The sequence below is a fragment of the Hoplias malabaricus genome, chromosome 8 (genome assembly GCF_029633855.1).
Source record: "Hoplias malabaricus isolate fHopMal1 chromosome 8, fHopMal1.hap1, whole genome shotgun sequence".
In the NCBI taxonomy this organism is placed as follows: Eukaryota; Metazoa; Chordata; class Actinopteri; order Characiformes; family Erythrinidae; genus Hoplias; species Hoplias malabaricus.
The window spans coordinates 12,216,443-12,457,488 of record NC_089807.1 but is presented as its reverse complement, the minus strand read 5'-3'; the positions used below and the strand labels follow the sequence as shown (position 1 = coordinate 12,457,488).

Genomic DNA, 241,046 nt, shown 5'->3' with positions numbered 1-241,046 from the left:
AGCAGAAATCTGGCCGGAGGAACCTGGGCACAAACGCTGGCTGAAAAAGTGCTGTTTTGGGTCACTTTCTGTGCTGCGGGGACGGCTTTTCCGCTGTCATTTCTGGACTGAAGCGTGAAACGCGGGGACAAATGAGCGCGAGGCCTCCTACGCGAGCTCCATTGGGCCTCAGCGCGCCTCCCGCGGCTCTCAATACGGAGAACCGCGCGCTCAAAGGACACAAGCCGTCCGCGGCCATATGTTTTCTGAGTTTTCCTCCCGATCTCCGACAATTTGATGGATTGACTTAGGCCTCTCTTCGCAGTGTTTCGCCCAATTTCCACAAAAGCCACTAATGCATACATAGCCCCTCTCCTCGTGCGAGGGCATCTGGAGCCTTCAGTGTCCCTCTTTTCTTCCCTTTCTCACTCGGCTGTTTTAAACAAGTCTATGAATTACAATGAACCTGACAGGGTTTGTTAAGGGCCAGCCTGCTGCCTTTAGGGCTTTGTGTGAAGGGCCTTTTGGCAGCGTTTTGAACCCTTTAAAGCGGTTGATGTTGTGGCTGAAGTGTTCTGTTTTGGTCCTGAACAGCAGAGGCACTGGTCTGAGCTCTTCAGCAAAGTCTTCCCCCTCCATCCACTCCCGCTTCATTTCTCAAACTCTCATCTTAACTCTCATGCTTTTAATGTTTGAATTTACCCCAGACTTTTATTTTCTGACGACATTATTATTATTATTATTATTATTATTATTATTATTATTATTATTATTATTAATGACAATAATGTGATGGTGATTACAATTATTATTATACATGTTAATATCAATAATAAAAATTATATTCAGTTATTTAGTACTTAATATATACTGTAATAGGACGTGTAGCAACAGTTTAAATATATACAATTTTTACTGACTACAAAATAATTATAATATTAATTTTTATATAAAATAATTTTCATGGTTATGATGCAGACGGATATAATGGTTATAATTATAATAATAATAGTAGTGTTATTATTAATTCATTATAATGGTAGAATGGTGTTTGAGACATTCCTTTACACGGTTGTTTCCTGTCGGTTTTATATTGAGAGATCAGTGAACTCCTGTTATTTCAAAAAGTGTTTGTGAGTGAACTGCTACGATGAGAGGATCATGAGACCATCCTGATGATTTCTGCATACCGTCGATTATTTTTCATAATGGTTTTTCGTCAGAATAAGCGTTTACAGGTTTTCTTAAGAATAACCACCGATCCTGACCTGTGTTTACACGGTGTGGGGTTTGGTTTAATAGACGGGTCAGGACAACGTGAACACAACGTAATATCTGTAAACGTTCCACTCTCCATAAAGACACCAACGTCACTTCCTCTTTACACTCCACTGGAATAAGTGTCATTAGAGTCTCACGGGGCGGTCTATTATACTTTCTACATACAGTTACTGACCGGCGTTTTCAGATGCTTTTGATTTTTTGCCACTTTCAGCTAGTGGTTATGTTAATGCGTGAAGCTTGGTCACAGGCCTAAGATGACCATCTCCCTACTGCTGGACTCTCTCTTGTCCTGTGCTGTGGTTATAGTCAAAGCTAAAGAGTTGTAGTGGAGAATACAGTGTGCTGATACGTCAGGAGCAGTTCTTTATTTTATGAGGTGTTGTCAAACGTGGCAAAGATAAGTAATACTACAATCCGAAAGAGCAGAACGTGGTAATTAATCCCCAAGTCTTAAGTGTATTTCAGCTCAAGAGAGTGAGAAAAAAAATCACTAATTCAATCGTCCGGAAAATTGAAGTTTGATGCATGAGTCCCTGCTGAAACAATGGGGTTTGTACACCCTCCCTCTTCTCTCTTCTCTTCTCTTCTCTTCTCTCTTCTCTTCTCTTCTCTTCTCCTCTTCTCTTCTGAGAAATATCTCTGCGCCTTTCATCTTATATAAAAATGAAGGGGTGAAGTGTGCACATTTTCAGTGATAGATAGATAGATAGATGGAAATATAGACTTCACACGTCCTCGTCTTTTGATAGTTTAATTAGGCGGTCTGTACAGGGCCCTAGCCTCCGGTTAAAACTCCTAACATTAGCAAAAGGCCATTGAAAATATCCAAGTCGTTAACGTTTTAAAAAACTTTTCATCGACTCCTGCACGCGAGCCTCCATGTCACAGGAGTGTATGATTTGAGGTGAAATATTAACTAGATGAACCTAAGGGGAAAGCTTGATTGATCACTAAATAGGTCTGATTTGAAAGTTTTAGTTATAACGCTCCTGTGGAGCCCCTTAATACTTCAAACTTCAATTTTACGGACGATTGAGCTAAGCGTGTCCCTGACAAAATTGATATATGTATTAATTTCCTTTAACTGTTGATTAATTACCACTCTCCACTGAAAGAATTAGACGAGAGTTTTCTAGCCCCAAATTTGCATATTAATCAAATTCTAGTTGATAATTCAAACGGAAAAATGGATTGAGGGGAATTCAGAGGCAGAACTCGAAAAATATACCTAAGCCAGATATTTTTCCCTCCCTTGCTGCTAAGCTGCTTGTCTAGTGTATTAAAATCAAAGATGCAGAACGAGTTAGCCTGGCTATTTGGTGAAAACAGAAATTGCCTGTCCAGTTTTATGATGTGTTCATGCTGAGCAGGCAGATCTTAATGTGACCTGTCAAAATGTCCAAGATTTAAAGGAGAAAGAGGCTTATTCAACACACAAACACCGTGTGTGTGTATATGTGTGTGTGTACGTGTGTGTGTGTGTGAGAGAGAGAGAGCGAGAGGTGGGGGTTACACAGTGTTGTGGGCTAGATTTGTTTTACACTCAAAACCCAGTATTGTTTGAACTTGATACTCATTTAATCAAAAAAAAAAAAAAAAAAAAAAGATTTCATTTAAGATAAACATGCAATAATGTAGGGTTCTTTATAAAGAAACACATACAGAAAGATTACATTTGTCTTGCCTTGGTCAAAGGACATGTTAAACAAGCTGCATGTTGACACACAATGACTGATTATTTGCTAAATAATAATAATAATAATAATAATAACAAAATATTTTTACGTTTTTCCTATAGGTTAACTAATAATTGAACCATCCTTTGTTTATCAAATGTATGTTGTTCCAGGTGATTTTAATGTTTGCGTGTCACGTTTGTCACACAGAAGGATTACGCTATTTTTTTTTTTAAAGTGTTTCTTGTAGAAGGAATGTTCACTTATTTGTCAGTTACAGTTTAGCATTTAATATTTAGAATGAGTGTCCAAACATCTGCTTTTTTCATTACAGTGTTTACGTTGTACACGTCATAGCAGCCCAAAAATGTTGAAACGTATATTTTTTTCCGCAGATACTTAGATGTTCCCCGGAAACCGCCATATCATTAAAATAACTCCAAATAATAGTAAACACAGGAGATAAAAAGTCATTTAATTGTTACGGCGAGCTGTTAGAAAAACAGAGGTTTGGTTTGTGACGTGCACAGCAGTCAAGACTTGTTAAATTCCATCTGCAGCACAGTTTTAATTTAATAAAGCGCGGATTATCTACGTCCTCTGACATAACAGACTGTAACTGTAAATACTGGGGTTCTCTTTAAATGAGGAAATATGTTAATCAACACAAACACATACCTCGTTACCTCTTGTCAAATTTAGCTGAAGTTATTGCTTGTTATTTTGTGTTTAATCGTTTATTTAATTTTTTATTCATTCATTCATTCATTCATGTATTTATTTATTTAAAAAAATCCACGTTTCCTGTCCGCCTGACATATTACAGGTTTTACATGTTAGACTTAGGTGTTCACACAGTAGCCTATTTCAAAGTAACAAAATTATTTCAAATTTTCCCTCATTTGATATTAGTGATTACATTATATATGTTTAGTTTATGACTCGTGATTAGCATAGCACTGCATTGTTTATATATGTGCTCAATATGTACATCTTAAAACTCATAACGTTTCCTGAGAAGCGTTTTTATATTTTATATTAAATTGCGTTCTTATATTTTAATGTCAAGTTTTATTCCAAGTTGTTTTGGAGCAGTTGGATTGGTCCATTTATCATGAATTTCTCACGCCATTTAAATAACTGCTTATATAATAACTGTGAAATGATGTAGAAAATATATGAGTTTATATGAGAGTAAAACACCAAAGTGTCTGTATGAACATAAACACGGAATTATATAATATGTGTTCCGTGTTGAAGCACAGTGAAATGAAACCCTGGTCTTGTGCCCAATGCTCAGATCTCTGGGTTCATATTCACCACGGGGGGCGCTGTAATTCCACCATGTTCCCCCTCCTCACATCGCGGATTGACTCTCAGTCACGAAGTTAAATGTTGTCAATATGGCAAGCACGCCACTGTCCCGCATTAGTGTCACCCAGCCCCTTTATCTTGGCCAGTGTCTCATATCTACCCTTAAGACAAGCGACACTGTCCATTAAGCTTGCACTGTTCAATTCCAACCGCACACAACAAACACGAACAAGTCATTATTATTAGTTCTGGCATAAAGACACTCTGCCGTAATTATAATCCACGGTCACTACGCACTCTGAGCCACGAAGCCCGCTCTTAGTTCACTTCCGCTCGGTTTAATCCATCTGTCAGAAAGGTTTTTTACATCACTTTATCGAATTAACGCTTCATTAAGGCATTACATACCTTTGATTTTACAATTAAGATACCGAGTTTTATGTTAGAAATATCAAGTTTAATTATCATTAAATGTAGGTATTTTCTTATACTTTCTTTTTTATTATGTTTCATTTTATTCACATAAAAAACAGTAACAGCTACAGGTCACGGTACAAAATAACTTGTCCATTATATTTAAAGAAAAGTGAAAGTAAGTTTTTCGTAGCTGATTAACTATCAAAAACATCCAGAAATATATTTTATTTTATTTTATTTTGTGTGTGTGTTTGTTTGTTTAATTAAGGAGGGGACCATTTCCACGGGGCAAGGAAAGGGAAAGTAAATGGGTTACTTTAGTATTTGTAATACCCCCCACCACCACCACCACTTCTCTCCAGTTTTGTTCCCGCCTTGCGCCCAGTGATTCCGGTAGATTCCGGACGTTCCGCGGCCCTGGACTCGATAAGCGGTTGCGGAAGACGACCATATTTTAACATGTTTGTAGAGAGTCTGTGATTTGTTTCTGTCCTCAGGCGGACGAACATTTGTATCTGAAGCTACTATTCGGTCAGAGTAGAGACTGGGCTAAAAAGTAAATAAAAACTTTATTCTAAATATCTCGGTAAACATAAAACGTCGTTAATAATTCGCCCCGTTACCGGGGTGATGTAATGTAGTTTTTTTGCGCTGTGTAGTAGCAGCTGTGGTAGTGATTACACTGATAGCTGTTGGTGTACATAGATAATCTGTAAGATTTAGCATAAGTATTAGTATCAGCCACGAGAAATGTTGACCGTAATGTCGAGAGGAAGCAATGTTTCTGGCGGTAACTGAGGAAAACAACACTAACAATGAAGAAAAAGCCTGATTCTTCAATTTTAAACAAAATTATATTTAGCAGGACATTATTTAGGCGTCCTGTTTCAGGATTATGATTTATGTAATATTAATTAATTAATTACCACAAAATAAACAAACACAAACACACACACACACATATATCAAGTATATATACATATATCAAGTCAGCCATTTTGCGTTACTAACAAACTTTGTTTCTCATTGTTATGAATTTATAAGTTATGGCTGAAAGCAGACTTCATGTGTATCTGTCTTCTGATTGTATTATATCAGATTTAAATATATAGCCACGGCAGATCGATATTAAAACTTAAGCTTCTATTTTACACCCACAAATTATTATTACATTTATTATTTGATTAATAATAGCTCAATCTTAATTTCACAGACGTTTGTTCCAGAATGACTGCCTTTCACTGATTTGTGGAGGGCTCCATCATGTGGTTAGTGTTTATAACCCGGTTACTTCACTCTGAACCCGGCTATGACAGTCACCTACTGCCATCTTGTGGTGGTCACATTCAGACGCATTTTATGCATCCCACGCCCACCATGTTTACTTCTTTATTTAAATATTATAAATTAATTAAAATATTATAATATCATTTTATTTCAGTATTAACTTGGAAAAAAACCCTCAAACATCTTCTTCAAATTTAAGAAAGCAATGTTAAAAACAAAACGTATTCCTAGTGCCGTTTTTTACAGTGTATCCTATGAATGTTTCAATGTTTTTTGACAACTCAACAGTATGTGACTTCATTTCTATTTTTAGCCCTAGTGCAAGTAATGCTTTATAATACGCTATATGTCCAAAAGTGTTCAGACACCCTGTACAGTGAATCCAGCTCCTTTAAAGCAATACTACATGATATTTCACCTTAAAATTACAACTTCAAAATTGTTGTGATGCTTCACTGACTAGTGAATAATGTGAATACTAAGGTGGTGCAGCAGGTAGTGTCGCAGTCACACAGGAGGTTGTGGGTTTGATTCCCACTCCGGGTGACTGTCTGTGAGGAGTTGGTGTGTTCTCCCTGTGTCCGCGTGGGTTTCCTCCGGGTGCTCCGGTTTCGTCCCACAGTCCAAAAACACACGTTGGTGGATTGGCGACTCAAAAGTGTCCATAGGTGTGAATGTGTGAGTGAATGTGTGTGTGTGTGTGTGTTGCCTTGTGAAGGACTGGCGCCCCCTCCAGGGTGTATTCCCGCCTTGCACCCAATGATTCTGGGTAGGCTCTAGACCCACCGCGACCCTGAACTGGATAAGGGTTACAGATAATGAATGAGTGAAAACAAAATTTTTTGTTTTTTTGTTTTTTTTTAATAAATACATTCCATGTTGAACACATTTTAAAACAAGTTGGACAGGGTAAAACATTGTTAGCATCTGAAAAAGGCTGAGTCAGAAGTGAAGTGAAGAAGGTTTACAATTCTGTGAACATTTTGTGGGCAAATGTTTCAATAATTCTAAAATATTTCATCATAGATGTGATCTTAAGGTCCTCTAATGGCACTGAATAAAAACAGACACAATCCTTTAGTGTAAATCACTGAATGCACTCACCTTTTACAGCACTACTGTCTATGAACACAGTTTGTTGATGCATCCACAGTTTGTTAAATCTCCATCAAAGAAGAAACCATTTATAACAGAGGGCCCAAGCTCATTTAAGATGGGTGAAGTGGAAAAGTCTCTTTTGCAAATAATGGATGCCACATCCTCTGGGCTAAAGAGGAGATGAGCCATCTGGCTTGTTATAAGCACACCATTCAAAAGCGATCAAAAGTGATTGTATTCGGGGTGGTGTACACTGATCAACCATAACATTATGACCACCTCCTTGTTTCTACACTCTCTGTCCACTGTACAACATCCATCTGTTACTTTGTATACATTGCTTGCCCCCTTGTATCCTGTTCTTCATTGGTCCCCACAGCACCACCACAGAGTAGGTATGATTTGAGTGGTGCATCATTCTCAGCACTGAAGTGACACAGATGTGGTAGTTTTAGTGTGTTTTATGCTGATATGAGTGGATCAGACACAGCAGTGCTGAGAGTTTTTAAAGCCCTCAATATCACTGCTGGACTGAGAATAGTCCACTAACCAAAATATATCCAGCCAATAGCATCCTGTGGGCGGAGTCCTGTGTCCAATGATGATGGAATAGAGGATGACCAACACAAACTGTGCAGCAACAGATGAGCCACTCTCACTGCCTTTACCTCTACAAGGTGGACCAACAACATAGGAGTTTCTAACCGAGTGGAAAGTGAGTGGACACAGTGTTTAAAAACTCCAGCAGCATCTGTGGTGGTCCTCTGGGTGCCCTGACCATTGAAGAACAACAAACAGACTATAGTCTGTAATTATAAAACTACAAAGTGCTCCTGTGTGGTCAGTGGAACTCAGAGAATGTACTGTGAGTGTGGAAACAAGGAGGTGGTCATAATATTATGGTTGATCTGTGTATTTGTGCACCGGTAATGCTGAATGATACAGCAACATGCGGCCACTTAGACATGTTTATTTTTCTGGGAAGACTTGCTTATATAATTAAGACAAATCCAGTTCACGGGGTGGCACGGTGGGGCAGCATGTAGTGTCGTTGTCACACAGCTACAGGGTCCTGGGGTTGTGTGTTCACTTCCTGCTTTGGGTGACTGTCTGTGAGGAATTTGGTGTGCTCACCTCGTGTCCACATGGACTTCCTCCCACAGTCCAAACACACACGTAGGTAGGTGGATTGACTACTCAAAAGTGTACATAGGTGTGAGTGCAAATATGCGTGTGTGTTGTCCTGCGAATGAATAATAAAAATAATAAAATCCAATCCACACTCTGCATTACAACATACAACAGCATGACAGCTTACTAAAAGTGTCCAGGTGCTAAACTTGTCCTGACTTATCACCTGTTGATAACAATTGGTGCATTATTAAATGAAAATCACAGAGACCCTGAGCTGCTGAGCAGCCAAAATCCTACAACAAGCATAATGTTGCTAAAAGAAAATTAATGTAACCCAATGCTAAACATGCCTTTGTCACAACATTTTTCCAGATATGTTGCTGACATAAAGGTCAAAATGGGAAAAAGTGTTTAAATTTTGACATAATAAATGTCTTTGTATTATTAATTAAATGTAATTAATTAAATACACATTTGAAATTATTTTCACATAATTGTTTATTCATTCATTCATTCATTATCTGTAACTGCTTATCCAGTTCAGGGTCGCGGTGGATCCAGAGCCTACCCGGGATCACTGGGAGCAAGGCAGGGACACAACCTGGAGGGGGCGCCAATCCTTCACAGGGTGACACACAATCACACATTCACTCACACTTTGAGTCGCCAATCCACCTACCAATGTGTGTTTTTGGACTGTGGGAGGAAACCGGAGCACCCAGAGGAAACCCACGCAGACACAGGGAGAACACATTGAACTGCTCACAGACAGTCACCCAGCCAAAAGAATAAAATTTTTCCAAATTGCAACTGTCAACAGCTTATACTTCAAAAATTTAATTCAAGATGTAGCCCAGTAAGGTCAATACACCCAACGCCAACCTTTGGCTAGAGATAAAGCACTGGGCTGAGGAGCAGTGAAACTGTAAATGGAGCTCCATCCTATACCTAGAACTAATCACCCAACATCAGGGCTTGACTTCTTCTCATGGCTGAATGTTATCATAACCTCAAAACAATGTCCCAGTATCTGGTCTTGAAGCGTGAATAATTAAAAAGGCTGTGGTTGTTATGACTGGAAAAAGCCAAAAATTTTAACTTGTACCACAATTTTGAGATATCCATAGCACTTTTATATGCTCTTTGAAATTCTGTTGAAAATCTGTTCTCTGTGTAAAAATGAGTTTGTGAAATGTATGTTTGTGTGAAGACTCCTCGTTTATTTGTATTCTCTGCTTCTGAGATCATGTCTAGAGGAATATATTTGGACTATTAGATTACAGTTGGAATTGAACTCTGTAGCTCTTTGTAACCATAACCTCAGTGTGTTAGTAAATACCCCGACTGAGTTTTGACGAGGGAGTATAAATGTAGTGAGAGTGGAGACCACTGAGCTGCTCCCCAGCAGCTGTCTGCGAGTAAAGAGATCCACTGTGGGGCCTGACCTCTGACCCTCTGTTATCACTAGTAACTGACCTCGGGCTGTGGAGAAGTGCTGCTCAGCACCCACAGGGACAGGCCTGCACACTGTCTCAACCTGCGGAGAACTACACACCCAGACACAAGTTAGTCTGTGCTGCTTTGCACACATATATACAAAGAAGTATGAAAAACAAATACGAAAAACCCCCAGTCTCCATATATTTAGCTTGCTACACACATAATTATTACAAGTCACCCTGCAGATCCTGCTCCAATGGAAAAAAACAGGCTAATGGGTCCGCAACAGTGAGGAATGTTAATGAACCGCCTTAAGGACCATTTTACCCTGCAGTGGAAAAGAGGCCAGAGGTTCTCTGTCTCCTTTTCCTGGTACATCATACGTGTTTTCTACTCACAGACACATGACCACCTTTAATAACTGGATTGTCAAGTCCTTTATATCCTGAGGTAGTAGGATGTAAAAAATAGGCTATTTTCCAGTGTGTAGAACTAAGAGAATAAATAGAAACTGTTTACTAATATTTCCAGAAAGAATTAAGGTTGTCCCTTTGCTAGATGAATTAGTAAATCAACAAAATGTGTAATCGGTCCTGAGCAGTCCAAACTTCTGCATGCGGCTGTATCTTTAAATTAATCTTAACTTTCCTGACTCTGGCTCTAACCTTAAATTTGGGCTTAGCCTTAAATGCAATTCCAACACTAACACTCTTCATAAACCTAATGGCACCATCTGCAATCAACACCCTGGTTCTACGCTTAACCCTGATATTTATTGTAAATTTATACGTGGAGTATAAACCACTCCACTAAAACACAAACATGCTCATGGCTTGATAAGTCACACAGAGAGAAGCACAATGATTCACATTCAAACACCATCCAACTACCTCATGTCTCCTTCACATGTAAGAAAACACCCAGCCCATGCAAGCAGCGCACGTGATGCAGTAAGGAGGCGAGTAAGTCATCCAGTTATTTAGTTCGGTCTGAGTGATGTTGTTGGAAGTGGGTTTTTGAGAGTCCTGTGGCTTGTATATATTGCATTATCATTTCAGATTGTACCAGACTGTGTCGTTGTTTATAATGTAAAATAAAACCAGGGAGGAAATGACTGCTATGAAATATTAGCAAAAAATAATCCTGAACCTCTCCTATTTACAAGATAAATGAGCAATTACTGTTCCGATTGTTTTTATGGTAGTTTTTAAATATTGATGTTTTGTGAAAATTGTAAGGTTTTAAGCCTGGGGGCATGAGAAAAGTGGATTAGAAAAGTGCAGTGTATGTTTTGAAGGAAATACAAGTGGGAAGCAGAGAGTCAACAAGAGAAGCAGGGGCCAAGAGTCACACAGGCACTGCACTTAAGTTGTCAGCATTGGGGATAACTGGCACTGCTGCACTAACTGTGTGAGTTTATGCTCACAGACACACACACACACAAACACACTGGGAGTGTTTCTCTAAGGCCTGGTGGGTTGGTGTCATCAGCAGCTCTTATCGGGTGAGTTATGGGTCTGTCTGCAGTAATGCTCTGTCACACACTCTGCCTGCCAGCTGTCTGATTCACTCTTCTCCCACTCGCTCAGACCCCAGCAGTGCTGCTGTCACTGACCACTCACCAACACACACACACACACAGAAAATAGAGAAAACACAGTTTGAGTGACCATGTGTGTTTATGACACATATTAATAACACATTAATGACAAGTTGTTAATTAACAGCACACTTTTATACAATATATTTTTTGAGGTTGAAATACATTTTAATATGAAGTAACACACAATCTGTTTAGAGAAGTCAAATATATGGGACATATTTAATTGCAATTTACATGTTCTATAAAATTGGGCGGCACGGTGGCGCAGCAGGTAGCATCACACAGCTCCAAGGACCTGGAGGTTGTGGGTTCAATTCCCACTCCGGTGACTGTCTATGAGGAGTTGGTGTGTTCTCCCTGTGTCTGTGTGGGTTTCCTCCGGGTGCTCCAGTTTCCTCCCACAGTCCAAAAACACACGTGGTAGGTGGATTGGCGACTCAAAAGTGTCCGTAGGTGTGAGTGTGTGAGTCAATGTGTGTGTGTCTGTGTTGCCCTATGAAGGACTGGCGCCCCCTCCAGGGTGTATTCCTGCCTTGTGCCCAATGATTCCAGGTAGGCTCTGGACCCACCGCGACCCTGAATTGGGTAAGTGCTTACAGATAATGAATGAATGTTGTATAAAATTGTTATTATTTTTAATAAACCCAGACCCAAAAAGCAAAAACAGGCAGAACCTAATATATATAGCTTCCGGCACTTCCACAGTCTCAATGCATGTGAATTTACAAAGAAGCTGAATTTGCAAACTGCCTCTAAATCTTTTATTTGAAGTAACGTGCTGCGGTCGTTCCTAACATTACCCCATAAGTAAATAAGTAGAAGAAATGTATATTTGTTCTACATTTTATTATTTATTTTATTGCTTTATAGTTATCACTGTTATTTCTAAATGTTTTAAAATAGCAACAATTACTGGAACCCTCCTAGGAGTTGATGCACTTCATGTTTGACCAGTGGTAATTTGGAATGATCATCATCGTTGGGTTAAGAGAAGCTACAGTCTGTCGGGGCTGATTGAGCGACTGATGATGTTGTAAGTTTTATATTATTGTGTGTTTCCTTTTAACGGGTTTTGCCCGGACACAGAGCAGCACGAGAGCGTGTTTTACCTCCTCAGCCACTAGAGGGCGTGTCTACATTTGTGGAGGTTTGGGTTAGAGAACTGATTTGCATTCAGCAATAGCTCATACTCAAGAACAGAACAGAGCCATGTATCATAAAATCTAATAGAAATGAATAAGACTATTGATTCATATCCCAATTTATATGCAAATGTTTTTTGTAATGCTATAAATTTCATTTGGTGGTGACTTCATTAGTCTCTATACATTTTGTTATGCATCTTATCAATTATTTACACGTACAATTCTATCTACTTACCATTATATTAGGCAGGCAAATATGGGTCTGCAACACAGTGCTTCTTTTACATTAATATTGGATCCTGGAGATTAATTTAAAGGCCCGTACTTTTCAGTGGTGTTGGGAAATGACGTCTAAAGGAAGCTGCGATTATGACATTCACACTGACATAGAATGAACAGAGATGCTGAGTTCTGGGTTCTGTCATGAAAGACTGAATTCAAAATGAATCCAAGGGAAACATCATCTGTTATTAAACCCTTTTCTCATATTACACACCAGTCGGCATCATATGGATCTCTCCAGAAGCAGCACTGTGTGTTAAATTCAGATTCTTGCATTTATTGGAACAGTCTGGCATCAATCCTAAAAGCAGGTTTTAATGAATAAATAAACGTGAAACAAATTTCCATGTCTCGTTTTAATGGTGAGCTATTTAATCTCCAAAATGAAAGTAAAGTGAATGTTAAAAACACATATTTAACAGAAAATTATACTGAAGCCTCAGTAACTAAACATAATATCAGATTATTTCATTTTTAATTTGTCCACTCTCTGCTCTTACCACAAATCCCATTGTGTTCAGGAGACTTGTTGGACTTTTGCAGCTTCAAGAAATTTGCTGGATCACGTTACACCTCCAAGGTTCAGTCTTTAAAGTTGGTTGCGCTGACTTTGAAAATTCAATGCTCTGTATAACAGCTCCTTGACAGCTGCACTTCCTTTCAGACCATAAGAGATTTTCACAGTAGAAAATGACTAAAAAACTGGTATTTTTTTCCAGAGCTGAATGGGCTTAATTTTCTACTGTCTCTCAAACATAAGCCCAGCAAAGAGTACACCAGTTATCTGGTGGAATCATCAGCCACATGTCTATATAGTGTAGAGCATAGTAATTTGTAAAACACAGACAAATGTAATTGGAGTAGTTTCTGTAGTGTTGTTCCATCGCCTAGTCCTCTAAAAGCAACCTAATAAATGAACTTGACAGGGATTATACACCAAAGCATAATTTCATTGGCCTTAATCACACAAGTGTATTTGTATTTTAAAAGCATGCATTCAGGTAAACACACACACACACACACACACTGTATAATTATGACCACCTCCTTGTTCCAACACTCACTGTGCTTTTGTTATCAATAATAATAATACATTATATTTATATAGCGCTGTTCAAGAACTCAAAGACGCTTACAATAGTTAATACATAGGACACATTCGAAGACATACAAAACAGAGCAAATACAGAATACAAAACCTTAACAAACACAACAAGCATGAACAGATTAAGTTTGAGGAGTATTATAAGGGAGAAAAGATATTTTTTGTTGCTCGGCATACTTGGTTTAGCCCCTTTCTTCCTGTTCTTCAGTGGTAGCACCACCACAGAGCAGGTTTGATAGTGACGTGGTGGTGATGTGTTAGTTTGTGTCGTGCTGATGTGATAATCACTTCAGTGTCGCTGCTGAACTGAAAACTTTCCACCACCCAAATGATACCTGCTCTGTGGTGGTCTGGTCTGGGTCCTGACCATTGAAGAACAGGGTGAATCTGCCAAACAATGTGTGTAGAGCAACTAGCGGAATACAGTCTGTAGTTATAGAACTACAAAGTGCTCCTGTATGGTCAGTGAAGCTGACAGAATGGACAGTGAGTGTAGAATATATACACTTTTTTTTAAAACGACACACTGCAAAACCCATAGTATTTCTTATATATATATAATTATATAGTGTGTGTCATAGAGAATGTGGTGTTTATGGGGCCAGTAGATGTACTCTATCTCCATTTGTCAGGCCTTGACAATGAGATCTATCTTTCCATCTTAGAGTGGGCAGGGCAACAACAGACAATAATTAAACCTTCTTGTGAAGAGAGTCTGGCACATGTTTCTCTCTCTCCCATTCTCTTACACACACACACACACATACACACGCACACAGAGAGAGAGAGAGCGGCAGAGATAGAGGGACAGATGCAGAGAGAGAGTGAATGTGTGGGTCTGACACTTTCATTGTTATAAGAGATGTAATATCCTGTCTGAGCCACTTGTTTTTACACCTTTTTCATTTTCAGGCAAGAGACATCTGCATCAGTGTATATAATATTAACAGAGAAGTTTCAATGGAAGTCAATGTAAAAAGATTTTATACAGTTTGAAGCACATCTATTGGTCCATTCATCCTTAAATTTTCACACAATGTGAAGGGCAAATAATAGATGTGTCCAAATAATAGAGATAGAACTGTAGACAAAAATAGAGAACTTTCTTTGGACATTAACCATATATACTCTTTTTGGGTGTCAGGAAAAATATATCAACCTGAGTATATTTCATAGGAGCTTCTGGAATTTAACTGCAATACTTTTCAATATGTAGTGTGTGAAACCTCTGCTTTTATCACAGTACTATAGTACTCCAATGTTACAACAACCCATACAAATCCCATTCCCAAAAAAGTTGGGACGCTGGGAAAAATGAAAAAAAAAAAATGCAATAATGTGCAAATAATTTAAACCCTAATTTAACTTGATCATCCAAGTACATTTATTCTGAAGAAACTGAGAATGTTTGTTTTTGAAAAACAGGTGCCTATTTTGAATTTGATGCCAACAACACATTCAAAAAATGTTGAAACAGGGGCAATTTTTACCACTGTGATGCATCACCTCTTCACCTAACACCAATCCAAATGTTTGTTGACTGAGGAAACCAGTCACTGTAGTTTAGAAAGTGAAATGGTTTCACAATCTTGCTTTTTATAGAATATAGGATTTCAATAAATTGTTGTTGTTTGTTTGTTTAATAATGCAGTGGATGACAGCTCTGGACTAGTTTAGCACATAGACAATTTAAATAAGCGTTTTGCTTTTGTAATCCATGCAGCAGAAAAACATTTGCGTTTCTGCATCCTGTTGATATATGGTTTATTCTTTGCATTTGTAAGTTTTAACCTGCATTTGTGGATTCAGTGGCAAACTGTTCACACATAATGATTTTGGGAAGTGTTTCTGAGTCCAGGCAGTGATTTCCACAAGAGAAACCTGTCTATATTCCATTCAGGGCGACCTGAGGGCGCAAAGTCATGGTCAGTCAGTATTGGTTTTGAGCCTTGTCCCTTGCATATGGAGATTCCCTGGAATCTTTAAATGATATTATGTACTGTGTACAAAGAACTCCCCATTCTAGAACTGTTGTACTATTTGCCCGTGCAGCCTTTCACACAACGGTGAAACCCTTGCCATCTTCAGTTCTGCAACATTCTGCTTCTCTGAGGCACTCTTTTTAAACCCAATCATATCATTGACCTTTTGCCCGTTAACCTCATTTCAGCAGTTTTTTTATGCCACGTCCAACTTTTTTAGAATGTGTTGCTAGCGTGAAATTCAAACAACATTAAAAAATACATAACATTTCTAGGTTTCAATGTTTAAAATGTTGTCTTTGTACAATTTTCATATAAATATAAGGTTAAAATGATTTGCACCACATTGTGTTTTTATTTACATTTTGAACAACATCCCAATATTTGTACTTGGAGAAGGATTTCCATTACAGTTGGAACATTGCTGTTAGGATTTGATTGCATTCACCCCAATAAACTTTAGTGAGGTCACATACTGTCTGAATGTCTTGGTTTTAGAACACAAATGCACAAAGATGGGTGTTTAAACCCTTGTAGCCTGTTTGACATAAAGAACAAGGTTGACTTGGCTCATGTGCAACTACTCCAGAGCATCATATTTAATTTTTTAATAGTTAAAAAAATTGGTTTGTATCTGTAGTGGCTGGACTCACAATAAGGAGTGTCTATAAATTTTGGACATACTGTAAATAAAAAATGGCTTTTATATTTATATTTTTTCTTTTTCCTTGGGATTAATATTAGATTAATTCAGAAGTTCTTTCTTTCTTTATATATTTATAATCCTCTGATATACGTCTTATGTCAATACTCAGCTAATTTTGTTTTTTTTTTGTGATATTCGTGAGGCAGAGTCCATTTCTTTTATGAACAACTTTTCCTCATTGCAGTCTTTGCTGGGAGCTGGACCCCTCACTCTGTCTGTCATAGCTGTGGAGTGTGGCTGAGAGATCCTGAGCCAAAGAGCAGCTTGGAGAGGGTAATCCATCTCCATCACTTAAATGATTATCCCCATTAATCTGGGGTAAACTAATAAAGTCAACAGTGCCAGTGCTTGCCTGAACTTCATTAAGTCTTTAGTACATTTAATATGGCTTAATGTCCTCGGCTCCGAGGCTGCTGCTGCCTCACCTGGGCCGCTGCTCCCCCGGGAGCTGCTGGAGGGATTGAGGCCATTTCTGTCGTGTTTTGTTTGCCTTTTTTCCCTCCACAGATTGTTTTCCCGAGTAAGGCATTGCGTGTTGGTATGACGTGCATGGATAGATGGAAGCGAGGAGGGTGGGAGAGAGGGAAATCATAGAGAATGAGCGGAAAAGAGAGGCAGCAGTACTGGGGATTTAATTTGCTCAGCCAGACCTCAGATGGGCCCCCGCAGTCAAGGGTTTAATTTGGCTTATCGCGTTATAAAGACAACCCGGGCCGGGTAATCAATCATCGGCCTGTCAGAGGGACGGGCAGTTGTCGTAAGCAAGCGCGACTTCCCAACGTGAGGCCATTTTAATTGCCAGCAAATTGACTGCTTTATTGTTTTTCCGAATGTCTTACTAAAAGTTTGCTCAATTAAGGCCAATAAAAGAAGCAGGCCGTCAGCCCAGGCTCCTCACCCCTCCCTCTGCTTTCAGCCTCAGCGGGGAAAAGGCCACTATTGCTGGCTGTTACGCTGCCACTGAGGGTCTTGTTGACACTTGACGGCAGAGTGTGTTTCCCCTGTAAGCAAGTGGTGGAGCATCTGTGCAGTGTTAGGAAGTGACACTGTTTACTGAGCTGAGTGATGCCGTGCTGCCTCCGAGCACTATCCTCCTAAACACATCATAACTCTCCCTCTCGCCCACTGTAGAGTCCTCCACTGACATAACAAGTGCTCCAATAAACAAAAAAGAACAAGATAAATGTATATGCTTCCCAGCCGGACAGACACCTATGACCCTCGGTGGATCATGTCCATATATAATTTCTGTCAAAAGGTGAAGTATTCTCCAAAAAAAACAGAATTTCCTTTTTATTCTTTATTTTTGAAAACAGAGACCCACCTCCGCGCATGCCCTGTCTCTTCTGATCTAATATCTAAGGCCAGAATCTCAGACAGCTTCTCAGATTCTCTCTGGGATGGGAAAGGAAGGATTTTCCACAATCCCCCAAGACCCATGGCAGTGCATGACTCTGGCTTCCTGCCCTGACTGGGGTTAGTTGCTGCTGTCAATAAGACTCTGACTGGCTGCCACAACTTTTATTTATGGCACTGGTGCAGTGAGGTTAAGCTGCTTCTGTTTGGCCATATTCTGAGTGGTGGCTGTCTCCGCACTCACTAATTGTTTTGTCCGTAGAAGAATGTTCTGCAGTTCTCAGCAGAAAATGAATGAACCACTTAATGTCACTTAAAGCCAAAAAAAGAGAAACTGCTATAGTTCACCATTCCAGAACAAATCTGGCCAAAATCTAAAGACTTGTTTATGTAACTTTAGGTCTGTCTAATTCCTTAATAAAAATCATAAAATAATCCACACCTCTTATATTAATATCAGTGTATGGGGTGGGGACAGTGTCATTATGGTGTTATTTGCATAATTTTGGAAATTGCAGTTACGTTTGCATTATGTTAAGGAACAAACCAGTAGAAATGGGCCAAATTACTATTATTAGTTAATTAATTATTAATTATTATTAATATTTGTTACACTAACTTCCATTACAAGTCAAGGATATTTTTGACTTTTCCTGTAAAGATACAATTATCAGGAAAGAAAGTTCTGTCGCAACAGCACTGAAAAACCTTATATATTTATTTTTCTTGTATCACTTCAAAATACCCTTAGATGATTTAAAATATTTCAAAGTTTATAAATGGGTATTAGTTCAGTGGTAAACACCTTAAAATGATTAATAATCATTTGTAATACATAGATAGAAAAGTGAATGTCAGATAACTTACTGAAAAGTAAAGAATATGCTCAGAACCTCAGAAAATGAATAAAGTCATTTCATGTGTTTTAGTATGCTACATTATAATTAATGTCTAAAATACATTTTGTTGGTGGTTGACTGATTAAACTTGGTGTCTAAATGGTATTAAGAAATATGTATTGAAGCTGACAGGCTTAATGTAGACTGATGGAGAAATCAAAATAAGGCAAGAATCCGACAAGATCTGAGGTTTAAATTATAGAAGGATATGGGTTCACTAATGAGCAAAAACTGGTTGTTTGTTTTCTCTGTTATAAATGATTAGTAATCTTTTAAAAGTCTGTAACCTAATTAATAACCATTAATAAACAGATTTCAGACCATTAATAAATCCATGTTTTTGGACCTAATTAAATAATAAGTAACAGCTGCTGTATTGTTGTGTTAAATTGTCATTGATCAACAGACCAATAGAAATGTCAATATTTTTATCCCATTAACACTCACTGAAAGTTAAGTATTGCTTTCCTTCTGTAAAGTCACCATGTTGAAGATATGAGCTTTTGTCCTGACAGTGATGACATACTGAGTTGAACTGACTCACTCTCTCCTTTCTGCAGTCAATGGCAGTAACACAAGTCCAGTACAGACTGGGCTCTGGAGGACTAACCTGTAATGTTTCAAGCGTGTAGCATAGGTTAGAGTCTGCGAGTCTAAGGTCTAATCCTCTGCTGATTCCCCTCTTTAGCTATCAGATCTACCACCCCCAAAAATGGGTGTGTTTTCTTTTCCTTGTACCATTAACTCAATCAGAGATAGCCTTTGACCTCGCCGAGTGCTGAGGCCTATAATGCTAAAAAGCACTCTGGGTTTGTCATACATTCAGGCAGCTTTGACTTTATTCCCATTAATCATGCAAAATCACATAAGGATTATGTGAATCATTTTAAGGATTACACACATGAACCAGCGGGAGTTGATAACAAGTTACATTTCTTTAAGTACGTGTAGCCTTACTTTTTGACTATTCCACCCACTGAAGAGTACTATGCACCAGAGCTTGTGCGATAATACACTGAATACACAGACTGCTTTAAAGAGGAGTGTGTCCACGCCGGTCAGTAATAAAGTTCAAAGATGTGTGAGCTGAAGCTGGACGTTGCTGTTGTTATGGTGCTGAATGTTCAGAGGAGACACTAAGCCCTTGCCCACAGCCTCTGTCCATCAGAGCGGATCATTAAGAGCGAGGTGAGGCCCCTGAGGCCATTGCAGGCACCAGCCAGTCTGTGCCTATGTTTCTGTGTTGTACGTTTGGGCTGGAGGATCTGTTTGTTATGGTGTAGTAGACTGCATAATTGGGATGAGGGCAAGAGGCACAAGGCCAAACGGGTAAACACAAAAACAGTCTACCTGTTGAAGGCACCGTGTGATGACAGATTGTAGTGTCTCCTGTTGCTCGGCACAGAGTAGGGCCCTAGCAAATGGAACTAATGATCTGCTTCGGCTGCACCGTTTGTAGATATTGGTTTGTAGTCAGAGCTATAATGAGAAATAATTGCCTCCTTTTGCAGCAATGCAATTATAAACATAGAGTTTGTGTAACATTGCTTATGCATTCAGAGAGAATGAATATAATAAGAATATAAGACTGCAATAAAACCAGCAAAAAGAAAAATTAGGCTGCATGATACATAGTTTAGATTAATATCAGCCTAATGGTTCCATTAAAAGTGCACTGGATGCTCCTTGTTCTCTGTTAGCTCCTTTTCTCCGACTCTTTTCTTTTCTGTCTCAGTTTTCAGGTTCTTACAGCATTATCTTAGTCACTTTTATTGGAGCTTTCCATGGCTTTATGTACATTTTAGCCAGCAGTATACATTTTTTATTAAGATCAATTTGCAGTGTCAGGAAGACTACCTATTCAAAAATGTTAGTCAGCATAAGCCTGGGGTTTCCACTGGGGATGCTATGTTTTGAAATGCAGTGTCAAAGTTAACTAGCTGCTGTGGTGGAAATCACTAAATAGGTCTACTTTTACTTTCTAGCTGTCATTAAACAGATGACAGAATTGGAATTAAAAAATGGTTTAATCAAAAAAAGTCCATGTGAAGAAGATTACATCAATAACAGTGGGCTGTATTCTTAATGTGTCAGTTGTCTAGCAATAAACATGAGCACCAGATAAATCAGAAACCGCTGCTGTTGTCACAAATAGTAAGCTAAGGTTAACTAATAAACATTCATGGCTAGAACTATTGCTATTTTATGTGCATTTATGTGTCATAAATGACATCAGACAGAAAACAGGCCAGTTCTGAATATTAAAATCTAACATGTGTTCTTCATTCCTGATAACAAAAATCAGGCTGGTGAGCATTGAACTAAGATCCTACATCTTAATGGCACTGATATCCCTCACTCCATTTTAAAATAAAAGTATGCTTCCTTAGATGCTGTGCATTTTCAGCCGTCAAGAAGAGCACCAAGGAGAAGTTTACATGGATTATACTGTGACACAATTTCATAATTCAGAAAGAATCGACAGGAGTGGATAGTGTACATATTTACTGCCCTTCTGAGTGTGTGTAATACTGGTAAATTTAAAAGTCCCTAAATATGTATTAGGGCATATGTATGGTTCTAGGAAAAACTGTTCACCTGTTTAGAACCATTACATTATGTGTGTGTTCTTTAATTTTTTTATATATTTAAGAGTTTACAAGCATTAAGAAAAATGATCATTTAAAGAATCCACTGAAACATTCACTGAGAGTTTCTTTTAGGTAACCAGACGTGGTGCTTCTGAAGAGAAACTATTCTGGCACACTTGCTTTAAAGGCGACGTTATGATTGTCATCAAAAACACTTTTTTAAAAATCCAGAAGATATTTCCTTACCATTTGCTGCTTTCCAGCCTGTTTGCGTGTTCAAAACCGGTCTGATGTGTTTACGAAGCTCCAGTGTCTGTGAATAAGTAAAAAAATAAAACATGCTAGGCTCTTTCTCTCTCTCACTCGAGAGGCTGCTAACCTCATTACCGAAACTGCTACAAAACTAACGAAACAATTCAAGTTACAAATGACATCCTGTGGTAATTCAAACAGTGAATAAAAACTTACAGATAAGTTAAACTTCAGCCATGTACAAACGTTTTTTTCATGTACAAAAAGTTTTTTTCCCATGAATGCTGAATGCTATGCCAGTCCATCACAGGGCATCTCACATTCACCCAGTCATTCAAACGTGTGGGCAATTTCACGCAAGCAATCCACCTACCAACATGTACTTTTGCCAGACCGCCTACCAGGCTTTCCTAGAAGAGGCATTGTCACTTAATGAGTGAGTGACTGACTGAGTGAGTGCGTGAGTGACTGACAGAATCCTAATGTTGAAATGCGCATGCGCAAGTAGGAAATGTTAGTTCATCCATATTTCAAAGAGAAAACTTAAGTGCTACATCGTCTGTTGTTAGTTCCACCAAAATATACTGGTTCATGAACCAGACATATTAGTTCCCAGCTGGAAACAAAGAACAGTAGGGTCTTCAGCATGAACCGTGGCTGAATAATAGGAAATAAAACGCTCCATTTCTGTGTGTTTCTGGGGCTGTGTTTGGCGCGGCACCATGTGTGTTAGCCAGTGCCTCGGCTCGGCATTGGTTAGTTCAAAAGCTACGCAGGACAGCTCAGAACTCTGCAACATTTACACACATATTATACCTCACAGAGAGAGGAGGACTGCTGAATTTGTCTTATTTCACGTGAGTGTGTGTCTTTGCCTGAAATATTGCTGTGGGGAGACATTTTGTAGCGTTAGTGTGTTTATAAAACTCCATATAGCTGCACACAGCCACATTAAACTTCACCTGTTTTACTCAAACCAGTTACACTGAATAAATAAGTAAATGTAATAATTAAAATCAACAAAATGTTCTTGTTTTTTTTTTGTTCTTTAGTGGTATGTCATCTAGTATTTATTTTAACAAGGAAATCACTGATGCTGGTGTTAAATATTATGAACTAAACTTTTTTTAATTTCTGCATTTATTAGTCCTGCCCTCCATATTTCCTGTACAACACACTAACATAATAAAAACCACATGTAAACAAAGACATTGAAAGGAACCACCAAAGCTTTCCCAGACCTTCCAATGACAAGGGTATTTATTTTGGGCTTTCCTATTTTTGAAATTCCAGAAAAACCTCTGTGACAATGGCTATATGGCTAATGGTCCAGCAAAACTAGGCTTGCCTAGTTTCTCTTTGCTCTTGTTGGACTGTTGGAGGAAACCAGAGCACCCAGAGGAAACCCATGCAAACATGGGGAGAACACACCCCAATCAAATTCCTGGCTTCTGTAGCTGTATGGCAGTGACACTCCCTGCAGCACCACCATGACACGGTCAGGTAAATTAAATTTAAATTGTTTAATGGGTGATGCTGCTGGTAATGTCACTGTCACACAGCTTCAGGGACTCCTCTGGGTTCTCCCTGTGTTTGAGTGGGTTTACTTCGGTTGTTCCGGATTCCTCCCGCGGTCCAAAAACACACGACTGTAGGTTGATTGTGCCCATGGGTGTGAATGTGTGAGTGTGTGTCGCCCTGTGATGGATTAGCGCCCCCTCCAGGGGGTGTTCCCGTCTTGCGCCCAGTGATTGTGGGTAGGCTCCGGACCCACCGTGACCCTGAACTGGATAAATGGTTACAGGCAAAGAATGAATGAATAAATGAATATTGTTTAATACTAATTACTCATGTTGTGACAATGTGGTAGTTTTCATTACTATTATTTTCACCAGAAAAATCTGTGTATTTTATATGAGTTTGAATGGTTGATTAATTTAGCAGCTAAGACAACTCTCCCTGGTCTCATCTGCATATGACTGCAGCTACTTACACTTGCCTCGTTATGACTGAGTCTTGGTGATTTCAACATAACGGCAGTGAAGAATGCATGGGTCCACAGTGACAGCGAAGCAGAGATAAAGTCCTGAGTCAGTGACACTGGGGGGGATGGGGATGGGGAGGTTGCATGTAATGACCAGTAGCTGGTGGGATGAGTCCATCCATCTCTGTGAAGTAAACAGGTCCCAGCTGGGGTGCAGTGCTCTGGATGGGAAAGGGAAGTGAGGCGGCCTACCAGCCTCCCCCAAATAAAGCAGGCGACAGGATGCGGCTGCACTCGAGAGCACGGACGCACCATCCGCAGCGGGGAGGAGCAGCTTCCGCTGTCATGGTGTCAAGTCCCCCGATCAGACTCAGAGTAAGTCCACATGGCGCAGGAGAGCTGTGTGAGACTTCCCATGTGTTAGCAGCAGAGGGGAGGCAGACGTCAGGCCATAAATCCAAGCTTTAATTCAACCTCTGAGTCATCTGTCTCTCAGAGGCACCACGGGCGTGACACAGGAACCTCAGCCAAACGAACATCCTCCAGAGAGGCACAGCTAAGGGTGTTAAAAAAGTGTTAAACAAAAAACAAATGTCTTTATTTTCTTTGCCATAAAAGACACCTCTTGCACATACTCTGTCAAAAACTGTTTTTAATAGATTTTAGCAAAACAGGAGTTGAGCTTCACGCAACACTAGGGTCAAACCAGGCCATGATGACTTCTCAGCTCGTAGTCCAGTGCCCATCTGCATGGAGGTCTACTCCTCACTACACACTGCTGCTGTTCAGTAGCACTTTCAGTCTATTATTGACCAGATCTGCCACCTACATAATGTGCAATACAGATAAACATACTTTCCATACTACTTTAGTTTGTTATTGTGGAGCTGACCTGTTTTTTTTTTTATATATATATATTTTACATTTCATTGTATATTTGATGAGGTTAACCTACATGTGACAACTACATTAGCAAACTAAAAATCTAAACTAAGCTAACTAGACCGTAATATGTTGGTATTCAGTATATATAATAAATTAAAAATGCTCCTAGTGGAGATTCAGTTATGTTATAACATGTGAATTGCTCTAATTTGGTGACAGAGTAAATAAAATAAAATGCTGAGCATAAATCCTGCAAAAGGCTTTACAATGAAAAGTGAGTCCACATGTGTTTTTTATTATATCAGTTTGATACTGATATTGTCTTACAAACCAGACTATATTTACATTACATTTCACCCTAGATGTGTGGGTCTGCGTCTACATTTACCTAAACTTATATCTATAACTGTTTCTTTTACTTGCTTCAATTACTGTCAGGTAAAACAAGTCATTAGAAAGAAAGACACAACAAGTTAATGTAAGCCGTGTCTTTCGGCAGCTCAGCTACTCTCAGCAGGCTTTAATTTGTGCGCATGAGTGTCCTGGGTCAGTTCTAAAAATTCTTCTTTTTCAGTCTTTTTTTTCCATAGAATTTCAAGAAAAATCACTTTCAACAAATTTCCATTAATATTTAAGAAAATGTCTGCATTCTTCTGTTACCATTTTGAAGATATGTGTTATTTATTGGCCAGTGACAATATGTCATCTAATAAACAGGTTTATGATTATGAAAAATGCAGGGCACAGTTTATACAAATTGATCAACAGTTAAAACCAGTGCTGACTACCTGTCTGTCTGCTGACTAATCCTCTTTCTTTCTCTTGTAGTTGATCATCACACTAAACTATAGATTATTATATTACATTGCTAAATAATTGTTCCTTAGTAAATTATATTTTAAATATGTTCTTTCAGGTCCAGAATGCCAGGGGTTCAGCCAAAAATTCCTGGTACTTTCCCCTTTGGCTTGTTGTTTAATACACTGTACTCACCCTCTTCATCAATCTACTAAATAGGTTAACTGCAATGAACTTGAGACTCTCTCCTCCTTTTAAGGCAAATCCAAAGAGTTTGTTTATCCTGCACTAAACCTACATTTCAAACACTGGTGTGTAAATCTAGTGCATGATCATTGACTTATCCTATATAGATTATCTTTGGCTGCTTTTCAGCTGCAAACCTAGTGAGCACACACATTACATTAGTTTTGTGCCAGTTTTCACTGTAAATAAAATAATATAGGACATTAAAACTCAATCTTTCAGTTAAGGAAGTGATGTAAATGTGCCCTCTTCAAACTTTACATTGGAATCAAAATCACAGGTGCTTGTCTCCACTGAAACCTTAGATAAATTGACATCTACAGACATCTAAAGAGTAAACATATGACTGCAGTATGCTTCAGCCCCACGTTTTCTGCATTTCATGTAAAAATGCCTTTATTTATTTTTTAATTCCTTGAATATAATTTTCTCAAACTTGGCAACAGTGAGATATGCATTATTACGTTTTAGCTGTTTGGAACAGAATCAATAACCTTTAGTAAAAAAAAATCACAACAGAGATTAACCCATTAGTTAATCTGAATATGTTCTTTGAGCCTACACAAGCACTCTGAATACTGCGTTTTAAAATGTGTACTTTTCCACATTTTGTCACTTGATATACTATATCAGATGTAGCCATTTTATCACGGGGCTACGTCTCCCCAACCTTTGAATAATAATAATATAGAAATGAAATGGCTTACAAAATAGACGGTTTAAATTTGTCATTATATGGGTTTAAATATACTTTTGTTAATTGTATGTAGAAAGTAAATATATAAAATGTGTAAACGTTCCTCTGGTCGCGTTGTGGCATCTTGAATAGTAATGTTGGTCATGAGAGGGTTAACTGTAGAAGGGCTGCCGGTGCTGTGTGAAGTTCTCTCAGGGAGTGGGGTGAAGAAGGGTGGGCTTCCCCTGAGTTCAGCTCAGCTCGATTGCTTTGTGACTGTCATTCAGAGCTCGCGCTGTGTTTGTGTGCGTCGGGTGTTTTTACCGCGCTCCGTCTTCGCTTTAGCTCTAAAACCCACCTCTTTCCCCGGCGTTTTCCTCAGGACCAGTGTTCGGTCGCGGGAGTGAATCCACAGAAGAGACGACGACATTCAACTTTAAAACCGTATAGAACCCAAACACTTAAAGGGGTTAGAGCCACTCCTTGATTCTCCGTGAACCGCAGAACCCCTTTGTATCAAAGGTTCCACGGTTCTGAAGCGGCACGTAAATGTTAAAAATAAAAAACATTTAGGCCACAATTCAGGTTCAGGACTCAGTCATAGAGCCCCGCTGAACAAACAAATCTCGTACGAACGAATGTATAAATCGTGAGGTTAATTTAATTAAGGGTGGGAACGACTTAATAACGCATGGGAACATCATTTTTGTTCCCTTGTATTAAGTCGTCCGCATCCTTTATTAAGAAAGTCGCCAGGGCTGCGTAATTTCCGCAATGTGAAAAGTGCCGTTTTAAACCCGTCACCTGGATGTAATACGTAAAACAGATTGTGTGAAGACTGCAGTTTAAGTTGATAATAAGAATTTGTGTTTAATCAGAATAACGTTTATATCAAATGCCTCTTGAAGTCAATATTTTTTAAAGTCAGTAAGCGTCATTACCCGAGTGTAATCCATTTTTAAATAACAGTTTAACATTTTAATCAGTTTAATATTCGACTGTGTATTGAGCACGTTAAGCACAGGATGATTAAATATTGTGAATTAAAGCGTTTTTTATTTGCGTTACTGTACCACACTCGCTTTTATGACGCTCCTGTCGCTTTCCCAGAGTAGAAGAGTAGAACAAGTCGAAGCCTATTCATTAAAGTTTCAAGTTGGAGAGTCTGAACCTAAAGACTATATTAATAGTGCACCGCGTCTGAACACAAACCTCAGTACTGTTTTATGTAAATTCGCCATTCTCAAACCAAATGTTTATACTTTGAGATGTGATTTCGTTGAGCTGATCTGTAAATATTAGTGCAAATATGTTGTAGTTAGTTAATTTATTGACCTATATTTTTTCAGAGAATATGAACAACCGAAGGTCAGGAACAACCTAACACTAAACAGCGCGTGACTGGTCAAAACAGATAAACACCAGCTCTCTGTTTCAAGTCTGGACACGTTTAAAAAATGTGGCGCTATTGAATGAAGAGTAGAATTTAGTGTAAATTTCCCCGAAGTGTGGAGTTCAGCTTGAATCAGACAGAGCTCAGAGCAGAGCCAGTTGGCACAGAGGCCTACAACGCCTTGTTACAAAATCAATAGCTTCCTGAAAATGGTCAGTGAGAATTATGATAAGCACGTTATTCATTTCTGTGTATATTTCATTATATATTTCATTACTCGGAGGCACGGGGGACATGGCCTTTCACTATCGACCTCCTGCTCTCAGTATGAGCTTTATCCGTTTATCAGACTCTCTCCTGTGCTACAGCTGTAACTTTGTAATGCAGTGGGCAAAGTTTGGGCGAATATTCCACGTGAAATTAAATTGCATTCTCTGGGAAGAAAATGTTTCTGCACATTGTTATACAAGATGACTGTGTGTTTGCTGAATTTACAGTGCCATTAGATGTTTAACTCAGCAGCACATGTCTACAATAACGCACCCCAAAAATACACACATAAATAAATAAATAAAAGTAAACAAATATAGGCGATGCAGACATGTGCTAATAATCGTTTCACTCAGACTTTAACAACAACAACACATTTGATATTTTAATGCATATATTTCCAGAATTTTAAACAGCAAATCTTCAGAAACTGCTCTCAAATCTGCAGAAATATGCCATTTGTCGCGTGTTCTTCTTAAATTATACAAAACTGTGAGCAGAGCTGTACACATTTTAATGGAAGGATACTCAGAAATTTATCCTGCAGGACAAAACGTCTTGTATAGTTTTCCGAAAAGTAATAAACTATGTTTGAATTGTAAGTAAATTTGTGATTTTTTCAGAGCATTGTAAAAAAATGGATGTAAGACTTGGATTTAAAATGTTTTTGAGTTAAAATGTTGCCTTCCCAGTAAACAATTAGCCGTTGATTCAACGTTGAAATAACGTAATGACTGCCGTCTAATCAACGTTCTCTTAAGGTTGAAAATGAAAGTTGAAAAGACGTCCAAACACAGACATTGAAAAGACGACTATTAGACGTATTTTGGACGTCCATTGACGTTATTAATTGGTCCCGAAATAAATTACTTGTATAAAACGAGTTTTGGACGTCCACTGACGTTATCAACTGGTCACCATTTAACTAACTTATTAAGATGGATTTTTGACGTCCATTGACGTTTAAAATATGTCCTTGACGGACAGACTACTTTTAGACCTATCCTGAACGTCCAGGGACGTTCCTTGTTTACTAGGTTGGTTCATGCCAGAGCTTAATAGTTTTATTGAAAATATTGGAGTTAACGGGAATGCGAGTAATTGTTTTAAATCTGATAACGGACAAGGCTTTTTAGACGAGGGTCGTTGATATTAAAATCATTTCTGCTGTGATTTTATCAAGTCACTGGGTTATCAGCGGCTTGTTTCGTTTGATAAATATTCTCCGAGTCCCGGAATGATCTTTTCTCGTTCGTCTGTGTTTGATGAAAGGCGCAGTGCAGTGATCTCTGTAAGTAAGGGGCTTTTGCAGGGGGTTTGTCCCGGATTACAGGGAATAAACCCGTCGTTATTTCTTCATCCAATTGGCTCTGGAAGTTTGGAAGTGGAGCTTAATTTGTTCTTTGTTTGGCGTTTTGATTGATGCCCCAGTGGCTCCATCCGCCGCTGAACCAAACAGAGGCAGAGAAAAGAGAAACCACTTAAGTTCTCTCTCTCTCTCTCTCTCTCTCTCTCTCTCTCTCTCTCTCTCTCTCTCTCTCTCTCACTCACGCACACACACACTGGTTTCACTGGTTACAGACTCAGTTGGAGACTGTCCCGCGCTCCGGTGTCTGGCTGACTTCGCGTGCGGTGGCGGCGGCTCTCCGGGAGCGCGCGCCTCTCCGGACCGATGGATGCTATGGGAGCTCATCTGCAGCAACACGCACACGTGGACGCCATTAGCTTCGGGATCGAGCACATTCTGAGCGGCGCGGACGCGGGCAGCTGCATGATCTCGAGCGCGCGCATGCAGGAGCTGGACTGTGGGCTCGGGGGCATCGTCAGCAGCGCGTACAACACGGTGACCGGACACTACAGCGCACACAACGGCGTCGGCGGCGGCGGCGGAGGAGGAGGAGGAGGCGGCGGAGGCGCGTACGGCGGGAGCGAGTGCGGTGGATCGTACGCCATGAACGCGTGCATGAACGTTAACGGGGGCTTTAACGGCCTGAACCCGTCCGGGGTGATCCGCGTGCCCGCGCACCGGCCTCTGAACGGCGTGCACGCGAACATCCCCAACAGCGGAGCTCCAGGACCCGGCGGTGTGAGCTCAGTCAACAACCTCACCGCGCTGACCTTCCCCTGGATGGAGAGCAATAGAAGATACACCAAAGACCGCTTCACAGGTAGCACACCGAAAATAAACAAACAGAGAAAATAAGAAACCAAACATTCTCCACTCACCACGGACTAACATCACACACCTTTAACCCTCTAACCCACAGACTAACACAAATCTTACATTTAATAAAGCACCAGATTATATAACCAGTTACATATGATATTAGCAGGAATAAATAGACACAAATAAATAAATAAACAAGCTCCTCCACTCCGACAGACTAACACTGAACCAATATTAATAATAGTTATGGCGACAGTCTAGTGTTTCCTTGTGTGTATCTTGATTTTAGTTTTATAAAATGTCCCTCTGTCTGCGTTGATGCTGTGGATCTTCACCTTCTGTGTTTACTATATTCCCAGTAAACAAGGAACGTCCCTGGACGTTCAAAACAGGTCTAAAAGTAGTCTGTCCGTCAAGGACATATTTTAAACGTCAATGGACGTCCAAAATCCATCTTAATAAGTTAGTTAAGTGGTGACCAATCGATAACGTCAGTGGACGTCCAAAACGCGTTTTATACAAGTAATTTATTTCGGGACCAATTAATAACGTCAATGGACGTCCAAAATACGTCTAATAGTCGTCTTTTCAATGTCTGTGTTTGGACGTCTTTTCAACTTTCATTTTCAACCTTAAGAGAACGTTGATTAGACGGCAGTCATTACGTTATTTCAACGTTGAATCAACGGCTAATTGTTTACTGGGTAAATATCTCAGTTGCATTTTTGCATGGCCTCTAAATATCAGATCTTAGCCTCAGCAACCGTGTTAATACAGATATATAAAATTGAGGAAAGCATGTGCCAAGCCGTTTATAGCTTAATTTTAGCGCGAAATGATGCATAAATAATTTTCAGCTTCAATATTTTTCCAAATTGTTTTGTTTTTAATGAGTAGCTCTTGTGCGCAATGTATTTTAGACCAATTCCATTTGTTTTCCAACATGAAGGGTTCCAAAATGCTGTAAATCGGTGAATAACAACTGTGGAAGAATGAATAAATATATTTGAAATACACAAATATACATTTGTAATGGAAAAATAAATAAATAATAAAGCTCAGAGTAGTCAGTGTTATTAATCACACTATTGTAATATTTATAAAGTGTATAAAGCTCAAGTCAACGACTATAAACAACATAAATCATACACGTGATTTTAATGGGCACAGACCTTATACTGATCACTCGTAGATAAAATGAATCCTTTTGTGGAATGAATATGACACAGGACTGTTATTATTATTATTATTATTATTATTATTATTATTATTATCAGTAATCACTGTGATGCTGGTACTGTTGTTATTGTTAATTCTACTGTGATCTGAGACACGTCTAGTCTTTTCAGAGTAATTCACCTTACACATTTATTTAGCTAAAAAAGGCCTACCCTAAATATCAGCCGAAAACAGATGTAAACAAAACATCTTCTTTAAAAATAGAGAACATTTTTGGTGCTTTAAATTTTCTTCTGTTGAACCCTGGTAATTCACAATGAGTGTTTACAGTTAATATTTAATATTATAAAATCATTGCTATTTTAAAGACACTGACGGCATTTTGATGAGATTGAACTGCTCTATTCACCCTTTTTACACGTTCTGTTCTTTCCTGCTCCTCATATGAATTCTTGCTCTATGCTCTGTTTTAAATTTTTGCTGATCTTTTTAAAATACACACGTTAATATGATCTTTGCTTAAAAAAAAGTTAAAAACAAAAATCAAGTATCTCCACACTGGAAAGTTTGCTTTATAAAGCAGAGATATTGTTTACTTCATGCAGGCTAATGAAAATGTGTTTTTATGCCAAATAATTTTGAAGCCTTTCTATTGGTCCAGACATCTTGAAATTTGCATATATTGTAAGGAACAGCTGGTGTTTTTTAAATAATTTGGAATATTTAAATTAAAAAACCTGAGATACGTGCTTTTTGTTGGTATGTTTTATTTTTACACGGTACTGAACGCCTGACTAATTTCTGAGCACTGTATATTACTGTTTCTCTTCACCGCTGGGCTGTGCTGCTGACTGTTCTTCGCTGGGCTGTTCTCCCTTGACTCTCCCCCTCTGGACTGTTCTTCTCTGGACTGTTCTCGGCTCCAGTGGCCCTCTCACCGTTCACTGTTCCGCGGCGCGTAGGTCACCCGTACCAGAACCGTACTCCGCCCAAGAAAAAGAAGCCCCGCACCTCCTTCACACGCCTACAGATCTGCGAGCTGGAGAAGCGCTTCCATCGCCAAAAGTACCTGGCCTCGGCAGAAAGAGCGGCTCTGGCCAAGGCTCTTAAAATGACTGACGCTCAAGTCAAAACATGGTTCCAGAACAGAAGAACAAAATGGAGGTGAGTCTCCGTGCTCGAATATGAGCCTCTACAAAATTTAACTTGACGAAAGCGCTGCTAAGAGCCATTCCACAGAACATCAGACGTTGTTTTTTGGGCAAAACCCGGTCAGTTTGTCATTCCCTGTAGTTGGCCCCAGACGACCATTTTAGAAATATCTCACCTTTACACTTGGCATTTTCGACCTTGTTTAAACGTCAAATTTAAACAGAAGCTCAGGGTTAAAGTTCACCGGTTTAAAAAATCTCATAGCACTGTATTAACATTTAATCGGAAAAAACAGTAGGAGTAAACATTTCAAACGTTTTTTAGGTCAATCGCTTGGGGGAGAGTTTTATTCAGACTAAAAGAGCTGTTGTTTTCAGCTGAATGTGGTAAATGTCATTGTCTTTTATATAAAGCTGTGGCCACTGTCCTCATCTGACATTCTTCAATCACAGCACGGGACTTTTATGGACGTTTATGAGAGCAACAGAGCAGAGCAAAACATACATAACAAACACAGAGAATTAAATATCAAAGGAAACAGAGACTCATTCTCAACAGGAGTGATATTTTTTTCTGAACAGGGCTTTTTTGTTTAATCTTTCTGGTGTTTTGAGTAAATCATGTCACAGGCATGACATGACCCCAGCAAACTGAGTTAACCTGTGGAAAGAGGATTTTATATATATATATCACATTTAAGATTTTAGTTGGAAATATAAAAAGGTTTGAGGATACATGTTAGATGTAGAGGGTGTGAACCGAATGACACAGGCAACTGTTTCTTTTCTGTGCATGTGTTCAGAAGACAGACCGCTGAGGAGAGAGAGGCAGAGAGACAGCAGGCAAACCGCCTCTTGATGCAGCTCCAGCAGGAAGCTTTTCAAAAGACTCTTAACCAGCCAGTCAGCCCTGATCCAATCTGCCTTCACAACAGCTCCCTGTTTGCCCTCCACAACCTGCAGCCATGGACAGAGAATACCAGCAAAATCAGCAGCGTTTCCACCTGCGACTAAAACCCCTTTCCTTACACAACTGCAGCAAAAGCAGCAGCAGACACCTGAGACTACACCCTCTTTAAAAAATTAAATCAAACGCCTTGCAACAAACACAGCGTTCTTTTAGGACTACACGACAGAGATGACTATAAAACTCACAGATTTACTGGGTCTGCAGTCTATAATGCACTTTGCCTCATGTTTTCATAACACTTGTCTGTTATGTGGGGAAAATGAACTCTCTCTCCATCATTTTTCCATGGCCTTGTTCTGTTAAGTGCTCTAGAATTGAACGTTCGAAGAAATATGAAAACTAAAGTCCTCAAAAAAGAGCTCCACCATTTCCCCAAATTTGTGTATCATTCAGTGGTTGAGATGTAAACATCGCTCTGATTACTCTGATGTAAAATGGTGCTCGGTAGAGAAATGGTGGTGTTAATAATACAAGAGCTGAGAGGTTTCAAATGTAGCGTTTTTATCTACTCTCCAAAATCAAGTGAGGAAATAATGAATGATGTAAATGTTTGTATATTGGGTTATTTAGTTTTGCAGGTATATTACAAATCTGAGCTTCTCTTTGGCCTAACATATGAGTGAATTTGGAGGAACATGCCCACCAACAGTTCTAGTCTAATGATAGTACAATTAGTGTATACACAGGTGACCTGAACTATGTTTTATACAGAACTAGTTTGCACTGCGCAGTTGCCAGTCATGCAAAAAAAAATCCTCACACTGCTGGAGTTCAAGTTGAGCATGGTTTACCTATGTATTTGTAGATTAGCATGAGGTTAAGCAGAAAGTAGGCCCACTTAGCCTTTTGTAAGCACTTGTTATGGATGTAGGTTAACTCTTCATCAAATGAATCCTATTATTCTATATATTTTTCATATTAAAATACAAATGTAAACATAATTGTAAGCTACAGTACACAGTAGACCGAAGCAAACAAGCTCCAGGAATAGTCTGTTAAAAACTATTTACAGTCTAATAAAGCCTACAAGGGCCATGACTCAAAACTGAAACTTGAGGTCTATATTTTCATGAACCTTCTCACTACGCTGAAAGATACTGCTTTGGGTTTGAGTCATGATTGCACATAGGTCAACATAAACATAACTGGTTTCTACTGATGCAGTATGTGCTACCAAGTAACACAGCTGCAACATCTTAATACATAGCACTTTTTCAGTGTATTCCCATTTTCAGACATTTAAGAACTGAAAATAGCATCGTCGTCCATTGGTAATGACTTGGCCTTTATAACTGCCCAGTCTTCCACTTTCTCCAGTTCTCTTATCACAGAAAAGGCTGATGGTTTATGTTGCAGAGAAGCCATGGCAACACCCTGTAGTCAGAAGAGATGGATAGCAGGCAGATGTGATGGATTTCCTCTCAGAGTGAATGACTGCTCCAGTTGCATGATAAATGTATGTCCTCCTCATTGTATGGGAAGTGCTACAGCATGGTTGTGATATTAACTATGTGCAGATGTGAGAGTGTGTCTGAAACAAACCAGGAGCTTTTTCCATCACTGCACTGGAGGAAAAGAAGGTTACGTTTCATCAGCACTTTCCAAATATGATATTGCATTACACAAGTGTCCGTTTAACATTTCCAAGATCTGAAGGGATGGGGAGCATTCTGGTATTTACACAAGCCTTTCTAGCACAGGGGAATGTTAGATAAAATGATATTTCCATAAAACAGTAAAGACTGCATTGAAACTTTGTTCTTTTTTTGTTTCTTTCATGAACTACAGAAAATGTGAAAAAATATATATGCAAATGTCTTCTAACAAATGTATAATTTCTACAAATGTACATTATTTTTTACAGGAACACAATTCAAATATGCAGCACAAGCAAAATACACTACTTTCACCATGTTTATATTTGTAACTTTGTAATATAACTGTTATGATTATTCTAGAGAGATTGGCTAGACATATTCCACATGTGCAAAACTGCATATATTTTGGTGTTTGAGAACAGTGTTTAGTGTCTCCTTTATTTAGTGTTGTTTTTTTTCACAACTGATGTAAAGATTTAATTGACTGTTGTTCAAAGAAATATGGCTAATCTTTTAATACCAACATTGGGCAAATTAAATTAAATAAAAGGATAAGAGCAAACTGGACACAGAATTTCTGTGTGAAATGATTTCATATAGGCATGTGACCATAGTTTTGCATTTATACAGTTTGATACAACATGCAGCCTGTGGTAGCTTTAAGGTTTTTATTTAGTTACGCATAGTAATTATTCCATCATTTTTTAACCATGTTATATCTGCAGATATTTACTTCTTAAATTTAGACACTGAATATGTGTTTATTTTTAATCAATACTTATTGATTTAAATACAAAACTTATGACATCATTATTGCATTATTGTACTCCAGACATGCTGAATGCTTCGGCATGAGTTATGTTAAAATATACACATTTTGTTGATTTTACAGCATCCTGACCTTTTAAAAATGATTAAAACATTTCTTTCTTTCTTTAATTATTTAGCCGTTAAATTGGTACATGAAAAACGTGGAAAATATCACATCTCATTACCATTATAAGAGTTGTAAACAGGAGTTGCATCAAGAGCCATCAAATTGTCAACAAATCCCAGATGCCATAGATGCCACCCCATGGCAACAGAATGTTTGGAAGTCTTGCCAGAAGAAATTCTCTGCTGTCATCAGATCACAAGCCACCACAGGAACTTATATGCTGCAGTCAGAGGAGGCTCAACAGTGCTATTTGGCAACAAGCACCAGTGAAATGTAAGATAAATTGGGTTCAACCACACAACTGGATCAATTCCACCGTTTGTGAGAGAAGGAACAGCAAGTTGCATAACCCCCAACCATTCCCAGGGTGTGAGTGTGTGTGTGTGTGTGTGTGTTTGTGTGTTCACTGCCAGAAATGGGCTAAATGCAGAGGCACAACTTTGTTGTATGCTCTACAATGACAATAAAAGACATTGTTAACACAAGCTTTATCTACAGAATGACTATTACTAAATGACAATAATGCTGTGTTAACAAGTAGAATTGTTTGGTTCAGATCACTCTGATTCACCTATCTAGAAAGGTTATCCTCAGGTCAGTGATTAAACCCTAAAGAACTGATGTCTGTTCATTAAAATTACATATTTAGGTTTAAATCTGGGTCCATGCCTCCTATGAGCAAGCCAAGGGTGACAGCTGCTCACATGCAACTTGAAAACACCTCCCCACAAGTTGATAGGATTGGTTTCCTCAGGTATATGACATAAGAAATATTGGTATCGGAACATTCATTCATACAGTTTCATATTAGAAATTCTCCGTCTGCTTGTAAGATTGTTTTGCTCATGATACGGCTTCCAACACCCTCCACTGCATGGACAGGTTAATATAGAAAATTCTTTATTCTGTGGAGCTTTATCTTGCCAAGTGAATTCCTCAGTGGCCTACTGCTAAAGATTATTTAAGGCGTCCATGCTAAAGCAAGTACCAGACAGTCTTTTTATTACATTTGTTTATTTTTGTAGTTTAAGTGATTTAGAAATTACTATTCCTACAAACACAGGCCTTAAAATCCTGCTAGTGCTCTAATAAAGAGCAGATTGGGATAGCCGCGTGTACACAATTACATACTAGAGAAAAAAAGGGCACTAAAATACTACCACAGAGCACTACACAGGGAGCAAGGAGACATTTGGGACTAGGCCCTAAAATCACTTCCTTCCGATGATGACGCGTCGTTTACGTCATTTTAAGTTGTCCTTAAGGCGGGTGCTGGTGTAAGCTGCAGCAGGGATAATGTCTTTCTTACGCCTCTGCTCGTTTAACTGCAAATGTTTAATAAAGAATGGAACATTATTAGAGACTTTAACAGGTAAATGTCTAAAACCTGTTTTATCTTGTCTGTGTTAAGTGGAAAGTGTTATGAAGCTTTTACCACACAGATAAGTGAGATTTGAAGTTACCTGTCAAGATGTTTAGCGCTGTAATGTATCACTAGCTAGCTACCGCAGCTTTGTTTTCAGGAGAATAATTTTGAGTTAAATATTAGTGGCAAACTCCTGCTATTCGTGGTTAAATATACATGGTTTCTGCTTGCCATATAATACCGAAAAATGGTGTTGAAAACGTTATTTCATGACATAACCTTTGCACTTCATAGGAAACGTAGAACGATTTGAGAGCCAGCTTTATATTATCTAAATCTGAACACGAGCTGATTTAATGTAAATGTTGTGGAAAATTATAAGGGGATTTATCAGAAGTTGGTCTAGACTATTAATTGTTCTCTGCGTTGTTGTTGTTGTTGTTGTTGTTGTGGTTGGTGAATTACAGCTCGCTCCAGTTCTGCGGGATATTCAGCCGGAGGAGCATCGAAGGATAAAGAGCCGCTGAGAAAAGCGAAAACTCCTCAGGGAAGGTTCGACACCGACGAAAAGGACACACAAACTAAAGACGTGCTTGAAAGTACATAATTATAATACTCATCTTATTGAGTTATTCTTTTTCCCTTAACAGTGAAATAAATATTATATCTATTTATTTTTATCGTCATCTTGTTATTAGTACATCAGAACCATCATCATACTCTTACACTCACACAGTACACTCAAGAACTTGTGCTTAAAGCACTTACAATAAATTGTGATAATAACCAACATCCATTCAGTCCAACACTGGAGGTGGATGACAACAGGGAACATAAAACAACATGATGGTGATTAATTATAATCATACACAAGATATGATGTAAAATATCCTATGCCAATCCATTAGAGCTTCACATAGGGCCCAGTCCATTCTCTTCCTACTGTCAGCCACACAATTTCTATTGTTCCAATACTACAGATACACCCTTAGGTTGCTGTGGCTGTTTATGATCCAATCAGCAACCACCTACCCTTAACATCTACGGTTACTCATTGAGCCCATCACATGAGTACCCAAACCGCCCACTGCATCACTAGCTCTTCACAGTGGTCATCAGGTAGGCACCTCCCCTCATCAGTGTTTCACTGAATTAAGCCCACGACAGTGGAGTCTGGCGTCCCAAACCCACCCCCCTCCAAGCTAGCTTTACAGTCCTACCTTACCCTTAACCATCAACAACCGTAAATCCACACTGGCCTCCGTGGTGACTAAAACAAGAGAGGGAAAACAGGCACAATCTTAGTCAACAGAACACAATACAATGCATTGTATCCATCAGCCTTCAGCAACAACTATAAACACATGGAACTTTAGTAAACCACAAAGAAGAGGGCCCTGATACATCATGGAAGCCATGTTGTCAATTTTTGCAATCTCACTGCAAACACACACACACACCTCAGTGTCTACTGCACATATGTGGCAAGGGATGCCAAGAAGTGCTTTGCCATCCTGACACAAAATTGGGTTCTGGGATTGTTTTGGTTATACTACATAGAGCATAATAAGGTGTTAATCACTCAGTTGGTAACATGCATTAAACTTTTCTATAAGTGTTTGAACGCTTATGTTAAATGTCAAAAACTGGCCCTCTGTTATGTTAAATGTCAAAAACTACATTTTTCTATTCTGTTCAATGAAGCAGGGCAAATTAATATATTTTTGTAATTTGATATGGTGATGGAGCTTGTAGATTTAATACTGATTATATCTATGATATGCTCAAAGGATATTGTGACAATGTGATGTAATATATCATGTCTGAAGTACTGGCAAATGTGATTTCTTTAGAGTTTATGTAATTTCTTTGTTTTCCTTTGTTGCCTTCACCAGAGTTTCCCGATGATGTGAATCCACACACAAAAGAGAAAGGAGGACCTAGAGGCCCCGAGCCAACCCGCTATGGAGACTGGGAGAGAAAGGGACGCTGTATTGACTTTTAGGGTGTCTTCACAATAATGTTAAGAGATATTTATTAATGTTAGGAACTATTTGAAGTATGTCCCAAACATTTTAACTGATTATGCACATTTAAAAGAAAGAGATGGTTTTGTGGAGATGCCTTAAATTTGTAATTATTGTACATTGATCCTTCATTAATTGTGTAATTGTGTGATAAATATGTGTTGAAATATAATTATTTTGGCTAAAATTAATGTGTAAAATTCTATTATTAAAATACATTTCTGCATTAAAATGTTAGGTACTTTTAATTATTTTTTTTTTTAAGATTTTGCACAATCGTTATACATGTACAAACATTTCTATCATATTACAAACCTCATCTATCTTCCCAGATAGGGAATAAGCCTTGATATGGTCTATATTTCTGCCAATATTAGACTTAATCTCTGTCTAGGAATCTTGAAATGAATGACCAGAAGAATCAGACACAACGTTTTTAGACATATTAGCTTATTTGTTAATATGGGTGTTCATTTGTAAACACAGCTTATATAATATCCATAGAGATAACTATCAATAGATGGAAATGCTGTGGTCACTCCTGAAACAGTTGCATGAGTTTAGTCTATGCTCACTGACAAGGGGACTACACTGTCACATGTGTGTGTATATATATATATATATATATATATATATTAAATGTAAGTGGTTATGCTGATTTGTAGGTCAGTGTGGCCTCCACACATGTTCATGATTATATACTTGGATGTTTACATTTTTTTTAAGCTCCAGATGAAAGCTAGCTGATTTTGCTCGTAGAAACTAGTTGCTCTTAAATGTGATGATGGACTGTACCCAGTAGCAAATAACCTACAATACTTCTATAATTTTATATGAGCATTTTTGCAACTTAAATTTAGTATAATCTTATTTTCTGATTTTTTTCCTTTTTCACTTTCCACAAACATTTGCTCAGAATTTACTCATCTCACTTAAGATATAAGGGTTAAATTAAGAACAAAAATTCACTAAGGATATTTTGTGTTCATGCACTTCTGAAGTGTATGAATATCACTGACAATATCACTATTTAAAACCGATACATGTGAAGTGAATAACCGATTATCTCATTACAGTTACACCTGTCAATAAGGCAGGAAGAGAACAGTCATCAAGTTGATGTGCTGGAAGATCTGAGCAACTTTCACAAGGCCCAGCAACTGGGCCACAGCCTCTCCAGGAAGGACAGGTTTTGCATGTGTGGTTCCCAGTTTGGAGTGGTTAGTACCTATCAAAAGCGTCTAAGGAACGACAATAGTTGAACTGAAAATAAGGTCATGGATACCCAAGACTCTATGATGTGCATTTTGGTATGAAGGCTCGTCTGGTCTGACCACACAGATAAACGCAACAAACGGCCCATAGGACACTGTTGGCAGGACATTTTTAGTTGGTGGACTATTCTCAGCCCAGACGTGACACTGAGGGGTTTAAAACTAGAAGCATTGCTGTGTCTGATCCACTTGTAACTGATCCACAATAACACCACTACCGATACCATGTCAATGTTTCTGCAGCGCTGAGAATGATCTACCACCCAAATAGTACCTGCTCTGTGATGACCTTTTTGGGGTCCAGACTACTGAAGAACAGGGTGGAATGGAATTAACAAATGTTATGTAGCAGCAGATGGACAACAAGATGCACTAAATGTAACTGACAATACGAAGAGTAAGCGTAAAAACAATGAGGTGGTTTTAATGTTTTGGCTGATCTGTGCGTATGGTGAGCACGAAGGCATCATTATCATTCCGAGTGTGTTTTATTTTCTGTTTTACGTCAGAGCAGCGGGCCAATCACCGAGCAGCACGGATGACGCAGGTGTGACGATGACGTAGAAGGACTGTCACATTACTGTACTCTGTTTAACTGAAAAGCGTCCTGTGTTTGAAGCCTGTTTTAACATTCATGTTTTTAATAAATCTATAAATCAGAAGGTAATAAACATATGACTTTGTGAGTGTGTCGTGCTCTGGAATGCAGTGTTTCATTGATTAGTATATGAGCTCTTCCGTTTCCGGGAGTAGTGTTGACTCTGCCCTGTTTCTCTGGTGTGTGTGTGTCTCTCTGTCTCTGGAGCTCCAGCGCCGCGGCTCAATCACCGACACCTCAACGCCGACGACTGCGCTTATACCGGGGGATGGTCTTCCTCTTACCGCGGACACAGTAGACCGAGAGGTTCAAGAAGGGCCGGGGTACGTGTGAGGAAAAGCGAGAGAAAGAGAGCCGAGATGACGACGCGCTCGGAGCGAGAGAAAGCTCAGAAACTCAATGAGCAGCACCAGGCCATTCTCTCTAAAATGCTCCGGGAGGAGGACAACAAGTACTGCGCCGACTGCGAGGCCAAAGGTAAGCCCCGAAAGAGCCAGGCCAGCAGCACTGTGAACATTAATATCGTTTTAGTGTCAGCTGTTTTTTTTCACTCTGCCGCATTAACAGAGCCAATGATTCCTGTCGGTGTAGCTCCAGTCGGCTAGTTTATCATGCTAACATTCTCCGGTAGCTAACACCGCAGGGCTAACGGCTCGTGTGTGTTAGTGATAGTCAGAACCAGTATGTACCACTGCTCAAGTCTTACCATATAATAAGTTGTTTCGGTTCGGTTACACATTCATTAACAACAGAAGCTTCACACTTACTGTATAACGTTAACAGAAATCCATACAACACACACCCACTGTTATAGTGTCACACAGACTAACCCCCATAGTAATCTCTTCACATAAATTAACATCTAAAAAGTAGAGAAGGGGATGCTGAATAAAACAGTGCTTAAGTACAAAAACAGTGTTTCAGTACAGAAGGAGAGGGTATGTAGGTGTGTTTGGGGATGGTAGTACAGGCTCTGTATCATTCTGTGCAGTGCCCTTGAACGATGAGTTATAATTTATGCATGAATGGAAAACGTATCTGCAAGTGATTAATAGACAGTTCCTTTGCAAATTGGTTGAGCATTCATTCAAACTGAGACCCTTCTTGTTGCCAACGAGTGATATATTTATATATATATATAACATACTTAATCCAGTCAGAAACAACCCAACCCTGTGGCAGGAACCACAATTAATGATTGTTTACATTCAGCATTCAAAATTAGAGACAGTTTTTTTTTTTCTTGGATTTAAAAACTGTCTTGGAACATAATGTATGTAAATGTATAGCAATTAAACTTTAAACCTTAACGATAAACAGGTTATTCCTTTGAAAGTCACATACAACTGATTGACAGTCTGTTACTGTGGTGTCTTTGCTGGAACAAGAAACCCCCACAAGCTGAACAGGCAGAAGTGAAATTGTGTTGGTTTTAGTGACAAATAAAAACTGGCTAATATTTGCAGCTTACTTCCTGCATATGAACACTGTACTGGGGAGTGTGTGGTGTTATTTTTTATGTACTTTGTAAAAATATAACATAATTAACTTGCTTTCTAACAGTTATGCAAAATGTGGTCTACTACTTTGTTGGAGCTTCTAATTCCAGGAGATATAGAGGTCCGTGGTGCTGCTCTCAGCTTTAGGGATCTGAAGAGTTCTAGTTTATTTAAAGGGAGAGTAAGATGACTCAACTCGGATCCACCTAACTTCTCGGGTGCGTACAGGCACAGAGTTGTCACTACTTTAGGTATCTTGGGTAACATGAGTTCATTAATCTTTAATTATGGAACTTCAGTCCTGAAAGAGCAGGTTAGTTGAGTTTTCCTGTGGTGTGAGTGTTGCGGACAGAAGAGATAGAAAATGTATGCACTACATCAGTGTATTTAATTCCAGTGTTGTATGAATTTTGCTCTTGTTTTTGGGTTGACAAGAAACACTGTACGTCACACATCGTACTATGAATCTTCCTATAAATGACAATATGCAAAAAATGAAAAGATGTTTAGGTGCATAGTGTGTAATGAAATGAATACCACTTTTAGGGCTTCAGATGTTTTGTTGCATAATTTGGCGAATATTCGGGTTGTGGGTTGTGGGGGTGTTTGTCGTTCAGATAATCTGCGTTCGACGCCTGCTTTAAAATTCAGAGTCCTGTTAACTCGCTTCCTAACTCGCACATACACTGTGTGGCTAAGGGTATAGAGAATACAACTTAACCAGAGCTTCTTGGAGGTGGTCTAATTCGAGGTATAAAGCTGACAAAATGAACCGTAGATTTGCCACGCTTTGCTGTAAGTAGAATTGTTGTAAATATAATTGTTGTGGGGCGGCATGGTGGCGCAGCAGGTAGTGTCGTAGTCACACAGCTCCAGGGACCTGGAGGTTGTGGGTTCGATTCCCGCTCCGGGTGACTGTCTGTGAGGAGTTTGGTGTGTTCTCCCCGTGTCCGCGTGGGTTTCCTCCAGGTTCCTCCCACGGTCCAAAAAAACACGATGTAGGTGGATTGGCGACTCAAGTGTCCGTAGGTGTGAGTGAATGTGTGTGTGTCTGTGTTGCCCTGTGAAGGACTGGCCCCCCCTCCAGGGTGTATTCCCGCCTTGTGCCCAATGATTCCAGGTAGACTCTGAACTGGATAAGCGGTTACAGATAATGAATGAATGAATAATTGTTGTAAATAAGTATATATATTTTAACCGCTGTGGAGCCTGAATACAGACGGAATGAATCGTTGCCTTTATGGATAAGTACCCAAATCTCAAAATTAAAAACCGAATATGTACCAAATGAACGAATATCCGAACAGCCGAATATTCGGGGCTGTCCCTACTGGGAACATTGTGCTGTGTTGCTGCTCCATAGCCATTGTCATTTGAGATGTTGTAATGTAAATATTTTGACTCACTCATTCTGTAACTGTGAGATGTTAACTGTCACTGAACAAAAGGTTGCATTCTCATTTCCTCGCTTGATTATGTGCAAGTGCTTCTAGCTCAGTTATTTCTCCCATTTTTGAATAGTACCATCTGGTGGAAAGCAGAGAGCTGTAGAACTGCTAAAGTTTTGCGTTTAAACAGATTTCTGTATGCAGGCATGCAGTTTCTTGATGGAAATGAAACGCTGTCCCTCCCTCCCTCCCTCCTTCCCTCCTTCCTTCCTTCCAGTGGCACAGGCCACTAAACTCACGTGTTGGCCCTCTGTTAATCTCTTAAAGAATGAAAAGAAAATTATTGGCTGTAAAGTTAGTTTTGTTTGTCTGTTTTATTAATGGCAGGTGTTTATAATTGTAACAATGTCTCAGAGAGAGAGAGAGGGGGGGCGGTAATTGTTGTATCTATTTTATTGACTAACATTCAAATTATTGTAAAACTGGGAGGTTTGTGGGGTTTGACATGAATTGTCTAGAGAATGTTGCTGGATTGGTGTTTATAATAGTTTCCATTAGATGGCATGATTAATGCAATGTCCATTCTTCAAATTGTGCTATTGTCTCCATGTTACACAGTGTCATAATTTTGGATTGCATTATTACACCTGTATTGAGTCACTCTGAGTAGGACCCAAAGGTTTTTTCAGTTCACCTGCAATGCCAGATACAGAGATGTATTTTCCCTGTGCTTCTGAGTTTGCCAAGTATCTACAGAAAAAGAAAAAACAAAGCTGTTACAGTGTGGACTGTCAAGTGCAGTCAAGCCTCTGCTTGTCCTGTCTTACACCCCCACATGAGCTTTATATGTGAAAATCAGAATTGCCATGTGGACAGTGTCTGGGAAGAGAAATTGTCTTATGCCCCTTGTAGATGTGGCCACTATCCTCAGGTGTAAAAGCTGTGGCCAGGTAGGCGGTATTGTCTCTGGTCTGACCGGTCAGCATATCATGTGTAAACAGCGGCAGATGCTGCCTGTTTGTTGAGATTGGAATGTGTCTGTTGTGGACTGATTACTGTCGTATAGTAGGAAAGAGAGGCTGACATTCACTGCTGACTGCCAGATAAACAGAGAGGGGTATGTGGCATTAGGAGATTTGGGTGGGTTGTGTTTTATAGTTGAGATGAGATCTGACAGACCTTGACAAATGTGACAGTGTACAGGGAATCCAGAGGGGTTTACTCTAGGCAAGATTGCTCACTCATTTGTCTATGGTCTAGCAGCCATTTATTATTATAATATATTATATTATGTGTTCTCCCCGTGTTCACTTGGGTTTCCTCCGGGTTTTCTGGTTTCCTCCCACGGTCCAAAAACACACGTTGGACGGTGGATTGGCGACGCAAATATGTCCTTGGGTGTCAGTGATTGATACCATGGAATTAGTGTGGTATAACTATCTTATGATAAGAATATTTTTGCAGATTTTTGTTTTTAGGAAATTGGAGAACATGTGGCTTGAAAAGTGTGCCTCTGCATGTACTGGACCATGCATAACTTAATGAAAATTCCATGAAGAGTGGTCTCTGACATTTGCACAGTACTGTATTAATTTGTGGCGTGCTGATTGAATGACATGAATGCCATAGTTTGGTATGGCTGGAATGCTACTCACACCTGTTTTCTTTGGTCTTCTTTTTTGTTCCTTATTCTCTATTTCGTCTGTATATTCAACCATACTTTTTTCAACAAATGTTCCTTGTGCCTTGTGTTCTAATAAATTTCCCAGTATGTGACTCACAGGTTACATCACAGGTTACCCCTGCCTTTGGGCTCTCTCTGCTCCTGTCACATGTGTGTTGCCTAGCAATTAACATACGTCCCATACACTGCAGGGCAGTTGGGTTAACGCTGAGGGATACTGAACGAGTTTAGGAAGGTTGTGTATTCAGGTGAAACAGGCTTTCCTAACATAACCAGTCTGAGTGTGCTACTTCATTTTGCTAGTGGTTTGAGCTTCTCTTTTATGCCTAAATGAAAGTGATATTAGTAAAGTACTTCACATACTGTATGTAAGCTGCATGTACTATAAATAAATACTGTATTTGCAGCTGATCAGGTTAAAAAAACTGAGAGTTTCCACCAGTTCTCTATGGTTTGAATGTAGTTTCGTCCAGTATTTTTAGGTCCTATCACACTATATTGATCTAAGAATCAAATTTGTAGTGTTTAGGAATGTACATTTATATTTAAGACATTTTTATGTAGGCATATAATGTTTTAAAAAGCCCTTAATGGACTTTAACCTACTGATATCTGATGATGTATTTATTCAGTTCAATAAGAGATATATTTGCAAGTTCCTATTGATATTTATTTCTACATTTTATATAAACAATGGGTCAATTTGCCTTCTTCTGGATACAGGATAGATAGTGAATAAGGAAACTAACCACTCATGATTCCTTTCATTTTAAAAGTAGGACGTAGTTATGTTATCTCAAGATATCCTGTATTTTCAGTATCACACCAGTTCCAGGAATTTGGCTTATCTCTTAAAGTGCTTTCACACCTACCTTGTTTGGTCCAGGCCTTTGGACTTTTCAGTTTTGTCTGAATCAATATAGCTAGTGTGAAAGATGCCTCAGACCCTGGTCCAGACCAAAGAACCAATATTTAGTCCAACCAAAAGAGGCAGTCTCGGTCCGAATCAGACAGAACCATGGCTCAGTTAATTCATGGTGTGAGAAGACCTTTTTTGGATGGTTCAGACTTTCAGACCAATGCAGTGAAGTTGAGGCAGGCTGTTTTCACCCAGTAAACATTATTATCATGTTGTTTTATTAAAAACCTTGTTTTTTTACAGTATGCATGTAAAATCTTATGCCCTGATCGGACAGGATTAGGTTGACCTTGGTGAATGGGGTAATGCTGTTTTACTACAGGACATCGTCACTCCACAAAAGAGTACTCCCACCACCCCCAATTATCCTGTCAATTGTGGGAATCAAACCAATGTCTTTCAGTCCTAAGCCCTCTTACCATTAGTTCATTTAACTATGAATTCTGTTTTATGAAACATACCACACATCATTAGATGTAAAATGTGTAATCTGAAAAGATTGGAATACACTACAGAAAACATTACAATTAGTTTTTTAATCCACTCTTTCATCCACTTGCCATTAGGAACAACATTAATAACTCAGTGCACATTTTATATGGAACCAAAAATGCAAAAAAGAAGCTGGTAAATAAGTTAGCATTTCTTTTTTTAAGCAATGTATTAGTTACTTGAAGATGGTGCTGCCTGTAGTAGTGCCATAATATTTGGATTACAGTAGCAGTGAAATGAATCTGTTCGTTAATTATTTCCGATACCACAGGCAGGTGTCAGATACATGTCCTTCTACAAACCCATCAGTGTCAAGTATGGGGGAAGACGTGGGTGGTGATGACAGGACGAGTGCTTGCTGTAATGCAGCGTGAAACCAAAACTCACCAGAACAAATGTATACAATGTAACAAACACAAAACTTAGTTTGGATCTTGGTCCAAACTTTTTATTGTGTGAAAATGTCTTTAGAATCTCCCTGCGTTGTTGTCGTATTGTGTGTGTTTGAGGAACATTTTCATTTTGAAGAGAGGCCTGTTGATCTGAATAAGTTTTACTCTAGATAAAAACAAACCATGTAAGTTTCGTGTGGAATTCTCACATAAGACTAATCTCACTAATACTGTGTGTTGTCTGTTGTTGAAATCAGTTGTCTGCTGATATGTGAAATCACTAAGTTTTCTGTCCCGTTTAAAGTCTTCTTGGAAAGAATTCATTGAATTTGCCTAGATTTAGCTCCTGATACTTCTTTTAAAGCCTTGTTTTCTATAATATTGCCCTCAGAGTATTATCTCGTGACCTTAGCCAGTCTGAGAATTTTGATCCCTCTAAGCTTATTCCTAATGTACTCTACAGAAAGATCTGTTGTATTTTTTAAGTCTTTTAAGAAAATGTTTTTCTGGCTGTTTCAAAAGAAGAAAGCTCATACACTCCCATGTGTGTTTTTTCCTTTTTTATGTCTCGTAAAGAGCACAGCGGCCTGCTTTTTTGTCATTAAAACCACATTTCCCCTCCAATTTTCTTTTATCCCATCCTAGCTAAGCTGTTTTGACACAAAGGCAACATATAATACACTTACCCACTTTTTCAGCTACAAAAAGTGACAGAGCTATTATTTTGCCAAGAAAGTAACATGCTATGTTGGCACCTCCCTTGGTATTGTTTGAAACTAGCTCAACCTGGATCATTAGAGATTAGTCACCATTCACATAGCAAACGACAGATTGTGTGTGTGTGTGTGTGTGTGTGTGTGTGTGTGTGTGTGTGTGTGTGTGTGTGTGTGTGTGTGTGTGTGTGTGTGTGTGTGTGTGTGTGTGTGTGTGTGTGTGTGTGTGTGTGTGTGTGTATTTTGTTAATCTTCATATTTGCTGACTGCACTTAATTGTGCCTGTTTTGCAGTGTCATACCAGAGAGTATGAATGGATTTATAATTAAAGAATGTTTTCCTTATTTCTTTTTTGTTGTTCTATGCACAGACCATGAGGTATTGTGTTTAGTCTGTGTCTAAACATAATAACAGCTGTGCACATGTCTTGTGAAAGAGGTGACCTCATATAGTTTATAGGGTGTGCGTAGTGAGAGCTGTGATACGACATGTTTGCTAGGGAGTAAATGTATATACTTATGGTTAAATTAAGATCAAATTTAATGTGATGCCAGTGATCATGCACACTATGGTTAAATTACTTATGTATGACATCACTATCACAGCACTTTATTAGCTTTATAAAAATTACTCATAATTTAACTTAATGTAAACATTTTTTCCATTTAATATCGGATGATTAGAGTTAGTCACATGTTCCAGTGTACAAATAATTAGATTAATATTAAGCAGGGTTCTCTAAACATGTTGCATGGCAAATTTATCAATACTGCACTGTTAAACAGTCATAATGCTCAATATTATAACTCGTATTTAGTGTTGCACTGATACTGGTACTTAAACACAGTATCGCTATCGGCTACAGAGAGCACGGATACTATAGGTGTGTTGGAAATGGCCCACTACTCACTATTCCCTACATGTAGTACACAGGGCACTTTTCGGGACACACCCAATGCATGCACACTAGATGTGGCTCGAATTTAAATTTGGGGGAGATTATAAACTGACTGGGTATTTCACACTACATGACTGTTTTGTCAATTTTTACGGAGACTGGAAATATGTCACACACACTACACGACTTGGGATAACACTCTACATGACCCCAAACTCCCCAACCAAACATGCAACTCACGTTTCCTTAGAAACACACATAAATACGGACATACAACTTGCTGCGGTTATTGTTTGTGCTGCTGTTTGTGTACATCCACAAAGAAAAAGACATGTACAAATGTCTTTGGGTCATGGATGAGAAATCATAGTGAGCGTGGTCTCCACACACTGCAGAGGATGCTGGAGATTAGTAGAACAGCCGTAGTGCGGCAACGTTCCACCTTAAATGGTTCAGAAACAGCAGTAGCGGTATTTAAAATCGGGCTAAAAGTCATGTAGTGTAACCCCAGCATGCCAAAGAACACTGACTTCATTCAAGCAACCACAAAGAAGCATGCTAACACAGGTCAGCAGCAGTCCTTAGAAAGTGCAATATCCAAATATCCTCAGTGTAGTATCGGTGCGTCCCTACTTGTATTGTATCATATCATTCAGCTTCAATATAGATGCAGACACAAACTTTTGTCCACATTAATATTAGTCTTAACACATTCCCATAAATGCTGACAACAGTGAAGAATATTGGCATTGTCAGAAGTTGTAGGCCTTTCCTTCTATTCCTTTAATCACCAGTCTGCTGTTGAAGAGCCTGCCAACTCCTTTGTTTGAGCTGTGAAGCTTCCGACCACCCAATAAGGTGGACTCTGGCCATAGGATGGGTGCCATGGTGTCATGCTGCTGGCACCTTTGTGTTTGGCAGTGCTGTGTGGAGAGAACTGGCAGCTGAAAGGTGCTGTGCCCTCTCTTCAATCCTCTAGCTGGCAGGTGGACACAGAAGCCCCCTGCTGATAGGTGGAGTTTCAGTAGACAGACTTCAGGTAGTTGCTGGTTTATTTCTGTGCAGTTCTGTTAGTTGACTCTTTCTGCTGTGGCCAACTATAGCAGTAACCTCATTACTAGTAGTTTTCAGTACTAGTGCATCTAAAGAGAACAATACAATCTCCCTGCATGATTTATTGTTTACTTGTTCAGTGGTACTTTTATGTCACATTCATGGTGATGTGAAGGGGAGTAAGAAGTAGGGCCATTGAGACTGTTCAAAACTGCCTACATCCCTCATGTTTGCAACTCCACAGAAACTTTCACTCCAACACCACAGACAGGTTTCCCATGGAGGGGGGTACAGTTTGGGAAAGCCTAACCTGTCCTACCGTCCCTGACACAGCTGCTCTTCAGAAGATTGTGGCACTGGGAGAGAGGATTATAGGATATGACCTACCTTCAGTCTGTGACATTCACACAATATGCTGTCATAAGAATGCCCAGTCCATTATATAAGATCCCCAGCATCTCTGCCACATTCTGTTCTCAGTTTGGAAAGCCAGATCACAATACATAGAGTGGCACATTGCATAGTGCTTTTATTTTGTAAATCAGTCATTGCTATATTGTTCTATAGAATTCTTCTTCTTCTTCTTCTTTCGGCTGCTCCCTCCCATCATGGCTCGCCACAGTGGATCAACCACGATCTGCACTGCCAATCTGGCACAGTTTTTATACCGGATGCCCTTCCTGATGCAACCCTCCCTGTTTATCCCTGATTGGGACTGGCACTGCATTGTTCCATAGAATACAAATAATGATAATGTGTATCTGCAGTATTTTTTAGTGGGTGCATCTTGACGCTGAGTGCTATAAGAATAGAGACATTCACGTAGAGTGTGAATCACCATTTTGTGTGATTCACCAGTAGCTAATGTATTGTAAATCAGTCATATGTAATATCGTAATTCATACTGTATAACAGTCTTTAGTATGTTGTCCATATAGTTCAGTTTTATTATGGTTTGGTCTGCAAGAATCTTATAATCCATAGTCCTATGCTTCACTAACATAACCCTTTATCTGTTCCCTAGGCAATCACAATACAAACTGGATGGTTATTGTTTGCTGTGGGCTTAGTGTATGTACTAATTTTGTCCGTTGTGCTGTCATAGCCTGTATGTGTAAATATGAATTCTATACGGCAGTTAATTACTCTGGCTCAGTTCTGCAGCTTTATCTGGAGCCTGGAAGATGGCAGGCATTCTGCTAACTCTGTGAAATGCCCTACATTTCCCCTGGGGAGAACAGAAAATGGATGTGAGAATGGCCTCTGCCCAGCTTTCCAGATCAGAGTGCTGAACACAGGTTATTTCTCGTGGAGCACATTGTTAAATAGAATGAAAGGCTTTTCTAATGTCGTCTTCTTGCCTCAGCAGGTTTGCGGGGCCTGCTAGGCAGCTGTCAGTTTCTCTTCCTTCTCTGCAGAATAGATTGTGACTTGAAGCGATTTTGCTCTCCAGTGGCATGTGTCTTTTCTGGATACTTATGACTTGGACATTGGAATGATTTTAAAGTATGCTGTGTTCAATATAGAGACTTCAGAGTATACAAGAGGAGCACATCATTTAATTCAGAATATCTGGCTGAAGGTATTAATCTTGACTTTTGTTTCAGAATGGATCTTCAAAATGAGATTTGTGATTTTTAAATTGTGAGTCTTGTGAGCAACAATCCCCCAAAACTTTAGCCACTAGGAGGCAGTAGAGTACTACTACAGTTGCTGTGGAAGGTTTCAGTTCCCCCCTTATTCAGTCAGTCCTGCTCTGTTCGTTCCTCTTCTGAGTGTAGAGAGGGTGCTGAAGGTTGTTTTCTGTCTGTGGGTCAAAAGCACACAATAGCGTTCTGCCCTTCTCCAGACTTTGACTTTCTTTGGCCTCTGTATTTCCATTAAATTGAGCTGCTCCTGTGCTGAGACCTTTACCACCTCATCATATCTATGTCCCTGCCCTCTCCCCAGTCACAGGTTGTAGATGCTTTGGGAAAGCAAGGCCTCTCTCTGGTTAATTTGAATGAAAAATGTATACATTACACAACCTGTTAATACATGTTTTGTTTTTCACTGGTCTTTATGCCTTCTCAAGGTAAAAAGGATTTTGGCCAAAGATTCGTTTTATACCTTTACACCTGCTTATGTTGGCCAAGGCCAGAACTGCATAATGTCTGACTATAATTATAATAGATGATCAGATTAAATTCTAAGAGTCCTATCTGTTGTTTTACATGACCTCTATGTCTGTTTACTAATAAGACAAATTTCATTTCCCTCTTTTCTGACAGACTGTCCTGTGTTATGGTTCATTAAAAAAAGAATCAAGGCAGAAAAACACTACTTATGGTTTTAATGGGAAAAAAAGATTGAAAAACTACTATTTGATTAAAAAATGAGCAGCTTTTAATAGCGTAGATATTTGTTTGTGTGTGTGTGTATATATATATATATATATATAAAAGCTTTTATTTAGACATCAACATTCACTTTTGTACTTTCATCTAATTTTGTGTAAATATTTCATCAGAACACAAGCTCCGGCATTCTCCAGTGAGATACAAAATATCCACTAGGTGGTAGCACTTACAGTGAAATTATAAGGCATGTCCAAACGGAGGGAGGACAGTCCAGTAAGTCTCTGTGCCTCTGTCTTTGCATCTCTCTCTCTCTCTCTCTCTCTCTCTCTCTCTCTCTCTCTCTCTCTCTCTCTCTCTCTCTCTCTCTCTCTCTCTCTGTCAGTCTGTCTCTCTCGTTGGAATAGCAGGCTGTAATTTCATGCTCTGGTAGTTGTCTCTCTGTGAGACTGAACACTGCTGTCACTCACTTGGACTCCACTGCCATCTTCTTGACTCTTTGACTCTCTGTGTGTGTGTGTGTGTGTGTGTGTGTGTGTGTGTGTGTGTGTGTGTGTGTGTGTGTGTGTGTGTGTGTGTGTGTGTGTGTGTGTGTGTGTGTGTGTGTGTGTGTGTGTGTGTGTGTGTGTGTGTGCGTGCTAGGGTGCCTCAGGAGAGGAGAGAAGCTCTATCAACAGTGCCTTTTTTTCTTTTCTTTTTTCATTTTTTAATTGAGGTCTTAATTTTGGTGGTTTTATGGTATGTGTTGTTTGCCTTGAGCTGGATTATGAGCTTTAGAGATTTTATGAATTTTTTTCCCCTAACTGTTTTTATTGTATGTTAGGAACACAGCGGTAATCCTGGTTTTGAAAATGAAAAATTATGGAATCCTCAACAAAATTCCTCTAAATGAATGCTTGTTGCTTTGAAGGATGGAGCCCCCCCCCCCCCCCCCCCATAAATGTTCAACTGAGATGTTTGCAGGTCATATCAGTTATTTAATATGACTTTCCTTAAGACAAGCTTTAACATTGTTTGCTTTGTGGCTTTCATAATCGCCATCAGCAAACCAATTTTCTATTAATGGTATGAAAAAATTGTTCAAAATTACAGGGTAATTCTGTGTATTGACTTCTGAGATAATGATTGGCATCTATCCTGGTACCCGAAGTCTATCATAAATGTGCAGGAACGTTTTTCTTCAGTCAGTCATTCTGAAACATATAAACTACCAGAGAAAACATCATCCTCATTTCTATTTAGTCCGGTATAACCTTGTTTAGGTGATATTGCTAGTTTTTGTTTGGCTTTTCTTTATGTAATTCGCATAAGCCCGTTTGTTACAGTCCTGTCACAGATACTGGTGCCTGTTTGAGTCTTTGTTCATTGGTTGATGTTTGCTATTTCTATTTTCAAGACAAATTTACTTTGAGTATCTGCACTGATGCTTTGTCGTCTTTATGTATATACAACCTGTGTATATACAAGCTCCAAATTTTAGACAAGACTCTATGGGAGCAACTTTAAAAACACTCCATGTTGGAATACCTTCCTGAAAGAGTTTTGAAATACTTTCCAATTTTTTTGTTTACAACCCTTATTACAGCCATGTTTTCTTTCAATCAGGCAAATGTAACAGCTCATTAAGGTATAAATAACTCATTTTTAACTGCTTACTAATTTGAATATTTAGGTGTTTGCTGAAATGTTGTCTAGTTATGCAAATTACAAGGTGATTTTTTTTTTATTTCTTTTTTAAATCTGGAAATAAATGTCTTTAATGCCTTGATGTCGGTTTAATAAACCCAGAATTTACAGCTATTACACATTTTTGTGTCATATCTGTGATTTGTTTATTTGCTACCAAGTTTAAAAAAAAGGAAAGGAAATTACACTCTTAACATCTGTGTAAGACTTGATTAAACCACCAAAGTTCTCAGCTTCAAATAAACAGCACTAACAGCTTTCTTCTTCTTTTGGAGAATATCAAGCTCCTCACTCTTCATCTAAAAAAAGGAGCATCCTCGAGTGTTTCTGTCCATCTTTCGTCCTGTGGATGTGTAAGGACTGGTAGCTGGCAAAAGGCTGCCGCTGACAGTTGCTGTGGGTTTTCTCAGAATACAGAATAAAATACCTTATGATGTGTTCAGGATTACTCAGGATTGTGGAGAAGAGGGTGTGCAATCATCTAATATTGAATTGGCAAAAAATGGATTTTATTTTTATCCTGAGAACAAACTTTCACCTTTTATTTATAATCATACAAAAGGTAAGAGGTAAAATATCCGATGCCAATCCATTAGAGCTTCACATAGGGCCCAGCACATTCTCTTCCTACCGGCAGCCAAATATTGTTCCAATGCTACAGCTACACCCTAAATTTGCTGTGGCTGTTAATGATCCAATCAGCAACCACCTACCCTTAACATCTACGGTTACTCATTGAGCCCATCACATGAGTACCCAAACCACCCATTGCATCACTAGCTCTTCACAGGGGTCATCAGGTAGACACCTCCCCTCATCAGTGTATCACTGAATTAAGCCCACAGTACCCCCAGAAGGTTCAAAAGTGAACCACACCCATCCAAGCTAGCTTTACAGTCCTACCTTACCCTTAACCATCAACAACTGTAAATCCACAGTGGCCTCTGTGGTAACTAAGGCTGTACCTAGCCCCACTGGCACCGTTAATGCATGCTCAGTGCCACCAGTTCCATGTGATATTTACGTGCTACATCCCCAACCACCACAACAGCACCTCTGCAGTGCATTTCCCAAGCGAATCTGTGTTCTCCTTATCCACAACCTCTGACTAGACCTTTCAGCTGTTTCTGATAACTCCTTTACAGCTGCCCTTAGTTTTCGACCCCTGATGCTGAACTGCGCAAGCAGAGACGTGGAAGACTTGGCTACAAATCCCCTAACACCTACCTCCCTCACCTCTGATGCCAAATCCGCATACTTCTTCCTTCTACTGCATCCTCAAATTGAACTGTTAACTCATAGAACTAGTTAATAAAGTGTACTCTGGGACCTGGTGTTCTTTACCTACGTCCACCAGCCATTTCCAGTCTCGTGCTTCACCCCATCTACTAGTATTTATAGCATGTACACACTCTCAAATATGTTCACCCTCACACACAAACCTAATCACTTTATTACTACAACCACTCGCCAGTGCATTAACTTCTAGCCGTTTCCTGCCACTTGTGGGTTCCACTTTGTTCCTGCTTTTGTGACTGGCGCTGCTGCTTTAATCACTGCATTCTTCAATTCTGACCAAATCATCTCGCAACTCACCTTTGCACATTTAAATTCCTCAAGTAAACTTGAGAGTGGTAGCTCCAGTACCCCTCTCCCATACCATGCCACACTACTTAAACACTGTGGCACCCCTAACCACTTCCTTATTACCTTGTTCATAACCCTTTCCATCCTCTCTACTTTTGTGATCGAAACGTCCTAAACTGTCAACAGCCATCTAATATGAGGTAGTAAGCCAAATTGCAGACACCACAATATTTAATACAGAACAATTTAATATGCTGTTTTGTTAATGCATCTAATTTTCTGTTAAAATATTTTCAGCATCTTTTTCTCTGTTATACTATCAATAAATTCATTTATGGGTTGTTTTATGCACAGAACAGTAGTTATTTAAGATGGTTTAATTTTCCAACTGCTGTCTCAAAGTATACATTAGGAATAAACATATTTGTGTGCTGTAACATGCTGATTCAAAAATCCAGTAGTACTGGTTGTAACCAGTCCAGTTTGACACAGGATTATTTAGCATACCTTATAATTGAAGAAGAGGGACACGTTCTTTCATGTGTATGAACCAAATGTCAGTGATAGCACTTTTCCACCAAAGAGGAACCGGAACGGTTACAGTTCACCAAATAATTTTGGAATCGTTCGGCGCGTTTCCACTGACACAAACTGGTTCTCGTGAACCAGAAAAGTTCTTTCCCAACTGGAACCAAAGAAGAGTAGGTTTTTCATTGCGAACTGTGATGTCGTCCGTGGGCGTGTCGAGGCTCAGTAACTCAAGAAAGAGCTCAGAGGCTCAAATAGAGCATAAATAAATAATATAAAATAATACGGGAACACGCTCCGTTTTTTGTGTTTCTGGTGCCGTTAGGCGTGATACTATTTTGTGTTGGTCAGAGCCACAGCTCTTGATTACTGCTCACAAGCTCAGCAGAACAGCTCTGAACTCTGCAACATTTCACAGTATTATGTCTCACTCTGGTCTGACTTCACAGTAAACAGAGAATAAACAATGACACTGTCATGTCTCTAACAGTTTATATTTGGCTCTGGCACTGTATTCAGACACTGCGTCACCCCTAGCCAATGACGTATTCCTGGTTCCCCTCTTCACGTGTAAAAACGCGGGCCGGTTCACTGCAAAGAACCAAGGTTCCAAGAATCAGGAACGGAACCAGTTCAACAACCAGAGTTCTTTTACTGGAAAAGCAATATGAGTGACAGTATGTTGTACATGCATTATGGTATATCTGTTTCCATTATCTGTAACTGAATATACAGGAGAAAAAAAATAGCTTAACATATAGGTGATCAAACTATGCAGAATGCATCATTTTGCACTGATATATCTTTATTAAACTAATGCTTTTTATCAAGGCCATTGATGCAGGCTGAAGTATAAGAATATCTGGGGTAACTGCAGCTTGTATAGAGGGTAATTGGAGTTGGATTCTGATCAGTTCAGGTGTGAATTTGACCTGCATCAGAATTATGATCACTTGCTGTACAGCCTAAAAAACTGAGAAGAGCTCATTGAAACCCTGAACCCAAAAGTAAATACAGAATATTTCTTAAGACATATCAGTCCGCAGTCAAGCAGACTGAAGTATTCAAGGACTGCTGCTTCTAGCACTGCCACTGAGCCGGGCAGCCCACAAAGATCTCTGGGATGTTCTTCCCCCTTGGGCAGTGCTTGTCCAAAATAGTACTTGAAAATCTAACACTAAGTCAATGTGTTGCTTTTATGGGTTAGTTTTGCAGCTACCCTAGTCTGGATACATGCATGCCTCATTGCAGAGATACTCCAAGGTCCTTGCCATTGTCTGCTTAACTCTGACTCATATCTCCCAGCATGCTGTGTGGTGCTTGGACTGTGGAGCTGCTTTTATTGGCTCTGTGCTGTGGTCTCTCATGAGCACAGCCAATCAATAAGCACTGACAGTGTCTACTTTCAAAGCAAGTCCTCTGAGTGGACAGCAGCAGAAGGAGACAGATGGGTGCCCCAGGGAGCATGATTCATGACTGTACTCTCAGAGAACATGAAGGCTTCCCTCCATTTTTCACATCTATAAGACATAAGGACACTTAAGAGGGTGGATTTGATATTGGAGGATGTGAGTCTACGTAAAATTCTTTGTGTGGTGTTTTAACCTGGGCGTGCACTACATGATTTTTAGCCACATTTCCCACTGATTTCCCACATGCGACCTGTTCTCACAATTGAAAATGATTGTCCAGCTTGGAAGCTTGATTGGACGTGTTAGAGGGGAAACAATTTGGTCTTTAGCTCTCTGATTAAAATTATAGTTCAAGCTTTTGCGTTTTTTTTTTTTAAATAAACTTGTGATTAGGGCTGTGCTAGAAAATGTGTGTTTAATTATATGAAGATGAACATTTCTGCATTACTCTTTCTTGACTGATCTCAAACAAGTCATGGCAGATCTCTACATTCCACCAGAAGGCACTGTAAAACTTAGATCTTGTCAGAGGTTCTAGTCTGTTAGTGTAGAACAACAGGAACTAATCTTAGCAGTCTCTAGTCACATCTCAACCTGGAGCAGAGTGTGTTACGTGGTGCAGTGTTTTTTCTCATTTGGCTTGTTGACTAATTGACCTGGAAAACATTGGCAGTATTTATTAAAGTAAATCACAGAGCTGTATTTTGAATTTATGAATGATGGTGTGAAAAATGTAAGAAATTTGGCTGAAATGCTTTTCCCTTGAAGATGTAACTGCATGAGAGTCCAATGAGAGAGTAGGGGGAGTGGGGAATGTGTATGCAATGATGCCAGAGCTCCTTCGGTAGTGGCAAATTTGAGTAACTTAATTGCGTATGTGCCTACATTTCAAGGCCCTCACTTTACAGTTTGGTATCAGCCTGCCAGTTTCTAGTAAAATGCTTATAGATAAGTAGATAAGGTGGTTGGCTTTAGCTGAAAATTTTTTTAAGCTCTATCTCAGCTTAACTGAAATGTTACAAGATATAGACCAAATGTCACCGATGAAGTATTTGACTTTTTAGCAATTTGCACCAAAGTTGAATCCTGAAAACGATAAACAGTGAAATGATTGTGTGTTATTCAAATGGATTTTAAAAAAAAAATAATTATGCAAAGTATATAATGTCTAATATCTGGTTATTTGTCTTAATACAATGCTCTAATTGATTCAGATTTGTTCAATACAGCCGAAGCAAGGAATGTATAAAATGTCCCTCGTGTTGATGTGAATGTTTCCGTCTTATTTTCTAGAACCTTTTAAATACTCATACTGATAAAAAATAGACCTGTTTATTATTTTAGGTCATCCTGTTCTTACCTGAGCAGTTCTTGGAGACATTTGAATGTCTGTTGGGCATACAGTGCTCTTTGTCTGCCCCCGAGAATCATTCTGATAGTGGTTGGGTCAGTAATAGCATCTTATTACTCCTCACTTGCAAACCTCACACACTCCCTCTGGTTGCATTAGCTGCTACTTCTTGTAGCTCCTTGATTCATTCATTGTTCCCTGTATTGAAGAAGTACCATGAAAACAAGATATGACTGCACCATAAATCTTGATACCCTGAACACTTTTTCAGAAAAGCTGCACAATTGTAAATTCATTTTCTTAGCAAAGAATAATTTAAATTTGTTTTGTGATATGTCAATCAATTTGAAGTCTTTTCAGTCATGCTGTATTAGTTTAGTCTGGCATTCTTGTTTAGTTTGTCACATTGCGATGGCTGATACAATAATTCTCTCTCAAACACCCTCTCGCTGCTCTCTCATTCTCAGTTAGCAGGGACAATATGTATTCAGTGTTGGTTTCTCTCCTCGCACAGTTATTTTTCAGATAAATCCACTGTACTTCACATCTCTCAGTCTCTGTCACGCTTAGTAACAAGCAATACTGATATGTGTTTGTAGCTCTCTCCTTCTCATGCTTCGTTTGCAGGTGTGTGTGTGTGGACAGAATGCTGGTGAGAATCTGAAATACGGTTGACAGGCACAGCAGTGCCGAATCATAGCGTTCCAGTACATTAGACCCTTACCAGCAGCAATTAGCTGCATTAATGTGCTGGGTGCTCTCACACTTTCTGCACATTAAGCTCTGGCTGAAGGACAGCCTATTAAGCTTCAAAATAATGCACGTCTAGTGCATGCGTAGTTTAGTTTTGTACTCAAGGGTCCAGGGAGTGTGAGGAGTGTAGCATATGCTGGCATTGACACAAATGATGAGATTGGGATTATATTATATATTATATATTATTTTCTTAGAGGATGTGTATTTATGTATTTTCATCAAGTATGTCTGATCTAATCAAATCTGTGTAGTATTTAATAGAACATATAGCATTGGGTGGTGGTACCGTGACACTACATTCTTTGTAGTGATAGCACTCCACCTGATTCATCAAACATAAATCCCTGTCTTTACTAGTGTCCTTAATTATTCATTGCAAACAAATCCTCACAGCAGTGTTTCAATATTTTGTGTAAAACCTTTCTAGAAGAATAAAGGCTGTAAAATGAGTTAAATGTTGGCTCACTCTTTATTGATACCACTGATTTCAGTAGAAATGCTGGGCAGGCAGGTGCTCATAAACTTGGTTTTAGTATATTTGATAAAAATAAAATACAAACAGTTTGGCATTGGACAGAATATATAAGAAACATATTTGGAGATGTACTACTGAATTATATTTTATTATATCTTTGACCCCACAGACATAAACTATATTTTGTTGTTATGTTATAAATTGGCACTGGCTGATATGTACATGCAATTTTTGTCCACAGTTCCCATACAAGGGCATTTTTAATCTTCCTTTAACTTAAATTTAATTAGCTCTGTATAATCTGTCATCTGAAAATGTATTCAGGCGCTGATCTCCTAATTGTAAATAATATCAAATGTAAAAGTATGTGTTGTAAATGTTATAAGACATGAGTAGGTAGACTGGTCAGTCAGATTTTACTGTGCAATATAAACCCAGTGTGTCACAATAGAAATCCTGCAAAAGCAGAAAATATGAATTTTGCTGCTGAGGTGATCTACCGAATGAGACTAGGCCAAGGGAGCAGAAGTGAAAGTTACACATGTCACTGACTTTATGGTCAGTAAGTAATGGTAAGTAATGTCTGAGTTTTGAGCCGATTGAGAAGAAATTCTTGTTTTCCCCAGTTATGTGTTTCTATTTCCATTTCCTTTACCACTTTAATCAAAGGAAAATTGGGGCTTAAAAAATGCTATAGCTAATAAAGGTCAGAACTCATTTGTTGACCTGTTGACCTAGAGAGGGAGGTTTTGTTTTATTCTATTAATTATTGGCAATATTTCTTCTAACGCAGGGGTGTCAAACCAAATCCACGGAGGGCCGTGTGGGTGCAGGTTTTCTTTCCAACCACGCAGAAGCCACACCTCATTCCACCTGTTTTTAATCATTGGATATAATCAATAGATCTTGACTTTCAGTAGTGTGGGGCTTTTGCGTGGTTGGAAAACACCCGCACCCACACGGCCCTCCATGGATTTGGTTTGACACCCCTGTTTTAACATATAATATTGCAGTGTTGTTTTTGTCTTCTGCCAGTCTGTAGCTTTGTTGTCCAATGTATTTGCTGCTGGACCTTTTTTTTTTTTTTTTTATGAAAGGCACTTTTTGAAATTTTCAAGATGGACACAACCTGACCCTCACTGTATCCCTCTGCCAGTAAAGCTACAATTGAACCCTTCTTTTCCTCATTAAGAACCTTTCTTTTCAACCATTTTGGCAGTGTCTGTAGTTGTATTTTCACTACATTTAATTTTTGGGAATTCCAAGCACTGCTTTTCCCATCCAGCTGGTTCTATGAGAAGTGAATAGTGATGATAGTAGCAGTGATTTTATACTATTGTTTGTTAGAATAGGATTTTGTTCAGGTGATCACCTAATCAGCATCTCATAAAGTAGAACGAGGTGTGTCTGTAAAGGCATTTAACAAACACTTGAATGGAATGGCTGATGTACACGTGGAGATGCAATATATAGTTTATGTTGGCTTTTCAGCTGTGGGGGGTTGCTTCTACAGGAGGAACTGCCTACTGCCTCATTTCCTGTTTAATTTCCACATTGCTATTCCAAGTTGAGTATGCTTTGCCCAGTGACCTGTACTCGAGAGCACTCAAATGCCCTGTAAATCCAAGCATGGCTTAGATTCACTGAGGCGTGATATACTCACTAACACACACAAACACACATTTGCCTGTCTTCTGTCACCCTTTTCAACAGGCGTATCATTTTTGGCCTTTTTCGTGTATATAATTTGAATATTTATTTTATTAAACATTGACCTTAGTTGCTTTACAGAGACTTATCACATTATTCTTATTAGGTTTACAAATGCACTTCAATGAATTGACCTTTTTAACATTGCAGCCCAGTGTCACCAAAACATGCATGAAAGGATAGTTTTGAATATTGGTTATATCAGATTTTTTGCTCTGTGCCAATATACCAATATTGATAGCATTTTCAAGTAACCATACGTCCGTGTGAGAAATTTCTTTATCATTATCGATTTGCTACGTCTGACATGACTGATATTCAGTGCTTATATCCTGTACTGGATACTGGAAATGCTTATGATTGCAGAATGGAAAGAGCAGTGTAGTGCATTATGTTGCATTTAAATCACAATATTACTAAAAGCTGCAGTGATTGCATTTTATGTAGTACATTAAGCTCAGGTCTTGTTTGCGTTACTTGGTGAATGAATATAAACTATACATATTTCCAGGCTGCTTTGACTGGGCTTGTTCTGATGTGCTGACATATTGGAGATTAAGACCTCACCAATCTGTAATTGTATTTGTCCAGTTCATGCCATTTCTAACATGTCAAGTGAATATACAGAGTGATAAATTGCTACCAACTCTCAATGCAAGTAGAAGATATTGTTTGTAGGTATTGTGCTGGTTCTAGATGAAGGTTATAGACCTAAATATACAGCTCAGATTCAGAATATTTATGTCATTGTTCTCTGTGCAATCTACAAGCCGCACCTAGACAAGATTCTACTAACACTGACTGCAGTACAGTGCAGTATTCACCTCTGCTTCTGTGTACCGTCATGTAATGTTTAGACCTTACAGTGCCCCCTGCATCTGTTTTAATGCTCATATACACTCCATCTCCTAAGACCTCCTCTGCTTTTATCTACTATCTATGGATACAAATAGTGTCTTTAGTGACCTCTTATTGCACCCCCATTGTTGTTAGTGGTTTTCTTCTTTACGCCAGCCCCCACCTACTCAGTTTCATTGTGTGTATGATTATGCTAAGTGTAATCAGCTTAAACACCAGACCTCCATGAATTATTAATGAACTGGGCTTGTTTGTGTTACCTGTGCTGATAGAGGGACCAGGCAGAGGAAAGTGGAGAGGTGTTGACTGTGGGTGTCCAGTGTCAATTCCATCAGACCTGTGCTGCTTTGATATATTGGTGTTTAGATGCTGTGGAGTTTAGGTTATAATCATTTTTAAATATGTCTGTGCAGACAGAGTCCTGGCAGCTGTCCAGTTTGCTCTCGAACATTCAATCATCACCAACACTAGGGGTGGGCGATATGGCCTTCAAATAATATCATGATATACTGTGATATTTTTGTGATAACATATATATATATATATATTCTATATTGATTCTATATATATATATATATATTTGATTCTATTAATATTGAGTATCTGCCGATCTGAATCCTGATCTGATACTTTTTCCTAGACAGTACTGTTACACAGTGCACACTTCAAGTAAACTCAGCCCAGTGTATCTGCTTGACACTGAATACCTTGCATTAAGAAACAAACTGCCTGCATCCAAGCAGCTGCTTATTTTTAAAAAAATAAAGTTACAAATGGTGTTTCACAAACTGTTCATATAAATACTTTAATATTATTTTTTACTCTTTATATTAAATTATCTAATGTTATTTTTATGTATAAAGAATTATTTTGATTCTAAAAGTTAGTCAGATTTATTGCCAACAGAGATCACTATTGCGATATGGCAAAAGCCTTATCGAATTAAAAAAACATACCGCTATTATCGGGAATAATATTACATCACCCACCCCTAACCAACACACTGGCATTATTTTTGGCATTTTTATAGGGTTGGGTGATATAACGATATTACTATATACCACGATTTTTAAAAATGTGGATGGTATCTCAACATGAGAGCGGTATTTATGGCGTGTCTGTGGTGTGTCAAATTTCTGTTCTGTGTCTTTTAAGAATGCGGCTAAAATGTTCATGTGCATTTTGGAGAGCCACAGGGAGGGGGCGCTGTGGAAACTCAATTACTGCTGATATCACGGTCTGAAAATGGGTGGAGACATACAGTAGTAATACAATAAAGCCCAGTAGTCCACCGCAGTTGCAGGTTTAGCTCTGTGTTGGGTGAAAAGAGAAAAAGCTGTAAACAGACAAAATACTCAGAGAATCCTTCACTCGACTTTGTACTCACCGGTATATGGCTTAATCCTCTAAATGTGTTTTGAAAATACTGCTGTGGTGTGCTAAACCACAAGGACCTGTTAATTGGCCAGCTCTGCTTCTAAACAGTGTAGAACCATCTTCTTTTGCTTGTTTTCAAACTTTTCTGTTTCTCCAATCCAGTCGCTGAGGTTTTCTCTCTCAGAAATGGGTTTTTATCATCAACACGTGTCTGTGTGCACTGTCCAACTGTGTTTAGCTAAATTCACTCAACTTTGTGTTCACAGATGTAAGGCTCAGCGCAGCCTGACAGAGTACTCCCTTCACACAGTAATAACGTATACCACAATAATATATTGAGACAGTATGATGGTATGAAAGATGTGGATACTGCCAATCCCTAAATGTTAGTTTTAGATAAGTTGGCTTTTCTGCATCTATTGGCATTGTCATTCTCATGTCTGGGCCAGTTTTACTTTTTATTACTTCTGTCTGTCTGATTTCTCTGTGTATATATACACTACAGGGTGTATATCTTACGCTACAGGGTGTATGGTGATGAGAAGTGAAGAATGGAGTAGAGAGGGCAACTATTGTTTATTTTGACAAATGCATCCATGTAGCCTTGGGGTGACAGTGACAAAATGGTGCAGGCGTTTCATTTTGTGCAGAACAGGTGCTAAACAAATCACAGTAGCACTGTTTTTGAGGGGATGGTGAAAAATTGTAAAAGGTGTTTTAAAATATAAAGAGGTAATTACATTAATTTTAGAAGAAACATAAAAGAAATTAAAACAACTATTGGGCTGTGTCTGAAATGTTTCACCTTTTTTGCTCATTCACTGGTCTCGCAGTTCCAGACTCTCTAAGGAGAGCCTGGTAAATTTCCCTACTTAATGTGGCCAACAACCACCTACTGCTGCAGGGAAAGAAATCTGACATGAAAAAGGACCAATCACAAGTCTGCTATTCTTGCATAATGAGTAGGAGGTAGCCTTTGATTGACCAGTAAAAAATATGTAAGTGCGTATACGCGGATGTACAGTGAGTCTATCAAAATACAACTGGCAGAATCACGACCTTGAGTCCTGATTAAAGCACTGGAGGTATCTGACTCTCCTTTTACACGTGGGTGGAAACTAGTGTTGTCACAATACCAAAATGATGACTTTTGATACGATACATGCCTAAATAACTAATACAATATAATGTTAAGTGTGACGCCATACATGAGGTTTTGCATTTCTGGGACCAATTGCGCCTTCGGTTTCGTGTCACACATTCATAAGACTTGTTTACTGTTTGAATAAAACGGAATACCTCAATCAATTATGTGATCTCAGTTCAGGACTTCAGAAAAAGGAGTAAATTCAACATAAAAGGAACACTTTTTGCTCATTCACAGTTTATTCGGATCTGTGTGAGCTGCCGTGCGGACCGACTGTGTTGCTCTGTCTCTGGAGCAGACAGGCTGTAAGAAGCTGTGGAGAGAGCTGTCTCCCACTCACGGTCAGTCCCGGTGTTCTAACAAGTTGTGCTACCGGCGACTCTCTTCTATAAAAAGTAGCTAAGGTTTGTACAGAAAGCCGCTGGTGCCAGTTGGGTGTTTTGTTTTTGAAATAACTCGCTAGAATGTCTGAAAAGTTGCTTAAACTAGCAGTAAAATCATTGAGAGAGCGCTGCGGGCGCACAATGCCCCCAGTGGCACACCTTGGAAATACCGCTCTTATTTTAAAACACACCTCCTTAAAGTATCGATACTCACTGTATGGATTATTGTACCGTTTTTAACGACAAAGTATTGAGATAATTTTCTAGTATCTGTATAACGTACAACACATACTGGAAAGTACTCATTCACTAACCACAATATAGACTATTATATAGAAATCTAAATACGGTACGTTTCTCTGCACTGGAAGTAAGTTTAGTGATGTAGCCATTACAAACTTTACTATAGAGTATAACATTGTGAGTGAGAGTGCAAGTTTCTTTCAGATAAAAACAAAACTTTGCCCTAAATCCAGCTTAAAACCTGAGATATTGACTTCAGAATAAAAACCCTGCTGATCATGCGTTTGATGGTGCTTTACTGTGTTAATACTTTGGCTATTGTTTATTGTAGTTGTATTCGTAGACTAGACCATACAGTATGAATCAAGTGTGCAAGGAATTCGGGTTGCTATAGAACATCTGTAAATATCCCCCTGCCCTATTCTCTCTCACACAAATTCACATAGCCTCAGGTCCAGGCTAGCCTTGTCAGGCTAAATTTAAAGACACTGAATAATTTATTTAGGCTGCCTTTTAATTGACTTTTTTAAGGTAGTGCCACCCAGTTCCCAGACAGCCTGAATATTCCAGGTATTATACATTGTCCCAGATGTCATAATGTTATCTCGCTCTCCAGCTACTGACTACACCTTTGTGTGTTTTCTTAAGGCTTGAAGATATCAAGCTTTAGCTATTCAGAATAGGTTTCACACAGCTCCCTGCCTCCTTTTCTTTTTTTCTTTCGTTCTTGCTCTCTCTTGTGCTCTCAATCTTGCTATCACTCTCTCTTTCTCTCACTCTCTGAAAGGGTGTTGTTTTGTCCTAGCCCATGCTTCAGAGAATATAGTGCCAGTATTCAGAGTCCTCATGTGTAATTTGTTGCTGGGTAGTTAACCAGTTCTTGCTAGTGCGGTGCGACTTCAGCATTGACCCACGTCTCTGCATCTGCTGCAGCCAGCTGTGCAGAGGGAGTGAAAAAGAACAAAGGAGACAGAGACAGAGAGCGCACTCGTCTTGTCTGCGAGCGCCAGTCTCCTTGCCAGACACCAGAGGCTGTCTTTCGTCCATGCAGCCGTGCGGAGAGGCAAGCAGAAATAGGACAGGCTTGGTTAGGCTTGTCTTGGCTTTGAGCTCCCGTTCTCTTTCACTTCGCTACTCACAGCCCACCCAGCACAGCTTGTCAGAAGAGAAAGAGCAGAGAGAGAGAGACAGACAGGCAGACAGACAAAGAGAGAGACACATACAGACAGAGGCAGAAAGTGGGTTTGTTGGGATCCAAGCTGCCATGGTTTACAGATGGTACCATGGGATGTGCCTTCATATGGATTCAGTTCCCAAATATACTACCTACACACAGCATCTAATGGTGACTGTGCTAATCATTTAACTTTTAGACTACTGTTTAATTAAAACCTTAATCTTTGCAACATTTAGTTCTTCTTTTGCCCCTTTTCACCCCAATCTGTGCAACTTGCATGTTTCAAAAATATATAAAAAATGCATTGTAAAATATTGGGCCATATTATATCCCATGTTTGATAAGTAGGAAAAGACGCACATGAAACCAGCAAGAAGTCAGCTGTTAAGTTATCATCGCATCTCTAATACATAGTCGTGATGGCTATGGTCCTAGCAGTTCCTGAGGGGTTGTGCATTCTCCCTGCACCAGACTCCTCTGTGACTAATGAAACCCCTTTAATGGTGTGTGAGTTGCGCAGTTCCTTCTGAGCTGGGATGAGACACAATCTCCCAGTTCTTTATTGGACTAATAAATGTGGGTGGGTGGCGAAGAGAACGCGTGCAGCCGACTGGATAATAGTTAGGGTGGGGTAGAGATAAGAGACTCACAGGGCCGCTCTCTCATTACTGCATCTCTGCTGGAGTTTGCGTGGCATTGGGAGCCTTATCGGCCTGTTCACTCCGTGTCCTCCTCTTTTGTTCGTTGGGTGGAGAACAGCGCAGAGATAGCCATTAATAACCTGAGTAATCGTGCAGCTCTGTGCATGAGTTATGAGTACGCTTTAAAAATGAAGAACCCTCACTGCACTGTTTGTTATGCTAATAGCTCTTCCTCTGTGTGTGTGTTTGTGTGAAGAAGCAGAGTGGGAGGCAGTGCAAGAGTCATGGCTAGCTTTCTTTCTACTCTTTTACTTGGTGGGCATGAAAGTCGGTTCTAAACATGCTAAAGGAAGAATAGACACCCTGCAATCTTTCTCTCACACACACAGAGACACATACACACACACAAATGCCAGCACAAATGCAATGGAGGCAGCCTTTGTGTGTAAGAGAGTGGGAGCTTTCTGAATTGAATGTGTCCTAAAATGGCTGACGGGTGTAGATAAAGGCAGAGAGGGCGGGCGAGTCGCAGAAATCCATTTCCCAGCAAGCCCTGTGATTTATAGCCCGTCAGCCTTAGCGTTCTTGCCAACGTCAAACGAGCAGCTGAGAGCTGTCAGAACCGCTTCCCTGTCCTGCAACCTGGCCTCCCCTCACATTCTCAGCCCACTGCTAGTATCGACCTCTCTCTGCTCTCAGCCAGTTTCTCTGTAGTCTTTAAACCCAATCGAAAGTTACACAAGCTTAGTTCGTCCGAGAGTGAGTAGTGACTATCTAGTCACACACACAAGGTCATACACAGCATTACTGAAGAAGACGTTGCACTTGTATAGGTTTTAATAATGAAAATGTTTGGTATGGCCTTAACTCCACTCTACACAAATAGATCAAGCGCTACATATGAATATTTCAAAACTATATTTTGTCTTATTTTTTAACTGTATTATTAACTATGTTTTCCTGACATTGGATCTGACACTACAGATATGTCAGTGGAAATAAACTTCATACATGGGATTTAAAAGTGAAAGGAAAATGTAAATTTTTTATATATCTTTTTTTTTAATGTTTTGTAGACTTTTGGTGTTAAGGTTTAAATTTCTTTCTGTAGGACCTCGATGGGCCTCCTGGAACCTGGGTGTGTTCATCTGTATCCGGTGTGCTGGAATTCACCGGAACCTAGGTGTGCATATATCTCGCGTTAAATCAGTCAACCTGGACCAGTGGACCCCTGAGCAAATTCAGGTACTATCCCTTTTAATGAAAAACAAATAAGCTGAGTTGTATCAATATGAACCTGATCTTGACCCATTGATGCATGTTACAGTTATGAACACTTGTCCTTCTCCTAAAATTCAGTGACAAAACAAGAATGTACAACTTGTGTGTAAAATGTAATTGAATTTTGGTTAGTCAGTTTATATATGCGTCTATACATTAACATTTAATGAACGCTAAAATACTTATCTCACCTACATCTTGTGCTAATTTTAAAAATCTTGGACATGTCTGTTGCCATGTCATATCTATCACCATAACTGCTGATGAAATACTGTTGTCACCGAGAGTGATTCCAATTAAAATTGCTGTAGCATTTTAGGATTTGAATGCTAGCATACAATTCAGAATTTACAAGAGAAAATGATCTCATTCATAATGCATTTTGATGACAGCTCTTTATGATGCTGGTTTTAGGCTTTGTTTTAAATGAATAATTAAACTTTCCAAGATTTGAAAAGCAACAGCAGCAGACTGCTGTTTTAAACCAATCACAAACTCGACTCTATACACAAGCTATTCACCACTAACTAGGGCATGTTTTTTCAGTGCGTTCCATGCTACAGGAAACAGACAAAAACAGCAAAGGTTTTCTTGGACACAATGAGACATTATTTTTATTTTGATCAGATCCAGAAGCTTGCGTTGGCCGCTCTAGACACAGCAGTCATTGTAACTGAAATGTAGCATTTGTTCACTAATAGGTTTTATAGTTACACTATGCAATGCAAATAATCTGGCAAGTGAAAATACTCTGAGTACATCTGATGTTTCTTTTTAAGATTTTTGTAGGAATATATGTTATGCCACTCATTCATTCGTTATCTGTAAGCGCTTATCCAGTTCCGGGTCATGGTGGGTCCAGAGCCTACCTGGAATCACTGGGTGCAAAGAAGGAATACACCCTGGAGGGAGCGCCAGTCCTTCACAGGGCAACACTCACACACTCACACCTACGGACACTTTTGAGTCACCAGCCCACCTACCAACGTGTATTTTTGGACTGTGGGAGGAAACCCACACGGACACAGGGAGAACACACCAAACTCCTCACAGACAGTCACCCGGAGCGGGACTCAAACCCACAACCTCCAGGTCCCTGGAGTTGTGTGACTGCGACACTACCTGCTGCACCACCGTGCCACCTATGTCATGTTACTTATATACATATATATAATATAAAATATACTTATATATTCTTATGGAATTTTGAAATTTTCTTCTAGTTATAGATGCTTTGCATCCTTTTACCTTTTCTTCTGAAATCAAGTGAAATCTTATGCTAGTATAGATGAATGAATGAATGAATGAATGAATGAATGAATGAGCACAGCAAAGCCCCTGATGCACTGGGACATTAATCAGGGTGAAGCAGTTACAGACAATGAATGCATAATCATACAATATTCTTACCCCAAGCTCAAAATGAGAAATTTAAAATGTAGTCTAATAAATACTGACAGGATTGAAAATGTTTACATATAACAAGATATCGCATTTGTTTGCCATTTTAATCTATGTATATAATCAAAATAAAGCTGTAGATTTTTGCTTACCTCCTTAACGGTCATGACTCACAGTCTGAAAATCCAAGTCTTGAAGAGCTTTACCCATAAGTGAATAATGATTTTCTTTTCAGAGGCTGTTGCAGTGGCTGTTCTAATGGTAGTGCTAAAAGCAGTACATGGATAGATTTGTTCTCCTTTTGCAGAACTGAGCAGCATAAAAGAGCATCTTTTCACTGAATGCTAACCGACATTTTAATGGGTGATTAATTCTTGATGGGTAATTACTTGACAGGCCCCCCCTCCCTCCTTCCATCCACCTCACTTTGATCAACTCCATCAAACTGATGGTAAATTTGACAAAAGACTGTCTGAGTGCGTGTGTTTGTGTGTTATAGCACAGGCAGCTGTTTAGCTTTGTTTGTTTTCATCTCACCTCTTAACCCTTTACTGTCTTTGTGCAGAGTATGCAGAGCATGGGAAATACCAAGGCCCGACAGCTATACGAAGCCCATCTCCCAGAAAACTTCAGACGGCCACAGACTGACCAGTATCCTTTATACTCTGTGCAAGTGTGCCCAGGTTTGTGCCTGTGTATACTGGGTTAATACATTCCTTTGTATCCTGGTATGTTTCCTAATGCCTGGTTGAGATTCACAGTAAGATTTAATGCTTGACTTTGCCTGAATAAGCCCACTGCCCACACATAGGCTGTGGAGATGGAATTGGCTGAATAGACCATCCTTTAGCCAGAAATGGCCCTGCTGATTTCTTACTCTTTCAGAACTCAGTGGCTGGGGCTATTTCTGAGAAGAAAGGAAAGATTAGATTTTTATAATCTTACCAACGATGACTAACAGCTTCTACCAGCCTGCATTTCTCATAGGTTTATTACTACTTTATAAGTTGTTGCTGATTGCTTTGGGGTAAAGGTGTGTGCCTTTTCTAATACATTCTTAATCATTATATGAACCTCAGTTTTAGATTGAAGCTTCAAGTCTTTCTTGTGCATACATTTTTTTCTCCATTAATTGGCATGAACAAATATTCTCCATTTCAGGATTGAGAGCAGAAAGGTTTCTGTTTGAAATATACATGTAAAGGGTTTAATCGATTAAAATAAGCCTGCAAAAATAAACAGAGATTTTTAGAGAGATTGTTTTGAGAGAACCATTGCTCTAACAACAAAATACAACAATTTTTTCCCCCGTGTTCTTCATGATGTACAGCGATTTGTGGAAAATATCTTGAAAGTCGTGCTGTACATTAATGGATTTCGAGATCTACTATGGTATCAGTCCAGAAAGCACCAGTCATGGCATTGAAGTTTAAGTTTGAGCTAAAAGTGAATGATAAATTTATCAGTAGCCCATAATTATATGTTCCAGTCATTTATCAACTGAAGTTTTAGTTTTTAATCGACTTTTACGATTTTGTGTTTATGGACGTATGTCGTTTAATACATATGTGCTTTTGCCCAGCCGTGCCTATTAGAAGTATGTTCCTTGGACTGAAATGAACACTCATTATGTCTTGCATAATACAGAGTTTAGCTGCTGTGCTCTTGTTAGGAGTACATATATCAAATTTATCACAATGATGTTATGACTGAGCCAGTCAGAGTGTAGGACTGGAACTATTTGTTTTATAACTGACATTTTGAGCCATCTCATTTTTTAAAATTTAATCTTGACTATTTGCATTTAATTGCCTGCTACCTAGTGATTTGCAGTCCTTACTTTAAGGTGTAGTACAAGCATCTGCCAGACATTTGAGAAGAGAATTAACGTTCACAAGGAACTAAGTTTGACAGTGTTCTTTTGTATTAACACTAATAAAGAGGGATGCATTTTGAACCTGACTGCTACAGAGATTTGAGCTAAATTGCTTCAGTCGTGATTTCCTACCACCAATTACATACTATTTGAATCTGTGTAGCTATTTAGTAAACATTTTGTACTGTGCAGTGGTTAAAATCAGTCGATTCACTCATGCCTAATTTGCCTTACTTACTCTTTTGAGATTCCTTGCAGATGTCTTTTTTCTTTACTCTGTAAAGGAGGGTGCTTTTTTGCCCTTAGGCAAGCTGGAGCCTGTAGACCCTCTAGTGACTTCATACCCCTTCACTTGGATGCAGTGCTTAGATACGTGTGCTTTACTCAAGATTTTACATGCAATTCAGTGTAACACACAGATGTCCAATCTGACCTTTTCACCTTGGACAGTGCTTGACCAGAATTCACCTGGCTGCTGTTAGCAGAGGCTGACAGACACAAGCTAGAGCAGCAAACCTCTTTCTGCATTTTTTTTTTTGTCTCTTCTCAGTCCATACATCTCCTCCCACATCTTGTCACACACTACAGGTCTAGACGGGTGTGTGTGGTACCCTAGCTAATTCTATATCCTTCTCTTTGGGGCCTTTGCACACTCTAATTGAATTTCCTTGGCAAAAGCTCTCCTTATCTGCACTCTTGTGTTTGGTGTAGGTGTGGAAATGGCTTCATTTGTATGCTGACCACTGCGGTACAATATTCTTAACTGTCAAAATGGATTAATCTGGATAGCGAAGGTGAGCTTCCTTCAGAAACGGCCTTTGATGGAATTTGCTTTATCAGAGGTATAGTTTTTTCTGGATGGAAATGCACATCGTGTGTGTGTGTGTGTGTGTAATATAATATAAAACTACCTCTCTCTACCTCTTGCTGTGTCTGTCACGCTCTGCGCCTCTGCTCCTCATCTCACGCTTTTAATGATCCCACTAATGGAAGAATTGGCCATGTTAATGGGAACGTTGCAAAGAAGAGCAAAGAGAAGAAATTTGAGGAAAAGCAATCTTTCTGCAGCTAGAAATGAGTTTGCTCACGGTGCATGTCAGTGTCACTCTAATTTGGTGCACTCTCCAGCTTTTTCTATTTTTCTCCTTTCTTCTAACTCTGCTTTTCTCACATTCGTATCTAAACATCCCTCCTTGGCTTTGTTTGTGGTTTTGACCTCATTGTATTAGTGTTTTGTAAAATTGTTCCTTACTAGTTGTCATCTTACTTGTTTTCATGCAGTGGTTTTCCTGGCATTTCACTCCGCATTAAAGAATATAATACAAACATGCCTTCCTGTTTGACTGTCTGCCTACATTCCATTTTGAGTGGATAACTGGCCTGCCAATTATTTAATTTTATAACACAATACATAATATAAAGCTTACAGTGGTGTTAATTAAATATAGTTAATTCAATAATTGTTGTCCATGTATAAAATATTAGGTTTACAGTTATTCATTGTGATTCTGCCGGAGCTTCTAAAACAGTGATATACTCTACTTTGATTTATTCTGATTAAGGGTGAAGTAAATTTTTTAACCTGAGACTTGGAGAAATTAATGTGTGTGTCTGTGTTGTTGATTTGTGTTCATTGTTAGGTTTGTCCTGATTTGAACGTTGAACCTAACCCTAGCTTTGGTTATAAGGATCTTTTAAGATGATTTCAGTTTCAGCTGCCTGTCTCTTTCTGTGAACATGGCACTTAACCATCATAGAGGAATTTTTGTTCAAGAGTTGAATATGTTCGGCCATTTTAATTATACAGGAAAATGTAATGATACAGAAGACCCTGAAAAGTTTTCCATTTTGTTCATTCACTATTCTCCAAATTCCCTGGAGAACCAATTTTTAATAAGTGTACTTGCAGTGATGGGTTTGATACTATTTTGATGACTTTGTGTTCTCTATCTCCTCCTTCCTCTCTCCCTCTTTCTCATTTGCTCCCTTTCTCTCTCATGCACTCTCGCTATCTCTCTCTGCCTCTCCCTATATCTCCCTGTAGCACAAGTTTAATAATTTCCTGCCAGTCTTTATTTATTTATTTATTTTTTAGAGATATGCAGTGTTATATTTCCCCATTGTACACCTGTATTTTCTACCTTTTCTTTTCACCTTCACCTGTTCACCCATGTGCTCACTCACCTCTTTTCACTCTTTTCTGTTTCTCCAATTCGTTATGTGTTTTGCTTCTCCTCAGCTGCTATTTGCCTACATATTTCATGATTTTATGTTGATAAAATTAAATAAAGGTAAACACATTTTTGAAGCAACTAGTGTTATTTTTAATAGAGACAAACCACTATAAATGATTGCCTCCCACTGATTGATCCATTTCTGCACTAGGGTATTTCTATTTTCATTCTTTAGAATACATGAAACGCAGCAGTTTGCAGAAAACAAGTGGAGGTTTGTGTTAAACAATATTACCAAAACAGAAATTGTAGTAGGTGTTGTTTACGCATTTCTATATAAAATATTTTCTCATTGTCATATGGCAAAACTGCAAAGTGTTAAAATGCCTTTTCTTAGTTGATTAGATTTAATCTTAATAATTTATTCTTTGCCACCTCACTGCTTTTGCTCTAAGTTTAAATAATTATTTAAGTTATGGTTGTTTTTTTTTCCACATAAAAGAGGCCAATCAGCCCTTTTCTTAACCTTAAAATGGTGGGACCCACTAAAATCAGTAACGTTTTTAATCACCATCGACAGCCTATTTAAAAAATCAATACTAATTAACTTCTCTTTTCATCAATGCAAAGCGATGACTATGAGGCCCTACCTCTGAGAAGATCCTTTAGTTACTGGTTCTGGCCCTGGCTCTGTCCAGACTTTCTTTTTTTATGAAAAGCCATTTTTCAGACATGATCCTGAAAAACTTGCGTGCTCAGGACACAAGACTATATAATAATAATATACAAGACGTTACAGCAATTCAGAAAAGCCTTTAAAATGAATGTATGATAGAAGTGTTTAACACTGGCTAGAGGAGAGTGTGTTATACATTCGTTTGTTTTATCTATCTGTGTGTGAGCTAACATTATGGCTCGTGAGTTTGAGTAACGGATCAGAGAGTGGGAGACATCTTTGTCCACACACACACCAAAACCCCCTTTTTCTTCTCCTTTCTTCAGGACCAGAAGCAGGTATATAGTGCAAGGCTGAAATTCTGGGCTTTGGTGCAACTAATGATGAGAATAAAGCCTCACAGGGAGGACAGGCTAGACCTGCAGGGGTTTACACACTAACAAGTGCAAGGTGCCAATTAAAGCTTGCTAGCCACAGCAAGAATACCATCCGAAAACCAAAGTGAGCTTCAAACTGAGTTTTTGATCAGCTTTGAAACATGGGGGGCTTTGAACTGGGTGCTAACTTTTTTGCTATTGTTTAGAGAGAGAGAAAGAGAGAGAGAGGCTGGGGGATCGAGGGAAGGAGAGTGTGAGTAAGCGAGCTGTGGTTCTAGATCATGGTGTGAAAACTGACACTCTCAGCAGGCTGGCCATGTCTCAGAAAATATGCTAGAGCTGTGTGGCTCTCTGTCATGGTCTTCAAATCAAAATAATGATAAAACTAGGTGTGTGTGTGTGTGTCTGTGTATGCACTCTGAATGCATTGTAGACTTTTTTTTATTATTATTTTTTCCTTTCCCGTCCCCCCCAGTCCTCTTCCTTAACAGCTTCTCAGAGCCGTGGAGTTCTTCATTAGGGACAAATATGAGAAGAAGAAGTACTATGACAAAAATGCCATCAATGACTCCATTGTAAGTACTAATTTTCAGTTATGAATCCTGTATTCTAAAAGGTGCATTTTCAAATATCTCTTTGTAAAACACACCCCTATATTATCCAAACATTTGACAGTGATAGTTACAAGTTGTTTCTTATGCATTTGTAAATGCTACCATTGGAATAGGTTAATATTTACTTGGTGGAAAAATGAATGAAGATGTGTTGGTTTTTCAAAAATGTGTGATTGATTATAATTATTAAATCTTTATTAATATGCTAAATAATGTCACAAATTTAGAGTCCAGTTGATGTCTGTTTAAGTATATATTTATAGAAAACTTCATAATTATTATCGAAGCATTACAAAACGGTAAAAGTGTAATTAATATTGTGATTTGTAATTATTTTGGGTCTGAGTTGTGTGTTTATCAATAGAGATATACATACAATTTATATTTATATGTGTATAAGGTAAAGGTTTATTTATTGACAGGTTAATCATCTCATTCATGTAGCCAGCTACTTTTGACAGATAATGAACAACAGTTAACTTCTTTTTATTAGTGCCTGATATCTAGTCCCTTGACTGTTAAATTGACAACACATGTAGTTACTTTCAGAGACGTGTGTGTGTGTTTGTGTGTGTGCATGCATGTGCTTCTGCTTGTTTTGTGGTTTGTATTGTTAGTGATAAATTATGTTCTTGTCTGTTCTGTCTTGTTGATTGAAGCCTTTGTGAAGTGCATTGTAGGAGCTGATTATGTAGAGCTTATTCTTTGCCTTTGCTTAATTTTGCTGCTTTGTTGCAGTGTCTCAGATATGGGCTTTACTGGGGCATTAGGTAAAGAAACAAAAACAAATGTAGCTAATGTGTGTGCCCAGTCTGCATTTAGGTGAACCCTCAACCACACATGGCACATCTGGAATGCTTCAGAGGTTGCTGTGGTTCAGCTGCATGGAAGGTCACTGAGATGACTGCAACAGAGTTTAATAGAAAGGGGCTAAAAATAGCTATATTAGTTTTTGTCAATTTTCTAAAATGGCCCTTTGTTGGGCCGGCTTTTAGGATCCAGCGTCCTGGAGTTGTGGGTTCAAGCCAAGACTGCAAGATTGGTGTCTGTATAATTTACTCCTGATGAATCTACAAGCCATGACCTGTTACTACACTTGGTTTGCAGCACAAAATGGCTGGAAAAACATCAGCTGTGCTTGTGTGAAAGTGTTATGGAGTTAAACAGAGAGTGGAAATAATTGTGCTTGTTTCTGTGTGTATTCTTCAATGGCATTGATATGTTGCCTACAGTCAGACTGAGATTCCAGGTCTGCCTTGTCCTCTTATGCTGCTAGAGTCTTTATTAGGTAAATCAATTATTTATAACAACTCATTATCAGTTTAAGGCATTTTACACTGTTGGAGAGAGGGGGAGAGCGAGAGAACAGATGGAGAACAGACAGATAGAGAGTAAGAAAACTAGATGTGGAAAGAACTGAATCTGTCAGAGGCAGATGAGTTCATGCTAAACATCTGTGTGTTCTCATTTGAAACATCTTTCAAATGTTTGACAAGCAAGTAATGTTTAAAATATTTATCAAATATTATCCTTCGAAAGGATATTCATTACTTGTCATTAATCTATTATTTATTAACTTGACATTTTGCCAGTTAGTAATGGCGGCGTTCACGACTGTAATCAAACACTTATTTTTATAGAATTTCAGATGTTTCCTCACCATTTCCTAGTTCTACAATCTGATTGTCTGCTGGAAACCAGTCTAAAGTGCTTACTAAGCCCTGGCGTGATACTTATTTGTCTGGGGAGTCTATAGGCTCATAAAACAAAAACATACACAAGACATCATCAGTGTACTGGCAGTCATGAATAAAAATCAGTAAGTGTGCTATGACTGTTTGGAATAGATTTTGAAGTATTTCGAGGTCACTGACGGAGAGCCCTATAGAGCAGCCAAAACAAAATAATAAACGTGTCCTTTGACAGTTACTTGTTTGCAATAGAAATCTTCCAGTTCTGATGTTGGCCAATTCTGCTTGTGCACTCCTGCCCAAAGGCCCTCCACAGGCTCTACCCATCATGTCACAGTGCTGATGTGATTAGGGCATGAACACCAAGCATGAAATGGAGCCTCGTGAGAGGAAGCCTCTGTCCTTTGGACTGGAATAACAAAAGCAAGTCCTGGTGTGGTGCACCCCTGCCTCTGCACAACGTAGAGAGCAATCATGCAGTGCTGCCAGGTGCTACTGCATTACTTTACCAGTCTCTCTCTCTCTCTCTTGTACCATCTTCCCCTCTCTCTCTCTCTCTCTGTCTCTCTCTCTTTCTCACTCTGTACCTCTCGCCCTCTCTTCCCCCTTTGCCCCCCCCCCCCTCTGTGTATTTCTCGCCCTCTGTATCTCTCACCCTCTCTCCCCCATTGTTCTCTCTCTCTGTCTCTCTCTCTTGCTCATTCCATCTTCCTCCCACTTTCTATCTCTCCCTCTCCCTCCACTTTTTCTTTTTCTCCCCATCTCTCGCTCTCTTACTCACTCTGCATCTCTCTCACTTTCCCACCTTGATCTCTGTCTCTCTCGTTCCATCTTACTTTCTCTCTCTCTCTCTCTCTCTCTCATTCCATCTTCCTTTCTCTCTCTCTTACTCTGCATCTCCCACTTTCCCAACTTGTTCGTTCTCTCTCTCTTACTCACTCTGCATCTCTCCCACTTTCCCACCTTGATATCTCTCTCTCTCTCGTTCATCTTCCTTTCTCTCTCTCTTACTCTGCATCTCCCACTTTCCCAACTTGTTCGTTCTCTCTCTCTTACTCACTCTGCATCTCTCCCACTTTCCCACCTTGATATCTCTCTCTCTCTCGTTCCATCTTCCTTTCTCTCTCTCTTACTCTGCATATCTCCCACTCTCCCTCCTTGTTCTCATTCTCTCTCTCAATCCATCTTTCTTGCTCTATCTCTCTCCCTCTCTCTCCATTTGTTCTTTTTCTCCTGCCTCTCTCTCATGCCATCTTCCTATCTCTCTCTCACTCTGCATCTCTCTCCTTCTCTCCCCCTGCCCCCACTTGTTCTCACCCCCCCCCCTCGCTCTCTCTCTCTCTCTCTCTCTCTCTCTCTCTCCTTCACCTTCATTCAACCTCTCCCCAGCCTCCACTACATCAGCATGTATAGAGTTGTCTGTGCTGTACAGTGGGGAATAAATGTTGTCTTATTTTGTCGGGGAATAAATGGTGTCTTATATTAAAAGCCTTATCATAAGTCACAGCAGTGATGTCATGTTCTCCCCCTGCTGGTCTGCTGCCATTTCACTGATTGTGTGTGAAGCATGCAGCAAAGCGCTGCTTCAGAAATAAATGTCCCAGGATATTAACCATCAGCCCCAACCTCCCTGTTTTGTTTTGATGTTTTCAAATGATCTACTTTCTGTCACTTTTTACTATGTTAGTTGTTTTATTAAAATGATTTTAAATGATTCTGATAACCAGTGTAAAGTTTGTGGGGAGAGAATTTTCTTTGCTGTGAGAAGTTGATTGTGGGAATTGAACCTTTTACAAAAAAAGTGGCATAGATGTAGAACCCCCAGCTCAATTACCTTCTGCCTTTTGTTGCTTTGTGTATTGCATTAAGATGAAGACAGCGATATGTTTCCCACTCCATGTTCTCTCTGATGTTAGCTGTCTCTGCGTGTTGACTGGCAACCTCCATCTTTAATTTTTGCAGTTGTCTACTTATTTCCCTGGACACGGGGCTTGTTAAAGGTGTAGAGAGGATAAAAGGGAGGAGTTTTACAGAATATTGGTTATTGGATCTTTAATGAATCCGTGCCTTTGTGGGAGCGTAGTGTAGCACTGATGCTAACCCAATAAAGAGGATTATGAAGGAGATCCATCAGCAAGTAATGGCTCGGTCTGGACAGCTCCACACTAACCTGGGCCATAATGGACCTGCTTGTTTTACGCCGTCTCTGCGGACCCTTGCTGCTGACAGTGGTACTTTGCTTTTGAGACAAAGAAGAAAGGGTCATCTTTCTTTCTGTCCCTCCCTTACACCACATAGCCCTTTCTTTTCGTCTTTCTCCTCCCCTTTCTCAGCTAACTCCCTGTGTCTTGGATTTCTTTCCCTCTACCGTCTTCTCTGTGTCTTTCACTGTATCCGTTTTACTCTGACTGACTGACTGTCCTTTCTCTTCTGATTTGTCTCCTTTCCCTGACTCCCCCTGCTTTTTCCTCTCTGCTCCTTTCAAATCCCCTAGCAGTGAGACGGCTCTGTCACCTGGGTGACCGTGTGGAGGTGTAGGGAGATGCTTGGCTCTCTTCCAGTTTTGTCCCAGTCTTTTCCCTTCTCTTCTGTTTGCCAGCGCCCTGGAGAAAGGGCCTTTGTGTGGGTCTGTGAAAAGCGCAAGCCTTCTATCTGGCCTCAGAACACTGCAGGAAGACACCCTAAACAAACAGCCACCCGAGAATGAAAGAAGCACAGTCGCTCTCTCCAGTGCGACAGAAAGAATGAGGGAGAGAGATACAAGCTGATTTGTATCCACACCATTTCCTGAATTATATCTGGGGGCAGGGGTTCTCCAATGTGGTTCTCCAAAGATGTCAGAAAGGGTTTGGTGTATATCATGGTCCCTGTCAGTTGAGGATAAAATAAACAAGCATTTTTACAATACAATTAAGAGACTTAGAATGACAATGATGTGTCTGTTGCGGTTTTTAGAATGAGCGTGTTAAGAGTTGGCGGAGGGCATGTAAGTGTTAAAGCTCTTTTTAGCTTCCACTGAGTGTTTTTGCTCATATTTTCACTTTCTTGTCTATTATTGTATTTTACCAAATCAGATCGGAACATCCCTAATTTAAACCAATTGTACCATGTAGAGTTATCAGATCAAAGCTCTATTGGCAGATATTCATTATTAAACGACTCATATCTGGATTGGGGCCAAAAAAAAACTACAACCTTGATTGGGACATCCTTATTATAAGTGCAGCCACATCTGTGTGCTCGTGAAACAGGGTAGTATTGTACATGTCAGCCAATAGATTAAAATAATTAAACACTTCATAGTTGGATAAAATTACCAAAAAGACAAGCTGCCTCTGTTGTTATGGTGGGACCAGCTGTAGCAGTCATGTGGCATGTGAAATGGAGCGAAATGTGTACACATTTTTGGTTCCTCTTTGAGTCAGATGAGGTGTTTGAGGATGTAATAGGAAATTGATCTAAATACCACTGGTATATTCTGTACTGGTGAAAGGTTTTTCATAGAACCATGCATCTAAGCCCCTGATAATTTAGGAATCTTTATTTTTTTTTAGATTGTGTCTATGCCGAACTGCATTTGTCTAAGGTATGCTGCAGCGAGCAATTTTCCCACCCTCTGTTGGATGTGGCAGGGCTGGAAAATACTGTAAAGAGCAAATGGCTTTCTTTATCAGCCAGATGTGTTTATTTCAAATGCAATCAGTTTCCTAAGATGGTAATAGTTGTGCGTGTGTGTGTGCTCGCTCTCTATTTCTTGCTTGCTCACTCACTACTAGAGGCTGAGTAATTAAATGTGGTGTGCTGAAGTTTGTCCCAACTGCAAATTAATTCTAATTCCTCTAATTCTGCTTGTGCTTCTTTCTTTTTCATCACTTTTCTATTTTTTCTTCTCTCTTTCTCTCTATTGCATTTCCTTCTCCACTTTTCTCCCACTCATTTTCTTTGCCCCCTACGCCCCTGCCACCTCCTCTCTCTTTGTCTCTCTCTTATTCTTTTTTGGCTCTCTGCAGAAGTCTTCTGATGCTGCTTTGCCCTTGGCATCCTCTCCCTCTTCACAAGCAGCTGAGAAAAACAAACTGGAGGTACTGTGCAGTGTGCTGTGCTTGTGTCGGTGATGTCATGTTGTATCCGTTTTTCTAATATAGCATGTTAAATTAATATTCCTGTGGTCCTGTGACATCTTAAAACCTACTTTTCTGATATTGTATTGACATTTTCTGATATGTATTTATTCAGCATCAGAAGTGGCATCAAGAGTCAATATTCTGCAATTTATCAAATTGTAGACTAATGACTAAATATTTACCAAATTAATGTAAGACCTGTGCTGGTATTAATGTGGATGTTACCCCCTACATAAACGTTGTTAAAGACCAAGTACAGCCCCTTTTTATCGCAACACTATTCCCTAATGGTGGTGACTTCTTTAAACAAGATACAGGTGCATCTCAGTAAATTAGAATATCATCAAAAAGTTAATTTATTTCAGTAATTCAACTCAAAATGTGAAACTCATATTATATAGAATAATTGCAAACCGTGTTCTAGTTCAAGCATTTCTTTTAGTGTTGATGATTATGGTTTACAGCCAGTGAAAACCTAAAAGTAATTAACTCAGGAAATCAGAATATTATAGAAGGCCAATGTAAAAAATGATTTTTAATACCCAAATGTTGAACTACTGAAAAGTTTGTACAGTATATGCAGTCAATACGTGGTCTGGGCTCCTTTTGCATTAATTACTGCATTAATGCTGTGTGGCATGGAGGTGATCAGCCTGTGGCACTGCTGAGGTGTTATGGAAGCCCAAGTTGTTTTGATAGTGGCCTTCAGCTCTGTATTGTTGGGTCTGGTGTCTCTCATCTTCCTCTTGAGATTCTGTTTGGGGTTTAGATCGGGCGAGTTTGCTGGCCAATCAAGCACAGTGATATAGTGGTAATTACACCAGTTATTGGTACTTTTGGCAGTGTGGACAGATGCTAAGTCCTGCTGGAAAATGACATCCGCATCTCCATAAAGCTTGTCAGCAGAGGGAAGCATGAAGTGCTCTAAAAATGTCCTGATAGACAGCTGTGCTGACCTTGGACTTGATATAACACAGTGGACCAACACCAGCAGATGACATGGTTCCCCAAACCATCATTGATTGTGGAAACCTCACACTAGACTCAAGCAGCTTGTATTATGTGCGTCTCCACTCTTCCTCCAAACTCTGGGACCTTGGTTTCCAAATTAAATGCAAAATTTACTCTCATTGGGGGAAAAAAAGGCTTTGGGCCACTGAGTAACAGTCCAGCCCTTTTTCTCCTCGACCCAGGTGAGACGCTTCTGGTGTTGTCTCTGGGTCATGAGTAGCTTTACACAAGGAATGCGACAGTTGTGGCCCTTGTCCTGGATATGTCTGTGTGTGGTGGCTCTTGAAGCACTGACTCCAGCAGCAGTCCACTCCTTGTGAATCTCCCCCGATATTTTTAATGGCCTTATCTTGACAATCCTTTCAAGGCTGTGGTTTTCCCTGTTGTTTGTGAACCTTTTTTCTACCACGCTTTCCATTAATACGCTTGGATACAGCAGGATGGTGTCAATGACTGCATTCTGGACATCTGTCAAGTCAGCAGTCTTCCCCATGATTGTGTAGCCTACTGAACCAATCTAAGGCACCATATTAAAGGATTAGGAAACCTTTGCAGGTATTTTGTGTTGATTATTCTAATCCTCTGAGATAAAGACTTTTAGGTTTTTATTGGCTGTAAGCCATAATCATCAACATTAAAAGAAAGAAACCACTCTGTTTGTAATGAATCTATATATGTTTTACATCTTAAATTGAATTACTGAAATAAATTAACTTTTTGATGATATTCTAATTTATTGAGATGCACCTGTAGTTCAAGGTGTTGTATTGGCCTCCAGATCCCACAGATCTCAATCAGGCATCTGTGAGATGTGCTCTAGAGATGAGCCTGATCCATGGAGGTCTTGAAGGATCTGCTGCTAGCATCTTGGTGCTAGATACTACAAGACATGTCTCAGTGGCTCAGAACAGTTTATAATAATATTGAGCCTTATGCTTTTAATGTTATGGCTGATTAATATGTAATATTTTTGGATCTATATCTAACCCTGTTTTTGTGCGTTCCGAATAACCAGAAGAGATAGTGTAAAAAAAGCACAGTGTTTATTTCTTGTCCATCTTTGCACTTGAGAGATACTAACAGACTCATGCAGAGATTTGTGACAGTCAGGAATACAAATTCTCTGCTTATGTGGAAGGTGACCTCCAGGAATCCAGAATATTGTCATAGATTCTGTTTGATTGACAGCCCTGACAGTCATACAGCATTAATAACTACTGTCACCGGAATAACCAGAGTTCTGTTTTCTCCTACTGACTGCCAGAGTTGATGAATTCCTACAAAATCATGAAGAAAGGTACACCCCTACAGTGAAGCCGAGGCAGCCCCAGGTAGCCCCACATGAGCTGCATGAATAAGAAAAAGACTCCTGCACCATTGAGTTGCTTCACATAGTCTTTGCAGGCTGGCAACTCAGGGGTCACTGGAACCTGCTGGAAAAAGAAACACTAGTCACAGTGGTTAGAGAAAGGATGTGGAGCCCAGTTAAATAATGCACTAGGCAGTCACTTCACCAGGAAGGGCAGGCCTAATGAACAACATGGCATTCTTTGATGGAAGGATCCAAGGAGTAATGGAGGTTTCATTTGTATGGAAAACCTCATTTCATTTTTCATTTTTGTACTATTCAAAGAGCGCTGGCTGACTGTGCAGTTGTGTTTACTGTTGTCTTACTTTTGGCACTCATTCGTTCATTCTTTCACTCATCTTTTTTAATCTTTAGTGAAATTAGTTGCAAACGAAGGAACTGAAAAGCTAAAGTAACCAAACAGGAGCTCTTTTTGGCAGTCATATTGCAGAGCGTATGGACAGTAAGACGGTATATATCTGACTGACATTTTGAAACACAATTGCTTCATATTCAACCACACCCTTTCCTTCAGGCACGCCTGCACCCAGCAGCTGCTAAACAAAAGAGCACAATGGAGCAGTTTTAATTCTTTGTCAGAGGTGTTTTGAGCTGAACTAAGTTCAGCTGAGGACGAGTGGCCAGAGTGCAGGTCCAAGAGCACTCTGTCTCTGCGCTGGATGGGAACAACCTAAGCTGTCAATCTTTCAGGAGGATGTTTGCAGTGTCAGCAGAGTATTTGGTGCATGACTTTGTTGGTATTAGGGCTTGACCTGTAGATGTGTGAAAATATCCTCTGTGCTTCACACTGCCTCCGCCGGTCAGTAGAAAAAAGAAAAATACCAAACCCACTTTGACAAGTCTGATTTTATTATTGATTAAACAACTAGCACCCCATATTTTCACAGAGGTGCCAATGCAATACTTATTTTCAGGAAAGGAGGCCCAGATCCTGTGTGAAAGTTTAGCTTCATGGGCTGGCGTGCAAGTCCAATCCATTACAATCTCAGACTGAAATATTGTGTTATAGGAAGTTTCTGCCACAGTCACTCACTGCCTCTGACCGAAAAGCAACACTGCTGCAGCTGCAGGGAAACTGAGAGGTAGAGAGAGACCAAAAGAAAGGTAGAGGATGAATAAAAGGATGTGTATAAAAGGTAGGTCAATGGGAAGTAAGAAGCAGCCAGACACAGACGTGAGGAGATTTACAGACCAACAGCAATAGGGTCATTACCCAACATTGTCTGTGTGTTTGAGAAAAGAAAGGTGCGTTGCGTGAAATGTGTTCCCTTCTTTGACTGCGGTTGGGGTTTGATTGAGGTTGAGGTTGGGTGGTGTGTGCTCGTCTGGGAGGAAATCAATAGTGCAGCTCTGTCAGCATGCAGAGGGGAAATGGAGTAATCGATGTGCTGGTAAAAAGCTCCAAGCAGCCGATACACACCTCTCCTGCCGTGCCTGATTCTGCTCTGTTCCCTCACTTTCACGTAATCACGCATCCCCTTGCTTTTCAGAAAAACAACCTGCCAGTGCTCGCTTTCACACCTGGTCACTTACTTTGCTTTTGGGTGTTTGGCTTTTTGCGCAAGGCCTCACTTGATTCAGAGGGAAGGAAGGTGGGAGGCAGTGGGGAGGTCTGTAGCTCAATAGCTATATGGGCCTGTTATAAGCTTTCTGTTAGTCATAATTGCTCTGCTTCTGCTGGATGACCCTACTTATACGGCTGTTCAAGTCCCATTAGAGAACCAGCGTTTAATGACCATCTCAAGAAACTTTGAGTCACTTTAGAGTGTGGGAAACTCTTCCACTGGCAGAGCTTAGGCAAGTTTAATTTAGTCTGAGATTAGCTTGGATTTTATCGGAGTCGGTCTTTTATCCTCTACAGACACCTGTGAAAACTACAACATTTTAAAACTTGTGCCTTCTTTAAATCTGTGTGTAGGTGTCTAAGGGTGAGTGAGTGTGATTATGATGAAGGTCTTGCTGCAGCCAAATGACATGCTCTATTTTCTCTTTTTCTATTTTCTGACAGAAGGAGAGAGAGAAGAAGAAGGAAGAGAAGAAAAGAGAAAAGGAACCCGATAAAGGGAACAAACCAACAGTTTTTGACAAGGTAATCCAGCATGCGTTGTTCGCAATGAAGTTTCTGACACATGCTTTTGTTGTTTTAATGAGATCAAAAGTGCAAAGCTAATATGATAATGGAGGATGATTCAAGAGTATTATTCTTTTAACTGTTGCACATTGTAAGAGACTTGCCAGTTACTGGGAACACAGTGCCTTATTGGAGCAGTTCTGTTTATGGCAAGAAATCGGGCATGTTTTGTTTTTGTGGGTTACCATTGTCGTGCTTTTGCACTGATTTTCTCATTGTTAGTCTCACTTTGTATGATGATTCCATAATCTTGTATGTGCTAAACATATAAAATATTACAAGCTTGACACAGTTTATAGAGTATATTTTAGTTTGCTGTTTTACCGTAGTTGTGGTGAAATAATGGGCCACCTTCATGTATAAGTACTGCTATCTGTCCGCTGAAACCACTCCAACAGCACACATTTGTGATATAGGAGTGTGAAGAAATAAAAAAAAACAAAAAACAAAACAACAACAACTTGGATTCGTCCCTCCAGGCTCCCCTTCACCACTCTTTATCACACAACCACAAGAAGTCATCCAGCAGGTATGCATTTGCTTTGGCTGTCAGTGCAGTAACGTGAAAGCTGACTGACAAGTTCTCTCGAGTCCAATGCCCAAAGTACAGAGGGTTTGCAACACAAGTTATACATTTTCTTAAATATTGATTGCAAAAGTGGTCATTTCTTCCTTTTAATATTCTATCACTGTTTCTGTATTCATTTCCATTCCTTTCTGTCTTTAATTGTTCTCTTTCTTCATACATGTTTTGGTAATTAGTAACTGAATGCTGTTTTTCCCCCAGAAGCTTTATCCATTATTACACTATTTATTGTTAGGGCACATTGCTATTATGTTGCCATCTGAGATGTTGTTAGATATGATTGGTAATTAGTACTGTGTACCACCAGCTACCAACAGATACAATGTAAAATACCTAGCAGTTAATAGGGTCCCAAGCCTAATTGTAGTGTGATACCTAGTAGGGAAGTGAGGGTGTTTGAGACTAAACTATAGGTGTGAAATTCTTCTTTCTTAAAAATCTGTTGTTGGACATCCCATATATTAAGACAATGTTTAAAACAAAAACTAAATTAATGTATTTTAAAAAGTATGCTGTAACAAACTTGTATGTCCAATACAGTGCCTTGCGAAAGTATTCGGCCCCCTTGAACTTTTCAAACTTTTGCCACATTTCAGGCTTCAAACATAAAGATATAAAAACACAATCATGAAGTGGAATGAAATTTATTGGATGTGTCAAACTTTTTTAACAAATAAAAAACTGAAAAGTGGGGCATGCAGTATTATTCACCCCCCTTGCGTTAATACTTTGTAGCGCCACCTTTTGCTGCAATTACAGCTGCAAGTCGTTTGGGGTATGTCTCTATCAGTTTTGCACATCGAGAGACTGAAATTCTTGCCCATTCTTCCTTGCAAAACAGCTCGAGCTCAGTGAGGTTGGATGGAGAGCGTTTGTGAACAGCAGTCTTCAGCTCTTTCCACAGATTCTTGATTGGATTTAGGTCTGGACTTTGACTTGGCCATTCCAACACCAGGATACGTTTATTTGTGAACCATTCCACTGTAGATTTGGCTTTATGTTTTGGATCATTGTCTTGTTGGAAGATAAATCTCTGTCCCAGTCTCAGGTCTCTTGCAGAGTCCAACAGGTTTTCTTCCAGAATGGTCCTGTATTTAGCCCCATCCATCTTTCCTGTCCCTGCTGACCAAAAGCAGGCCCAAACCATGATGCTGCCACCACCATGTTTGGCAGTGGGGATGGTGTGTTCGAGGGTGATGAGCTGTGTTGCTTTTACGCCAAACATATTGTTTTGCATTGTGGCCAAACAGTTCGATTTTGGTTTCATCTGACCATAGCACCTTCTTCAACATGTTTGGTGTGTCTCCCAGGTGGCTTTGGAAAACTTTAAACGAGACTTTTTATGGATATCTTTGAGAAATGGCTTTCTTCTTGCCACTCTTTCATAAAGGCCAGATTTGTGCAGTGCACGACTGATTGTTGTCCTATGGACAGACTCTCCCACCTCAGCTGTAGATCTCTGCAGTTCGTCGAGAGTGATCATGGGCCTCTTGGCTGCATCTCTGATCAGTCTTCTCCTTGTTCGAGATGAAAGTTTAGAGGGACGGCCAGGTCTTGGTAGATTTGCAGTGGTCTGATGCTCCTTCCTTTTCAACATGATTGCTTGCACAGTGTTCCTTGGGATGTTTAAAGCTTGGGAAATATTTTTGTATCCAAATCCGGCTTTAAACTTCTCCACAACAGTATCTCGGACCTGCCTGGTGTGTTCCTTGGTCTTCATGATGCTCTCTGCGCTTTGAACAGAACCCTGAGACTATCACAGGGCAGGTGCATTTATACGGAGACTTGATTACACACAGGTGGATTCTATTTATCATCATCAGTCATTTGGGACAACATTGGATCATTCAGAGATCCTCACTTAACTTCTGGAGTGAGTTTGCTGCACTGAAAGTAAAGGGGCCGAATAATATTGCACGCCCCACTTTATTTGTTAAAAATGTTTGACACATCCAGTAAATTTCATTCCACTTCCTGATTGTGTCCCACTTGTTGTTGATTCTTCACAAAAAAAATTCAATTTTTATAACTTATAACTTCTGTGTTATGTTTTAAGTGGTATTTATCGTCAGTAAGATACTCGTATCCTAAAGGAGCTTCCAGCACTCGTTGATTTCATGGAGCAAAGAAGAAAAAGGGTAATGCTTGAAAAGACAATTTGAGAAAATGTGAATGCACGAAATCTATTACTTTAAAAATGATCATTAATTCAAGCTTGATGTTGCATATGAAAAATTGTCCCAATACCCAATAGTTCAGGCTTCATTTGGGTAATGGGTTTTAATCAGGATAATATCCTTATCCGTAAGGATCTTCTGTGTATAATGCACCAGTAAATGCATCTTAGAACAATTTAAAACAGATAAATAGTCTCTCAAATCACCTCAGGATGTAGTCTAAGGCGCATTTCAGTCTAATACATCTCTAATCTATCTCTTTAACTAGGGCTGGCGACATTGGACCAAAAATCATATCTCTGTACTTCTAGTTTTAAAAGTCGATATACACGATATACAGATCAGCCATAATTTTAAAATGGCCTCCATTTTTCTACCTTAATTGTCCAGCTCCAATGACCATATAGGTGTACAGTGTAGTTCTATAATTACAAAATGTGGTCCCTCTATTGCTCTGCATATGTTATTAGCCTCTTTTCACCCTGTTCTCCAGTGGTCAGGGCCACCGTGGAGGCATTGTATTAGACACCCACCTTGTTGGTCCACCTATTTGATGTAATGTCAGAAACAGTAGCACAGTTTCATAGTCATTCTCTTGTCCTTCATCAGTGGTTAGAGGATGTTTTTGGCTGAATATAATAAATTTGGATAGTGGAATTTTAAGTCCAGCAATGACACTGATGTGCTTAAAAACTTCAGCAGCATTGCTGTGTCTGATTTCCACACAGGTCCCAATCGCATGTGAGGTATCACAAGCATATTAACAAAAACAAAATAATAATAATAATAAGATTTGGTCTGTGTACATTTGGCAGTTCTTTTTCTCCATTTTTAAAATGAAAGTAAAACATTAAAAAGGATTATTATTAAATTTTAGAGTCAATTAAAATTTCGATGTGGGAGACAGATGAATACATCTATTTTTCTTCAAAAATTACACCATTTTATTTTGTTATTTAATACAATTGCAAGACACTTTTGCAAGGAATTTTAGAGAAGCCCTAAATGGCGATTGTTATGTGAGAAAAGGTGTCCCGTGTTGCGCCGTTCCATCAGGGTCTTTACATCTAAATAGAGAAAATGGTGCCTTTTCTAATTTCCCTGGGAAGAAAAATCATTTTTGAGCTCTAAGGTAGTTGTCAAGGAAACTCAAAGCACATAAAAGCGATATGCTGAGAATTTTTCTTTAAAACGTTTGCTCTTAAGGTAACAGGGGTGCTGCTTAGCAGGATTAATTTAGAACCATAATCTGAAACAATTTTACCCATGATGAGAAGACACATCCATGTCTGTCACTCAAATATATGGAAGAGCAGTATTTCCTAAGGATTGTTAGGAGGGTTTGCATTAAATTGGCAGATTTTCTTCCTCTTTGTGTGTGGAGGGAGGGCTGAGGCTGTGTTGTAACAGTGTGTGTGTGAGAGAAAGGAGAGATGCAAATACAGGTGCAGATTTATGGAAGAAACAGATTATGTATTTTAAAGAAACATCAAACTATATTATTATAAACAGTATGATTTCATTATATATTCTTCATCCTCAAAAGTCAGTATACCACCCAGCTCACAACCCATAATACCCAACAGTACATTGCATTATAACACGTTGGCAATGACATTATTTCCCAAGCAGCCTTATTCTTATCACAGATTTATTAATATGCACCTTCTTCTGATTTAAAGAACGTAAATAATAACTGTAAATAATTTTCAGATAGAATGGGGGAAAAACAGAAACAGAAGCTCCTGTGTGTTGTGAAATGATTTGCATATGCCATATAAACAATAGAATTTCAGTTTGATAATTGGAGACACGATGGCTACCATGTGTAAATGCGTTTTGCTTGCAGCCTTATTAGGATGCACTCCAGATACAAGCAAGTGTAAACAGCATCTAATTATTGGGACACCTTGTTTTTCTGCCTCCTTCATTGTTCCCATGCTGTGTGTAGGTGCATGCATAGATCAATACACAGAGCAAACATTTCTTGCATTTCCATAGGAATGTTACATACACAATCGCTTGTGTGTGATTTTCTGGTCACTTATGTTAATGCTCTATTAATCATAACTAAGACTAGTATAGTCATGCAACTGCTGTATTACTATTGAGTAATGAATTCCAGGAAAGAACATGTCTAGAGCAAAGTGCCCCTTCAGTACTTGTTTTTGGTGCAGGGTCCATTTGACCATTTGCTCTATTTTCCAGTCAGAGAGATTAAATTCCATATATATTTTAATGCTGTGCAGTCTAGTGTTAGAAGCAGCTGAGTGCTGACCCTCAAAATGATATTCATAGCCTCTACAGTCACCCCTTAACTGTGTGGTCTGTTTGTGTTCATGCCTGCCCTCGATTGTGTGTTGGTGGGTCTAGGAATACATTCTCTCTGTGTGGTTCTGGCCTGGGTCAGTGTGTAAACTGACTATAATGAAGCTTTGACTTTGTGTGGTGAGAGAGCTACACTGGTCAAGCTTTAGAAATAAATGGAACTATAGCAGAAATTGAGTGATAGAGTGGTTAGGGGTTGTTGTTTTTTTGTGACTACAATCCAGAAAGTGAAATTTCACAAAACACTTTGCTTTATAGAGTGCTGGAGAACCCAGCATGTCTCTCTACTTCGATCATATTGAGTTGGACAGAGTCCGTTACTTCATTATTATTAATATTCATTTAGTGTATTGATCAACGTTTTAAAAAAATTATAGAATGAAAATTTGATTTAAAAATAAGTAAAACATTAAAAATAATGCTTCTTTTGGAGCATTTCCTAAATGTGTTAGAATATGTCTCAGTTTATTACAAACCAGAAACCTGAGGTGTTATACATCTAAAGCATTACACTTACTTCCCACTTTCTACAGTCCATATATAGGAACTTGGGCCCTGTCCAAAAAACAGCTTTTAGGAAAATGTGACAATGTGAAGATGTGACTTTTACTTTATTGTCACAACCCTCTACACATTTCCGTTTATCCTGTTTACACTGAAGTCATATTCAGTGCTAGTCTCAGTCCCTGTGTGGAGGATTGTGAATTGTGTTATTCCTTATAGGATGAAGCAGTTTCAGAAGAATGAATTAATTAATGAATGAACCACATAAACCAGAAATGGTTTTTATAAAGTTCAATATGGTTAACAGCACCAAATGAAGCATAATATTTCATGTCAGATAGTCTGTGTGTTTGTGTGTTTGTGTCTGTTGTCGCTTGTCTCTCTCAGCCATTAAGAACATCAGTGCAAAGGTTTTTCTGTGCATAATTTGACTTCAGTTTACTGTAATCACCAAGTTGCCTCCTTGAATCAGACAGTAATGGGTAAAGAAATGAGCAAATGCTTGAGGTTAGTGAGGAAAAAAAATGTAAATGTCAAGAAAATTTAACACCCAAAAACAGGATTCTGTGTCCAATGACAGGATTTAAAGCTGAACAATAGCTAACCTGCATGTGTTATTAGTGTTATTAGCATGGAAATTAAACACTACCTGCTCATTCTGTCATTTATGACATCCACGCTAAAATGTTTGAGTAATTCATGACCAGGAAAGCCCAGACTACAAAAAATATTAATGCCAAAATCCCTTTCAATGCCACAAGATAATTAATTTTCCATTTATTCAACATTATTTTATTGTAGGAGTGCAGCCATAGAAATTAATGACCTTTCTTTTTTCCTTATAATTATCACATTTATTGTTGCTGAGGCATTTTTCACCTGCGTTGCAATGCTAAACATTGCAAACAGTATCGATAAATAACTTATGAACATTAAATAAAAATGTATTTGATTTTCTCTTTAATTTTAAGGATTGTCTGTGGGATTATGGGTAATGTCAGGTTTTGAAATTATTCACAGTTAAACAATTACTGCATCTGCTTTCCTTTGTGTCTCAATATATCTAAAATTATATGCATATTTGTTATATGTGCATCCTTTTTTGAAAAAGAAAGAAAAGTAGACACATCTGCTGCAAATCATAAATATGTAAATGAGTTCAAAGAAGGGCAGGGTTAAAAAGCTCCTATGTGTGCCTGTATTCCAGTATGCACTCATTTAAATCCTCCTTATGCAAACACTGAAAGCATTACTTAAGAAAATACAAAGTTTTGAAACTCCAGTTAATATAATAAATGAGACCTTTGATCTACCTGTGTGGAAGTCCTCTGGAATGTAACACCCTTTTCCACAATGAAGCAGTGTGTTAGTTGCTATTCAACTTGCAGAAGCAAGACTCGCACAGACTTCTGGGTAATGGTGTGGTGATTGGATCGGTGTGTGCCGGGTAATCTCATGTACTTCGCCGGCCGCGATGCTTGTGGATGGTTTGCTCTCAGCTGCTGGTGGATGAGCTCATGGAGGAGTTGGAGATGTGCTGACTGCAGACTTACAGCTGTGCAGTCATGGCAACATGTTTATCATCTGCCTCCTTCACTTTCTCTTATTAGTTCCCCACTGCTGCTGCTACTGCCTGAATACCAGAGGAGAAGTGATCACACGTGTGTGAGACAGTGAGAGAGGGGGGTCGTATCAGTGTGTTTTTAGGGAGAGGGGGTTGTATATTTGTGAGAGTGAGAAACAAATGAGTTGTTTATAACCCAAACCTTTGTCAAAAATTATTATTATTTTTTATAATTAGTCATTTTTATGTCACTGTTTCCATCCTCAGTCTTTATAATAATAGTATACAAACAAACTATTTTATCAGTTACCACTGTTACTACAGTTACTAGAGACATGGTTCAGGTTTTTGTTGTTGTTTTTTAGTACAATCAACACAGATTTGTTTGTGTACCTCATGTACACTTGACTAGTCGCTCAAGCTTACATTAGCACGGCTGTGCACCATCTCACTGGACTCTGAAAAGCTGGCAAATGTGCAGGGAATTGTGCTGACAGTGTTCTAATGCAGCAAAGGTGCGGGTGTTTGTGCACATGTGTGCATTCTGGGGGGCAGGAATAACAATGGCTTTGCCTATTTCTCTCCCCATTCACACTCATCTGCAGTGTCCTCCAATCGTGTTGGACAGCAGCTGACTGGCCTGGCTTTTACTGAAATTACTCTATGAATGGCGGACGGTAGCAGGACACCTGCGCCTAAAGACCCACCCTTTCTCATCTCTTCCGCTCTTCTCCTCCTCCTACACTCTCCATGGCTTAATTGGTGTCGTAAGCCGTTAACAGATTAGTGGAAACCCGAAGGATGTTTTCCTCTTGTTGCTTTTTGAATTAACCAAAATGTAAAGCCACGGGAAACTGATCCAATATTATAATGATGTCTTTGAAATGTTTAGAAAAAGAGACTCATTTTTAATCTCTGTGTGTTAATCTAGAACATTGTACACGGAGGAAGAATTCTAGAACAGCGTGAATGAGGACACGTCCTGGAAATGGGGCGTTCTAGAAGTGTGTACTTAAACATTTCCTGTGTGAATAGAGAAGAACGTTCTAGAGAAACTGAGAGCTACAACTTGGTGATACTAATGGAGCGGCAGAAAAAGCATATAATTACAGACGGAGAAAAAACAATTGACTGTAAAATGAATGTGTGCCAACCATTTGTTATCAACAGCCACACCACCTCCACATAAAATATTATCTGTAACCTCGTAGAACAGTAACACACCAGCAATAGCTTCAGAGAAAGTCAGCAAACTAAGCAAGATTATGATGAAACTAATCACAAAGGGGGGTAAAATTGGGAGAACCGCTGATTTTTTCCATCATTCTCGCACACCATCAGCAGTCTTTGGTGTGCTAGGGTTTGCTGAGGGGGAATGCGGTGGTCCTCTGAGCAGAAGATTGTGTTAATGCCTCTATTGGGAGCAGCAGTGCTTCATTTGCTTATCAAATAAGGCAGTGACCACAAATAAGAGTCTGCTTTAATTAAACCCTTTTTAGACTTGCTGTTTCTTCAAAAGTCAAGGTTACAAAGTTTCTGGTAGAAATTTGTTTAACTCATTAGTATTGTTTCCGGATTTACTGGAGGCCATCTCCTCCTCATTTCTCTCTATCTCTCTCCCTCTCCCTCCCTCTCTCATCATGTTACCCCCACCCCATGTACAAAGTACTCCCCTTGTAGCATCCAGCCATGGCCTCTGTCGCTCATTATCACACCACGAGGTGCTTATTAGGCGTTAAGTGGACTTAGCGACTTAGCATTAAAAACCCCCTCATTAAGGATGGCCGCTGCAGTGCAATTGTTTTCTTTTTGCTGTGACTCTCCCTGAATGCAATCAGTAATTCAGACACACCTCTGCCATCCTCTCTCTCTCTCTCTCTCTCTCTCTCTCTCTCTCCCTGTCCCTCTCTCCCACACACACACCTTGATTCTTTCCATTTCTCCCCCTCTTCCCTGGGCATTCTGAAGGCCAGTGGCAGGCAGGTGATATTGCATGTTTGTTGGTATCACTAACTGTCCAGGACTGGTTTAGAGCAGTTTTTCAACAACATCTAATAAGCAGAATCAACAACATAAGTTTAAATTGTATACAAAATTATATTTTTGAAGAAATGTACTATGTAAAAGCCCTCAGCCACCACATGCATTGCAATGGTAGCAATGCAGTGTGTGCGTGTGTGCTCACTTTTTATCTGGCTCTTGCACAGTGGTTTTCTGTTAAAGTGATGTTTTGTTTCTTTGAATACATATAGGAGTCTCTCTCTCTCTCTCTCATATGCACACATATTATTTAATTATTTGTTTGTCATCTAGTGTTTTTCCTTTTGGAAAAGAAGCTTACATTTCTGTTTCCTTACCCCCTAAGGCCATGAATAAATTATCAAAAGAGATTAAGTGACATCCTCCACATAGAAAATAGTGCTTGTTTGTTTGTTTGTTTGTTTGTTTTGCATTTGTTGTATGTGTGTGTGCGTGTGTTTCAAATATTACTTTAATAGAGTGAGTGTATGTGTATGTTTATGTACTGCCCTTGCTCAGATCTGTCTGTCAAGCTGCTGTGCTTGTGACAGCACAACGTCTAGGGACTTTGTTGAGAGGACAGTTGGAGTTTCTGGAGAAGCGCACACACACAAACACACACCATTATATGATGCTCTGGGTTGATGGTGTCAGAGTCCAGATGGTTTGTGTTCAGCTGGCTGTGGGAGTAAGTCTCTGTGGAGGCGCAGTCTGCTGGGAGAGCGCACAAAAATCATCCGTTCATATGCCTCCGTACCAGCCTAATGCTCAGGTTAGCCAGGTGCATTTAATGAAGTCCGATAACATGTGGTTTTCCTATACATCCATCCATCCATCCATTATCTGTAACCGCTTATCCAATTTAGGGTCGCGGGGGGTCCAGAGCCTACCTGGAATCATCGGGCGCAAGGCAGGAATACACCCTGGAGGGGACGCCAGTCCTTCACAGGGCAACACAGACACACACACATTCACTCACACACTCACACCTACGGACACTTTCGAGTCGCCAATCCACCTGCAACGTGTGTTTTTGGACTGTGGGAGGAAACCGGAGCACCCGGAGGAAACCCACGCGGACACGGGGAGAACACACCAACTCCTCACAGACAGTCACCCGGAGCGGGAATCGAACCCACAACCTCCAGGCCCCTGGAGCTGTGTGACTGCGACACTACCTGCTGCGCCACCGTGCCGCCCGGTTTTCCTATACAATAAAAATAATATATATAAAACAAAAATCTCATCTATTTTGAGAGCTGATATTTAGAGAGTAATAAATTGCTCAACATGTGAATGGATTTTCCTCTGGCTATGCTCTAATATTTAAAAAAATATTTATTTTCTTATGTTTTTTTTAAACAGCTCGTTTTACTTGAGGCAAATTGCTGAAAGTGTGTGTTGTTAATTTTTACAGCATAGTTGCAGGGGACTGTTTCATCACATCTGATCCATATTTGTGCTTGCCTTTCGGAGGAAGTGTGGAAATTATAGATAACATTGATATTTACTGACCTAAAGGTAAAATAACAATTGTTGACAGAACCGTTGGCATGAGTGGCAAGAAGAACTGTGCTTGGAAATAACATTCACAGTGTGGAAAACCCCAACAGTTCAATAAACTCATATGGATGTTGTGCTGTGATCAAATTCTCAGATACACACTCTATACTGCACAGCCTTCTGAGGAGCCACTGTCAGAGTACTGTCCTAAATTATATTTCAATCAAATGTCAGCTCAGAGATTTTTCTGTAGAAAGTAGGCTTTTCAAAGACTGTAGCACACTAGCACATAAGTGGTGGCATTCAAATGCTAATGTCCTCCAGCCTGGTGATCACATTGTGTATGTCATGTGCGTGTTTTTTTTTTTTTGGGGGTAATCTAATGAATAAATGCAGTGGAGACATTGTTAGAAATGTGCTACAGTGCCCACAGCTGTGGTTTTTTGAGGACACACTCTAACTGTACTCTCACAGCCTTGTGGATGTTTGTATAAATGTGAGCGGGAGCGTGTTCTGTCTGGTTTGGGGTAAAGTGTGTAATGCTGCCAGGTGATATTTCCCCTTTGAAGTCTCAAGGAGGTGAAATGCATAATTAATACTGATGAGATATTCCAGACTCAAGCCCTGGCAATAATCTGTGTGGCACACAGAGACACAGACACTCTGATTCACTCACTCTGTACTTATTTTAACCTCAACTGGACTCTACAGCACATGATTTTGACAACTTTTTACCTTATATTGGTTTGATTTAAATCATTTGGTAAGTGATATGTACTCGTATGTATTTGTTGCTACTGTACAATGAAAGTTGATTATTGTTTATTTGTTTTAGGTCATATATTGAAATTTAAGTGAATGGAGAGCATGGAAGACCAAGTAAATTTACTGACCTACTGAAAAACAATAAGTGGGTTTTTTGGGTTATGTTCCCCCCCTTTGTTTGTTGGTAGAGCTCATTTTTAAGGCAGTATGACAGTAGGTGAAATGAAGATAGTGCCATATGTTGGTGTTGGAAATTTAAAGGAAATTGAGTTAATATTTGAAAATGCTTGCAGTGTTACAGTAGAATATAAATGGGTATTGTGGCACATCCAGTCAAATTTTCAAACACTTTCTTCAAACTAAAGAAAATGTAAATCCCAATACAAGAACTGCCAGTGTCTGTTAGGGTTCAGGTGTATTAGCGCCTGCGTATTCGCAGTTTGTTTTGGGGCGCTGATGCATGGCCCTGTTATAGAACTTGAAATGACAAGCAGATCTAAGTCTAGTTAGTAGTCATAGGTGTTATAACTAATTGTAATAAGTATTAAGACCTAATTACAGTGCTTCACACAATACCAGTTTCCTTCAGTGTCAGTTTAGTATAAATTTAGCTCATTAGACTAAGCATATCGATTGAATTTAAAACAATCTCTCTCTCTCTCTCTCTCTCTCTCTCTCTGCGATTCAGTCTCCTGCCTCAGGTCATTCATTAATAAGAAATTCAGTCACATGATAATGATCATTCTTCCTTTTACTCTTTGCTTAATATAGGCTAACGGTGACCTTGGGGCACAATCTATACCACACATGCACACACAGGAGGAAGGAGATCAGCTAGGGAGGGAGTTGGATTTAGGAAGAGGCTTGCAGAGATGATTCTTAAGGGAAAAGGTGATGAGGCAGATGGAGAAAATGGGGGAGGTGAGGAGACTGGAATGGAAGGAGACAGATAAGAGGGCTGGGAGATGGGGACAGGGAAGCAAGCAAATGAGAGGGAAATGACTGGTGAGAAAAAGTGATGGGACGAAGCGGGCTTATAGGAGAAAGGGATGGTGAGGAGGAATAAGCACGGAGGAGGGAGTGATGAGGTACAGAAATGGGTGCACTGAGGGATGGAATGTAGTAAAACTGAAGAAGAGAAAAACAATCCTGCGGAGCAGAGACGGAGGTTGCTGCGTGTGTGTGAGGTGATGTTACAGGGTGATGGGGAAGCTTTCACTGGCCCGCTCATGCAGGGAATGGGATTTCAAGGTTCAGTGTCTTCTCATCCTCAAGGCCTCAAAGCTGTGTGTGTGTGAGAGAGATTTTATGATGAAAGGATTTTATCATGTGACATTACATTATAATAAATGTATTTATTTTTGATTTTGTTTGGTCCTGGTATCTAGTTTTTATTGTCGAAATAGTGTTTACTACCCAAATATCGAGTTATTCTCAAGCTTTTTAGTCACCCTTTACTATCCCATTTTTAACTCACATTCTTTTATATGGAAAAGGGGAAATTAGATTATGAAGTAGGACTTCATGCACTGGTATGAGTGGATCAGACACAGCAGCGCTGCTGGAGTTTTTAAAGAATCTGCCCACTAACTCTCCACTCTATACACACCTACCTTTTTGATCAACCTTGTAGATATAAAGATAAAGAGAGTAGATATTCTCTTGCTGCTCGGTTTCTGCTAGTCATCCTCTCATCCCACTTCAGTGGTTGCTAGGTGCTGCCCACAGGACGCTGTTGGCCGGATGTTTTTATTTAATGGAAACTTCTCAATCCAGCAGGACTGCTGTGTCTCATCCACTCGTACCAGCACAGGATACACTACTCATTTGATGACACACTGTATCAAGACTGGTCATGATAACATTAGATATTTTCATGTTGACCAGTTATAATGTTTATTAATTCATACTGGACTATTCACAGTTGATAACTGACCGTTTTGTCTGTGAGTAAATTACTCTTAAAATATAACTGTTTTATTAATGACATTAAGCAAAGAGAATGTCTTTAATGGGTATTTATATTGGTCAGAACCGTCCTCAGGTTCTGCTGGAGCTCACGCCTACAGATGCCTGTGGAGAGATGCTGACTTGATGAAACTGCAGTGACTGAATGCATCTGCTTCCACAGTGACATTTGGCTTGAACTGAGATTTGTATGTACAGCACATAGTGTTCTAGGCTCACTCAGAGCCAGTGTGTCTTCTGCTCTACCCCTCAGCTGGGAGCAAGTCTGTGTGCTTCTCAACTCTTTTGTGTTTAGATATTTATAGGCCTGGCCTGGTCTCAGATCCTCCTTTAGAGCTTTATTCTCCCTTGCTGAGCCCCAGAACATCTCACCTGTTCACTATCAGCTGCTCATGGGGTATAAAAGTTGCTTCTGTGGAGATATTAGTACTTCTGTGGGCTTGGTATATTTCGCGTAAAAGGCGTGTTGTTTAAGGACATGATGAGTATGTGCACGTCATCACCAGATCTCTTAAGTTAATCACAGGAGTGTGTAGAGAGCCAGACGCACCTTCCCTCTGTGTCTCGACAGTGATAACTGTGTGTGTGTTTTATTGAAGCCCTGGATTCCCAGCAGGCATCTAATGGAGAGAAGTGAAATAACTGACAGGGCTTGAAATAATGCGTAAGATTTGGACTCTGAATAGAAAGAGGAGAGCAGCTTAGATGAAGAGTCTTAGCCCTGAGGGATGAGCTAGACCAAGGGGACTGACGGAGTTAGTGTATTGCTCAGAAAACTAAAGAAAAAACTGGTTAAGAGAAATGCAAAGACGAAAAAAAAATTTGCAAGGGAGTTCCTTCCGGCTCTCTGCAGTATGGGTCTTTTCTGCAGCACGGCGGTGGGTTTGTCAGCACATACTCTGCTTTCGAATGGACAGAGACAACTTCTATGCATTATGCATCTTTGATTGTCTACTTTTGTGTGTCATGGACCTCACTTCATATGTATGTGTTTGTGCATGTGTGTTGAAGGGGTTGTTTCCCTGAGGCTGAATCATCAGTGTAAAATCAAGAGGAGAGTAAAATATCAGCATGAAGTTCTTGCTAGGCAACAGCTAGCCAGTAAATATGTGGATCAATGCCTGCATGCAGCCTGCTTACTGCTGTAGCATAAATCAAAGTGGCAGGATCACAGAGCCTGGGACACATACACAAATGCTCACATAATGAGCAAACACAGAACAAATGCATATATTTGTAAGTAAATGAAAGCTATTATTGCTTTTGTTCTGAATGTAATTGTTCTGTTTACATTTTTTTTTCTTGAAATGGTAAAGCCTGTCCAGACCACTGTGAGATCCTTTTCCTTTAGCCAAGAATTCTACACTGAATGATCACTGGATTAGGAACATCTACCATGTGTCTCTAGTCGTTGTCCATTTTACAGTAGTTCCACAATTACAGACTGTAATCCATCTTTTTCTCTGCATAGTTTCTTATCCTAATTTCACCGTGTTCTTCATTGATCAAGACCCCCCCCCCCCTCCGACCACCAGTGTGGTGTGCTAGTGTGTTTTGTGCTGGTACGAGTGGATCAGACACTGCAGGGCTACTTGAGTTTTTAATCACTGTGTCCACTCCCTCTCCAATCTGTTAGACACACCTACCTCATTGGTCCACCTTGTAGATGTAAAATTAGAGACAGTATATCATTTGTTGCTGCACAAATTGTGTTGGTCACAGGATGCTAATGGCTGTTGGACTATGCCCAGCAGTGACACTCGGGCTTTAAGAACTCTAGCAGCACTTCTGTGTCTGATTCACACTAACACATCACCAGTGTCAGCATCACTGCAGCGCTGAGAATGATCCACCGCCCAAATCAAGCCTGCTGTGGACGTGAGGTGGGTCCTGACCATTTGAGGAACAGGGTGAAATGGGGATAAGGAAATATGCAGAGAAACTGCTAAACTACAGTGCTCCTGTATGGTCAGTGGAGCTGATTAAAAAAAAATATTGAGTGCAGATATAAGGTAGGTGTTCCTAATCCAGTGACCATTCAGTGTAGAAACTCTGAAAGAGCTGCAGAGCTCTGGCTGCTTTCTTCATATCCTGTGCTGTGACAGACTGGTGCCTTATACAGTGTATGGGTTGTTCTGTTTTGGCTTTGCGTCCAGTAATTCTAGGTATGTTCTGGACCCACTGTGACATTTGCTGCAGAATGAAGCAGTGTATAATGTTCTTACAGAGTTAACTTATATAATTAACTCTGTTGTTTATTATTGTGCACCCACATGAAGATAACTGCACACAGGACTGATCCATCCCTGTTGACTTTTATAGACTGCTAAACATAACCTTTTTTTTTTTTTTAATCTTCTAGACCTCCCACCACCCACTCCATCACTGAACAAACATACTTGTCTTCATCCTCTCCCTGATGCCTGCCGTGTCAGTCAGTGTTTGGGTGTGTGTGTGTGTGCGTGAAAGAGTGTGTTTGTAACCTTATCCAAATTAACACTGTCCTCTGACAAGCACTCTTTAGACGCTCTGTTGACCACCTCCTGTGCCCCAGCCTCTGCACCGCACAGTGGGAGCTTAGCTTAGCTTACTATCACACGCATGCCACACACACACCTGCAAACAGTCAATCAATAATGCAGCCTGATCAATACTGGCTGGATTTAGAGCAGCAGGGGAGCAGAGATTTAGTTGCACCTATTTCCCAGTCGTTCTCAGGAGAGTGCACGGCCTTCTGTGTGTGTGCAGTCTCAAAACAGCTTTTTATGGAATTTTCTTTGTGTGAACCATCCTTGCACTTATTAGTGGTGCATTTGCCCTTTTTAGCTTTAAAGTCAACCCTCAAGTGTCCTCATACATATTGAATATTCTCTTATGTCGTATGATGCAAGCCTAAAGTAGACCTTTTGCAAAGAACATTTTGTCCCGTCTGAAGCCTCAGACTCAATTCCAGCGGTCGGCTCATGTCCATCATTATGTGCAGCAGGGAGTGATGGCTGTGCATTTTGATTGCGACGACTCTGCTTAAGAATCATAATGAGATCAACATTGGTTCTTAGCCTTCAGATAAATAAGTGAGAGCTGAAATTCTTCTGCTTTAGTCAGGTCCTTTAAGATGAAGATAAGGGTGTATGAAACGTCTTAATTAAAAGTTTATCGGCAGCTGGCAGGCGGGAACTGAGCGGTCATGGTGTTAGCCTTTATACCGTGATGGGCACACACCAGAAAGACGAGCAGTGGCTGGATAACATCAACGGCCGGCCTGCGAGGGTGCACAATCCTGCGTCTATTATTAAAAACCGCACACGCACCAAAGTGGCTTTGATTCGCGGTGATGTGGCGATGTCTGAAGAGGCCCTTCTTCTAGGCTGGATATGTTCATTAAAAAAGCATAGTGTTTGCAGCAATAAATCTAATTACTTTATGCAAAGTGGCTACTGTTGTGCTTTTATTAAGAACAAAACAAGACTTACTTTTGCTGCTATTAACAGCACATTGTGAACAAATGGTAGATTGCTTTGATGTGGGAAAGCGAAATGAGCTGATGCAGCTCTGACAGTGGCGACCTGCTGGGGAGGCGAAAGGAGCGCATGGAGTAAAGAGGCGAGGAGACATAGCGCTTCCCACAAAAACCAACAAGCCACTTCAAAGAGTGGTAGCAGCCACCCACCCCACCGTCCCTCTGCAATTTCTCTCTCTCTTCCTCCCTCTCCTGCCCTTTTTCTATCCACCAATTTTCCCGTTCTTCAAAGAAGGCAATCTTTTTAAACACAGTCACAGTTTTCAAATTTGTTTTGCATTGATCTTTGCCATGTGCATGCATTGATTTAGCTCATCAGTTAGTTTCGTTGGATGGCTGCTTTGGAGGACTCTGTCTTGATGATGAAATCTTTTCTCTGCCCTATGCCCTGATGAGAGAATGACTTCTGAGACTTTTCAGCACCTTGTAAGTATTGTAGACTATTGAACTTGCACAAGGCCTCGGTGTACTGTGATAACATCTTGAACTGTAATGTCTTTTCTATTTCAGTCTGCATGAAAGGACTAGAGATTAATTTTGTGATGAAAATTATTGCAGAGGCTATTTTTCGTTGTTAATAGACTTGCTGAAGGTAATAGATGGCATGTTACTTTATGGCATTTATCCAGAGCAGAAATATATGTATTTTTCCCCCGAATGCTTGACACTCTGCGCTCTATCCCTGTCTGCAGAAAGGTTTTTGTTTGTCTAGCTTCAGTCATGTTCTCCCCACTCATTCACAGTGGCAGGCCATCGGTAGCTGAACATTGCGTTTGACCTTTAGCAAAAACAATTTACAGAGGAGCTGGGGGAAGCATGAAAATCACTGCGTGGTTAGAGCTCTGGCATGGAGAAGGCACGCCTCCCACCTGCATGATGGCATCTTTGTGCATGTGTGTCTAAGAGAGACAGATGGACAGAGAGAATATGCGTGTCTTTTGGAGATTGAATAATGGCTGTGATTTCACCATGAAACTTCAAAGAAGTTTAAATAAGTTTTTCTTGATCTTGTTCTGAGCTTCTGGACTTTGCTGCACACAGAGCACCATCATTAGTCTTGTCTTTTCTCCTGCACCATGTACCCTATTTATATCAGTTTCGCATAGAGAGAGAATAATGTACAAACATTACCAAATGGATGTGGCAGGAGACACAAGTAATAAAATAAATTTAGTTGAGACAATTGTGAGTAATTTGGAGAGATGTGAAATGAGTTTGAAAGCAAGTAGGTGAGATATTAGGGAAGAGATATCTATAAAATAGCCCCAATTTCCAGGCCATTATATCACCTGCAGTTGGCAGCAGAGCTGTGGAAGGGGGGATATTTCAAATACAAGTCCTTTTATAGCAAATCACATAACTGCACAGGCGTGACCCAAAATCAATGAACAGACATTACAGGATGGTGCTAGACAAGAGATGGGAGTTAAAGCTGTCTAGGTTTGATTAGTTCCATGCAGACATGCTGAATCTATTTAGATTCCACTTGGTTGTAATCGGATTGTGCATCTCAGGATGTCTGCAAATGACACCGGCGACGAAGCGTAATGCAAGAGAAAGACTGCGAGGGAGATGGACTGATAGAGCTTAGCTAATGACAACGGTCTTGAAATGGGTAAAGAAGGCAAACCGGGTACGGCTTATAGAGAAGTTTTTGTAGCTTTCATGTGTAATGAAAATCTTATCAAAGCATTTCATTTTAATGAACAACACCAAATGGTGAAGGAAAGATCTTTAAAGTACTTTTCATTTTACAGGTGAAATAAACTAATAATGCATGTTCTGATTGTGGTCTGTGTAGATGCGTCCCAAAGCAAGGAAACAGCAATGAAGACACATTAATTGATTCATTCATCCATTCGTTCACCAATCCCTTCATTCATCTTCTGTCACCACTTAATTCCGGGTAGGCTCCAGACCCACCGCAACCCTGACCAGGATAAAGACACAAAGAATCTAAAGGAGTTTTACCAGCTATTTAATAATCCACATATTATAATTACATATTTTATAAGAATGTTTTAATTTGACTTAAAAATGTTCAGTACAGACCTACGACACATGGTAAGACTTGGACTAAAGTGTGGTCAGTAACAATGCTCAGTGTTGCCAAGAAAGACCTACTTTAAAAGAAATGGCTCTTTTTATAATAAGTAGATGATTGTTTAAACAAAAGCAACAGCACAAACATAGCCATGGAAAGCAAAGTGGTAAACACTGGCTTGATTTTATTTTTTTGTTGTTGTTGTTGGTGTTGTTTGTTTATTTGTATTTGCTGTATATAAAACCCCTAGTTATAGAACTGAGCAGAACAACTGTGTTATGTACCACAGCATTAAAGGCATGAAGGACTTTGTTGGATTTTCTTCCAGAAAATTTTTCCCTTCACTCTTCTATGCTTTTCTGTGTCTGTCAAAAGAATTAAGTACTGCCGTTATGAAAAACACTGGAGTCAGGCAGCTGAGGATTTTGACTCTTCAAAGTTTGTTCTCTGGCGCTGGATGAAAAGTGTGTGTGCTTGTCTCAGAGAGAGAGAGAGAGTGTGTGAGGTGAGTGAGACTGGGAGGTCTGTGTGTGTGTCACAATGGACTTGTCCACGGTGTCCTGATGTGCTTTGTTACATTTGTGACAGTTTTGCCCTAGAATCTTCTTCATACTATTGCCCAAGCTGAAAACATGCACTGCTTGAAATAATAACCATCCTAGTACCAGCAAAAAGGCCGTAGTTGATAATTTTTTATGTTATTGAACTAGTTCTTTTATATGAAAGACAGTAGTGTATCAGAGAAACCTGCTGTGTATTGTTTGATCCTGAACTGATCAATACCTGTTCTATTTAGTGTGAAAATATTTAGACTGCTGTAGCTCTCGAGCATTGAAAGAGCACAAAGAAGGTTGTAAGAAGGTACTTTGTTAGGATTTTGTTAGATTTTGCAATTCTTGGTTCACAAACTTTGGCTCTTTGTCTTCCTTTCAGTCTACCTGCCAAAGTGTGATGATGGAGCTAACTCTGGTAGTGCACTTAGCTTTGCGTTGGCAGTCTAAAGGTATGCTAAAGCCTGGCTTTGTGAATGCTAATCAGCTGCTATCAAGGTCTCATTAATGTAGCACAAGCTAAAGAAAACTGTGATGGAGGCCATTCATTCTTCAGGATAGCCCTGGTTTAAAACACTAATAAGTTGCATTTGAAGTGTAAATTATATATGTATTTCATGATACATATTGTTATTACGTGTATAATAGCTGTTCTGTGAGGACCTCCAACATGGCTTCATTTCATACCAGAAGCAAAGAGGTCTTTCTTTACTTGTAATAGTGCATACTTCTTAGTATTTGATATGGTTTCATTACTGCAGGCACCATCTGACATTAAGGACTTGATTCTAGGTTCCGTCCTGGCTGATAGTGATAAGGTATGGTCTCAGAATGGCACTGAGCTGAAAGCACCTCCTGATGTATGATGAATTTGCTTTTTTTGTTTTTTTGACAAAACCCCTATTTTCTCAGTGTTGTGGTAACATTGCTAACCATAACTCTATGAGCACTTAACGCTGGAATGAGCTGTTCTTTATGGATATGTATTATACATGTTTACATTTAGTCTGTATTTTTCAACCCAGCCTTTTCTTTTTAAACCTGGTGCTTAATATTCTTTTAATATTTTAATACTTGATTGTCACAAGTTTTTAGCCATCTTTAGAATGCTTATTTTTCTTCCATTGATGGAAAGGCGCCATATAGGCATTTTTGTATGTTGATGGTGTTTTGACTTTGGCTTGTGCATTACAGAGGCCTTTAATATTAATGGCTTTCAGTTTTTGTTTGGCATTCAGCAGTGTGTGCCTGCATACACACATATATTTTTTGTTTGTTTGTTTTCCTGTCTTGTACTGCCAATTCCATGCTTGGTTAACACTTGTTCTGTTAGGATAGATAAATAATAATAAAAAAAAAAAGTGACACAGCCTGGCCTACCACAGGATCAGTTACAGATGAGACTACTAGCATATCAGCTCTGTCACACACAAATTGAGCTGACCGAGGTGGCTTTGTTATCCGGAGAATAGGAAACGAAATATGTGTTGAGTGCCCCAGCAAGTGTTTAGAGGTTGGCCTCATTCTGGTGTGATGTGATACAAGTGGCCCTCAGTATGGTGTCTGAGCGAAAGTGAGCATCACTCGCTCTGATCCTGTTTGCATAGTGAGGCCAAGACGGGTCTGAGTGAATGTGCCCCAAATGGAATTACTCTTCCATCAAAGGGAAGTATTCATGAATTAGGGATGACCTTGATATGAAAGGCCCATGAGACACAGCACAGAGTTCAAGCAATTTCACACCCATTCACTCAACAGCCTTGGAAAGTGATGCAGAGAGAGTTGGAGAGGGGGAATAAGAGAGACAGAGTGGCGTAGAGGAATTTAAGTATGGTAGATTGATACATTTGATGAACAGAGATGAAAGTGTAGTGGTGGAAAAACTAGAAACTTATGTTTTATTTGTGTTTTCTAGATGTATTTTTATTTCTTCAGACCCCGCATCTTTTCCCTTATCTGAACCACACCATTAGGTTCCACATGAATGCTCCATCTAAGGGTATTGGTGTGTTTTAACTGTGTGTCGCCACAAAGTCGAAGAGAGCCAGAGCTCCTAAGCTCATGCATAATTCAAGCAAAGCTAACTATATTCATATTACAGATTTCAATCATAGCAGAGGAAGAGGGTATTCCCCTGCTTATGAAGGGCACTTGAACCTCACAGTCCACTTTTTAGTGTACTCTGACCCTACATATGAGTCAAAGGTTCCATTTGCACAAAAGCTCACACAGAGTGCTGCAGGAGCTCTGTTTGTGACACAGTTTAAAATTTTGGGGGTTAATATTTTATTTTCTGCTTATCCAGAGTTGGACGAATTCTGCCTGTGTGCAATTTGAAGTTGCTTCAGAATTGATTAGCATAATTAATGAATGTCTACAGGTACAGCTGGCTTTATCCAGGGAAATGTAACCCCAACCAGTGTTTTTATTTTCTTAATAAAATGGCATAGATGGGATAGTACTGCAAAGCTTTTAAGTTTTAGATTTTTGTATTCTGTTAATTCAAATGCAAGCCTGTGGAATCATAGATAGTAGGCCTTTGTTTAATCTGTTTTAATATGATAAACTAATTTTATTAAGTGTTTTTCTGAATTCTGAAATTGAATTTAGTCTCCAAGTCTGTTTGATACAGTACCTTTAGGGGCCAACCTTTACCCATAATGCACTTGGTTAAAAGCTTTGCCACATGCCAGTACCACAAGCTACTCATTAGGGAAGTCTTTCCATTTGTCCTGTCTTTCCATCACTCTGCCTCTCCCTTAAGAGCAGTGGGTGGATGATGAAGTTGACTGACACAGCCATGCAAAATCATATTTATTATTCTCTTTTATTGTGCTAATAAGGCATATGCCAAGTACTGGCGCTTTGATTCAGATGTGTCTGCACAGGCTGGTGGAAACACATTTATTCTCTGTTGTTTTCTTTCTCTTTTGTCTTCCACAAAACAGAAAAAAAAATGCAACTGGAAACTGCCCTCTCTCTCTCTCTCGCGTTCTCTCGCGCTCTCTTTCTCTCTCTGTCTCTGTGTATAGCTTTTAAAGGCCTTTCTCAGGCTTTGATCCATCCTCTGCCACAGCACATATTGATCAGCGGTTCAGCCTGGATTACAGTTTGGCTTTTTTAGCCAGAAACAGCTCTCACAGCCAATCACAAATCACTATTGGCCTCGATGACCAGTCACAAATCGGAGAGGTGTAAAAAGTGCCTTTGAGCAGTAAAGTGTCTTGGCCGTAAGTATTTATGAGGCCAGACAGAGGACAGTCACTAAGCAAGGTTGTGCACTGGTGCAGTATCTCTCTTGCTAAGACTTTCTTGAAATACTGCTCTATTAAGTCAGAGACATAATACATTAACTTCAGTTGTGTAATTTGCTTCATGGTTGTACCCAGCTATAACTAAAGGTCTCTAAAATAGCCTTAGTGGATTAAATGTCTGTTATCTGACTCTGAAAAGAGATGGTTAAATTTAGGGATGCTAGACCCCATGGATTGATGAGTCTCTTAATGCTAATTCCTTTCTCTCTCTCTCTCTGTCTCTCTCTCTCTCTCTTCATTGCAGAAGAGGGAGGACATTCAAATAGAGTCAAGAGCCAGTCCTAAGAAGAGTACAGAGCCTGCCATCGACCTGCTGGGTCTGGGTAAGATATGAGATACCTCCTCCATCTATCACTCTAAGTGAGTTAAATGTGCCGAAGGAGCTTTAAGTGATGTTACTGCTCATGCTGGTTAGGATACAGCTCCAGGAATTAGCTTCATTATGTTATTCATATTGATTTTTATAGAGCAAAACATTTCACAGAGTGAAATTTCAACCAGCCTCAACTATAATGTGGTATAAGGATATATATATATACATAATTGAATATTAGCATTACAGTTTTCTGATTGAAATTATGAAAACGGAGATATAAGGTTTAGTCAAAACCAGGCAAATGTGTGAAAAAACACAATTTTTAGAAGCTAATGAATTTAATGAAATGACATAAGTTTATTATACAGCAGATGACTCATGATACTTCTTCGGTGGTTTTGATGGTACCAATGCATTTGTGAGATAACAGTCTATGTCTGTGTTCTTCACAACCAGTCACGCCATAGTAGCAGTGCAGTCAGAATGCAGTGCTGAGGGTGAAAGCAATTTAGGGTCTTCAGCTCTGGGCTTTAGTTGAGCTTTGTTTTGCTGGGCACAGTCGCTGCTCCTGCTGCTGTTTCTGTCTGCTTAGATTACATAGAGAGCTCAGCTGATCGAATCATCCCAGCATTGATCGGAGTGGCTGTATAGACCTTTTGAGATGACCAAACCCAACAGACTCTCTATTATTTTCCTGAAAATGAAAACCGTTTAGAGCCCTAAAGCGATATGGGACTAGAGTGTCTTTTTTCTTTTGTTACCACCCCACTCTCATGCTCTCTTGTGCACTCTGACTGTGTGCCTGTTTCTTATGATAGTTGATAGATGGGTAGGAGGCAGAGGTAAGGGGAATGGGGAAAGAAAAGATGGATTGTTTAGAGTGTGTGCCCATGGCACAGGGGGCACAGTGTGTTTGAGTGCCTGAGAATTTATGGTGTGCTGTGGGGGATGAGGGAGCAAATGATGGGAGGTATGTGATGATGGTGTTCAAATGGAATCATGTATCTTGCTTTGGCGTTTTTCCCCACTTATGCTCAACTCTGTCTCTTAGCAGCGTGAAGCAGTGTGTCACGTTCTAACACAGAGAAAACCTTTACATCGCCCACCACCTCCACGCCCTTTTGCTCTCTCCTTTATTGCAGTACGTGCTTAATCCCACACCTCCCAAAGTCTATTTGAGGGTTCACTTAGGAAAGAAATCTCATTTTCATGAATTGTATCAGTAAAAATTGGTGGGTGGTTTTAAAGCAGAAGGGAGATGTCCCTCTAGCAGCTGTTGTGTAAGAACCCAAGCAGTTCAGGTGGTGCTTCAGAGCTTAATGGAAAGAGAAAGTGTGCTCCAGCATCCCACTAACATCCACAGCTAGCAGGCATATTTCTCTCCCCCTGCTACAGGCTTTGGTTGAGGGTGATTAGATTCCCTGCTCTTTTAGATGTAGGCAGTAGGACAGTCGCACACAAAGAGCACTGTGAGCTTTTGCCAGAGGATTGGTCCTTTCTTTATCAGCAAAGAGAAAGCCCAAGGCGCAGGTTTAGTCACCTCTCACTATTAGCATATGTTACCTTTCAATAATGTAACTACTTGGCATAAGCCTGTAATACTATTAAAGAACCTTTTCAACCTCCCTATTCCACACTCAGTGGAATACACTCCAGTGATTTATGCTTGGAGAAAAGTGTGTGTGTGTGTGTGTGTGTATGTGTGTATATACAGACACTTAAGGTAAAATATTACTTCAGTTAAAAAAAAAAAAAACAGAAGTCCTCGTTTTAGATCTCCACTTGAGTAAAAGTACAAAAGTATTTACCTTTAAATGTACTTAAGTATAAAAATCCCAAAATACAAAATACCAAAATACCAATAATACAAAGTAGCATGACATTATGGTCTAATGTCCTATTATAATTTTTGTAACAAAACGTAACACATTGTAGGTCTAAATAATCTAGTGTCGAGTCTTTTAACAGAATGTCATGAATTATCCTGACACTGAACACAGCAGAAATGGCCAAAGATTTAATAAAGTGAATGATGTTATATCAATTATTACATACACCCAAGGTGCTGCCCCTCCGAACCAACACTCTCTGGAGTATTAAGCCCAATTTATACTGTGTTGAACCTATGCCCGGCCTGATGCGCACCTCTCCAGAAATGTCACTTGTGTCTATGTAGACCACTGCGGCTGTGATTGGTCTGCAGTCGGACGAACATGGTTCAAGTTGTTCAAGTCAAGAAGTCCAGAAATATTAACTCCTCTACAGTACACTCCTTAAATAGTGCACCTTATAGATTCGTAAAACTGATACCACTACATGGGGTTGAAGATGATGTTTGAAATTCAGCCCTAGTGGTTTGGTGCCAACGCACAAGTATAACCTTTCACAGTGGCATAGGACACTTGTGCATTACATTATGCTGTAGATGTGCAGTTTTTTTTTTACTGCTCCTGAGTTTCCCCCTAGTGCAATTAACTTTAACAGCACTGTACTGTAATTGCTAGGGAGGGGAAGGGTAGGGGTGGTTTCCTACACTCCTCCAAAAGATACACAGTGCAGATTCTCCAGTGCTGAGCCGAGTGTAGCAAAAACAGAGGCTCTATTCTCCCTATTACAGGTCAGTGAAACATCACAATGATTTGGAAGCTGTAATTTTAAGCTAAAAATATTACATAGTATTCCTTTAAGCTTTCTGTTTTGTCTACATTACTGCAGAGTATAGTACAGTCAGAGTGATTTCTGAAATTCTGTCAGGCTACGGTTTTGGTTTTCTGACTTTTTGCCTGACACTTGTTTTTGTCTTTTGGACATGTACTGTACGGTTTATTGGGTTTTGGAATATTTCTTCTGGAATATTGCTTCATGTATTGTGTTTGATAAATCTCCAATGGACTCTCACCCTCTGTGAGTGATTGGTGGTATCTACAGATCCATAAACTGTGTATATGAATGAGCAGTAATTACTGATGGCTCAAATACAGTCAAATTATAAACGGTACAAATTGTTTTGTTAATTCATAACGGTTCTAAGCACTGAAAGTGATTATTTACAGTTTCAAATACATACAACAGTTGAGAATAACAAAGATTCTTTTCAGACACATTACAGTTTTATTTTCACACACAAACCGACAGGAACGGCAGATTTGTATAATGTAGTGGAGTTAAAGTAAAAGGTAGCCTAAAATTTAAGTACGTCAGTAAAGTACAGATACATAAAAATATTACTTAAATATAGTAACTAATTACATTTACTTTATTATTGTCCACCACTGTATATATGCAATAGATTGTAACTTCAGAACTATGAGAATTAAACCTTTCTGGTATTGCATTCATAAATATGATAAAATGTCTTTTTACATTCCATTATATCTGCCTTTAATTGTGGGTTTGGCTTTCGTAGTAAATTAATTTTCAGTTAGATGCACCTCTCTGTGGTTTTCAGCATTTCCTACTTTTAAATATGCAGCTTCCCTCTTATGACTGTTTCTGGTTTTTTTTTTTTTTGGTTTTTTTTTCTTTCCCCTTCTTTAAGTTCAGGGAAGTGAGTTGAAATTATTCATGGTGGAAGTCGAGTGAACACTCCAAAGGCAGTGTATAGAGATTAGGTTAAAAATGCTGGAGTAAGCCTATCACCAAACCATTTTCCATTGCTTTGAAATGTGTAGTGGAAAAATGTCTCGCTCTGTGTGCGGGGATTGAAGTGGACCACACTTGTGCTTGTGTGCATGTGGCCCTTGAGGCAGGAATGTGAAGCTGTGTCTCTGTGACATTCACAGTGATTGTATGAGTCAGTATAGGGGCGTATGAGGGAGCCATGGGCCAGGCAGCCTGAGACCACTAACCTTTAAATCCGTCAACCTGGACCTGTCACTGTGCCCTCTCTGAAACCCCCTTGTGTCCCAATTCAGCAGAATACTCATTCCCTTCCTTGCTCATGGCCTCGATGTCTAGAGAGAACAATAGGGAAAAATCTGGGCTTCTTGACTGAAAGTTAATTATTTTTTATACTTCCTATCTCTTTCAGATGCTCCTGCAGTCAGCACAACCAGCAGTGGGGCAGCATCTGGAGGTGCAGCTCCTATAAGTGATGACTTGGATATTTTTGGCCCAATGGTATCAAATCCTCTACCTTCGAACACCAACACAAATCAGGTACACTTTTCACACAAGCTTTCTTACAGTATTACCCATCCAGACTTTCTTGTTAAGGTCTTTTTTGCATTTTACATTTGTATAAAACTTGAAGCATGTTTGAATTGTGAATTACAATTCTACTTTTTGTTGAACATGGCTAAACAACCCAAAGTAAAAGTGTGCTGGTGTAAATAGTCTTCCTTTGACACACGTTGGACTGACTTTAGTGCTGTAAATGACTCCCTGGTTTCTATAGATCTCTTTACCTCTTGCCAGTTGCTTACTTCAGCAGCGAATGTGCTGAATACTGTGGCTCATTGTTGATACTTCTGCAGCTCCCCTCCCTTATCCCCCTGTCCTAAAGCTACTGTCTAAGAGGGACGAGGAAAAGGTCAAACGTGCTTGTTTTAATTTCCTCCACAAACAAAATGATTATATTTACCTTTTCTGCTTACAGCTGACATGATGGATTTGTATCTGCTAGACCAAAAGATGTGCTATGAATAATCTGAAAGTATTAGCATTTAGCCTGCTCCTTTCAGTGAGGAGTGGGAGGCGTGGGAGATGTAGGAGTATAGAATGAGGAGTGTGATGCTGGACTAAGACTATTCACTGCTTAAACAAGGAAACTCACCCACTACATGCAGTAAACTTAGCTGCACTGTAGTGGGTCCAGAATCCTTAGGCCCTGCGGAGAGTTCTGTTACTCCATACGTCCTTGGTTGACCAGAGTGCATCTCCCACACTGTAGACCTGTAAAAGAATAAAGGATGTTTTCCCTTTACACACTTGCACCTAGCCAGGGCACAGCAGGATCCTAGCACGAAGAGCAATTTTTTTTATCTGGGAGCACTGCTGTGCCACTGGGAACCCCTCCTTCCTTTCATTTTGCCCCATCCCCCATGCTCATGCCCCCACCTGAGGGAGAAAGAGAGAGCAGCCCTGTGGTCTCTCAGCTCTTCAGCACTGAAGCTGTGACGGAGGCAGTGGAAAGCTGGCCAACAGCTCCAACAAAAGCCTCTCCTACCTAAATCAATGTTTTATTGAGAGGTGTGAAAAGCTGGCCAGGCTTGTTCAAAAACTGGAACACCGGCCTCCTCCACTGCAATAATTCACTACTGTAATTGAATCTAGGTATGTGTAATGTGGCAGGAATAAATTGTCACATTGGTTAAAGAGCTTCATGATCAGACAGGGGTAGTGACTAGTAAACTTTATGTAAATAAAATGTTAATCCTTTTAAACCATTGCAAGTTTTTTTGATGACCTCATCTGTATTGTGTGGTACTTGATCACACCACAGATGGGAGGATTCGTGCTTAGACCATATGAAATAGATTTAATAGTTGGATATATTCAAAGAAACCACTGTGTTTTAGCTGCTACTTTTGTATGTCTGTTCAAGTTGTTTTCTGAAGAGTTGATGGTTTTTCACTTGAGTATTGAATAATGCTTCTCTGTTGATAGTATGTCTAATGTATTTTGATTGAAAGACACAATGCTCTAATAGCCTCACAGATTAAAAACTGCTATCCAAAATGTGGATATTTATATTCAGCATATGTCATAGCATTCCCAACTAAATCCACTTTAAAAGTGACTTTATAATTATGCTCTTTGGTATTTACCATGTTGAGTTGGTGTTCCGTAAGTACACACAAAAGATTAATGTTTATTACAATAATAGTCCATCACATTAAATATCCCATATTGTCATATTGTCCCCCATTATTCTGTAGCATCCCTTGCTCTGGGACAGCTGGAAATGTGATGGGAGTGTAGAAAGTTTACATAACTTAGCCTACTGTCTTTGAATACTCATGAGAAGGACTAGAGGATGAAGCAGAAACCGCGACGTGTGACTGGAGAGCTAAAGATAGAACGCTCGTCAATATCTGTTTAAAGCTTTGTAGTATGCTAATGCTCTGCATATAGAGTATGTGCCGAGCTTGGAGTTGAAACAGTGTGCTGTCATTGCACACTCCTCCCTGGGTTATTATTTTGCAGCAGTGGGCGCCTGCTCTCAGAAGGAGGAGTGTTTGTTCTTTCTCACCTTGTTTGCCGTTTTATTTTTATTTTTTCGAAGGCTCGTGTGAAGGACACATCAGCGGCAAAGCCTTCACATAAGCCATTATAACAGATTTGGTGGCATTTTACATATCTTTAGATATGTCAGTTGTAAAGGTACTATTGCAGCTGTGTTATCCGCAGCTTGAGTGAATGTGTAAAGAGCCTAAGAAAGACAAATAGAAAAAGAGTGAAAGAACAAGCTCAGAAACCCCCCACCTCCATTGCATAGAACTGCACTTGTTCCAAGGGATCAGCCAGTTGCATGGAGAAATTGAAGAACATGCTGGATAACTGCAGTTGCCTGCTTGGAGGTTTAATTCACAGCTCTCCTGTGCAACCTAAAAACACAGAGAGGAGATGGGAGAGGTGCTTTCTTTCTCAGTCCTGATGAGAGACCACCAGGGTGTCTGTTCCGCGTTCCCTCAGTTTGGCTATAGCTTCTGCATGTTAATCCAGTGTCTCTCACTTGCCTCCTTTCACATCTCATTTGCCTCCAGCTCGTATTTCTTGCAGCTTTCCCAGGAGATAAATACACACGCACACACACCATGCATCCTGCATTTTCCTACCCAGAACACTCTGCAGTCTTGCTGCCTGATTACATGATTTTTTTCCCGTGTTATATTGGTGTTAATTTCATTAAGAAAATTAAAAATATGATGCAAAATATTTGTTGAAGGCCTATTTTTCACAAAGAAAACAAGGTGCGATCCAAATAAATATAAGTATTTGAAAATGACAACTATGATAGAAATGTATTACATTTGTTGTTATTGACAAAACTCCAAACAATTATGTGAATGCTAAATTTTAAAAATGACAAGGAAAATAAACAGTAAAATACTTTTGTCTCTTTGTTATGTTTTCAAAGTGATGAGGCACATTCACTTTTCCCTTTCCTGCTGCTTTCTGTTCACTAAGCTGCTGCTCAGACGACTATGGAACCACATTCTGAAATTTTACAAATGGCAAAAAGAAGTCACAGGTGCTATGTCACATGAATATAGGGAACAAAGAAAGTATTGAGTGTGAGGAGATTTACACAAGTATGTATGTAATGTGCCTTTTTGAATACAGCCTCTGTTATTTATCTTAAAAACAAAAACCCGTTCTTCCTCTGACATGGTGCAGATATTGCTGAGAAATGTCCAAAGTTATTTTCAGAATCCGGTTCCACATCCTTCCCACTGAGCAGCATCTCTGTTCACAGTGAGAGCAGGCAGAATAAAGTCAAAGTAAACAAGTTTAGAGAAGAGGAGTCAACTCCCAAAGAGTCGATTCTTCAAGCATGTGGTTGTCACTCGTATCAACTGTTGACCAAAGATTCAGTCGCAGTTTAATAGGTTTATAAATGTAAAGCTATGGTTTGTGGAAGTTATTAGAAAGTAATATGTGGAAAATAGAAATACATGTCTGACTGAATGTTTTTGAAATTAAATTGACTAAAAATAAACCAAAACTAACAATACAAAAATGACTGAAATGTGACTAAAACTAATGCACATTTTGGTCAAAAGACTAAGACTAAAACTAGACCAAAATCAGGTGAAAAAATGAATACTGCGTGGATCTTCATCACGATTCTAGAGCTGCCTTACACAAAATAAAAGATGCACAGACTTTTTCTTTGGATGCCACGTCAGTGACCTTTTCTTGATTTAATTATCTTATTACAGTAATGCCTGTCACTAATATAACGTAATGTAATGTGACAAAACTGTTGGTGAAGTATTTGGATTTTCTGCACTGAAAGCCACTAAATATGATACTCTCTTCATAGTTGAATAAATTCAAACCGTGGTATTTTACAACCAATTAATTCAACAATTTTAGTGCTTGTTGTCTTGCTTTAAACCAGGAAACTTAAGTGATATTCACAAAGAGCCTGTGTGTTGCTACCAGATTTCCTTCCATTCAAGCAGAGATGCAACTTGTTTTATGTAGTTACACGTGTGTATGTGCATTAGTCTTGCCAAAATAGCAAATAATTGTTCCTAAAGAGCAGTATATTTTCATACGGCCATATGAGTGAATTTTATTCGTTCATTCATTCATTGGCTGTAAACACTTATCCAATTTAGGCTCATGATGGGTCTGAAGCCTATCCAGAATCACTGAGCATAATGCAGGAACTCACCATGTATTGTATGGGTGAACCTGCCATTTAAAAGGTGTATTTTAACAAGAGAACCACAGAAGCGTCAGTGCATTTGCAGCCAGGCTTCAGGCTGGTTCTGTGGATCATTTGAAAGTTCAAAGTTGAACAAAAATATTTGATGTATAGGTAATGTTTGAGCCGGTTTAATTTGATATTCTGTAAAGTGTTAGTGGTCCTCCGCCCTGATTCTAGAACGCCAATGTTTTATAAAGTTTAATATTTCTTTTCAGAAAGTCTCCTTAACTACATGAAGGGTTTAGTGAAGTGGGCCAGGAGCACTAAAATGTCCAAGAGTGAGAATCACTGTTGTAGATCATCCTCTAAGAATGTAGCTTTCTGCTTATCTTCCAGTGGTAATTAAGACCTATTACAGAGTTTTAGATTCATCTCTTCCATGCACTGTGGTTGTGTTGTGGTAAAGAAGGTCTAGTACTAACAGTGAAATCCCACTTCAGTAATCTAGGCTTAGCATCCTCACCCCTCTGTTCCTCCTCATTAGTTACAGTTGGAAGCTTAGGCCAGCAGACAGGATATACGAGGTGCTGACTCTGTAATGCTGCGTTTCAGCTCCCTGCTGCTGGGCTTGCGTACACTGTGTTCCACACTCATCAGTAAAGCCGTGCTTCTTTAAGAGCACTGTTATTGATTGACTCATCAGTGTCCCACCTTAGACTGCACCCTTTATGCACCACACACGTCTCCATATTCACTCAGAGCTGTGGGCGCCTAAATTAGGCAATGAAACAACATACAACACAGCTGGAGATGATGTGAAGCATATTGGATGTGTATATGCAGATACACACAGCATATGGTCTTGCTGTTCCTGTAAGCAGTACATTTCCCGTTACAGATAACTTTCAAGATTGCCTCTAAACCATATGTGACCAGGTGGAGGTAAAGACCTATGCAGAGTTAGAAATAGCTCTTAATTTATTTCATTTCTAGACAAAACAGCCAGAGTACAAGTTTGTTTGTTTGTTTGTTTTTTTCCAATGTCTTGAAAGTACCACGTCCTTTCACACCCATGTTGTTATTTCTTCTCACTGTAGAACAGACACACAGATGGACAGAAAAAAATATGTTTTTTTTTATGACCAAAGACTACAGTAAACTACAGCTTTTATGTCCTGTGTATTGTTTGTGATGGTGACAGTTTAGTGGCCTACAAGGTCTTGCACAGTGCTTAGGAATTATTTTACCATTCTATATGCTTTAATAATTTTTTTTAAACAATTTATTTCATCTTCATGTTCTATGTTCAAGTGACGGGTGGTGTCTAATAATTCTCACTATGCTTGATCTGTATTGTCCATTATTGCCTAAATGGGATCTATATAGTGTGGATAAGAGCTCTTTGTAGCAATGCTAGAACCCTTCTTGAAGTTATGTAGAACCATGTACAAGAGGGCTCTACTGTACTATAGAGGCAAACCGTTTAACATCGGCGGTGGTCCAGTTATCCATTGCCTTTACTAAAGAACATTTAAACATCAGCACACACAAGTAAATCAACTACAAGTGTTCAACTCCCTTGAGACTTATAAAAATAGCCATAAATATAAATGCATGATATATACATGTACAGTCGCACACAGAGAACAGTGGGTTCTGAACAAGCTTCCTTTTTTTTTTATTTATTTTTTTTTCTCCTCCTCTTTCTTTCCTCCCTCTTTCAGCACAGATGGTCTCTCAGTAGGACTAATACCTAATGAAAGCTGAGCTGTTTTGCTGTCTTTACACTACAGTGCAGCTCATATGGAAGCTGGCATTGTGGAGAGAGCCTGTCAGCATTGCTTGTTGTTGTGTTGCATCCTGGGCTTAGTCACATCAGTGTGTTATGCACTTAAACGTACTTCTGCGTTGGAATACTCTTTTATTTATCAACTAATTTAGCATATCCCTGATTTATTGTTGTTATAGCTGTGGTTTTTATTGCTGCTGTTTTATTCTCCCCTTTCCATAGTCTGGTTTTATTTTAGTGTTTATATTATGTTTCTCTTTGGCAGAGCTGTTTTAGCACCTCTTCTATAATTTCTGTTGTCTGCAATGTGACTCACAAACAGACACATCATCTGGGCTCAGGGCCACTACTGCTGCTGAATGGTGTGTGTGTGTTTTTTTTTTTTTTTTTTTTTTTTTTTTTTTTTTGTGCGTGTTCGTGTGCATGAGTGTGTCTTAATTTGTGTATGCTAGTCCATATGCTTCATCTGGATAAGAGAACAGGTCTTGCGCAGGCTGTTCTTCACCGTTTCCATCAACAGTCCTCCCAAACATACACACCCCATGCAGGCAAGCCATTGACAAACCTACAGATGGACAAAAATGCAATCATGTCAACTGTCACAGGATATGCACTCAGTTGTCCGAGTTGGTGCAGTGTCGTGCCCTGTGAGAAGTGGTTCTCAGCTAGGCTTCCTCTGGGAAAATGCTATGAAGGCTTAATTTATTTCATCCTTCAGCCCTCTACCCTGCAGAGCTTCACTTTCTCACTCTGCAGTGGGCCCTACAGAGTTTTAGAATAGATGACCAATGAACTAATGAAACTCCACACACATCTCCGAGGTGACGTCGACGTTTTGACCACATGCAAATTGCCAAGATATTTAAAGCAGATTTATCCATATTTTAAGACTTGGGGACAGTAGCTCAAAAAGCCTCTTAATTCGTCTCCTCCCTAGTCTGGGTGAGCTGGCCTTAATTGCTCCTGCCGTTTTTCACTCTCTGAGAAGTGCATGTGTGTGTTTCAGGTCAGCTCATTTTCACAGGAGGACGCTGCTTTAGGTAGAGTGTCCTTGACTTTGTGAGCAACATGTAGTTGTTTAAATTGAGCTTAGGAGAATAGTGCCGTGGGTTTGTTTTAGAGAAGATCAGGCTGCTGCAGAGATAAGGAGGTGTTGTAGTGTGCTTTAAGTGTATTATGCTGATGGATTTTATGCATAGAATACTGATACATGTCATATTATGGTGAAATAGCCTCAACTAACAGTCAAATAAAAAATAAACAGTGAATTGCTTATGAGCATATCAACCAAATTTAAGTGTACAAATTTACATCACAACAGTTAATGTTTTTTCTTATACTCCATGCTTACACACTTGTGGTAGGAACATTGTTGGGAATTGTCAATCTCTGTGCTTTAGAAGCACTGCATTAGCAGCTAGACTGGGGGCAATTTTGAGAAAAGTGGGCTATATATCCTTCAAAAGAGAAATAGACTCAGAACTGTTGAGGCTTTTTACCTTCATCTTAGAACATTTGACGTAGGTATATGTGGAAAAAAGCTGGCAACATCCACTGAAGTCCCATTCCAGCTAAGAGTTATGTTAGTGTTTTATTCAATTTTCTATTAGCTTTGCTATCAGTGTTGAACTTCTTTAAGAAGGTATGTGTCTGATCTTTTAAAACTAGGAATTTCTTCTTGAGGGCATTTTATAGACAGCTACTGAGTGGACATTTTACCCAAAAGGACTTTGGCATAGTCAGCTTTTTCTTAGTCACATCAAAAAACTTAAATTCCCTAAGTTTGTTGCTGGAACATTCACTTTTTTACCCTTTTTTTTTGTAATTCTTTGCATATCCTTTTTGTGCTGGCAGCATTGCTGACTCTTCTCCTCAGTCTCTGAGCAGCAGTGGGCTCCGGTGGGCTAGTGTTGGCAACCACAGTGCCAGCTTCCTTGTTGGCACAGGGTCTGCTTGCCCGCTGGTGCGAACTGCCATCTTCACCAACTCCAAACAAACACATTTGTCATCTGAGAACACTTGTTCTCCATTTTCTTTGACTCTCTCTCCTCATTCTCCGTGTGTCTTTCTGTGGTTTCCCAGGCAGAATGAGGCTGCAGAGTGGAACTGGATTAGCACCACCCAGCCCCCTGCACCACCAGAGTGCTAATTATCTGTGTGGGGCTGCTAATCACACAAAGCCTGCTCTGTTTCACAGGAAGCCGCTCTGTGTGAGTGAGTGAGGGAGTGGGATTTAATTTGGTTGTATGGTTGGGGGTGGTTAGAGCCAGAATATTTATGGCCTCCTCTAAATTTCATGGAAATAGTATGCTCCACGTTGTTGTGTCATTATGTATGTATATGTATGTGTGTGTCGCACTGTTCATGTGGGAGTAGGAGCTCTAGAATATTCATTGGTGTGTGTTATTTAGTTGCACAGTTGTATGATCACTGGAATATTTATAACCTTTTGAGATACACCATCTGTAATCAAGCATCTTTAGAGAATCTTCAGTAATAACTCTATGCATAGGAAATAACAACCCATGCACATATACACACAGTAAAACACAAGGCAGAGACATGGTCCTTTCTCTGAATTATATAGCAGTGAGTATCTTAGGCTTCCATCCCCATTCATTATTAATTCTAATAGCTTTTGTTCCATCCCGGTGTGGTCCCATTTGATTGATTTCTTGAAATGTCACATGATATGTGGGGGGAAGGGATTGTACAACGGTAGGCGCATGTCAAAAATGCACTTGGGCCACTAAGACAATGAACGCTCCTGACAAAATGAAGAATTTTTATATAAATCAACCTTGTCTTATGTACATTGTATTTATCCTGAGTATACATACTTCAGTACCAAAAACAAGTTATGTGATTCTCACGTCTGTACAGGGAATGCAAGATATCCATGTTCTTTCCAATGTACAAAGTTAACTACGGTTTAGTTTAATCCCACAGGCCCACCTCTATCTTCATATCCATCTCAAAATCCTACATGAATACAGCCACTTGAATTAATTTTTTCACTTGAGTTTGAGCTTCTAATTAGTTTTAAATGTATTCATTGTTATTGTTCTCTAATGTCAGTGCTGCCACTGTCACTGAAGCCATTTGTTCCTAGTCTGTGCATCATGACGGGCTACAGAACATGCTCAAAGATCTTGTTGCCTTCATTTTTTATATTACATTAATGTTGAGGTTATAGTTGAGGTGAATTCTGCCAAGATCTGGTGTCATGTAGTTAGTTCTGTGTCTGATTGGACAAGGCTTGTATTTGCATGGGAGTTTGTGTATAATTATTGAATGCTCGATATTTGTGAAGATGTGAAAATTCATTCATCCAGGTCTGGTTGTGTGTTAAAAAGGGAAAAAAAAATCTTTATGGCAAGCGGTCACTTGGGCAACAAGCGCTGCATTATTTGTTGCCAAAGTGTGAGATGATGTGGCCAGAGGCACAAGGCCATAGGCATTGTTGAGCGCTGGGCATGTGTAGTATCTTTATTCTTTTTTTCTAACAATCTACACTCTGGAAACAGTGTTGAACATGTTGGAGTCTTGTGTGTCACAATGACGTGGATACTAACAAAAAAGAAGTGTGTATGTGTGTAAGCCTTTGTTTCTTAATCATCCGCATTATTTTCCACTGGCTTGTCAAAGCCTCACTCATGATGCATTTTCTCAAAGCAGCCGTCATTTTGTGTGAGTGTGTGTGTGCATATGCTGTCAGCAGAGGCTGCTTTTACTTGGCATTGTAAAGCAGTATTGGGTTTGTTACATGCTTTTCTTCAGAATGGTCCTGTGCTCATCAGAATCATCAGAGGCGGCTACTGTAGCAGCTAGAGGCAAGCCTTCACATGTCTAAATGCAATTCTGCAAATTTCATCCCATCTCAATGAGTCAAGCAACCAGATCTCCCTCTAAATCCCTTAATACCCCTACCCCACATATTTCAGTTTACAGTAATACAGTTAATTAATTAATTAGTTCATTAATTCATTCCTTGTCTGTAACCGCTTATCCAGTTCAGGGACGCGGTGAGTCTGGAGCCTACCCGGAATCAATGGCCGCAATGTGTGAACACACCCCGGAGGGGGTGTCTGTCTTTCGCAGGGTGACACAGGCACACACACACACGCACACTCATTCACTCACACCTAGGGACACTTTTTGAGTCTCCAGTCCAGCTATCAACGTATGTTTTTGGACTGTGTGCGGAAACCCGTGCACCCGGAGGAAGCTCACACGGACACGGGGAGAACACACCAAACTCCTCACAGACAGTCACCCGGAGCACGGCTCAAACCCACAACCCCAGCCCCAGGACCCTTATCTTACCATTACCTGTTACACCGCAGTGCCACCCATAAAGTGAAACTTGAAATAATTCCTGGATATGAAAGGCAGAACACATGTTAAAGGTTTTTTGCTTTTTTTTAATTCACTCCAAGCATTGTAAATGGTGGGTTAATTGGCCTGGGTGAGACTTTACAAAAGTGTGAGCGACTGGATGACTATGAGATGCCCAGGCTGCGATGGACTGCCACTACAGGTGTGTTTCTGCTTTGTTTCCTGGCAGGATTATGACCCACTACAACTCTAATCAGGATGTGAAGTGGTAACAAACTGATTAAACAAAGCAGTAAATAAATAAATTTAGTGAATCTTCAAAACAGTACTTTTTTAAATAATACATTGCAGTTCCCTGGGTCTGTGTCAGTGTCAGTGTTATGCTGCAGCAGTATATTGGCAGTAACCCAAAACTTGGCACCATCTGCCTGGGGAAAGAGCAGCTCCACCAGCCTCCTGAACGCCACACTGCTCATCCAGCCCTGCAGAGCACAGCACACTGACAGATAGACAGCAGGGAGCTGAGGTGTGACAGAGCGCTGTGAGCTGTTTGTCCCGGTGTATGTCTCTACCCTTTTGCTCCTTTCGTTTTTGTCCACCTCAAGCAGACTTCTGTTCATCTCCTCTGTCTCATCATGGGCCTCTAGCAGTGGAATGGAGTAGAGCAGAGAAGAGTAGTGTTGCACTTTGTTTTTGCTCTGTTCATTTGCATCCAAATGATGTTATGTACCTTCCCCCTTTCCTCTCCTCCACCTCCCCATCGCATTCTCTCCCTCATCACTCTCTTTGCTTCATGCCTTTGAATGATGATCTTGTGCAGAAACTGGTAGAGGGTGAAAGGTGTAATAATTAGCTGCCTAGCATAGCCTCCAAGCTACAGCACTGCTATTGTGTAAGATTCTGGCATGCTTTTACATCTCGTCTTTTGGAAAAGAATGTTCATTCAGCCTATGTAACTGAAAAGAAATGAAGATGAAATGAAAGCATATGCTGCAGTCGCATGAACAAAGAGCTTGGTATAGTTGTGCTTAGATTCTTGCTTTGGAGGCTCCTGGGTTGTGCTGCAGTCTAAACATTGGCCCTATTAGGAAATTGCAGGTTTAATTCCCAGGGAGTCCATTGCCATCCAAGGCCTGGAATTCAAGAGAGCACATATTGTCACATGTCATATTAGACAATAACAAATTTAGACACTGCGATATCCAGTGTGTTGTGTTAACTGTAGTTTGAAAAGAAATGGTGGCTGGTATCACCTTTTCGCGTATTTCGCATGGGACTGGGGGAGCCTTAGCTTACTAACCAGGGAACTGGTGAATAATAAACTGGGTAAAGAAATTGAGTAAAAATAAAATAAATAAGGTCCATGCTGTGCTTATTAGATTCTAGCACTCTCCTGAAAGGTGCCAAAAATCTAAGCAGCGATTGGAAGAGTTGTGTAGATGTATGTGCTTAGACAGTCTCTCGCCTAATACTTGCAAACTTATCTCTTTTGCCAGAACATCACTCTTGCACCCCCTTCATTAGGATTTTGGCTAGAGCTTAAGCTTCACCTTCTTGCCAAAAGCTCATGCCTTATATTTTTTTGGAGTTATATTCTTTCATTTAAAAAATAATAAATAAAAAACCTGAAACCTGCCCAGTATTAATGGATCTCAGTGGGATCTTTAAAATAATGTTGTTAATTAGTTACATTATGCAGCCTTGGACTAAAGTTTTGTTAGCTGGAGATTGGTGAGTGCAGGCCTGAAGTCATATCTTTGCAACAGAGTTAATGATTTCATGTGGTTTGACTGCACACACACTCTGGATCTTGTTGAGCGCTTGTTTCATTCTTAGACATTGTGTTTTTATGGATGTGCACAAATTGTGCAGTGAACTAGTACATCCTGTTCAGCCGTCACAGCTGCATTCCAATTAATGCCCTTTTCCCATTTCAAGATTGCTTTTTTTATTATTATTTTTATGTGGGTGGTGATTCTTTTTAAACAGTTAATTTACTGTCTGTACCTTAGTCCATGCTTTGGCCCTTATATGACTCTGCACATAAGGACTTCTCCCTCATTAAATTTCCTTATGTACTGAACACAGTTAACAATCTATGAGTGAATTCTTTTGTGTCTATGTCGCTAGTGTGTGTGTGTGTATGCGCATGTATTTGTGCGGGTGTGTGTATGTTCATGCATCAGTGAAATCAGATTCCTTCTCTTTTAGGAACCTGGTCCAGTGAGACTGACAGGTGTGCTTTATGGCTGATGGCCCAGTTCTTTAAGCCTCACAGATGGAATCCATGTGCTTGTTTGTGCGTGCTGATGAGTGCTGTAATGTGCATAGGGCTGCTTTTGTACCATGTGTACTCGCAGATGCTAAGAGTAACGCTAACACTGAGCTCATCATGTCTATTGCTCTATACAGGCCAGTTCCAGTAAGCCTGCTGGGAGCACAGCAACAGGCTCCAGCGTAGGAGCAGCCACTGGGGCCCAGGGGACAGCAGGAGCCACTCCCGCACAGCCCGATCTGGACCTGTTCAGTGAGAATAACAGCAACAGCAGCAACAAAGCAGAAGAATGCATCAAGAAACCCCTCTCCAAGGACTCTATTCTCTCTCTCTATGGGTCCAGCAATGTCCCACAACAACCTGCACAAGGTGTGTGCTACACTTTTCACTTTTATAGTGTGTGCATGAAAAAATAAAATGAGCCTATCACTAATGGGCCTGTTAAGCCTATGCGCACATGTGTATATGGACATGCCTGTGTGTGTGCACGTTTGAGAGAGAGAGAGAGAGAGAGAGAAATTCCTGAGGTAAGGCCTTGCTTTAATGGGGGTATCAATAATTTAGACAGTGCATGGTTCAGCACTCTGATACTGCTGAACAGAGTTTAAAGCCCCTGCCTCTCAGAAACATTCTTCAAAGAGGACATTTCCTCCAAAGGTTCAGCCTCCAAATGAACGCTCTGCCATTTCTCCACCGTCAAGTTGTCTCCTAATAAGCCCTTTTATACAGAGCACCTCCTCTTCCTCCTTCAGCTCAAAGATCACTTGCCTGGGAATCAGCCTGGGACTGCACATTAGTGCTGAAATTGACTGTACTTATTTTTGGGCCTGCTGTGTTTTTCATTCGAGTTTGTGTGTTGCCGTCCTGGCCATCTTGCTGCCAGCATAGGCACAAGTGAGCCTCCTGTTTGTTTGTACTTTTTCCTTCTCCTTAACATGCACCTTTCTGTCTGTCTCCAGCTGCTATGTTCATTGGTGCACCTCAGATGCAGTTTCCTGCACAGCCTCAAGCTAACTTCCAGGCGTTCCCGGGCATGGGCGGAGCCTTGCCTCCCACCACCATGATGGGTGCTGTCATGGGCCAGGGTGGAGCTATGATGGGCCAGAACACTGGGATGATGGTTGGCATGACGATGCCCAATGGCTTTATGGGAAACGCCCAGGCAGGAGTGATGGGTCTGGCACCTGGCATGATGGGAGGGCAAGCTGGAGCCATGCCAGCAGGTGTTGTTCCCCCACAGAACATGTACGCAATGCAGCCGGGCCAGCAGACCCAGTGGAACATGGGACAGGTAAAAGTCTTAACTTTACAGATGATGTTTTGGTTCATTCTCATTCAGTGTGTAGTACAGAGGGTTCAGAACTATTAAGCTTTAAAATGAGTTGTTGATAATGTTATATGAACCCCAACGTGGCTTCATATCCTGTGGCTTGTGACGATCGTTCAGTCAGATGATTGGTGCAGGAAAACAGAATGTGGTGTTTTTTGTTATTGTGTTAATTGGAGTAAATGTGCCATTGTTTCGACTGTGTTTTTTAAGTCTGTTTGGTGGTACCACAAGTTTACAATTAAAAACTGCGGTTTATTCCAAGATACGTCCGTTTGTGGGTTCAAATGTGAAAGAATTTACACTGCACCAACATTAGAAGCTGTTTGGTTATCAGTATTATAGTTAACGTCTAAAACCGTATTTCCTAAAAGACTAAGAAATCATTGCTTTGTTACCTCTGTGAATAGAGCAACATCTGCTGGAATGTTGCTGTTTGCAGATTAGATGTTTCACAGTACCTCAAACGTTTGTTTCTTTGTTGGGTGCATATTGCGATCAATGCCATTCAGCTGATTAGCGTTGAATAAATAGTGCTACATAATAATTCTTCATTAAAAAAAAAACGTATTTCTTCTAAATAAGAGTAAGATATGTGAAGTGTGATTATAGCAGCAGTGAAGTGGCTGTATTGTCACTGCAGCACTGAGCTTCAGAATATAATTGTTGGTAGATGATGGAAATGTTGAAGGGCTGTTTATTTTACTATTGATCAGGTAGATTGTAGGATGTGCACAATTGATTCAGAAATCATGGAAAATTATATGCATTAGACTATAAATAAAGTGTCATCTTAGACAGTTGGTCAGTTCAGTAATACAGTACAAGCAGTGATAATTTACTGATAGTGATTTACATGTAACAGTATACTGGGAATAAATCTCTCTCTCTCTCTCTCTCTCTCTGCCTCTGTTCTCACACACACCCACACCCATTCTCTCTGTTCCCTCCTCTAAATGTGGCTCATTAAAAATAAGGGTCATATAATATGAACCTCTCGGCTCTTATCATCTTGTGGCCTTAACCCCATGCAGCCCCCTGCCCACCTCTCCCTCCCTTTGAGCCCCTGCCTACCTCTCCCTCCCTTTGAGCCCCTGCCTCTGAGACTGAGAGCTGAGAGTTGGAGGGCCCAGCCTCTAGGAGGTTAATTACGTATCATAAATCAATCCAGCAGCCTGCTCACACACACTCCCTTAATTAAAGCTCCTCACTCCTGTGACTCCTTTGTGTCTGTGTGTGTACAAGACATACAGAGACAGCTGAAAGACAAAGCATGGTATAATTACAGCTGTAGAACGCTGTTTTATATCTAACAAAGACCTTTAGTCTTGGGGCTAGTCCGAATAACATTAAAATTGCACCTAAATACCATTTCTAAAACAACTTTCATATGTCTCTATAATATTGTCTTATTCTGACTTCTCACTTCCGTCGATCCTCTGGGGCTAACAAATTAGGACAAACTCATAGTGGGTTTGAGTGTTTAGATATTAGCAGCGTAACCTGGGTATGACTTCATTACTTATTACCCAGTGTCATGTCCATCATGAAGATGGTTTCTCTTGGATTCTGAAGGGTTAATTAAACATGAATTTTCTAAATGCTAAACAAGGAAAGAAATGTCAGTCCAATGGGAGAAAAGTTTGAATATTTGGATTATTCAGGCCAGCCTTAGTCCACACACAAGCATCTCTTATGATAAGCATTACATTTCATGTATACGAATGTGTCTAACTCATCCGTATCTCTGCCTGTTTTCCTTTGAACACATAACCCAGTCAGAACTGCCTCGCAGCCAGTGGGCCTCTCACACTCACTAGTGAGAGGAAAGTGGGCTATGGTTGCTCTGAAGAGCACAACTGTAGGAAGGGATTGAGGACAGAGGGAAGAGATGATAAGAGGCGAGCTGGGAGTTAAGCATTGAAAGACTGAAGATAAAATCATGTGAGAGCAGAGAGTGTCTGGAAGGAAGGGATGTGATGATGCAGACTGAATGGACATTCATGTGTTTTCCTGTCTCAGTATTAAAGCATGCCTTGAATCCTTGGCTTTCTGCTGTCTGTCTGTTAATGTTTTATAACGCACTATATGTCATACATTTCATGTCTATTTTCTCCATCAGATGAACCAGCAGATGTCTGGAATGAACCTGAACGGTGCTGGAGCTCCAATGGCCTTCGGGCAGCCAGGGGCCACTATGGGAGGCTGGGTGGGACCCCCTTCTGGTCAAACCCTCAGTACCCAGCTCTGGAAGTGAGTGAACGAGGGAGGGTGGAGGACAGCAACGGGTGCAGCATCCCTCCATCCTTCCCACCCTTGACAGGCCGCCAGAGCACAACTAAGAGTTTTATCCATGTACTGATCTTTTTTTTTCTCCTCTACTTTCCAATATTACTACTCTGTTACTGGAGAGTGTCAGCTCAACCTGCCCCTCGTGTATCAACTGAGAGATCAAGAATATGGAGTTGAAGAGACTGGCAGCTTTGTCCGTCTGATTTGCAGGTTTTTTCTCCTTCCTTTTCTTTTATATATATATATATATAGTGCGTTATATATAGTGCGTTATATATATATATAATTTTTTTATTTTTTATTTTTTTTGAGTTCGAAAAGAAAAAAATACCATATCAGCAAAGAAGCTGCTGGACCAATTATACAAGCGTCTAATATATCATTTACCAAATCAATAGTGAGTAATAGTATTTAAATGGCAGAGATATGGCTATCATGTTTGTGACCCCTGCCCCCTCCTTTTTTCCTTGACCACTGTATATGCCCCTGTTTCCCAGAGCCCTGTAGCAGCTATCGTATGAACCGATGTACTGTATGTAAGCATAAGATAGAGAAGCCGTCAATCCTCCCCTACTCACCTCTCGCCCATGATTCCGTCTGCTCCATCCCCCTCACCCTTCCATCTTTTACTGTGATGTTTTAATGTGTGCATTACAGAGAAGCACAGTTAGCAGCAGGCAAATAAACCTGGACGACTCAACAGCAGCGTGTTGGCCGGTGGGGGTGGGGTGGGGGTGGGGGTGGGGGGGGGTTGATGGTGGAGGATGGGATTTGGAGTTTGGGAGGTAAAGGGATGGGTTCAAGAACCTGAATTTGTTGGACAGAAAGAGGAGGCATTGGCAGATAAGTTGAGGGAAAGCAGGATCGAACAAAAGTGCACAGATGAACATGCTAGTCCCATGACTGTGGCAGAGCTTCAATCCACTCAGACAGGGTCCCTCTGCTGTGCAATAATGTGAGCATCCACACCTCGTCATCCAGGTTTATTTCTATAATGTGTTTACATTTATCTGGTGCCTAGTACAGAGGAAAAAAAAATGTTATCTCCGTGCATTAAACAGTGAATAGCCATGAACTATTGTGTGATCGTTTTTGTCTAATGCCTCATTTATTGTAAAGTTTTATAGTTTTTTTTCCCCTCTCTTTTTATTTTTTAAATTTTTTAATTTTTTATTTTAATTTTATTTTTTGTTTGCTTTTAAAAGAGGGTCATTTGGAATAAAGACAGTTGTAATCCAAAGGTTTGCTGTTGTAATGCTGGCTCCTGTGTGTCCTAGACACAGGCTAGTACTGTAACTGTCATTGTCTTTTCTTTGTTCACTAATACACACAAAGCAACAACATTCTGAGCAAGAAAGTCCTCTCAGTCTGTCAGATGACAGCTCGATGTCCCCAAACAACCCTGACAACTGCTTCATTTTTCAGACTGTTCCTGCTCCGTGGACAAGCTGCTCCTCTGCACATTTCATTGAATTCTGTTAGACAAATCTTTTTATTTTAATTGAATCATCACGCTCCCCTTGATAACTGTCCAAATATCCCAGATAGCCCAGATTGTCAGTCTGGAGAGCACTACCACCCAAGTGTCCTGGTTGCTGCTGAAGAAAGCCATCCCCATTGATGTGGATTTTGGAGCTGGAGCACTGATTCCTTTATCCGGAACCCAGCGTGTTGCCTCGGTGAGATGAGATATTTGTATCAATGAAGTGATGCACAATCCAGAGATGGACACTAATAAGTGCCAAAGATGATGAGTGCTCAGTCCAAGCCACTGACGATGGTCCCTGCAGCGGTCCTGCCGTCTAAACCTCAATCAATATGGAGTCCTGATGCCGCTTGGGTTCATTGCCTAGGTTGACCTTCTCTGTGCGGGTGTGCCACACCAGGACCTGAAAAAGAAAAACATAGGTTCAACATGACAAAGCCTCTCTCTCTCTCTCTGAAGTGCAGTACCTTTAGTCAAAATGGTGGGTCTCAGAAAGCATTGCTAGAGACAGGAAGAAAGAGATGAGAGGAAAGTCAGGTCAGAGTCAGAGGTTCTGACAGCGCTCCAGCACCCCAGCGGCGCGCTCCATGCCGTCTTTGCTCAAGGTTGAACCTGTCAAGCATGTAGCCTCCCCGGCCTATTGCAACATCTTCTTTTAATTATTTGAGAGTTGAGAGGGAGCGGGCACGTACGTTGTTAAGCTGGCGTTACCCAGGTGTGACGCGTCTCCTCCGAACACATGGTATGGCTAATTGGCTTGTTTTGCATATCTAACAACACTAATTCAGCAGCCACTGAAGCGACACCTTGAGAGGTTGATGAGGAGCTTGTAATAATGGGAGATGATGCAGATCTAGGCAAAGCATGTCATAGTTGGCCCACACCTCTCATCACTTTGGCTGTGTTCAGAACATCACCTCCAAACAGAACACGACAGTTCACTGTCCTGCATTTCCCCTGGTTTCCCCTCTGGAAGTAAGCCAGGTCAGTGAGGTGAGAGGAATGTGCTGACACATTGTAAGAATTACATCATCTACAGGCTATGACAGGCTGAAACTGACTAGCGTTCAGTGATCTGTCCATGCTCCTTCTGTGAATGTGTCTGTTCTTGGCAGCTCATGAAACGTTGGAGACATTTTACAGAATGTTGTCAAACGTTTAATTATAATTAACATTATTTGTTGTACAACTAAATATATCGTCCGCTTTGAACACATCTGTGGCAGTGAAGTAGCAAACACACAGTGTGCTGTGTGACAGTGAACACACACCCAGAGCAGCAGGCAGCTATCCCCAGCACCAGGGGAGCAGTCGGGGTTGGGTACCTTGCTCAAGTCATGGGAAACAAACCAGTGACCTTCCAGTCGGCCACAGCTGCCTCACAATCACTAACTGAGAGAAGAATTCATCTATAAGACCAGAGTCCACCGAGAAACAGCAATAAGAACCCCGTTCTGAAGTTCCCAGCTGTTACACAAATGTCCAGATAAGAATCACACAGGATAATGGCTTTAAGTGGCCACTTGGTGGAAACCACAGACTTCCATATTTACAGTTTATAGTTCCTTATGCGGGGGGAGGGGGGGTGGTGAGTGCTGCATTCATCTTGATAAGAGGCATAAAAAAATGTTTATACAGTAGTTGAGAACCCCCTACCTACTCATTCCTGTGGTAGTACACCAGCCTTAAAAACCCACTAACACTTAAATACAAGAAATGGCCTCCTGACCCTGAATGAATGGAGGAAATACATGATAGATTTTTCTCACAGACACTTACAGGTACAGCACACTAACCAGTTATTTCTGTTTGTTTGCTGTGCTCCAGCCCAAAGAGCACACAGCTCAGTTTTTGTCAGAACTCGTAAATTATTCACAGTGGATGCTACAGTGTTCAGAATTGCCACATAATAGTGAATTTCCAACTGAAAGTGTGTTTCCAAACTGCACAATAGTGGTGCTGTTAATAATTGTAGCTGGACAGATTGGTTTTGAAGCCACTCTAATGTTACACAACAAAACAAAGCTGTACCTGATCCATTGTCTAACGGTGTGATCTGCTACGTTCGTAAAAGTCATTGTATACAATCAATCAATCACAATTTATTTATATAGCGCTTTTTACAACTAAAATGAACAGCACACTGAAACATTTCTGTTTTGATGCAGTGTAGAAGAGTGAATATTTTTGGCAACATTCTGTAAAGCTGTTAAACACATAGCAACAAAAGCAGAATGTGAGAAGGTCCATTTGAACTTGAAAGTCTGAGACATGAGAGTTTAATACAAGGAGGTTCTGTGTGGTTTAATGGTTAACTTGTGCTTAAATTTGTTGTTCCTAGCCTTGGTAATTTGGCATTGATCATCTCATTTTCTACTTTAAGGTCCAGCTATTTATCACCGGAGCACATGAAAGCCCACAGGAAATCCAGCCTCCACTAATAAGTAAATAAATAAATAAATACGACTTATTTGTGCACTGTTGTTGTCTGCCTTAAATTAGTATTGTTAACACTATAATGAGTCACCTATTTTTCATTTAGCGTTTATGAACACGTGCCATTGAGAGTCCACTGTGCACCACAAGCTCCCCCTCAGTATAAGCCCAAGGACCACCGAAGAGTGTTTAGATTGTGGTACGAAGAGGTAGATGATTGTTCTTGATAAAGAGTGTGAAAAGGTGTGAAGGATTTTAATGCCTCATGGTTCTGAGAGTATAAGCGCACATTTAATACCAAATTCAATTTATTCTAGTTAGGCTGAAGTCAACAAGAGGTCATATGTGAGTAAACTAAGCTGATTAGTTTGTGGTGTATTTTGTTATGGATGGAGCAAAGGGTCCGCTACCTTCAAAGCTTCTGGCTGAGTGGGCTGCAGAGTCATTTGAGGGATTGTGTTATGGGCTGAGCTCTCAGGCACTGAGAGGCACACACTTTGGCACACTTTGCCAGACACGAGTCTGGCAGGCTCTGGGCTGCGAGAGCGAGACGCAGATTGACGTTAATAAGCAGGAGAAGCCTCTTCTCTGGGATTCTAAATAAGCCTGTGAATGGCTTCTCTCTCTCTCTCCCTCTCTCCACAAGCTTAGTGCCCTCCCTCGACCTCCATCTTTCCACATCTGTCACCATGTCCTTCACTGGCTCGTTCAATTTCACTCACTCCCAGTGCCTCTTCCTTTTCATCTGTTTCATCTCTCTTTTTCCTCCTCATCCTATCGACCCACCCACTCTCAGCATCTGCTGGTTGTTCAGCAGCGTTGCCCCTGAAGCAGGCGATGGAGGCCACCGTGCTCGGGAACACGCTGGGAGCTGCTCGTGTTTTCTGTCCATGGTACGACATGTTCACTGTCGTCCCCCAGGGGAGTCTTTATAACACTTTTAGATCTTTGACACGTTCCGGCGAAGCTCAGTCTGAATGCACCGCTCTCATATTGTCACTGAGGTGTTAAAAAGAACTCCAAGGTCTCTGCCTTCATTATGCTCTCCTCAACGAATTCGTCACTGAACTTCTGAGCATTCAAATCAGTCTGTTCTATTTCCTCCATCCTTATTCAATGCAACATCCATTTCCATAAACTGTCGCTTGCTGTCTTTTGAGTCGCTCCACCGAATCTCATCGTCCCGCATTAGAAGAGTCCAGCTGTATAATGTACACTTTTGCTTTTAAGTGTGTGCTTGTAGCGTTGGCTATGGGAGCTTTGTTCTGCAGCCGATAATGATGGCAGTGGAAGACGTTGCTGTAAAGGCCTGCTGTAAAAAACGTGTGTCCTATGGCTACAGTTGGTGATTAGTTGTAATGTCAGCCCTGCTAATAGTCACTATTAATAACCCCAGTGCTGCTGCCATTAGGATAATTGGGTGATAATGATGATGGCACTAGCTGTGACATGCAGGGCCACGTAAGAGAAACATATTCTGACACAAGGTAAAGAGAGCCAGGGGTAACGTGACCTGTGCCTGAGCTGCAGATAAAACTAGCTTCAGATGTGACAGCTCTGGGTGAAATATGAAGATTTTAGCGTCTGTGTCCTGTTCTAACCCTGCTTTTATTGTTTCTCAGCAGTGACACCAGATATGAGAAGGCATTTCTGTAATTACACCAGCCACCGGTCCCTGTCAACAAAATCCAAAAGGAATCACTGCACTTAGGCTTGTTTTACTGATGCAAGAATGGGCTGTTGGCTGAAAAATGCTGTTCAAGATAAAATGAAAAATACGCTCTACCAGACAGCTCCTGAATTCGGCCGTCAGGTTATGAACACCTGTAAAAGTAAAGGTTCCTTAATGGTTCTTGTTTTGAATGTTGGAGGGAAAACGAATTTAAAACTTTCAGAACATGCAGAGGTTGTTTGAAACGTAGGTCTTCACTCTTCATTGAAAAGATCATTCATTCATTCATTATCTGTAACCCTTATCCAGTTCAGGGTCGCGGTGGGACCAGAGCCTACCTGGAATTATTGGGCGCAAGGAGGGAATACACCCTGGAGTCCTGCCAGTCCTTCACAGGGCAACACACACTCACTCACACCTATGGACACTTTTGAGTCGCCAATCCACCTACCAACGTGTGTTTTTTGGACTGTGGGAGGAAACCGGAGCACCCGGAGGATACCCACGCGGACACAGGGAGAACACACCAACTCCTCACAGACAGTCACCCGGAGCAGGACTCAAACCCACAACCTTCAGGTCCGTGGAGCTGTGTGACTGTGACACGACCTGCTTCACCACCGTGCCGCCCGAAAAGATCATTAGTGAACCACAAAAACATTAGTCAATTTTCAGTATAAAACATTTTTACAAACTACACCAGAGGACCAGTCAGAACCATCGCAGTCTGTCAGCACTATGTGCAATTACATTTATGGGGAGGTGTGCATCAGGCTACGTAGTGTCTACACCCTGGACCCACATGCCGCTCACGGCAGAGGTTCGATGCAGAAACTTAAACTGGCCTGTTGTAGTGTCACACATGGCCTATTTAATATCGAAGCTCCAGATTGCTAGACCTCTGTCCCATGGTGTTATTCTCCTTAAGAAGAACCACTTGTGTCCACAGGACATATCTTGTATGATATTTGTTGGTTGTGATACTGACCTGGGTGCAGTTTCTAGCTTTTGGCTCCAGGTCCTCCAGCTTGGTGATCTGTTTGAGGAAGTCGGACTCCTGCATGCCTGGCTTGGCTCCTCTCCTCTTGAACAGTGCTCGGGGGTTGTCCAGAATCACCTTGAGGTTCACGGCAAAACCTAGCCATAGGGAAGAGGAAGAAAAGCTCATCACCAACAGCTATGGCCCTGTTAGTATCTCCACTCCCATCTGACAGAGCGAGGTTCTGTGAACAACTGATTGTGCCCCATCCCGGTCATACATACACTCTCTGGGTTAAATACGCCCACATGTCAGCCAACCTCTTGACCGTTCAACCGATGAACAGATTGGGGCTATTTCTGCCAAAACGAGAGGCTTTTTTTTTTCTCCCAGGCACATTTCCATGCTTCATGTGACAGTCGCAGCGTCTAAAAAGAAGCTACAGAGATTGAATGTGGCCCTCGGTTGTGTGCTTTTTATCCTGGGTACAGACTGTTTTCTAGGACGCTCGCTCTCTCGCTAAAGCCACCTGGGTTTCCATCAACCCCACAGAGACGAGGAGAATCACCGCACTGCTGCAGCGAGGCAGAGATTCATCCCGGCCAACTGTGTCCCTCCTCTGTAAGCTGAGCGCAGAGGACTCCTCTGTCCCTCTGGTGCTTGTGCGCCCTGCTATGGTTTATTAATAGATGAGGGCCAGCCAATTTCCCTCTTTTGATCTTTACTGGGGGTTTTGTTTTCTTTTAATTGCACTTCTTTCTGACAGTGGGTCGAGCGCTTGGTGACGGGTGACTAGGATGTCGCTTTGATGAAGCCCAAGGGAGAAGATTTGGTACTGTTTTCTTTGGGCTATTGGCTTGCCTTGTGCATCAGCTGTGCTCAAGGGCCATCCAGATGTGATGGTTGGATAAGGATTGGGCACAAGCGATGTTGTATTTGTGTGTGTGAGTGTGTGTGTGTGTGTATACCCTTTTCTTGGCTACAGCCATGAGCACTCAAAGTCACAGTTCTGCCTCCAAAGACCGCTCTACGCTGGCCACCCTACTGCCTGAGACGGAGATGGGTCAGTGTGAGTCACACAAGCAAAAACGGTGTGTAGCTGCACTGCAGAGTTTCCTCTGCTTTCGATGCTTGGCCTTTTTAATCCTCTTTTGTGGCCTGTGCATAGAGCGGAGCTGCCGTGTATTAGGGAGAGGCTTCACTGTTAAGACAAACACTTGAGCCCCTCTTCAGGTGAGTGCTGCAATTGAAAACAGTGAGAGCTTGGGCCAGGGCCTTTTTTTGTTTTTTTTTCTTCTGGCTGCTATTGTGTTTGCTCCAGGCAGCAGCTGTATAGCAGGAATACTAAATAATCTCATTGTTCTCCGCTTTTGTTCCAAGGAGATCTGTGCTCATGAAGCTTAAATGGTTCCTAAAGCTTTCTTCCTCTTTGTAATTTTTTTTTTGGTTAGCATTGTGGACTGTGATTTAGCAGTGGGACATTGGTATGCTTCGGTAATGGCTGTGCGATCCCTGACACTGATGCCATAGCTGGGTGAGCCAGAGATAAGAACAGGAGCCAGGCGGTGGAGAGGTGGGGAGGGTGAAGAGCAGCAGCAGTGATGGAGTGAGGAAGGGGAGGGCAGGGAGAGAAAGGGAATGAAGGATAGGATGATGCAGTCTCCTGTTATCAGGCCTTAATTAACAGCACAACATCCAGAGGCAGCAAAGGAGCCTGGAGAGTTTGCCGTGCTGTTTTTTTATTATTATTATTTTTTCATTACTCTGCACGGGCTCTAAAGCTCTACTGTACGGCTAGAGGCCTGCCATTCTCGGGTCATTCCTTAATTCTGCAGTGTGTGAGCTCTACTGCTGTCTATTAGGACGTTTCAGACCTGTCAGCACCTTCCCCCTCACACTTCCTTTAATGCACTGCCTTAGTGCTCACTGCTCAGACGAGCCGAGAGTAAAATAAGCAATTGGCTGGAGTTTTAACTAAGTGCATTGACCCGTAGATGGGTGGTCCACACATTAGAGCCACAACTGAGCACATGACATCATCTAATCACTTCTATACCTTGATTTTGGTTTTACTGGGGAAAGTCATTGCCTGATTAAGGAGAACCCTGCTTCTCCCAGAGTCAGCAACCTGTCAGCGATGATTGATCTATACTCCAGAGCCATTCATTACCACAAAACTGCATTAGGAGCATAATCTGGTCAATAATCACATGGAGGTTTCCACACCGCTGACACTGTGGGAGCAAAGAACCATAACTGACATCCTGCACTCAGAGAAATGAGCTCTGTCAGAGTGTTGGAGTTTACACTAAACAACGGGCCTGGGTAAAGTTGGTGCCTCAAAAAAAAAACATGCAAAACTACAAAAACCGCACTTGCTTCGTAAACATCTCGACCTACTTGGATTTTTAACATATTTATCCGAACAGTGCTTGTGCAACATAAAAACCCCCTTAAAAATGAAGTGCTCCAAAGCTCCAGACACCTGCAGCGCACCCTCTAACTGACATCTTTAAGAACTTTAAGAAGATCCTGTTTCCTTTTTCCCTGTTCTGAGAGTGTTTTCCTCCTTGTGCTGTCAGTAGTGTCGGGTTGGCCAGTTTTAACTGCCTCGTGTTGTTTGAAAGGACTTCAGTAAACTTTTCTTAGAGGAACCACTGCAAGGGGACTCTGTAAAGAAAGCCCATCTGGATCTCAGCATGCACACTGCTGCAGAACGCTGTCACCAGCCGGACTGTTATTGGCCAAAGCACAGCACCTTTGTAGCACACACCCAGGAGAGAGTGGATGGGCCTTGCATAGCTGAGGTGTTAAATGCTTCCATAACACCTCAGGAAAGTGAGAGATATATTTATTTATTTATTTTCAGGATGTGTTTGAGGGAGTCGAACTTGCACTTAATGCGCTTAACTGTGCAATACAAATGCTTCAAAATATCTTTGATCCAAACCTGTATCGATTTTTAAGGAGGGTGAAATGGTGGTGCTACTGTCGTGTTACTGCCACACAACTCCATGGTCCATTGGGGGGTTCATGGTTAAGTGTGTGGCCCCCTGCGATGTACAGACACCCCACCCATAGTGTGTCCCTGCCTTGTGCCCAGTAATTCGGGCGAACAGGATGAAGTGGTTGCAGAAAGTGTATGAATGAAAGTTAAATGGAGTGGCTACAATTGCAACCAAAAACATTCATTCATTCATTATCTGTAACCCTTATCCAATTCAGGGTCACGGTGGGTCCAGAGCCTACCTGGAATCATTGGGCGCAAGGCGGGATTACACCCTGGAGGGGCGCCAGTCCTTCACAGGGCAACATAGACACACGCACACATTCACTCACACACTCACAGACACTTTTGAGTTGCCAATCCACCTACTAATGTGTGTTTTTGGATTGTGGGAGGAAACCGGAGCACCCGGCGGAAACCCACGTGGACACAGGGAGAACACACCAACTCCTCACAGACAGTCACCCGGAGCGGGAATCGAACCCACAACCTCCAGGCCTCTGGAGCTGTGTGACTGCGACACTACCTGCTGCACCACTGTGCCGCAACCAAAAACACTTATTATAAAATTCAGAAGATGCTCCTCACCACTACAATGTTATTGTTTGCTAGAAACCAGTTTAAAGTGTTTACGAAGCCACTCTAAATTCCGGGGACAGCCAACTACATGAAAGCAAACACAGCGAAAGTGCTGCAAAACTAAACAACTCAAAGTATAAATAAGTTGTTTCTGTGTTAATTGAAAATTTGAATAAAAATGTAAAGACCAGTTAAACTACAGCCACATACAAACAACAGTAGCTTTTCTCCTCAGACACACTATTCTACTTTTAAAAACAATGCTGAGCTTCTGAATGTAAACATCACCAACATGTGATTCACTTTAAGGGCAGGGGCTGTCATGGGGTGCCATCAACACCACCTGGAATATGACTGGCCCCTCTGATGCCCCCCAAAACACTATTGGGCTTGAATATTTTCCATGTTTAAGCATTATTCCTTCAGCTAGAAAGATCTCATTTTGACAAATGGCGATTTGTTTTGACAGCAGTGATGTGCATGTATTCCTTCACCTATCTAACCTTATATCAACATTCAGCCTGAACATTCATCAATAACTAGAAGCTTGTGCTAAAAATAGAGGTGTCGCAGCTCCCACAGAGTGAAAAGGTGAAAAGTTACTCACCTGCCATGTCAATGGCGAAAGGTCTGTCAGCCCTCCATCCTGTGTACCAGCCCACCACTTTGCCATTTTCTACAATAGGCCTCTCGTACCTGCGGCCCCCCACCAGTCCCACTGGCCAAACAGAGACCCCTTTGGTGGACCGCATCTGAAAATGGGGGGAGAATCAATTTATTTAGAATGTATGCAATCTTATATAGCATATGCATAAATATATCATTTACATTTACATTACATTGACATTTTGTTTTGGAAATACCTGCAATTCACCCTGACATCCCCGCCCTCCCCCAAACACACATTTTTATTTTGGCCTTATCCTTCCACACACACGGAACATTCCCTGAATAGGAAAAACGTGGTTTTGGCTGAAAATTAAAATAAATAAATGTGTGGTGTGTGACTGACAGCATCATATGTTTAATGAAAAGCTGCAGCACTCATACACTTCAGTGTTTTTCCTCTAGGGAATGTCAAATCTGTTTTAGATAGGAACGAAAATGGCAGGATACTGTTTGCGTTGATCGACCGGTGCTTTGTTATGAGACCATCTATTTTTATTGAGTTCTGTGGATGAGAGCGAGGATTTCTCCAAGATCGTATTACAAGGCATTGGCTCATTCTCAGACTGAATAAAAAACCAATCCACCTGCAGCCAATCTGAGGCAGAGAAAAGCACAGGCATCACTCTCACCTGATGCAGCAGACTGTTAAATTATAGCGCCTCTTTTGGCTTTAAGAATGATGGCTTTCTGCTTTGTGCAAATTAAAAGAGCTTAAAGCTATGTGACAGTTTTTTTTTTCCTTTTTCTTTTCACTGGTGGAAGAGGAGAGGAAAGAAAATAAAACCCTGAAGTATGGGGTGAAGGAGCGTGTGAATATCCCAGTATGATTTTTTATTTCACTCAGTCAGTGTAGCCTCTGAATATTTAATGGAAGTGCTATTCATGTGAGTGCGGTACATGGCAGAGTGTAGAGTCAGGGGCTGGTGCCTATGGCCTCTGCCTGAGGCTTTTGAAGTGCTGGATTGGAGAGATGCTGCATCTCGGTACCCCCCACCCACCGCTCTAATGCCCTTCCCCCACTCTCCCACCCCTGCTATTTGTGCTCCGAGGGACTTTTCAAAAGCTTCTCCTTCATAATGGGCCAGCTCTAAAAATGGTGCCTGAATCAAAGCCAGAGTGCTGGAGAACTCTCCAGTGTGGCAGAAAATATGTGTGCGTCTGCAGGTGCACAATCATCCCTCAGAGCCTTCAACCACGGCGACAAGTGCAGGCATCGGCTACGTTCATATTCAGAGCTCTGTGTGTGCTCACAAGAGCAGGGCCATTCTTCCTATGAAAGCAACGGAAGAGTGACATCTCCATTCAGCGCTTTTGACCCCAGCCATCTTTACAGGAGGCTGGAGCTTAAGAAAACATAACCCTGCCCCAGGAACATGAAAATACATCATGGAAGGAACACCAGAACCTGAAAGAGCAGAGTGCCTAGCATGCCTCGAGGGAGAAAATGCTTTTAAACAACCAAACACACCCTCTTTAGGAGTTAAGGAAACCTGACAGAGTGTACAGTGCATTTATGAAGGAAGGCCTCTCACCAAGGCCAAACTGACGACTTCCCTTTTAGTACTGTATGGTGAAATATAACCTCTAAAGGCATTTTTACCTTCCTGCAGTTGGCAGAAGCTCTCATCTAAAGCAATGTATGGAATACTGAATGTCAGGGTTTGAAAGGCTGCCGGACACCGTCTCAATACTGTCACAACTGACATAAACCCATCAGAATTTAGAGGTTGATTATAAAAGCAACAATTGTCAAAAAGTGTAATCTGACTGGTGTACGGGAACAAGTCTTAGCAAATGTTTATAGTTATATGCCATGTACTGTATGTGGTTGGTGTAGTATAGTGGCTGACATGATTTCTACGCAGTAGATGAGGGTTCAGTTCCCCATCTGGGTACTACACCCATAAGAGGCCTGGAGCAAGACTCCTAACGCTACAGTAGCCAACGTCTATCATTTTTCTGTCATTTTTCAATGATTTCAGTGATTTCTCTAGGTGGGTAATGCCTGACCCAATCCACTCGTCGACAGGGACCTGGTTTCTACTAAATGCTGCACATGAGATGAAAGATTTGTATTTGTGTGGTGTGTATGTTGCTTTGAGGAATGTGTCCTTGAGTAAAATGTTGCTCTATTTAATGGATCTTACAGGGGCAGGTTAGTGTAGAATTTGGCGTCTTGTCCAAGGATTCTTATTGGTGTGCTGTTATTACCCTCTCCCTGTACCAAATGCTGTTTTAATATCTTTTATCTCTTACACCCTCTCGTCCAATGCCCAGTAACAGCCAGAAAAATGCACATTGGTTCTAAGAATTTGATAGCATACAGCCAAAGAAAACATCTGTAAGTACAGGTACAGAGAGAAAGACATCTTTCTTTCTCTCTCTCGCTCTCTCTCCCTTGAATGCAGTTCCTCTGCTCCACATCTCAAAGCTGGGGGGCTTTATTCTCCTCTAACTGCCACTTGGCATTGGGCAGGCTGATGTTAATCTAATCTATGGCTGTTCTGCAGCATCCAGTTCTATTGCCAGTGCTTTTTATGGGTGTTTTACAAACTGTGCACCTGTGTTGGCAAGGGAAGCAACTTTAGACTAACGGGTGTGAGTGCACCACATGTCAGAGTTTTCCGTTTGTATTCCACACACACACACACAAACACACACAAAAAAAAATCTAGTAAAGTTATTGTCTGTGGTAATTGATGGCTGCAGTGCAGAGGCCTCTGATATAAAGGAAGCTGCACAAATTGCTGGAGCCTTCATTTTAATGGAACTGACCCAAGCAGTGGTGAATAAGGCAGAGGAGGCATGAAAATGAAGGCAGAACGTGAGATGTGTTTGTGCTGAGGGGAGCGGGATTCAGCAGCGCTCTACCCTTCGGGCCCTTCTCCATGTGCTCAGCTCCGTGTCCAGCTGTGTTCTGGGAGAATGGAGAGAAAGAAAGAGGGAGGGAGAAGGAGGACAAAGCCAGCATTGAAGGAGCAGGGAGACTGTCTCGCTCTCACAAGGCTTGGTGGCGTGAAGACGGTTGATAGAGGAGAGAGAGAGAGAGGGGAGGGGAGGGGATGGCTCTTTGCTGGGTGGAGGTGGGTGGGCAAAGAGAATGAAGATGTGCAAATAATGGAGAGGTATGACACCAAAAACATGGGCAATAGATAGTGAGATATGGGCTGAGAACTGTACATCCTTCAAAATAATAGCAGCAGTAATAACAGTGCTCTTTAGAGCGATGGCAATGAACCAAATGCCCCAAATAGTCTTTCATTATGTGGTTTATATTGATTTTTTTTTTTTTAAGAATCTGCCGTTGAAAGGTGCTTGAGGGATCCAAAATTGGTCCTTCGATCACCGCTCCAAAGGCCAGAGCACGCAGACAGGATAGACACTGACAAACATCAACACTCTGAAGTCTGCAGCTGTCTTAGAGCTGATCAATATAATGAAGCAGCGTAAACATGAAGAGAACATACTAGAGCTTTTCAAATATCCAACCTAGGCGTAACACACCGACCAAACGTTTGTAGCGGTAGACGTACAGATGAAAGGCCATTGTAATGAACTACACTGAGTGAGAGAGGGGCCAAATGTACACAGCAAATGATGCAGAAAGTAGGAATAAGGGGAAAGCAGGAGGAAGGATTCAAGCGAGAGATGCATGTTGAAAGGATGAGGCACTATGAGAGGTTCCCTCACAGCCCCGCACTCCTTCACCCCACACAATCGTCTGACACTCCATTTCCATTAGCTGTTTAGCAATTTACTCCCTCAGCAAAAACCCTCTCCTTTCAGCCTCTGCATACTCCGCAGCTCCGGCACTCAGCCCGGTGGGATATATGTGCTCATATAGATGATAGAGATCACAGACACCTACCGATGTTGCTCGTGTTATTATTTATATGTTTTAGTGTATAGAAATATAACGCCTGTCCTTGTGCGTTATGTACGCCACTCTGACGCTGCAGTTTCCTTCTAGATCAATAACATTTTACTTCAATCTTATCTTATTTAATCTTATATTATAAAGTCCTCCTCGGTCAGAGTACGTCAAGCTGACTCAGCATCTTCAACAACACTAACCACTTCACCTCTCTGCCCTTCATTAATGGTAGAGGTGAATGAACTCATAAATGAATAAATAAAAACGTTATAATCTTTTAATTTTAATCTTTTAACGTTATAATCTATATAATTATAGTCTCCTCTGGTTTGGAGACAGGTCAAACATAGGGTTAGGAGGCTGTAGGATGTTGCCGTCCATTGACAACCAGGTATCTTCATTTTCTCTGTTATTTGAACACATCGGCTGCACTTGGACCAATAGAATTATTCCAGAAATGAAGCCTTCTCCTGTCACCCTACAGTTTTGGAGAAGTGCTTGTTTGTTGTTGTTTGGACACAAATGTCCTGTTCTAATTTTCCATCTAGGATGAAAGTGAGATAAATATAGGTCCCTGGCTGTCAGGCCATTGTGTCTGTTCAACATGACTGAGTGAATGTGACCTGAAATGGGGCAGTTAATTCTGCCTGGGCTGCGGTGGGAGATGGTCAGCTCTGTAGAGGGACCACAGGGACTGCACTTAGACCGATTTACTTTCCGTGACATATTCATGCATTTTCATATACATACATGTGTTATACACACACACACACACTCACTCACTCAAAAACAATGCATGCGAATGTGTTGCTGTAGACAATAGCACAGCAGTGATGTTCTGATCTGAACCCTTGTGCAGGAAAACAAGCACTGAGCTCACAGGCTGTGGCACTGTATTAAAGGCTCAGCTGTGTGTTTGGTTTTTCCGGAGCAGGAGTGTGTGAGGTTTGGCTCAGTTTCTGCAGGTTTTTGGTCGCTCCTCTGAATGATCAGCCTCTGTGGTATAGTGATGCTTTTCAGACCCTAAATGGCATGTAAACACATTGATTATTTGGCTGTTGTCTGGTCTGAGGCTGACCACTGTTGAAGCCTGATGCTCAGCTGACCAGCTCCCCTGAGATATCAGATACGCATCAAGCAGTGATACATAGTACCTCCGAAACCTCACAGCACTCTTTTATTTTAAGGTCAGTCAGCTGATCACGTTTGCTGAAACCCGGTGATGTGTGTGTATCAGTGTGGGTTTTATTTATTTATTTATTTTTAAATAATAAGAAAAAGGAAATGACTGAAACTAATTCCGTCCCAAAGTTTTAAATGATTTTTGATTCTCTTAAATTAAGTTTAATGTAGTACTCTACCATTTACTACATATTCCAAACATAGCCCTTCCCCCTCAGCACAGTCCATTAACCTCAAAACAGCACATTTTACACTCAGTGTTTCACCGAAAGCACACAAAAGACATTTGCATACATCTACATGCAAGGAAATGTCTTCTGCTTAAGGCACAGTGTACGGCAGGCTCTCAGAACACAGCTAACGGACTTAAAGCCACAACAATAAAACCAGCCTGTTTACTACAGAGGGCTAAAAAGTGTGTGTAATGATGGGGAAATTAGAGAATATGGACCATTTAAGATGAGCTTAATTCAGAGCTTAAGGCACATTTATCCCTCGATACCTCACTCGTCCTATACTTAAAATACTGACCCAGAATACCTGCCCAATGTCATACAACATCCCTTAATATCAAGCCCTAATTACAGACCCCTAGGACTTAAAACACTTTCCAGTTTGACCTGAACCACTGTCCTAACATGCCACAATCACCTCAGACAGTCTCTCACGTGCCCTGCGCTCTCAGAACAGGGAGTAGGCTTCTATATTGTAACTTTTCTTAAGGGGGAAATGGCTTTTAATTTGTGTTTTACAAAACAATGACATGAACCTATTGCACCTTTAAAGCACATCAGAGGAAGACTTCAAGGGCAGGATCTTTAAGGGTGCATGGTGTTTGGGTGGTAGGGTAGATCTCTGCACCCCTTTTTATCACACACTGCCGTCAACCACATTCACTGTCTGTACGACCTTAAACACTATCCACACTGTGCGAACAGCCCAGGGTCCTGAACCTCTTCCACAGCGTCCAGAAACCCCTTAAACCCCCGCTCCTGCCCACGGCTTGCTGCCTCTCTGACCATCTCTGAACTTTCTCAGACCGGAGCCCGCGTTACCTCTTCAAAGAGCTCGAGACTGTACGTGTTGTCGTCGTCGGCGAAGAACACGACCGCGGGTTCGCGTGTGTCCCTGTGCGTGCGCAGCCAGCCCAGCGCCGCGTTCCTCTGCTCGGTGGCGCGCGGCATCCCGGTCCGCTTGAAGCGGCGCGGCGTCAGCGCGTTCAGATGCGTGTAGGGCACGCCGCAGCGCGCGAGGAAGCGCGCCACCAACTCGGTACGCGTGTTCGCGTCCTCCACCACGATCCAGTGGAAGCGGGGCACCTGGCGGAAGGTGTTGGCGAGGCGCGTGAGCTCCGCTTTCTGCACCGGCCTGCTGTAGGTGGGGGTGACGGCGTACACCAGCGGTGGCGGCGGCGGCGGCGGCGGAGGCGCCGTGCGGTTCCCGCCGTGGGACGGAGCCGGGTGCGCCGCGCGCTCGCGCCGCTGCGCCGGGGATGAGCCTGCCGTGCCGCGCACAGACGCGCGCTTCGTGTCGATGTCCATCATGATGATGACGATGAGGACCCACGGCAGCAGGATGAAGAAGCGGCTGTAAAAGATGGACTTCATGGTGTCCGCGCGCGCTCGTCCACTCTTACCAATCCATCCCCGAGCTCGAGCGCTCCTGGGGGAAAGTGAGAACTGGAAAGCGACCCCTCCTTTGTCCGCGCTTAAGACAGCACGGAACGGAAGACACGCACGCGATGAACCAGGCTCCACGCGCACATCTTTCAATCCGAAAACACAGCGTCTCGCTGTTTGGGGGTCTTCTCTGTTTCCTCGTAGTCCATGACCGCTCTTAACTTGTCCCTAGTGCTGCCCCGTCCGTCCTGGTCTGTCCCGTCCCCTCGAGACTCGCGCTCTGCTTCTCTTCACTTCTTTCTTCTGTGCTCCTCTTCCTCGCGAGCAGACAGAGAGGGGTCCTCCCTCGGCTGAATAAACAGCAGCGGTGACAACAGGTGCATTCACTGCATCCCTCTGTCGCGCTGGAGGGACTGACTGAGCCCCGGGATCAGAGAGAGAGAGCGTGTGCGTGTGTGTGTGTTTGCGCGCGCGCTCAGCAGAACTGTAGTGCTGCTGCCTCACTGATACGTCGCTGTCCACTGGAGCTCGAGCTCGAGAGAGCAGCAGTGAGCTCCCACTGAGCTCTAGGACTTCTGGGTAAATGTAAGCATCACGGTGTAATGCCTGCCGTTGTCCCTGTATTGCTCAGAGACTTAATTATCTGCAATCTGAGAGTGTCTGTCAACACTAATGCCGTCTTAAACATGTCAACTCTCAGACCACTGATATAACCCTCTGAATACATTAGAAACCTCAGCTCAAACAGCTGGAACGGCCTCTGCACTGAAGGACTCAACCTCTCCGAGCTCCGGCTCCTCTGTGATGGACCGAAGCACAGTGGAAACGACTTATGAGGACGCCTTACAGTTCAACTTCTGTGCACGGAAGTGATGGATGTTATGTTCTCTGGGTCGAGAAGAAAAGGATCATCTAAATTGTTACCAGCGTAAAGATCGGAAGCCAGGGTCTGTGGGTTTGAGGATGTACTGGTAGCTTTATAACAGCAGCAGTATAATAACCTCACCATTCATGACTGCTCTGGGTTGTCCTTTGCTCTTATAACCCGAAATAACAAAGGCAGTGTTCAAAAGTCACCTCTGCCACACACAATCCCCCTGATCTCACACCTTCAGCTCTGGGTGGGTTTGTTACCAAGCTGATTAGTTGAATCAAATGTGTATTAGAGCTGGGAAAACAATGAAATATCCAGGCCCTGAGTTATTCCAGGAACAGTGTGGGGAGGCAATGAACCAAATAATGCATCTAATTCAATTGGTCTTATCTTGTTATGGAGTATTGAGGTTCTCAGTGGCAAAATCAATGGCAGTGCATTATTCATGCCATCACTGTAGCCTGGCTCCTATAAGAAGATGCTCTTAAGGCCCAGCCCTGCGATTGACTGACTCTGCTGACTGCATCTTGGCCAGAAAGCCCTGTCCATTGAGCTTCATTAGGTAAAAGCATAGCCCACTGTGTGTACTATAAACCCGAGCACAGAGACTCCGGACCACTGGACATATGACTGATGTCAAGGGAGAAGAAACACAGTAACCGGGTTCTCTGTAATATTTTACACAGCCGACAAAATGGCTGACACATTCACCCCAGGGCGAGATGTTGTTCGTGTCAGCTCTGCTCTGTCTCTCCGGCTCGGTCTTGCCTTTGCTTTTTGAGCAGCGTGACAGCCACCTATTGTGACATCTAGTCTTGTCCTCCTCTCCCGTGGTGGTACGTCAGGTCCTGACAGCTCCGAAAATGTCAGTCACGGGGAGTGGAGGGGGCTGTGGTTCCAGACCACTCTCTCATTCTGTGGATTCTTCTGTCTGAGGCCATGACAATGTGACAGCTGCGCTTTTCACCCGGAAAGAAATGAAAGCAAGAAACAAAGGAGTGGTACGGAAGAACACAAGAGGATGAATGAGGCGTATTTATTCCGGGAAGCTTTAGGAAGCGAGATGGCATTCCTTCAGGGAACGAAACGTCCAATGCCATGAAATGAGCGCCGCACTGATTGACTGGTGTGAAGTGGGATGGAAGCTGCTGAGGGAATAAACAGGACGTGTGTCTCACTGCCTTATCGGAATGACAATTCATCAGCCGCAGAAAAGAGCAAACAGTGTTTTCTGCAAGCCCCCACTCCACCCCCCACGCTTTCTCCTGTGTTGACAATGCCACACAGCAGAGCAGGGCCTGGAGTGTGTGATGTTTCTGAAAGATGGAGGACGGAGGGAGGGAAGCATGTAGGGAAGAGGAGAGGGAGAGGGAGGGGACTGGAGAAAGCTGTTTATTGATGGGGAATATATCCGTCCGATACCCACGCCTGCAAGAAAAGCTTCCAATGTGCAATAACAACAAATTAAAGCACTGCCCCATGAAAATAGATCACAGCTCAAGTAGATTAAGCGATAATTTAGATCTCAATTCAATAAGTGCGAGGCAAAGCAATTTAGATCCTCATAATGAATGGGAAATATAGACTGTGCATGTCAACACCATTTGCATAGAAATGGCTTTTCATCTCTTCCCCTTATTGTGTGAACTTCAGTTGAGCTAATACGTTTTCACACCGTAACTCAATTGAATCAATTGGGTTGCGGTTTACAAGATTGGGTTTCTGTCTCGCAGTCCATGGAACGGTAGTGCCACTGAAGTTACTCCCAACCAAAAATCGAAGCTTGCAATTTGTTTCCACCCTTGTTCTGAATCTAATTTAATTTCAGGAGAAAATGCACGTCGAGGTCCAGCCTGATTGCCATTTGTGTCATAGCAAGCCCCCCGTCCCCACGCTATAACAAACACACGAATACGGGTTTAAGCCAAAAAACAAATATGCATAACAGACTTGGCCCTCGTTGTTGATTTTACCACTTTCTAAATTGAACATCAGAGCAGTTTCAGCACTCTTCTCATTTCAGGATCAGAGAATATTCTAACTGAAGTCAATTACATGCCAACAACAAGATAGAACTTCTTTTAATTACTGAAGTAGCTTTGTAAACTCATTTAGTCCAAAGGCATCACTCTGCACACAGAGTAATCAAAACCCACCCGTCCACAGACCCTGCCGTAATAATGAGCATGTTCTCTGCTGCAGAGATTACACGTCTTATGCGATGGTGTAATGGCTTCAAACGCAGAGGAAGCAGTGGATGGAATGACATGGATTTCCAGCCCAGCCAAGTTCAATCTATGTTGAAATAACCTTGAATCACAGGCAAGGCGTCCGCTATGAGCATCGATTTGCGTAACAAAAGGAAGCGTCTCACACAGCGCTAGCTCCGGTAAACACTGGAGGAGAGCTGAGGCATGAAAACTGATTCAAATTAAGAATGCACTGAGTCTGTATAATGAAGTATCAGAAATCCTTGACTACACTTGAGATATGGGGTCCAGATAAACATGTATTAGCACCTGTGATGCCCGTTTACACTCTCACTCTGAGCTCCATTTGACCAATTACCTGCTGGATCCTCAGAGGCAGAAGCAGAATAGTAATTTTCTGTTAGGTGCCAGTGAAGCAGCGCTCGTGATGCAATGATGCATGTGTTGAGAGACATTGGGCTGGGATGTGTGTGGCTGTAGACATTTGCTATAAAACACGGCACTTTATCACACCTTTGGCAGAGGGCCACGTTTGCTGTAGAAGACCAGCTCCATTCTTAATTAATTTGTAGGGAGATTATATTAGTCTGCCACAGGGACGCGAGAGAGAAGGCAGAGACTGAGAGCGAGGCTGAATGTGCATTGTTAATGAGGTCTGCCTTTAGAAATGCAATGCGATATCTTTGTCCTTGGAGTGTTGGGCTAAGTTTGACTAATTCTGGGGCTCTCGTTCCTACTGCAGAAATAGCTTTGGTGGGTTGGTTTGCATTCATGGTGCTGCTGTTGCTATAGTTGTATGTAGCTTAACAGAAGTCAGTGTGACTATGGGGATCTCACTCTCATTTCTATGCAGTTTCACTTTGGCACTATGGTAGTTACTGAATTATTTATAATAGATAATGAATAATAAATCATATTATTAATAGCTGAATAATAAGTGGGCATATATATATATATATATATATATATATATATATATATATATATATATATATATATATATATATATATATATATATATATATATATATATATATATATATATATATATATATATATATATATATATATATATATATATATATATATATATATATATATATATAAAATGGAGGCACGGTGGTGCAGCAGGTAGTGTCGAAGTCACACAGCTCCAGGGACCTGGAGGTTGTGGGTTCGATTCCCGCTCTTGGTGACTGTCTGTGAGGAGTTGGTGTGTTCTCCCTGTGTCCGCATGGGTTTCCTCCCACAGTCCAAAAACACACATTGGTGGGTGGATTGGCGACTCAATGTGTTCGTAGGTGCGAGTGTGTGAGTGAATGTGTGTGTGCCTCCCTGTGAAGGACTGGCGCCCCCTCCAGGGTGTATTCCCGCCTTGCACCCAATGATTCCAGGTAGGCTCTGGACCCACCGCGACCCTGAACTGGATAAGGGTTACAGATAATGAATGAATGAATGAATGAATATATATAAAATAGGCAACTAGACTCACCCTGAGTCAACGCCATCATTCACAATCAAATATGGAGAGCTTTAGATGTATGAAATTTGGAGCAAACACTCATAGCTCTTAGAAAACATAGTTGTTAAGACAGAGTAACATAAATATATGCTGCTTAATTAAGTAAGAAAGTAATTTTATTTATAAAGCACTCTTTAAAAACTTTTGTTGAAATAAAAATTTGATTTACATTAAATAATAAAACAAGCAAAACAAGCAAAAATAAATAAATAAATAAATGAATAAAAAAGATATAAAACCCAAACATAAACGAGTGTGATTTCCACAGGTCCTCACTATTCAAATCTGCGCTTGAATAAGTATGTTTTCAGACTAGATTTAAAAACAGCAATTGAAGGTGCCTGACGAATAGAGGGAGGTAGCGTGCTCTATATTTTCAGAGCATAAAATCACATCTAAGCTTTAAACAAGCCCTAGGAACAGCCAACAAATTCTGTGGAGGATCTCAAAGTATTCTGTGTGGTAGCAGTATTCAGCATACTATAATATATGACAGTGCTTGACCATTAAGTGCTTTAAAAACAAATAAAATCACCTGTGCCCTGTATCATAAAAGGATGAATTTTAAAACGTACACACAGTAATTATAGCAGTCTTTAAGAGGGAATATGAAAGTACAGGAGAAGTGCATTAGACGTTTAAGAGGTGAAAGGTTGAAATAAAATGTGTAATAATGCAATACTATTTTTAGTGTTTGTTAAAGTGCTAGATTTAACTTTTGACCCCATTCTCTGAGTCATGAGGGTTAATAAATTGGAACTGGCATTTCAATGCACTGCCCCAACAAATCCACACAACCTGTTCCCAATTGCGTCTGGCACAGGCAGCTCGGCGTGCCACTTGGCCGTCACCATTAATTGGACTCATCTTGGAACAATGTAATTTGTTTTCATGACACACAGCGGTTAACAATAAAGAACAGTGACAGGGCCATCAATTAGGCTCATCTTCGTGGCCCGTTCCCCGTGCTCCAGGGACAGTGTTTGTGTATCCAATGCAGCTCAGAGGAAGCTGAGGACAGTGTGGGTTCAGAGGGACCCAGGGACCAATGTGCTCTTGAGCTTTGATGCTGCAGGCTCCACAATGTGTTTCCAGTTGAGGTCCGCTGTCCGTCTGCTCTCTCGGCCTCATGACTCCGCTCCCTGTATTCTGTGCTGATGAATGACTGTGCCCTTGGCTCGGCTGCTCGCCTTGGGAAAAGGACACTCATTAGGCTCTTGCTCTCATCAGTGCAAGGTGGGACGTGACTTCAAACCTATCCTCTTTTTTAATCTCTCCCTCTCTCTCTCACTCATTCATTTTGCTTCATGGTAAAAATGCATGAAATGTAACTCAAAATATCGGGCATTTAACAGGACACACACGACTCTGCATGAGACCATGCTGCTGTTATGTACAAATGATTTTTCACAACATCAAACATTAAGTGTGTCATAGAAATATGAGGAGTTTCCAACCCTCAAATTCAAAGATGGCTGATGGACCCCAAAAATGGTCATCATTATGCTCTAGTAGATCTGACAAAGTCCACAGTGTCTAACTGTCCTCTGTGAGAAGAATTTTCCACAGTATGGGGTCCACAGTTAACCCTTACTGAGAAGACAGAATACAGTAGTCAATACAGAATAAAAATGTACAAATCAAAGAAGCTACTTGTTTTCAAAGAGCAATGGAGTGTTCACTCCAGAGCCTTGACCTCATCCTCACTAAATATGTTCCATAGTATTTGCATCACTCTTTTGTTCAGCTTCTGTAACGAGGTTTGCAGTAGGTTTGGAAGCTCACGTTGGACGGGGTGCCGATCCATTACAGGGCAATCACACATTCGTATCTGTGGACAATATCTCACCATTATTCTACCTACAAATGGGTTTTTGGACCGTGGGAGGACGCACCAGAGGAAACCCACACAGACAAAGGGAAAACACACCAAACTCCTCACAGACAGACCTGAGGAGAGGATCAAAATCAGTACCTCAAGGACTCTTTTCGGATCATAAAGAAGAGAAAACAGCAACTAGCTCCTAGAACTGAGGTGAGGTGTGGAAACCTATCCCCTCAGATTTCTTTATTCATCTGAAGGGCATGTTTTCGGAAGAGAACGGAGGGTTTAAAAATGTGTATGAGAGGCTTTACTTTTCTAGTATATTTTGTGTGTGTGTGTGTGTGTGTGTGTTTGTGTGTGGGTGTTTTCCTGACTGATACCTCGTGATTAAGGCCTGTTAAATTGTGCTGTATGGATGTGTTAAAAATACAGTATGTTGTTTTTAACACACCAGCCTCGAGAGTGTAAAGATGAGAGGTTCCACGCTAAAGGATTTTCTTCTTCAGTCTGCTCTAAAAAGACTCTCCAGTGGTGTGTGATTGGTCTCTGAAGATTATGAAGAGTATGTTCTGGTTCCACAAATAGCTTCCTCCTCATGGTGCTCAAAAATTGCTTGTGTTTAATGACTAAAGAGCCTTTTAACAGACACCAGAAATACACAGGCACTAGACTGCGGCATCATTATCCATTTCAGTTTCAGCTGTTGCTCATGTTATTCTTCAGCATGGCGTCTCCATGTGTTCTCTGTGGGAGGAGAATATTTGCTGGCGGAGATGTTAGATATTGCTTAGTGCTGGTAATTAGGGTGAAGCTAATGCAAGTGTCCAGAGCGGAATGTCCTGCACTGCCCAGCAGCCCGCATTCATTTATAACTGCAATAACCTGGTGCAGACACGCACACAAACATCGCCGTAGCCTAGCCCAAATCAGTCCGCCCTCATAGGCACTGCATAATTGGCCCATTCCCCCTAGAGTGGAGCTGTTAAGTAAGCTCCTTGCTGAATTATGGATGGCCAGCAAAATGGGCAATAAAATATGAATGGTCGGTTTTTGTAGCCTTTGCTGCTCCTATGTGCACAGATGTTGCTTGCACCGTCTGTGTGCTTATGATAAAACATTGCTGTCATTGTTGTGGGGGGGAAATGGCACCCCACTGTTATGGGACACACTATAATGGCATAAGGCTACAGAGGGAAACTCTTCATCTACGATAGTGCCTCACTCCATCTCTTAAATGTTTTTCAGGCAGCTGTCTGTGACATGTTTTGTGTGTGTGTGTGTGTGTGTAAAAGCATCAGCACATTCAAAGTGTTTTCCACAGTGTGCATGTGTGTGTGTGTGTGTGTGTGTGTTGGGTTGGGGTGGTGGGGGTAGTATAGACCAGTGGTTGATGGCTTGTCTTGAGATTTTGTTTGTTTTTGGGTCATTATAGTGAACATCCCATTCCCAGTCCCTGTGCGTGAGGACCATGCTGACCAGAGTGAAAAGGACAGACGCAGATGACCGAGTGGCAGAGGGACAGTGGATGGACTGTGCTGGTGTCTGGTGGGAGCACAGCCCTCGGGGTACCTAGGGTCTGGTGGGCACACACACTTACAGAACTCAGAAAAGTACATAATTATACAGCCATAGCAAAACAGCGGCTACTGTGTTACACAGCTCAGCAGTCTGGCACATACTGGAGAGGGATGTCAGAGTGCAGAAGTGTGTGTGTGTGTGTGTGTGTGTGTGTGTGGATATACTTATCTTTTAATACCTGTGAGGACTAATGGATAATGATGCTCCATTTCAGCACCTGTGTTTTAGCGTTTATTAAAAGGCTTTCTTGTAATAGGGTAAAATAAGATTTGTACAGGGAGTAGTTGTTTTTCAACTATTTTGAAGCCAAATCACAGCCTATAGTTTACTTTAGGATTATGTTTATGTTTATTTGTTTAATTTGGCCTGCTGTAATATGGGAATCCACAGAAGCCCTCGTAGACATAGTGAGACCAGTGTGGGTGTTTATGCATGTTAACGCACACACAGTGGCAGGTTAAAGTGATAGCTGGAAGCAGAGGTGCATATGGGTAGAATAACAAAGATTCAGTTTGATAGTGACAGAATTCATATTCCAGCAGGATAATAATGTTGTCCCGTTGCCATGTAACTCTTATCAGTAGCTGGCTCAGTACCATCTCATTGCACTAAAGAACTATTTTCAGGACACATATTAATTTATTCTATGTGTAATTATTTTTCTCTGTAGATTCACACAGGGCATGAGATTAGATTGTGTCCTCGAGCTCATATTGTACAGACATGCTTGACTGGAAGGTTCGACTCAGTGTAATAGACGAATATGAATTATAAAACAGATCGATTGTATGGACAAATCTACTCCATCTTATTCAACACATGCAGAATGGGGCCAGCTTATTGGCCTGGCTGCATGACCTTAATTATCATGTTCATTTTAAATCCTTAGGTTTTGACTGTGCGGTCACTTTAATTACTCCCAGTACGTACCAGTGCCTCTTAGCTGCTGTAGATCACATCCGAGCTCCAGATTTGATTTTCCTCTGCACTGCAACAAATGGTTCTTGAAAATGATCTTAAATCTATTTAATCTACAGGAATGAGTTACTTGACAGGACCAATGGCCCAATGAAGGGGGCACTGCAAGCAAACCACTACATTTATGTGCTCAAATGTATGAAATTAGTCCTTAATTCATTCATTCATTCATTATCTGTAACCGCTTATCCAGTTCAGGGTCGCGGTGGGTCCAGAACCTACCTGCAACATTGGGCGCAAGGTGGGAATACACCCTGGAGGGGGCGCCAGTCCTTCACAGGGCAACACAGACTCTCACACACTCACACCTACAGACACTTTTTTTTTTTGAGTCGCCAATCCACCTACCAACGTGTGTTTTTGGACTGTGGGAGGAAACCGGACCACCCGGAGGAAACCCACACAGACACGGGGAGAACACACCAACTCCTCACAGACAGTCACCTGGAGCAGGAATCGAACCCATAAACTCCAGGCCCCTGGAGCTGTGTGACTGTGACACTACCTGCTGCGCCACCGTGCCACCCATTAGTCCTTAATGTCCAGTTTAATATTTACAGTATGTTCAGTTTTATATATGAAATTCACTAAATATGTATGTTGTTCCCCCACACCTCCTTGGACCTTGGGTCCAGGGTTCAGTCCATGCCTTGGGTTACTGTGAAGAGTTAAGTGTGTTCTCCCCGTGTTTGGTAGATGGATTGGCTGTATGAATTTGTCCAAAGGTGTGAGTGTGTGACTAAATTGGAGAGTGAATAATACCCTATGTTGGACTTGAGCCCCATCCATGGTGTGTCTGTGTCCTGACTCCTGAATATTATTATAATTTATACTATTTAATAATATACAATATAATTGCATATGAAACATAGAATGTACAATGTTTGAATCAACTTATTAAACTCTTAAATCTCTTACAGTGGAGAACCCTTGATGTATATAGACTCTGGATGTGGACTAGATTTAAGATGGTTTCACTTGTCAAGATTTATATTTTCTGCAGTGTGTATGTGTGAGGAGGTAGGAAAGTCTTTATTCTGCAGGGAGGTGAGGAGCTCATTAGAAGCTGCTGGATACAGACACACACACACACGTCTCAGGGTGAGGAGGCTGCGAGGTGAGTGACATGGCTGTGGACGCCAGTGTATGTGTGTGTGGGTGAGAAGACTTGAAGGGGGCTGAGCTGCAAGGTGAGGAATATTCTGTCGGCATTTTACACACACACACACACACATACACACAATGTATTAGACCAGGGCCGACAGGAGTTATTTAGAGAGATGAGTTATTAATGAAGCAGGGGCCACTGGGCCCTCGCTACACTACTAAAGCCACTGTAATGGACTCATAAAGTAGTAGACCTGTGTGTGTGTGTGTGTGTGTGTGTGTGTGTGTGTGTGTCCGTGTGCATGCGTGAACTGAACAGAATAGATTTGTGAGTGGGTCTGAGGAGGAGAGAGGGGAGAGTTTGTGCGTGAAGGGAAAGTCAAAAGCTCTGGCGTGATTTGTGTTATTTGTGGTTGAATATTTAGGTCTGTGGCTGGGAGAGTGTGTCTATGAGAGGGAGAAAAACATACATAAGGGTGTTTCTCTTCAAGCAGTGGGATTTCTCTGGCATGGAGGTCTTCTCTTTGAGTAATGGCATGTCATCTCTTCCTCCGGCCTGGCTCTCTGTGGCTGCTGTACACTCTCAGATATAATAGCCCATCTGCTGCTGCCTGATTCATATTCACTACATTAAAAGTTGTGTTTCAAACGCTGCATGAAACCAAAGAGCCTGATGTATAAGAAAAGAGGGGGTGTTGAGAGTGCTGAGGAATAGTTTAAGGAGGAGAGCTGCTGCCCTCTGCAGGGTAAATATTGTATCTCAGTGTTTTACATACTGTGGACGTTCAAACACCGCTTAAAAGACCCCCAGTATTTAAAATACTTTATGGAATGATCTGGAGGGCCACTTATGATCCAGAACTAATCTTCCAACATCACTACCTGACCTCACTGATTTTCTGTGGCTGAATGCCATCAGATGCTCACACAAATGTTACAACACTCGCAAATGTGTTCACAGAAGAGGCCAGAATTTAAATGTTGTTCTGATTAATTATTCAGAGTAATGCATTGTCAGATATGAACCTTGTGCAGGAATATGCAACACTATAATTATTCATAAGATATTATGCTGATTTGACCTTTATTGTTACAGCTGCTGAGAACATGTTTACCTTTTTGTTCACAGCAGCTGTGACTGGAGCAGAACATAAAGTGGAAAGATCTGGTAAGTGCCTCACTCCAGGGCTACAGCTCTTCTGTACATGACAGTGTTTTGTAGAGTAAACGTATATTGATTTCATCTTCGTGACCACATTTACAGCAGAATGCACTGAACAGCAGGAGTATACTATATGACAAACTTTCACCTTAATGAAAATTAAAGATTTCTTTTTTTTTTTACCATTTTTAAGAAAAGAAAATTGCACCAGCATCCATTCATTCATTCATTCTCTATAACCGCTTATCCAGTTCAGGGTCGCGGTGGGTCCAGAGCCTACCTGGAATCATTGGGCACAAGGTGGGAATACACCCTGGAGGGGGCGCCAGTCCTTCACAGGGCCACACACTCACACACACCTACGGACACTTTGGAGTCACCAATCCACCTACCAACGTGTGTTTTTGGACTGTGGGAGGAAACCGGAGCACCCGGAGGAAACCCACGCGGACACAGGGAGAACCGAACACACCAAACTCCTCACAGACAGTCACCCGGAGCGGGAATCAAACCCACAACCTCCAAGCCCCTGGAGCTGTGTGACTGCGACACTACCTGCTGCGCCACCGTGCCGCCCTTACACGAGCATGGACCCCTTGATATCTTTACTGGATGATTTATAGCATTGTTTGTTTTACACCAATTATGTTAATATACAACCTTGTTTCCTGTAAAGTTTTTTTGTAAATATGATAAAAATCTCTGATTTGTTCATTCTTTTGAAGATTTATTTAACTGACAAAATACAACATTTCCTTTTTTTTATTTATTTATTTTTTGTACTGAACAACTTGTATTGTGTCAATTTAAATAATTTAAGGATTTTATGCCTGTAACATGCTTCAGAAGATTTGTGATGGAGTAAAATGTGTGAAACATTTATACAAAATTTAAAATTACACCATTTTGAAGCAAAAGGCTCTGTCTTTGTGTCATAGGATCATAGCTCACCATTTTGTGCCAAATTAGAGATTTGTCAAACAGTTAAAAAGAAAATAACAATAACAACAACAACAACAAAAAAGCACTGCATCAAACTTTTTTTTACCATCTACTGTACATAACACTGTGAAAGAGAAATCTCAGACTGGAAATTAGTCTACAGCTATAACTGTATTATTTATAGATAGGGTAGCAGTAATAAATATTATGCATTATTATGACATTTACAGAACTGGTTTCTTTCTCTCTCTCTCCCTCTCTTTTTCTCTTTCTCTCTCTCTCTCTCTCTCTCACACACATACACACACACACACACACATAACTGAACAACTAAAGAAAAAAAAAGGCTGACTGACCATTCTATATACCACATTCCATCATTTAAACACTGCAGGCAGCCAGGCTGGCTGCCATGGAGATGCCACATGCCATCAGGCCCAGATTAAATGAGCTCTGGATACCCACCAAGGCTTCCAAGTGCTTGGCTGCTGGCTGGAGGTGGCTCTGTGGTCCCTGGGCTCTGGCACCACATTCTGAAAGGAGCAGCTGATCTGCATATTGCTTTCCCTCCTAAACTTCATCTTTCTGTTTCGACTTTGTCTTCTCTGTGTTTACAGCCTCTGATTCTCCTCCATTTTAATGCATCCTCTGCTTCTCCCTGTCTGAACATTACTTGCTCCATTGCTCCCAAAGGATCCAGTGAGCAGTTAGCTACCCGCAGCTATTAGGTTGCTTAGTAACGTAGCTTGATTTTCCTCCTAATTCAAGAGACCCTGTTGATTGCACTGTCAAGCACTCAGATTGAAAAGATCTTACTGCTGAGAGGCTAAGTTCTATGAGTCATCTGGCTTCAGGCTGAAAAAGAGAATGTGAGCAGTGCAGCTTTTTTTTTTAAAATACAAGTATCTAAATGCCCAGCTGTACATAAAGCTGAGAGTATAAACATTATTATAACTTCACATTTAGGATTCTGTTGTTTCTTTGCACAGATTAATGTTTAAACATTGTGCTACTGGCAAAAAACTGTACTAACTCGTCTAATGCCTAATGTGCATATATCTGTTCAGTTTGTACAGGGATATAATATTTGTTTGGTCTTAACTAAAAAGCCTTTGCTTACAGTCCCTATATCAGCTGGGACAGAAAAAAACAAGATGTTCATGCACAGACCTGCCACGAGATAAAACATTCATTCATTCATTCATTCATTCATTATCTGTAAGCGCTTATCCAGTTCAGGGTCACGGTGGGTCCAGGGCCTACCTGGAATCATTGGGCGCAAGGCGGGATTACACCCTGGAGGGGGCACCAGTCCTTCACAGGGCAACACACACTCACACACACATTCACACCTACGGACAATTTTGAGTCGCCAATCCACCTACCAACGTGTGGACTGTGGGAGGAACCCGGAGCACCCGGAGGAAACCCACGCGGATACGGGGAGAACACACCAACTCCTCACAGACAGGCCCCTGGAGCTGTGTGACTGCAACACTACCTGCTGCGCCATCGTGCCGCCCGAGATAAAACATATGCAGCGTAAATTATAAGTTTAAAGGATGGTGTACCATAGAATATATTTTAGTAAATAAGGATGCACTGATAAAGATTTAAGTGCTCTGTTAATCTTTAGGAAACAGTCCCCATAATCTCTCCACTGCAAGCAGCCAACTACTTTAATTAACATTGGCTATAGGCTTGCAGTGTGTAGCCTACAGGTGGTGGATTGCTCTGTTTCAGCAGTCATATAAAGCAGATCCCAGAGACGTCCTCCTCAGTACTCTGCTACAAAGATCATCCTCTAGGTTACAGTTGAAATGATATCTGAGAAATATATGAAATAATCTAAATGAACAAGGATGGAACCGTCTGTAAAATATGCGAAAATAAAGTAGGTTCCAAAACCAGAGATTACAAATCCAGCATGCAAGACCCTGAAAACCACCAAAACTACCAATCCTTTCAATTTTGAGAGAGGATTATACTTCATTCTAGTTTAAGATCTGAAAAGACACACTTGGTTCTGTCCATCATTTCACTGTGAGAAGACAATACAGCACCACAGGTCTGAAAATGAGTGTACCTGGTAAGAGGCTGTTATTGGGAAAAGAACCAACAAAACAAAACAAATAAAAGAAAACAATAAAATATAATGAAAGAAAAAAAAAAACAATAAATTTCAGAGCTCAGACCTCAGAAAATAGGAAGTTGTATGGATTAGCTGGACCAGAGAAAAAAATTCAACTTCTAAGATTCAACTTCTTCTAAGGAGAGGCATAAAGAGTAAATTTCTTTGGAAAGCTGAAGTCAACTCTCATGTGAACAACAGAAACTGTAATGAAAGCAAAATTTGATACACTGGATAAAGACTGGAAGCTGATCATATATTTAGTTACCAGAGGCTTATGTGGAGTTTGATGTTAAGTAAAACATTTCTGCTTTATTAATAATTTAAATAATCAACTAAGGTTGTTTTTCACATTTTGCGAATACTGTATGTGAAAACAAATACAACATTAAAATGTGTGATTGTGTAAATGCAGATGTTTTAACTTTAGATGTTCTTGCGCTTCTGTGAGGAGTTTGGTGTGTTCTCCCTGTGTCCGTGTGGGTTTCCTCCAGGTGCACCTGTTTCCTCCCACGGTCCAAAAACACACTTTGGTAGGTGGATTGGCAACTTAAATGTGTCCATAGGTGTGAGTTTGCGAGTGAATGTGTGTCTCCCTGTGAAGGACTGATGCCCCCTCCAGGGTGTGTTCCTGCCTTGTGCCCAGTGGAGGTTGTGTGTTCCCACTCCGGGTGACTGTCTGTGAGGAGTGTGGTGTGTTCTCCCTGTGTTCACGTGGGTTTCCTTCAGGTGATTGTCTGTGAGGAGTGTGGTGTGTTCTCCCTGTGTCTGCGTGGGTTTCCTTCAGGTGACTGTTTGTGAGGAGTGTGGTGTGTTCTCCCAGTGTCCGCGTGGGATTCCTCCGGGTGCTCCGGCTTCCTCCCACAATCCAAAAACACACATTGGTAGGTGGACTGGCAACTCAAATGTGTCCATAGGTGTGAGTTTGTGAGTGAATGAATATGTGAGTGTGTGTCACCTTGTGAAGGACTGGCGCCCCCTCCAGGGTGTGTTCCTGCCTTGTGCCCAGTGATTCCGGGTAGGCTCTGGACCCACCACAACCCTGAACTGGATAAGAGGTTACCGACAATGAATGAATGTGCTTCTCACTGTGATAATAGAGAGAGAGAGAGAGAGAGAGAGAGAGAGAGTGAGAGAGAGAGAGAGAGAGAGAGAAACAATGAAAGCAAACACTGAGTTTAAGAAGAGCTGAGCTTAAGACTTGAGGCCACTGTGTTTTCCCTCCATCAGCAAGCAGCAAAGCGTAGCTAGTGATAAAAGACAATTACCCTACAACCACCAGGGAATCAGCTCACACTGTGCAATTCACTCTCTCTCCCTCAATCTTGCTCTCTCTCTTCCTTTATCTCTCACTCACACAGATACACTGCACACCTACAGAAAGTTGAGGCACTGAGTCAGCAGGAGACAGTAAAAGGAATTTGAAGAAAATGTTTTGAATCAAAATGTATTAAAAAGTTTAAAAGCACCTCTTAAATTTAAAACACCATGAGAAAGATCAATAGAGAATTTATTCCAAATATTCAAACAGAACGATAGCAGGAAACTGCTGAAATGAAAGGGGAAATCGTCAGAAGGGTCACTAATAGAAGGGATGTATCAAACGGCTACAGTAGTCCTGTCTGCAAAAGGCAAATTCGAGGAGGTTAAGAGGAATGACCATACACTATGCAGTGTGCTTAGTCTTGTAAATGGACTCCGTATGTGATGTGCTGATTCAGGTCTACAGTGAGATATGACAGTGCCAAGTGAATAATGGGTAGGAAATTCACCAGTTCAGCTCACATGACCACAACAATTTGTGCAACAAGAAAATGCCCTGCAGCAGCATGTGTCACCCTCACTGGCTTCTTCCTCTTATTTTTTTTCTATTGTGACAAACGCTATTACATTTGCTATTCAGCAAAGTTCATCATATAGCCAACGTGTACAATATTAAATGGAGTTCTAAATGGAGCCTGGTTTTAATAATAAATCTACTCTGAATCATCACAGAAAATGGCAGCACAATATACAGCAATGTAAAGCAGGTAACATGGTTGCAGCTCTTGTCACATGTAATCAGGACAATAACAAAAGAATGTAACATGCTGAGTATTACACACCAGAATAAAAAAGCAAGTCTTTTTTAAGTCATCTCTTATGCGGCATTTCATTTACCTCATAAGTACACCTGTCTGAACACTGAACATTTTTGTATGTCACTCTGGATAAGAGTGTCTGCTAAATCCTGTAAAGGATATGACATCACAGCCGAGCTGACCACATTCCAGTAAATGCTTCAAAAACCCTATGCCCTAGGTTTTCATTGTTAACTCCTTTCATTGTTAGCACTGTTAGTGATACCAGTTGATAACAGCACATTAAGTGATATTTTACACATCCAAACACCATGAAAATACGTCAACATACAGCAGTTTGACAGTATTGTGTGTTTCATTGATTTAATAGAAATTTATGACAGCCCTAATAAACTGTATGATGCTACTGCTTTTACACCAGGGATGGGCAGTCTTATCTACAAGAGGCCAGTGTAGCTATTGGATTTTAATCCATTCAGGCCACAGCACACCTGATTTCACTTCTTTAATTAGTTGGTCTCAGTAAAACAACTGATCATGTGACCACCTGGTTGGTTGGAACAAAAACCAGCCATCACACCAGCCCCTTGCTGATAAAATTGGCCACCCCTGATTTACACACTGCTGATATGCAGGCGGCCATCTTGGATTCTGAACTTGGGGTTGGTGAGGCTTTCCTGACTTTCCAAATAGATAGGAAATCTGACTTGTGGGGTACACACCATTAACTTAGGGACAAATTCGCTATACAATGCAAATATTAGAGAGACGCTAGGAGTACGAGTATTACTGTAGTAGTTGTAATTATGAAAAATCTATGCACTGTAATAATCACAGTCATGGAATTTAAAGCTAATAGTGATGACATTCTTAAGCACTCAAATATTTTTCAAAAAACGTATTCGGCTCTGCCCTCTCAAAACCAGTCCCCTCAGCCAGGCTTGATTTAGGATAAGACTCCTGAAGATACAGAAATATTTCTGGATCTTGAGCTATCATGGTCTGAATGACAAGCCACATTTAAATAATGAGTCGTTTTCCACCACTGACTCTAGCCTGAATTCTTCTCTGCCCTAGATGCATTCACTCCAGATCGTAATTACCGGCTTGGCCCAAATCGCCGATGCCAATCTTTCCAGCATAGAGGCCAGCATGGACTCAACCCTGCTCAGTGTGCTCTCTCTCCAGGCCAGTCACCATCACCTATTTTTTTTCAGCATTTTCACAGCTGATGGCCTGAGTCCTCCCCAGCACCAGGCCACCCTATCCCACCATCTGTGCTGGCCAGCATCAGCAGCCTTGCCCCAAAAGTGGCCATCTGAGAGCTCTAAGAAAACCAAACAAGTCTTAGTTGTCACTGATTGCCCATTTCCCAAAGATTTTGATACATTGTGTGCTGAGTCAATTGTGCCAAAATATTAGCAAAGTTCACAATAACAAGTTGATTAGCAACTTATCAGTCAGAACTGGGAGATTCAGTAAGTCAATATAGTAATGATACAGTGAAAATGGCTCCTTGGAACAATGTTTGAAACTTACTGCAAAGGCCATGGCATATGATTTGCATCATATTCATACTTGTGTGTGTGTGTGTGTGTATGTCTGTGAGAGTGAGACTGTCTATACCACACACCCACACTCACTCATTATTTTCTTGTGGAGAAAAAGGCAAAAGATGAATTATCTTGCAGTATAATTCATTTTCATATCTCTGTAGATTAGTGCCTATGGGTTTTTCACCACTGAACTCTAAAATGTGTATTTGTCTTGGTAATGAGGGGTTTAGCAAAGCAAATCCCACTATAATATTCCTCTCTATACAGCTGTGAGTGGACTGCTCTTATGTTGTTTTTTTCTTTACTGCATTAATGCATGAGCCTCACGGCAACAAAACATGGGACATGTAGATGGACTTGGTCATTTTAAATGATGGACTGTGTCATGCAGTAAACCTAGAAGCCTTTCATCTGTGTATGTATATGTGTGTGTTTGCACTGGACAACCGTCCAAGGGCTGGAAGGTATTTAACTGTGCAGTAGATAGATTATTGTCACTAATTGTACACTTGATGGAACTACAATGTGGACAGACAAAATGGCGATCAACATGTAAACTACATAGCCAAATGTTTGTAGACACCTACTTTTCCAATGTTTCTTCTGAAATTTGAGCTTCTTTGTGGCAAAAACAATAACAACTATCCTATAAAGGCTTTATGTCACATATTGAAACGTGCTGTCAGGATTTTAATTGAATTTTGGCACATAAACATTAATGAATTTAGACACTAATATTGCATATGTAACTCACAATCACAAATAACACTCCAGTTTATAAAAGTATTAGCTTGTGTTTCATTGCTGTACAAAACAGCCCCACTGTTCTGCTGCCAAACAGATGTGGAGCTTCATAACACAGCGTGGGAACATTTGTATCCATGATAGCAATTAACGCAACTATAGACAGAAATTACTCATTATTAAAGTTCTCTACTATTGTTTTCACATAAACAGATCAGCCACAACTTTAAAATGATCATTGTGGGATCACATATTTTATCAGCTCCACTTACAAAACTGATACATTTTATTTGTTCACTAATTACATACTGTAGTCCAGCTATTCTTTCACTCTGTTCTTCAATGGTCAGTACCCCCCGCTGTACCACCAGAGCGGGTATGATCTGTATATTGGATCATTCTCCAAGCTGTGGTATAGGGAATCTGTTTTTAAAAACCTCAGTGTCATTACTCAACTTAGAATAGTTCATCTGCCAAAAATATACAGCCAATAGCATCCTACAGAGTGTATGAAGGACTAGAGGATGACCAACACAAAACACACACCAAGAGATGGGTCTCTGATTTTGCATCAACACCAAAAAGCTAATTGTGTCTACATTGTCCGGTGAGTACTTGGTGGTCCTGACCACTGAAGAACAGTGTGAAAACTGCAGTGTACGTAGATGTCAAGCTTGAATCCTTTTATATGCACAGTGAGGCTTTAACCCATGATGTACCGGTTGATTTTATAGGTGGAAAAATCAGTACTGGTAAATCAGTTGTTTGAGCAGTTGATGGCGGAATTTGTGTTTAGAATTTCCTTTACCACATGCGAACTTTAACCAATGCTATACCACGAGACAGACCTGTCGTTTAGGTACACCGCCGCTTCGCTTTTTAAACCCCGTGTGGTAGCTGGAATTTTTACCGAACTTCAGCGGGCAATGCCCAGTGTCCAGTAAACCACTCCACCGTCTTTCCTCCTCCACCTTCCAAAGCTGTTCTTTTGTTACCCCTTCACTGTTAACGCTTGTTAAATGTCTGGGGAGGGTAAAGAGCCGCTGAATGGCCGATGACATGTAAGTATATCACCTAGGTCTTCTCTGCTCTCCTCTTGCTGACCACAGCCGGAGACCGTTAGTTCGTGTGGCGCTGACGGGGCGGGGACACGCCGAGCGCGTGCACACCACTGACGCGGGGAGGCGTGCACGCGCTGGGCGCGCCCCCGCTGGAAATCCCCCCTCTGGATAAAAAGCGGAGCGCCGCTGGAGCTCTCGGCCGCGCCGCTCGGCAGCATGTAGGCTGCGGGAAGGGGGCGAAGCAGAGCTGGGTTTAAATGGGCAACCTGATGGGCGGACTGAGGTTCAAGGAGCCGAGTACCGTGGAGGAGTGTGACTCGACATGGGACACGGACTCAGAGAGCGAGGAGCCGCCGCAGAGAACCGAGGAGGACAGTGGCAAATCCGACAGCATGAGCCCGGGAGAAATAACGGCCAGAAGCGCCGAGCAGATGGACGGCTTTCCGCAGGTAACGGTACACTCACCGCTACAGCAGTGCTCATCAAACGTAGAAAACAAAGCAGCCATCTGCTCAGAGTGAAGGGAAATGGGTCGCGGGGGCAACACTGCTATATTTAGAAGCCCATTCGCTCGCCTGGTTCAAAAATATTTCGCCTATTCTTTTCAGTAGGTCCTGAATTCTCAGAAGAAAACCTCACATTATGACAGGACCGAGGCTACGCTCAGAACAAGCCGGGGCTGTGGGTCTACAGAGAGCTTCAAACTGAACCCAGTTTTAGTTTAATATAAGTCTGTTTTGGTCATTGCAGTTACTATTTTGGAATACTACAGTTGTTATGTGTCGTTCTGCTTTGTGCAGCCGTGGTTCAAGCAGCCGAGGTTATTTTTAGTCTTTAAAACCTGACTTTAAAAAAAATCATTCACTCCAGCGTTGCTCGCTTTGACCCCGTTCACTGCCCTTTGTTTTCTTCACGCTTTAGAGCCACAGCGGCCCTTTAGGCTTTCGGTCACTTAAATTTGTCTTTCCACAGAGTCCGTGTTCCTGCGCGGTCGGCTGAGGACGTGGTTTTCTTACTAGGGCCTGAAAACAGTGGCTTTCAACATATTGGTCCTCACTTAACCTTTAAACTGAGACTTTTTTCTTACATTTACACTCAACTGTATATATTAATTATTCAAATAATTATTGTAAAAAATGTTTTGTAAGAATTATTTATGGTTTATTTTCTGTCTTTATCAAATGTTCATGGAATTTTTCTTTTCTGTAAATTTTCGCGGTTTAAAAGCGATGTAAACATGAATTCTGCGAAACAAAGAATACTTTTATGCCATTGGTCGCAAATGACCCACAGATCCGTGCTTGAGTTTAGTGTCAAAGTATTGTCATTTAGATGCAGAGATGCAACGGAACATATCTAGAGGCCAAGGGCTAAGCATGAATTAGTAAAAACGCCTACGAGGAGCAAAATGGAGTTCCTCACTGTCCAATTGCTGCAAACTCTGCATGTCTTTGGGGACATGCACTGACAGCATAGCTCAGCACTGATGCTCATGAGTGGGCTCATTCATGCATTCTTTCTGCCTACTATTCACATCTCTCACTCCGTCTCTCCCTCTCTCCTTCCCAGTTTGGTGACACAGCTGAGTCGTCCACAAAGATGAAAAGAAGCTTTTATGCTGCCAAGGACCTGTACAAGTACCGACATAGTTATCCGGTAAAGTGTTACTCATTGTTGATATGTGCCATAGATATCCACCCATGCCTCAGCCCTTGCCCAATCCATATCCACAGCATTGTATTAAGAGGATCTTATATATACACACACACATTTGTATGTGTGTGCACTGAGGGATGTATCTATCATATTACAGTATATGAAATGATTTTGATGACAGATGTTCTGCTTGCAGTCTGTTGTAAAATGAGAACTGATGGACACGTTCCACCTGTCCTTATTCTTCTCTATTTCCAGAATTACAAAGAGTCTCGACAGGCAAATGAGTATCGCAATCTGAGGTTTTACCTGAACAAAATTCCTCTCGTACCAGATGGTAAGTGTGTGTGTGTGTGTGTGTGTGTGTTATCACATTCTTTCTCAATCATCCCTGAGTCTTCTTTGTTCCTTTGCAGTTTATATCGTTATGTGTATTGACCTAATAGTTGCTAATATCTTAGAACAGATAAGATGCATCTAAATGTGTAGAATATTTGCCTTTAAAACTGCAGGGATTTAACTATACAGTTATTAACTACTTAATAATAGTTAAGTATTACTAATTATTTGGATAATGGTTATGAACTAATACATAGATTATATGTTGGAGTTGTCTCACATACACATCCCTATGAGTGTGAATTACTCAGTAAAATCAGTGACTTTATGAGGGTCAGCGTAGTGCATCCATGACAAAAAAGATGTTTGGAAGTGGGCTGCTATGTTGTGCTGGATGATGTCCTCAGTTCCAGCTACATTTGTTCCTCTCATTCCAGTGACATTACTGTAGCTTTTCTCCTCAACTTTTAGTATATTTCAGCGGAACATTTTCTGATGTACTGTGTGATATAAAAACAAATTCTCTGTGAAGTTGCAATGACACTTCTCTTTTGGCAAATTTAACTTTTTTTAACATAAAATTGACACAGATTTTAGTGGCAGTAAAGATATTTACACATCTCCTTCCTTTTAATAGGATATTCATTGTATATTATCTCAGAGAAAAATGCATACAAAAAAGCTGCTGTTGATGCAGATGCAGACTTCCTGGAAAAAAAAGGTGTTGCTCATCTCAAGAAGGGGTTTCTCAGAGGAAGCGCCATCGATTGGCCTGAGGTGGTTTTGTTTACTGTTTGAACAGAAGAATTAGTTGGATTAAGAAGTGATTTGTAGTGCAAACATAGGACAATATAACAAGTGCCTCCCAGCAGCTGAGCAAGGGTTGAACACTTCCACATTGAAATGTTTGTTAAGACAGACAGACGCACACACACACACACACACACACACACACACACACACACACACACACACAAACACACACAGCTGTGGCCTGTGTCCCTTGTGAGAACCCAATGTGCCCAAACCTCATCTGACCTTGACCTCTGGTAATCTTAATGTTATGAGCACGTTTGACCCATTATATTTTTAGATTTAAGCATCCTCTGCTAAAAATGAAGAAGCAAACACATATCTCAGAGAAGGCACATGTTGGCCTCCAAACCCCTGAGGCTAGTGGCACTGTGTGTGATCAGGGGAGACTCACTAAAGGGTGGAATTGGAGCTGACTAACAAGGCAGACATTTTGGCAAAAACTGGGAATAAATAAAAAGTACAAGTAAGTCTTACTTTAATCAACCACGTAGGTCAGTACTAAACCAGGTAAAAAAAAGTGCCTGTACCATGATGTCATTTCTTAAATCCCCCAGTAGATTAGTCATTAATCACTTCATTTTTTATCTTCCTTGCAGGAATCTATGTCGAAGAGATCCTCACCAAATGGAAGAGAGACTATGACAAGCTTGAGCACAATCACACGTATATTCAGTGGTAAGGTCACGTCCATTCATTTCAGGGAATGCTTATTAATCATTAAGGCAAGATTATAAATCTGTAACTATAATAATGACTCACTATGTACCTTGAGACCAAAAAAGAGATGGTATGCAGACGATCACAGATTTTCATTTGTGTTAATTATTATTTTTTTAAATTATACCAAACATAAAGAGCCAGGTGTAATGTAATTAATTATGTAACTGGCAGTGTCATTCCTAAAGAAATTACATCATGACTCACAGTGTTACAAATTCTGGAGCTGTATGGGTTATGTTTCCAGATAAACAAAGTGTGCTGTGAAGCATTTTCACCTGTATTAGTGGAGGGACACTGGCAGTGTGTGTTTGGGTCTGACCAAATGAGCAGGGAGTGGGGGTGAGGGACCTTGTGTTTGGCTCTGAGGCACATATGTCCCAAGGCACATATCAACAGAACAAATGCAGGCCTAGCACATATGCCACCAGCCCCAGCTCCACCACTTCTTCATCTCCTCATCTTCTCACTCTCACTTCTGACAAAGCTGAGGACTGTTTGCACAATATCAATTAGCGAGTTTAGTGACAAGTGAGCGTGTGCAGACGAATAGCTAGCGCTGCCTGTGTTAATTGAACTAATATGAGATGGCAGTGGAGGCTTGCCCAGCTCAGTAGGCAACCAGCCAGATATGCTTGGACAGTTGGGGAGAAAGAGGAGAGAACAAAAGCTAGGAGAAGCAAAGGAGAGGAGAAAGCAGCCTGGGTCGCTGGCTTGTCCTTTGCAAGCTGTTTAACGGCTAACAGCTAGAAGGGATCAAACAGCTGACAGAGAGGAATTTGCCCTTTATTGTATCCTCTCTTTCTGCTGCATCCCACGCTCCCACCTTCTTTGTCCTGGTGAAAGTCACTCAGACCCATCCCAGGAGGATTTATTAGAGGGGAGAGCTGGCTCATCAATGCTTTCTTCGCTTGCGAACAGAGGAAGCAATAAGTCACACAACTGCTGACCAGCTAAATGTGTGTGTGTGTGTGTGTGTGTGTGTGTGTGTGAGCCGAATTGAAGCATAGATGCACTGTGTTTGATAGATGGAAACGGTTTTTAGTTATTTCTTTTAATGCCATTGAAAATCACCACCTTCTGATTAACACTAAGTAAATAACTAGCAACACTTAATGTGGTTTACCCTAAAAACAATCCTCTCATCTTCTCTTCTCATCTCATCTCTTTCCCTTCTCTCCACTCTTATCCTTTTGTATCCTATCCTCTTCTAACTCCTCTCTCCCCTCCATTCTTTCAGGCTTTTCCCACTCAGGGAGCAAGGCCTCAATTTCTATGCCCAGGAACTCACTCAGGATGAGATTAAGGTAAATAATAAGGTTTAAAACTACTGACCGCTGAGAATATTTGATCTTAAGAGAGGCTGAGTTTTTCTTTGATATTGTTATATAAGAATGTTATGCCTCTACAAATGCTTTGTTGTCCACATTGCTTGATTGATAATAGAATGATTCTTGAAATCATGTCAAAAGGAATTCCAGAACACTCGAGAGGCTAAGCGGCGGTTCTTGCTGGCGTACACCATCATGCTGGACTTCTTTGGGATTAAACTCCTGGATAAGAATGGAAATGTGGCTCGTGCTGCAAACTGGCAGGACCGCTTCCAGCACCTAAACGAGTAAGTGCTGAAATCAGATGACTTTCCTGCAGACTCATTTTTTTCTGTTCCACTGTTGTGCCCTTAACTTCAGTGATAGCATCTTCAATTCATATGTAATTTGAATTTAATCGGTTTATTTCTCAAATTCAACAAACCGAAGCACTTCCAAAATTGTTTTATAACATACATATTCTCAGTCAAGGGCGGCACGGTGGCGCAGCAGGTAGTGTTGCAGTCACACAGCTGCAGGGACCTGGAGGTTGTGTGTTCGAGTCGAGACACGTTGGTAGGTGGATTGGCGACTCAAAAGTGTCCGTAGGTGTGAGCATGTGATTGAGTGTGTGTGTGAAGGACTGGGGCCCCCTTCAGGGTGTATTCCCGCCTTGTGCCCAATGACTCCAGGTAGGCCCTGGACCCACAGTGACCCCTGAAGCAGTTACAGATAATGAATGAATGAATATTCATAAATCAGAATATATATTTTTAAATTATTATTTGAATTATTTATTTAATTTTTTCAGGCATTTTCTGATTATGACAAATAGAACATTACAGCAGTAGAGCCTGGGACCTGTAGATACAGACTATGTGATTAATTCTATAATTATGTTATGCATTATTAAAGTTATATAATATTTATAATGTGTAGCAAACTCTAAACATCTCCGCATGCAGAGTGCTATGGCACACAGTTTCTGCTGCTCAGTTTCTAGCCCTTTTATATCATTATTATTATTGTTCAGTGTCTTTCTTCCATTGATGCAGCCTTTTATGATTCTTGCTTGGATCTTCTCACACAGCACAGCAGTACAGAGGATTGGCAGTATCTTGTTTCTCTGCCTCAGTGTCATGAGGCGCCTAACTGTAGCATCATATTACTCTTGCCTTCATTGGACAAAGAAGTGGGTCAAACACTCAGCGTGGAGTCCCTAACTCAGGCCGCTTCAGAAAGCTGTTGATGCAGAGATTAAGTACTGTTGTGAGGAACTGAGAAAAAAGATAAACAGAAATGAGGAGGAAGAGATGGATTAACAAACAGACAGACAACACTTTCACAGAGAGAACAGCTGCAGTGCAGTGGACTGCCGAACAGGGCTCTAAGACATAGTGTGTGCATCTGTTTGTCTGTGCGTTACTGCCCCGGGACTGAACCATAGAGGACACACACTCATAATGGCCATTACAGACATCTCAGAGAGATGCAATCTGTTACCATGTCTGCCCTGGCTCTTAGCAAACAAAGCTGTTTCGAGCCCATCCTTCACTGGTTCAGTTAGCTGCATAGTTAATCAGTTTCAAATACAGCAGGAAAAGTGTATATCCACAATATGAACCCCTTATACCTTTAACACTGACTATTATTTAATTAATCATCTTTAAGCTTACTATTCAGGTCCTGCCATGAATGACTCAGTGATACTACTAAATTAATATCTAAGATGGGTGGCATTGGGTGGCACAGGGACCTGAGTTTTGGGTTCAAGCCCCCCTTTTGGTGATGGTCTGTGAGGGGTTTGTTGTGTTCTCCCTGTGTCTGTGTGGGTTTCCTCTGAGTGCTCTAGTTTCCTCGCATGGTCCAAATAAAAACACACGTTGATAGGTGGATTGGCTACTCATAAGTGTCATAACTCACTAGGTGTGAGTGAATGTGTGAGTGTGTTTCGCCCTGCAAAGGACTGATGCCTCCTCCAGGGTGTGTCCCTGCCTTCCTCATAGTGATTCTGGGTAGACTCACAAGTCAAAATTGCAATATTGTCCTTAGCACTACTAAATTGACTTCATTTGTTGATGTAAGAATTGTATTGATCAGCATAGTGTTGGCCATTCATTAATTATATCAATGGTTTTCCAGTAGATATTTGATCATATAACAATTGCAGAATTTATTTTATATTTTTGGTTGCTTGTCTATTGCAGGTCTCAGCACAACTACTTGCGGATCACTAGGATTCTGAAGAGCCTGGGTGAGCTGGGCTTTGAGAGCTTCAAGCCCCCTCTGGTACGGCTGCTTCTTCAAGAGGCTCTGGTGGAGGGCACACTGCCTAACATGCGACACAGTGCGCTGGAGTACTTTGTGTACACAGTGCGGGCACGCAGTCAGAGACGAGCCCTACTGCGCTTCGCCCAGCGCCACTACCAGCCCCCCGAGAACTTCATCTGGGGACCCCCTAAGAGAAGACGACTAACAGGGGGCAAGGGCAATAAAACAGAGCCTGCAGTGGACTGGAGCACAAATAAAGTTAGGTCTCCTAAGGAGGGGAGTCCAAACAGCCCCAGGGAAGAGAAGGGGATGCTGGAAGGGAGGGAAGCAGGGGAGTGGAAGGCAACAAAGCTGTCCAGAAGCATCCCGGAGGGCCGTGGGAGGGTAGACATAGGAGAATACATAGAAACTGTCCCTCTATAAGAACAGTGGAATGGGGGATTCAGGGAACAAGCCTTATAATATTAGGATCAGGCTAATTTTGGGGACTAGGAATGGGCTTGGCCCAATGCAATATTATTCCCTGCCTTGGTTTTCAGTAAATAGCTGTAAGAGATTTATAACTCTTTGGCTTTTTGTATAATCTGTGAGAAATCAGTATTTATCTTGTTTTGTTTACCTTAAGATGCACAGTATTAGCTGATGAGTTCTGCTGTTTTGTTAGTCTCGCCTGACTCATTGAAATACCTTGAAGTATTGTTAATACACGCAGAGATGTGAAAATGCCGGCTGATGGCTAACTTGATTGTGTATGAGTGTGTATGTATGTTTTGCACCTTTGCCTATCCAGTCTTCCTCTCTGAGACATTGTAACTAGGGGTGGGATGCAGTAGAAGCCCCACTGTGTGATTTTTTTTTTTTTTTAATGAAACTTGAGCCATAATATAGTTTTCTTGTAATTATAATGACAAGATTTGTTGCGGTAGGTAGTATATGCAGTATATTTATTCTGACTGCAAATTATGCCTCAGAAATATGATTTATTTATTTTACACTATTCATTGTTTTATTGAATCAAAATATAATTCTTAAGCCGTATGGGTTAGAGAAATGTCCATGCAAGGGGTTAAATTCTTTACCCAGGCAAGCACAGGCTAATACACATTAAGTTATTCATGGTTAGTTAATAGAATATCAGTGCTTCCTGTTTTGATATATTTCTTCTACCCAAAGTCTTGACGTACTTTTTGTATCCATTGTTTCTCCCACCCCTAATGCTTAGTGAGCTGGGAGGTCAGGCTTTGACTGAGACGTTGATTCTAATTCTCAGATACAGCTGTGTGAGATTACATTTTTATCTCCTTGTAGAAACATATCACTTTATCAAGTAGTATTTATAATATTTAGAAATATTAGCAGGTGTTAGTGCTTTCATGTTTAGATGTAAATGTGTATGTGGTGGTCACTGAGTGTGTGGGGGGAGGGATGCAACAACCACCTCTTCAATCCACAGTTCATCTAGTGTCTTGCAGTATGAAGTGCCTCGTTGTGTGTGTGTGTGTGCTGGCTCTTGCTGGTTTGGCTTGTTACAGTGCTGTTTAGATGAGGACAATCGGGAGATTAGCACCTGTTTGAGAATAAAATCAGGTTGCTACATGCTGAGATATTTAATAGATGCATTTTTTGTACCTTGACCTCTACATGACACAATTAACCTGTGTTTGCGTGGGTTTCACGGGTTTGTTTGTGTATCCCACTGTAAACTCATTTATACCCCACTGTAAACTCATTTATACTGCTCATTTATAACTCAAAAGTTTGGAAACAGCAAATAGTCAAGGCCCATTTTGTTATTGTATATTGTTTTGATTATAATATACTAGTCCTATTCTAAATTTAGAATGATATGTATGAGCCAAACGAGCACGTCTTGAGGTAAATATTTTTTTAATCATTGCTCCTTTAATAACTTCTGACTTTCTATATACTTTAAATACAGAATAAATTATCAGTGGGTTATATCTTCATTGTACATGTTATTACTGGATAAAACTGCAAAAAATGATCTCTCCATTGGCACAACTCTCTGAGCATTTGTCAAATCACTAGGAGATCACGAGTTCTGTCCTTGGGGAGCTCTTATACATTCAAGGCCAGGAGTCCAAAAGAGCTCTAACTGACTTTGCTGTCTCCCATGATGCTGAGTGTAGGTGTTTGTTAGCTGACACAACAGAACTGAGCAATTAGCGGTCTCCTAGTGTGTTGATCTGTCCAATAGAGTGTGAGCAGCTGCTTAAATAGATCACGCAGGACGCATGTGCTAGCCTTCACCCTATCAGCATGGTGGCATCATAAATACTGTTTCCAAACTTCTGGGTGGTACTTCATATATCGGCTGACTGAAGAAGTACATACAGCTCTGAAATGACGAAGGCCTAAACTGTCTGAACTTTCAATGTCATGTGTGGGTTTTTTTAAAGCATGATATGAAGAATAGCAGCTGTGTGCAAAATCCAGCAATAAACATGGAAAGACATGGTCATAGCATATAACAGCGATGAAAAATATGTGGCGTGTGTGTGTGTGTGTGTGTGTGTGTGTGTGAGACTCTACCCTGCCTATCTCAGATAGATGAGGTGTGTCTCCTGATAGAAGGATTATGATGGGCACTATGTGGAATTGACAGCTAAGGCTAAGTGAGTGTTTTTTTCACATATGTGAGCTGGGGTGTGTGTGTGTGTGTGGGGGGGGGGGGGGTTGGGGGGGTTTGTGTAGGTACTTATTGCATACTGGGTGCTGTTGTGCAGCTCATGGGGCGAGAGCAGCCATCTGTTTCCTGCCTCCCTCTGCACTGCTGGAGTTTCTAAAAGACTTGCATTAGGGAGCTGTACACTGTACACATTCAACACAATGCAGGCATTCTTGGTTATTTTCTTATTGTCTCATGTCAGTTATGTGAATGGTATGTATGGTGCTTTATAATGTTTTGTATGGGATACACTAAGATGTGTTTGGGGCCAACAGAGGGATCTTTTTATGGTCTTCTGCTGTAATAAAATGCAGGTCTTTCAGGAAACTGATATTAGTGTTTTAATTGGAGGTGAGGTGTTTGTATGTGTTTCAATGGTTATATAAATGGCAGCTGCCCTGGTTTCACACACACCGGCATGTGAAGCTATGATGTGCTTGTGTTTTTAGCCACTTACTGTTAATATTTAATATATTTACACATTAGGCACAGAACTTAAGAGTTCACTGTAAGGGCAACACCCATAACAGTCACATGACTAACAGAATGAGGAGTGTGTAGATTAACATTTTATAATATTTATATCAAAAATAAATAATAAGAAGAATAAAAAACATTTTCCAGTGTATTGTTTGGGGACCTGGAGTGCATACCATCACACAACCTGTGAAATACAACATTTATTTTTTACGATTAAATGAGTAATTTAGGTAATTTAGGAGGTTGTAGGTTCGATTCCCGCTCCGGGTGACTGTCTGTGAGGAGTTGGTGTGTTCTCCCCGTGTCTGCGTGGGTTTACTCCGGTTTCCTCCCACAGTCCAAAAACACACGTTGGTAGGTGGATTGGCGACTCAAAAAGTGTCCGTATGTGTGAGTGTGTGAGTGAATGTGTGTGTGCCTCCTTGTGAAGGACTGGCGCCCCCTCCAGGGTGTATTCCTGCCTTGCGCCCAATGATTCCAGGTAGGCTCTGGACCCACCGCGACCCTGAACTGGATAAGCACTTACAGATAATGAATGAATGAATGATTCTGTATTTTAATGGCAGCACTTCAAAATTGTCCCACCTCCTTGTCTGAATCTCTACAATATGTATTCATGTGAGAGAACAAAGACAACGTTAAACATAAAACATGACATAAATATGACGACAGACTGCAAAGGACTCAATCAGAGTTTCTGCACCGCACCTCACTGCTGTGCACCTGGGGTTTGGAGTAAACAGGCTCATCCTCAACTGGTCAAGGAACCAGTTCCTAGCAGGGCTGTTTAGAGTGTCTGGAAAGTGCTGTTTTGTTTGATCTTTGTGGTATTTTAACCAAAGCATGTCACAAGTGTTTTACTAAGACCCTAGAGTAAACTTGTGGGAAAAGGGGTATGTCATATTTAAAGTCCATTTTATTACATAGTGTAAGCAGTTCATAGAGGAATAGACAGTTACAAAGTTCTGATTTATTTGGAATAAATCTTTTAAATGGTTATGTCCTGTTGAAGTAGAATTGTATTCTTTCACCTGATGGAAAAGTTCTATATTGGCAATAAACTGTTTGCGGTCCAGGGTGTAAATTCTTCATCCTGATCAGGGTCACCGTGGGTCCAGAACCCGCCCAAAATCAGCGGGTGCCAGGCGGGAACACAGCCTGCACAGGGCACCAGTTCATCACAACTGGAGTCCAATCATATCAATAAGTGTGGCTGCAGGTTTTTATTCCAACATTGCAGAAACACACATGATCAATTGTTTGAAAACTGAGACTAGCAGACTGAAGTAGAGTCATGTGTGCTGCCACTTGCTTGGAATGAAAACCTGGGCCTCATTTTTCTTTTCTTTGAAGAAAGGTGACAACCATGTGTTAGTTGAAAGTAAGGGAATGGTTCCTCCAGCTCAGACTCTAACACATTGTGCTGTGCCTTTAGAGCAAAATCCCAGAGCACATAATATTTTCTCATTATGGAGTGTGATGGTATAATAATGTTCTGTCATGAGCATTACAGACTGGAAATGTGGATGTGCTTTTAGATAAAAATCTGTTTTCTAATGTATTTAAAATTATATATAGGTGAGAGCAGCAGTGTCACAGTCACACGGCTCCAGGGACCTGGAGGTTGTGGGTTCAAGTCCCGCTCCGGGTGATGGTCGGTGAGGAGTTTGGTGTGTTCTCCCCGTGTCCGTGTGGGTTTCCTCCAGGTGCTCCGGTTTCCTCCCATGGTCCAAATAAAAACACACGTTGATAGGTGGATTGGCTACTCATAAGTGTCCCTAGGTGTGAGTGAATGTGTGAGTGTGTTTCGCCCTGCAAAGGACTGATGCCTCCTCTGCTTTATTAATAATTGAATTAATCAACTAAGGCTGTTTTTTCACATTTTGCGAGTACTGTATGTGAAAACAAATACAACATTTAAATGTGTGATAGTGTAAATGAAGATGTTTTAACTTTAGATGTTCTTGTGCTTCTGTGAGGAGTTTGGTGTGTTCTTCCTGTGTCAGCGTGGGTTTCCTCCGGGTGCTCCAGTTTCCTTCCGCGGTCCAAAAACACACGTTGGTAGGTGGATTGGTGACTCAAAAGTGTGTGGCTGAGTGTGTGAGTGACTGTGTGAGTGTGTGTCACCCTGCGAAAGACTGGCGCCCCCTCCAGGGTGTGCTACTGCCTTGCACCCAGTGATTCTACCTGCTGCGCCACTGTGCCGCCCTTATATGCAAATTAGGACATAATAGTAATAATAGCAACAACAACAACAACATTAGGATGCTGCATTATAAGTTACCAAGAGTACGAAGAAGTGCTTAGATGTTCACTAGAATAGCATGTGGTAGTTGTCAGTGTGAGCAGCAGTAGTTTAGACTGGAGAGCTGTAGAAGCAGTCGAGGATGGGTGTCCATATGGCGTCTCCAGGTAGCCGTATCCACAGTGGGTGAGAGAGTGCTGGTATCGGTGGGAGCGTTATCAATGCCAGTCATTCTGTCACTGTTTGACTGTTTCTCTTCCGTCTCCTGTCTTTTTCACACCTGTGTTAGGTGTGCGCCCATCACCTGTCAGAAACACAGCTGGAGAATTCTGTCACAAACACCTGCCTCTGCTCTGCTCCTCCGTCTCATGAGGTATTCACCACGGAGCTGTGGTGCTACATGCTCTAATGCAGGCAGCATTAGTGTGGGGCTGTGGCTGGACGACTAACTCGCTCCTGTTTACAAACCAGTTACATTAAGGGAATGCATCGATACTCTTACCCCAGCTTTTGATGTAATGTATCCATCTGTGTGCAGGACAAAAGGTAAGGTAACAGAACAGTGGGTGGGATGATGGCTTCCATGTTATTTTTGGAGCTTAATGTTTTTACAGTTGTTGCTAATGTCTATTTGGGTGCATTGTGCTATATGTGTGTTCTATTCATTGTGTTTGTGCCCATTTCCCCCCTTTTGTGGTATTTTCCATCAAGGTTAAGGCCCCCGTAGTCACCTACTACAGTGTGTGGCTGAGAGTTAGCTCTGGGACAATGTTCACCAAAGTGCTGGTCAGGGCTCTAACCATTAAAGAGCCAACACAATGGAAACTGGCTTCCTGCCACATGTAAGATCTGTGGGAACATGGAAATCCCTCCAGTGTAGCAATGTGCTCTTTCTATGTCCAGTACAGCACTACATCACTATGCAAGACACAGAATCATATTATTGAGATCTCTATAAGGGGCTTCTAGTTATTCAGTTGGACCAAGTTAGCTTTAAAAATATCCACTTACCATTTCAACACTTCAGATGCATTTTGCTAAATATTTAAAGAACATTTAAAGAAATACTAAGTAAGATATGTATTTTTGGCTCATAGGCTCCCCCTACAGTTGCAAAGTGTACTTCACATTTACAGCACTATCCTTAAATGAATGGGGAGGGTGAGGGAAGTAGGGGTTGTTTCCTACCCTTCACCAACAGTTACATAGTACGATTTCTGCAGTGCTGAGTCCAGAGTAGAAAGGACAGAGACTCTATTCTCCTTAATACAGCTCAGTGGAGCACCACAATGATTTTGAAGCTGTAATGTTAAGGTAAAAATATTACCTAGAGTCTGTGAAAGGCCTTGGAGCATATTGTCAGTAAAGGCCTGTGATCCTCCTTGAGTTGTGTCCAAAGAAAAACCTTTGAAACCTTCTGTGTCATGGGCCCCAGTGTGATTGGCTCCACGTTTCCTTAGTAATTATACTGTAAGTAAAGAACAGTGTAAGAGTAGTGCAGAGTGCCTGTATAAATTTGGAGGGAGTCTTAATACAGCCTTCACTCTGAATGTGACTTCTCTACTGTACACAGTGTGTTTGTGACAGGACTCATATCTGCGAGGGAAGTACAGTTTGCTACAGTAAGCACAGTCAGCAAAGCACTTGGTTGAGTGCATTAGGTAAAGTGCAGTGCTCCAGCTGTGTGTGTGCGCGTGCGCAGTGTGTTAAGCAGTAAAGTAAGCTGTGGGGAAGCCTGGATGGTGCTGTTCTGATTGAGAGTGACAGAATGAGGCGGCGGCCTTGTGTACTAACTGTCTCTGGATGCACATCGGATACTCAGACTCCCTGTGACTCACTGAGACACTGCACGTCTGTGTGTGTGTGTTGTGTACACGTCCCACTATGCCATGGTCTCTTTTAATTAGCCGCCTCAGAGACTTGTAGTACACCCTCTCACAGTTAAAAACATGTACTCTGCTATATGCAAATTTGCAGTATTTGTTCGTATTAATGGAGACATTCTGGACAAAGAAACATATCAACAGAGTTTACAGGAGGAAAAAGAAAATCTATAGGGATGGAAGGGTTGGGAGTCTTTTTGGGGCTGGAGGTTGTGGTGGAGATCACAGGCAGCATCACATCATCCATGGGTGAGGCACCAGTCCATCACAGGGCACTCACACCACTCTGTCTTATCTCATTCATTCATTATCTGTAACCGCTTATCCAACTCAGGGTCGTGGTGGGTCCAGAGCCTACCTGGAATCATTGGACGCAAGGTGGGAATACACCCTGGAGGGGGCGCCAGTCCTTCACAGGGCAACACAGACACACACACATTCACTCACACACTCACACCTACGGACACTTTTGAGTCGCTAATCCACCTATCAACGTGTGTTTTTGGACTGTGGGTAGGAAACCGGAGCCCCCGGAGGAAACCCACGCAGACACAGGGAGAACACACCAACTCCTCACAGACAGTCACCTGGAGCGGGAATCAAACCCACAACCTCCAGGTCCCTGGAGCTGTGTGACTGCGACACTACTCTGCCTTATTTAAAGTCTTATTTGAGGTTTTATATCCTTCTCCTCAACATAACCCTTGAGGCATTTTTGTACAAAAACCACAAAGCTGTACATTAAGGTCAGTTTAATTCTGTTGTATTTGATGCTTTTGTGTTCACTTCAGTTCTGAGTTCTAATACCTCAGAGCCCAGTTTACTCAGATCGCCCCTGGACCACAAGCAGTTGATCATCTAGTCATATTCATGAGTGGGGTGGTATTACTTGACCTTGATCTCCATCTCTGCCATTGCTTTCGCCATATCTCTAGTTTTGATTGAGTCCAGATACTAAATTATTACAGACTAATCAAGGTTTGGTGTCAATAAACGGATGGATGTTGGTTTAGTCATGATTGGAATTGAAGGTGGTCTTGATTATAGCTCTAGCTAACAATTAGTGCAAGTGTGGTATGATACAAACTGCATGTTTTATCACCACACTGTTGACATTAATCTTTAATAAACCTGAGTTCCAACACTCTACTGGACAAAAGTGTTTGCATGGCCATAAACAGCAGCATTTTGTCTGAACCTTTGTTCGTGTAGGCACTATATTCTCACACACATACTGCACGTCTCCCACTCTTCATTCTAGCAGAGAGATGTGGAAGGTGTAGAAGTTGACCTGAGCTCTACAGTCTGTGCAGCAGAGCAGCAGGGTTTGAAAGAGTCAGGGTCTACTGGGCTGACCTCAGGGCCTGTCAGTCAGTGGAAACCCTCCTGACAATTATTCCAATCTTTTAGAAGACGGAGAAGTGATCCCTCTTTCCCTCGCTTTCATCTGTCTCACTCTGACACACACAACCTCTGCTCAGTGAGAAGCAGTTCAAACACTGCAGCCATCTGTTAGCCGAGGGTTGTGGCCTGCCAGTCACAAGGTAAGAGAGGAATGTTCCAGGGCGTGTTTGGAGAAGATGGAGAAAGCGAGCCTAATTTCCACTGTACACTCAGAGCTCCCGCACCCTGATGCTTGATAAGGGAAAAGGTGCTGCTTGTTTTTCACTGGTGAAGGAGACATTTGGAGTGAGGCTTTTACTGAGCTCAAGGGAGAGATTAGAGGGTGATTAATGTTTGTTCATGTGCTGGAATGAGAGGCAGTGTGTTAGTGATCGCTGTAGGAAACACATGGTCAGCTACCTCTCAATGGCATATCAAACACATCAGCTTTTTTCTTTTTTTAGCATAGAATAATTGTGATTATATTCAAAATACATGCTACTGTGCAGTTTAACAGTAACATCCACAATATCAAAGGCTTATAACTCCCCCATTTGAAAGCATCAGCTGCTGTTTTGTTTTGTAAACTCTGACCCGAGTTCCTGGAGACCGGATGGAGGGAGCTCACTAAAGCCACACCTCAGGCCAAGCTCTGAGCAGTGCACAGATGTGGGGCTGTGGCCATATGACTCTCCTTGCCGTTTTGACCTTGAGTTCCTGTCGGTGCCCTTTTATTGATAAACACCTTAAGAAAGTGCACTGATACGTCCAAAGGCTGACAGAGATAAAACAGAGGTAAGAGAAGGGAGTTGAAAGGCTGTTTATTTTGAGTGTAATATGTTTGTGTGTAAATCAAGAGCCAGAAGGGAAAACCGCTCCTGCCTCCAGCATCTTCTTTCCTAGTAGGAAAACAGCTTGCCACATAAACATTTCATGCTGAATGGATCTGTAGAAATAGGAGGATGTATATACACGCATAAGCCATTCATTTACTTCATTTACAGTCAAAGCAGCCAAAATAAACAATGGTTTTACATCCCTATTATTATAAAAAGAGCATGTGCAAAGGGAAATTCAATAAAAACTGAGTAACAGAATGGTTACTGAGGAGTATTCAGTCACAATGTTCCACCTGGAAAGCTCTGGATGGAGCTGAACTTTCTTCAGCAAAACTATGGCAAAAAAAAAAACCAAACAAACTCTGCCTTCAACAGAGCTGCACACACCCGCCACTTCACACAGCTGTTGACTGTATACAGTGTGTGTAAGACAAATAAGTCTGAAAAACACACTTATTTATCATACTTTAAGCTTGAAAGCTTTATTTAATATGAGACTTGCGCCTGAACATGAACCACTGAGAATGAATGAGGAGAAAAATATCAATGGAGGCTTCATGTATCGTGAAAGGGCTAAAGGGCTGACTGTAGCCTCGCCTGCCACAGGAAATGACACGCATGCACTTGTTATGCCTGATCATGATGAAGGCTGTGTACATTCTCTGCAGTAAGTGTGAGAGCATGCCCTTGATGTTGACAGCACTATTTATAGTCCGAGTAAAGGACTATGAAACTGAATTGGGGGCTACAGACTGGTAGCACAGCCGTGTGGCCCGAGAGTGACCTTTGACCTGTCAGAGCCCACCTTATGCAGGGTTCCAAGGGCTGTAGTTTCTTTCACAGAACCTCCATTTCCTGTACTGCTGAGAGGGACAACCAAGACAGGTTCTCTTTAGTGTGAGGGACTTGAGAACATTTACATCATATTGAGTGTAGTGATGGCGTAGTGCTTCCCAGCGTTCCTTACAGCAGAGGTATACAAACCCCACCCAAATAAGGCACAATGGAATTCCAATGGGGAGGGTGTTGGAGAGTTGTGACATTGTGAAAAATATGAAAAGATGTGTCCAATCTAATTTCACAACACTGGTTTATTTCACATTATTAAAAATAATCAAACAAAACTGTCACGAGAAGTGAATCATCATAAAATTTAGGCTGCATCTGGACGAGGAGAGAGCGTCCCTAAGAGCAGGAGCATGTGTTTCGTTCATTTGTGCAGAAAAAAAAATGAGGAACAGAGGAAGCGCCAATTTTCAGATGCTGCTTTTAAATTGTGTTTTTACCCTTAGAAATGTTATTATAGTTTCCAAGTTTGAGTTCAAGGGGTTCTCAAAGAGCTGCCAATGGGGGGCACCTAAAGGGAAAGTTTAAATAACTCTGGCTTATACTCCTTACAGCTTTTATTATGTTTTGTAATGTAACAGGTTCTTGTGATTTAACACTCAATTTCACATAAAAATGTATATATTTATATGCTTTGTGTCTGTTTACTACTCAATACAGCAATGTTCTGATATATTTTCCTTTGCCGTCTCACTAATAAATGTACACGTAAATTCTTCGTGCTGTGTCCAGTTCACGTTGCGACTGAAACGTTACAATTCCAAGGTTTTTTAAAGAAAAGTGAAGCTCGTCTATTATGGAACAGTGGTGTTTGCTTTTTAACAATACAAGATGTACAGCATAATGCCACAAGGTTGAGAGCCTAGAGATGGCTGTGTAATACAGATTTTTAACAATGGACAAGGATGAGTGTTCATGGATCTTCACTGAGGGAATAATCATTTTATAAAGCAGTATAAGCATTTAAAGAGTAACACAAACTGTAGGTATATGGAGAAATCACTGCCAGTAATGACTGGCTCTCTTCTGTTGAAATATACATGTGAGAGTTTCCAGGTTGATGGCATTAGACCACTAACACCGCCACAGTATTTATGATGTGGTTGCAAACACCACAACGTGACACAAGTGGATATATTGCAACATCGTCTACGGGAATGTATGACTTGTTACCATAACAGAAAAACTCGTGCTAATATACAATGTTCTAAACATACTGTACCCAAACCTATGTTTTACTGTCACAGTCGAAAATGTACAGCTCTCAGAGCAGACGGAAAGGTTTCGGTTCCTTTCAGATGAGAGTGTGGACATCCCCCGAAACTCAGCTCAGCACAGCTGTTACATTAGCTAATTTTGGTCTGCCTCATTCTCTACTACACTGTTATTGACCGACAGCAGCTGTAGAATTAACACAGAACCAACAGTTTCAAAACAGGCAGTTTATTAACAACATGGAAACAACAGTTATATTATGAACACATGACCCATAATGCAGCATCTATAACACTAAGCCACAGCGTTCATGTAATATAAAAATATTAAAGTAAACTTGCAAAACCCTGTATTGCAAAATGTAGTCATGTGCACTGTTTGCACCCTGACCTCAAGTCCAGTTTGTTGATATTCTCAGTGTCAACTACTACACATAGCACAACATTGACCATTCTGAACAGAGCTGTGCAGACATATGGCCTGGAGTTTGGAATGCTCTCATATCTATTATAATTATTTTAATATCTACAAACGTTTGGCTTTGAAAGGGCTTGTAACTCTCCTACAAATACTGTAGATACTCACTTGGGTTCTGCTGTGTCTCTTGTATGAAAAACCTGGTGGATCTCAGAGTTAACTCTGTCTGGGCCGCATCCAAATTGAATCCCAGTTGAAGAGTTGATACAGCTTTAAGGAGGAAATGAAAGAACGTGAATGAAACAGAAGCTTTACATAATTTAATAACATTGGATGAACCAGTGACCTGTGTAGAGCCTCAGAGCTCTGTGTGACTGTGTTCATCATATGATTAACTGCATATCAACCACTACACCATTAACAATGTTCACACAATGTGGCCTGTGTGATTGTGCCCTAGTGCTCAGTACTGAAAGCACACTGCTCACTAGGATAAAGAGGCTGAGGAGCGTCAGCCCCATCAATGAAGGCTGCTAGAAGTACTGAACACAGCAGGAACAGAAAAATATTTCAAATGTATTGGGCATTTATATATTTTATTATTATTTAATCTGTCATGCACTGCTCCACAGAGACATCCGGTGGGGCCTCATTTGCAAAATAAGGCACACATGCTGCCATTTATTGCATTGGGTGTATATCACACTTTATTGTTGTTCACAAACCTCAATAGCGGATACTAAAAAAAATTATTTTAAAGAGTTGATGACCACTGGAAGATTACTTTGTCTACTTTTTGACACATAGAATTTCACCTTTATTTCTTCTTCCAGCTGTGACATCACCATGCATTCCTCTCCAGCTTCTAGAGTAATCATCGCTTCAGTTTTCCATAACAGTTCAACTGCGTAGAACAGACACTGTCAAAAAAAAATATAAATATATATATAAAAACCTAAACCTTGTGAATCATCTACCACAGAATAACAAATATCTATCATCTTCCTTCAGTCTTGTAGAGATCCTCGGCCCCTTTTGGCTGTATCAGGACTGTCCTGTTTGTCTGGTCTAACAGCCAACAGAGCTCTGCTGCCCTCTTGTGAGCAAGAGAATTTTTCTTCAGGCTGTGAAGTGTCTGTCCCGTACATCTGAACAAAATGTCCTATATGTCTCCACTCTGTTGATCCAAAGCAAAACTTTCAAAAAAGGTTATATACCAAAAATCACATGTACGTATGGAAACTAATGCATATGGAACGACAAGCCGTAGAAACCGAAGTCTTCAGGTGATCAGAGTACTTCTGGATGGATTTTATTTTTTATTTTGATTGAAATTCATTGCCACAAGGATTAATTAATTTTTAATTTGGTTGTTATAAGCAACCCTGTAAACAGTTCTCAATACAGCCTGATGACTATGGAGCAGCTCAAGTGTTGTAGGAGTAATGACATCACTGGATAAATGTGGACAGAGATAATTGCAGTGGGAGAGGGTGGGTTCCAGAAAATAGCCAGACATGCATCCTGACTGCCACTGGGGGAGAGATAAGGAAAGGAAGCCAATCAACAGCCTGTACAGAACACAGAGATGGACAGTGAGCCCTTGGTGGTGCTGGTGTGTGCCCGGTTTGTTTTCACTGTCTAGAAACAAACTGTAAAAACAATATGGAGAGGTACTACACAACTAACAGGTACATAACACACAAACCGATGATCAGGCGACTCCAAGCTTAGGTAATCAACCATATGACATCTCATTCCTGAGGTTTTCTTCTTTAATTTGGCACTAGAGCTATGAGGCAAATGGAGCTAGTAATGGAAGTTGGCAGCCAATCTTTATTACTGTGCCATGTGCATAGCTAATTATTCCACTCTTGCTTTAAACATGTCTTTGCTTTAAAACTGCACACAACAGGGTGTTGTATCAGACAATGTACATTTCATTTTTAACTGAACCTTTGATTAGCTGTTGGTTTGAGAAAGGTCACCCCTGAGAAGCCCCAAACCCAGCACACACAGAAGGAAGTGAGTGGAGAGCCGCCCATCGGAAGGGTGCCTCTTTCTGTGCTCTAGAGGGTATAAATAGCCATTTCCTCTCGGGCCAGTTCGTCGCCGTGACAACAGCATAGTCTGGGTGGGAGCGCTTGGAGGCCTTTTGGAGCTGTCCCACCCTGCGGGGTCAGAAAGCTTCAAAGAGACCTTCCAGCTTCACCTCTAGTCCCAGAGTTATTCTTCACAATGGAGCTCAATTTCCTCTGTGTCACAAACCACCCATACTCCGCTCAATAACAACACACATTTCCCGGGAAAGAAAAGAGCGGTTCTGCACGGTCCTGCTCAAGCTTCCTTGGTACTGCCATGGCATCTTTGAGCCAGAGAGCGCAAACACCCCACTCCCGGCCTCCGTCTGGGCTCCAGCTGAGAGTGTAGGATGTTTACACTCCCTGAGGCTCAATACAGCTTCTGGGGTGAGGCAGAGATGGTCAGAGTGAAACGAGAGAGCAGCACTCCTTTAGAGAAGAGATAAGGTGATATCAGAACCACTCTGTTTTATCCTGTTCTACATAGCCAGACTCATACAGATTTTATATTTTTCCCTCAAGCCCCTTAATGGCCGTGGGTCTGAAAGGGAGCAAGAAGTTTGATTACACTCTTCTATCTCCTAAGAACAACCCCAGCAGTTTGCACTCATCTCCCTGCAGTTATGGATTAATGAGCTTTATAAAGTAATAAGCCTGTCATTTTAAGGGGTTAAAAACTAAGCTTTAGAATGAGCTCTGGTTTATGTAGTATTTCATGTAAGCCATTTCCACACCGCTGACATAACTCCCACACAGGACGGCATGTGTGAATAGCTAACATCATTGTTCTCATGGTAACAAATCTTTATGGTGAGATAAGGAGTATAATTATACCATACTCCTTTTTTATTGTTTGAACTGACCATTCAACAGGACTTCCTATGGTAACGTGAAGGCAATTTACATTTTACTGCATTTAGAGGCAACAGGTAGTGAGTCTGTCAAACAGCTCCAGGGCCCTGGGGTTGCACAGATCTGCACTGGCAGACGATCACATCCAGAACCATATACAATTCTTATCATGTTACTGACATGGACAACTGAAACGTTAGGAATCTTGCACAAGAACTTTTAAGGCTCATTTATACTCAACATTAAATATGAATACGGATATGCACAGAGTATTCTGTGCATGTTCTCTGAAACCTTACAGATACGAACATATCTCAACAGTATCACAGAAGGCTGTGTAGCCCAGATAACTGCTTACCCAGTTAGGGACCTGAACCCTGGTCTGCCTGCTTTCCAGTATTCACATGTACTTCCTGTCTACGTATCGAATAATAGAGGAAAATAGGAATTAATCTTAGCTTAAACCAAGAGTGTGAATAATAAAAGGATACTGTCCAGGTCAGTTTTAGTCCTCTAAGGTAAGGTAGAAACAGAATATACTTATCAAGAAAGATATAACATCACTTTTACATTTTGTTTTGAAGGTAAATTATACATTGTAGTTGTGTGTGTGTGTGTGTGTACACATAGATACGCATGTACACTATAGAAGCTTTTGGCAGAAAGAGGAACAGTAAATCAAGCAGGAAGTGGAAGTGAAGTGGGTTAAAGTGCGTCACTTCCATGCCCTTCAGGAATCTGCTCATGCTGGTCATTAGTCTCTGAGATAATTGGCACCTTCTATTAATAGAGCTGCATTCTTGACCAAGCTGTCCACTGGCTGAGTGAGCCGAGTCTTGGGGGACCGAGAGAGTCACAGGTTGCATATAGCACACAGGCTTTATTTGTTTGGGTAAATAAAGGGAAAGGACACTGTAGCTGCTTGGATATCTTAGGGGATGGGGGAGGGCAGAGGCTTCGGGTGCTTGCACAGATCTACGTCATCTGATCGGCCTGCACAGCTCTCCTGGCCTCCATCCAGGAGCCCCCTCCTCCCTTGAGGATGTAGCCACTCCCAGACCCTGTGAACCCGCCTGAATGGGAGCTTTTCACATTCTTTAGGCTTGTTTCCTCTTACTGGACAAGAACGCTCTCTCTCTCTCTCAGATACACTGTCTCCTCTCTGTGTCTTCAGTGATTCTCGTGGGAAAAGTCATCCGACATGGATCCCTATAAGCACAGAGATGGTGTAATGGTAAAAAATAAATGATTACACAGACACACACACCCCTCAGCGCTTCAGTGACACTGACATGTCGTGGTCGTGTGCATTGTGCTGTATAAGTGGATCAGACACAGCAGTGCTGCTGGAGTTTTTAAACACTGTGTCCACTCATTGTCCACTCTGTTAGACATCCCTACCTCATTGGTCAACCTTGTAGATGTAAAGTCAGAGACAGTAGCTCATTTGTCACTCCAGAGTTTGTGTTGGTCTTCCTCTAGTCATCATCAGTGGACAGTGCTGCCCACAGGATTCTGCTGGCTGGATCATTTTGGTTGGTTTTAAAAAAACTCCAGCAACACTGCTGTCTGCTTCACTGGGTGCAACAACCACGACAGCGACAGTGCAATCCTAGAGCAGGTCCTGTGGGGGTCCTGTCTACTGAACAGGGTGAAATGGGGAAAAACTATGCAGAGCAACAGATGGATCACAGTCTAATTGTGGAACAAAGCATTCCTGTGTGTTCAGAGGACCTGAGAGAATGGACAGTGAATAAGAGACTGTGGAGAGAAAAACAGAAACGGCATGTAACGTGCATTTATGGTCAAATAAATATGGACATTGCTATTATTATCATTCTGTAGTAAGCATCTTGTTTGTGGAATGAAGTGTTATCTGTGTGTCCATCAGAACTATAAGACCCGTATGGCTGGCCAGTACAGATACAGTGCACTATAAATTACACCAGGCATTTTGTAGCAGAGTCGGCATCAAATATATCATTTGTTTCGTAGTTGTTCTAAGAAAACTATGTAGCAAATAATGAATTAGCCTTATTTACACATCAGCGTGACTGCAAAGTAGCAGTGATTCCAGAACTGCGCTATTAAATTGTACGTTTACTTTACTTTTACTCAGTATTTGCCAACAATCAGAAACTGTAACCCCCAATCTCCACACAGCCCTGACATCCAGAGCAGCATTTCCACTGTAAACATCAAATGATATTAAACATTAGATTCTGTCCTATTCAGCAACCCATATGACCCTTATCATTAAACTGCTTTTAACTGTGTTTGCTGAACTATACAAATGTTCCAGCCGTTCTCCCACTGTACATTTCCTCCTTATCACTTCAACTTTTGTTTGTGTCTCAGTTAAGCCTTTGTGGCAGGACTACTGGAATGGAAGGAGAGAAACTAGCAGAGCAGTAAAAAGGCTCCTTGCTGTGAGAAGAAAGACAATAGGAGAGTGATAGCTATCAGTCAGATAATATCCCTGAGGGGACTGGCTCACCCCTGGGACTGGGTGACTACAATGTCATATCCTGTGAGAGCTGTCCAGAGTGCTGAATGTGGGTGCTCCCTAAATAAACATTAATCATTTGTATTTAAATATGGTCTGTAAATTTCTCACCAAGCCAAAAAATAAATCACCAAACTATAAATTAGGAAAATAAATAAATAAAAAATCAAGTCGCTACGTCGTTCAAACATGCCAAGCTATGGTTTACATGGGCTTTGTGAGAAAATGAAACAAGATCAAACCACAGAACCGGATCCTTCAAACGGCAATCAGGCAAAAAAGCAGAGTACTACCAAAAACAGCTTTGTTTTTCAGCAACAATTTTACAAGCTTATATATTAAATGTAAACCTACTCAATGCAAACAGTCACAATAAAGGGGAGTGAAAGTAGGTGAAATCTTTCTCCCTGTGTAACCATTCGCTGTGTGAACAAGACCAGCAAGTGTCCTGTTACAGAGCAAAGGCCGTGCTCCAGTATCGTGTTTCTGTTGGTTTCATTGTGCTCCCTGTGGGAGACTTTGTGCAGGAGGCGGGAAACAGAGGAGGCCATGGTACTGAGCCGTGTGCTACAGGCTTCTGAAACGGTGAGATGAGGAGAGGGAGCCCAGGCAGCAGCAATAATCAGGGCCTAAGCTCTTCACAGGTGCCAGGCTGGAATGTGTTTTACATGATTGGAGGTGTTAATCTGACACAAATGGCAGGCCTCTGCTCCAGGGCTGACGCTCAGTCTCTGGAGTCAGCACTCTGGCCCTGGCCAAGGCCCACTGCAGTGCCCCTATGCTTTATTCTATTAGCCCGTTCCTAGTCATGCAAGGCACCAGTGTTAGATCTATTTCAACTGGTCTGACACCACACGGCTCAGTTTAACCCACCAAGCCTAAAGTCTAAAGCCAGGTTGCTTTGAAAATCAGCTGCAATTCTACTTCAATGCTTCACACTCTATACTACAAAAACAAATGTGATGTGTGTGCTTGGGTATAGATTTACTCAGGTCACGTTTCAGTTTGTTAGGAATAATATTGTATCTAAAAATGGAGTTTTTATTTCAGATTTTAAAGATGGTTATTCTTATATATATACACATTAGTATTTTTTTAAAACCATTTTAAAGTATTCTGAGTAACATTTTCATCTGATTTCAGAAGGGGTAATGGCAGTTGGCTGCTGCAAACATCCGACTGAAAGCTCCATCTTAAGCACCAGCTTCCAGTCAAGGATGTTTACAGTAGCCCCTACTGCCAGCAACTCATGGTCATTCCACTGTCGTCACCACTGTGCAGCCCAGACGACACCGCTACCTGAGACTCCTGGGGTAAAACTGACACACTAACTCTAAATGCAGATAAATGTATACAATACACACACAAAAAAATGAAGGTCAACTAAAATAAGCAAATTACCTTACATTGGTACATATCTTCAAATATTCCTACACCAGCAAATCATACTTTAAGAAAGAACCACCTACTTTATATTGTAAAAGTGCAATTATTTGTCATTGTACAACATACAATGAAACACGTCTTACACATTTAACCCATCTTTAGCAGTGAACACACACACACGGGGCTGTGACTCTGTAGGGAACCCAAAGTGATCATTCAATTTCTTCTCTTCAAGAACCCCTTCATTTTTAAGAGCGTAACTTCAAAATAATTACACAGTAGAGACATGACACGTCACCCTCGATCAAGACTGAAACAGGAGGAAGATCGTCTGCAGGTTAAGGATACACATCTTAAAGTTGCAGTGCCTAATTTGGCTTCTACAATAACTTCATTTTTTTAAATAGATATTTATGATATTAGCCTCAACTCCTAGACATTGAGTTATTAAATTAGTTTTTGGGACTCTTCAAAATGAATATAAAGACTCCACCCGATCAATCAGTATTAAAGACGTGGTCAATATCTTTACGGCCTTTCATTGCTAAAATCTTGTGTATACTATTACATGGGTCTGTGAGGATGCGGTGAAATATTCTGTTCAGCAGGAAAAATCTGCATTAAACTACTTCTTACTCCAAAAGTGTTCAATCAGATAAGACGTGTTTGCTCTTTAGGCTTGTACCGGAGCAAAGAGGCTACTGCAGCCAGAAAGCAATGGAGACTAATAAATCACTGAACATCAGTTCAAACAGTACGCCTGCACTATTACACACTAGTCTTAAATCATGCTGTAACTAATCTACGTGTTTATCCTGACAAAGTAAAATACAGACATACTGCTACTACTTGGAGAACCAAAAGTTCTATGGACTGTTCTTGTGGCTGAATGTATCCCACCTGTGAATTTAGTGTGGTTTTTCCATTGCTCACTATGAGGGCCAGTTGCCATGGGATGCAGAAATGCGGTATTTACACTGAAAACACCAGAGGAGAGTCAGTGGAAGCCGCTTGTTTTGCCATGACACTCCCACAGAGGGCAAATCTGATGAAGCTTCACACGCAAAGTGTCCCAGCAGACCAGAGACTTCTCCTTCACACACACACACACACACACAAACAAAACACAACCTGTTGTGTGCTAACTCCCTGCAATGTAATTCTGAGTCACAATCACAAAAAAATCCATCCCCTTGTTTACCCTCTAAACTGGTCTGTTATGGGCCTTGTGCTCCAAGGGCTTAGCTTGCTGTTTTTCAGCTCTGCCTTTGTCCTCCCTATGCCCACTCTGCTGGAGTCAGCCCCATCCTAATGTGACTCTGACTTCTATAAGGTCATCAGGGAGGACGGAGTGGACACCAAGCACCTAGTCTTTCTCTGGCTTTCATTTTGTCGTCTTCTCACTCTCACTCCAAGCAGCAGCTCTCACTCTAAAGCTATATGTGCCTGGCAGGGAAATGTGTGTGTGTTTTAACATGGTAATGTGAGACAGAGGCATTGTCTCATGTTCTTCTAGAGGTTTTTATTTTGTTAGCGACTCTTTGCTTTTAGAAAAAACTACTCAAATTCCTGCAAAGGAGGAAACAGTCACAGATAGCACAGTCGCACAGATTAGCACGGTGGACTGCATTCTTCATTTGCGCTACAAATTCCAATTATTAAATATTAGGGTGGCTATATAGAAAAATATTATACCCTGATACAAAATTCAGGCACAATTAGAGCCAAACTCCTACATTTTCTAGTTATCTATGCCCAAGACCACTGCTTAATTTGTCAATGGTGTTATACAGGCCACAGCACGGCTGACTGAATTTTATCCAGTTGTATTCTTTTTGTGTGCAGTTCAGCAAATCATCACTATTGTGTAGAGTTGTCTGATCAAGGCTTACATGAGTTGTGGCTTGTTGGCTGTAGTATGTGGTAGGGACGTGTGTATGTGTTACAGTACGCGCGCACTCTCTGGAGCCGTGCTTGAGTGAAACTCTCAGGGTCCCATATCCCTCCCAGCGTTCAGGTCATGGCGGGAACAAAGCAAACTTTATCAGAACACTGCAATCCCACATTCCGCAGATTCTTAGCACTTGGCAACCGTATAGCACACAGTAAGGCAGAAGGGGGAGGGGGTGAAAGAGAGAGCGAAAAATTGTGTGTGTGTGTGTGTGTGTGTGTGTGTGTGTGGGGTGGGGGGTGTCCTGAGACACACTGCCTCATACAGTACACTCATTGGCAGCATTCAAGTCCACTCCGTTAACTGACACTAATACCAATGGCGTCAGCAGTAAGAAAGACATATTAAAATGTGACACTACAGAGTAACCTTGCAGGGATCTCAGGAAAACCAACATGTTTTTCATGATTTCTTTTGGCCCACTATCCATCAAAGGAAGGAACAGGCTGGTAATGTATTCCAATTTACAATATTAACTTTCATATACCATGCTAAAACCACTTTATCATCTGAATACCACACAAAACCATTGAGAAAGTGTGTTTAAAGCACTGTGCCCATCAATAAGACGACAAGTTGACCATGTGTTTTAACAGTGAAAGCCCTACACACACAGTTTTGCCATAGCAAAGTCACAACAAGGTCAATGAGACCAAGTACTAAATATTAACACTGGCCACTCTCCCTTTATCTCCTTCCTTTATAGCATAATTTTTTACAGTTTTCAAATCTATGCACAAACTACAGGAGGCTGAGAATGTAATTTAAAATTGAAAGCTCAAAAATAGTGTGGAGTTGACATGTCTTCATCACTGAGTGCGTCACAGATCACTCCTGTGGTCTGAGTGTTTTCTCAGATTAAAAAAAATATATATAAATAAATAAAAAACCCACACACCAACTACTATGCCACTTACATTCTTGGCCAGATCAAGGGCCCGCTCAAAGCATTCTTCCTTAAATTGAACTTGAGCCATGTTTCTCATGACGGCAGATGCCCAATGAGGCCAACTTTTTGGGGGTCGTGGGGGAAGGAAAAAAATTAAACAGCGTTAACAAAAGGGTCATATTTCCATTTGTCTGTAATGTGTTCAGAACTTTGATTAATCTGCTATTCACTTAGAACAGGATACAGGATGCTGGTTATATATTTGTCTGTTTTGTGGCAATTACCCACGTTTAATCTGCAGCTATAGTCATGTACTTAGTAACCTCTGAACAAGTGAATGGATAACAGGCACAAATAGAAAATTTGTCTTTTCAGATTCTCTCTGTCGTCCTCACACACATGCACAAACTCATATCCATTCACCCATTTTATTCTCTCTCTCTCTCTAACCTCAGACGCCTGAAGCAGAGATCAGATGAGCGGAGGCCCTCTGACCTTGTGAGAGGTCACACTCTTGTGCTTTCAGTCTCCACTTAAACACACAGGACTGATTCCAGGCACGAAATGCACAGTAACAGAGCAAGTCATCTGTGTCACCAGTAGTACACTGATTAACAGAACTAGCTAACCCTTAGAGGTGAAGTGAAAGACATTGCTGCAGTTGGCTACTCCTTCCCACAGCAGTGTCAGACACAGCAGGATTGAGGAAAATGTTAAATTATCTTAGAACCATTTTAAAAGCCCGAGTCAAGAGGCAGCCCAGCTTTCTGTACTACAGCTACATAAGGCTTCATTTAGAGAACTCCCTCCCATAACTAGACTTACGTAGCATAATTAAATGGAAAAGACATAGAGCAAGCAATTTTGAGAGGCTAGACTCCTTAATTCCTGACCTGAGAAAGGAAGTCTGTCTTTGTCCACGCTCATGAAGCCAGTCTTTTACTCAGAGACTTGATACTTACTTTTGTTTTAATAAATGATAGAAGAACAATGGTATTGTTATCACTATGGTATTATTAATATGGTACAATGAAATTTAATTTATGCCATAAACATGACTATTTTAATTCTGTATAATTATCTTACACTTGGTAAACAAGCTGTCCATTTTCACCATGTTGAGAAGGATTCATTCATTCAGATATAGTGCCCATTGTTCTATGCAGGACAACCGTTTTCACTGAGGAACATTTAAAATAACCGTTATTTCAGTTGGGTACGCAGTACGGGACTCACGTCTATATTACTTTCCTATCTATATCAAATACGAAGTTTCTATCACATTAATGTTTTTCATGGTTGCTGTATGGAATCTATAGTAAGTCGAAGCAAGGCTAAAAAGGAAAAAAACTTGTGGTGAGAAGAAATACAAGGCTGAGAGATAATGCTCATCTTGCAACTGCAGAGCATCTGTGGGCCTACACACTTCTGACTTCCTTTACCTCAGAGACGAAGATATAGCTCAAGCCACAAAACAGAACTTCAACCCACAGCAATAATGTACACCCGGCCTCGCTTCTTCAGTTTACACAGGGTTTAATATCAGAACAAGCCTTTAAATATCGGTGGGCATTCGAGGTAGTACTCTAGTGAAAACACAGGTAATGTGTGTGCTACAGTTACACCGACTGTACAGCTGTCGGTTACCGCGCTAACGGGGTCATTTCCTGGACACCACCGAGAACTCGGTTGGTTTTTCGGCTGTTTTCTCAGGGCCGACGGTGGCTTTTTCGAAATCTTTAACTCCTTTTAACTTTGAGAAAAACAAGTGCCGGGTCTTCCACCAACAGTCGAGACAGAACTCACCGGAGTTTGCCGGAGTAGAGTCGCATTCCTCAGACTACTGCAGAGTCAACTTTCTGCTAACTTTCCCACCGCCGCTCGGAGTTTCCTCTGCCGTTTGGCTGAAGCTCCGGCTCGCCTGGTGGCCTGAAGCGGCGAGAAAAATGCCCGTTTCTGGTCGACTGACCCACGCCATATTCTTTGTCTTCTTGGCAGTTGTGTTTTGACTCGAAGACAGTTTCTAACTTTGCCCGGGCTCTGGGCTTCGAGGCGCCGCTTCCCGCTGCTGAGGTCTGTCTCGAGGTTCGTGCCGTGTGCAAAATCCGAGCCGAGCCGAACCTCAGCCGAGCGGCGGAGAAGGTGTCCGCTCTTTAAGATGGCTGTGTGAAGGTTTCAAGCTGTGCTTCGGAGCCGGAGTTGTCAGCTGCTCCGTCCTCTCTGTCACTCCACACACACTCCCTCTGTGAAGCTCGCGGGGCTTGGGCCGGCCCCTTTTCTAACAAGAGCGCGTGAGCGCTGACCAATAGGCGAACACAGCGCGCTCAGCGCTGCACTAGCTCCGGACGACTGCACTCCACGACCCCGTGACCTACCTGCAGACCACCCCCACCACTACCACTCCGCTCACTTTAACACCGGCCCACGGCGAGAGAGAGAGAGAGAGAGAGAGAGAGAGAGAGAGAGAAAGAAAGAAAGAAAGAAAAGAAAGTGTATAAGTGTATGTGTAGGAGACCTATGCTGTAAGGTGATTTTAATGAGATGTGAAATTGTAGGACATGGAATATTTGTACGAATCCACGAGACATTTCTTTTTATTCATTTCCTTTTCCCCTTTCTTTCTTCCTTTCCATACGTTTCCTTCTATTTATTTATTAGTCCCCCTTCTTTCCTTTCATTCTTTCTTTTGTCCTTAATTTCCTTCTTTTGATTTTTATTTATTTCCTTAAATTTTCCCTATTTACATTTTCTTTCTTTCACTCCCAGTTCTGATCATATTAAAGAAGATGAATCTGCTATTAATCTTATCCACAGACCCATATGGTCATATGTCATATGGTATGACAAAGTCTGCCCACTCAATTAACGAATCAAACTGCATGTGTAGAAGAAAGTGGTGTGCCTATATACACTACCCACATCACACTATAACTTTGTTGTCAGGAGAAACTATTTATTTATTCATTCATTTATTTATTTATAGAGTATTAGCACCAATTTCCTGGAAACTGTACATTGCCCTTGGGGAGAATGTCAAGGCCAGTTTTTTTTTTTTTTTTTTAAAAAAAGAGCATGTCAAAGGAAACATGTCATGACCTTAGTAATGAGTCGTGTGCTCTGGAGAGGAACAGCGCTGGAGTCTCCCTCACCTGCCCTCATAAACCAACAGAATATTTTGAACACAAACTGAGTGAGGGGGGCAGGAGGTGGAGGGACAGGTTCTAGGGTCTCGGGTGTTTCTCATATCACAGCTGAAAGCACCAGACACGCTGGTTGTTCTGTTGACACAACAAGCACAAACCTGAAATACTGCACTCAAAAGGAGGACAGGTCAGTGACCATTAACCTACAGAAGACTTCATTTGTGCATTACAGTTACAAAAAATCTGACATAATCCATGTGAAATATAGATTTATTTATTTTAAAATGTTAGCACAAAACATTTTTTTTGTCTTAAAAACAATGTATCCCATTGTTAGTTGACAGACAACTGAAACTAACAAACAACAAAAGCTTCCTGTATTTGTGAATGTTTTACTTATTTATTAATCTGTCATTATTCAGTTAGTTCCTAAACTAATAACATTACTTGTTTTGTTCAGCGCTTCTGTTTTTAATTGTGGTCATAGTTAAAGAAGTAAAGAACTTTTGTCTGTTTTTTTAAAGGATTTCCACTTATCAGAGATGAAATGTCAAAAGACGCTTAATGCAGAGTATTCCATAGACGTCTGGTAACAGAACATCTCACCCTGGTGTTGGTGTGTCTCTGCTTGTATGAGGTATAAATGTAAAAAGGTCATGGTAAATGTATGATGTAAATCACCTAAATGCTGTAAACACTTTAAAATATGCAAATATACATTTATTAAAAAAACGGAATTTCAGTTTTCAGTTAAAAACCCCTAAAGACCAGTTTACACAGTAAATATGGAGAGCATCCTAAACAAGTGTTCAAGACTACACCATCTAGTGGAAGACAGTCAGTACTGCAACATGACATTTGAGTTAAAGGAGTGTTGCACTGATCAGAAGTAAACTTACTTAAATAGCAGCAGAATGTATAACATGAATTTTATAAAAACAAAATTAATTTATAATTTACTATGAATATTATCATTAATGCTCATGTACTCCGCTATTTCCCTTTAGTTAGTTAATAAGTTAAGGCCAATTATACTGATTTGTAATGTGTATGTAAATCATTACTGCATTATTTAAACATACTCATTTTCCCTCATTTTCCAGTCATTCCTTAACACGGATTTGCATGAATTCAGCTCAGACCTGTGCAGTGTATGTGAGTGAGTGAAAATCACGAGGGGCTCTATATAGGCTCAGTGAAGTCCTCTCCATGGTACAGGCCGTAATGGAGCTGGTCTTGTTGAGCTGCAGCCCACGCCATCTGTAGGCTGCTGAAACGAGCCGCCCAGGTGCCTTTTGGATCCACCACCACCACTCCACCCAGACCTTGCACACGCTCCTTCATGTAGTCTAGGGCCAGGTCACTTGCCTCCTCTGGGCTTTTACCTGGAAAACAGTTTGTTGGAAAACAGCCTGTCATTTAAATATCCATCAACAGTTTTCCACAGAGCAGCATCCCATTTGTGGAGAGTTACCAGATGTGTCCACTTTGAAATTCTCTGGCTGCTTCTTTCACCAGCACTTCACTGCAAGAGATGTGTTTGTTTACAATGCAGGACGCAAAGGAACAAGTTTCTCACACGTAAGAGAGGAAGTGGATTTCAAATCAATTTAAAATGAATTATCTTCGCCTAGACTTATGTCAGTAACTTAATCTAACGATTAACTGCCCTAATTTAAATACACTAAATTAAATTCAGGGCGGGCACGGTGGCGCAGCAGTTAGTGTCATAGTCACACAGCTCCAGGGACCTGGAGGTTGTGGGTTCGATTCCCGCTCCGGGTGACTGTCTGTGAGGAGTTGGTGTGTTCTCCCTGTGTCTGCGTGGGTTTCCTCCGGGTGCTCCGGTTTCCTCCCACAGTCCAAAAACACACGTTGGTAGGTGGATCGGCAACTCAAAAGTGTCCGTAGGTGTGAGTGAATGTGTGTGTGTGTTGCCCTGTGAAGGACAGGCGCCCCCTTCAGGGTGTATTCCCGCCTTGTACCCAATGATTCCAGGTAGGCTCTGGACCCACCGCGACCCTGAACTGGATAAGCGCTTACAGATAATGAATGAATGAATGAATAAATTAAATTCAGCAGTGGCTCTGTTGTCCAGTTTTCTGGCTTTCTCAGCAGCGTTTACTAACCTCTCCATAATGTTCTGAGAAAACTCAAACTGAGAATGTGACAACTGTGAATTGTGATTAGTTGGCAATTTTAAAATGTGCAAAGGTGTATAGCATTTCATGTTGTAGTTATTAATGCTGCAACAGACAGTGTTAGGTGACAACAGTTTTCACTGAGCTCATGTGGCTATATTTATCACTGTCCCATGATGATTTCTCATGTAGAGCTGTCTGAGGGCTGGAGGGTCATGCACATTCAACAGTAACTTCTGGCATTGCCCTGCATGGACTGGGATTTCCCTGGACTTCTTAAAGCTTTTCACAATATTCTATAAGGTATAGCAAAGGCAATCTTGCATTTACAGTTTGACAGTTCTTCATAAGGTGAGGCACAATCCCTCATTGCTTGCAAATGGTATAAAAGGTCAATTTTGCTTTTATACCATTTATATTCACCTGCTAATTTTGTAATTTGAATATTCTATAAACTTGTCACTATTATTTTACCCCAATAGGCATTTGTTTAAAAATAGTGTATATTTACAAAACATAATTAAGTTGATCAGTGGAAACTTTAGAAATATTTTCTTTGTGCTTTCATTAAACAAAAATGATAGAACATTAACAAATCACATATTCTTGTTTTGATTGTATTTAACAAAACACTTCCAACTTTACTGGGAATGGGGTTTGTAGCCAGAGTATACTCCAAATAATTCTGAACCCCTTCTATTGTCCATTTGTTATGAAATAATCACATATTGCAAATTTGAAGCATTTCCAATTAGTGATGAGGTTTCAATATAACAGCAGTTATACACACAAAGTATCACAGACTGCACTTGTTACTGTAGTAAATGTCATTTGTCAAAGAATGGGTCACTTAAACATATATATGTCCTGATTCACTCTATGTACTTAAAACCAGCATAGTCCTTTGCTGAGGCATTAGCCGCTTCATTAATCCCTGGCTTTATGGATTATAAGTCAGGACTGTAATGAGTAGAGTGCTTGTTTGTACTGTTTTTTTAAATACAAGTTCAGCTTTCATACAAGCAGTCACCACAGTAATGAATGTGTACCTCCTATGGAGGTGTTAAGTGTAGTCAAACTGAAATCTGATATTTAATGTATTAATATTTCACACATGTACACACTTGGTTGATATATTACCTTGCTCCATGTGGAAGAGAATAAGTCTGGACAGCGTGACCTTCATGATGGCTTCTCCATGACCAGTAGGAGACACAGCTCCACTCTGGTTATCTGCATATCCTCCACAACCTGACATACAAAAAAGAAGCATTATTTGGATAAGATATAATTGCTGTGTGATATCATAAACTCTACACAAAATATCCATTCTGCCAGAACAGATATTTTGCTCATGGCTGTATTTTTAGTAAATTAGATATCCAAATTGGAACTATAAAACATGACCTTTTTTCTGAAACAGAGAATACTAATATGTAGTTTGGCTATCCGTGTCACAGTAATTGCTCAATCCTTCTAGGAAAGTGTTACACTAGATGTCGAAACATTACTGTCAGCTCTGAAAGCATGAGTGAGTTCAGGTAGTGATGTTGCATGATTAGTTTTTCCACTCCACCACATCACACACCCGCCCTGCCCCCCCTCAAACAAAAGAAGAAAAAAACAATGCAAAAACAAACACTTCCACTAAAGTCCAAAGCTGGGGGTTTTATACCCCTCTAGCCCACACTTAGCATTGAGCATGTCAACTTTAAGCTTAGTGTTTACAAACCTTTGGACATACAACATATTAGTCCTATATAGGGCTGGACAATAATTCAATATCAATATATACTCACAATATAAAATGTTTCAATAACAATATGATATTATTTTTAAACACATTTTCAATATACATTATTTAAAGCAACTCTCACTGACTGATGGTCATTACAGGGCTCTGCCATCAGTTTATGGCACACTCAATTTTAAAGTTGTTGTTTGATGTGATGTCATGGTGCTTTCAGATGTTTACAGTTTCTCTTTGGCTTTTTATTGTTCGTATCCATATTGGAATTATATCGCATTGTCCGAAAATAAGAAATATATTGCGATATAAATTGTGGCCATATTGTCCAGCTCTAGTCCTATAATAAAGGTTGCCCGAAGTATATACCTGTCACTATCACTATCCGGATATCATGTTGTCAGCCCTGCATTTCCTTTCCTGGGACAGCACAGTGTTAAAAGTGGACATATTATACGCACAAGAAAAATAACATCTATGATATGCTTTAATGAAAAATAAACCAAGGATCAAGAATGACAGCATCTATCAAAACAGCCATGTTCAGAAGAACCAGTTTTAGCACTGTTCTTTTAACTGAGAGTGAGCCTCAAAACGCAAAGTCTGACATAAACTTGGGTCTGGCATCGTGACTAGATAGACTTCAAAATTTCGGAAGTGCTTGTATGGAGTGAAAATAGGGGCGGTTCACTGGAAAGAACCAAGTTTCCAAGAATCAGGAACAGAACCGGTTCAAGAACCGGAGTTCATTTTGTGGAAAAGCGCTATGGTTGACAGCAACAAATCAATGTTCTGATTGGTTAAACAAACCTCGCGATCTGATTGGTCCAGCTAAAGTGTTCTTATTGGTCCATCAATTGGCCGTCAAAACAAGGTCTTAAATCCGCAACTGCAAAAAGAGATTCACACATGCAGCAGAGAAAGTGAATGTGTGGATTTTTTCCACCTCATTCAAAAACTCCCTCTGTCACATTTGGAACCTTAAAAAGGTCTGCTCTTGCACATTTTAAGCCGTTTGAGAAGGTACTGATTCACACATTCACGACATTTGATTTACAAATGCAAGTCTTTTTTTTTACACATTTGTGATTAAGTTATTGTTGTTGTTTTAAATTTGTGCATTCCAATACATTTGTGGATTTTTGTTTTACGTGTCTGTAGTTGCTCAAACGCAGTTACAAAATCCGTTACATTTGTGAGTATTGTTTTACAAACTCAAACTCTTTTTGGCCCCTTTTTGACTCCATATGTCTGTCATCTACTGTATGTAAGACGCAGCATTAAATTACATATTTTAACCCATGCTTTTACACAGATCACAAAAAAACTAACTGGGTTGTTTTATTTCAGTTTGTGGGATGGTAGGAGCTCCCCAACATAACGTGCAAATGCCTTTAAAAAATATTTATTTACAAAATATGTTCCCTTTAAATAGATGGGTTACATTGAGATGCTGTTTTCTAACCACTGGATGGCACTATAACACTTTTAAACAGGTGCAGATATATGGAGTTCTCACATATTGCCAACATTGGACTATAAATATACATTGTATGACATGATGTGAAAAATATCTAGGCTAACATTTGTAAAATTGAGAAATGTAAGAAATGCTTGTTGTTCTGAGAGAGTGTGAGAAATTGGTGTATTATGTATTGATATGCTGAATGGCGGATTGAACATAAAAAGTTAAATATTGACTCAGCAAATGAGCAGCTGAACAGTACAGACATTCTTGCACGTCCAAAGGTAAAAGATCAACTGCCATCACAACCACTGGAGCACTTTTCTCCTGTGTACAGAAAGTATTAGTGCCTTCTTTTTACTTATACACACGCATATATCCACTTTAGTCTCAGTCAACATGCAGCAAATATTCTGCCCAGGACCCAGATGGTAAAACATCTCACTTTCTTCAAATGCAGTACACGTGCATTGTTGTTGTGATGAGGGGAGAAGGAGGAGCATCCTGCCCACTGGCTGAAAGGACCACTGGAGTTAAAACCAGCAATCTCCCAAAGAGCACACAACGGTACCACTTGACAACTTGTATGTACTGACTGGAAGCGGATGCCATTGTACTTAGGATTAAAGCATTATCTAAATACTGTAAATATAACTGAAAATTTTAAATAAAAGAATTCTGAGGCTCAAGCGTTTCTGACTCACCAACACATGCTGTGTCTCCCACTCGACCCTCCATTTTGTTTATCATGCCCCCTGTAGAGGTAGCACAGGCCACATTTCCTTCCACATCAACAGCTACCGCCCCGACTGTGCCCATCTTACCCCTGAAAGACATGTTTTTAATACATTTTTAAAAAAATCTGAGAATAAAAATGTACAATCACTGAGAAAATATTTACCATTGTTTTTTCACACCGAGCTGAATGTATTTATTACACTCGCAAATAAAGAAACATCCTTTGACTGTCAAAGGTTGTACAATTTATAACTGTTTAATCATTACCATGATGTTGACATCACAGAATGCAGTAATATTCCATTGCTATCTCTTTGACAATAACATCTCTCTGACAAATAGTTTGTTCTGTTGTTTGTTTTTGGCAAAATGTACATTATTGCAATCCAAGCAATACTTAAAAGGAGCAATAAACCATCACTTTAATTAACGTTGTTTGCTAGTTTGTGATTATTATTTTACATTTTTTTTCAATAAAGTGCAATATGAGATGTATAAAATTGCTTGTTAGTCCCTGTTAACCATTTCATACTATCAGTGGGGGGCGGAGTTGCGGAGATGCTCGGGTGCTGTGCTGCAGTTGTTAAATTCAGCATCAGCACCATAGATAAACAAAGTCAAGACAGAGGAATGGGTTATTCACTGTTAGTGGGTTCAGATCATAGCGAAATATGACAGACGTGTGGAAATGATGCCGAATTTTGAGCCATCCTGCTGAGCTTGTTAACAGTGAGCACAGTAGCAAAAGCACGTCAAGTCGTGTTGACCAGAGCCCCAAAAAGACGCTGCATTTTCCTGTTTTTGTTTCCTTTTATTTTCTATTTTTCTCTCCAAATTATAAATCTACTAATGGTTTATTTCCTGATGATCATTTTCCCATTTCAAAATGAAAACATACATATATCCATGTAGTTCACTGGCCTTTACCCAGCAAAACCTTTGAGGACAATGATCCCTCACCACTGCGCACTAACAATTTATTTCATCACTCAATACACCCACAGACACGGTCATGGTTCCCACTTAAGGGCCTACTATTCTTTATACCTGGGAAATAACCTTTCCGATTGGCGAATCAATTTATGTTGTTGGAAACAAAGAAAATTCCTAAATTATATTTGAGAACCTGAACCAAACAGATTGCACATTGATGGCAAAGGGCTATGAATTAAGCAATTTATGGTTGATTTATTGGTTTCCACCAAGTGTCCATATCATAGATGGTACAGACATTACTGACACAGACAGGCCACTAGGTGTCAGAATTATGGATAGTTCAAAGAAAAGTAAAATAAAGTAACGGTTTGTAGATGTTTATTTAAATAAGTCTGGTAAATCTAGCTCTTACATTTGGCATTCCACAGGATTGGCACCTGGCTGAAGGTTCTTCCTCCAGCGCATCCTGGCATAGTCTGTGATCAGTGACTCTTCAGGGACTTCAGAGACACCCATGGCTCTGGCAAACTGCAAGGCCCCCTCGGCTGTCAGGCATAAGTGACTAGTCTGGATATGAGAAGGAACGTAATCACATCTTAATTGTTCATTTATTCATCTTCTGTAACTGCTAAATCACGTTCAGGGTCCCGGTGGTTCTGGACCCTACCTGGAATCATTGGGTTCAAGGAGTGAACGCACCATGAACAGGGCTCTAGTCCATCACAGGGCACTCACTTAGAAACTCACACCTCTACGCGTGTGTGTTTTTTGGAGCAGCACAAGGACACCCAGGACTCTGGATTCCCCAAAAAACGAATAATACACCACTGATTAATTCATGTTTGGAGGCATGGTTTGTTCAGATAAGTGACTGCTCTTTTCTGTCTCAGAACACTGCTTTGTGCCTCAGCTCAGTCTACTTGCCCTTATTTGACTAGTCATAATAGTGTTGATGTTTGCTTTATTGTGTTTGATATGGAAATGTATTTTTTTAATCATCTTTGTGATAAGACATGATGAGACATGTCCCAGTGTTCTACTGCATAATGCAGAGAGCTCTTCAATTAATAGTACCCATGATAATGCTGAACTAAAAAAGCAAAAAGACTAAAAAGAAAAAAAAAAAACATCATAAAGGCTCAGCTAATGAGTTACATGTCACACTCCTTAGTTCTGGGTGTAACCATCTCTTTCAAGGGAAACCACACTAAGCGTTTTCCTTAAATGTTTAATGAGGCCGAAGAAAGAAAAAGAAAAAAAAAAAACAGCAAGAGTCCTAAACCATTCACACAAAACATTTCCTCTGCCTTCAGCACCAGGAGGTCTGTCCTTATGGGCACCTCTCTCTAAACTTAAAAGTCTTCATTTGTGTAAAACTCAGAGATGATTATAAAATGGTGTCAAGTTGCAAGGTACTTTAGTTTTACTGCACAAACGAACCTGTTTCTTGATGCTTCCATATTTAACTGGTATCTGTCATATTCTTCTACCTTTATCATTCTGAACACACTCAATAATAATTTACAGTGAAACCTTGACTTATGAGTGAAACAACTTACGAATTTTCCGAGATACGAACTGTCACATTTTTTGCTTCAAGATGCGAGCCGAGATCTGAGTTACAAGCAACGAGTTTACGCCACCCGCCACTATGTGGCCTAGCGAGCATTCAGTTCACTTTGTTATCTTGCCATGCATCTCTGTCATATAGTTTTTTTTGTAGCATTAAGTGTGAAGCAAGTAAGTAAATTTAAGCAATAAAGCAAGAAAAGAAAAACGCCCCCTAACCTCCTCCGCCAATCTCCTCCACCTCCGCCAGTGTCTCCGGCTGATTCATTCATTCATTATCTGTAGGCGCTTATCCAGTTCAGGGTCGCAGTGGGTCCAGAGCCTACCTGGAATCATTTGGCGCAAGGCGGGAATACACCCTGGAGGGGGCGCCAGTCCTTCACAGGGCAACACAGACATGCACATACACACACATTCACACCTACGGACACTTTTGAGTTGCCAATCCACAGGAAAGCGGAGCACCCGGAGGAAACACACGCGGACACGGGGAGAACACACCAACCCCTCACAGACAGTCACCCGGAGCGGGAATCGAACCCACAACCTCCAGGTCCCTGGAGCTGTGTGATTGCGACACTACCTGCTGCACCACCCGTCTCCGGCTGATATTCAAGGTAAATACACTTAATAGAACCAGTTTATGTTTTTACATCCTGTTTTATTATGTATTACTATTATTATACATTTGGTATGTATAAAATGCATTTTTCTTATTTAAAAACACTTTTTTTTTTTTTTTTTAAAGTTGTGGTTTTCGGGGCCTGGAACGGATTAATAGTATTCCAATTCATTTTAATGGGGACATTTAATTTGATACATGAGCAAATGCATACATGCATAATTCAATAATAGAGATAAACAACTCTGAGAGATCCAGCCAAAACTCTTCACAGTGGTGATGATTGGCAGTAAATAAAACTGCAAATTTAACACAGCAAACACCATCATTATACAGTGATCCCTCGTTTTTCGCGGGGGATGCGTTCCAAGACCACCCACGAAAAACGAATTTCCGCAAAAATAAAGACTTTTTTTTTTATGTATTTAATGAGTATTTGGACTTTTAAAACCCTCCCTGTACTGTTAACAACCCACCCTTTGCATTAAACAGTCATTCTATAATGTTTTTCAGTTGGAACTACATGTCATATCCTCCCAGTTTCTTTAATAGAGTCATTCCTAAGCTGTGATTTAGCGCAAGTAAATTACACTCAGATGTGGACATGAACAATACGTGTACTGTACGTAGGAAATACTTGTAAATGATATATTTTGTCACCTACAGGCCTAGTCTAATACATGTAAATTATAAAAAAAATAATTTGGCTATTCATCTTTCATGGTTTTCCTAGATTTTCCCCTCAATATCCGCGATATAGCGGCCATAAGCCCCCTTGAAAAAACCTGCGAAGTAGCCAATCCGCGAAAGATGAACCGCGAGGGATTACTGTATATCAAAGTGCTTGGGGATTAATAGAGACCACATACTTAACACACTTTGTATTGAAAGTTAATTATAGTATTGGTTCATATAGATTTATATCTATATTTTATATTCTCTTATTGCATGCTTCAAGATTTTTTTCATGGTCTAATACTTGAGTCTTGGGTTAACATAAGTGACACTTAGTATGGTGCTGCTGTGTGAGATACAGCTCTAAATGTAAATTGGGAATCCAATCCATGGTCACTTGAGATGGAGTGAGTGAACTGGGTAAAGGGGGTGTACCTTCTCCATGACCATCCGGGCCAGCTGTATTGGGTTTGCCACCCTCCTTACAGCAGAAACCGCCCCACTGGCTAGAGTGCGTCCATCCATTACCAGAGCATCCATCTCCACTTCTCCTTTCACATTCAGCACTGACCCTCGACCTAAGCCACACAAGCACAGACATATATGCCCTCTTTACTCCATTAGTGCAGGATAAATATTAGCTCTTTAATACGTGAGCCCTGTACATCACACAATAGGCTATTTTATATAACGCGATACAAAGTATAGAGATCCTCTCTCATTTGCATGTACAACTGCATACAAAATAGCAGACAATTGAATTAAACAGAACAAAAACACTTGTTTTTGCTCCTATTTTTCATGAGCTGAACTCAAATATATAAGATTTTTTCTATGTACAGAAAAGGCCTTTTTCTCTCAAATATTGTTCACGAATTTGTCTAAATCTGTGTCAGTGAGCACTTCTCATTTGCCGAGATAATCCTTACACCTCATCAACATCCGTATTTCATGATGCTGATTAGACAGCATGATTATTGTGTAGTCTAAAATGTGTAGTTTAATTTTACTGTATTTGGGGGGTCAGAAAACAAGTCAGTATCTGGTACTCTAACTCCTTTGCATAGAGTTGATCAGGTTGTTGATTGTGGCCTGTGGAATGTTGGTCCACTCCACTTCAAAGGCTGTGTGAAGTTGCTGGATGTTGTCAGGAACTGGAACACGCTGTTGTAAACGCCGATCCAGAGCATCCCATACATGCTCAATGGGTTACATGTCTGATGAGTATGCTGGTCATCCAAGAACTGGGATGTTTCCAGCTTCCAGGAATCATGTACAGACCCTTGCAGCATGGGGGAGTGCATTATCTTCCTGCAACATTAAGTGATGGTCGTGGATGAATGGCACAACAATGGGCCTTAGGATCTTGTCACGGTATCTCTGTGCATTCAAAATGCCATAAATAACAAACATAACATTCGACTGCCCATACCATAACCCCACTGCCAACACACTGCCACCAGCAAACCGCTCACCCACATGACACCATATACGCAGTCTGCCATCTGGCCTGTACAGTGAAAACCAGGATTCATCTGTGAAGAGAACACCTCTTCAATGTGCCACACGCCATCGAATGTGAGCTTTTGGCCACTCAAGTCGGTTAGAACAACGAACTGCAGTCAGGTGGAGACCCCAATGAGGACAAGGAGCATGTAGACAAGCTTCCCTGAGACGGTTTCTGACAGTTTGTGCAGTAATTGTTTGGTTATGCAAAAAAGATGCTGGAGGTCCTGGGCTGGTGTGGTTACATGTGGCCTGCGGTTGTGAGGGCGGTTGGACATAATGCCATAAAACCGTGTGATAAAACTACACATTTTAGAGTGGCATTTCATTGAGGACAGCCTAAGGCACACCTGTGCAATAATCATGCTGTCTAATCAGCATCATGATATAAGGATGTTGATGAGGTGTAAGGATTATCTCGGCAAAGGAGAAGTGCTCACTAACACAGATTTAGACAAATATGTGAACAATATTTGAGAGAAAATGGCCTTTTCTGTACATAGAAAAAGTCTTAGATATTAGAGTCCAGCTCATGATGAATAGGAGCAAAAACGTTGCGTTTATGTTTTTTTTCAGTACATATTCTCTTGAATTTGGATCGTTTATACATCTTCTACATGTGCTTGGTCTTGTTCAGTTTTGTGGTGTGTCTAGAGCTTTCCCAGAATCAAGAATACACCCTGCACAGGGAACCAGACACTCACCCTGTTCCTCAGACCTGTGGGCTTTTTTCCCACACAGCCAACGCACCAATCAACATGTGTTTTTAAGACTGCGGGAGTAAACCTTCAGTAAATATTCGAATATTCAGGGAGTGGGGTGTTGTATATTGTTATCATTAACAAAATCTGCTTCCGACCCCTGCTTAAATATCCCTCACTGCAGGTTGCGCTGTGGCTCAACGCATGGCTTCGCTTCCTACCTATGCTCGCTAACCTGCTAACTAGCTCACTAACTAAGAGCAGAGTATACACAATTTAACCACTGAGTGGAGGTGCTCTAATTTCAGGCACAAAGCGGACAAAATGAACAGTGGCGTTGCCTCGCTTCATTGTAAGCGTGTTGTTTTAGCACGTTAGGCTGTTTTATGGGACTGAGTTTTAGACTTTACTTGCACAAAGACTTTTATGTTGATGAGCCTCAATATGGGTGGAGTGAGAACTTTTTACTGCCGGAGCCTAAATGTGGCCACATTTATCCAAAAATGTAAATCTCAAAATTAGAAACGGAATACCTACCCAACGAACAAATATCTGAAAACCCGAATGCTTGGAGCAAGCCCTGTTCAGAAAATCAGCACCCACTTTAAAATAAAGGCTACACTGTGGCTTCAAGCATGGCTCCGCTCACTGAGTTGTTCACCAACTTGTGCATACATGATGCCACTAAGGGCACAGAGTGTACACGAATAAACCAGAGCTTCGTGGAGATGTTCTAATGAAGGTTAGAGGTGTAAAGCTGACAGAATGAATTGTAGCTTTACCATGCTTCGTTGTAAGTAGGTTGCTGTAGCGTGTTAGACTGTTTTAGGCTTCTTTCAAGACTTTTATGTTGACAAGGCTGAATACATGTGTTCCCTGTGAAGTACATGTAAGTATTCATTTTTTTTTTCCACATGAAATCTACCAAAACTGGTGTGTGACCATAGGCTCTCAAAGCTTTGCAGACAGCTTTTACCTGCATTATAAGCTGGATTGTTCTCCAGTACGGTGACGGCCTCTACCACAGCATCCATGGCACTGCCTCCAGACTTGAAAACAGTGTAACCAGCCCTTGCTGCATCCCGGACCCCAGCGCAGGAGAGCTGAGCTCGATCCTTTGGAATATGACCCGCACCTCCATGGACAACCACAACTGGCAACATAGCCACTGATACGACGTCAATCCTGGACAAACATCAGAAGTGGGAATTAGTCGTACATTGTAAGAGAGCAATTTTTACAGTGTGCACCACCAACCGAAGCAGCCTGATCATGCAGCACACCATCAGGCACTTATACTCATGCTATTATTCTAAAAGAACGTATGAAGCTCTATGAACGCAAACAAAACTATTAAATGTTTCTTTCAATGCTTGTATGTATTAATTAAAATACTTAATATAAATGTATAATTGTATAAATATGCTATAGTCTTCTGTTCTCTTTGTGTTTGGGGTGTTTTTTAGTCTGCACGATCATTTACAGTAATATAATGCAAATGTGTGTCTGATGGTGTGAGGAGTGATCAGGTGAAGTGTATTTTCCCTCACAGTAAATATTTGTATCCATTCACAGGAGCACTGTTCACCCCTTACAATTTTATAATTGGATATTTATATAGGAATTTTGGTCCACACCGCTTTGCTAATCATCTCGAAATCATTAAGATTTTAAAGCTGTCGCTTGGCAACTTGGACCTTGAGCTCCCTCCATAGGTTTTCTATTGCATTATGGTCTGGAGACTGGTTAGGCCACTCCTTTGTTGCCTTGGCTGTATGTTTTGGGTCATTTTCATGCTGGAAGACCCAGCCATGACCCATTTTGTATGTCCTGGAGGAGGGAAGGAGGTTGTCACTCAGGGACATGGCTCCATCCATTCTCCCATTGATGCGGTGAAGTAGGCCTGTGCCCTTAGCAGAGAAACACCCCAAAACAAAGTTTTTTTACGATTTTGTTCATATCTTTGTCAGTGGGCAAATTTACAAAATCAGCAAGGGATCAAATAATTATTTCCTAAACTGTATATCAAGCTTGATCAATACAGAAAAATCTATTGTAGTAATATTTCAGACCATTTCATGGAGCTCATGATTTTCTTTTTTTTTTGCTGGAATGTTGTATTGATCTGACATGTTGACTCTGCACCAGAAAGCTGGAGCTTCTAATGTCCATTCTTTGAGCAATCCTGTTACTTTTACAACCCAATACTATTGAGCAAGCACTTAAATCAAGCTTAGAGATAAGTCAGCACAGTCTATCTGACCACAGGTGTGTATGTGTGTGTGTGTGTGTGTGTGTGTGTGTGTGTGTACATTCATTCATTCATTATCTGTAACCGCTTATCCAATTCAGGGTCACGGTGGGTCCAGAGCCTACATGGAATCATTGGGCGCAAGGCAGGAATACACCCTGGAGGGGGCGCCAGTCCTTCACAGGGCAACACACACACACACGGACACTTTTGAGTCACCAATCCACCTACCAACGTGTGTTTTTGGACTGTGGGAGGAAACTGGAGCACCCAGAGGAAACCCATGCGGACACAGGCAGTCACCCGGAGCGGGAATCAAACCCACAACCTCCAGGCCCCTGGAGCTGTGTGACTGCGATTAAATTATAATTAAAATTATAATTAAACTGATATAACATGTTGGTCAATCAATGAGTTGGCCACTGGGATGAGTTGGAAAGGTTTATAATCAAACAACCATAGGATATATGATATCTGCACATTGTGGATGACACCAACCTACAAGTCTTAGGTTAGACTTCTGGATTTGAATGGATTTGAACTTAATCGAAGACCTTGTAAATCTTGTTTTGCCAGTACTTACCTCTGCTGCCAAATTACACTTAGACATGCCACTGCTCATTTATAATGAAGAGCCAGTCGAGTCTGCCAACATTCTTTGGGACTGATTTCTGCATTACCAAGAAATAATACGCCCATCTGCTAATGTAAAGCATGCTTCAGTGACCAACTTGTTACGTGAGCTGTATTTTGGGATAATATTTTTTGACTGGGCATTTTAAATACAGAAAGTTATTAGCTGAAATAAAGGCTGTGTGGGTGCAAATGTCTAGTTTGCCTCAGCTGGTCATCTAGGCCCAATTATACCAGATACAAACCATGTTCTGGATCTCATGACAGCTGGAACAGACTATTTTAAGCAGCTTTATAAAAACAGGATGCATGCCATGGCACTTGTGACACTCTGCCCTGATGTTTGGTGACTGCAGCCAGCCCCTGCTGTAAATGTTTCTGTTGGTTCTTGCAGATATCCAGTCATCAATAAGTGTAGTTTCTATTGTGTGGATTTCACAGTGTAAATTATCATCATTTTTAAAGAAGAGAGCAGTGTCTGGTTTTTGTAGTGTGATCTTAAGGTGTCCTGGAGGAAATAAGAAGGCATTAGGGATAAGTATTAAGTTCTAACTGGGAAACTAAGCTCTCATTCTAAAAAATGTAAAAGTAATTTCACTTGAAATCCAAACTGTGACAGGACTATTATTTGTGGTTCAGTGTATAGTTAGTTTACCCACCGTAGATCAGTCTAAACTGCAAAAACTAAATAGTTAAAGTCTCGCAAAGTGAACTGATGAATCATGAGACTCAAGTGACTGAACACTTAATCGCTTTGTTAGCATTTCACTTCTGCTCTGCTCCACCCAAAGGCTTAGAACAGCAGCTAAAACTCACATTATTAATGCACTGTAGTTCTCGAGATATTTAACCATATTTTGATCATTAACCTGTGGCTAAAATCAAGCAAACCCCGTATTATAAGAGCCCCGTGAGCCCCGTGAACTCCGCCGAAGCTCCGTCGAAGTGCACAAGCCGCTACAAACATAAACATGAAAACATAAATACACACGCACACATTTCAAAATTGGACAAGCTGCAGGCAGCGGTAGCGGTTTATCACTGACTGTGAAGTGAATCCTACTCAAAAAGCGCTTTAATATTAAAAATAAACGGTTCTTACCGGTGTCGAATAATACGCTGCTGTCGCCGCCGAGAAAACACTGACCAAGAAAAAACATTTCAAATGAAAGGTTCTACCTTTATTTTACAAAACGCATTTTAATAATATTAATTTACTTTTAAAAATAGCCTAATAATTATACATATAATTATATAATATTATATATATAATATATATAAAATTATATATAATTATTATTTTTTATATATATATATATATATTAATATAAATATTATTGTGTTTGTGTGTGTGAGCTGTATCCTTAAAACCTTAAAAATCCTCCAGAATAATACACAGATTGCAAACTATTTTTATTATAATGTCTTACAAACAATATTATAACATTAAAGACATGTTGGTTAGACAAGAGCTGGTCCACATTTTCCTGAGTCCCTACCTGAACTCTGAGCCAAAATCTGACAATTATTTGACAGTTGCACCTGACTCTCCACTAGAACTCTCCCTCCCTTTTTGACTTATGAATAAACAGCCAGCCGTATACGGAACAAAATGAGGTGTAAACAAATCATATTTATTCAAAAAACAATATATAAATAAAAATATTCATTTTTTAACATTATTCATTTTGTGGTCGGTCCTCCAGCATCAAAGTCAGCATTTGTCTAATACTGTAACAGCTGCATTCCTTAAGGTGGAATAGAAGAAAAATAAGCAAATGAAATAGTAAGCACATTTTAGATTGTACCAGTGTGTTTAGTGAAGTTTAATCGAGTACTAGACAGTATAAATACAGTATAAATCAGTATATGTTCACTTTTCACTTTTCTGCTTCAAAGTTTGGTTCATGGCACTGTGACGCTGTGAGACTTTTAAAGTGAAGAGTAGCTGCGCAGTGCACGCCTCCTCTAAAAATATTCCCGTGGCTATGTTTGTAGACTATTATTTATTAACAATCCAACTTCTAGAAGAACATTCACAGTTTTACATGACTGCTGTTCAGAGTTGTGGAATGATTTTTTCTATTTTCATATTCTGAAGGATATACTTTTCATCTTCTGATGATACACAAACTCTCCCTAAATTAAGACGAGGGGGCCTTCTTTAATTTGCGGGGTCCTATGTAACGCGGGCTCCGAATGTAGGCTGTATTTCTCAGTTGTATAAAAAGGATCCTTCACATTGGCCTTCTGTAACGTAGTGGCCGAGCAATGCAGCCCAGCTCAGCCACAGCCTAGGCTTTGGAACGCAGATATCGAGATCTCACGTACCTGAACTTTAAGATAAGAGTGTGTCGTTGAACTGATTTCAAAAGAAAAGCCACAAGTCATGAAGATATCAAGACATTGTGTCATTTCAAAATTAGAGCTCTTAAATGATGACATTTCTATTGGTTTTATACTAATTTTATTAAAAAGGAAGGCTTTACCAGTTTCTTGACAAATTACAGTACACCGCCTGAATGTGTCTATCATTTAATATCAAGGAATTTTTTTAAAATAAAAGCCTTTTGTGTTATCATATTTCTGTTAATTCAAATGTAGCTAATTGTTAAAAGGATGATTTTAAAGAAAAATGAAAAACAACACTAAATAAAATAAAAAATATTTAATGTGCCAGGCCACATATCACTTTTTTGCTGCAAGTTAAATTAATTAATATCAGCAGAGGTTTGTTCCCTCTAGAGGCTATTCACTTATTTCCACTTAGAAAATAAATAAGACAACTTATTCAGGGGTGTCCAAATTTTGCATAAGACTGACAAATACATTTTTTTAGGAAATTTAGAGGAATTGCATGTGATATGATATGAGCCTAATTCAGAAAGTCATAATTGTCTTGGTTGAAATGTCAGCTTTCAAGTACCTGACATGCAGAGTTGTAAATTGTGCCAAATCGATGTACCACCTACCTTGCCAGTAGGTACCGGTACCAATAAATGACTTTCAGTTATCTGCTTTTTGTGCTGACACAGACATTTATAATGATACTAGCATGGGAATAGCTCAGTGGTCTGTGAACTCAGTTACATTTGGCTATGTGCTAATGTGGGATGCTATGTTTTTAACATGCCACTTGTTTGACTTTAATGTCCAATTACTAGCATGTAAGGCACCTACGTTTAGCTAGCACATGGATGATTAGGCACACTAGCTAGGTGCCTAAACATCCAAGTGCTAGTTAAACATAGGCTACTGACAGATGTTCCACAATGGAATATATGCCTGTGTCACAAAAACAAACATCAATGACAAAAAAGAACTCAATGCCATTGGCATATGCCACTGTCGCCCATACGTAAGATGTCGATGCCATTTCATGTTATTACTTCCTCTCGGCTCGGGATTAGACTTATTCTTTGTTCGAAATGCCTCAGTATGCACTATATTTCTCACAGTGTACTACTACAGGGAAATTAATTTAGGAGAGAAATTAACTATTTCTGTCATTATTTTTGACCAAACGACGTAGTGCATTTTGGGTGTCCTCTATCCGCTAGTGTCAGCTAGTTTTAAACTAGTTGTACACTAGCTTTTGTGGTGCATTGTGGGATTGTCTGAGCACACTGGAAATTGTCTACTATGCTATAGGACACTACAAAATTGGAACTCCAAATTATTGCACTACTTAGTGAATAAGGCACGGTTTCTGGCACGGCATTAGATAACTACGGATAGAACAGAGCATAGTTAGACCACCGTTTTATTGCTATTGAAAATTCCCTTAATGATATTTTTGTTTGCACTGTCGTTACTATGGCAGCAGTGAAGTGATCTTCAAGAGTAATGACTATTCTGGACTGTCCAATCTCCAAATATATAAAAGAACATATAGAGTTGTTAAGATCCAAATGGAAAATGTAAATAAATATATGTAAACCAATAACATTACAGTTCCATGAGCCCCACTGGGATGGTGTGGTGGTCTTTGCTTATTCTATCCCTCTATAAACAAAAGACATATGCTCGTGTCCAAATAACTCAATTTTCATCTTCACAGAACAAAGAAGACAAATTTTAGTCATTACTTAATTTACAAAAACTTGGCTGGCATTTGTTTGGCAAAAAATGAAAAAGCATTCAACCCCAAAAACACCATTCGCTCAGTCAGCATAATGGTGGGAATGCAACGCTTATGGATGTTTTTAAGCAAATGTGCCAAGCAAACTTGTCAAAGTAAATGGCATCATGAGACGAGATCTACATTAAGATTCTGGAAGAAAACATCAGGTAGTCTGCAGAAAAACTTGGCCTTGGGCAGCACTGGACCTTCCAGCTAGACAATGATCTGGAGTGTACAGCCAAAATGGACCTAAATAGTTAACAGAAGACAGCAGCAACATTTTGGAGTGGCCCAGACCAGAATCCCATCAATGATTGGTGAGGAGAACTAAAGACCAGAGTGATGCCAAGGAGTCCTTCTTCACAAAAGACAAGCGGTCCAAAATGGAGATATCCCAGTGGAGACATGCAAAAAGCTTGTTAATATGTTTAAAAATTATTGGATGGCTGAGTTAACAAATCAAGGCTTGGATATGAACAATTTTAAACATGGGGTAAGTAAAAATGTACATGAATCACAAAAACTTATGATCTTTGGTACTTGTTTGTGATATGTGGCATGGATTATGATCATTTAGGGCTTATCATACACTGAAAAAAGAACTAAGAAATATACTTATTTTTAAAATGAAATCATCTACAACCAGGGATTTGGGTATTAATACATGCTACTCTAATGTTATATCTGGCTGTAGATTATGTAATTTAATTCAACACTTTGAAGTACATTAAAAATGTTTGTTCTTCGTTGTAGGATGCTTTGTCTCACACAAGTGACTCCTAGACCCCTGGACATTGTTTTCTCAGGATTCGATTCAGTCGCTGCTGGCCATGGTCCTGAAACTGTCCTCGGCCTCGTGCTCCCGGCTGAACGATATATTTAAACATCAAACCTCTATGTGATTTCAACACCACAGTGTCAGGAAACCCGCCCGTGCGTTTTCCAAGTCTAGCGTTAACCTTGTTCTGAGACGGCGAGAAGTGCAGCCCTCTCTCCTCGCTGCTGACAGAGAGCCTTATTTGTATCATTACGACTTTGTCGCTGTCCACTCTGTGTCCACAGCTAATAATAATGACAGCTATAATGGTGACGATGACGAGGATGATGATGTCTATAGCTCCGACGCTGCGCTCTTGCACGAGCCCGAAGACTGAAGCTAAGGGTGAAGGGGTTGTGGTGGAGGTGGGGGGAATGCGCGTCACTACTGCGCTCTGATTGGAGGAGTGGAAGTAGAAGGAGGGGGACGAAGAGAGGTGAGCCCCCATCCATTCGTAAACGAATGTGTGCGCGCGTCCCCGTGCGGAGGATGCGCGCGCTCGAGGGGCTGCGGTCCCATTGACTGCTCGGTCTCCCTGACAGCACACACAGACACACACACACACAGTGAGAGAGAGAGAGAGAGAGAGAGAGGGAGAGAGAGAGAGAGAGAACGGATTCCGCCTTGCATTCAGTCAACACACGACGCGCGCGCCTCTGTCTCTCTCGGCGGAGGACCGGAGAACGGGAGAACGGAGAACAAAAGGCGCTGAGACCGAGCACCTCACCGCCTCCAGGAGCAGAGATGGGCTCCCAGTGATCAGTAGAACCTGGAGGGGAGAGGAGGCGGGGGGGTGGGGGTGGGGGGGCAGACCGAAAGGAGGATAAAACGCCGTATAAGTAGAGGTAGATAGATAGATAGAGAGAGAGAGAGAGAGAGAGAGAGAGAGAGAGAGAGAGAGAGAGAGAGAGAGAAGGAAACCACAACAGTGGGCGCCCGCAACCATGGACGGTCCGGCAGCACTGACGAACATGAGCACGAGCAGCGCCCGCTAAGCTAAAGCCCACGGAGCGGACCATGTCGTGATCAGGGCGGCTTTTTTTCCCTCCTTTTTTAATGTTTTTGGCGGACCAGAGAGAGAGCTAGGAGCCGCCGAGGAGGGCTACAAACATGTCGGCCTCGGTGGGGCCCCGTGGCGGCCCTCGCCCACCCACAGCGCCGCCCTCCATGCCCGAGCTGCCGGACCTCAGCCACCTCACCGAGGAGGAGCGGCAGATCATCATGGCTGTGATGCTCCGGCAGAAGGAGGAGGAGGCCAAGGAGCAGGCCATGCTGAGGTACAACCGCAGCAGCAGCGCTCCCTCGCAGGCGGTGGGGGGTGGGGGGGACCTGCGGCAGCTTTCATGGCTTAGTTCTCAGTGGAAGTGTGTGGATTTTAGTGTGTTTGTGGGCTTCCCTTCCACACAGTGGTCCTATGTGGTTCACAACCCAGGTACAGCCTCCTAATGCGTAATTTCCTGAGGGGAATAGGGTACAGTCCCCAACAAGCCATATACCTCACCCAGTTGACTACTGTTATACTGGTGTATATTTCGAATTCCGTTTACAATAGCTTTGCTCGTTACTTTCCGTAGGCTAAATTCCAGTTTGACCCCTTCAACGTCCAAACACTATTATCATACTGTCTATTACCTGCCTATTACTATGAGGTGCTTTTTAACCCCTCCACCTTTGCACATTTCCAAACACTATATATTGCCTTTCTTCATTACTCCACTAAAGCAAGGGGCCTGTTTAACCCAAATTAACGCCCACCAGCAGCTCTCTATGCTCGGTAAAAGCCTGTGGAAGCCCCCGTGATATTTCACCGTACGTTAGCATGGAAGCTCCCGCTGCTTTCAACAACAAACTCCAAAAGGAAACAAAACCCACTCCGCGCGCTGTAGAGGACACACTCCACCACTTTCCTCTTTGTACACGGGCAGTTTTAAAACCGGGGAAAGTGCGGTTCCAGGTGTAGCTCGTCCACTTCCCCAGGAAGGGGTGTGTCGCCGTGTGGGGGGGAAAACACAGAGCTCTGAGCCCCCTGCACCAGTTCTCCTCGATGTTACCGCACCCTCAGCTATAGCTTCACACGGAGAGCAACCGTCAGCGGTATACGCTCGTGTAAACCTCCCGGGACTCTGCACTTAATCCGGGGCTGTGAATGAAGTTAATCGGGGTTGTGTGCTCATACAGCGGGGCAGCCTCATGGCTCCGAGAGCCGTAGTGTGTGTGTGTGTGTGTGTGTATCCAGAAACATGAATGAAGGTAGAAGGGACGGAGCACTGGTCTGAAACATGGGGGAACGGCTGCTTACTTTTAATAACGGGTCCAAACGGTGTGAAAGAATCACGTCTCCTTGCTTTGTCACGACCAAATTGCCGTGCCTCGTCATCGTGACGCTCGGAGAGCACTTAACCCCTTCGGCGGAGGCCTGCTCCAACAGCAGTGTGGAGTTGCACTGGTCGAGCAGGGCTGGAGCTTCTGTGCTCTGTAAATTACTGAAGCTTGGAGGCAGTTTTTAAGACAGTGTAGACTTACTGAAGAAGGAAGGGCGGGTTTCCAATGTTCTGTAGATTGAGCACAGCTTGATAAAGTGTAGCTGGGTAAAGCTAACATACATTACAACATAGATAACATACATAACAACATTTAATATAGCGTCACTGACACAGCGAGCCTGGATTCCCAGTGTTTTGTAGGTTGATAATAGCCCAGAACATTATGTAGCCTCAATTTAAAGTCAGTAGACAAGCTTTTTGTAGCATTATAAAGCTCAGAGCTTAACCGAGACTCATTACAAAGTATCACTGCTAGAGCTGGGCATTTACAGTATTTTAAAAATATGTTTTTGGAGATAGCCTTGACTGACTTTAAAGTATTACTGGCCAAATATCACTGGATTTCCAATGTTTCTGTAGCTTGATTTAGCCTAGTGCTAGACAATAAGCCTATCAGCTTAGGTTTATTAGGTTTAGATTGAGACAGCTTTGGGCTACACTAGTAGCATGTATATCCTCTATGCATACTCAGACAAAGCAGTCAATTATGTAAGTCCACCTACTTCTGTCTACTATTAAACAACACAAAGATGAACGAAACATGTAGTGTAGGTGACGTGGTGGCACGACAGGTGGAATCTCCGCCATACAGCTCTTGAGCCATGAGGGCCTTGTTTCCAGGCTCTCGTGGGTTAACTGTATTTCTGGAGTTTGGTGTTTTCTACCTGTGTCCTCTACCCTGCCATTGGGATTGTGCTTTTGCATTCCTGGTGCCAGTCCTAGATCCGGATGTATTGGGAGGGTTGTGCAGAGAAGGTTATTTGGTGTAAAACATGTGCCTATTCTACTATGTAGCTCTAAGAGCCAGTTTAGAGGGTGATAATCAATGGCGACCCCTTACAAGATCAGCTGAAGATGGAACGAATGAATGCTCATTGGTTCTGGTTGTGTTTTTATGTACGCAGCACATGAGCGGTCTGCAGATTCCATTAGGATCAGTGAAGTTTGATCTTATTTTATAGTTTCATTGGTCTGATTCATCTTTGGGCAATTCACAATTTCCCTTTTTAAAACCACAGCTTTTGTAAAATTGCAGTCTTTAAACCAAAACAATGGATCTTTAGCCCAACCTACATTTGAATAAAACCAACATTGACATATGTGTCCACTGGGCACCTGTAGGAATTGATTACACCGTGACTTAAACATGAACTGTGGAGCTGGTAGCTGTTATTGACGCTGTCCAAGGAAGTATTGATTGATATCTCTGTCTTTCTGTAGTCTAAGGCTTCTTTTAGAAAGTATTATTTTAACATGAACCTGACGATACATAACTGAGTTCTGAAAAAGCATTCTTCGCAGAGACTTCAAGCTCAAGATCCCTTTTGTTATGGTCTTTTATTAGTAACATGCTTCAGTTGCACAGATGTACCCTTGCAATTTCAGTACAGTAAATCACACAGTGTATATTTTAAGTCCATCTCCATTCAGTTTTTGGAATGGTCAGTGTACACCCCACAGGACCGTGCTGCTCCTTAGTATTAGTCAGAATGCTCTGATCTTAGTGATCAAAGGATCAGTGCACGGAAATAGTTCTTTCATTCTAAAAACAAAAGGAGGATATGGCAGGGGAAGTGTATTGATGGACAGCTTCTGCTTTTTCTTTGTTGTGTCTTTTCTTTCTTACATGACAACACAAGCAGAGAGAGACATGTTCCTGTTCATGAACAATGCTTCTCTCTCAGAGGGAATTTATAGCCTGTAACCCAAACTGGAGTCCTGGAGCACATCACAAGCGCTCGGCTGCATGTTCTAAGACACTGATGGGCAATTGATTTTGTTGGAGCAAACATTATTCTTCGAAATAGTTTTTAAGTGACAAGCCTATGATTGTACGAACATTTCCTTTTCAACTTGATCGTTTTGTAGAAGGAGATAAATGTTGAAACTTTGGCAAACAAAACCGTACACTGTGCTCCGAGTCATTTTGGACCACCTTTATCTTTATTCCTCATAACATTTTAGTGCTTTCAAAAGGGTTAAATGTGTTAATGTGACGCCTCATAACAGCTGACGGTAAACTGCTCTGTGAAGAGACTGTGCAGATTTTAATGAGCGTAGACATCGGAGACTGTTTTATTGTGATTTTCTAATTGAAGTTTCCTTTCTTACAGAGAGGACAAGCCTATACAGGCAAAAACGGTGAACCTGGTTGGGAACAAGAAACCCCCTCAGCAGAATGACATCAGGTAAACCCAGCTAACCTTATCTGGCGCTGATAAACAGGCTGGCTTCCCGTCTGGATGGGTGTGATGGACTTTGGAATGGACTCAGGTCTGTGTATGTGCTAAAATGTTCTTCTCAGTTCTAATCCTGTCTCTGGATGATCCACAGGATGCTTGTTGAAGCCCTGTACTGAAATGGATGTATTGGTTTTCTAGCTAACACGAGTAAATGGCTTGTTACTGATGACTGTCCTGCTAAGCGCAGAGAATGTATTTGTGATGTTTAGAGGTTTACTCAGGGCAAACGTTCTGTGCAGCTGGTTCACACATTCACAGCTGCATGCAAACATGCATTACACACAGAATCGGTAGTTAATAACATGTTAAAACGTTGTTCATTGTAAAAGCACTACAACAACCAACATGTCAGAGATATGCTTGTATCACTGCCGAGTCGAACACAGTGGGTCTCCCTCCTTTCCTTCGATGGATGGAGGAGAAGCTGGAATGTGTGCAGTAACAGATGAGGTGCAATCAATACTATACTGTTGTTGTCATCGTTTTATTTGTCATATCATCACGTTGTTTGTACATCATTGGAACCTAGCAGCTGTCCTTCACATTGTTCCCATATTTGATGATGAATGAACCAACAGAACTGAACTGAACCAGAATCACCTTATATTTACAGAATAAATCATATTACATTGCCTTACATAAAAAGGGAAACATTCTCCCGCTTATCCACAAGTTGACACAGTTCTCCAGGGTCTTAATTAATATTATTTTATATATATATTAAATAGGGCAGCACGGTGGTGCAGCAGCTAGTGTCGCAGTCACACAGCTCCAGGGACCTGGAGGTTGTGGGTTTGATTCCCGCTCCGGGTGACTGTCTGTGAGGAGTTGGTGTGTTCTCCCTGTGTCCGCGTGGGTTTCCTCCGGGTGCTCCGGTTTCCTACCACAGTCCAAAAACACACGTTGGTAGGTGGATTGGCGACTCAAAAGTGTCTGTAGGTGTGAGTGTGTGTTGCCCTGTGAAGGACTGGCGCCCCCTCCAGGGTGTATTCCCGCCTTGCGCCCAATGATTCCAGGTAGGCTCTGGACCCACCGTGACCCTGACTTGTACAACATACAATGAAATGTGTCTTCCACATTTAACCCAGTGAACACACACACACACACACACACACACACACACTAGTGCACAGAGCGGTGGGCAGGGACAATTTGGGGGGGACAAGAGCATGGATGTTCCTGCCAGTCTTGGGGATTCAACTGGCAACCTTCTGGTATTAAGCTCAGTTCTTGAACTATGAGGCTGCCTCCGAATGAAACACAAGTCACATGCTACAGCCAAAGTATCACAACAATCAAGCACCACTGCAGCATTATCAGTCTGTCTAAACAGCCCTGTTGAGAACCACCGGTTTCAGTGCCTGTTCCTTTAAATTACAATGAGCCGCTGTATTCCCCCAACACAGGAGTATGGAGCGAAGGGCAGATGCGCTTGTTTTTTAGCCATTTTTGCCTAGTTCTCCTTCCTCGCTTTTTTGCTCTCCTTGCTCTCTCTTTGCCATTTTTGCTCAGTACATTTGTGTCTCTGTGCTTGGTCTCAGCACTCAGAAGCAGGACTGCCCTTAACAGCCCTTTAAAATTAAGAATGTTTTTTTTGACACATTTATAGGGCACTAGGTATAGCAGGTGTATACGATAAAATGACCAATGTGTGGAGGACAGTACAGTGAATGTAGAATAGTGCCAAGTCTTTGTGCTTGTCAGCTAGGGTGTTTCTAGGGTCTTCCTCTGATCACTCACATTGACTCGGGATGTCTCAAATTGATGAGCTTTATCACCTTCTCTATCTGCTGTAAATGTCTGGTCTATTGTGCTGTAAGTAAACTGGCAGAAAGGGGTGCGGTGCTGAATAGCAGGACATTATCATCTTCATATCAGTCTGTCCCACAAGCACAAATAAATACAGGCTCCTGTAGCTGTGCTTTGATAGGCCAGGAGAGTAATATTTATGCCACACTGAAATATTTATGTGCGCCAGGATCGCCCTGGTTCTTTGCTCAACGAGGAGCAAAAAGCTGCAGCACAGTGCAGATATAGAGATCATACACTACAACATATCTCTCTCTGTCTCTCTCTCTCTCTCTCTCTCTCTCTCTCTCTCTCTCTGGGCTGTGGCAAAGACGACAAGTTGGCTGGACCACATCTGCTTTCCCTGATGTGGTCCGTTGTGAAGTCAACAACTGTGGGCTGAACCCTACAACCATCATTGGCTGTTAATTCAAGGGAGAAAAAAACTTCTGAAGTTTTAAGGTGCCTCCGCTTTACAGTGAAAACGTCATGTTCATTATTGAAACTTTGACTTATTCCCAGCCTATTGTGGTAAGCTGATCATTGGGTGGGCTTTGGCAAAAGTGGGTACTGTGTCATGTGCCTCCTGCTCCACTTGCCAGCCCTTGCACTCCAGCTCCAAATCCGACTCACAAAATTGTGCATGAAACAGCCAGTTAGGAGAGTGGACCCGTATGCATGAACAGCGTGGGCCTTGGTTCAGATGTCCACCAATGGTCCACCTATGTCTGTGCCCTGGTTACCTTTTAGAAGTTACAGTAGTCTCACATTTGAAACACTGGCATTGTAGATACTACAGGTGGCTGCTCTCATTTTCCATATTAAAATACATTTCAAATTGCTCATTCATTATCTGTAAGCGCTTATCCAGTTCAGGGTCACGATGGGTCCAGAACCTACCTGGAATCATTGGGTGCAAGGCGGGAATACACCCTGGAGGGGGCGCTAGTCCTTCACAGGGCAACACACACATATTCACTTTTGAGTCGCCAATCCACCTACCAACGTGTTTTTGGACTGTGGGAAGAAACCGGAGCATCCGGAGGAAACCCACGCGGACAAAGGGAGAACACACCAACTCCTCACAGACAGTCACCCGGAGCGGGACTCGAACCCACAACCTCCAGGTCCCTGGAGCTGTGTGACTGCGACACTAGCTGCTGCGCCACCGTGCCGCCCCTATTTCAAATTGTTATCTTCAGAAAAAAGTCTCATTGCCTGATGTGGATATTAATCTCACTTAATGTCAGACTTTTCTAGTAATTTCAGTGTTTCGCTGATAAATGTTAGAATAAATTCAATGACAGTTTTGCCAGTATTGTGGCATGCTCCCTTTATCTCAATCATTTAAATAAGTTGGTCAGTCTCTAAAGTCGGTATTTTTCACATTTTTATGTTCCATTAAAATCTGAATGTGTGTCTACTATTAGTCAAAGTCAAAGTTTTATTGTCAGTACTACAGTATGTACAAGACGTACAGAGGATTGTAACTGGGGCATTTTCAGACCTATGGTGCAGCAATAAACATTAAACATTAAATAAACTAATATTAATACACACTATTCATAATATAAATGTCGTAAAACCAATGAAATGACATAGGTACCTAACAGATTAAAGTCTATTGGCACGGCCAGTGCAGCTGTGAACATTGGTGGCAGTTGGATGAGCTTGTAGACTGCTTAAAGTGTTGTGTGCGTAACCGTTTCCCATTTCTTGATGATGGAATCGTCCTGTATTGATGGGGTTTGGGTGTCTGGATCCTGAGTCTGTGTGTGCAGGGGGGCAAAAGGGGGAGGGAGGGCAGAGCAGAGAGAGAGAGTTGAACATCCTGACAGTCTGGTGGACAGAGCTGTCCCTCAGTCTGCTGGTTCTATCCCGGAGACTGCGCAGTCTCCTCCCTGATGGCAGCAGGCTGATCATTAGGTTTCAGCCTTGGCTCATGTCTGTGAACAATCATCATCTGACTTATACTGTTAGAGGCTGTCAGATTTGAGTACTTTAAAGCCGTCTAGTGTTTGGTTAGAATAAAGGGCCATTTCTGCTTAATTCAATAACCAACATGTCACCAAAGTCATGGTATTTGGTATGAATAGAGCACTGTAGAGAAACTTGCAGAGGAAGATTTCTTTACATTGCTGTTGATGTAGATGGGCGGCATGGTGGTGCAGCAGGTAGCGGCGCACAGTTCCAAGGACCTGGAGGTTGTGGGTTTGAATCCCGCTCCGGGTGCCTGTCTGTGAGGAGTTTGATGTGTCCCTTTGATGTGTTCTCCCTGTGTTTGCGTGGGTTTCATCCAGGTGCTCCGGTTTCCACCCACAGCCCAAAAACACACAGTAGGTGGATTGGTGACTCAGAAGATTGTCCATAGGTGTGAGTGTGTGTTACTAGCCACTTGAATGCATCGCATTTAATGCAGTGCTGGTCCCAAAACCCAGATACATAGGGAGGGTAATGTAAGGAAGGGCATCCAGTGTAAAAACCTGATGGGAGGGAGCAGCCGAAAGAAAAAGGTGGCAATGTAGATATTAGTCTACAGGCAAATACAGTTATTTAATTTAATAATACTTTCTTAGTTCTATATGTAGCCTTTATAATAGTGAACTATTGGTAAATCCTGAAAAGATGTTCATAAGGTGGTGTTTTGTTGAACAATGCCCTGCATGAACCCATCAACAATGAATGCTTTTTCCCAAAATATTTCAAGCTCAGTCTCAAAACTGCTGGTATCTCTGTATTAACCGTTCTGTGTAAGAACTTACTGTGAAGAAGCTTTTAGATGCATGTGAACTCTGAACATCTGGCTTCTGTCATCACTGCTGTCGGTTTCTTTCTCTAGAATGGAGCGTTTCATACTAGTACTTGGAATAACCTTAGTTTACATTACTAATAATACTGGAATTCCTCCTCTGTCATTAAAATACACACCAAAGAAAGTGATTTGTTAAATAATGTATTCGCTGGCCTCATCTGTATCCTGCAGTCAGTGCAGTTCTAGAGCTGCTTTGATATCAGTCTTTTTAACTGAAGTGGGGCACCTTGCTATATATGGATTTTACTGACCACAAAGCTTTTGTTTTTGTTGGAAGTGCAGAGACTCTACCATTTGGTATTTAGAACATCAGTGAGTCAGGCTTTCTGTGGAAGATCAGGCCAAAGAGCCAGGCTCATTATAATCTCGGTTTGAGATTCTCACTCTTCTTCCGGCATGTGCCTCTGGCCCACGTAGTGGCAGTGACACAAATCCTTTAAAAAGAGGAGGAATACATGAATAGGGAAATAGATAAAGCAACAAGAGCATCATGCAGTAGGGGCTTTTAATAGCTCCGCAGTCCATACATTAGCACCCACTGGAGGATGAGCCTCCTGAAGCCATTTGCTCCCACCCACCAGCAGTGAGGCCTAGAGCACTGAGTGAGCTCACAGGTTGGCATGTGCTGGAGCCAGGCGGCTAATGCTCCAGCTGCACTGCCTCTCTCTCTCTCTCTCTCTCTCTCTCTCTCTCTCTCTCTGATGGCCTGGCTGCATTACCCAGCACATCAGCTCCAGAATGAGGTCTGGAGTGGGCTTCAGCTCGTTGGCTCTCTCTGGCACATCTGAAAGGCTTTATCAGTGCTGGATAAAAAGTCCTACACTGTGTGATGCATGGGTCTAAACAACGGCAGAAGTTATATGAATAATATTTAAGCATTCAGAATTAGTAAATGATGTCAGCTATGTCATTTATTTAAAAGAAAAACAAAACCCGAAATGTATATCCATCAAATTTCATTTAAAACGCTATATTTGGTGTGTTACACATATTTATAAGTAATCTATAAACAATCAGTTGTCACTACTCATTAAATGTTCCCCAGACTCATTTTCAGTCCCAAAACACTTAAGTCTGAGTTTTCTCCTTTGAGCTTTGGCCCTTTTTTGACATAAGTGTGGGGCCTAGTTAAAGATTTGCTACTGAACTAATGACTTACACATCAACACAATTCGACTCACACACAGAATAAAACTGTATTCTGGTGCACAATTAAGCACTAGCCACACGTTTCTGATTATGTCCTTTAACATAGGGTTTATATTGTATATACTATACTATTATAGACTATTTTAACTCAGGGTGACAATGTGAATAGGGACATTTTATTTTGACATATTATATCCGCAGAGACTCTGAGACAAATTGCGCTGGGCAACTTTACACCACTTACACAAGCAGCAGAAGTCATACCAGAGCAGTTTTTGTCTGATCCGAGAGTTTCATTTAAACGTAAGAAAACAAAGCTATTGTAACTGAACCAGGTACAAATCAGATGTGAATAATATTCTCAGTAATGTGTAATAAACTGGATCAGAGAGTAAATCTTTTGATCCCTGACGCTAGCAGGAATGTGGGGCTGGTGGAGTGACAGAACAGCTCTGTGTCCTTCCTCAAATCCACGGCTGGGTTTAGGACTTCAGAATCTGTACCAAAGGCCTTATGGATGTAATTAACTACCAACATGAGTAGGAAAAGACAGTGAAATTAACCAGTTATGTTTTTATTTGGTGCGGTTTGACTATATGAAGCTGCAGAATTCCACTTGTGTAATTTGTTGGTTTTAGTTGTCAGACGATTGGACAGTTATGTTAGGTCTGTTCCGGCTTGGGTCCAATTAAGGCACTGTGGGTAAGATTGGAGAAGGCTGCTCTAGGTCTTCTGGAAGTAGATATGTCACTAAGCAGGTTTCATTCAGTTGGCAAAAGGAAACAAGGCAACACTGTGCAACTTTCACGCTGAAATGAAATAACCTCGCAGTCCTCTGCTTAGGTTTTTCATTTATTCCTCCCTTGTCATTGATTTCCTATTAGCCGTTCAGTAGTATACTTTTTTATGTGTTTTGTGTGTCCCTAGCAATGTTGAGATCAAATCTAAGCCCTTGATTTAAAGCTTACATACTGTTACAAGTGTTCACCCTGTGTCAGCGTGGGTTTCCTCCGGGTGCTCCGGTTTCCTCCCACAGTCCAAAAACATGTGGTAGGTGGATTGGCGACTCAGAAGTGTCTGTAGGTGTGATTGTGTGAGTGTGTGTTGCCCTGTGAAGAATTTGCGCCCCCTCCAGGGTGTATTCCCGCCTTGCACCCAATGATTCCAGGTAGGCTCTGGACCCACCGCGACCCTGAACTGGATAAGCGCTTACAGATAATGAATGAATGAATAGCATCAAATTAAATCATTTGTTTAGATTTAATAAACTCAATCAAGTTGTTCAGTTAAAATATTGGTCTTTTCTTTGTTTGTTTGTCAGATAAATAAAGCTTCAAAAGAATGAACAAATCACAGATTATTGTTTTTATTGCATTTTATAAGCTATCATAAAATGTTCTGGAAATGTGGTTTGTAATAAACCTGCAGGAGTGCTAGCAGAAATTAGCATTAGTTTGGAGGTTTTTTTTTTTTGACGTTTATAGCCTAAACTGAGGGCCTGTTTCTAACAGTCATGGATCTCCACTAGTAAACACGATTTACACAAATTACATTACAGTATTGAAAACTAATATAGTGATTTGATGCACAATACTTACTGATGAGGAGTGTTTCTAATGGCGGCTGCTTAAAAGTGTTTGCTGTGTGTATGGATGTATAATCATGCCAACAGCTCCCTTATTTAGAGCTGTGTGCTGCTTGGAGAGGTGTGTGTGTGTGTGTGTAAGTGTGTGTAAGTCCAGCATTTCTTCACAGCGAGGAGAGTGAGAGTCCATCTGTTCCTCCAGTTGGTTTGATTTTGTTGCACTCTCGCACAAACCAACCATCCAATCAGACACACACACTTTCTTAACTCATTCACTCTCAGGAAAGTATATCCAAGTTGACATAGACATGTTCCCATACATTTTCAGAGTCAGAGTCATGAGAATGAGGCATGTGCATGAATGCACACACTAGCTGTGATGCAGTGGAATGTCATTGGAGCGGTATGGACCTGAGGCTGATAATACGAGAGCCGGGGGTGGGGGGGTAGGCTAAGAGTTAGAGGGCTAAGAGCTTTTAGCACTGCATCCCACAGCAGGGTAAAGAGAATTTACAGCCAGCATCTGTCACTGGAGTGAGTGTCCTGCACTTTTTACACACGTAGGCTGGTGGGATTTCCCTCCAGCACCAGGCAGGGTCAGGACCAGGCTTTTACAACAGCACCCAGAGCCCCCCTGCCACACTGCAGAGCCATGCTGCCACTCTGCTGGTATCAGGCAGCATATGCCGGCGGGTGGCTTGGGCTGGCCCACTAGACCCAGCTGGCCCATCACATGCCTCTTTCACTGAGACCACAGAAAAAGAGGAGCACGGTTATGACAGGGTGCTTTATCTGTGCCCAGGGTTATGCTAAGCATGCCTCAGGATGGGCCAATGGACAATTGGAGTGAATTACAATGCTAACAACCTTTCCAAACAATGTCTGCTATTTGCTCGAGTGTTTGTGGCATAGCTGTGCAGCTGTCAGCCACAGTGCAGTCAGATTTCAGAATCCTCTTTATCCACTTGGCTCTCTTGCACTTTCAAATCAGATGTGTTAGAAGGAGCACATAGGGCCAAAGACACTTAGCCTTGCATCCAAAAAGCATGCGTGATATGCACGAATGGTGTATGTGCCTACACCTGCAGCAAAAGCATTACTATCATCATATATAAGCATTTAATAACGGATCATGGAAACATGGGAGGATTACTAAAAAATGAGGGTGGAATCTGGCTGGTTATGTAATGCCAAGTACACACTACATGTCCTTCAAAGGCTTCAGAATGCTGTACTTGTCACAAAACACCTCTTGTGTGTCTTGTAATCTGGAATTTTTGAGTGTTTTTGGATTGCACACTGCATGATTAGCTGCATGGGTCATGAATTACACAATGTTTCACCAAGGGAAATCCCAAAGAGTCTGTGTGGTCTCCAAAAATATGTCAGGAAAACACTGGCAAAAACCAATTTAGTGCCATGTGTGAGACACATTTTTTTTCCTTTCAAAATTGATGCCCAGGAACGAGCAATACAAGTGGTTTGGTGCTGATTAGCAGTGATAACGCATAACAAACTACACATCAGAAAATGGCAAAGGCCTTGTGAGGAGTTAAATAAATATTAAGAGGTGTATATAATTGTTGCAGTAAAATCATAGCTGCCTTCTTGTAACTCCTCCTTCAGACTTCCCCTTGGGCCGTGCCTTTTTCCTATTGGCTGTAGCTTGTGTCTACACCCACTGCCCGTCACAAGACAGGTCCTGCTAGATATTTGTTGAGTGTTTTCAAGGCATTGGCGATCACGTGGAGAGCTCTGGGATCGTGTCTTTTATCGATTCCTACATAGCAACTAAGGCAGCACAGAGCGATGCAGATTTGCGTATACGATCGGCAAAAAAACCAGATCTAAAGTCATGTAGTGTGAAACTGGCATATGTGTGGTGTTTAAGGGATGTTCTCTGACTCTTAAAGCAGGGGTAAATTAGAAGTGGACTCTCAAACAGAGACTGCACTAATTTGTGCAGAAATTCCCCAAGAAACCTTTTTTTCGTGTGATGTTTATCATATAAATGGTTAATTTTTCACTCTGAGTGCTCTGGATTCCTTTCACTGTCCGACGACGCATTATTTGAGAATGTCCATATGTGTGAGTGACTGTGTGAGTGCACTGAGAGGAACTGAGATGAACTGGTGCCTCATTCCGGGTGTGTTCCTGTGTTGCCCAGTGATTCCAACTAGGCTCCAAACCCACTGTGGACGTGAACAGGAAGTTCTGCTGTATGTATACACAGCCTGTTCCAGCTGTGACTTGTTGTTACCTTAAAAGTAAGTTGTTAAAAGAAAGATTTCCTCATAGTTCCAACATTTCCATCCCATCTTCACTTCAATATGAAAGAATGTAATATTCTGTAAATTAAGTGGAATTAATGCTGAACTTTTCCTCCGTGGCCTTAAAGCCCTTATATTGCCCCCAGTCTCCACACAGACAGTGTGTTCAGATTGTAACATGAAGAACATCTGCATCAGATGCTGTGTTAAAATATCAATGAAACTGAGAGTGTGTTGTTAATCAACACATCAATTTTCAGAGTTTGTTTCGCTGTGTGAACACCATCATTTGTGATAATAGCACTGTTATCCGATGCTTCTACTTCAGGGTGTAGAGTGGACTGGGTGGAGTGCGGTTAGAGCTGTTACTGAACTAAGCAGAGCCGAGAGAAGAGGCTAGGCCTGAGCTGGAGCAGAGCTAAAGGCTTGTTAGCCTGCCTGACTGGACTCTGAGATGTAGATCACTGTCACTCTGTATCACTCTCTCTCACACACACACACACACACACACACACACAAACACTCTGTCTCTCTGTCCCTCTGTGTGCCTTGCTTTCTCTCATCGTTGCTCACACACTGTACTGAGGCTGCTCCTCTGTAATGAGACAGTTATGACTGTAGGCTCCTGAATGCACAGCATAAACATGGATTGAGTAATTGTGTGGAATTATGTAAGGATAGATACAGTAAATAATACCCCTTTGAAAATGCATTTTTGTGCGGACACATGCTACATTAAACAACACAAATCAGTCCGCTCTGTCATTTCATCATGCTTCAAAGCTGTTTCCTTCCGTCTGCTTCCCTTACTAGCTCTGTGGTTTTAATTAGCCAAGTCTTCAGTCAGTCACACATTCAACCCACACACTGAACTAGTGAGGTGTGGCACCAGCACCTGCTGCTATACACACACACACACACACACACACACATACACACAAAGAGTGATTTTATGGTGTAATCACTACATATGTGTGTGAGTTTATTTTTTTATACACTTTCAGGACCAAAGTGAACTGACTTTATTCAATGTCTAACTGAATTTTTAAAATGACAATAGCTTATTAGCCATGATTTCTCATACTGGGTAAACATGTTCACACTGCAGTGTTTTGCAAAGCTTCCCATTTTGGGACCAAACAGAATCACAGAAAGCTAGCTAATATTAATGCTAGGCTAAAGGCAACACCAAGAGATTAGCCATTTTTTAAAACTTATTTCTCTCTAACTCCTATCCAGACTATTTTTTGGTACAATATACTCCAAAATACCCTGGCTCTATGCAGCCAAACAGAGCATTAGCCATTTAGCTAAGCAGGCTAACTTTAGCCTTTTTTGGACTTTGCATTATATTCTCTGCACTTATTTGTGGCTAGGACAAAATTTCACACCTTTTTAACAACTGTTAAATGAACTGTTACACGACACAATTTTAGATAATACACATTGAAGACATGCAAACATCCAAACATTGTCTAAAACCATTGTCTAAAATGTGTGTGTGTGTGAGAGAGAGAGAGCGAAAGAGAGGGAGAGAGAGAGAGACAGAGATAGAGTGTGTTTAAGATTGCTCAGTAGGTACTGTTCTCTCTGTGTCCTCTCTTTTCTCTCAGCAGGGTGTCACTTTGTTTGAGTGTCACTGGTGCGGTTACGGAGCTCCTGAGCCGGCCAAATCGCTGCACATTCTGGGCTTTGAGCTCCGTTTTCTCTGATGACTTTTTAATTGGGAAATCTTGGAAAAATTGTCTCTCAATGCTAGTCCCCAAGGTAAACAGTCTGTGTTAAGTGGAGGTCTCTTCAGACAAGGCGGATAGCTGAGTGTGTCCGTGTACCGTGTGCATGCGTGTGAGTGTCTAGGCAAGTGCATGCGTTGTAAAAATGCATCCGTGCTTGTGATATATTTATCTGCAGGTGTTTAAAAGCTGGAATTTTGAACTGAATTGGATGTAATCACCTTGTCAAAGCAAACTAGCTTTGGTTAGGTAATGGGTAAATAGCCCCTCCAGTTGTATATGTGCTTGGTGTATTGAGTGTATATATATATTAAATAATGCAGAAGAGTAACAGCATAATGAATCAAATCAATCAAATAATCAAACTGGAAAATGTTTGTGGTTTCTTGATTAATTCAACCCCCTCCCCCTCCACCACCTGTCTCCAAAATGATAACTTTACAGACAAAAATGTGCTTCACTTTTCATGTAAGTTATTATTGAAAAAATGCTTTACCTCTGAGCATTTTGTAGCTTAATTAAATTTCATTATTAGTGTAAATGACGGCTATTTTGACACTTATTTAGACACAGAAATGTGCTGATACGGTTGATACAGGCTCTGTGTAATGATGTAGAAAATTAAATATGTCTAGATACATGTTTTTTTAAGTGTAACTATTAAAAATTACCTAGACAAAGCACAGTTCAGTTGTAGTAGAGCCCATGGCTCTCTGGAAGCAGTGAGGCATCCTTAGGCTCCAGGTTCTGTAGATATTATCGATTGTTCAGAACGGTGAGTTTAGCGAGAGACTTATGTGTGAGAGAGAGATGGAGAGACCTCAGCTCTGTCATGTCTATTTATGGATGTTTTGTGCCATGCTCAGTGCTAAGTGTGATAAACACACGTTTGCAGCATGTCCTAGCTGCTCGGCTTCAACGTGTTCTTCGAGATGAATGTTCATCCCACTTCTCCATTTTTCTTTTATGTATTTCCCTCATTCCCAAGGGTCCTTTCCATCCCTAGGGGTATCTATCAGCAAGGAAGGGGGTGATGTCTGATCAGCTGAGATTTACAGGCAGTTGGGGCTATTCGAGTATTGATGAGTGTCCACTCCTGTCCTCACATAACTCTGACACTGGATGGCACTTTGTACTTGGATGCGGTTTTAAGCTTCTTGCATAGGGTCATTAAATCCCTAATTAAATCAGCTGTCCTCTCCCCAAGGTAGAGCCGGGGGACATGCGGTTGGTGTAAGCTTCAGCACCAGTGCTGTTCACATTCACCTGCTGGAGGACAGATGGGTAGAGGCTGATATTGGAGGGTTAGAGAGGAGGGACCGATAGTGAAGGGACATGTGGGGGATGGAGGACAAATACATATTTTAACAAATACATGAGCCCAAATTTAGTCATCATCCAGTGTGTTAGACTGAATCGGAAGGGGGCAACCAATCCCCTCCATTTCATAACTATTTAAATTATTCCTTGGCTGACTTTACCTCACTGGATTTGTGTATCTTCTACATGTATTTAGACCACATTTTTTACTATTTAATTTAGACTTGTGTCCCTGTGTGTTATCAGAGGAGTTTTGTTGCTGGAATGCAGAACTTTAGGAGGCACCCACCCCTACACCATGGCTGCCACTTTCAGCATGAAATGTCCCCAATAAACGGCAATGCCTTTAATAATATGTTTATGTTTTACAACATTATTATATTACTGCGACCCTGAAATGGACAAGCGGAAAAGAAGATGAGATGAGAACATTAATATCTTAAACCTGATTTATTCCCTAGGAGATGTAGTTTCATCTGCTGTTTTTAAAGAGGTAACATGCCCTAGACAGGGCTCCAGTCAAATCCGGGGCATCACAGACTCACTCACTCATTCTTTCATTCACACATTTGGGAAGTTTTCTACGGCAAGTCCACCTACTAAAATTACTATTGGATTTTTACTTTTTATTTGGATTATTCTCACATATTTACATATTTATAGATTTTAAAGTATATATATATATATATATATATATTTTGCATTAACAACTATGTCTGTCATTTATTATATTTGAAAAAGGAATTTGGTTTTTAACTTGCAGTGGTAGATATGGTCAGATTGTACTGTCTTCTAACACACTAGACTATTTCAGTAATAGACAAGCTCATACAACTGGGTCTAGATGGTCAGAAATAGTAATTAAACAGAGCGGTATTTGTGTTGATGACTGTGTGTGTGTGTGTGTGTGTGTGTGTGAGAGAGAGAGAGAGAGAGAGAGAGAGAGAGAGAGAGAGAGAGAGAGAGAGAGAGAGAGAGAGAGAGGAGTGAGACAAAAGGATGACGAGACAGTGAGAGAAAGAGTGAGACAGGTAGTGAGATAAATAGAAACAGAGAGAGAGAGAGAGAGAGAGAGAGAGAGAGAGAGAGAGAGATGCTCAGAGCCTAACTTTATAAATGTTTAATGATCGGACATTGAGCACAGGCTTCCCAGGGCTTTCCTTTATGAAGGAAGTCTTCAAGAAGACTGGGTTTTGGTGGCCTCTCTCTCTCTCTCTCTGCCTCTCTCTCTCACACACACACACACACACACACACCTGCTCCACTCTCATGCAGATCAAGGATTATGTGGAAACCCCACGTAATGGAATCTCTTGTGAGGAAGGGGTAGTGTTTCTCAGTGAGGAATGGTTTATATACGTACTCCAAATGTTCAGATGAGGACAGAGTGTGTACTGTCTGCTTATTCTGCACTAACTCCACCAAAGTGAATATAAATGAATTGAATTTGAATAAGTTGAATTTGCCCTGTGAAGGACTGGTGCCCCCTCCAGGGTGTATTCCCACCTTGCACCCAATGATTCCAGGTAGGCTCTGGACCCACCGTGACCCTGAACTCGATAAGCGCTTACAGATAATGAATGAATGAATAAGTTGAATTTAGTAGAGCCCTGCCAAGCTGAGTTGAGTCTAGTAGAGTTGATCTGAGTTGAGCTGAGGCAAGCCAAGTTGAGCCTAGCCCACTTGAGTTGAGACGAGACGAGCTGAGGAGAACTGAGCTTAGCTGAGTCCATTTGAGCTGAACTGACATGTTACTCTCACGATTCAAAGCATGACGGTAGGTTGACTGGCTATCACAGGTGTGATTGTGTGAGTGACTGCGTGAGTGTGTGATGGACTGGCACCCATAGTATGATTCCTGTTACGTTCCAGACCCACCCCGACCCTGATCAGGATGAAGCAGTAAAAGAAGATAAATGAATGGATGGAATTGAATGGACTCAAATGCATTTGAATGGCCAATGGTGTATATATTTGTAGTGCTCAGTGACGCTGAACCTCATGAGAGCCAGTCCATTCAAAGAAACAGTAAAGCAGGGGTTCCCAAAAATGCTTTGACAAATCACCCAAAATGGACATTCATTTGCAAATTGCGTCAAGTGCCAAGGCCAAGTGACTGGAAAAAATATACAATAATCAATTGTGTGTGTGTGTGTATATATATATATATATATATATATATATATATATATATATATATATATATATATATATACACACACACATACACATGCTTAGGTGGCACGGTGATGCAGCAGGTAGTGTCGCAGTCACACAGCTCCAGGGACCTGGAGGTTGTGGTTTCGATTCCCCCCCTGGGTGACTGTCTGTGAGGAGTTGGTGTGTTCTCCCTGTGTCTGCGTGGGTTTCCTCCGGGTGCTCCGGTTTCCTCCCACGATCCAAAAACACATGTTGGTAGGCGACTCAAAAAGTGTCCATAGGGGTGTGTGTGTGTGTGTGTGTGAGGTGCCCTGTGAAGGACTGGCGCCCCCTCCAGGGTGTATTCCCGCCTTGCGCCCAATGATTCCAGGTAGGCTCTGGACCCACCGCGACCCTGAACTGGATAAGGGTTACAGATATGAATGAATGAATGAATGAATGAATATATATATATATATTTGGAGATAGGAGGTTTTGTTATGGTAGTGATGTCTCGGTCAGCTGTGTGGCAACCACACTCTCTCTCTCTGCCTTGAAAGCATCTCTGACTTCCTCGCTCTCTCTATCTTTAAGCTCCACTCACTCTCTCTGCTCCTTTGGGCTGAGGACTGTGCTCAGGGGAAGGCTTGGGTGACAACCAGATGCTGGTAGAAGGAGATGGGAAGCACAGTTTGCTTAAGGGGTTGTATCCATGGCGTACATGGCCCAGAAAGTGCTCCCAAAGGCAGTGTCTTGTGGAGCCTTTTATTTTTTTCATTCCTTATTTGTTTCTCCAATATTCCTGATATTCTCACCTTTGTAGTAAATTATCACCACAGGGTCTCTGGAAAGCCACTGGGAATATTATGAAGGATATGTACATTAATGTTTCACACAGAGAGCCAGCAATGACCCATATAATCTAATAACAGACAACTGAAAATAGATTTTTCCTTTTTTAATCAAAAATATTCACATTCATTCCATTATACTGGAGGAATGGCCAGTTGGGAGCCTGCCAAAAAAATAAGGACAGTAAATTAAAACAGTTTTTGGTACCTCCACATTTGGCAGATGTACGGAAATAAATAAAAGTATAGTTAAAGTTTAGCAAAGTACCTGCTAAAAGCGTGATGCTTTTAAAACCATTATATTTTGTATTATATGTGTTCATGCTGATAATGAACAACAAGAGGCTGCTTTACAAACTGACAACTGTAAGAACATTCGCAGAGAAGGCTAAGATAAGCACAGTGGAACCCAGACTAGTTGTGTGCGCGTGTTCATACAAACACACACACACAGAGAGTGGAGGCCAGCAGAGCCACCCTCAGCAGCCCAGCCCCAGTGAGCTCAGAGCTGAGATCATGGGCTTTATTCACTCTCCTCCTACAAACGCTGCTCTCTTGCAGGATATTTATAGAGCTTGCTGGATGTGTTTAGTCTTCTCTGCTTCACAGCTTCACTCCTGCTGCAGCTATGTGCTCCTCGGTCAGGGTGAGAGAGAGAGCGAGTGATAGAGATATAGAGACAGAGGGCAAAGGCTGAGCTGAACTGCTCTCTGTGGATATACAGAGCATTGCTGCCGTACTCAAACCTTTACAGTCTACTAGTGTTTGGGCTTAAAGTCAGTCTGCTTGTCCCCGTTTGCACATTAAGACTTGGTGGTGTGGAACTGCGTTTATTACCCTGAGAATCTTAAGGCCTAGTATAATGCTCGGGACATTTTACTTTTTGTCGTATGCAGGCTGCTAAAAAAGCTGATACACAAACACATTGTTAGAAGACTGTCTGTGAGGAGTTTGGTGTGTTCTCCCTGTGTCCGCGTGGGTTTCCTCCCACTGTCCAAAAACACATGTTGGTAGTGTCCATAGGTGTGAGTGAATGTGTGTGTGTGTTGCCCTGTGAAGGACTGGCGCCCCCTCCAGGGTGTGTTCCCGCCTTGCGCCCAATGATTCCAGGTAGACTCTGGACCCACCGTGACCCTGAACTGGAAAAGCGGTTACAGATAATGAATGAATGAATGAATAGGACACAGCTAGAGTTTTCTTTCAGCTACAGCGTTACACAAACACAACACACTGCTTTCCTAACTTTCTGGACTCAGGTTTACCAGATATTCACATTTCTTTTGTACACAATTTACGAATACAGGGAATTCATTCATTCATTATCTGTAACCGCTTATCCAGTTCAGGGTCACGGTGGGTCCAGAGCCTACCTGGAATCATTGGGCGCAAGGCGGGAATACACCCTGGAGGGGGCGCCAGTCCTTCACAGGGCAACACACACACACACACACATTCACACCTACGGACACTTTCGAGTCGCCAATTGTGTTTTTGGACTG

At 41.1% G+C, this 241,046-nt stretch overlaps 7 protein-coding genes and 1 long non-coding RNA gene across 11 annotated transcripts in view; 5 read left to right on the top strand and 3 right to left on the bottom strand.

The window, feature by feature from the left end:
- The first annotated feature begins 29,474 nt into the window (after positions 1 to 29,474).
- Positions 29,475 to 35,392, top strand: tlx1 (T cell leukemia homeobox 1). The gene is made up of 3 exons (XM_066680077.1): positions 29,475 to 29,970; positions 32,075 to 32,312; positions 33,103 to 35,392. Exons 1-3 carry the CDS (start codon positions 29,475 to 29,477, stop codon positions 33,311 to 33,313), a joined length of 945 nt encoding a protein of 314 aa, XP_066536174.1. The 3' UTR covers positions 33,314 to 35,392.
- A 1,667-nt stretch (positions 35,393 to 37,059) lies between these two features.
- On the top strand, positions 37,060 to 39,383 carry sdhaf4 (succinate dehydrogenase complex assembly factor 4). The gene is made up of 3 exons (XM_066680091.1): positions 37,060 to 37,176; positions 37,638 to 37,769; positions 39,066 to 39,383. The coding sequence occupies exons 1-3, from the start codon at positions 37,101 to 37,103 to the stop codon at positions 39,173 to 39,175; spliced, it is 318 nt and encodes a 105-aa protein (XP_066536188.1). The 5' UTR covers positions 37,060 to 37,100; the 3' UTR covers positions 39,176 to 39,383.
- Positions 39,384 to 41,088: 1,705 nt separating this feature from the next.
- On the top strand, positions 41,089 to 130,720 carry smap1 (small ArfGAP 1). 4 transcript variants are annotated; one of them, XM_066679230.1, is made up of 12 exons: positions 41,089 to 41,134; positions 41,277 to 41,546; positions 68,886 to 69,019; positions 71,022 to 71,107; positions 76,059 to 76,134; positions 81,875 to 81,946; positions 86,377 to 86,457; positions 109,587 to 109,665; positions 113,689 to 113,816; positions 126,521 to 126,752; positions 127,343 to 127,674; positions 129,833 to 130,720. In XM_066679230.1, the coding sequence occupies exons 2-12, from the start codon at positions 41,429 to 41,431 to the stop codon at positions 129,965 to 129,967; spliced, it is 1,473 nt and encodes a 490-aa protein (XP_066535327.1). In that variant the 5' UTR covers positions 41,089 to 41,134; positions 41,277 to 41,428; the 3' UTR covers positions 129,968 to 130,720. The 4 variants fall into 4 exon arrangements, with proteins under 4 accessions (XP_066535327.1, XP_066535328.1, XP_066535326.1 ...); XM_066679231.1 differs by lacking the exon at positions 41,089 to 41,134 and having other exon boundaries at positions 41,239 to 41,546; positions 86,380 to 86,457; XM_066679229.1 differs by lacking the exon at positions 41,089 to 41,134 and having other exon boundaries at positions 41,239 to 41,546.
- A 338-nt stretch (positions 130,721 to 131,058) lies between these two features.
- b3gat2 (beta-1,3-glucuronyltransferase 2 (glucuronosyltransferase S)) lies at positions 131,059 to 148,014 on the bottom strand. Its single transcript, XM_066679228.1, has 4 exons — positions 146,942 to 148,014; positions 140,769 to 140,913; positions 136,585 to 136,733; positions 131,059 to 131,891 (listed from the first exon to the last, which is right to left on the bottom strand). The coding sequence occupies exons 1-4, from the start codon at positions 147,491 to 147,493 to the stop codon at positions 131,805 to 131,807; spliced, it is 933 nt and encodes a 310-aa protein (XP_066535325.1). The 5' UTR covers positions 147,494 to 148,014; the 3' UTR covers positions 131,059 to 131,804.
- A 19,477-nt stretch (positions 148,015 to 167,491) lies between these two features.
- Positions 167,492 to 177,040, top strand: ogfrl1 (opioid growth factor receptor-like 1). The gene is made up of 7 exons (XM_066679403.1): positions 167,492 to 167,725; positions 168,846 to 168,932; positions 169,191 to 169,269; positions 170,684 to 170,762; positions 172,045 to 172,111; positions 172,277 to 172,422; positions 174,322 to 177,040. Exons 1-7 carry the CDS (start codon positions 167,534 to 167,536, stop codon positions 174,806 to 174,808), a joined length of 1,137 nt encoding a protein of 378 aa, XP_066535500.1. The 5' UTR covers positions 167,492 to 167,533; the 3' UTR covers positions 174,809 to 177,040.
- A 6,930-nt stretch (positions 177,041 to 183,970) lies between these two features.
- On the bottom strand, positions 183,971 to 198,421 carry LOC136706101 (uncharacterized). Its single transcript, XR_010804112.1, has 3 exons — positions 197,854 to 198,421; positions 187,198 to 187,302; positions 183,971 to 186,652 (listed from the first exon to the last, which is right to left on the bottom strand). It is a non-coding gene; the product is annotated as an uncharacterized lncRNA (long non-coding RNA).
- Positions 198,422 to 199,442: 1,021 nt separating this feature from the next.
- Positions 199,443 to 215,326, bottom strand: asrgl1 (asparaginase and isoaspartyl peptidase 1). The gene is made up of 7 exons (XM_066679505.1): positions 215,277 to 215,326; positions 212,267 to 212,475; positions 209,519 to 209,661; positions 206,630 to 206,784; positions 205,248 to 205,369; positions 202,472 to 202,582; positions 199,443 to 200,575 (listed from the first exon to the last, which is right to left on the bottom strand). Exons 2-7 carry the CDS (start codon positions 212,451 to 212,453, stop codon positions 200,373 to 200,375), a joined length of 921 nt encoding a protein of 306 aa, XP_066535602.1. The 5' UTR covers positions 212,454 to 212,475; positions 215,277 to 215,326; the 3' UTR covers positions 199,443 to 200,372.
- Positions 215,327 to 219,964: 4,638 nt separating this feature from the next.
- The window catches only part of LOC136705248 (regulating synaptic membrane exocytosis protein 1-like), an 87,124-nt gene continuing 66,042 nt past the window's right edge, over positions 219,965 to 241,046 (top strand). The window contains exons 1-2 of the mRNA XM_066678637.1: positions 219,965 to 220,391; positions 223,772 to 223,846. Coding sequence (XP_066534734.1) covers positions 220,225 to 220,391; positions 223,772 to 223,846 — 242 coding nt within the window. The 5' untranslated portion in view covers positions 219,965 to 220,224. The remainder of the gene's footprint in view (positions 220,392 to 223,771; positions 223,847 to 241,046) is intronic.

Bases quoted from the DNA above. Each gene is read 5' to 3' on its own strand.
- ogfrl1 (XM_066679403.1), top strand. From the start codon at position 167,534: ATGGGCAACCTGATGGGCGGACTGAGGTTCAAGGAGCCGAGTACCGTG. The intron at 167,726-168,845 runs GTAACGGTACAC...TCTCCTTCCCAG, and splicing joins AGATGGACGGCTTTCCGCAG to TTTGGTGACACAGCTGAGTC. The intron at 169,270-170,683 runs GTAAGTGTGTGT...TCTTCCTTGCAG, and splicing joins AATTCCTCTCGTACCAGATG to GAATCTATGTCGAAGAGATC.
- b3gat2 (XM_066679228.1), bottom strand. From the start codon at position 147,493: ATGAAGTCCATCTTTTACAGCCGCTTCTTCATCCTGCTGCCGTGGGTC. The intron at 136,734-140,768 runs GTGAGTAACTTT...CCCTATGGCTAG, and splicing joins TTTCGCCATTGACATGGCAG to GTTTTGCCGTGAACCTCAAG. The intron at 131,892-136,584 runs GTCAGTATCACA...TTTCTTTTTCAG, and splicing joins AAGCTAGAAACTGCACCCAG to GTCCTGGTGTGGCACACCCG.
- asrgl1 (XM_066679505.1), bottom strand. From the start codon at position 212,453: ATGTTGCCAGTTGTGGTTGTCCATGGAGGTGCGGGTCATATTCCAAAG. The intron at 206,785-209,518 runs GTACACCCCCTT...TCTCATATCCAG, and splicing joins CCCGGATGGTCATGGAGAAG to ACTAGTCACTTATGCCTGAC. The intron at 205,370-206,629 runs GTAAGAGCTAGA...CATGTCTTTCAG, and splicing joins AATCCTGTGGAATGCCAAAT to GGGTAAGATGGGCACAGTCG.
- sdhaf4 (XM_066680091.1), top strand. From the start codon at position 37,101: ATGTCTTTCTTACGCCTCTGCTCGTTTAACTGCAAATGTTTAATAAAG. The intron at 37,177-37,637 runs GTAAATGTCTAA...GGTGAATTACAG, and splicing joins ATTATTAGAGACTTTAACAG to CTCGCTCCAGTTCTGCGGGA. The intron at 37,770-39,065 runs GTACATAATTAT...TGCCTTCACCAG, and splicing joins AACTAAAGACGTGCTTGAAA to AGTTTCCCGATGATGTGAAT.
- smap1 (XM_066679230.1), top strand. From the start codon at position 41,429: ATGACGACGCGCTCGGAGCGAGAGAAAGCTCAGAAACTCAATGAGCAG. The intron at 109,666-113,688 runs GTAAGATATGAG...TATCTCTTTCAG, and splicing joins CATCGACCTGCTGGGTCTGG to ATGCTCCTGCAGTCAGCACA. The intron at 127,675-129,832 runs GTAAAAGTCTTA...TTTCTCCATCAG, and splicing joins CCCAGTGGAACATGGGACAG to ATGAACCAGCAGATGTCTGG.
- tlx1 (XM_066680077.1), top strand. From the start codon at position 29,475: ATGGATGCTATGGGAGCTCATCTGCAGCAACACGCACACGTGGACGCC. The intron at 29,971-32,074 runs GTAGCACACCGA...TCTCGGCTCCAG, and splicing joins CACCAAAGACCGCTTCACAG to TGGCCCTCTCACCGTTCACT. The intron at 32,313-33,102 runs GTGAGTCTCCGT...GCATGTGTTCAG, and splicing joins AACAGAAGAACAAAATGGAG to AAGACAGACCGCTGAGGAGA.